The sequence below is a fragment of the Lissotriton helveticus genome, chromosome 2_1 (assembly GCF_964261635.1).
Source record: "Lissotriton helveticus chromosome 2_1, aLisHel1.1, whole genome shotgun sequence".
Taxonomy (NCBI): domain Eukaryota; kingdom Metazoa; phylum Chordata; class Amphibia; order Caudata; family Salamandridae; genus Lissotriton; species Lissotriton helveticus.
In genome coordinates, this window is record NC_136059.1 from 5,032,253 (window position 1) to 5,280,453 (window position 248,201).

A 248,201-nucleotide genomic window follows, 5' to 3' on the forward strand; every position below is an offset into this window, starting at 1 on the left:
TGCTCGTGTTCTAAATAAACAACTGTTTTCCTAACTTCATTACCCCCTTATTTATGTCCCGCTCCCCCATAACAAAAAAAATTATAACAAGCATGAGAAACAGACAGGAAGAAGTTGCCAGCAGTGCAAGTACAAAAAAACTAGAAGACATTTTTGTGTTAAAATCCTTTTTAATCAGGTTTTTCAGTTGTATATAATGTCGTCTTCGTTTGTCTAAAGGTAACAAAAATGTTTTTATTATTACTTTTCAACATAATGCACAGCAGCCACAATGCTCTACAACATAGTCAAAGGTTCTGGCTAAACACATAAGGTCCCAAAGGCGAGACCTATACTGAAAAAACAAGCATTTGCAATGTAATAAGACTCGCATTTACGCAAGACCTGTTGCATTGCAAACGGAAGTGCAGGGGGAGGGGGGGTAAAAAGGCACTGACTGCCGGAGTGCAGGCGGGAGACAGGGAAAAATATAGTGCCCTAAATATCACGTACCTTACAGTCTAACATTCGAAGTAAAGGGGCCAGTAGCCATGGAAGGATACAAATGACAACATGGCATAATAAGGTGGGACTAACAAGCCTCAATCAATCAGAAGACACATTTTACGAAAGACAATGACACGAGCCAATCAAAAACGGGGAGTGGGCAGAGCTTCCACTCCCTACTAGATAACTGCAAGCTTCGCAAAGCGAGCAGCGCATGCGCACTGCCGCTATGGGTTCGACCTAAAAATGGGTATGATGGATTAATCTATCCTCTACCTCCACTCGCTCATTCATCCCACACCCCGAACCACTACTATGATCCACAAAATAACCCTCTTTTGACTCTTCCCTCCTCTACTCCTCCTTACATCATCTCAGACCCTTTTCATATTCAGATCTCGCAAACAAGCCTTTCTAAACCCTTCCCTCTGACTCTTCCCCCTCCACCCCCCTTTACTCTCCCAAACCCCCTCCTACTGCTATAAACTCCAATCTAAAAAAATCTTTCTAGACCCTTCCCTCCTCTATCCCTCCACTGCCCTTTTCAATCTATATAACAAACTATCATGTCCACCAGCCAAAATATTTTCTTAATCCCCCAGACTAATTCACCACTAATCCTTTTTGGTTCAGGAGTAACATCTTGCTCGCCTCGAAGCACTTTGGCGCCTCATCGTGGTGGCAAGCACTATATTAATGCACATTTTTCCCCTCATCTATCCTTCTCAATCCAAATAATAGACTAACATATCCACCGGTCAAATTAGTTTCATATTTCACTATACTAATTTCACCATTAGTAATTTATGGGTTCCGGAGTAGCATGCTACTCGCCAAAAAAGAGCTTCAACGCCTCGTCAGGAGTAATAAGCGCTATATAAATGCAATTACAATACAATATAAACTGTACCAAGGATCACTGAGCGGCTGATCAGCTTTTTGTGGGGTTCTCTGGTATAAAGGAGAAGGTTATGCAGAAGAAGAGCTAAGTAGAGTCCTATGAATTAAGATGCACCGGCCAAGAAGCAGCTCTCTGAACATCTGAAATCCCATTAAACAAGGGCTAAGGCTGCTACCAATGTGCTGGTACGAGACGGGCCTGTCCTTGATATCTGTTAGGCTGCAGCGAAGGTGTGCAGACATTCACAGAGCAATCCTGCCTTGGCAGCCAGATTCAGTGGGAAGGACACTGAATCAACTTAGTTCAGCAAGACGTTTTGAAAAGAGAACACTCCAGAGAACCACCTTGGGGAGGAGCTGCTTTGTTATCTATCCAGAGGTCAGGAATCAGCCATTGGGAGCATCAATCGGAAGAATAAGTTACTTACCTGGAGCAATCCCGCTTTCATTGGATACTCTAACGTTACCTTCCTGACTGCCCCCCACCTCCACCTTCTGTGAAGAGGCCTCCTTTTAACATCTAAAAATGCCTCAAGTTAGTATTCAACACACTTACCAAATATGGTTCACACTCCACATCTGAGGGACAGAAAAGGTGAAGATAAGAAATTGATGTCAGTGCACTGGTATGTCCCTCAAATGTGGCTTTGCTCTGTCACTTCCAGGGCAGCGTGAAGCCAAAGTGGAGCGATATGATGCCACCTAGTTATGCACAAGAGCACTGCTGTGAAAACAAAATCTCCAAATCCAGTCTGGTGCCTAGTGGGAACTCTGAGGAAAGAAACCTGTGGTTAGATAGGTTATCCACCAGAAACAGCATTATTGAAGGTAAGTGATTTGTTTTTCTAATTAGAACTTTTTATATACCAGGCCCTCACAATGGTAATGCGGATGTCATACCTACACAGGTACACCCTGAAAATGAGAAACACGTTAGTGAAACACCATTGATTTTGCCAGGAGAAGCGTGGCTCAGTGGTTAGAGGCGGCAGACCCGGAAGCTGAGATCGACCGTGGACGAGGGTTCGATTCCCCGCCTCGGCGGGTCTCGGGCTCAAAATTCCACGGACTCGTCAATTCTCGCTCTGGTGCCTACTCAACTCACGGGGTCACACTCTGCGACTCTGGTCAATAGCTTGCTTAATCTCCACTACGGCCCCTCGCGGCGGGATGCCTGGCTTTCACCTTGTGGACACCCTGCCGGGGTTTCTCACAGGGGAATACCAGGACGGGTTCCCTAAGCAAGCGCCGGGACGCTTACGGGCAGCTGTGCGCTTTACAAGTCCAGCACATTTACATTTACAGGTGAAACCCAGGAAAATTCTCTAGCTTCAATCAATCTTGAAGCCTTTCTAATCACGGTATGCATAAAATTACAGTCTACTGATAAAGAAGCTTGGCTCACAGAAAAAGGAAGGCATAAGTGAGAAAGATGGGTTGTTATGTTTTTAATAACCACATTTTATTAATTTTCAAACTTAACAATACACAGTCAATGTATTCACCTAAAGGCATAAAATAGGAAACAGCATTTAATCAACAATCACATAACATCAAGGTATCGACTCAGTCCGTGGTACTCCCATGACTTGCCCCAGATCCTGTTGTGGTTCCAAGGACAACCCCTCGCCTCGTAGAACGTGCTGTTCCAAACGAGTGCACGTCACCCCCCCTTCTCTAGTCTGCCAAGGAGGGGGGATCCAGTAACCTCCACTTGTGAGCGGTGACTATCTTGATCCCCAGTGTTGTAAGACCCACAAATGTTCTTTCCCACCTCTGTCCCCGACATCTTCCAGCAATCCTAGCAATGCAACACCCTGGGAAAGAGTTCCACTATACGCCCTGGACCTTGGATAGCTCCCTCCCAATTCTGTCCCAAAAGGAGGTGATTGCAGGGCAGGCCCAAACCATGTGGGAAATAATTCAGACTAGATTAGTGAGCATCTAGTGCATTGGGCATATGACGTCCTCCCAGCGCGGTGTTGGCGTTGGGGAAGGGGTCAAGTAAGCTATGTGTAGATGGTTGAGCTGGGCCATGCTCAATGAGGCATAGATAGCCAGTGCCCTCGGGCCATCTGGACTGCACACCACTCATCATTTAAGTCTCCCACCCAGGCTTTACACCACTGGCGGAGAAGGGGACGGGGCATTGATGATGAGGAAACAGTTAATGCGAGGTACGGCACCTTTGCCCCCCCACCTGACATCTTGCAGGTAGGTGATTCCTATTTAGTGTAACTGGGCAAAGCCCTGAGTTCCCACTGCACTGCGCAGCCAGGTGCCCTGCCATCATGGAGTCACCCCGGTGAGTTTACGATCCTATGCAACAAGATGAAGTGCCGCCCTCCAACAGAGCAAGGCCACCCGGGTACAGTCAGGAAGGGAACGAGGAATCAGATTACCATATAGAAAACCCAGAAGGCCATCCAGACCCAGGAGATGTAGTTCAAGCGGTAGGTGGAATTTCCCCAACCCCCACTGAAACGCTCATTTATAATCGCAGTGGGGGTGACTAGGTAGTAGCTATAGAGGGCTGTCATACCCATCCCCGATCGTATCGAAAGTGCTGACCATTAATGAAGGAAACCCCATTGCGGCCACCGGCACATAGGAAGGCCACAATCCTTGTGGTTACTGTCTGGAACCACCTCTTAGGAATCAGAAGGGGAAAGTTGGCAAGGACATATAGAATTTTTTTTTAAACGTCACTCGCTTCAAGGGGCTCAATGCCAAGCTTTCTCAATGATAAAGGTCTGTCTTCAGCCCCGCCACAAAGGCCCAATGTTCAAGCTCTACGCTAACTCTGAAAAGCGGGAGGTATAGATTCCCAGATATTTAAAGGAGACGTGAGACCTGGAATCGTGGGACACCAGGCCTATCCCTCTGCATCTCACTCTATAGACACCACTACGGATTTACTCTTGTTGATCCGCAGCTCGACACCTCTCCATATAAGTAGAGAATTTGTAGACATCCAAGGCCCAAGAATCTCAGGTTTGCCAGAAACAACAGCAGATCGTCAGCATAGAGCGCTTTCTTTTCCTCTGGACCATCGCCCCAGTACCACCCCCTCCCTCAGGTTTTACATCTGAGTCTCGCCAGGTGTTTAATCGCCATGGTGAATAGGAGAGGGGAAAGTGGGTATCCTTGCCAGGTGTCCCACAAATAGGTAAGGGTGGAGACAGCACTCCATTCACCCACACTTGGGCAGTATAGAGAAGGCCTATCAATTTGCGGAAGTAGGGTCCAAAACCTGCTCTTCGCAGAATCCCCATCAGGGAAGGCCATGCGCCTGTATCGAAACACCTTCTCAAAATCAATTAGTAGGAGTGCTCTAGGGTGGGTAATATTGATGCACCTGGGAGAGTACCGGTAGAACTCTACCAATGCATTGGCAAATGCTCCTGATCGGCATGAACCCGCATTGATCCGAGTGTATTAGATAAGGGTGGGCTTAAATCAGTTGGGTCGCCAGACCATTTGCAAACACTATGTCAGCCTTTATCAAAGAAATAGGCCTATAAGAGGCACATAGGTCCACCGGTAGACCAGTCTTTGGCAGCACCACGATAGTGGCTGTGTCCAGCTCCATGGTGAATGCTCCGCCTCCTCTGCGCAAACCGCCAGGAGGTGGGAGAGCAAGATGGAACGATCACACTGAAGAAATTCAATAGGGTAGTCGTCCGGCCCTGGGGTCTTGACCAGATTGAGATCCGACAATGCTTCTCCGAGTTCCTCAAGTGTGGGGGGCTGATAAAGATCATGGGCCAGAGACTGTGGGATTGAGAGCAAAGGGAACTTCTCCAGTAATGATGAGTAAAGATAATGAGGCGGCACAGGCATTGCTGCATACAGTTCTTGATAGTCCACTGTGCATTTGTGGATGTCCCCTTTAGCGTTCCGCATTGTGGGCACAATTCTAGACATCGTATTCATAGTGACCTGCCAATATAGTAATTTATCTGACTTGTACCCTTGCTCATGGACTCATCAAGTGGAGGTCCTCCAACATTGTCTGGCCTCTTCAGGGATACCTATTTCAGCCGCGATCTTGCTAAGACAAACTTGTGGGATATTTAAGATGAGGGCAGGCGACTCGTTTTTCGTTCCAGTGCAAGGATCTCAGTTTATAACTCTGACACTTGTGGCAATCGTCTAGACTCTTGGCCTCGTATATACCCTTTAATATGACCTCTGAGGGCATTCTTACAGGCGGCCCAGGGTCCTTGCTGATTCCACTGAGCCACAGTTGTGTTTAAAGTATGCTGTCACTTCCTCTTCCATAAAATCGGTGCCGTCCCGATCCATTAGTTGTATTGCGATGAACCGCCACATTGGGCGCAAGGTCCCCTGTAGGAGGCCCAGTCCCACGAGCAGAGGGCCATGGTATGATACACCACAAGGGAGTACTTGCACATGCCGCAAGAAAAGAACATCTGATGCTGGGAGCCGAATTATGTTAATACGTCACTGCATTTCATGGACCACCTATGTGTGCGAGTATACCCGGAGGGTGGAATGTCATGCTCGCCAAGCATCGCAGAGGTCCATCGAGTCAACCTATGAGGAAAGGTGGGAAGTACGTGAGCAGCGGTTTGCTCAAGGGAGTTCAGCGGAGTCCAGTATTGGGTCAGGGCCTACATTAAAATCAACCCATGTAAGTTTGTTCCTCTGGGGAAGCGCCTGAAGTGTTGATTAGAAACACTGTTGGGGAACACATGCAGAGATGAGGTTGTAATGTCTGGCTTCATAATAACCTTCAACACCCACATATTGCCCCTAGGGGGCTTCATGTAAACAAATGTTCGTGGGAACCCATTGTACAACAGAATTGCCACTCCGGTAGAATACTGCGTGAAATACCGGATCATACCCAAAGCGACCATGCACAGTGTGTGGCTACTAAATGGGTTTAGTGGAGCATGACCACCTCTGGTAGGAGACACTTCACGTACCTCATAACGGCCGACCTTCTGATACTGTCAAGTAGGCCATTAACGTCCCATGAAATTACCATGAGCATTTTGGAGTGCAGGGTGGAGCCTTAGGATGACTTCCTCTCGAGAGTGGGTCATATTGTGCTGAGTGTGGGAGCTTGCCTAGAAAGCTTAAAGTGTGCGTACTCTCAAGTGCATAACAGAGGTACGTACTATAATGACTGTGTGTAAACTCAAAACCAAACAGAAAAAAACTATAACCCCCCTAACATCCGGCGACCCCTGAAGTATTTGTCGCCCCCACCCAGAACCATGAAACAGTCCAAAGGGCCAATGCCTGTCCAATTGCTCACTGGTGCCTGACAGAAGGATTCTAGTGTCCGACAGCAGACAACAATTGTGGGGGACAGCATTGTTACCGCAGTGGGAACATTTCCTCATTCCCCCATCCCACAAAAACCAACAACACGGCTTCAACAGCCATACTTATCCAACAAATCTAAATGGCACAGTAGTAGGGACCCTCTTACAGTCCATCTGTCGACAATGTAGGGTCCCTTATATCAGGGAGCAGGTTAAGGATTTTCAATCTCGGTGCCAAAGAGATGTGGTGTATCGGAAAGGATGGCCTCCGATACTAGAGTCCCCGCCACATCACCATCACACAACGGGCTTGGGAAGGACAGCCAGTTCCGAGACCCAGGTAAGTTCCTTCGTGAGCAATGCCTCTTCCCCCTGAGGGACCCCATTGGCTTGCTGGGGGGGTTCTGTCTCCGGTAGCCCCTGACCTCACCCTGTCATGCAAGGTCCGGTCATGGCGGTCTGTTGTCCACTCCCATTCCTGATCCGCAGTATCAAAAAAATGGGTTGACGACTGATGTATGACCTTCAGGCAGGCCGGAAAGGGGAGAATATCCTGGAAGTTTAAGGCTCAGAGTTTCTGTTTGACCTCCTAAAATGGCAGGCAGAACTGTTAAACTGCGCGGGTGTAATCTGAGATCATAATTTTGTGGATTTGGAATCTAAGTTCTTGGTAGGTTCTAGCTTCCCTCAGACTGGCAGTGCAGTCTGAATGGTTGAGGATCCAGGTGAAAATTGGGCAGCAAAAAGCCCCCAGGCGTGGTCTTTTAGCCAGGGATCTGTGGGCCCTCTCCACTACGAAGTAGTTTGATAACTTGCGGAATGGTATCCAGTTCTGAAGCCATTTTCTCCCACAGGTGTGCACGCCAGAGGCCTCCATTTCTTGAGGTATGCTGTTAAAATGCAAGTTGTTTCTTCTCGAGTGGTTCGCCGCGTCTTCGGCCCATTCTTCCAGAAACACTGTCATCTTCAACAGCTTCGATACTTGGGCTTTAGGAGTTGTCAGTTCATCTTTAACTGATGAGACCCTAGTTTCAGTTTACGTCACCCTGTCTGCCACATTTCGAAGGTCTTGGTGTAGTAGAGAGATGCCCACATGGACTTCCTCCATCTTGTGTTTGACGGCGTTCCTGGATTCTCTGATCCTATGACGTCCGTGTTCATCTGTGGGGCGGGAGCACCTTTAGAGGGGGTCACAGCAGTCAACCCATGGGTCCCCGTGCCGGGCTTAGTGTATTGGTCCTTCTTGGTCTGGGCCTGTATTTGTGGTGAGGCTTGTCATGCCCTATTCCCAGGTGCACGCTGCATCACACCCTGCAGTGCCTGCTGAACCGCCCTCTTGCCGATATCAGGCAGCAGGAGCAGTCACTATCTCCAGGCAGATACGGCATATTGTTTATAGATGCGATGTCAGGACCACCATCTTTGCCAGATATAGCGGACTCTCCTTAGCTTCTGAAAGCAGGAGATGAAGGCAGGCCCACATTAGCAACAGTCGGGCTAAAGATGGAGCAGCAGAGGTCCCCTATGTGCCCATACCCCACACTCAGGCACTAAAGCTCTAGGAAGCGGTAGTCCCGTAATGTATGTTACTGGGGAAAAGGGGGTGCGTAGCCTCCTTCGCATTGCCCAAGCCCTTGATCAACTGATTGAACTATGGAGTCCTCGATATGCCCGCTGTTTACCCTGTCACACAGCAAGACCGGAGTGGGCGGGGATGGCCGGATGGAAGAATCATGCTGGCTGGACTCTCCTCTCCCAGGTTTCACCCAATCTAGGCCAGATGCTCCTGCCGCATACAACTGTTGTGTCCTCCAGGACGGGCCCCACAGGTGCAGGTGATCCCATATTTTCAGGTCAGGCTCTCACGCCACTGTGAATCCAGTGCACTGGGGTATAAGCACAGGGAATCCTCCAGTGGGTGCCCCAGGCATTAAAGCAGGCCCAGGCCCCGCATAGAGATACTGCCGTATTTTACAAGGTTCCTTAGATCTGTCATACCGGAGCCACTTTAGGTCACTCTCTGGCAATTGGGCCCAGAAGGGGATCCAGAGCTCACCCGGTCCCAGTCTCAGAAAATGCCTGCAGCTTCCCCAGTCTTATTGCCGCAGCTGCTGTCCAGGTCACGCAACGCTGCACCTCCACCAGGTCTGCAAGTCCAGATCTGGCTGGACCTATCACCTGGGGTCGCGGATTCCAGTCTGAGGTTCCGTGACGATTTTACTCATGTTTGTAACATTGTCGGAAATACATAATTTTGGTATCAGTGAACCGCAAATGATCCATTTAGTATATCCTGGTGTTTTCGCTATGCTACGAGCAAGAGCACTCCAGTTACAAACACATTTCTGTTCTACCCGTGACATCCATCTTAGAACACGGAAGCCATTTTGTATTCCTTGCCCTCACATAGTCAATGGACACGCAATGATCTCTTTTTCATTAAAGGACACGTAGGCTTTAACCGGCAATTCACCTTGCTAGTGACACGTGCACCTTAGGCCAGCAACGCTGTAGCAGCATGACTCGGCAAGAACTGCCTCCCCAGCCTGAGGCCAGTCCTGCTATACTGGTTCTTGTGTTCGTTGGCCTGATCATGATTAGACGGCCGAAGCTGGTAACCGTGCCCATTTACGACCCACAAACATTTCTTATCCTGTCTTTCTATCTTCTACACCTGGCTCTGCTCCTTTCCTTCTGGGCCTTTATTAGGGGGAGGTAACGAAATTTACGATGAGGCGGTCCGGGTCTTGAATGAAGAATTGACATGGGATTATGATGGACTAGTGGGAACCCCTCATTCGTAATGTTTTGACATCAGATACTGTCGACGATTCCTGTGCAACGCCAAATATTTATTGTTTAAGACACGAATGTTTAGAACTGTGGTAACATGTAAAGAATTTGCCTGAAGCCCAATATTTAGTATATAAGGAGCAATCCTCTTTGTACAAATCGAACAGGCTCCTAGATACTGCCCATGTGTAGTTTCTGTGACTTCTGTGTCCCTGCAGTAATAAACCTTTGGTCTTTGACGCCACCATCGAGAAGCCCGTGTTTCTGTTTGTTTGTGTACCAAGACAGGTTGAACTCCGGGGTCTTCGGGTGCTGTCCCTGACACCTCTGGACGGAACAAAAAAGTCCAGAACCCCATTTGGCGCCCAACGTGGGGCCACGTCATTCGGTACCGGTCCAAAAGCCTGAAGAGTTCGAGGAGCTTCGTGTGAAGATTTCAGAGGGAGGCGCCCCACTTCATCGATCCCGGCATATCGCAAAAGTGGCCCCGACGTCCTCTTCCACGAGGGTTCCCGTTCAGACGGCTGCAGTGCTCCGTTGCCTTGACCGTCGCCCTGTCTTGGACCCGAGGTGCAGTCCTCAGTACGGCGAAACGTGACGGGTTTCTCCTTGGTGACGTCTTCAGTGCCTCAGTTAAGTATTCAGTGGTTGCTAGTTAAATATTTTGTGAGGATTGCTCCTGTTTGGATAATCCTTTTAGTTCTCAGTTCAGTTCAGTTCTGTAAGATTATCACTGGTTATTCTGGTTACGATAATCATTCTGTTCAGTTCAGGTATCGATACATTTGTCAGTTCTGGTAGGCCTAAGTTCGTGGTTCGAGTGCGCATCTTTTCTGTTTGTGTCTTGTTTGTCTTGTGGTCCGGATTATAAAATGGTAAGTCGGAAAAATTGTATGTTGTCTTGTTTTAGTTGCAACAGTGATTCCCGGTTGGAGGACTCGTGTTTGGTTCCTCCGATTGGAACTCCCCTTTATGATCTATATTGCAAATTTGGTGTGGGCCCTATCTCTTATAATGAGGTATGGATCCGCTTCACAGAGAAAGACGGTGTCCTTAGTTGGCCACTACATGGTAGTTTTGAACCTGAAGTTCTTGATAATTTAGAAAGAAGGTTGTTTAAGAAGAAAGCCCGGCCGGCAATGTTTGATTCTTTCCGTTATTGGCGAAAAGAATCTAAACAGAGAGAAATTAAAAAGTTGAAGAAAGAACAGAAAGAGCAAGAGTTGACTTTAGAACAGTCTGCTAGGCAGCTGCAACTCAACGAGTCTGAGAAAGCGATGGAGGTGGCCGATAGAGAGCGTAATTTAGCGATAGACAAGTGCTATCCTGCTTTGCCATCGAGTACGGCTAAGACAGTAGAGGACCCTGAAAAGGATCCCCTATTGTCTTACTTGTTACGATCACCCCCACCGTATGCACAGGGTGCTACGGCTCCACCTATGCCGAATGTTCAATTACCGGTTGCTGGACAACCTGGTGTCCCTGTTCCCGCTCCCCTGAATCTAGTTCCTGTACCTCCTGTGGTCAATATTAATGTTCCTTCGACAACCCCTCTTCTAGGGTTGCCGGCTTCTTTTCCTATGCCTGTGTCACTCACACCTGCCACTTCACAAGCTATTTTGCCTGCTACTCCTACTATTCCTGATCTATCTATTCCAACTACTACTCTATTCACTGCCTCTGCAAGTATTATGACTCCGCTTTCTGTTCGACGAAGAATCACTGATTCTGTCTCTAATATTCTATCTCCCTTCTATAAAACTCTGATTAAGACTCCTACCTCTGACTCTGTGCAGAGACGTAGTCAGCTTCCCAGTACTGAAGAAAGAGGAATACTAGATTCCACTGCCCTTAGATGGGTTTCGAAAGTTGGAAGATATAATGTACAAAATGTATTAGATACATTTATGCAATGGAACGAACCGACACAACGATATGTGTTCGATGAAATGTGTTTCCTTCTACGTGAGGAATTGGAAGAGGATGACCCTGAATCAAATTTAGGAGAATTAATTAATGTTCAGAAAGAGTTTGCTACAGGTATGATAGTTGGTCAAAATATAAAAGAAGCGATGGAACTAATTTTAAGTTATAGATCCGACTCATCCCTTCTTTCACCGAGAGAGTTAGAGAAACGTAGTACGAAACGAAATCGTCAATATCCAATGAGAGAGGTTCCACCAATTTGGCGCGAAGCTGTGCAAGCTAATGCACCGCTTGGTATTGCAGCCGCTCCGGCCCAATTCCAGAGAGTCTGGATACATATTCCATGGAAACGAGCTGAAGTGTTAGCAGTAAAACAGGCCTTGCCAGATCCGCGTAAAAATCCTGCAGGGTACTACAAAGAGTTGGCTCAAACAGTTGACGCTTGTGTATTGAATCTTGCTGACATAGATCTGCTATTTGGTAACGTAGTACCGCAACCAATTTGGGCTAAAATTCGTAAAGAGAATCATCCAGTTGCCCTAGGTGGTGACTGGGCAGCTATAACTGCAGCGGATGGTCAACAAATAGGTGGTTCCAAACCTGAACCTTTAATTGCTAACTTGCCTGGTAGAATAATCGATTTAATGAAAACCTTAATGCCTGCATTATGCGTTAACTGGGATAAATTGTCCGCATGCAAACAAAAGAAAGACGAAAGCGTCTCCGACTTTTTCACAAGATTCGAAGAGACTTTCGTAGATCATAGTGGTCAGGATATGAGCACAGAAGGGGGCCAGAGATTATTTGTTGATAAATTTGTGCACAATCTGTTGCCAGAACTTAGTGGTAAATTAAAGAATTCTGAAAGTGCGTGGGCTGTCTCTACGACTGCGCAAATACTTGCGACTGCTCAGTACTACGAAAATAGGGATAAAGAAGAGAAGGAAAAATCAGATAAAAAGACGAAAGATTTAAAAACTAAAGTACTTTTACAGCAAGCTTATCCGCCTCGCATGAATCAAACTAATATGCAGCAAGGGTCATATCAAAGAACGGATTATAATTTTCAAAGGCCACAATACCAATGGAATCAATGTGCTTATTGCAAAAAGGAAGGTCATTACAAAAGTGATTGTCCAGTTCGGGCGCAAAATAATGATGCGGCCGCTCAGAGAGGTCGTGGTAGTTCTATGCAAAACTCTAGAGGTCGAGGACGAGGTGCTATGCCTCCACAGACAAGTGATCGCCCCTCTAATTATTTCGACCAGCGTAATGGACAATCTGCCCAACAGAATAGGTCTCCACAGTATCATGTTGAAGACTATTATGAAGCTAGTGAGGAAGGTCAGCAAAGTGAATACTAGGACAGCCATGGACAAAGAGAGGGAGTAGTATCAGTACCAGTAGATCAGAGTGGGCCTTATGTCGCGGTAGCAACATCAGGTATAGTCGAACCGTTTCTGTTGGATACTGGTGCAGCAAAAAGTTCTATCATACATGCGAAACTCCCTGGCGCACCTTTGTCTGGCTCAACAAACGTTTCAGTAGGTTTTTCGGGCGCCCCTGTTCACAACCCTGTTTCTGGTCCTTTGTCTATTTCTGTTGGACCCCGTCAATTGAAAGCACCCCTGATTTTGACGACAGGTTGTAACGAAAATCTGCTTGGTTTAGACTTGTTAAAACGCCTGTACGCGACATTGTACTGTTCTCCAGCAGGTGTACAGCTTACGTTGGGTAAAAGAATAATCTCCCCGATGTACTTGTCGATGGATGCGCTCCCACCAGAGCTGCGTTCACTCCCTGATACTCTTTGGGCGACTGGTCCTAATGATGTAGGTCTATTGGAAATTCCACCCTATGTAGTAACTTTGAAAGCAAATGTCAAACTTCCACGAATTCCACAATACAGAATCTCTAGTGAAGATGAGCGTGCGCTCCTACTGATAGTACAAGACCTGATCAAGAAAGATGTTGTAGAAGAGACTAGAAGTAATGTCTGTAATAGTCCTGTACTGCCTATTTTGAAACGAACTGACCCTACAAAGCCTCCAGTATATAGGTTCGTAATTGATCTTAGAGAGGTTAATAAAATTGTGATCCCACAGTTTCCTGTGGTTCCAGACATTACTGCATTGTTAACGTTGATTCCTGCTACAGCAGCATGGTTTTCGGTTGTCGACTTGAAAAATGCCTTTTTCAGCATTCCGATAGCCGAGGAAAGCAGAGATATCTTCGGTTTCTCTCTAGGAGGACGAAGTTTTAGATTTAAACGCGCTCCACAAGGTTATTGTGAAAGCCCATCCATTTACAGTCAAGCATTAAAAAGCCAGTTAGATTCCTTCGTACTTCCTCGTGGTTCTGCTTTAGTACAGTATGTCGATGATCTTCTAGTGGCTGCCGATGACAAGGAAACTTGCAAAACAGCTACGATCTCTTTATTGCATCACTTGTCAGATTTGAATCACAAGGTGTCACCTTCAAAAATGCAATACTGCTGCCAAGAAGTGATCTACCTAGGTCATCTCTTGTCAAAGGAGGGAAGGAAGTTGACCCCAGAGAGAATAAAAGCAATTACACAGATGAACGTTCCTAGCACGCAGAGAGAAGTACGTGCCTTTTTGGGTATTACCTCATATTGTAGGCAATGGATCCCAAATTTTTCTCTTCTAGCAAAACCATTGGTAGCCTTGACTGGGAAAGGTGTCCCGAGTCCGGTACCATGGTCTGCTGAATGTCAACAGAGTTTTTCTGAGTTACGAAATGCACTGTGTTCAGCACCTGTATTGGGTACACCCGACTACAGTAAGCCATTCACGCTCTATGTCCACGAGAGAGAAGGTTGTGCATTGAGTGTTTTGACGCAGAAATTCGGTGATAAACAACGCCCTTGTGCGTATTTTTCATCAACATTAGATCCAGTAGCTAGAGCATTGCCTAGTTGCTTGAGAGCTACAGCCGCAGCTGCAGCTTCCATTCGACAATCTGCTGGTTTCGTAATGAACAACATGTTAGTAGTCATGGTTCCTCATGCTGTGGATACACTCATGAACCGAACCAAGACGCAACACCTTACCAGTGCTAGATTATCAGGTTATGAACTGACACTGTTAGCTAGTCATATTCAGATCAAAAGATGCAATGTATTGAATCCAGCAACATTGTTGCCGACTAGCGAAGAGTCGAGTGATTCCGAACCACACGACTGTTGTTTCAGAACTGAGGAAGAAACAAAAGGACGAATCGACTTAAAAGACACTCCGTTGTCAGAACCAGATGGCACGTTGTATGTTGACGGGTCTTGCTTCAAATTGGAGAATGGTGATGTGACTGCTGCTTATGCAGTAACGACCTTGAGTACGATTGTGGAGACTGCAAGAGTGAGTCAGAATTCTGCCCAGGCTGCAGAATTGATCGCGCTAACAAGAGCGTGCGTTTTAGCTAAGGGAAAGAGAGTGAACGTGTTCACAGATAGTCAGTACGCGTTCGGCGTGGCCCATAGTTTTGGCCGTTTGTGGAAAGAGAGAGGTTTCATTACGTCCCATGGGACTAAGATTCAACATGGTCAGCTAGTTAATGACTTGTTGGAATCTCTAACCTTACCGACTGAAGTTGCGATTGTGAAATGCAGTGCTCATAAAGCAATCACGGATGATGTTGGTCGTGGGAATGCTTTTGCTGATGAGACTGCAAAACAGACAGCCAGAAATATGATGAGTAGAATGTATGTTGCAACGTCTGCAAGATGGATTTCTGAGTCTGGAATGTGTGAAGACACAGTGGAAAGCGTGAAAGAAATTCAGAAAGAGGCGACTGAGGAGGAAAAACTTGCATGGAAAGAGAGCACGGGTAAATTGGACTCGAGTGGGTGTTGGATTGACTTGTCGGAACAACAGCGTTGGATGTTGCCTGATGCGTATGTGCTTGCAGTAGTGACGATGGCACATGGAACAGCGCACATCAGTTCAAAAGGGATTTGTAAGATGTTGGCTCCGGTCTGGAAGAATGACGGGATTAGTAGATGTGCAGAGAGAGTGGTGAGGAATTGTATGGTATGCTTGATGCATAATCCTGGCAAGGGAATCCCCACACCTGCAGGTCACTTCGCTCCTCCTTCTTGCCCCTTTGAAGTGATCCAGCTAGACTTCATTCACATGGATCGTTGTAATAACCTGAAATACGTCCTAGTGGTAGTTTGTGCTTTCTCCAGATGGATCGAAGCATACCCACTGAAGGACAATACTGCCTTATCCACTGCCAAAATTCTTCTTAAAGAATACTTCCCCAGATACGGAATGCCACGGATTGTATGGTCAGACAACGGAAGTGAGTTCATAGGGAAAGTTATGCAGAGTGTGTGTGCCGGCCTAGGGATTAGACAGAAATTTCATAGTGCGAATCATCCCCAGTCCGCGGGTTTAGTCGAGGGTTACAATGGCACCCTTAAACTGAAACTCGCTAAGATACAAGCATCCACGGGTTTGTCCTGGCCAGACGCATTGCCTTTGGCTTTGCTATCAACAAGAGCAACTGTACATTCTAGAGTAGGGCTTAGTCCCTACGAAATAGTTTTCGGTCGTCCTGCAAATGTTTGGGGGGTACCTAGACCGAAAGAATTTAAGCAGCTGGAATACCCAATGTTAATTGATTACCTTTTCGACTTGACTGCTAAATTGAGTCTTATTCACCAACAGGTTTTCGACGCATTGCCAAAGCCATCGGAGAGTCCAGGCCATCAGCTGAAACCGGGTGATCAGGTGGTCATCCGAAATTTTGCAAGAACGAAAAATCTTCAGCCCAGATTTATTGGCCCGTTCCAAGTCCTGCTAGCAACGAGAACTGCTATTCGTGTGGCCGGAAGAAGAAATTGGATCCATACGACTCATGCTAAACGTGTGCCTCTGCCACTTCCTTACGACAACTGGGTAAAGAAAGGAATCGGTGCCTCTGAAACGGAACAAATCCCCAGGTTCATACCTTTCAGTGATGCAGAACTGATCACGGATTCACCAAATTCTGACTCTCCTCCCGAAACTGCTCTTTTGAACCCTGAACATTTGTCATCTGTACCAAAAGAACATTTGTCATCTGCGAACGTGAACATTGCAACGTCAGCTGAAAATACATTGTTTCCAGATCAGACAGCTCCTGCAAAACTGAGATACAACTTACGTTCTCGCAATATGGACAAATAAAGCAGGAAACTGCCTATTTTCAGATTTGAATTTGCTATACATTGCCTCCAGCCAGGAAGTTTGCTAATACTATGTATTGTTTCTTTTTGTTTTAAAATTGCCTTGCCGTCTGGGTAGCCGTAGGGTCGTGGCTGTGTGCCTAGTTGAATCTGCGGGGGTCCGACACAAGGTCGATCTTTCTGTTAGTTCTGGGAACTCCCAGGGCTGATAGAGGCATTTTCATCTACGTACACATCATCAGTGGTCGCGAACGGTCGTAGAAGATGGAGCTTCCTGAGCTACAACGAGAAAATGTAATTTATGTTCGCAGAAATAGACTGAACAGAATACTACACAGCAAATGCTTTCTAATGCAATGTGCAGTTACATTTTTAATCGTTTTAATAACGTTGGTGGGTGGAATCGTCTTTGGTGTACATTTGATTTTTATGCCAGTAACTACAGTACCTTCCCTTGATCCTACTACTTCTACGGTTTCTTCTATGCATTCTTTCCACTCATTTCCTGAACACGAACAAGCTCGACGCTCAGAATTTATTAACAATACATTTGTACAGCTCTTGCATCAACACCAACTGATAGTTAATACTACCGACTGCTGGGTGTGTGGCTTGATACCTCACACTATGGATAAAGGCATTCCCTATTTAGTCTTGCCTTTCAGCTATAATGGATCATTTCAGGCTTTTCAGACCATTTTTTCATATGCCCTTGAGACCTATCCTCCGCGTCCACCACGGTCCACTAAATACAACTCAGCCAACAAAGCTTTAGTCCAGGGAATTATTGATATGATTAAAGACGTCAATAATACTCCATCTTATCCTAGAGATGAATTACTGGTGTATTTGAGTTGGAACTCTACAGAGTATCGCCTTGGTTTGGGAGAAAACAAGCGTAAAGGCTCCACTTCAGTTTGGGTCGTGCCTCACCGAGGTCAGGTCTGTTTGCAAGGAAATGGGAGAAATCCGAGAGCTCAGCTAGGGAGCAGTGAGTGCGTTGAGACTTACGTATTTCCGTCTGACTCCTCCCCTGCCTTTCTGACTGCTAGGCGTACCTACTTCATTTGTCAGGACAGAGCATATACATGGCTGCCTGCTGACTTTTCAGGTTCATGTTATATTGCTCGATTGTTACCTCCGACATACACTGCTTCTTCAGATTATCACAAAACCAGAGTAGCAAGAGGTGTCTTCAGCAAGGAAGATACCGCTGGTCAAGAAGCTGGAGACTTTTTCAAAGGTTTCCTTCCGTTTTGGGGGCCTATGGCTAATAGTAGAAGTATACGTCAACTAACACGAGTAGTTGAATCTACTATTACAGAAACTGCTGGTGCCCTTAGTAACTTAACAGCTGAGCTTCAAGCGGATCGTCTCATGACGTTGCAGAACCGTATGGTTCTAGACGTAATACTTGCAGATCGAGGTGGGGTATGCAGAATGATCCAATCGAGCTGCTGTGTCTTTATTCCAAATAATGCTCCAACAGTCTATGAAGCAATCTCTAAGCTACATAAGATTTCCGACTCTATACACGTAGATAAGGGAAACTGGTCCTTCATGGAGTGGTTTTGGACTCTAGGATCAGAGTGGGGATGGAAGGTTCTGATGGTCATTGGTGTCATCCTAGTATTTCTGTTCTCGTGCTGTCTTATTATCCAATGTGGTCCCGCTCTGTGTAGCCTCTGTGCTGCAACCTGTTTCAGAAAACCACCTACATTAGGAGAAAAGACACGAGACAGGATGATGATACAACAACATGTCACTGACCTAATGAGCATAGAATTAGACTCTGACTCTGATATAGACTAAGTAATTGCCTATGTAAGGGCAAAAGGAGGGTCTGAGGTTCCGTGACGATTTTACTCATGTTTGTAACATTGTCGGAAATACATAATTTTGGTATCAGTGAACCGCAAATGATCCATTTAGTATATCCTGGTGTTTTCGCTATGCTACGAGCAAGAGCACTCCAGTTACAAACACATTTCTGTTCTACCCGTGACATCCATCTTAGAACACGGAAGCCATTTTGTATTCCTTGCCCTCACATAGTCAATGGACACGCAATGATCTCTTTTTCATTAAAGGACACGTAGGCTTTAACCGGCAATTCACCTTGCTAGTGACACGTGCACCTTAGGCCAGCAACGCTGTAGCAGCATGACTCGGCAAGAACTGCCTCCCCAGCCTGAGGCCAGTCCTGCTATACTGGTTCTTGTGTTCGTTGGCCTGATCATGATTAGACGGCCGAAGCTGGTAACCGTGCCCATTTACGACCCACAAACATTTCTTATCCTGTCTTTCTATCTTCTACACCTGGCTCTGCTCCTTTCCTTCTGGGCCTTTATTAGGGGGAGGTAACGAAATTTACGATGAGGCGGTCCGGGTCTTGAATGAAGAATTGACATGGGATTATGATGGACTAGTGGGAACCCCTCATTCGTAATGTTTTGACATCAGATACTGTCGACGATTCCTGTGCAACGCCAAATATTTATTGTTTAAGACACGAATGTTTAGAACTGTGGTAACATGTAAAGAATTTGCCTGAAGCCCAATATTTAGTATATAAGGAGCAATCCTCTTTGTACAAATCGAACAGGCTCCTAGATACTGCCCATGTGTAGTTTCTGTGACTTCTGTGTCCCTGCAGTAATAAACCTTTGGTCTTTGACGCCACCATCGAGAAGCCCGTGTTTCTGTTTGTTTGTGTACCAAGACAGGTTGAACTCCGGGGTCTTCGGGTGCTGTCCCTGACACCTCTGGACGGAACAAAAAAGTCCAGAACCCCAAGTCACACCGTCCTGAGAGCCGCCAGTGGCAAACACAGCAAGCCCCAGCCACTCAGGCAATACATGCAGCGCCATCTTGCCCATAGACAGCAGGGATTCACTTCGGGTGTCGAGCCCCCAGAAAATACAGCTCTGGAGCAGCTCAGCACTCCTCGGGCACCTGCTGCCCCCATACTTCGAGCCAGCACCTCCGATTCGGCTGTCGGGCCAGGATGAGCAGCGATGTTAGTGGGGCCCGTGATAATGATCTCAAAACACGGCTGCCATCTTAGACGGTCAGGCCTCCCCCCAAGATGGGTTGTTATAACAAGAGAAACTGTTTTATTTTCTTTAGTGCAATTAGGACAATAAGTTACGAGTCAGACTGATGACTCCATAGCCAGAGGTACAAAGCACGGGAAATTTATGGACAGTAGTTTTGCAACCAGTGTGGTACCTTGCCGAATGAGCTTTGTACTAATAGGTCGGTTTGCAAAATACAGATTCTTAGTGCATCACAAATCAACCTACCTCATGAATATTATTAAGGGTGGGTACAAATTGTGACCAACTAGCAATAGCTGTCATCACAGGGACAGTGGCCTGCTGAGGTCAGCAGACCACCAGGTCTGTGACAGCTTTTAAATAACGCTTTTCTTTTTTAAAGGCAGCCTGTTTTTCTTAAAGGAAAATGGGATGCTTTAAAAAAAAAAGAAAGAAAAATATACCAACCTAGGACTACTGCCGACTCCTAAATACTTTCTTCAACATTCTCAAAAGGAGAAAGCGTCCTTTGAGGACCCTGTCACATTTGCAGATGGCTTACCACTACACGTCTGTAGTCAGTAAAGTATTCATATTTTGGGCTGGATTTGAGTTGCAAAACATTAATACATACCAATCCAATTCGGTATTTGGAACGGACACCCTAAACGTGCCTCTTCCAAATACCAAAGTTGGCATTTTGTTGCAAATCTAAAGTGTGATTTGGTCACGTTTCACTGAATCACAATCTAGTTCTGTACATCAGGAAAAGCCTTTTTTGGGTCACAAAGAGACAGATTCTTGAAACCCCTTTGTGGACCCTTTGTGACCACAAAAGGGTTTGTACATCTGGAACTAAATCTCTAAGATGGTTGGGCATCCTGGAAAAACTAAAACAGCAGCAGTTATTGTGGATATTTTGGTGGCCAACATTCTCTACAGATGTTAATCGGTATGTGCAGATGTCTTGCGCAGGCCCAAATTTAGTTATCACATAAAAATATGCTCCTATTCTATCTAGACCATGGCATTCAGTATCTCGGTTCCTCTCGCAATTCTGGTATGCGTTATATAGACAATTAAGTTTGTCGGTCTTTCAGCTATTATCCACAAATGGATAAGACAGCGCGAACAAGTGAATAAATGTGTTGAACAATATTTGAGATATCAAACATTATTGCAATCGCTCTCTCTTAAAATGAATTGCAGCACAAAGTACTTTAAAGATGAAAAAGTCTGGTCATTCACAAATTTACTTTTGAAAAAAAGCTTTCAAGTTGGATCCAAGTCTGTTAGTCCACTAACCGTTAACAAGTTGTTAATCGGATAAGGGTTTGATTAACCCCTCCCATGCTCATGACGAGCTCAGCTCGTCATGAGCCACGGTTCCCGTGTGCTAATGACGAACTCAGCTCGTCATGACCGTTAGAACGCTGACACGCAGGGCTAATTCCACTGCTGTGCTGGGCGTTCTAAGGAACGGGCGTGGTCATTACGAGCTCAGCTTCTCATGAGCACACGAGAACCGTGGCTCATGACGAGCTGAGCCCGTCATGAGCATGGGGGCGCTGTGCGTGCCCCCCGCACCCCCCAGCACAGCAGGGGAATCTGCCCCACAGTGAAGGGGTTAAAATTGTCACAGCCTCTGAAAATTCATACCTTATTTCATGTATCCTTCGTGAAGATTTAGTCTGAAAAGACTCATTTTGCTCCAAGTCCTTCTCCTATTCAGCTGAATGTTAAAAATTATTACACATTACATAAGATCTTAGATGTACAGATAGTTAGAAGGCAATTTTTAGTGGACTGGAGTGGTCAGGGAAAGCAACGGAGACCTCGGCACTTAGGAGTAGGGAGCCCATTATTACCCACGGTCCGTGCATACCTCTATTTCCGGTGTGAGCACAAAGACACGGTCATACAAATTTCCTGGGTGCTTGTGTCCTCCATTGTAGAGGCGGCCAGCGGTGTGCACAGTATGTGGGGCGGTGGGCGCTGCCTGGCGTGAGGCTTTACAGCTGCAATGTTTGCACTGTGCTGAATAGACAACTGAACACGAGGCAGACGACGGCACAGACCGCTATGGGATTTGCAGTAATGGTGGCCATCTTGGAATCGTAGGATATTAGTTCTTCGATTTTCAAAGTATTTTTAGATAGGAAAACAAGACACTTAATTTCTGCGGCCAGGAGATTGGAATGCATCACACTTTCATCCTGAGTTAGCAAAGATTTCTGGGATAACACTTGAGTCGGCATTTACACTTTGAGTTGCATGCTAGTACTGGAGTCATCGTTCCTCAGTATGACAAACTCTACGCACTTGTAGTTTCACTGGAGGAATCCTCTCCATGTACTGATGTTGTTCATTAGTTTTGAGTTTCTTATAGTTTTTTTGTATTGCCAGTGGTACAGACGTAAAAATATATTGTAAGGGTGAGAAACACAACACTATTGTGTGTTTATTATGTCACAGCTGATGAACTTGTGAGATTTAGAGACATTTAGATCACGGACTTGATTTACAAATACTGAAGGTAGTGGTCTACATAGAAACTTGTTTATTTTTTTCACTATGCATGCAATAACCAAAAATATGACGTCCTGTTGTTGATACTACTGCTGGACAACCAGACCACTTAAGAGGACAAATATAAGTTTTAAGTGCTTTCCTAAAAGATCAGCAATTAGGTGTAATTGTGTTGGTTGGGAATTTTACGTGCAGAACCCGTATTTGAACAGCAAAGGCCTTTTTTGCCTCGCGCTCTGGAGGATTCAGAAGACGAGCTGTGATTGGAGGTCCGAATGCATTTGTTGAGTGAGAGAAGTTCCCCTTACAAATTTGTGGCATTTCCAATAAATAGCCTTTTTAACAGGTAGCCCGTGTAAGAGACGTAGTTGATGAGAAACCTAAACATAAGCACTGAAGCTTTAGCGTCGGCCTGCAGTCACTTTTAAAAATGAATACCAATCACATATTATGGTACAGGTAAAAACAGGTATTACAGGTAAGGTTATTTGGTACACCTATTTTATAGATGTCATTTATATTTCAGCTCTAGGCTGTCACAGGAATTTCAGCCAACTATAAACCAGTGGGATTATAGAGACTGTCTCGGGGTATATTGTATGTTCTTTTAGGCAGGGCAAACGTTGATTTCAGATGACAAAATTCTAAAATAGGTTTTTTTGTAGCTATCAACGCTCTGCAGTGTGGGTTGAGACCAGGCAGAGTGAATATATCATTGGCATCTATTTCTCTCCTGCTTGTCTCATTCTCCTCTCCCCAGGTCTACTAACGACCGGCATAAATATCCTTTGCGTGCTTGAGAAGGTTGTTCAGGAATTATTGATATTACCATGGTTTACTTTAGTGCACACTTAACACTTGAATTCTTTTTTTTTAAATCACTATTTTCATATGCCTTAGTTCTCACATTTGTCAAAACTGGAAACCCTTGGAAGTGGAGTAAATTCTCATGAATATCTACATCAAAATAACATGATTTTACATGGCAAGAAGCATAGAGTTGATTTAAACCTTCTGAGGTCCACAGTATGGTCATCACCATCCGTACAGACTTCAGATTTGTTTCCGTCTTCCATGTTTTCTTTGTTTATGTTTGTTCATGGTCACAGAGTGAGAAAATCTCATCCCGCAGTCGGTGCACTCGTAAGGTCTCTCCCCCGTGTGTACGCGCTGGTGTCTGGTCAGGTATATGGAGGCAATAAATCCCTTTCCACATTCACTGCATACATAGGGTTTCTCGTTAGTGTGAATTCGTTGGTGTGAGGAGAGGGACCCAGAGTCCGTGAATCGCTTGCCACAAGTTTTACATTCATAAGGTTTTTCTCCTGTGTGTATTCTCTGGTGAATCTTCAAGTTCTGAGATTCTTTGAAGCTCTTTCCACATTCACAACACTTGTAAGGTTTCTCACCTGTATGCAGTTTTAGATGTGATTTCAGGGCACTTGTGGTTCTGAACATCTTGCCACATTCAATACATCTACATGGTTTTTCTCCAGTGTGAATTCGTTTGTGCACAAGCAAGCTTCCGGAGTGAGCAAAACTCTTTCCACAGCTCTTACACGTGTAGGGTTTTAAACCTGTGTGAATTCGCTGATGAATTTTTAAATGTCCCAACAGTCTGAAATTATGCTCACACTCAGTGCAGGAATAGGGCTTCTCATCTGTGTGTAGTCTCTGGTGTAATTTTAAATTCCCTAACTGGCCAAAGCACTTCCCACATTCGCTACATGTAAATGTTTTTTCTCCAAAGTGCATACTCTGGTGTTTCATCATATTCCCTGACTGACTGAAGGACCGCCCACATTCAGCACAGGTATATGGTTTTTCTCCAGTGTGTGATCTCTCATGTATTGTCAGAGCGGACTGTGTAGCAAACCGTTTTTCACATTCAATACATATGTATGGTTTTAGTCCTATATGTCTTTTGTAATGCGCTCTCACATGTGCAGGGTTTTTAAATCTTCTGTTACATTCACTACATGCATAGGGCTTATCATCCGTGTGCACGTACCCGTGGAGCTGCAGTTTTGCTTTGCTACTGAATCTCTTTGGGCATTGATTACAGATGAACGGTTTTTCTCCGGTGTGCAGTCTCACATGTTTCCAGAGTGCTGATGAGTTCCTGAAGCGATTCCCACATTTAAAACATTTGTAAGATTTCTCTCCGGTATGTATCCTTATGTGGTTCTTTAAAGTTCCTGGGAAGCTGAAGCTCTTTCCACAATCATCACATGAGTATGGTTTTTCTCCAGTGTGTGTTCGCTCGTGAATGTTCAAGCCATCCAGGCGGCTAAAGCACTTCCCACACTCACTGCATTTATAGGGCTTTTCTCCTGTATGTGTCCTCATATGAGATGTTAAGGTTGTAGAATGGCAGAAGTTCCTACCACATTCTATGCAATGAAATGGTTTTTCTCCGGTGTGAATGCGCTTGTGAATTTTTAAGCCTGATGTGTCACGAAAACCCTTTCCACATTCATCACATTTTTTAGGTTTCTCTCCCGTGTGAATTACACTGTGACTTTTCAAATGGGATGAAAGTTTAAACCTCTTGCCACATAAATTACAAGCAAAGGGCTCTTCCCCAGTATGTATTCGCCTATGTACAGTTAAGTGCGATGACTGGGTGAAATTCTTCCCACATATGTCACATGAAAAGGGCTTCTCGCCTGTATGTATCCTATGGTGTTTGATGAGTTCTGATAATGAAGTAAAACCTTTCCCACACTCGCTGCATGCATGTGGGGTCTTTCTTTTCTCTCCTGTATGGACTATTTGATGAATCTGCAGACCATCTTTCCTTTTAAAACCCTTTCCACATTCCATACACTTATACGGTCTATCTCCCTCATCCGTGCTTTGGGGAACACGATAGTTGCATAAAGAAGAGAGAGTCTTTCTACAAAGGCGTACATTAATTTTTCTGGGTTTACTCTGCCTTCTGAGGGTTTGGTCCTCACTAAAATCATATTTGCTTTTGAAGGTAAATGGATGTGTTACTGAGCGTAACTGTCTAGTTAAGGTTGAGTTACTGTGTAATATGGTTCCACATGTACTAAATGTTTGAAATCCCTTATTCAGGTTTTGAGTCTTCAAGTTGTGTTTTTCATCGGTGTATGGTTTTTGATCCGTATCAAGAGTAGAGTTCACACTGAAAGGATCCACAGATTCGGAGTACGTGCTTGTCTTCTCCTCCGGTTTCGCTGTTTGTTGATCAGTAAGGGTAACTGATTTATTGTCACCTTGTCCACATTCAGGGTTGAGATATAGATGGTCTCCGGTCGTAATCATATTTCCTGTGTGCAACTTGTTTCGTGTTTTGCGGGATTTGATTTGCGATCCTAAAAAGTTGTTTTTTCCTTTCAATGTTGATTCTAGTTCTGGACATGGTTCAGGATCATACGTCTCATGTGATTGTACAGCTCCAATATCTGTCAGGGAAAAAAAGAATAAGACATGGATTTTTAACTTACTGAGGTTTCAAACAAAAAAATCTAATTATCAAATGAAATGCTTACTAAAGCATTTTTACGGAGCATTTTTAGCTGTAAATAGACAAACAACCCTCAAAAGAAAGATGAACTTTCATCTGATAGAAAATACAAGATGTAAACTGTTCCTGCAGATAGCATACTCTTGCAAAAACCATGTCTACTTTAATAATACAGTGGTCTGAATAACAGGATACACTACTCATGTAAAAAATGAAACAATCAAGTTCAAGTTCAGAGATTTGTATAGCGCACTACTCACCCATAGGGTCTCAAGGCACTTATGGGAGGGGGAGCAATATTTATCGAATAGCCAGGTTTTAAGTTCCTTTCTGAAGGAAATGTGGTTCTGTGTGAAGCGGAGGTGAGTGGGGAGAGAGTTCCAGGTCTTGGCCGCCAGGTAGGAGAAGGATCTTCCTCCCATGGTGGATCTGTGGATGCGCGGAACTGCGGCGAGCGCTTGGTTGGAGGATCTTAGTTGGCGGGTGGGTGTGTAGATGGACAATCGTGTGTTGAGGCATTCGGGTCCTAGTTTGTAGAGGGCCTTGTGTGCGTGGGTGAGGAGACGAAACGTTATTCTCTTGTTGACGGGAAGCCAGTGGAGGTCTTTCAGGTGGCCGGTAATGTGAGCTTGGCGAGGGATGTCCAATATGAGTCTGGCCGATGCATTCTGGATCCGTTGGAGTTTTCTCTGTAATTTGGCTGTTGTTCCGGCGTAGAGGGTGTTTCCATAGTCCAGTCGGCTAGTGACCAGAGCGTGGGTGACCGTCTTTCTTGTTTCGGTGGGGATCCAACGGAAGATTTTTTTGAGCATATGGAGTACGTTGAAGCAAGAGGATGAGACGGCGTTAACTTGTCTGGTCATCGAGAGGGAGGAGTCTAGGATGAAGCCCAGGTTGCGTGCGTGGTCTGTGGGCATGGGTGCTGTGCCCAGGGCCGATGGCCACCAAGAGTCGTCCCATGCAGAGGGTGAAGATCCTAGGATGAGAACTTCCGTTTTGTCTGAGTTAAGTTTTAGGCAGCTGTTTTTCATCCATTCGGCTACTTCTTTCATGCCTTCATGAAGATTGGTTTTGTCGGTGTTAGGGTCTTTGGTGAGGGAAAGGATCAGCTGGGTGTCGTCAGCGTAGGAGATGATGTTGAGGTTGTGTTGTCGCGCGATGGATGAGAGGGGACTCATGTACACGTTGAAGAGGGTGGGACTAAGTGATGATCCTTGTGGGACTCCGCAGATGACTTTGGTGGCTTCTGATTTGAAAGGGGGGAGTCGGACTCTCTGGGTTCTCCCGGCGAGGAACGAGATGATCCAATCCAATGCTTTTCCTTTTAATCCGACGTCGCTGAGGCGTTGTATGAGGGTGCTATGACAGACTGTGTCGAAGGCGGCGGAGAGGTCGAGTAGGATGAGGGCAGCTGTTTCTCCGTTGTCCAGTAGCATTCGGATGTCATCTGTCGCTGCAATGAGGGCGGTTTCGGTGCTGTGTTTGGCTCGAAAGCCGGGCTGTGAGGGGTCGAGGGAGTTGTTGGATTCAAGGAAGGCGGCGAGCTGGCTATTGACGGCTTTCTCAATGACTTTGGCTGGGAAAGGGAGGAGGGAGATGGGGCGGTAGTTCTTAAGTTCAGAGGGGTCAGCTGTGGGCTTCTTCAGGAGGGCAGAGAGTTCTGCGTGTTTCCAGCTTTCTGGGAAGGTAGCGGAGTTGAAGGAGCAGTTGATGACATCACGGAGATGAGGTGCGATGATGGAGTCTGCATTGTTGAAGATGTGGTGGGGACAGGGGTCGGTTCGCGATCCTGAGTGGATGGAGTTCATCAGGCGGATGGTGTCTTCAGTGGTGATTGGGTTCCAGGCGTTAAGGTTGTTAGATATCGGTTTGGTTTTGGGGTGGGTGGGGTGGGCTGTTCTTTCAAAGTGTTCTTAAAGCTGTTATGTATGTCGGCGATTTTGTTGTAGAAGAAAGAGGATAATGAGTCGCAAAGGTCTTGGGAGGGAGTAATGTCGTTTGAGGCTGCGGTGGGGTTAGTAAATTCTTTGACGATGTTGAATAGTTCCTTGCTGTTTTGGGCGTTGTTGTTTAGTCGATTCTTGAGTGCTGATTTCTTGGTGGCGCGGATCAATTGGTGGTGTTTGCGGGTGGCTGCCTTGAAGGTGGTCAGGTTGTCAGTGGTTGGGTTTTTTCTCCATGTTTTTTCTAGAGTACGGCATAGTTTCTTGGAGTTCTTAAGGTCATCGTTGAACCAGGGGGCCTTTTTGCTATCTTGTGTGATCTGGTGGTTTCTCAGGGGTGCTAATTCGTCAGCGCTGTGAGTGATCCATTGTTTGAGTTTGGTGGCAGCTTCGTTTGGGTCTGATGAGAGGGTTGGAGGGTTTTGGTTGAGCGACGTGATGAGTTGGTCGGTGGTGATTTTGTTCCAGTTTCTTCGAGGAATAGGTAGTGGGGGGTTGTGAATCGTGGTAGTTTTGTAGCTGAAGTGAACATAGCTGTGGTCCGTCCAATGGAGAGCTGTGGTGTGATTGAAGAAGATGTGTTTGCTGGAGGTGAAGATAGGGTCGAGCGTGTGTCCGGCTAAGTGGGTGGGGGTGTTAACAAGTTGTTTGAGTCCGAGATTGGCCATGTTGTCTAGAAGGGTGGTGGTGTTGTGGTCGTTTTTCTTTTCCAGGTGGAAGTCGAAGTCTCCCAGTAGAATGTAGTTCTCGGAGGGGAGGGCGTGTGGGCTGATGAAGTCAGTGATGTCTTCGCAGAATTGTTTACGGGTTCCTGGTGGTCTGTAGATGAGGGTGCCTCTAAGTGTGGTTCTGGGGTCGGTGTGGATCTGGAAGTGGAGGTGTTCGGCGGTTGCGAGGTAGTCGTCGAAGCTGGTCGTGATTCTGATGGTGTTTTTATGAACGATGGCGATGCCGCCTCCTGTTTGGTTGGTACGGTCTTTTCGGATGATTTTGTACGCGTCTGGGATGGCTATGGCGATGTCGGGTGCTGATGATGCGTTCATCCAGGTTTCTGTAAGGAAGGCGATGTCCGGTGACGCAGTGTCGAGTAGGTCCCAGAGTTCTGTTTAGCAGGATGCATTTCAGGTGGTTAGAGTCAGAGCTGTGTTTGGAGGTCGTGGATTTGGTGTGGGTCTTGATGCTGGTAAATTTGCAGGAGTGGCAGGCGAAGGGACCATGGGTACGTCCTGGGGCAGCTTCGTAGCATTGTGGTGTGCGTCCGGGGTTAAGGGCTAGGAGGGTGGCGGCCTCATACGTTATGAGGGTGGAGTGTGGTTTGCGGGGGCCAGGGGTCTGGCGCTGGGCGCGGTCCAGGCGCGGACGGGCGTAGACGGGCTTACCTTTGGCGCACCTTCGGCGCGCCCGCTGCGCGTGACCGCTGCGCTCGAAGACATCTGTCATATATAGATAGTGGGGGGGAGGGGCGAGGGCGGAGCAGCTGGGAGGCGGGAGGCAGGGTGGAGATCCGGGGAGGGAAGGCAAAACAACAACAGCAAAAACAAGATGGCAATCGGCCAAATTCAGTGCAGGGTTGGGGCACAAAGTATGCAAAAACGCTAAGATACTTCAAGTGGGACCGGCACCGGACACAATTAATTAAAAAGTTAAATGTTGGCAGCACAAACAAAGCAGAGCGTTGCAGCGCGCTATGGAAGGCTAGCGCTACGCTAATATGCTAATCAGCACAAGCGCTACGTTACTATGTTAATCTGCACAAATACTTCAAACAAATCGAGCGCAGTTCAATGCAGTTAAATCGAGCGCAGTTAAATTCAGGCAGTGGTCTTGTGGTCACGATACCGGAATGAAGGTCGGGGAAGCAGCGTGAGGAGGAGTGACCGCTTCTGAAGAGTCAGGACGGTCACAGAGGTCTCGTGGAGGGTCCGAGCCTGTCGATCTGTGGGAGGGCGGAGCAGCTGGGAGGCGGGAGGTGGGGTGGAGATCCGGGGAGGGAAGGCAAAACAACAACAGCAAAAACAAGATGGCAATCGGCCAAATTCAGTGCAGGGTTGGGGCACAAAGTATGCAAAAACGCTAAGATACTTCAAGTGGGACCGGCACAGGACACAATTAATTAAAAAGTTAAATGTTGGCAGCACAAACAAAGCAGAGCGTTGCAGCGCGCTATGGAAGGCTAGCGCTACGCTAATATGCTAATCAGCACAAGCGCTACGTTACTATGTTAATCTGCACAAATACTTCAAACAAATCGAGCGCAGTTAAATGCAGTTAAATCGAGCGCAGTTATTCAGGCAGTGGTCTTGTGGTCACGATACCGGAATGAGGGTCGGGGAAGCAGCGTAAGGAGGAGCGACCGCTTCTGACGAGTCAGCAGGTTTGAAAAGGTATAACTAATTTGTAAGAACCTTTGATAACGCATTACAGGACAGATAGCCCAAGATGGTTTCATTGAAGTAATCATAGTACTTAATATTTATATGATGCAAAACACAAACTGGGTTATTTGAATAACAGATGTCCACATTACCAAACATAGTGGTGGACGTTTCATTGACCTGGAAAGGATGAAAGTCTGTGTTGGCTGCATTTGAACCTATACCCTGCAAGTATTTGGGTAGATGCTCAGCCCACTTAGGTACCTGAAAGCACATAGTCAGATCAGGGATTTACCAAAGGTTTAATGCAGTGTCACGAAAGAAGGAACGTTGTGTTAGTTGTGAACTCATTGCTCTAGTCTAAACTATCACCATATGACCCTAGCTTGACTGTCAATGAAATTACACTTTTCAAGGTCTTAAGAAAGAGAATACAATATGTGGGTAGCAGGAGATAGGTCTGTAATTGGCTTGTGTCGTTGGGTCTGGGGATGGCTTCTTAGGTAGGAGGGAGGACTGCTCTCTTTCTGGGCATCTGTGAAGGTGACTCATGATGGAGGCATTCAGGATAGGGGGAAGCACTGAGATGTTGTGGATGAGCAGATCTGATAGGGCTTTAGAGTGGATGGTTTCGTCCGAGGAGATGGGTGGCCAGACTGTCAAAGTGGTTTCTTTGGTTGCAATGGAGAAGTGTGCTGCAGGGTAGACTGGGTCTGGTTTAGGTTGGAAGTTGACGTATATGCTTGCTCTCTTACTGCAGAAAAACTAGGAGAGCTTGATGCAGAGGTCCTGCGAGGGGGAGATGCTGGGGCAAATGCTGGGAAGTTGAAAGCTTCCACAATGTCAAAGGTCTCTTGGCTGCTCTTGGTATGTTTATGTTAAGGGGATTTATAGAGTGCAATAGCTACTCATAAAGTGTCCTGGTGCTTTACTAGGCACAGATCCTTTAAGTAGTGGAGTTAAAATGCAGAACTAAAAAGCCAGATTTTACGCAATCGTCTGAAAACAAAAATATCCCTCACAGCACACACCCGCTGTGTAAGAGCATCTCATTCTTTGGGTGCCAGGCGAGAGTGGGAGCTGCCACCCCAGCGCTTCCTTCTAAACTTGGGAGTCACCACCAAAAGAGAGATAGAAGCACTAAAGGATCTGGAAGGGAGGTAGGGAACCATCCTCTTGGCAAGGTATTGGGAGTCAGACTTGTAAAAAGCCTCATGAGTCGTGACGAGTCCTTTGAACGTCACCCGTTCTTCGATGGGAAGCCAGTGTCGTATACTCCAGTGTGGTTGGATGTGTGCCCGTCTGGGAAACTTTATCAGAAGCTGCGCCGCAGCATTCAGATCAATTGCAGTTTCTCAGGTGAAACTGTGGTAACCCTAAGTAAAGGTGATTAGCGTAATCCAGTCTAGTAGTGATCGGAGCCTGGATCAGCGTTTCCTGCTGCAGACAGGGAAGAAGATGGAGGAACTTCCTAAGACTCTTTAGAAGTCCAAAACAGAGGCCAAAAACACTTGCTATCTGGAGAGCAAATGTGGCAGAAGTGTCAAACTTCACTCACTTGTATTGACATCAATTTGGCCTTTAAGCAAAAAGTGTTTGGTGGCTCAGATCAGCTTGTGGTAGCACCTGAGGGGAAATTTGAAGGTGCTCTTGTCTGTTTTTTTCATGGCTCATTGTCCATCTGTGTTCCAGTTGTTACAGCATCACTTGGCCGTTCTTAGCTCCTCTTTATACCACTTTGTGGTCTGGATCTTGAAGGTTATTGGATTTGAGGGGAGCCAGGACGTCAGAGCAGTCTGTGATCCATTTAGAGATGGAGGCTGTTAGTGCTATTGAATTTGTTGGTTTTCAAAAATGGATAGAATTTCATATCATTCATGGGTGGATATAACAAGGTGTTTATTGTTGGTCGCAAGCTGAGAAGCAGTCATATGATGAAACGTGGCTCTAGAGCAGACTAATATTGGGATGTCTGGAGTGTATACATAGAAGCATCTCGCACTCAGGCTGAGACGCAGAAAATCCAACGTTCTAAGGGAGAAAGTGATGGCCTTAGACCTCATTGAGGTTTACAGGTCAGAGTAAATGTTGCATCTGGAGGAAAAACCACAACATTGATTTTGAACAGTAAACATGAAAATACAACTAAAAAGCAGAAGCCATCACTGGCAGCTGCAGCATCAACACTGTGTAATACAGATTTTTCATTTTGGTGAAATTGGAAATGAATCAAAAGGAAGGTCCAAGATGACTGCACAGAGTTTGCGGACTTCTCAAACATGAAGAAAAATGTTGGCAATGTGCTGAACATGAAATTAAAAAATAGATCTTCATTCCAGCAAAGACACAGAAACGCCACAAATCGGTAAATTCTGAATTAGTAGGTACGTCAACAACAAGCTACTACCTTTGGTAATGTGCTTCCTGGGAGACACTCTAGCCACAGATCCATCCTCCAGGCATCAGACTGGACACGGGATCTTTTAGCAGTACCTCTGCACGCCTACGTAGACACCACTGCTGCACGCTAACATCAGGTACTTTCAGGACTGTCCGCACATACAGACACACATCACCAATAGCAAACTGGAGGAACAGTGAGGAGAGTCCTAGATTTGGGTGGGATCGAGTCCAGTCACGGAACGGGCTGGATGGGAGGGACGGTGGGAAAACTACAGCTAGATCGAGTCTCTACAACAAAGAGCGCTACTGGAGGTAAGTAACTTGTTCTTCTGCTGGAGATTCCCAACCGCAAATTCCTCACTTTTCTAAAAGAAGCATTGGCGTAGCCAATAGGTTTCGCCTATGGGAAGTTATAAGTGTTTAACCAGAGATATTGACGTTACCTATGTCTTTAAGCTGTGCTGTACAGAAGTTTGCGATACAAAAGGGGATGATGGACGGAACGTTTGAACAAATCAAACACTCACCCCCAGTCAACTGATCTGGGTTTAATCCATCACCATTCTTTAGTTCACTCAGCCACCCCAGTTCAGACATGGCTATATGCAAATCAGTCTGACCCTGTGCCTTGTGGGAACAGTCCAGCCCGAACTGCCAAGCCATGTCTTCCATGGACCGGAAACAAGCATCCTGGGACCGGTTTCGGATTCATAATCCTCATCAGCCGGTCCCAGGATGCTTGTTTCCGGTCCAGGGAAGGCATGGCTTGGCAGTTCGGGCTGGACTGTTCCCACAAGGCACAGGGTCAGACTGATTTGCATATAGCCATGCCTGAACTGGGGTGGCTGAGTGAACTAAAGAATGGTGATGGATTAAACCCAGATCAGTTGACTGGGGGTGAGTGTTTGATTTGTTCAAGCGCTCCGTCCATCATCCCCTTTTGTATCACTTTGTTCGCCCTAAGTGTGGCAGGGTATGCTCAGACGTGAGTCCCTTGTTCACTTGGCCACTGGATTCAAGATAGCCTGGCTGATGAGGATTATGAATCCGAAACCGGTCCCAGGATGCTTGTTTCGGTCCAGGGAAGACATGGCTTGGCAGTTCGGGCTGGACTGTTCCCACGAGGCACAGGGTCAGACTGATTTGCATATAGCCATGTCTGAACTGGGGTGGCTGAGTGAACTAAAGAATGGTGATGGATTAAACCCAGATCAGTTGACTGGGGGTGAGTGTTTGATTTGTTCAAGCGCTCCTTCCATCATCCCCTTTTGTATCGCTTTGTTCGCCCTAAGTGCGGCAGGGTATGCTCAGACGTGAGTCCCTTGTTCACTTGGCCACTGGATTCAAGATAGCCTGGCTGATGAGGATTATGAATCCGAAACCGGTCCCAGGATGCTTGTTTCCGGTCCAGGGAAGACATGGCTTGGCAGTTCGGGCTGGACTGTTCCCAAGAGGCACAGGGTCAGACTGATTTGCATATAGCCATGTCTGAACTGGGGTGGCGGAGTGAACTAAAGAATGGTGATGGATTAAACCCAGATCAGTTGACTGGGGGTGAGTGTTTGATTTGTTCAAGCGCTCCTTCCATCATCCCCTTTTGTATCGCTTTGTTCGCCCTAAGTGTGGCAGGGTATGCTCAGACGTGAGTCCCTTGCTCACTTAGCCACTGGATTCAAGATAGCCTGCCTGTCCCAATGGCTGCTTGTTGTGTTTTTTGTTGTTATGGGGGGTGGGGGGGCATAAATAACAGGAGGGTGAAGATAAGTCAGTCAGTCAGTAAGAGTGAGTGAGTCAGTCAGTGAGTGAAATAGAGTGAGTCAGTCTTTTAGCGAAAGTTAGTCAGTGTGAGAGAGTGTTAGTCAGTGAGAGAGAGTGTCAGTCAGTCAGTGAGAGAGAGAGTCAGTCAGTGAGAGAGAGAGTCAGTCAGTGAGAGAGTCAGTCAGTGAGAGAGAGAGTCAGTCAGTGAGAGAGAGAGTCAGTCAGTGAGAGAGAGAGTCAGTGAGAGAGACAGTCAGTGAGAGAGAGAGTCAGTCAGTGAGAGAGAGTCAGTCAGTGAGAGAGAGCGAGTCAGTCAGTGAGAGAGAGCGAGTCAGTCAGTGAGAGAGAGCGCGAGTCAGTCAGTGAGAGAGAGCGAGTCAGTCAGTGAGAGAGCGAGTCAGTCAGTGAGAGAGAGAGAGTCAGTCAGTGAGAGAGAGTCAGTCAGTGAGAGAGAGAGTCAGTCAGTGAGAGAGCGAGTCAGTCAGTGAGAGAGCGAGTCAGTCAGTGAGAGAGAGCGAGTCAGTCAGTGAGAGAGAGCGAGTCAGTCAGTGAGAGAGAGCGAGTCAGTCAGTGAGAGAGAGCGAGTCAGTCAGTGAGAGAGAGCGAGTCAGTCAGTGAGAGCGAGTCAGTCAGTCAGTGAGAGAGAGACAGTCAGTGAGAGAGAGCGAGTCACTCTGTGAGAGAGAGAGTCACTCAGTGAGAGAGTGAGTCTGTGAGAGGGAGTGAGAGTGTCTGTGAGAGAGTGTCTGTGAGAGAGTGTCTGTGAGACAGTGTCTGTGAGAGTACCTGTGAGAGAGTGCCTGTGAGAGTGTGTCTGTGAGAAAGTGTCTGTGTGGAGATTCTGTGAGACAGCGTCTGTGAGACAGCGTCTGTGAGAAAGTGTCTGTGAGAAAATGCCTGTGGCAAAATGTCTGTGGCAAAGTGTCTGTGTAGAGATTATGTGAGACAGTCAGAGTCTGTTAGAAATGGGATCCCCGGCTAGCCAGGGCTTGCGCCAAAGTCAGTCAGAGACCACCACTTCCACGTCAGGGCAAGGGAGTTACACGCCAAGATAACCCCTGCTCACCCCCTTGCTAACGTAGCACGAGCAGTAAGGCTAAACTCGGAGGCTATGTAGGTTAAGTGTTTGCGCACGCACCCCCAGCAACAACACCCAAGGCCCGCCACAAAGGAAACTCCACACAAGGTTATGTATAAAAATAGCCTTTGTATTACACCAAAACACATTAGATAAAAACACACACTTCACAATGTGCCAACAGGCACGGGCAGAATTTACAGGGGATTATGTACAGGACAGGGCCACATGGACCACTGTCAGGAATAGGCACTTCTAGAACTTAGCACTTAGAACATAATAATAATCACTGTAGCACAAAATAGAACATAAAGCACACAACCAGTAACTACTGGTACCAGGTAAGTACCATCTACGCAACCCTAACCACCTTAGGAAAAGGTCACGCAGGGAACCAGGGTCTCACTAGGAACACCTGTACTAGGAGAAAACAACCAACTAAATATCACCATACATTTAGGGGTATAGGCCTGGGAACAAAACACATGATGCATAAACATACATTCCGACAGGAGAACACATGATGCATAAACAACACATTCAGAGCTGTTAGGAACAAGGCACATGACGCATTAAAACACATTCAGAGGTGCAGCACAGAACAATTGCGCCAAACTCACATAAGTCACCACCTGTGACTGTCCCTAGGCCAACTGGCCTTGTGGGGGTTAGGACGCCCTGTGTCCCAAAGTCAGGGGTCTAAACGTAGCAGCTGCCCACTAAGTGCTGGGCAGCTGTGTAGATACTGAGGGCCAACGTTGGAGCCTCGCAGGCTCTGCGCCACTGACTGGGCCCTCAAGAGTCTCTCTGGGCTCTAAACACAATGTGGGCTGTGAGCCTCTCTGGGCTCTAAAACAACAATGGGGCCCTGGAGCCTCGGGGCTCCTAATTACAAATGCCCCCGGGGAGCCTTCACGGCTCTCAATACAGAAATGCCCCCACAAGCCTCTCGTCGGCTCTACCACCAAATGCGGGGTCGTTGGAGCCCCCCTCTGGGGCTCGAGAACAAAGTGAGGCCCTACGGGCCTCGCTGGAGGAGACGAAAGCGGGAGCGGCCCGCTGCCTCCCGGGGCCGCCCCAAGAATATGCCTGGGCCCCCATGGGGCCTTTAAGGAACAATGGAGCCCCCTTGGAGCCTCTCAGGGCCCTGGAGGACTGCCGGCCTTTCCGTTGGAGTCTCGCTCGGGGAACTCTGACACAAGGGGTCCCAAAAAGTGAGGCGAGCACTAGGAGGGGGGGGGGGGCACCGGCAATGTGCCCCGACGCCCCCCTCCTTGCCAAAGAACCCCGGCCCCACTCACCGGGACTCCTGCTGCTGCGGTCTCCACTTCGTCCCACGCTGCTGCCTGGGGTGATTCTTCTCTCTGGGGCTGCTCAGTAGGTGCCGCGGGCGGGGCTCCCCTCCTCTGGGGCCTAGCCGGCGGCCGCGACTCCGCTACTGCACCCCAGGGCTCTCCTCTCGGAGCCCCGGGGAAGGGAGGTCACTTCCGGGTGTCTTGTCGTCCCGCCCCCGGCCTGCCTGACTTCCGGCCGGGCGGTGACTTTCTTCGCACAGAACGTGGGGTGGGCACCCTCTGGAACACAGCACTCCTAAGCGCTATAGGAAGACCAAGCGCTCCCAGGCGCTTAGAGGATAGTAATGCGCTCCCTGCGCTAGATACAAATCAAGCGCTTCCAGGCGCTTGAGGGGTAAATACAGCGCTCCCAAGCGCTATGGCAGCTAATTACAGCGCTCCCAAGCGCTAGGCAGCAATAAAGCGCTCCCAGGCGCTAGTGACCAGATAAAGTGCTGGAAGGGCACAAAAAGTTCACCAAGTCCAGAATAAAGTCCTCCTAGGACTGTAGCAAGATTGAGGGGAGGGGGCAAGGCTGGGCCCAGAGCCAGCTCACTGGGCCTACAGGCAGGGAGGGAGTCCAAGTGGCGGTCCTCCTGGCGCCCAGCAACAGCAGCAGCCCCCACTCAGATAGGATCCTGGAAGAGAACAACCTTTCATGGGGACACAGCCCCTTTTCATACAGTTAAACCCTTTGTCTGAGGTGCAGGGTGGGGGAGAAACCAGTCGCAGCTGGTTTTGGAGCACCCTTGATGTGCTCAATAACCCTTTCTATTCACTAGGGAGGCTAGGGTCATTAGACGCACCACAGGGGGCGGAGCCAGCATTGTGTGGGGAAAGCCCAGCCCTATTCAGGACCCAGGTGTAGCCCCTCCCTCACATCAGCATGCTAATCTCCACACTCACCACCACCAGGCACACCCATCATGACTCATGGAGTCTGGCATCCCAGCCAGCTCCAGCCAATCACACGCCAGCACATTCACTGCACAGACAGGCACACTTCTAGAAGTGGCACTTCCACACTAGACACAAACACGCCGCATGCATCATTGCGCAGCATTCAATCACACGAGTCCGCACATACCAGACTCGAGCCTGCACACCCCACGCATCAGGAACTACCAGGTACTGTGGTAATCCAGACAAATATCTTCAATAAGTTCCTGAAATATGTTTAATGAAATAAAAGTTATATGCAGCAACCATCAGTAGTACAAGGAAAATACTGGTTCACATTAGAACATTCCCTGTGATGCAGGTCCACCAGTTGCATCATACAATTCTAAATATTACCACATATCTTCCCCCTTACGGAATCTAAAAGAGAAACAAAAAAATATATATAAGAAAACATTAGATATAATATTCAATCCATAAAATACTCGTATTACAGGAAAACATATATACAATAATTACAGAATGAAAATGCACATTTAAACATAACATTACAAATGAGATACTTTGCACAAACTACCAAAACTCCACTTCTTACCATCATCTAATTCAGCCACTGAACCTTTGACAGAAATTACTTTATGTGGCTGAGAAAACTTACTATCTCCCTTTTTTACAAAACCAAATTTTCTTACAACTCAATCACCTTCCACAAACACCAATTCCTTAGCACTTTTCCTACTATCAAAATCCATCTTATTACGCCACTGACAATCTACAACTCTCGATCTCATTCTTTCCCTATCAACCCATACTTGTTTTTTTTCCTTCAACCACATAGGAGATTCCTTAGTACCAGGCTCCCTTCCTTTCAACGCCACAAAAGGAGAAATTCCAGTCACCGAATGAGGCGTAATCCTATGACCCCACATCATTCTCCATAATTCATCCTTCCATGACAAACCATTAGCCAGAGAAAGTTGAATACAATCCATTACAATCCTATTCACCCTTTCCACAAGTCCATTGGCTTGCGGACGGAAAAAAGCCACTCTCTCATGACTAACTCCAAGACTAAAAAGAAAACTAGTCATTTCCGAAGAAACTAACTGAACCCCATTATCAGTTACAAGAGTTTTTGGCACCCCTTCTTCTAAGAAAACTTCATTTAAAAACGCTATCACATTTGCAGTGCAGACTTGCCCGATTGATTTGCAAGTAAACCATTTGCTATGGTAATCAACCAATACAAGTAAAAACCGATTATTGCTTCCCAACCTGTCAATCAGACCCAAAATATCCAAACCTAATTTCTCCCAAGGTTTCATAGGTAGTTCCACACATCTCAATGGAGGTTCTCTTATAGACTTTACCTTATCACTATTGCTGCAAGCATTACAATCTCGCACAAGATCTTCCACATTCTTGTCCATCTCCGGCCAGAAATAAGATTCTCTTAACCGCATGCGTGGGCCGCGATTTTCGCGCTGTGCGGCTTTTTTACAAAAGCCGCGTTACATGACGAGCTGAGCTCGTCATGAGCATGCGAGCGGCGCAACTCATGACGAGCTCAGCTCGTCATGCACATGGAAGGGGTTAATCTTCGCTTAGTCAAACTCCTACCTAAATGCCCCTCATGTACAATTCTCAACAACTTTGGCCTCAACAAAACCGGTGGAACTATCCTATTTCTTCTAAAAATGTTGTCACCTTGCAAACTAAGTTCATGCTTAACTGACATGTATTGTTTATGTACTGTCCCTTCACTAGATCCATTCCAAGAATTCATAATCAAATCTTTCACCTTCTTATATTCCTCATCCTTTTCCATAGCTTCTCTCCACTCATCCTGACAAACAGCAAATTCACTGTCAACATTAACAACAAAATCTTCCAAAATTTCCACACAAGAATCATCTTTCACCGGCATTCTAGAGAGACAATCCGCAATAACATTCCTATTGCCACGCACATACTCAACCACAAAATTGTAGTCTAAAACAGATAGCAACCACCTCGATATACGGGGAGTCACACTTCCATCTAAACCCCGACCACCTTTAAAAACATGGACTAAAGGTTTATGATCCGTCTTCACAACAAAAGGCAACCCCCACAGATAATACCTAAAATGCGCTATTCCCCAACAGCATGCCAATGCTTCCTTCTCTATATGTCAGGTCCCAAATGTCCTCAGAAACTAGGCTCCGGTACCCGCCAAGAGGAGGTTTCCCCCAGAGCGGAAAACCGCCACTGCGGGACACAAGGAAAGTCTCACGAAGGATTTAAACAGTAGCAAACCAGAAAAGGATACACTGCACCAAACAGGGATACGGGATCCTACCGTGACAGCACTCAGGAACCAGAATAAACGGCGAGGCGGTGCCGGATCCACTCCGTCTTGAGGCTTCCGTGAAGTGACGTCATAGCCAGACGCGTCGCTCGCCTCCAGGGATCATGGGAATTGTAGTCTTTTCCTGGTAAACATGGCTCTAAGCAGTGTTCACTGTGTCCCACCGCCGTGGGTCGTAACAGTACATCCCTCCCCAGAAGAACACTGACAGAGACATGGTTTGTGGGGGAAACGTTTGTGAAACAGCTGAACATATTTGGGAGCATGTACACCTGAAGCAGGCTCCCACGAATTCTCTTCATTTCCGTACCCCTTCCAAGCCACCAGATACCACAATCTGGTGCGATAGATCTTGGAATCCACTATACCCCTCACCTCATGCTCTTCCTCACCATTGACCTCAACAGGAGAGGGCCTGATCTTTTTACCAACATGCGTGGGTTTGACTAGTGATACATGAAATGCTGGATGTATTCTCAAGGATGAAGGTAAAGCCAGCTTCACCACCACAGGATTCACCAGTTTAAGCACTTTGTAAGGACCTATGTATTTAGGGTTGAATATACTGTACCTCCTAAATCGTATGTTCTTTGTGGATAACCATACATAGTCACCTTTTTTGTACACTGGACCAGTTTGTCTGTGCTTATCTACGTAGGCCTTGTACCTCGCCTTGGCTTGTACTAGGTGCCCCTTAACCTTCCGCCAGGTCTCCTGGAGGTTCTGCACTCTTTCCTGAACTTCGGGGACAGGGGATGCGGAAGCTGGGTGATGGAACGGAGTGAAATTAGGGTGAAAACCGTATGTGCTAAAAAAGGGGGCATGTTTTGTGGACCCATGAACAGCGCTGTTATAAGCTATTTCAGCCAACCATAACCTATCCACCCAATCCTCGTTAGTAACATCCACGTAGCATCTCAAATACTGTTTCAAGGTTTGATTTGCCCTTTCTGTCTGCCCATCTGTTTGTGGGTGGAAACTCGTGGATGTGCTGGTTGTTATACATAATGCCTTACACCATGTCTTCCAGAATCTAGCCGTAAATTGACTGCCCCTGTCGGATATGATCACCCTGGGTAACCCATGCAACCTCACTATGTTTTGGAGGATTAGATGCGCCAACATACTAGCAGAAGGTACTTTCTTGCATGCGATAAAATGCGCCATTTTGGTCAGATAATCCACTACCACTAAGATGACTGTACACCCCTGATCGACTGGCATGCCCACCACAAAGTCCATTGAAATGCATTCCCATGGAACGTCAGGCGTGGGGAGAGGCTGTAATAAACCTGACTGTTTGGTATGCCTCGTCTTCATCTGGCTACAAACCGGGCACTCCGCCACCCAATTCGTGACGTCTTTTTTGATGTTTGCCCACCAGAATTGTCTCTGTATCCGCTCGAGAGTCTTGATGTTGCCGTTATGTCCTGCACAAGGGGCATTGTGACACCACTGAAACACTTGCTTCCGTAGGGCCTGAATGGGTAATAGCAACTGTTTCTTTCGCATGGGGAGACCCTGCACCATTGTCCACTCTTTGTGTGCATTTAACCATTTCTTCCAGTCCTCTCTCTGAATGTTTCTAAGGATGCTGCGTAGAAACATCTGGGTACAGGTGACGCCTATAACCTTCTCTGGGTTGATGATGGCCTCTTCTCTTCTGACTGTAGGGTCGGTCCTGGTGTACTGTCGAGATAATGCATCTGCCTTTCGGTTATCCTTTCCCGGCCTGTAGGTTACGATGAAGTCGAATTCCGCAAAATGCATCATCCACCGCATCTGTCTAGGCGTTAAGTGGCGTGCCGCAGCCATGTACTGTAAATTGCGATGGTCCGTATAAACAGTTACAGCATGTCTAGCCCCCATGAGATGATGCCTCCATTCCAGAAAGGCTGTTCTTATCGCCAGCAGCTCCTTCTCTGCTATTACGTAGTTTCGTTCAGCCTGATTCAGTGTACGAGATAGATAAGCCACTGGATGTAACTGGCCCGTGTCAGAATGGCGTTGTGATAGCACAGCTCCCACTGCTACATCAGAAGCGTCAGCTTCCACTATAAAAGGCTTGCTGGGGTCTGCATGCACCAGAACAGGAGCCGAAACAAAGGCTTTCTTCAGCTCCTCGAAACTTCTTTGGGCTTCTTCGGTCCATACAAAGGCCACCTTCTTCTTTAATAGTCTTGTCATCGGGCAGGCCATAGCAGAGAAGTTTTCAATAAACCTGCGATAAAAATTCGCAAACCCAATGAAGCACTGGATGTCTCTTACTGTTTTGGGTGTAGGCCACTCTTTTACTGCCAAAACTTTCCTTTCGGACATTTCCTGGCCCTTTGGTGTGAGCATTACCCCTAAAAATTCCACTGAGTTAGTGTTAAACTCACACTTACTGAGCTTGCAGTATAGTCGATGCTCCAACAAAGTACGCAGCACAGCCTTCACATGACCCGTATGTTGTTTCGTGGTGGAGGAGTAGATTAAGATGTCGTCTATATATACAACGACGAAGCGATCCAAGTACTCCTTAAGAACATCATCCAAAAAAAACTGGAAGGCTGCCGGCGCGTTACACAGCCCAAAGGGCATCACTAAATATTCGTACAGCCCAAAACGGGTTTTGATGGCTGTCTTCCACTCATCCCCGGATCTCATTCGGACTAAGTGGTAAGCCCCCTTTAGGTCTAGCCGCGTGAAAATCACTGCATCCTTCACCTGCTCTAGTAATACGTTGATTAAAGGAAGGGGGTATTTATTCTTCACCGTAATGGCGTTCAATGCTCTGTAGTCAGCACAAGCGCGAAGATCGCCATTGGCCTTTGGGATGAAGAATAACGGAGAGGCAGCAGGAGATTTAGATTCCCTGATGAATCCGAGCTCTAATAGCTTATCCAAGTATGAACGGAGATGCAGAGTCTCTGGTTCCGTCAGAGCATACACTCGCCCGGCTGGTATTTTAGCCCCAGGAATTAAATCTATTTGGCAATCATACGGTCTGTGGGGTGGTAATGTTTCCGCTTTAGCCTCACTAAACACCTCTGCCAAGTCTTGGTATTCAGCCGGAAGTTCCACATCATGTTCAACTGCCGTGGCAATATGATGGATGCTAGCCAAACCCGTAGCAGGACTGAGTTTTGTCGGATAGCAATTCCTTTGGCAGAACTCCGATGAAAAGTGTAGAACCTGACTTTCCCAATCTATTGCGGGATTGTGTTTCCTCAGCCAAGGAAGTCCAAGAATCACCCCATACTGCGGTGCGTGTATAATGTTGAAAAACAACCTTTCCTGATGTTCTACACCCATTGACATACATAGTTCCTTGGTTTGTAACCGGATAGGTCCGGAATCCAACTTCCGCCCATCCACTGCAAAAACGGCTTCAGGGGTTTCCTTTTCTTGCAGTTCCAAACCTAGGCTACTGGCTTTGGCATGATCCATGAAACAGCCAGTCGCTCCCGAGTCCAACATTGCTCTAATCCATATCCTTTCCTCATGTATGTCCACACCTATGTCCACATAGAAATGTACAGCTTCTTTTGTGCCTTTTTTATCCAAAGAAGGGATAAACAACTTACTTGAAGGGCACCCTTCATTCCTCTTCAAGCCTTCTCGTTTCCCGACTTCTGCTCGGAAGACAACACAGACACCTTCCGGTTTTCATACCGGGTTTTTGTTCTCGTTGGGCATTCCCGTATGAAGTGCCCCTTCCTGCCACAATACAAGCACAATCCCCTCTTTCTTCGATATTCCCTTTCCTCTGCCGTCAGAGGGGATCTAACTGCCCCTATTTCCATGGGCTCGGGTTTTGTTGAGGACGTTACATCTGTTGTTCTGGGGTGCTCATAACTGGGCATTGCCTTGTCCTTCCGCCGAGTTTCTCCCCTTCTATCACTAAGGCGATGATCCAGCCTCAATACCAGGCTAATCATGTCTTCGCAAGTACTGGGCTGAGGGTCTATTTGGGCCAGGACGTCTTTCATCTCGCCAGTCAATCCGGTGTAAAAGATGGCTAAACGCTTGTCTTCGGGCCATTCAGTTTCAGCAATTAGCCTCCTAAAGTCATTAAGGTATGCTATCAGATCCCTGTTTCCTTGTCTTAACCCCAGCAATTCCCTATCTGCAGACAAGGTGGCTGACCTGCGGTTAAAGGTTTTCTCGAAATCTGACCGAAATGCCTCCCAATCCCTTAACAAAGGATCGTCTCTCTTTACTAGTGGTACTGCCCATTGAGCTGCATCCCCCGCCAAATAGGATATGAGAAAGGCCACCCTTGCTTGATTAGTGTTAAAGACCTTAGGTTTGCATGAGAAGTGTAGAAGGACTTGAGTGAGAAACACTTGTACTTTATCACTATCCCCATGGAATCGTTCTGGAGGGGCCAAGGGTATCGGGGCGGGAACTTCCACCACCAAGGAGGAAGCGGGCTGGGTGCCTGCATTAAAGGGGTTTCTACTCATTCTATCCACCTGTGCCTGCAATGTTGCAGTTTCAGTTCTGGAGGCCTGTAACTCAGCCTGTACCAGAGCCAAAGCTGCCATGACATCTTCGAGGGTGGACATGGTATCGTACTACGGGAGGACTAAATTCTTGGGCCGTTTATTCTGTCAGGTCCCAAATGTCCTCAGAAACTAGGCTCCGGTACCCGCCAAGAGGAGGTTTCCCCCAGAGCGGAAAACCGCCACTGCGGGACACAAGGAAAGTCTCACGAAGGATTTAAACAGTAGCAAACCAGAAAAGGATACACTGCACCAAACAGGGATACGGGATCCTACCGTGACAGCACTCAGGAACCAGAATAAACGGCGAGGCGGTGCCGGATCCACTCCGTCTTGAGGCTTCCGTGAAGTGACGTCATAGCCAGACGCGTCGCTCGCCTCCAGGGATCATGGGAATTGTAGTCTTTTCCTGGTAAACATGGCTCTAAGCAGTGTTCACTGTGTCCCACCGCCGTGGGTCGTAACACTATAGTAGAATATGATTTTTCTGCTCCCTGTAATCTACGTGAAGCAAAGCCAATGATAGTTTCATTACTATCTGACGCCTGTAACAACACTGCCCCTAAACCAACATTGCTCGCATCCGTGATCAAAATAGACTTTTTCTTAAAGTCAAAATGTCCCAATGACAGGGCATTGGAAAGACTATCTTTCACCTTAACAAAAGCATCCTCACATTCAGCACTCCATTCAAACATCATCCCTTTTTTTAAAAGAAGCCTCATAGGTTCCACTAAATCAGCAAATTTAGGCACAAATTTAGAACAATATTCAGCAAGGCCCAAGAAGGACTTCACTTGTTCCTTATTAATAGGAGAAGGAGCATCTCTCACAGCTTTCACAATACCACTTTCGGTCTTATACCAGCTGATGAAATCTGATAACTCAGCTGACAGTTCAGTCACGAGCTGAAATATATGTGCTTGTTTGTTTTCAATTATCAGCACACAGCAATGTCTATTTCTTCCTCGCGCTGTTTAATTCCAAAGACTCTTCCCTTCACGCTTGGTGGCACAAGTAATTGCCTCGCGCTGTTTACTTTTCAATTACCAAGCTTCCCTTCACGCTTGGTATCACAAGCAGGATGTTATCAAGAAGCTTCCCTTCACGCTTGATAGCACGATGTTCACTTTCCAAATAGAAAGAGCTGAAGCACATGCACTGAAACACGGACAATTGTTTATTTTCAATTAACTGCACAGTCAGACACGGCAATGTTAAACTCTTCCTCGCGCTTCATTAAACGAGGCACAAAGCAGTTTTACTTCAGAGGAAGGCTCATATATTATATATAATTATAAACAATTAGCTTAGTTCCAAAGGTAAGGCAGTTGAAAGTTAATGTTTTTCACAACAGGCAATGTTTCTCAGGCTCGAGTTCAAAACGCTTTTCTTGAATTATTTATCTTTCAATAATAGAGATCCATGACTCAAAACACAGCATTTGAGATTTAAAGGTCCAAGAAATTTGTCAATATAATGACCTAAATATTTCAATGCTAAATTGATAGTTTTAACTTAAATAGCCTTGCACTAAATTCTTCTTAAAGAACTCATAAAAGTCTTTCAGCAAAATTATGAATTAAATGAAGAATTTCCAATAAGAGATAGCACACTTACAGTAGAAGATTGAAAATTTCTTCTTCAATAATGAATTTTCTTCTTCAATAGCGCTGAATTAATTTAGCAGCGTTCCAGAGGTGATGGTTGAGCCACTTTTCTGTCCTCTGCACAGTATCCCATCCTCGTCGCCAAATATGTGGTAATCCAGACAAATATCTTCAATAAGTTCTTGAAATATGTTTAGTGATATACAGGTTATATGCAGCAACCATCAGCAGTACAAGGAAAATACTGGTTCACATTAGAACATTCCCTGTGATGCAGTTCCACTGCATCATGACTGCATCATACAATTCTAAATATTACCACAGGGACACATACATTCCCCATGCATTCCTATGGGAGGGCAGGCCCATCTCACCACATGCACTCAGAGTGCGCACGCACTTTCCACTGGGACACAGTGAAAGTGCGCAGAAACCAAAAATCACCATCAGGTCACATTCAAAAGCAAAAAGTTCAGGGGTGAACCTGCCAGAAGGGCCAAGTCCAACACAACCCCCTTCCAGCCAAAATACAGGGGAGACCAATCACCACCGTAAAGGACTTCCCTGCTTGGGGCGATAGAACACGGAGGCGGGCCCGCAACTGCTGGGACACCCTCCGGTTCTACGCCACGGTGAACCCATGGGGTTCCTTCTAAAACTACTGTAGGGACTAACTGGGCTACCCCACTGGTACTCCCCAGCTGTCCTCGGGCAGGACCAGGCCCTAGGCCACCCAGGTGCCACCGGTCCTTGCCTATTCGCAGAGTGGGGGGTAGGAACCCCTGGCACATAGTAGCCATTCTCCACTCTTCCTGTCTGCAAGACAGGATTAGACTGCCACTGGTTCTCCAGCCTAGTGTCTGCAACCTCAGGTGGACCAGGAGTCTCAGGGAAGGCTCTCCTCCCCCTACCTCTTCTCCTAGGGTTCCTCCTCCTCCGGCGAGGGGTACACCTAGAACGCCATTCCAACCCAGGGTTTAACCCCTCAGGTTGCACCGGGGTCAGAGGTGGGCTCTCCCACCCTCTGCACCCCCTTCCAGAGTCCTGCTCCCTACCAACTGGGGCGGTACCTCTGGAAGAAGAACCGGTCAGGACACTGATTACAGTCGTCCTTACCTCCAGGTCAGGCAGATCCTGAACCTGGCCTTCCAACCTCTGGTCTAGAACCTTTGGAGGAATAACTGCCTGGTACTCCAGGACTTCTGGGGATTCACACGCCATCCCCCTGAGGCTGACCCATGTGTTGTGTGACTGTCTGTCTGGCGCAGATCTCCCGTCCCCTGTCCACCTGACAGTGCGTGAAGATCCCCCAGAACAGAAGTGGCGCCACCCGGGTCCCCCCGAGAAGATCTAGCCCAACTGGCTAGTCCCTGGTCCACTGGTGCTGTAGTGTAGTTCCTATTATCCCAATAGGCTCTGCGCATTGGAATAATATCTTCAATAGTATAGACGTAGGACAGAGGTTAACTAGGTCTTCTACTGACGATATTAGACTTAAAGTTTTGTGTTTGCCAGCTAGCTCAGAGTTCACTAGAAACTTTCTCGAATAGGCAAGGAGGATTTTAACCTCCCTGGATAGACAAGAAGGGATTTAGTTTCTGACAACCATAGAACATGACAACTTTGCTCTCCCCTAATCAAGAGTGTATCTCTAGAGTCGTGTGAAAACAAAAGACAACTTATTTTACTCAGTCAGTTCAGTGCATTCTTAGTTTCACCAGATTGTAGAGAAAAGGAAGAGACGGGCGTATTCAATAAAAAGGTGTTATTTATTGATCAGTCTCTTTTCTCATACAAGAGAAATGGATCGATATTATTGCAATACTCATAGTTAAGTAAAGTGCATATAGTAAAAGCAGAATTATAAAATAATACTGTAAAAGCATTGATATGGTTTCTGAGCCATATGATACTTTAAAACGGATAAAATAGATACATACATATATACATTGACTAATCGTACTCAACTGGTGCTTCTAACCACGCCTACCCCAGTGTACCTGACCTAAGCCTAATACGTGGGCGGGAGTAGATAAGTAGCAGTTTAAGTTAAGTTTGCTTTGCCAAGGGTCTGACTCAAGAATTCTCTGCAAGGGTTATTCAGTTTAGTACCTGGGAATTAGAAGGCTGGAGGGCTGGTATCTCTATCTCAGGGTCTTGATATCCCAGCTGCCTGCGAGGGCGGCCGGAAGCGCCGGAGGTGGATTTCTCGGCAGGAGAAAAGGCAGCGTCTCTGTCTCAGCGCGTCAGGAAGGAGGGGCAGCGTCTGTGGGCTTCGCTGTTAGCTGGGCTCCTCGGCAAGTCTCGCTGCTCCAATCTTGTCACCACCGCGTGTGTTTGCTTAAGGCAATGTCGGTATTATTTATACCTGAAAGGTGCCGAGATTGACGTAAGGATGGACATAAATACGTCAATAAGGATGTCATACGAACTGGCCGTTAGCACATTCTTTACTGAAGTTCTCGGTGAAATCAAAACAATGGCTGCGGGGATTTCCCAGGTCGCTGTAGGTTTGATTTGTTTTGAGAACTCCGTATGCCTATTAGGGGGCTGGAGAAATAGTGCTTGCCTAATGAGATGGCATGCGCTATGACCTAATCAGATAACACGCTTCTGTGCCGTGGTATGGCTTAATCAGATAACGGGTTATTGCGCCGTTGAATGGCTGCTAGTTACTTATTAACTAGACAAGGGTCAGGAATAGGGGGATCGATACAGTACCCATAGGAAATACATCACAGTGCATCCACTGGGAAACTCATCCCCCAATCACTCCTCACTTCGGACTTCTGTGCCCTCCCTCCTGGAGTAGCACTGCCGGACACTGGAACCCCTGGAGCTCTAGTTACAGATGCTCCAGGTTCCCTAGACACTAGGAGATCCTCCTCAAGTGGAATAACAGGACAGCCTAGGTCCCCAACCTGGTGTTCCCTCATGAAACCACCCAGGTTCTGAGATAGGGCTTCGGGCATCTGGGGACTCTCAGCCGCCCACTGACTCCCGCTCCACTGAGCCAGGTAGTCAGCCTCTCCACCCCTCTCATTATACTGGGACCTAGCTGGGCTACTCGGAGCCTCTTCCACCTCGCTGGGCTGGAAGGTACCTGAACCACTACTGTTGGAATCACTCACTAAGGACTCTGCAGAACCTCTGGTCCTTTCCCAGCGGTCTGCTTCTTTTGCAAGCTCCCAAGGACAAGAGTATCCAAACCGCAACAGGTTCTGCCGCAACTCCGGCCAACAACAATTACTGAGCAGATGCTCTGTGAGAATCATATTGAGCAGTGTGTAAAAGCACACCTCCGTGTGAACCTTTACCCAATTAAACATTGCTCCATCACATTCAGTCACAAACTCCTCCCAAGACTGGTGAGACAGTTTCCTACTGCCCCTGAATTTCAAGCTTAACTCCTCCTCTGGAGAAACAGGTACCATACTCTGGGGAATGGGATTTCCTACACTAAAAACCTATATAGCTGCCACCACTGGACTCAAACCTCCCTGGGGAGTCCAGAAAATTAAAACTGCGCTCAGGGGACAATCTACCCTCCTGAGCTAATCTCTCTCTGGCAAAGGCCCTCTCAGCCTCCGCCATCCTCTCCTGCACACCCAGTTGCGCTATCTCCTTGGCATGCTCTAACCTGAGTTTCTCCAAAGCCAGCTGGTGCTCCCTCTCTTCCCTCCTATCTACCTACTCCTCTCGGGACAGGGACCGGGAAAGGGATGAGGCGCTGCCTCCTACACTGGACCCAGCAAGGGACTCCCTATCTATGGGGTCCTCACTATCTGCTGGTGCCCATTCACTGTCATCTTCATCCTCCTCTTCAGACTCTTCAGGGCTCCCCACAGGCCCACCACCCTCATGGTGTGAGGCCCGGGCCCTCTCTCTCTCACTGTGCTCACGTTCCCAGTCATCCTTCTGCCATAGGATTAGGTTATCCCTAAGCTTGGACTGGGTGTCTGACTCATTCACTGTGATGTCTCTCTCCTCACAAAACTGTACCAACTCATGCATACTGTACCTAAACAGACCACAGAGGTTAAAAGAAGATTCCATCTTGGCAGGATGCTCACAGACACGTGCAACACAGGGGACCCAACAGTCTGAGCTGAAGTAAGAGTACACAATTCACAAAGTATTCAGCAAGCTCCCTATCTCATGGAACTCACACTCACTTGTCCAGTGCAATTTATTTATTTATTATTTATTTATTTATTACATTTATAGGGCGCACAGCTACCCAACAAAGGGTTTCCCGGCGCAACAGATCCAATAATAGTGGGCTATAGCCTGCTAGATGTCGAATAGCCAGGTCTTTAAGGCTTTCCTAAACTTGACATAGCTCAGCTCCGATCGTAATGTCAGCGGCATTGAATTCCAAAGTGATGGTCCAAGGAATGAAAAGGACCTGCCACCCATGCGTGACAATCTGAACTTTGGAATTTCGAAAAAATTAGCCATAGAGGATCGAAGAGATCTGGTGGGACGATAGGGACGCACTAGATTTTGCAGGTATTTGGGGGCGTTATTGGTGAAAATTCGGTGCATGAAGCATAGAGATTTAAATTTAACTCGGTTCTCGACCTTTAACCAGTGGAGGTTTCTTATGTATTTTGTAGCGGGCTTCGCAAAGGGAATTTTGCATAATAATCTTGCTGCAGCGTTCTGAATTGTCTGTAATCTACGGACTGTGATCTTATTTGCCCCCAGATAGAGAACGTTTCCGTAGTCAAGCCTTGATGTTACTAGAACATTGACAACAGTCTTTTTGGTGTTTTCGGGTAGCATCCAGCAGATCTTTTTTAGCCATTTAAGTATGGTGAAACAGGTAGCCGAAGTTTTCACCGCTTGTTTGTGTAAATTGAGCGAGTCATCAATGATGATGCCCAAATTGCGAGCATGTGTAACAGGGGTGGGGGGGGTACCCATTTCAGATGGCCAATGTTGAGGGCCCCATAGCCCTTTGTTCTTTCCCAGCAAAATTAGTTCCGTTTTACCGCTGTTCAATTTAAAAAAAAAATTGTTCATCCATCCTGAGATTTTACTGAGTCCGAGCTGTAGCGAGGAGGAAGTGTTCGGGTCAGCTGATAAAAGAGAGAAAAGCAGCTGGGAGTCGTCTGCATACGAAAACATAAGCAGTCCTGTTTCCTCCACTATTTTTGCTAAGGGGCTCATGTAAACATTAAAGAGTAACGGGCTAAGAATAGAGCCCTGTAGTACTCCATGTTTGAATGACATGATGTCATAACAGGCGGTTTGCGAAACATTTTGAAATGTGCGGTCTTTCAGTAATTATTTTATCCATTCGAGAGCCGCGCCCCTGATGCCTATGGAATGGAGTGTCTGGGCGAGGACCACGTGCGACACGGTGTCGAACCCCGCGCTGAGGTCAAGCAGCACAAGTGCTACTGTTTCGCCCTGATCAACCAAACGGCGGATGTTTTCGGTGACGCCCAACAGGGTGGTCTCGGTGGAGAATCCTGAACGGAATCCCGACTGATGGGAAGGTAGTAGGTCGTGAGTGGTGATAAAATCCGTGAGGCACCGGTGGACGTGCTTTTCTAATATTTTGGCAAAGGTGGGCAGCAATGAAATAGGGCGAAAATTGGATGGCAGATTAGGGTCAGCTCCGGCTTTCTTTAAAAGAGGATGGATCATAGCGTGTTTCCATTCACTGGGTACAGTTGCTTCAGTCAGCGATGAGTTCAGAAGATCAGTGATGGTTTCAAAAACATTGCCACTGAGCAACCTTAAAACAGTGCATGGCAGCGGGTCTTTAGGTTAGCCTGATTTAATTGTCTTCAGCAACTTCTGAACCATGTCAGGGTTCAAGAGAGGCCATTCTGCAAGAATAGCGATCGATGCATTTGATGAAGTGGAGCAATCTGACATATATATGTCATTGATGGGTTCGGAAAGTGCATTATTAGTTATGGCTGAAGTGACTGGAAAATGGTTATTGGGATCTTGGTTGATGTCTTGATGAATTAAGTCAACTTTATTAATAAAGAAGGTGGCCAAAAGGTCACATTGTGTTTTATAAAGTTCCGGTGGGGGTTGTGACGTGTTGGAGCCCGCCAACTCCTTCACCAATTTAAAAAGTGTTCTAGATTGGTCCAAGGCATTCGTGATTTTAGTATTGACGAAATCTGCTCTGGCTGTGCTACACATCTTTTGATATTTTGTTAGCTGTGTTTTATATTTATCCTTGTCTTCAGGAGAGTAGGTCCTTCTCCATTGTCTCTCTAGATTCTTACATCTGGTTTTTTCTTGTTTTAAGGTTTCATTAAACCAGGGGGCAGAGCAACGATGTAAGTTTTGTTTTAACTTTGTTTTAGGTAAGATAAGGTCAATGGCTTCTAAGAGCCATTTCTGAACTGTAGAAGAAAGCTGTTGAACTGAAGACTTGGTGCAGGGACTGTGTTCTTCTAGGAGAGCAGTGCAACACACCATTCATCCACACACACACCCTCCCCTCGGAACGGTAAGGTAGTTTCTACCACCCCTGATTTCTCAACCTGACCACACGTGACACAGGTACCAAACTCTTGGCGCAGGGCGGGGAACAAATGTGCTGGACACAATTACGCTGCTACCACTGGATCCCACTCTCTGGTGAATCCAGAAAATTCAAAACTGCACTTAGGGGATAGAAAACCACCCAGAGCTAGTGACACCTAACTCACAGTGCACAAGAAACACATTTCCCAAGAAATGACATTCAGAACAATTTTGAAAATATAATCCCCAAAATGTGATTCATCTAAAATGCAGAGTTTTGGGGTGCAGCCAGCTGCCACTGCAGTACAGCGCAAACACAAATCCGGATCCCTTCCGCTGCCAGGCAATGTTAGAAATTAGATCCCTGCCTGGCCAGGACTTGCGCCAAAGTCAGTCAGAGACTTCCACGTCAGGGCAAGGGAGTTACACACCAAGATAACCCCTGCTCACCCCCTTGGTAACATAGCACGAGCAGTAAGGCTAAACTCGGAGGCAATGTGGATTGCCCGCTTACCTGATCCTGGAACCTGCATAGCCCCGTGATCGGCTACTGGACACTCGCCTTCAGGCTCCCCCATCGCGCTGCTGGACTGTGCAGCTGAAGCCCCGGGAACCTGCTGAGCTGATCCTGGAACCTGCATAGCCTGCGATCGGCTACTGGACACTCGCCTTCAGGCTCCCCCATCGCGCTGCTGGACTGTGCAGCTGAAGCCCCGGGAGCCTGCCGAGCCTGCACTTCCCCGCGGATCATCGCTGCAACCGGCTCGTGCCATAACAGAAGAGCCCCTGCGGCGTCGAAGGTCTGAGAGAGGCCCCCCTCCCCGCTTCATGGCAGAGGACGCAGGCTGCGATGCCGGGAGCCCGACCGCTCCGCTGCACCGGAGCACATACGAGCTGATATGGTGCTGAGCGGGCGAGGCTTTCCAGGAGCCTGCCTGCAGGTCGCTGGTTGTGTTGCCTGGCCGGGACGAGGCCACGACGACGGACCCCTCCCCCTCCTCCCGCCCGCTCCACAGCACCGGAGGATTGAGAGAGGCCCCCCCTCCCGCCCGCTTCAAGGCGCAGGTCGCTGAGTGCTTTGCCTGGCCGGGACAAGGCTACGACGACGGACGGACCCCCCCCCCCGCATGCTCCACAGCATCGGAGGGCTGAGAGAGGCCCCCCCTCCCGTCCGCATCAAGGCGCTGGTCGCTGGGTGTTCTGTCGGATCGGCCGGGACGAGGCCACGTCAGGCGAGGGGAGCTGTAGCGGACACTGGAGGGTCCCTCGCCTGAAAGCACCGCCGCATACGCCTGACTGACTGAGTGGTGGTAGACCCGATGGCCGACTCACGACGGGAGTGATCTCCCTGACCTGCTGGGTGAGCTGTTTGCCTGGCTGCTCGTCCTCTGCCTGCTGCCACCGTCAGGACACCAGAGGAAGCTGGCGCCTTGCTGTGGGGTGGCTGGTCGTCCCCCCCCCCCCGCTGCAAACGCTGGCAAAGATCGTCTTTGCCCCTGAGGCTGGGACTACAGAACACACACTGAAGCAAAAGCTGAAAAAGGTATTTACTCTGCCCCATGCGTTTTTGCGGGAAAAGGTACGCACTTTGCCCCACTCGTCTTTGTTTTACAAAAACCTCTGTTGCTCAAAATGGCGGGGGTCATAAACTGAGCACCTAATCCCCTCCTGTACCACCTGAGCCCACGAGGCCCCTCAGCAGCTCCACTTAAGATAACAAAAAACTGAGATAAGACTCCCCATGGCATGCAAGATCCTGAGCCAGCCGGAATAGAATCTGAAACTGCTCTTCCCTGCTCTGAAAACAGTAACAACCAAAAGAGGACTAATGATCCCCTCACTTGGCGGCCATATTTAGACCACCCTTTCTCATTGGCGGCCATCATGGACTAGTCTTTCTGACTACTCTTGACTATCGGTACCACAGACTCTACATAGCTATGTACTTAAATCTTTATGCGATTAAGTGTTTGCCTTTTATTGCAGTATTATATTACTATTGGTACTTTTACACTTTATGTAACTTGCACCCATTTCCTCTTTTCCTCACCGACAGTGCACTGATTGCTACCTCATATTCTACAGATTGCTTATTAATGTCATATTTGTTTATTGCAGTCATCTGTTTGCACCTATATTGGCTCCAGTAATTCACTAGTATTTTATTCATATTTGTATACTGTCTATGTTGTAAGCTGCACCCATCTCACTTTTATCCCTATTATTCAATGACCGCTACCTCACTCAGTTGTTTCAGTCTGGTGAGCTGCTCCCATCTCACTTTTATCACTATGATGCACTGATTATTACCTCATATATTTCGTTAGTCTTGTAAGCTGCACCCAGCCACTTTCTACACCTGGATTACACCGTTGCTACCTCTTACATTATGATGTGTCAATTTGGCTCCACCTATCTGGTTGCTACCTCTCATATATTGTACATGGTGTAAGCTGATTGCTACATCTCATATATTGTACATTGTGTAAGCTGCACCTACGCACTGTTTGTTCCTGGATTGCACCGATTGCTACCTCTTATATTTTTGGCTACTTTTGGCCACTCACTAGTGTCACTCCTGTGCCCGGTAACCAACGGCTGACAGTTTTATTGTCGTCTTTCCTCCCACACCCAACGTTACAGCCATCCTAACATGGATCTCATCGGTAAGCACACATATAGAATCAACTACCCTTCCACTCTCACCAAAAAAGCCGCTAAATGCTTTAAACATAACTTCTTGAGGTCGCACCCTGAAACACCCTTTGCCGACACCTACTTCTCACCGGGCAATGGAGCCCTGAACATTGATATCATCTTCCACACCTCTCGCAGAGCCCAATGGAGAAAAGCGTTCCTAACCCTACTCACCGTCTCCACCACCAGGAAAACAGCTCATGGCCTAACTCTCTATCACACCTTCCCAACTCTTCCCTGGCAGAACCACCATTACTATCTACAACAACGGGATTGTCCTAATTCAATCCACGGACAAGAACCTGGAACTACTAGACAACCTGTTCCCCAAGTTCATAGAGCACCTTTCCAAGCTGCGGACCCCCACCCAGAACTCCACCAGCACTATCACCCCTGACGTCGCAGCCCCCACCCACAACACTTCTAACATAGCTCAGCGTCGGGATCCACATGCACCTCACCTCTACCCCCAGCACCCTAGTCAATCGCCCACCTGCTGTTACCGCCCCACACTCCCCAAGCGCAGTCACAAATCTCTCCCCCTCATACACTAGCCGCCCCTCTAACACTACCCCTTTGACCCCCACTCATACCACTCCCATCCCTCTCTACCCTGACATAACAACTCCCACCCACAACACCTCCTACCTAGATCAGCACCAGAACGGCACGCACAATGACAAATCCCACCCTTTGTTCCCCCCCACTCTCAGTCCCCACGTGAGTACACTCCCCCCCATACATCCTCGATACACCCACATCCTCGATACCCCCACGCCCCCTTCCCCCCACGCTACACCCCCCACGAACGCTTCTGAACACACCACCGTCCGGAGTTTATCTCCCCCCCTTCCCTCCCCCCGCGGCAGATCCCTCTCCCTCTTCAGCTCCCTCCCCACTCTCACTCACGACACCCCCACCCTCCCAACCAGTCCCACAGAACATACCGCCTCCCTTACCTTAGCATCCCCCCTCTCTCCCCTCCCATTCTCAGCCCCCACTACCTTCCTGCCACCCCCATTGTCTTCAGCCTTCACTCACTCTTCAACTCACCGGCACCGCCCCCCACTGAAGTCACTACCTATGCCTTCCACCCTCCCCCTACCTCACCCACACCCCTCGCCCACAAATCCGCTCACACATCAAATGCCATCCCACTCATTATCACCGTAGAACCTTCCAACAACGCTAGCATATCCCCCCCTCGATACCCTGCTCGCTTTCCAGCTCACTACTCAACCACTCACCAATGGCTCTCACCACCAACCCCATCTCCAATCCACCTCTTGACTCGACTTTATCCACCCTCCAACAAGTCAAAGAGGATCTCCTACAAGTCAAAAAAGATCTCCACGCAATCAAAGACCTTCTCTTCTCACAGCCCAGTCTACCTCCCACCATCCCACTACCCTACAAACGACGCACCCTCCCTACATACCCTCGCCTCCAACGACCCCCGCTCTGGCCGACTATCCCCGCTCGCAATAACTCCCACCGCACCCGTCGTGTCCTCAACTCACTGTCGGACCGCGACCTATGCTCCCTCCTACGCTCTTATGGCCCAGGTCCGGTAAAACACATATCCAACACACACATCCCCATACCCACAATTCTCTCAAATCCTCTCAGGCTCCCAACCCTTAGCAACAGAGGTTCCGTCCCTAACAACCTCAGAAAAGTCCCCCTCTCTCTAGAAGGCTCGACCACCCTTCTCACTCCCAAACTCAAATGCATCCTACTCAATTGCAGATCGGCCCAGAGACACTCCTCCGACATCGCTGATCTCGTCTCAGCAATGGACCCGGACCTAGCCATTCTGACTGAAACGTGGCTTACTGAAGCCTCTACCCCGATAATGGACATACTAGTCCCCCCCCAATTATCACATCATTAGACTGGACAGGCCTGGAAAGACGGGCGGGGGAATTGCATGCATTTTTAGGAGCAACCTCTCCCTTACTAAAGCCACCTCCCCCTCCCTTACTTCCTGTGAACTCCTCTGCCTCGATATCACCAGCGAGGGCAAACAAGTTTGTGCTTTACATCTCATCTATCACCCGCCTGGTGACAACCTCATATTCACCCAACAACTCATGGACACGATCACATCCAATGCCGGTCGGCAGACCACCCAAGTCTACCTGGGTGACTTTAATCTCCACTGGAACGATCAGAAAGACACAGTGGAGAATAGTCTCAAAACTTTCCTTAATGCGCTTGACCTCACCCAAATATGCGATAGACCAACACACGACAAAGGCTCGATACTCGATCTCATCATCGCCAAAGAGGACTCTACCCAATTGGAGGCGATCCAACCCTGCTACTGGTCAGACCACCACATTATCACCTTCTTTATCAACGAAAAAGTTAAACCTAACCCGGCTCAACCCACCAAATCCAAAACCTGGAAAAGGGACATGAAGAATCTTAACCCCACTGCCCTGCCTCCCCACATCGGCAGTCTCCTCCTTCCCCCTTCAGGTGCCTCGGATGTTCAATCACTGACCGATCACTACCTTGACTCTATGAATTCAATAGTCAATGAAGTCGCCCCATTGCAACTGAAGAGAGTCTCCACCAAAATCTCTAACCCTTGGTATGACGGCAGACTCAATGAGGACAGGCGTACTATGCGAATGGCAGAGCGCACCTGGAGATCTGACCCCTCATCACTGCATCTCAAAACGCTTAAGAACAAGAGAAATGCCTACTTTAGGAAAATAAAGCGCGCAAAGTCGGACTTCTTTAGCCGTCAGTTGGACGAAGCAAAAAACAGGCCAAGAAAACTGTTCGAACTAATCAAGACTCAAACAAAGACACAACCCTTACAATCAAATAGCACAACAAGCGACACCCCACACTGTGAACCCTTCTCTGCTTTCTTTAAGCTAAAGACCGACAACATAAGAAATGACCTTATCATGGATGGAAGCCGATTCCCCAGCCACACCAGAATGTCTAACACTCAACCTAAAAACAAGGCATCATGGCTGTACTTCGACACCTACTCGGAAGAAGCAATACACAAACTGCTCTGCACCTTGAAGCCCTCTAATCACCTCATAGACCCCCTACCTGCTAATGCTGTAAAAGACTTCATCCCCCTGCTCCTCCCACTTTGGACCCAAATCATCAACAGCTCCCTTCAACAAGGTCTCATTCCAGACTCACTTAAGGTGGGGCAAGTCACGCCTATACTCAAGAAACCTACAGCTGACCCGTCTGACCTGAACAATTACCGCCCTATCACCAATATCCCCACCCTGGCCAAACTGCTGGAAAAATGTGTCCAACTCCAACTAACAAAACACATTGACCAATTTGACCTCCTCAACCCTCATCAATCAGGCTTCCGAGCGAAACATAGCACGGAAACAGCTATGACACACATAATTGATGACGCCCTCCAAATCCTTGATCGCAATGAGTACTGCCTCCTCATCCTTCTTGACCTCTCTTCAGCATTTGACACGGTCAAACATGAGAACTTACTGGAGCTGGTAAGCACTAGAATGGGTCTATCGGGAACTGTTCTCAAATGGTTTTCTTCCTTCCTTCATAACCGGTCTCAGAAGTTCAAGATCGACAATGTGCTATCTACACCTGTGCCTGCAGATCTAGGTGTTCCACAAGGATCCTCCCTCTCCCCCACACTGTTCAACCTCGTCATGGAACCGCTCGCCACCTTGCTCCAAGCATCCAATGTTCAATTCCATATGTACGCCGATGACACACAACTTTACCTAAAGCTACAATCCCCGGAAGATATCAAACTTCTGAATTCCACACTTAGTAACACTCAATCTTGGTTGGCCGATAATCACCTCAAACTAAATGCTCTGAAAACTGAGTTCCTACTCATCTCACCTCCGGCGAAAATTTCCACCACCCAAACCTGGCTCAATAACCTAACAGCACTCAATGTCCAACCTACCATCGTGGATTCTGCGAAATCCCTAGGCATCACACTCGACGCCAAGCTCAACATGCAACAGCACGTTAGCAAAGCCACAAAAGGAGCTAATTTCCAAATCAACACACTGAGGAAACTTAAACCCTTCCTCCCTGCCAAAGACTTCCAAACTGCTGTACAAGCTTTAGTCATCCCTCGCATAGACTACGGAATTGTGGCCCTCAGCGGGCTTCCGCTATCCACAACAGCACCCCTAAGAGCCTCCCTGAACGCTGCCGCGAGACTCATTACTGGCTCAAGAAAACATTCGCATATATCCCCAGACTTAAAGTCTCTACACACTCGGCCGTGCACCACAAGGCACCCAACTACCTCGCTCAAAAGTTGTCTATATCAGGAGGTTTGAGATCCAATAGAAGTACAAAAAATCTACTCCTGAAACCTCGTAGATTCCGGAAGGAAAAAACTTACAAGCGCTCCTTCTCAGGAATGGCACCCAGGATCTGGAATGCACTCCCTCCTGAAATCAGGCTTATCTCCTCCACTGCACTCTTCAAGAAAGAGGTGAAAACCATCCTTCTGGCCAAGATCTCCTGAACTTTATAGGTGCTGGATCAGAGACTCTGCATCGCTTTGTATCATTGATCACCTTGTCTTTTGGCACTATACTCTTACTTGATTGTGACACTACCATGCTACTCTCTTACTACCGACCAATATATGATACACTTTAGTTTATTGAATCACCCTCCCGATGCCCCCACCCCGTGTTCTCTCTATCCTAGGAAATTGGTATAAGCCATCCACACATCCAAGGTTTACCTGAACCCTACTGTAGTGGGATCAATGACTGTGCCGTCTTATATTACTTGTTACCTGATTGTATATTGATATGTTTTCTGTACCTTACTGTTATCCTATTATGTTAGTGACTATTATACTGCTCCCATTAACTCTGTTCACTCCTGCTGCCCCTACCCCTGTCTCTGTGAAGCGCTCTGATATCTGTAAGGATCTTGTTCGCGCTATATAAAACTTTGAATAAATAAATAAATAAATAAATGTGAGTTAAGTGTTTGCGCACGCACCCCCAGCAACAACACCCAAGGCCCGCCACAAAGGAAACTCCACACAAGGTTATGTATAAAAATAGCCTTTGTATAACACCAAAACACATTAGATAAAAACACACACTTTACAATGTGCCAACAGGCACAGGCAGAATTTACAGGGGATAGGTACAAGACAGGGCCACCTGGACCACTGTCAGGAATCAGCACTTTTAGAACAAGAAATATTGTTAGAAATAGCGCGTTGTAGATCATAGAATAATCATCACTTTAGCACACAACCAGTAACCACTGGTACCAGGTAAGTACCACCTACGCAACCCTAACCACCTTAGGAAAAGGTCAAGGGGGAACCAGGACCTCACAGGGAACACCTGTACTAGGAGAAAACAACCAACTAAATATCACCATACATTTAGGGGTATAGGCCTGGGAACAAAACACATGATGCATAAACATACATTCAGAGGTGTAAGAACAAGGCACATGATGCATCAAAACACATTCAGAGGTGCAACACAGGAGAACACATGATGCATAAACAACACATTCAGAGGTGTAAGAACAAGGCACATGACGCATTAAAACACATTCAGAGGTGCAGCACAGGTGAACACATGATGCATAAACAACACATTCAGAGCTGTTAGGAACAAGGCACATGACGCATTAAAACACATTCAGAGGTGCAGCACAGAACAATTGCGCCAAACTCACATAAGTCACCACCTGTGACTGTCCCTAGGCCAACTGGCCTTGTGGGGGTTAGGACGCCCTGTGTCCCAAAGTCAGGGGCCTAAATGTAGCAGCTGCCCACTAAGTGCTGGGCAGATGTGTAGATACTGAGGGCCAACGTTGGAGCCTCGCAGGCTCTGCGCCACTGACTGGGCCCTCAAGAGTCTCTCTGGGCTCTAAACACAATGTGGGCTGTGAGCCTCTCTGGGCTCTAAAACAACAATGGGGCCCTGGAGCCTCGGGGCTCCTAATTACAAATGCTCCCGGGGAGCCTTCACGGCTCTTAATACAGAAATGCCCCCACAAGCCTCTCGTCGGCTCTACCACCAAATGCGGGGTCGTTGGAGCTCCCCTCTGGGGCTCGAGATCAAAGTAAGGCCCCACGGGCCTCGCTGGAGGAGACGAAAGCGGGAGCGGCCCGCTGCCTCCCGGGGCCGCCCCAAGAATATGCCCGGGCCCCCACGGGGCCTTTAAGGACCAATGGAGCCCCCTTCGAGCCTCTCAGGGCTCTGGAGGACTGTGTGCCTTTCCGTTGGAGTCCCGTTGGGGACTCTGACACAAGGGGTCCCAAAAAGTGAGGCGAGCAATAGTGGGGGGGGGCGGACACCGGCAATGTGCCCCGACGCCCCCCTCCTTGCCAAAGAACCCCGGCCCCACTCACCGGGACTCCTGCTGCTGCGGTCTCCACTTCTTCCTGCGCTGCTGCCTGGGGTGATTCTTCTCTCTGGGGTTGCTCAATAGGTGCCGCGGGCGGGGCTCCCCTCCTCTGGGGCCTCGCCGGCAGCCACGACTCCGCTACTGCACCCCGGGGCTCTCCTCTCGTCTCAGAGCCCCGGGGAAGGGAGGTCACTTCCGGGTGTCTTGTCGTCCCGCCCCCGGCCTGCCTGACTTCCGGCCGGGCGGCGACTCTCTTCGCACAGAACGAGGGGTGGGCACCCTCTGGAACACAGCACTCCTAAGCGCTATTGGAAGACCAAGCGCTCTCAGGCGCTTAGAGGATAGTAAAGCGCTCCCTGCGCTAGATACAATGAAAGCGCTTCCAGACGCTTGAGGGGTAAATACAGCGCTACCAAGTGCTATGGCGGCTAATTACAGCGCTCCCAAGCGCTAGGGAGCAATAAAGCGCTCCCAGGCGCTTGTGACCAGATAAAGCACTGGAAGGGCACAAAAAGTTCAGCAAGTCCAGAATAAAGTCGTCCTAGGACTGTAGCAAGATAGGGGGGAGGGGGCAAGGCTGGGCCCAGAGCCAGCTCACTGGGCCTCCAGGCAGGGAGGGAGTCCAAGTGGCGGTCCTCCTGGTGCCCAGCAACAGCAGCGGCCCCCCTCAGATAGGATCCTGGAAGAAAACAACCTTTCATGGGGACACAGCCCCTTTTCATACAGTTAAACCCTTTGTCTGAGGTGCAGGGTGGGGGAGAAACCAGTCGCAGCTGGTTTTGGAGCACCCTTGATGTGCTCAATCACCCTTTCTATTCACTAGGGAGGCTAGGGTCATTAGACGCACCACAGGGGGCGGAGCCAGCATTGTGTGGGGAAAGCCCAGCCCTATTCAGGACCCAGGTGCACCACTCCCTCACATCACACATGCTAATCTCAATACTCGCCACCGGGCAGACCCATCATGACTCATGGAGCCTGGCACCCCAGCCAGCTCCAGCCAATCACACGCCAGCACATTCACTGCACAGACAGGCACACTTCTAGAAGTGGCACTTCCACGCTAGACACATAATTCAATCACACGAGTCCGCACATACCAGACTCGAGCCTGCACACCCCACGCATCAGGAACTACCAGGGACACATACATTCCCCATGCATCCCTATGGGAGGGCAGGCCTATCTCACCACATGCACTCAGAGTGCGCATGCGCTTTTCACTGGGACACAGTGAAAGTGCGCAGAAACCAAAAATCACCATCACCAGGTCACATTCAAAAGCAAAAAGTTCAGGGGTGAACCTGTCAGAAGGGCCAAGTCCAACAGAGTCTGTGAGAGAGTCTGAGAGAGATTCTGTGAGAGTGTAAGAAAGTGTCTGTGTAGAGATTCTGTGAGACAGAGTCTGTGAGAGAGAGTCTGTGAGACAGAGTCTGTGAGACAGAGTCTGTGAGACAGAGTCTGTGAGAGAGAGAGTCTGTGAGAGAGAGTCTGTGAGACAGAGTCTGTGAGACAGAGTCTGTGAGACAGAGTCTGTGAGACAGAGTCTGTGAGACAGAGTCTGTGAGAGAAGGTCTGTGAGAGAATGTCTGTGAGAGAGAGTTTGTGTGAGAGTGTGTGAGTGAGTCTGTGAGAGTGAGTGCCTGTGTGAGTGAGTCTGTGTGAGAGTGAGTCTGTGTGAGAGTGAGTGTATGTGAGAGTGAGTGTCTGTGAGAGAGTGAGTGTCTGTGAGAGAGTGAGTGTCTGTGAGAGAGTGAGTGTCTGTGTGAGAGTGAGTGTCTGTGTGAGAGTGAGTGTCTGTGTGAGAGTGAGTGTCTGTGTGAGAGTGAGTGTCTGTGTGAGAGTGAGTCTGTGTGAGAGTGAGTCTGTGTGAGAGTGAGTCTGTGTGAGAGTGAGTCTGTGTGAGAGTGAGTCTATGTGAGAGTGAGTCTGTGTGAGAGTGAGTCTGTGAGAGAGTGAGTCTGTGAGAGAGTGGCTGTGTGAGAGAATGTGAGAGAATGTCTGTGAGAATGTCTGTCTGAGAGTGTCTGTGAGAGTCTGAGCGTCTGAGTGTCTGAGAGTGTCTGAGAGCGTCTGTGAGATTGTCTGAGTGAGAGTGTCCGTGAGAGAGTCCGTGAGAGTGTGTCTGTGACAGGGTGTCTGTTAGAGAGTGAGTGTCTGTGAGAGTGAGTGTCTGTGAGAGTGAATGTCTGTGAGAGAGTGAGTGTCTGTGAGAGTGAATGTCTGTGAGAGTGAATGTCTGTGAGAGTGAATGTCTGTGAGAGTGAATGTCTGTGACAGAGTGTCTGTGAGAGTGTCTGTGAGAGAGTTTGTGTGAGAGTGTGTGAGTGAGTGAGTCTGTGAGAGTGAGTGCCTGTGTGAGTGAGTCTGTGTGAGAGTCAGTGTCTGTGAGAGAGAGAGTGTCTGTGAGAGAGTGTCTGTGAGAGAGAGAGTGTCTGTGAGAGAGTGAGTGTCTGTGAGAGAGTGAGTGTCTGTGAGAGAGTGAGTGTCTGTGAGAGAGTGTCTGTGAGAGAGTGAGTGTCTGTGAGAGAGTGAGTGTCTGTGAGAGAGAGTGTCTGTGAGAGAGTGAGTGTGTGTGTGCGAGTGATTGTCTGTGTGAGAGTGAGTGTCTGTGTGAGAATGAGTGTCTGTGTGAGAGTGAGTGTCTGTGTGAGAGTGAGTGTCTGTGTGAGAGTGAGTGTCTGTGTGAGAGTGAGTGTCTGTGTGAGAGTGAGTGTCTGTGTGAGAGTGAGTGTCTGTGTGAGAGTGAGTCTGTGTGAGAGTCTGTGAGAGTGAGTCTGAGAGAATGTCTGTGAGAATGTCTGTGTGAGAGTGTCTGTGGAGTCTGTGAGTGTCTGAGTGTCTGAGAGTGTCTTTGAGAGTGTGTGAGAGCGTCTGTGAGAGCGTCTGTGTGAGTGTGTCTGTGTGAGTGTGTCTGTGTGAGTGTGTCTGTGTGAGTGTGTCTGTGTGAGAGTGTCTGTGTGAGTGTGTCTGTGTGAGTGTGTCTGTGTGAGTGTGTCTGTGTGAGAGTGTCTGTGTGAGAGTGTCCGTGAGAGTGTCCGTGAGAGTGTCCGTGAGAGAGTGTCCGTGAGAGAGTGTCCGTGAGAGAGTGTCCGTGAGAGAGAGTCCGTGAGAGAGAGTCTGTGAGAAAGAGTCTGTGAGAGAGAGTCTGTGAGAGAGTGTCTGTGAGAGTGTCTGTGAGAGAGTGTCTGTGAGAGAGTGTCTGTGAGAGAGTGTCTGTGACAGAGTGTCTGTGAGTGTCTGTGTGAGTGTGTCTGTGTGAGAGTGTCTGTGAGAGTGTCCGTGAGAGTGTCCGTGAGAGTGTCCGTGAGAGTGTCCGTGAGAGAGTGTCCGTGAGAGAGTGTCCGTGAGAGAGTGTCCGTGAGAGAGTGTCTGTGAGAGAGTGTCCATGAGAGAGTGTCCGTGAGAGAGTGTCCGTGAGAGAGTGTCCGTGAGAGAGTGTCCGTGAGAGAGAGTCTGTGAGAGAGAGTCTGTGAGAGAGTGTCTGTGAGAATGTCTGTGAGAGTGTTTGTGAGAGAGTGTTTGTGAGAGAGTGTTTGTGAGAGTGTCAGTGAGAGTCTGAGAGTGAGAGGCTCTTTAGTGGCGAGTAGGGCCAGGTTTTAATTAATGGTAATAGATGGAAGGCCTGAGTGCAATATGACAATGCCCAAAAGCAGGTAGCGCTCAAGATTGCTATTGAGAACTCAATAAGCAAAACCACCAAGTAATCACTCAAAAACAATCACTGAAGCTGCATAAATAATTAAAGATTGTATGTCTTTCGGTAATATGTGCTAAGTGACATCATAAACCATGAAAGACCCATCAATTCATGACACCACAACAGAAAAACGTAAATTATAATTGAGGAGATAGGACGGTGATGTGCACCTGCGGGAGCTTCATTGGGAATCATACACGGCTAAGCTCGGTCAGCCGGGAAACGCTGGAAGGGAGGCAGATGGCGGCTGCGTGCGTGCACGCTCGCGTGAACGCAAGCGCTAGGCCACCAAAGCCTGCTGTGGCAGCACTTTGAAAACCCCGATACTAAATGTCTCGGAGCAGCACATGCGCTGGCTCAGCAAGACCTAAAGATACTAAAGCAGTACATATTCTGAGATCGGTCAGCCGGGAAGCGCTGGAAGGGAGGCAGATGGCGGCTGCGTGCGTGCACGCTCGCGTGAACACAAGTGCTAGGCCACCAAAGCCTGCTGTGGCAGCACTTTGAAAACCCCGATACTAAATGTCTCGGAGCAGCACATGCGCTGGCTCAGCAAGACCTAAAGATACTAAAGCAGTACATATTCTGAGATCGGTCTTTGAATGCCTGTCTCTGTAAACATGATTGTTCAGACAAAATGCTTCATGACTGTATGGAGGGACACCCACATATCCACCGGGGAAATGTTCATGAGAGAGATCCCGCCTGCAAACAAAGTGGTCGCAGCTTTGTCTCGCGTAGAATGAGCACGCAGTCCTTCAGGAGGCTGCGCTTTGGCCAACGCATAGCAGATCTTATTGCAAAGCACGATCTAGGGAGCGACAGCCCTCTTCTGCATAGCCTTGCCTTTTGCAATGCAGAGAACTCCACAAGGAGCTGATTGTTCACTCTGTGTCCAATGGTTCGATCAATATAAATGCTTAGCTCTTTGGGCATTCAAATGGTGGAGACAAACAGAAGTTACTTACCTGTAAACTGTGGTTCTCCAGTATTGCAGTATTGGTGTCTTTCGAAGATTCACATGCTTGAATATTCCCCGTCGTTGAGGTGGGAGTCCCATGGTAAATAACATAGCAATGTAGCTATAGCACAAGCATAAGTCCGTGTGTATTTACCATCCCCTGAGGCGTGAGCCGGGGGTTCTAGGCTGCTAATTACGTTTTTTAAAATTGTGACTGAATTATAAATCGTTGTGTTATACTTTACTTTGTGACTCAGTTTATGTAACTTTTAATCCACTTCGCTTTCATTGCACTGCAATCCTCATCCCCTATTAGGAAGATTCGGCGCAGACGCGCTCTTAGAGAAGGTACCGCCATCTTTGGTGGATCCCAGGACAGCGCACTAGTTGTTCGCTGACTCCCGCCCTTCGAGTATTTAAACCAAGCCCTTTTTCGCGCACTTAGTCCGTGTGTATTTACCATCCCCTGAGGCGTGAGCCGGGGGTTCTAGGCTGCTAATTACGTTTTTTAACATTGTGACTGAATTATAAATCGTTGTATTATACTTTAATTTGTGACTCAGTTTATGTAACTTTTAATCCACTTCGCTTTCATTGCACTGCAATCCTCGTCCCCTATTAGGAAGATTCGGCGCAGACGCGCTCTTAGAGAAGGTACCGCCATCTTTGGTGGATCCCAGGGCAGCGCACTAGTTGTTCGCTGACTCCCGCCCTTCGAGTTTTTAAACCGAGCCCTTTTTCGCGCGCGAGCCGGGGGTTCTAGGCTGCTAATTACGTTTTTTCAAATTGTGACTGAATTATAAATCGTTGTGTTATACTTTACTTTGTGACTCAGTTTATGTAACTTTTAATCCACTTTGCTTTCATTGCACTGCAATCCTCGTCCCCTATTAGGAAGATTCGGCGCAGACGCGCTCTTAGAGAAGGTACCGCCATCTTTAGTGGATCCCAGGGCAGCGCACTAGTTGTTCGCTGACTCCCACCCTTCTCCTTCGCTATAAAATGAACAGCTGGCACCGGCGGCGCAGCGGACGGGCGCAGCGGGGGCGCTCCAAAGGAAAGCCAGTATGCGCCCGTCCGCGCCAAGTCCGCAACAGGCGCAGGATATGCTGGCCAAATTCCATCTAATGCTGGTCATTCCATTCCCACTCCTATCCCATTAACTCGTACGTACAAGGGGAGAGATCTCTTAATGTTGAAGGACACTTGTAAATGCCCCAACTGTCCTTCTATGGAGTCGATATGGGGTCCCTTCTCATGTATAACCTGTAAATGGACCACCCCATGGCTCTCGGAGTCCTTGCCATGTGTAGTCCCTACGAGGTCAGGCTCTAGTAATTTTAAGGGCGGATTGATTAATGCCCGGTCCATATGTTGCCATAGTCAGGACATCAGGGATTTGATCCTTGATCTTGATCTGGACTTCCTTTTTGTGACCGAGACTTGGCTCAACAACACCAGCAAGCCAGATCTGGCAATTGCTCTTCCAGCGGGCTTCACTATTTTTAGGCAGGATAGACAGAATGGTAGACGGGGAGGGGTGGCTTTAATCATTAGAAGCAACCTCTAATGCCATACATTCAACTTAGGCCCTCTTAAAGGGGCAGAGGGAATAGGCTTCTTGATCATGCTGAATGCATCTGCTTCATTCTCAGGAGGTTTGGTCTATCGTCCTCCCGGTAACGCCACTTCATTTCTAGACTCAATAGGAGAATGCCTAGGACAACTTACGGTGCGCTACCCTCATTTCACGCTCATGGGGGATTTTAATCTCCCGTTGGAATCTAGAAATGATGCACAATCTACTAACTACCAGACTTTAGACATTTTCGGGTTGCACCAATTGGTTGAGTTATCCACCCATTCTGCAGGGCATTCACTGGGCGGTGCTTGTTCTAATTTCCCGGCACTATCTACTCTTAGTCCGGTCCCACAAATTTGGACAGACCACAGTCTTATCCCGTTTAATATCTGTCTCTCAGGTCAGATAAAAACACCTAGAGCTAATCAGCAGTCAACTACTGATACAAATTGGAAGAAGGTGGCTGAGATTATAAAAGCTAACTTCTCATGCCAGTTGCAAGCTCCCAGTTTGTTAGGAGATGCGATTCATGATTCTAGAAATTTCCACTCCTGGATGCATCAAGTCATCACAGAATGTGCCCCACCCAAAGTACGTCAATATAAGGGTATAAAGCCAAAACTGAATGCCCCCTGGTTTTCACAGGCACTGGCAGAAAGTCACCTACTATGTAGGAAAATGGAACGTAAATGGAGGAAATCCTATGACCAATCAGCCAACATTGCCTATGTTCAACAAAGAAAATCCTACCTGGCCAACATTAAACTGGCCAAAAGGGAATACTATATTAAGGCCATTAATGATGCTCAACAAAAGCAGAAAACGGTCTTTTCCATAGTCAAATCCTTTACGCATCCTAAAGCTCTCCAGCTGAAAATTCCGCCTTCTGCAGCTTTCTGCAATCAAATCGCTGACTTCTTCGAGGAGAAGATTGCGCTTATTCAGAGGGATTTTCGTAGTCTTTCCCCTGTCTCTACTTCCAGTCAACTGGAGAGGGGGGACAATGTGACTCATTTTGAGCACTTTTTGACCTGCCTCCCCTTCTTCAAACTAGAGAAGTCATTTTGGCCTGTAAGTCAGGAGCACCCTCTGACTCGTGCCCTCCTCAGATACTCCATCAGTTAATTGATACAGTTAACCCCACCATTAATGCGATTGTCAACGCGTCATTAAGCTCAGGGGTTGTACCTCGGGACTGGAAAAAAGCGATCGTTAAGCCGTTAATGAAGAAACCTAACAAATCCACCACTGACTTGTCAAATCTTCGTCCAATATCACTCCTTCCAGTCTTAGGTAAAATAACAGAGCAGATAGTGTACCAAGAATTAAAGGACTTTGTAGATACTCACAACATTTTACACCCGCAACAGTCAGGTTTTCGACCTAGACATTCGACCGAAACTGCGCTCATTGAGCTCACTGATTCTATCAAATTTTTGCAGGATGAAGGGAGAAAAGCTGTCCTGGTTTTGCTAGACCTCACGGCAGCATTTGACACGATCTCTCATGAAATCCTGATTGATAGACTGAGAGGTATAGGTATAACAGACGTTGCCCTGTCTTGGATAGTATCCTTCTTGACCGATAGATCCCAATCGGTCTCTTTGGTCCCTTTTCTCTCCAATGAAAACAAGCATTTGCAATGCAATAGGTATCGCATTAGGAAAGTTTGAGCTATTGGTATTGTAACTGACACATTTTTTAATTGTGTTGGTTTTGAAAATAGCGAAATTAATAGCTTTGTCATTTACAATGCCAATAGTTATACCTTTCGCAAATGTGACACTTATAGCATTTGTAATGCAATATGTGTTGTATTTACGTGAGTTACATATATTGATATTACAAATAACAATGGTTTTTATTTTTTTAAATTATTTATTACTTAAATTAAAGTTATTGTAATTTATAATGGCAATAGCTTAAACTTTTGGAAATAACTTTTGTGAAGATTATGTTCGGTGTATTTTATTGTGACGAAAATCTAAGAATAGAAGTGAAATATTAACATTTTTTGGTGACATTTGTAATAAAGTTTGAAACATTGAGAGAACATATTTGAACCAGTTGTTGTTGAATGGTTGCACAGATTGATGCTGTGGTGGCGCTGAGTGGTGCTGTGGTGATGAGTGGGGGCTAATGTGTGAGGGGGCAGTGTGTGAGGGTGTGGGGTGTGATTGTGCTGTGTGTGTGCCTTAAAGTAGTGTGAGTGAGCAATGTGTGAGGGGGCAGTGTGTGAGGGGTGTGATTGTGCAGTGTGTGTGCCATAAAGTAGTGTGAGTGAGTAATATGTGAGGGGTCAGTGTGTGAGGGGTCAGTTTGTGAGGGGGCAGTGTGTGAGGGGTTAGTGTGTGAGGGGTTAGTGTGTGAGGGGGCAGTGTGTGAGGGCACAGTGTAATGAGAGTGTGTGAGGGTGCGGGGTGCAGTGTCTGTGGCCAAAAGTAGTGTGAGTGCGCAGTGTGAGGGGGCAGTGTGTGTGAGGGTGCAGTATGTGTGGACTACTTCACTGTGAGTGAGCAATGTGTGAGTGCGCAGTGGTGTTAGGGGGCAGAGTGAGGGGGCAGAGTGTGAGGGGGCAGAGTGTGAGGGGGCAGAGTGTGAGGGGGCAGAGTGTGAGGGGGCAGTTTGGAGTGGGCAGTGTGTAAGGGGGCATGCCTATAATACTGAGGTCTAAAGTAACTATTATTTAGCTGTACTTCAGTTTATTTATAGTAGTAATTATTAGTTATTTATATTATCAAATACTTAACATTATGTTAGGACTGTCCAAATAATATTTCAGCCCAATACTTCTTTACAACGTTGGCACATTTAGCTATCAACAGTGCCTGACCCCTTCTCTTGTGCAGTGATCCCACCAGCATGCCAATTATTGAAAAGGAAGCCTCGTCACCACCGCAAACATCCGAGCATTTCTATACCAACTACCATCCAAGAGGCATGTGACGCATCACAGGCTAGCATTTAGCTACTCCAGAAGAGGGAACCCCTGTATCCGATTAGCATGACAGCAGGACCTCAGGACACTTAATGACAGCTGTGGAATCTTACATCCGATTACAAAAGAGGAAGTAGTTGTCGAAGCTTCGACCTAAAAATACAAGAGAATGCTTTTTTTTGTTTGAAAGTCAGACATGAGCATCCATTTTGCTTTAAAGTCATCAATTTAAAAAGTAAATAGCTGCATAAAACGAATAGATGCCAGCACCTCTCTTTGACGTGGTTCAAACACCGACAGAGGTAAGAAAGGGAACTTATAGGTGTTTCCATATCAAGTGGCCTTCCTTTGGATGCTCTGATTAACCTTTCGCTCTAATTTTTAAATGAAAAGACAATCATGTTACCCTCTTACCATTATCCAGTTCGAGCCCCCGTTTTTCAATGGAACTTTCATGCATCAAGTCGACGGCTCTGCAGTAGTTTTACTGCATGATCAGTTTTGGACTTGTGGAATCGATTTCTAACTTTAAAAAAAAACAAAAAACTGCACGTGCAAGCTGCATAGTGTACTGTTGAAGGGCCACTAAATAATCAAACCTGGGCCGAAACTCTGCAGAGATAGGTCTTCTCAGTGCACAGACCTGCATGTAGATATGTTTAAATAGGCCCTGTGTGAGATTTGTGTCGTGGAGTGCTTGGGACTTAAGGAGGAAGTGTTCTCTTGTTTCCCCCACATAGAATGTTTGTATCTTGCACATGAGCAGGAAACCCCCTTTGAATGTGGAATGCACCACGGGTATGTGTTTAGCTGTAATGTCCCTGTCATATCACAATAGATTGTGACACTTTGCCCCATTGACCTCTGACCGGGAGAATGCATGGTGAGCCGAACACAGGTTCCTGCTTCCCTTAAGTCTTCAACAACCCGTTGCAGTGGCTTGTGTACCAAATATTATTTTGCTAAGGGTGTGATCCCTCATCCATACACCCGCTTCTTATACTGAAGCGTCCAAGTCCTCACTCTTTTTTGCTTCACGTTCATTCATTGTTGCAGTGACAAAGTACTGTAACTGATTGTCGGACTCAGGTACACAATTCAATTCAATGTTTATTAAAGATCTGGAGCTCCAATGAGGTCCACATAAAAAGATACATATAAATGATTACATAAAATATTGTAAAACATGTGGAAACGCATTGACCCCTTCGGGGCTGATGACGAGCTGGGCTCGTCATGGCGTAGCCTCCTCGCACGCTCATGACGAGCCCAGCTCGTCATGAGCCCCACCCTCGGGGGAAGCGCCAGCGCTCCCCCCGAGTCTGCCCGATTTTGTTCGTTTCTGCGGGGATGGCAGGGGAAGACCTTCCCCTGCCTCCCCCCGCCCGCGTCATCAATGACGTCAGCGCGCGAGGCGCGCTGACGTCACCGGAGGCTCCTTTTGTTTACCGACGCGCAGGGAAGCCATTTGCTTCCTGCGCGTCGTGTTGGAAACAGGTTCGTTTTGTGGCTGGGGCGGGGGAGATTGCTTGTAACTTCTAACGAGGGAAAGGAAAGGCTTTTCCTTTCCCTCGATGGCACTTTAGAGGTTTCCTGCTGCACGATCGTGCGATCGTGCAGCAGGAATGTTAGGGATTTTTTTTTTTTGTTTCTTGATCAATTTCGTAGTTCGGGGAGCGGCCCCTTGGGGAAGGGTCACTCCCCTTGTTGGGGGAACATTATCTATGAAGTCTTCTCTTGGCTGCAATGTTGTTGAAAGGCCGTTTTTTCTACAAAAATGCTGATGGGGGTCATTTATAAAGTAAAATGATAGTGCTCAGTGTAATGAAGGATGCAAGTGCCTCTGTCCTTCATTACTTATACTGATGTGTGTTTCTGAAGTGGCTAAAAAACACACCTGTGCTGCCTAGGCAAAGCTCACTAGTGTTTTTGGCCTGATGAATGTTTTTTTTGTGTGCTGCTTTTCAAACACATGCTTTGTCTCCAGTGACCATGTGTGTGTTACTATGCCATGTGCGAAGGGGTCCCTTGAGTGAGCTGTCCATCATAGTGGGAAGCTCACAAATGTTTTTGGGCTGTTGATTGTTACCTGAATTTGTGCTGCAACTCTAGCGCCATCTTTGTCTCCATTGACCATGTGTGCGTTACTATGCAACTGCACAAATGTGCACAGGGGTCCCTTGAGTGAGCTGTCCATCATAGTGGGAAGCTCACAAATGTTTTTGTGTTGATGTTTGTTTTCCTGAGTTTGTGCCGCAACTCGAGCGCCATCTTTGTCTCCAGTGTCCATGTGTGCGTTAGTATGCAATTGCACAGATGTGCGCAGGGGTCCCTTGTGTGAGCTGTCCATCATAGTGCTTGGGGTATGCACAAAACATGTCGACGATAGGAGTTGATAGGTACATCTGGACACATTTAGGGCAGCCTATCTTTCCACCCCGTTTATTACCACCTAGAGGCAAGAATAAAGTTTATTGTAAACCTACTGGGCAGGTATTTTTAACACACATCACATAGTCCACTCCTCAAATACACATGCACCACACATAGTCTAATAAAGTGCTCCTACGTAACTTTCGCAAGTCGCAGCACGCCCCAGCCCGTAGAGGACTGGGATGGCCCCAATGATGAAGCATGTCACCGTGGGGCAACCCTGGTGAGTGAGGGGACACCTAAAAGAGGAGCATTTCTCCCCTTTTTTGTACACAATACCATATTTCCACAATCGACCCCAGTGTGTGTTGGTTGTTATCTGAATAAACTAGCAAGGCTCTTGGGTATCTGGAAACAGAGACCATTTGTTCATCATAGTGGGAAGTTCACAAATGTTTTTGGGCTGATGATTGCTTTCCTGAGTTTGTGCTGCAACTCGAGCCCCATCTTTGTCTCCAGTGTCCATGTGTGCGTTACTATGCAATTGCACAGATGTGCGCAGGGGTCCCTTGTGTGAGCTGTGAATCATAGTGGGAAGGTCACAAATGTTTTTGGGCTGATGAATGTTTTCCTGAATTTGTGCTGCAACTCGAGCGCTTGCTTTGTCTCCAGTGTCCGTGTGTGTTACTATGCCATCGCACCAATGTGTGCACAGGTCCCTTGAGTGAGCTGTCCATCATAGTGGGTAAATTTAGGAAAGATGGTGCACTCCGCTAGTTGGTGGGCGTTGCCAAACGGGGATCTTCTGTGTGAGTTCACATGCCTCTTATGTGTATAAATGGTCAGAGACTGTTGAGAGCAGCAGATGGGGAGAAAGAAGCTCCTGGTCATAGGAACTGTTTTAGGATTGCGCTTGTGAAAATCAAGGATGCAAGTGCCTCTGTCCAGCATCGCAGTTAACCACAGTAATTCTGTTGTCCCCCTCCCCATGAGAATCCCTGATGACGTCAGCGCGCACAGCACGCGGCAACATCTTCAGGGATTCCCAGGCGGTCGGGAAGCCATTTGCTTCCTGCGCCTGGAGGTGTTAGGTTGGTTTTGAGATATTTGGGGGGGGTTTGCAAAGAGGCATCAGGGGAGAGGTAAGTGATTTTCCTCTCTTCTGATGTCTCTTTGCAGGGCATTTCTGGCTCACGGTCGCGCACAGCATTGCGATTGTGCGGTGGAAATGCCCCCACTAGCACCAGGGATTTTATTTTAGATTGTAGGAAGTGACCCATTGGGCAAGGGTCGCTTTCAGGTGGGTCGGATTTGAAAATTTAGATTTTCTAGCCTCCCCCCCGGTGGGCAAATCAACCCGTACTTTTGTCCGTTTTGCCCTTTTTGATGGCCCATCTGTGTGGATGTCATTTTGGGGGTAAATTTGTGTATTGTTTATTCATTTGTTATGTTGTTTGTGAAATGTAGTATTACATTATTTTTTTTCTTCTTTGTTTTTGATCCAGGCTTTTGCTGTTTGTATTGGTGTAGGTTGTGGTTCGGTTAATGCTGGTTTTGCAGCTTGTGTAGTTGCAGGTGCTTGGTAAGTAAATGTTTTTTGTACTATTTTTCCTAGATAAATGTGTTGTTATGAAAAGTGAAGTTATTGCTGTTTGTGTGGCTTTGTGTTTCTTGATTGTTAACTTTTTTTTTTGTATTGCTGCTTGATGTGTACTTTGTCTAATCTATACTTTTTTTTTCTTTCCAGTGGGATTTCCTTTCTTTTTGCTGTGTTTCAGCAGAGTAGGTGCTGGTGAGTCTTCTTATATTTGGTTAGATTTGAATTGTTTTTGAGTGTATTGATTTTTGTGTGAAGACTCTACCTAGTTTACTTCTTCCTTTGCACAGTGTAGGTTGTTGTTCACTTGTGTGTGTAGTCTTCTTGATTTGTAAGGATAATGGCTGCTCGCAGGATTACTGCTAAGCAGGTTGTTAGTTTGCTTTTTGAGTCTTTCTCTGACCATGGTCCAGACACTGACTCCGATTCGGAGCATGAGGTAGGTGCAGAAGATTCAGGCAGTGAGTTTTCTCTTCGCATGGTATCATCGGATGATGATTCTTCTTCTAGTGCTGATGAAGTGCCTGTGGTAGAGAGGGACATTGATGTGCCGGTAGAGAGGCAAGAGCCATGTGAGCGGCAGCCTAGGTCCTCAAGGTTTCCCTTTTTTTCTTGTCGGGAACAGGCAAGTGTGGTAAAGGCTGCGCCCAAAAGGTTTCACATTGCTGTGGTGCGCCAAAGGTTATCTGGTGCTGCTAGTCTTCCTGTTGTAGAGCAGCATGAGGCATCTGGTGCTGCTAGTCTTTCTGTTGTTGTTGAGCAGCAAGTGGCATCTGGGGATGCGAGTTCTTCTGTTGATGTTGAGATGCAAGAGGCAGCTGGGGATGTGAGTTCTCCTGTTGGTGAAGAGATGCAAAATGTATCTGGGGATGCTAGTATTCCTGTTGGTGTAGTGAGGCAAGAGGCATCTGGGGATGCTAGTGTTCCCGTTGATGTAGTGCAGCAAGAGGCATCTGGCCTGCAGGCTAGGGTGGCTTCTTCTCCTCATGTTAGTGATGACGTCTGGGTTGCCCCTGGCATGGTGCAGCCGGAATTGCCAGACTTCACTGGTGTTCCAGGGTGTAGAGTGAATACTGACAATTTTTTGCCAATTCAATTTTTTCAGTTGTTTTTTGACGATGAGTTTTTGCAGGAGATTGTGGAGCAAACTAATTTGTATGCAGAGCAGTATTTGAGGGACCACAGTGCCAGCCTTAAGCCCCATTCCAGAGCTACCCATTGGTCTCCCACATATGTTGAAGAGATGAAGAAGTTTTTGGGATTAACTTTTTTGATGGGCTTGCTAAGGAAGCCATCAATGTCTTCTTATTGGTCCACTAGTCCCTTGATGGCAACATCTATATTTCCAGCAGTTATGACTCGTGATCGATATATGCTTCTTCTTCGCATGATGCATTTTGTTGATAATGATTTAATGATTTAGCGTTGCCACGCGATCACCCTGATTGTGACCGTCTTTTTAAGATTCGGCCTGTCCTTGATCACTTTGTTGATCGTTTTCCTGAGATGTTTGCACCTGGAAGAGAAATAGCTGTGGACGAGTCTTTGGTATTTGTTGGACAGGCCCCATGAAGGGCTCGCTCCCTCCCCGCAGGACAGGGCCCGGGTCCCGGCCTTCCAGGTACGACCCACAGAACAAACCCGCAACCCGTCCCCCATGGGACGCCTGCTCCCGGATGTCCCTGTGTCACGGGCCCGGGCCACCGTCAGCACCATTGCCCGGCCCAGCCGCCATCTTGGACACGGCACCACGCGGCCGCGCGGCCTCAGCCCGACCCCGACCCTGGGCCTGGCCAGGCCCCGACATCCCGGCACCACCATCCACCCAGGAGGTGAACGGACCACTTGGCAGGTCAATGGGAGTAAGAAGTGTCGATGGCTCTCCCCCGCCAGGTGCCGAGCACCCCCAGCCTCCTCGGGCGCTGGCTCCACCCCCCTGCTGGGTGTCTGGACTCCCTCATCCCAGACCTCCCGACCTCCAAGAGCGAGGGTCCGGACATCAAAGGGCGCCAGACCTATAACTGAGGCAGCCCCAGGACAGGAAGGCAGTTGTATCCTGGAGTCGAGAGACAACGCGACGAACTCATCCTTGACGGACTGCTGGCGCTGCCACAGCCCTGCCTTGTGAACTATTGTCCTGCCTGCTGGCGCTGCCGCGGCCCTCTGCAACCTTCATCCTCGTGGGACCTGCTGGCGCTGCCGCGGCCCTCTGCAACCTTCATCCTCGTGGGACCTGCTGGCGCTGCCGCGGCCCTCTGCAACCTTCATCCTCGTGGGACCTGCTGGCGCTGCCGCGGCCCTCTGCAACCTTCATCCTCGTGGGACCTGCTGGCGCTGCCGCGGCCCGTTGCAAACTGCATTCTCGTGGGACCTGCTGGCGCTGCCGCGGCCCGTTGTAACCTTCATCCTCGTGGGGACCTGCTGGCGCTGCCGCGGCCCGTTACCACCTACGACCTCTTCGGGACCTGCCGGCGCTGCCGCGGTCTGACCCGTCCGAACACCGAGCTCGAGGATTGTGAGCTATCCCAGTTACACCTCCGTACCCGTGGGTACTAAGACTGTCCCGCTACCCCCTTCCTTTTCCTAGAGACTAGAATTGAGAGGATCATCGTGTCCTGATCGCCTTGTATCGTACCACTCTACTACAAGAATTGCCTATAAAAGGTGTTACCCTGATCTTTGTGTGGTGTCCATCTGTGGGGGGGAAGTTACCTGTCTGTGCGATCGCTAGAGACGGTCCTCACCGGAGGCCTCTCCCTTGTGCTCGGCCGACCCTCCAGGTCCCCGTCTAACATTGGTGGCTAGCGGCGCGATCCGAACCAACGCGTACGGTACAGACAGTAACTCACCCTACGACTAAAACCACAATGACGACCAAAGAGAGCGGATCAGCGGAGAAGTTCCAGATGGAAAGGCTGGAAGAATACAACCACCGAGAGCTAAAACAATTTTGCATGGACTTAGGCATTGCTACCACCGGGCTAAGCACAAAAGAAGACTTCAAAAACGCTCTAGAGGCCTGGACAGAGACAAATACCGCAACACCCCGGGACCCCGCAGCCCCGGAAGTCAACACCACCCTGACGGAAGAACGGAGAACAGGCCCTTCCCGTGAAGAGATCCAAGAGCGGGAAAAAAATAGATTACACGAGTTAGACTTGGCACGACTCAGATTAGACGGAGAATTGAAGCTGGCGGAACAAAAAATAAACTTAGAACACTTACGGCTCAGAGAAGAGCGAGAGGAAAAACAGAGACAGAGGGATCTCGAAGAAAAAAGACTGGCCTACGAGCACGAGTGCAAACTAGCGGAGATAGAAATACGCAAACTGAACAAAAACCTAGGGGTGCCCGAGCAACCGCACTCCCCAGGTCCTACCGAGCAGAAGGTCCACATCCCCAAGGATGTGGTCCGAGAATATCACCGGAACGACGACATACAGCAGTGGTTCAAGGCCTACGAGATTGCCATGACCGCCCACCGAGTCGCTCGAAGTGACTGGGGAGCCGGTCTATGGGGGAGATTCGTCAACGAGGGTCGTGATGCCCTGCTGCAGCTTCCGGACCATCAAATGACGTCCTATGACCATATGAAGGCCGCCCTCCTCAGTCGATATGGGCTTACACCCGAAATGTACCGCCAGAGGTTCCGCAACTGCACCCGGATCCCAGGTACAACGTGGTTGGAATACGTGAACTATTTCAGCCGAGCCTTCGAGGGGTGGATCAAGGGTAACAACGTAACCACTTACGAACAACTCTTCAATCTCATTGTGTGGGAGCACCTCTCCAACAACTGCTTCGTCGAGCTCAGGCAGCACCTCCTCGACAGTAAATTGACTGAACCCCGGCAGCTCGCCACCGAGGCTGACCGGTGGGAGAGCACCCGAGTGGCCCGGAGTGGGCCGAATGAGCAGAACAGAACCAACCAAGGTCACCATCGTCCCCGAGGAGGAGGAGGAGGCCCGGGCCGGGGCAGAGACGCCGTCCCGGCCGCACCCGCTAACGCCACCCCGGCTCCAGCCGGCCGGGGAAACCCCCCGATGCGCCCGGGGTTCCGAGCCAACGTGACGTGCCATCGATGCCAGCGAGTCGGCCACTATGCCAGTGACCCGACCTGCCCGAAGAACCAGGTCCCCGGGTCCCGCCAGGTGGCGGCCGCCGCCCTGGGAGAAGAACAAGTCTCCGAAGACACTGAGACCTATGAGTCGGAGCAGTTCGAGTGGGAACCCGCCGCCATGACCCTGGCATGCCTGGGAGGAAGAGACATGGTCCCGCGGACTCCCCTGCCCGCCAACACTCGGAAGTACAGCCAATGGGTGAGCATCAATGGGCGCAAGGCCGAGGCCCTGCGTGACACCGGGGCCAGTGTGACGGCCGTCCGTTGTCACCTGGTGACCCCAGAACAAATCCTACCAAACGTACTTTGCCCCGTCCGATCGGCAGATAACTCGGAGAGCCTGTGTCGGATGGCCTGCGTCCCCTTCGAATGGGGAGGAGTGTCCGGCATGCTGAAAGTAACTGTCCGCGACGATGCCCCCGTGGACTGCCTCCTGGGGAACGATCTCGAGAGCTCCCCGTGGGCCGCTGTGGAAAGAAGAGAGCATCTGGGGATGTTGGGCCTCCCGGACTGGGCGTGCGTGACCACCCGGTCCATGGCCACCCGCACCATCCCTAGACCAGAAGAACCAGAATGGGCAGCACCTCTGCCCTCGATCGCTCCAGAAGAAGACTTCCTCCAGACCGACCACCCGGACCCCACCACAGAGGGGTCCACACAGCCCCCCGAGCTTCCCGACCTGGCTCAGTGGCGTCAAGAAGGGGGGCCCACCCAGGAACAATTCCGGCAGGAGCAAAAGACCTGCCCCTCCCTCGAGGGATTGCGACAGCAAGCGCTCGCCCAGAGCGAAGGAGACACCACCGGGGCCCACTGGGTTTATTGGGACAATGATCTCTTGTACAGCGAGCAGAAAATCGCAGAACTGGGGGCCGGGCGAGTGCTGGTGGTGCCCCTCCACTTCAGAGACTTCCTGTTGAACCTGGCCCATGATGTCCCCCTGGCCGGGCACCTGGGCCAAGACAAGACCTACCACCGCCTGGTGACTCACTTTTTTTGGCCCAAAATGAGAAATGACGTCTCCAACCATTGCCGGTCCTGCCCGACCTGCCAGGCCAGCGGGAAGAGCGGCCGCAAACTCAAGGCACCCCTACAACCATTTCCCGTGGTGACCACCCCGTTCGAAAGGGTGGGAATAGACATTGTGGGGCCCCTGGACCCCCGAACAGCACAGGGCCATCGCTTCATCCTGGTCCTGGTGGACCACGCTACACGCTATCCGGAGGCGGTCCCCCTTCGTACTATAACAGCCCCAGTAGTGGGTCGAGCCTTAATGGGGATCTTCTCTCGAGTGGGCTTCCCCCGGGAAGTCATCAGCGACAGGGGTACGAACTTTATTTCAAAGTATATGAAATCCCTCTGGCAGCAGTGCGGAGTCACTTACCGATTCACAACACCCTATCACCCCCAGGGGAACGGACTGGTCGAGCGGTTCAACCGCACCCTCAAGGGGATGATCATGGGGCTGGAAGAACCCCTACGCCGCCAGTGGGACGTGCTACTACCGTGCCTCCTCTTCGCCTACCGAGAAGTCCCCCAGAAGTCCCTCGGCTTCAGCCCCTTCGAACTCCTGTACGGACACCCCGTTCGTGGGCCTCTCAGCCTAGTGAAGGAGGAATGGGAAATGGCCCCCCTAAAGACCCCTCCGGACGTCTACAAATACCTCCTGACCCTCCGCAATCAGACCCGGAAATTCAGGGAGATCGCTAAAGCCAATCTGGAGGCCAGTCAAGAGGACATGAAGAAGTGGTACGACCAACATGCCTCCTCCATCGAGTTTGAACCGGGTCAGCAGGTCTGGGTGATGTCCCCCATCGAACCGTGTGCCTTGCAGGACAAATGGACGGGGCCCTTCAAGGTGATCGAGCGCAGGAGTCCCGTCACCTATCTCATCGACCTGGAGTCCCCCCGGAACCCCCTCCGGGTCCTCCACGCCAACAGACTCAAACCCCACTTCGTGCGCTCAGAGCTCAGCCTGCTGATGGCTACCGACAGTGGCACAGAAGGAGACTCCGAGCCCCTCCCTGACCTATTGAGGACCCGGGAAAGAGATGGTTCGGTGGACGGGGTCCGACTCTCCGAGGCCCTGACCCCAGAGCAGCGTCAAGATTGCCGGGCCCTCCTGCTGCCGTTCGCAAACCTGTTCTCCCTCGCACCCGGAGTCACCTCCTGGTGCCTGCACGACGTGGACACGGGGGACAGTCCTCCTGTTCGACACCGGGCGTACCGAGTACCGGATCGGGTACGTACATGCATCCAAGAAGAAGTCTCCAAGATGCTCGCCCTCGGAGTCATCGAACCTTCGGACAGTCCCTGGGCCAGCCCGGTCGTCCTGGTCCCCAAGGCCGGGGCCCCGGGTACCACCCCTGAACTACGGTTCTGCATTGACTATCGGGGTCTGAACGCGGTCACCCGGACCGACGCTCACCCTATCCCCCGAGCAGATGAACTAGTCGACCGCATGGGGGCAGCCCGCTACCTAAGCATCTTCGACCTGACAGCGGGCTACTGGCAGATCGGCCTCACCCCCAGAGCCCAAGAACGTTCCGCTTTCTCCACCCCGGATGGGCACTACCATTTCAGAGTGATGCCCTTCGGCATGAAGAACGCTCCAGCCACTTTTCAAAGACTGGTGAACCAGGTATTGGCGGGCCTCGAAGAATTCAGCGCCGCCTACCTGGACGACATCGCGGTATACAGCCGCCACTGGACGGACCACCTCCACCACCTCAGAGAGGTCCTGCAGGCCCTCCAACAGGCCGGCCTCACCATAAAGGCCAGCAAGTGCCAAATCGGCCAGGGGTCCGTGACCTACCTCGGACACCAAGTGGGGAGCGGTCTGCTGGCCCCCCTCCAACTCAAGGTAGCTGCCATTCAGTCCTGGCAACCCCCCGAGACACAAACCGAGGTCCGAGCCTTCCTGGGGCTCACCGGATACTACCGGCGGTTTGTAAGGGACTATGGCAGCATTGTGGGGCCCCTCACGGAACTCACGTCTAAGAACCACCCAAAAAGAGTCAACTGGACTCCCGACTGTCAAGCAGCCTTCGAGACGCTGAAGGCCGCCATGTGCACCGCTCCTGTGCTCCAGGCCCCCGACTACAGCCGCGAGTTCATCGTGCAGACCGATGCCTCCGACCATGGTATTGGGGCCGTCCTCTCCCAACTGAACCCCGAAGGAGTGGACCAACCAGTGGCCTTCATCAGCAGACGCCTACTGCCCCGAGAACAGCGCTGGAGCACCATTGAGCGAGAGGCCTTCGCAGTGGTATGGGCCCTCAAGAAGCTCCGGCCGTACCTCTTCGGAACCCATTTCCGGGTACAGACAGATCATCGGCCCCTGCAATGGCTCATGCAGATGCGGGGGGAGAACCCCAAACTATTGCGATGGTCCATCTCCCTGCAGGGGATGGACTTCACTGTGGAGCATCGCCCTGGTCAAGACCACGCCAACGCGGATGGCCTGTCCCGCTTTTTCCGCCTCGACGAGGAAAGTCCCCAAGAAGATGGGTGACTCTCCCCGCCTTCAGCTGGGGGGGACGCATGTTGGACAGGCCCCATGAAGGGCTCGCTCCCTCCCCGCAGGACAGGGCCCGGGTCCGGGCCTTCCAGGTACGACCCACAGAACAAACCCGCAACCCGTCCCCCATGGGACGCCTGCTCCCGGATGTCCCTGTGTCACGGGCCCGGGCCACCGTCAGCACCATTGCCCGGCCCAGCCGCCATCTTGGACACGGCACCACGCGGCCGCGCGGCCTCAGCCCGACCCCGACCCTGGGCCTGGCCAGGCCCCGACATCCCGGCACCACCATCCACCCAGGAGGTGAACGGACCACTTGGCAGGTCAATGGGAGTAAGAAGTGTCGATGGCTCTCCCCCGCCAGGTGCCGAGCACCCCCAGCCTCCTCGGGCGCTGGCTCCACCCCCCTGCTGGGTGTCTGGACTCCCTCATCCCAGACCTCCCGACCTCCAAGAGCGAGGGTCCGGACATCAAAGGGCGCCAGACCTATAACTGAGGCAGCCCCAGGACAGGAAGGCAGTTGTATCCTGGAGTCGAGAGACAACGCGACGAACTCATCCTTGACGGACTGCTGGCGCTGCCACAGCCCTGCCTTGTGAACTATTGTCCTGCCTGCTGGCGCTGCCGCGGCCCTCTGCAACCTTCATCCTCGTGAGACCTGCTGGCGCTGCCGCGGCCCTCTGCAACCTTCATCCTCGTGGGACCTGCTGGCGCTGCCGCGGCCCTCTGCAACCTTCATCCTCGTGGGACCTGCTGGCGCTGCCGCGGCCCTCTGCAACCTTCATCCTCGTGGGACCTGCTGGCGCTGCCGCGGCCCGTTGCAACCTGCGACCTCTTCGGGACCTGCCGGCGCTGCCGCGGTCTGACCCGTCCGAACACCGAGCTCGAGGATTGTGAGCTATCCCAGTTACACCTCCGTACCCGTGGGTACTAAGACTGTCCCGCTACCCCCTTCCTTTTCCTAGAGACTAAAATTGAGAGGATCATCGTGTCCTGATCGCCTTGTATCGTACCACTCTACTACAAGAATTGCCTATAAAAGGTGTTACCCTGATCTTTGTGTGGTGTCCATCTGTGGGGGGGAAGTTACCTGTCTGTGCGATCGCTAGAGACGGTCCTCACCGGAGGCCTCTCCCTTGTGCTCGGCCGACCCTCCAGGTCCCCGTCTAACAGTATTGTTCAAGGGCCGCTTGGTTTTTAGGCAATACATTCCTAGTAAGAGGGCACGCTATGGCATCAAACTGTATATGCTGTGTGACAGTGAGACTGGATATGTTTATAATTTCAGGGTGTACACCGGTAAGGATTCCAGCATTAACACTTCTGCTTGTCCGTCCACTTTTGGAGTGACTGAGAAAATTGTGTGGGAACTAGGTAGACGATTATTTAACAAAGGCCACCATTTATATGTAGATAACTTCTACACTAGTGTGCGTTTGTTCAAGGAGTTGGCCAAAGTGGGCACTGTTGCATGTGGCACGATGCGCAGTAACCGGAAAGGTTTCCCAATAGAACTTGTTTGCAAAAGGCTTGTGCGGGGACAGTCTACTGCATTGCGATGTGGGAAGCTTCTAGCTGTGAAGTTTTCAGACAGGAGAGATGTTTACATGCTGACTACTATCCATGATGAAAGCACTGAACCGGTGACTGTTTGGGGTGAGACTGCTGAAGTGCGTAAACCTGGGTGCATTTTAGACTATAATAGGCACATGGGTGGTGTTGACAGAGTAGATCAGAGGTTGGAACCTTATGCTGCTCTTCGAAAGGCTTACGTTTGGTACAAGAAGTTGGCTATCCATCTTTTCCACTTGGCATCCTTTAATGCTTTTGTTGTTTTCCAGAAATCTTGTCCTGAGTCAAAGATGCCTTTTGTTAAGTTTCAGGAGACTATAATAGGCAGCCTTGTACTAGTGGAACAGGCAAGTGTGCCAAGATTTGGGTGGTGGAGGAAGTGGCTAGACTGAAAGATCGCCACTTTCCAGAATACATTCCTCCCACAACTGCAAAAGACAATCCCACTAAAAGATGTAGAGTCTGTTGGCGAAGAGAAGTGCGGAGGGAGTCTCGTATGCACTGTCCTGACTGTCCTTCAAATCCTGGATTGTGTGTGCCAGCTTGTTTTAAATCGTACCACACACAAAAGATGTTTTGGGAGTTTCCTTGAGCTTGTAAGTGTACTGTCTGGTCTGTTTTCTGTAATATTTTTTAGTTTGCTTTTAGGTTTGCATTAGTGCAAAGCATTTAGGTTTTGAATTTGTGTTAGCAGATTTGTAGGTTTCTACATTTGATTTGTGGTATTTCTTTAAAAAATTCTAATTTCGATGGTGGTGTGTGCAGGATTGTGCTTGGATTGTTGGTGTGTGTGGACTGGCGCTTGGCTGGTGGTGTGCGTGGTCTGGTGCTTGGCTGGCATAGTGCATGGATTGGAGTTGTGCTGGGGGGGTGAGTGGATTTTTGCTTGGCTGGCGGAGTGCATGGTTAGGTGCTTGGCTGGTGGTGTGAGTGGATGGCGCTTGGCTGGTGGTGTGCGTGGTCTGGTGCTTGGCTGGCATAGTGCATGGATTGGAGTTGTGCTGGGGGGGTGAGTGGATTTTTGCTTGGCTGGCGGAGTGCATGGTTAGGTGCTTGGCTGGTGGTGTGAGTGGATGGCGCTTGGCTGGTGGTGTGCGTGGTCTGGTGCTTGGCTGGCATAGTGCATGGATTGGAGTTGTGCTGGGGGGGTGAGTGGATTTTTGCTTGGCTGGCGGAGTGCATGGTTAGGTGCTTGGCTGGTGGTGTGAGTGGATGGCGCTTGGCTGGTGGTGTGCGTGGTCTGGTGCTTGGCTGGCATAGTGCATGGATTGGAGTTGTGCTGGGGGGGTGCGTGGATTTTTGCTTGGCTGGCGGAGTGTATGGTTAGGTGCTTGGCTGGCGGTGTGAGTGGAGTGGTGCTTGGCTGGCGGTGTATGTGGAGTGGAGCTTGGCTGGCGGCGTGTGTGGAGTGGTGCTTGGATGGTGGTGTGGGTGGACTGGCGCTCGGCAGGCCATGTGTGAGTAGTTACTTTCTGTTGGTCAATACACACACTGCTAGTTGAGTGACACTCCACACAGTCCATCATTTTGTGTAGTTGCAGTGTCAGAAATGTGGGCGTGTGAAAGTGATGGGCCCTTGAATGGCGCTGTTTGCTGGTGTGAGTGTTGAAATGTGATGGGTCCGCGGCTGGCGGTGTGAATGTTTTGTATGTGTCACGTGTACGAAAGGTGTATGAATGGCCTGTAAAGAGGTTGGTGCCTTGACGTGGCTTTACAGCTCACGAGCTGTGAGTCAGTGGTTCAGTTTATCATACTTTCAATTATACGCAGTGTATTTCATTTTTGATGAAATTACTTGCGTATCCAATTGTATGTACTGAATCATCACTCACCCTCGTGCCAAATCCAACCAGTATGTGTGTGTGCTTGCGGATTAGATGGGTGTGCAGTAATAATTGTTTTTTTTCTCTTTCTGCAGTAGGGTGTACCTTGCCCCTTATTGTGATTGTTGTTATGTGTTGCTTTTCCATTCGGATGGTGTCAATGGTCTGGTTTGTATCAGGTATGAAAGGTGCGTGAATGGCCTGTAAAATGGTTGGTGCCTTGTCGTGGCTTTACAGCTCACGAGTTGCGAGTCACTGGTTCGGTTTTTATGCATTTATTTATTGACAGACCATTTCATTTTTTTGAAATATCTTGTTAATAAAATTTTATGTACTGAACCATCACTCGCCCTCGTGCCAAATCCAACCTGTATGTGTGTGTCTTTGAGGAACAATGGTGAAAATGTTAAGTTCACCAGCTTTTGCTAGAGGGGTTACCTGGGTTTTTGGCCCCGTGCGAGACAGCCATCTAGGGAAACCTACCAAACCCACACATTTCTGAAAAGGAGACACCCGGGGGCTTCCAAGGAGGTATGGCTTGCGTGGATCCTCCAACGTTCCTTTACCCAGAATCCCTTGCAAACCTCATTTTGTGCTTGGAAAAATCAGTTTTTTCACACGTTTTAGTGTGGGAAAGCGTGGCATCACTAGGCTCACACAAATTACCACCCACCCAGCGTTTCCCAAGGTCTCCCGATAAAAATGGTACCTCACTTGCCTGGGTAGGCATAGTGGCTGCTTTAGGAAAAGGCCCAATTCATACTGTGGCGACCAAAACATTACCTTTAGCCAAATAATCTTATTTTTTGAGGGGGTCACCTGAGCTTTTGGCCCGGGGCTTGGCGGGCATCTTTGGAAACTACCAAACCCAAACAGTTCTGAAAACTAGACACCCGGGGAAGTCCAGGGAGGTATGGCATGCGTGGGTCCCCCAATGTTTTCCTACCCAGAAACCCCTGCAAACCTGAAATTTTGGTCCAAAAACCCACTTTTCCATACTTTTTTGGGTGGGATCTCGCTGCCGGAACAAATGTCCTACCACCCAGCGTTTCCCTTGTTCTCCCGAGTAAAATGATACCTCACTTGTGTGGGTGGGCCAAAGGCATGTGACTCGGGCTGGGGTGCTTAATTTGTAAAACTTAAATATGACTAAAAACTACTTTTTTCAAAATTCATTTTTGGCGTGTTCTGCTTTGGGGCACCCACACAAGTGAGGTATCCTTTTACTCGGGAGAACAAGGGGAACGCAGGGTGACTTTTTTGCCGGCACGGCGATCCCACGGCAAAATGTTTGGAAAAGTGCTATTTTTACCTATTTTTAAGGTTTGCAAAGAGTTCTGGGTAGGAAAACATTGGGGGACCCACGCATGCCATACCTCCCTGGACTCCCCCGGGTGTCCAGTTTTCAGAACTGTTTGGGTTTGCTACTTTGCAAAGAATACCACCGAGCCCCGGGCCACAAACTCAGATGCCCCCCCCCCCAAAATCAAGGTAGTTTTGCAATGAGGTAATGTAAATTCACCACCGTACGATTTGAACCGTTTCCTGTTGCAGCCACTATGTCTATCCACGCAAGTGAGGTACCATTTTTTTCGGGATACCTGGGGGCACGCTGGGTGGGTGGAAATTTGTTGATCCACGCAGATTCCAGAACTTTCCACCACAGAAATGTGAGGAAAATGTGTTTTTTTGGTCAAATTTTTATGTTTGCAAGGGATTCTGGGTAACAAAACCTGGGGGTAGGCAGACGAGTCACCCCATCCTGAATTGCCCTGGGTGTCTAGTTTTCAAAAATGTATAGGTTTGCTAGGTTTCCCTAGGTGCTGGCAGAGCTACGGCGCAAAAACAAAAGGTAGTCTTTTTGTCCGAATCGTGCTAAATTTCACTGGGAAATTGAGGTGCGACCATGCTGCGTTTTGCGCTGTTTCATGTCGCAGCCACTATGCCTACCCACGCAAATGAGGTACCATTTTTTTCGGGAGACCTGGGGGCACGCTGGGTGGGTGGAAATTTGTTGATCCACGCAGATTCCAGAACTTTCCACCACAGAAATGTGAGGAAAATGTGTTTTTTTGGTCAAATTTTTATGTTTGCAAGGGATTCTGGGTAACAAAACCTGGGGGTAGGCAGACGAGTCACCCCATCCTGAATTGCCCTGGGTGTCTACTTTTCAAAAATGTATAGGTTTGCTAGGTTTCCCTAGGTGCTGGCAGAGCTACGGCGCAAAAACAAAAGGTAGTCTTTTTGTCCGAATCGTGCTAAATTTCACTGGGAAATTGAGGTGCGACCATGCTGCGTTTTGCGCTGTTTCATGTCACAGCCACTATGCCTACCCACGCAAGTGAGGTACCATTTTTTTTGGGAGACCTGGGGGCACGCTGGGTGGGTGGAAATTTGTTGATCCACGCAGATTCCAGAACTTTCCACCACAGAAATGTGAGGAAAATGTGTTTTTTTGGTCAAATGTTTATGTTTGCAAGGGATTCTGGGTAACAAAACCTGGGGGTAGGCAGACGAGTCACCCCATCCTGAATTGCCCTGGGTGTCTAGTTTTCAAAAATGTATAGGTTTGCTAGGTTTCCCTAGGTGCTGGCAGAGCTACGGCGCAAAAACAAAAGGTAGTCTTTTTGTCCGAATCGTGCTAAATTTCACTGGGAAATTGAGGTGCGACCATGCTGCGTTTTGCGCTGTTTCATGTCGCAGCCACTATGCCTACCCACGCAAGTGAGGTACCATTTTTTTCGGGAGACCTGGGGGCACGCTGGGTGGGTGGAAATTTGTTGATCCACGCAGATTCCAGAACTTTCCACCACAGAAATGTGAGAAAAATGTGTTTTTTTGGTCAAATTTTTATGTTTGCAAGGGATTCTGGGTAACAAAACCTGGGGGTAGGCAGACGAGTCACCCCATCCTGAATTGCCCTGGGTGTCTAGTTTTCAAAAATGTATAGGTTTGCTAGGTTTCCCTAGGTGCTGGCAGAGCTACGGCGCAAAAACAAAAGGTAGTCTTTTTGTCCGAATCGTGCTAAATTTCACTGGGAAATTGAGGTGCGACCATGCTGCGTTTTGCGCTGTTTCATGTCGCAGCCACTATGCCTACCCACGCAAGTGAGGTACCATTTTTTTCGGGAGACCTGGGGGCACGCTGGGTGGGTGGAAATTTTTTGATCCACGCAGATTCCAGAACTTTCCACCACAGAAATGTGAGGAAAATGTGTTTTTTTGGTCATATTTTTATGTTTGCAAGGGATTCTGGGTAACAAAACCTGGGGGTAGGCAGACGAGTCACCCCATCCTGAATTGCCCTGGGTGTCTAGTTTTCAAAAATGTATAGGTTTGCTAGGTTTCCCTAGGTGCTGGCAGAGCTACGGCGCAAAAACAAAAGGTAGTCTTTTTGTCCAAATCGTGCTAAATTTCACTGGGAAATTGAGGTGCGACCATGCTGCGTTTTGCGCTGTTTCATGTCGCAGCCACTATGCCTACCCACGCAAGTGAGGTACCATTTTTTTCGGGAGACCTGGGGGCACGCTGGGTGGGTGGAAATTTGTTGATCCACGCAGATTCCAGAACTTTCCACCACAGAAATGTGAGGAAAATGTGTTTTTTTGGTCAAATTTTTATGTTTGCAAGGGATTCTGGGTAACAAAACCTGGGGGTAGGCAGACGAGTCACCCCATCCTGCATTCCCCTGGGTGTCTAGTTTTCAAAAATGTATAGGTTTGCTAGGTTTCCCTAGGTGCTGGCAGAGCTACGGCTCAAAAACAAAAGGTAGTCTCTTTGTCCAAAGAACGTAAAATTTCACTGGGAAATTGAGGTGCGACCACGTTGCATTTTGTGCCGTTTCCTGTCATAGGCACAAGGCCGACCCACACAAGTGACGTACTGTTTTTATCGGGAGACCTGGGGGAACGCTAGGTGGGTGGAAATTTGTTGATCCAGGCAGATTCCAGAACTTTCCACCACAGAAATGTGAGGAAAATGTGTTTATTTTGTCAAAATCTTAGCTTTGCAAGGGATTCTGGGTAACAACACCTGGTGGTAGGCAGTCGAGTCACCCCATCCTGAATTCCCCTGGGTGTCTACTTTTCAAAAATGTATAGGTTTACTAGGTTTCCCTAGGTGCCGGCAGAGCTAGGGTGCAAAAACTACAGGTAGGCACTTTGCCAAAAAAGGGTCAATTTGTAACTGCTAAATTTAGGTGTGACCACGTTGCATTTTGCGCCGTTTCCTGTCGCAGGCACAAGGCCGACCCACACAAGTGAGGTACCGTTTTTATCGGGACACTTGGGGTAATTCAGATTTGTAAATCAACTGTTATTACCAATTGAGCTTTCATGCATTTCTCCCTTTGAATGAAAGACATTGTGTAAAAAAAAAATCTTTATGAAAAATGACCAATAATTCTCATGCTAGTATGAGTATTCCCAACTTTGAAAATGTGCAATTATATACTGTTTCTGAAGTCTATAATTTGTACCCAATTCAGAAATACATAGGTGTCTTTCATACAGATTATTCCATGTATACATTTTCCAAGACAAAGTGCACTATACCCAGTAAATGAAAAAATACCATTGCAAGTTGCTGCTCAGTTTTTGGATCTGGGTTCGTCGGGTTCTTGGTGAAACTACAAGTCCTATATATCCCCACAACCAGGAAGGTCTAACAAATGTAACGGTATATTGCTTTCCAAGAGCTGTCAAAATTAGAAAAAGTTATAGGTGAAAACGTTGAGACAAAAGGCTATTTTTTTCAACAAAATTTCAAATATTCCAATATCTAACTGTTGGTTTCTATAACGAAACCTTCAAGGATTTAGACAAATGACCCCTTTCTGAATTCAGAATTTTGTCTACTTTTCGAAAATGTAAAGCTTTCCAGGATCCATTATTGCTTTCAAACTCATTTCTACCATTAACTGGAAGGAGGTGGAAAGCTCTAAAAATAGCAAAAATAGGCTATGTCCCAGAAAAATGCCAAAACTGAGTGAAAAATTTCGGTTCTCTGACAAAAGTCTGTCATTCCCTGACAGCTGAGAAAATGGAGATTTCAGCCCCACAAACCCTTTTGTGATACCATTTTCAGGGAAAAACCCAGAGGCTTTCATTTGCAGCCCGTTTTTCCCATTTTTCTGAAGAAAAAAAAAACAAGCATTTACAATGCAACGGTTTCGCCTTTGGAAAAGTTTGAGCTATTGGCATTGTAAATGACAACATTTGTATTTATGTGTTGGTTTTGAAAACAGATAAATAAATGGCATTGTCATTTACATTGCCAATAGCTCTAACTTTTCCAAAGGCGAAACCGTTGCATTGTGGCAGCGATACCAGAAGAAACATGTGGTTGTTTATTTAAATGAACCAATATTTATTCTGATATTTATTCTGATATTTAATGTGATATTTATTGTGATACTCATTCCTGAAGTTATTCTATTTATTAATACTATTTATTACCAGAACTGTATGACCAAAAGAAATGTATATGTGCTTTCCCAGTCAACCCTATTTACAACAAAGAACTTTTATATAAAGGAATCGTATTTTTCTACAGCAGTGGTGTGGTGTCCTTCTTTTTGGTGTGGATGTACAAGGGGTTATTATTGGGTCAGAGCCGGCTTAACACTACAGCCTTCACTTGCCTTGTCACTTGAGCCAAGCTACCCCCTTTGTGCTGGGCTTGCCCATCGCAGGTCCAACAAGTAGCATTAAAAAAGGGACCAATTTTTTTACGACTTCCAGGCTGGCAAGTGTCCAAAGTGTTAAGTGGAGGATTCCGATGGCTTCCAAAGCAAGGAGAATCAACTATCATGCTACAAGAACATTGTTAAATTGACACACCCGGAACACAGTGAACTGCCGCGAGGAGCCCGAGCACACACGATACCGATCTCCTTCTTGAACACGAACGTACTATTACCCAGAAGACACTCACAGCAAACCCAACGCTGAGATCACCGTCATTATGGTTATTATCTGATGACATAGTCCACCACTCCAGGACTGCCCTTACACCAGCAGGGTTAGAATTATCACCGGCTGAGAGGGTAATATTTCCCGCAATTTGTCATTCCTACTTAGGCGTTTTTGACGACACAGTTCAACACTCCAGAATTTCTTTTTGGCCAGCCGCGTGGAATTATTACCGGCTGAGAGACCTTCAAGACTCCTTCTCAACAATACAGCCCTGAGGAAGTTGCAGAATTATTTTCCACATGCGACGAAACACGTGTTGGCTGGTTCCTGTTTTGCCGCAATGAAAATTGAATAAAAGATAAAGCAACACTCTACAAGGACATGGACCATCGTTTTTAATTTATTAAGATTGTGTGAACACATACACACTGTATAATTACCTTCATGTGTGCCTAGGTTGTGGCGTATCCCCTCACCTAGCTGCACTATATACCTCTGTGCTTTCTTACACTTGCATATACTAGCAGAACGCCATTTGCCTCAGTTACTAAAAACCCTCCATCCTAGAACTAATCATGCTAAAAGAATAGCTTCCGTTCTGTAAACAAAACTTTTAATGACATATTACTTCAGTTAGAAAGAATAGGTGGCCTCCAACAGCTGTTTTGGCCATAAGAAGCAGTCAACAGCTCGACCGGTGCAGCCTGGCATGCCGGACAGAGAACCGACCTAGAAGGGGAGGCCAGGAAAGGAAACCAAAGTGGTCTCCTGGTACCCTGGTACACCAGTTGGAGAGCAGAGCAAGTAACAGATTGGGTAACGGAGAGGACCCGTACAAAAGATTGGGGAAGCAGCAGGGGCGAGCAACTTGGACTTGCCACTGCCGCTTACACATTGTTGATCAGCAGCTGTGAGAGATGGGGTGCTAGCTTACAGAGCGGCCTGATCCCAAAGCACGAGTATGCACAAGATCACAGTATGTTAACCTAACAACTCTAGCCGACTCCCTCTGTTGTGATGAATACTGCGGCCAGAGTTCTCCACCTTATTGCTTTGAGGCTGCCACACTGTGACTTGGTGCGTTATCCCATCTGCTCATTCCTACCAGCCATCTTAATAAGAAAGGCGGCACCTGCTTGTGTTTGCTCTTCTTGTTTGTTGTTCTGTACTTTGCAGGATATATAAAATTTTTTTGTATTCTATATTATGAAAACTGCATGTACACAGTAGTAACGGTTCTATAGTGTTCTGAAATACCCTTTTGGGTCTTGTGCGCACTATATATAATCATAGAAATGAAGCCCTATGTTTTGTAGCTGTCATATATATTCATTTTGGTCGACTATAAGTAACGCAAGTGACGAGGTATTTCAAAAGAAAACCGAAGTTAATGCTATTAAAAAAATAACGTGGTTAAATAAGGCAAAACAGTACGCTGCTATTTTATTCGATATTGTTAATAAAGATGTATCAGTAAGTGGTGGAAGAACTGTATAAGTTGCAGATTGATAGTGCTTGCATAGAACATTAGGCACCACTGTTGATTGTTATCATGGATGTGTGGGTTTGGAAAATGCAATAAAAATACTTAAAAAATGTTTTTTAAAACAAATCAGTAAGTGGTGGAAGTCATCTATGCACGAGTGGTTGATGGATGTTCACAGAGTGGCCATACTTGGCAAACAATTGAAAAATGCCGGGAGTTTAGGGAAACGTATGGCCACTGAGATAAACATTCAGAATGGCTGATGATAGACTACATGCGGCAGCTGTGGCTCAGTTTGGTAGGCTCGTGTGCCTTCTGCAAATAAAATGTTGGATACTGGGCAGAAAAAAAAGATGCCACCCCTAGTTTGTTTCGAAATTTGAAACGCACAAACACCAGACAAAGACATAGAAAAACACACAAATCTATAAGCGCACATATCATCCATACCCAGACACCTACACAGAACTTCCAACCTATTTATATATAAATATATATCTTTTTATCAATTGCCATGAGTGCTTTCCATTGCAAAACACATCAAAAGTAAGGTTCAGAAGAAATAATTTTTCTTTCTAAATTTCAACAGAGATAGATTAGAATTCAGCAGTAGTGACAATTATTATTTCAGGTCTTGGGGCAAACTTAATAAGGAAGTATATCTCCTTCCGAAAATTGCCCTCTTCTGGAGTTGGTGTCCGGCCATCTTGAAGATGGAATTACTGTGGTAGAATAGGGTTCGTCTTGCACCAGAATGCGGCCTATGTACTTGTTAAGGACTCCACTGCTTACTTGGAATCTTACAGTGTTTAACTTCTAACAGGATTATTGTTTCAAATGACTGAATATACAATATTTACATGCAGCCAAGTGTAATTGATATGGTGGAACCCACAGATGGAGTTAGGCTTCATCCACATAGTGGTGCAGCACCTGACAGAAGTGAAAGCACAGAAATCGGACATGGGATCTGGGTTTGACTCGTTCTCCCAGATCCTACTCTACTGAAAAATAATATTTCACAATTCTGTCCGGAGTGTGGTGTCAATAGGCATGATATTCACAGCGAACCCATATGCGCCAATGGAATAAAATACTAGGAGGTAGGATTAGTGACATCACAGACCCTCCTTCAATGACCTGCTCTTAGCTTCTTATAATCATCCAATTAGCTGCTGAGTGGACATTCGTAGGGCCAGAAGTGTAAACTACAGAAATAAATATCACTTTAAGAGGCCTGCTTACTTTCTGTTCTTGCAACTGCCCTCTTGAGTCCGGAGACTAACGGCACGGGCAGGTACGACCTCTAACTGAAGTCCTCCTGTAAATTCCAATTGGAATCGTAGACGATCTGACCAGTTTACCCACACTAGAAAGCACACCTCCCTATTCCAGTTCTGGTTAAGGGTAGATGATCTATGTTGCCCAGTTTATGAGAGGGCAATTTACTTGAACTTTTGCAACATTTAACACAATTCAAAAACTTGTTCCTGCAACGAAATATCTGGTCTAGTCCTAGCCATCAACATGTACAATGTTATTACCTAGATAAAACAAGCATTGGAAATGCAATAGGTCTCGCAATAGAATAGTTAGACATTTTTCGTTTTGCAAATGGAAGAGTGGTGTTGCATGGATGAGTGGCGTTGCGTGGATGAGTGGCGTTGCGTGGATGAGTGGCGTGTGTGAGTGGCGTTGCGTGTGTGAGTGGCGTTGCGTGTGTGAGTGGCGTAGCGTGTGTGAGTGGCGTAGCGTGTGTGAGTGGCGTTGCGTGTGTGAGTGGCGTTGCGTGTGTGAGTGGCGTTGCGTGTGTGAGTGGCAATGCGTGTGTGAGTGGCGTTGCGTGTGTGAGTGGCGTTGCGTGTGTGAGTGGCGTTGCGTGTGTGAGTGGCGTTGCGTGTGTGAGTGGCGTTGCGTGGATGAGTGGGGTTGGAATGCAATAAGTATCGCATTAGAAAAGTTGTAGTTATTGTTCTTGTAAATGACATAATTTATTTATTTTTGCGATGTTAAAATTGCTATATTGATGGCTTTGTCATTTAGTGAGAGTGAGGGTGAGTGAGGTGTTGAGGGTGAGGGGTTGAGGGTGAGTGAGGGGGAGGCTGAGGGGATGAGGGTGAGTGAGGGTGAGTAGTTGAGGGAGGGTGAGTGAGGGTGAGGGTGAGTGAGGGGTTGAGGGTGAGTGAGGGTGAGGGTGAGTGAGGGTGGGTGAGGGTGAGGGGTTGAGGGTGAGTGAGGGTGATTGAGGGTGAGGGGTTGAGGGTGAGTGAGGGTGAGTGAGGATGAGGGTGATTGAGGGCAAGTGAGGGTGAGGGTGAGGGGTTGAGGGTGACTGAGGGTGAGTGAGAGTGAGGGTGGGTGAGGGGTTGAGGGTGAGTGAGGGGGAGGCTGAGGGGATGAGGGTGAGTGAGGGTGAGGGGATGAGGGTGAGTGAGGGTGAGGGGTTGATGGTGAGTGAGGCTGAGGGTGAGTGAGGGTGAGGGTGAGTGAGGGTGAGTGAGGGTGAGGGTGATTGAGGGTGAGGGTGAGTGAGGGTGAGTGAGGGTGAGGGTGAGTGAGGGTGAGTGAGGGTGAGGGTGATTGAGGGTGAGTGAGGGTGAGGGTGAGTGAGGGTGAGTGAGGGCGAGGGTGAGTGAGGGTGAGTGAGGGTGAGGGGTTGAGGGTAAGTGAGGGTGAGAGAGAGTGAGGGTGAGTGAGGGGTTGAGGGTGAACGGTTGAGGGTGGGTGAGGGTGAGGTGTTGAGGGTGAGTGAGTGTGAGGGGTTGAGGGTGAGTGAGGGTGAGGGTGAGTGAGGGTGAGGGGTTGAGGGTGAGTGAGTGTGCGGGTGAGTGAGGGTGAGGCTGAGGAGTTGAGGGTGAGTGAGGGTGAGTGAGAGTGAGGGTGAGTGAGGGGTTGAGGGTGAACGGTTGAGGGTGAGTGAGGATGAGGGTGAGGTGTTGAGGTTGAGTGAGGGTGAGGGGTTGAGAGTGAGTGAGGGTGAGGCGTTGAAGGTGAGTGAGGGTGAGTGTGAGTGAGGGTGAGTGAGAGTGAGGGTGAGTGAGGGTGAGTGAGGGTGAGTGAGGGTGAGTGAGGGTGAGTGAGGGTGAGTGAGGGTGAGGGGTTGAGGGTGAGTGAGGGTGAGGGTGGGGTTGAGGGTGAGTGAGGGTGAGTCAGGGTGAGGGTGAGTGAGGGTGAGTGAGGGTGAGGGTGAGTGAGGGTGGGTGAGGGTGAGTGAGGGGGAGTGAGGGGGAGTGAGGGTGAGGGGTTGAGGGTGGGTGAGGGTGAGGGGTTGATGGTGAGTGAGGCTGAGGGTGAGTGAGGGTGAGTGAGGGTGAGTGAGGGTGAGTGAGGGTGAGTGAGGGTGATTGAGGGTGAGTGAGGGTGAGGGTGAGTGAGGGTGAGGGTGAGTGAGGGTGAGTGTGATTGAGGGTGAGTGAGGGTGAGTGAGGGTGAGTGAGGGTGAGGGTGGGTGTTGTGCATACAAAGAAGAATGGTCGGGCTGGAAAGATGATTGACTTTGTACATAAGTCAACCATATTCTCAGAACTATTACAGGGAAGTCGTTGAGCATACGGGAAGGCGACTTGCAACATAAAGAGAGCAGCACGTGAATAGTTCTTCAGGTATGATTGTGGGGGTGAAAAAAAGGAGAAAGGGCAAGCTCACAGTGTGTGGTCAATAGTGCGTAAGATGGAGAGTACATGGGTGGAAAGGACAGGTACGATTGAAAATTGGGTTTCCCTCATTAAAGAAAACACAAATTGATTATTACCACGGCCCATTTGATAGAGTTGCTGTATCAATAAACCAGTGTTTATTTACCTAAAAAAGAGTTTAGAGATCCCTTTTTATGTTCTTATAACAAAACATGCACACCATGCGTTTCTTTGAATCTGTAGTAGAGCAACCCCAGTGGAAAGAAATCGAAATCAAAAAGATTTGGATGATATGCAGTCTTGCAGCAGAAGTGGAAAATATATTTATAACTTTATTTACAGGAATGGATTAGTGCTGAACGGGGACGATGGGTGAAGCTGATCACATTTTCACGGTATGTTAGCAAAAGGTATTTTGAAAGCCAAGGGAAAAAAAACTTAGTACAAAACGATGTAAATCAGAGAAGAAAGAAAAAAGGCATCTGAGGGCTTACATTGTAGCGAATCAAGACAAGCGGCACAACAGTACGACAAACAGGAGATGGTGACTAAAGTTTCAACCATGAGGTTGGAAGGCAGTGAAGTGAAATGTGAGGAGGCACTCCGATTACCTCTTCAAATTGTAAAACAGACGGAGGGCATTGCTGTGGGGAGGGGGTGTAGGAGAAATGCACACGGCGGGCAGGGGAGGGGGCGGAGCGGGGAGAGCGGCATGTGGGTGTGAAGAAGCCGGGGCCTTTGAAGTGAAGCTAAGCTTCACTTCAAAAGGTGTCGGAGGAATGCGGCTGAGGGAACAGACGGCGATTGCGGCTGAGGGAACTGATGTGCACGCGCTTTTAAGCTCAATGCACATGCGCATTGAGCTTAAAAGTCACGGGCACTGCAAGGAATCGCCACGATTCCTTGCTTGTTAGTTAAAGGTTGTTTAAGCCGCAATAGGCTCGCAAGCTCGATGCGCATGCGCATCGACAGGCGAGACCTAAAAACATCAAATGACGCTTGAGAGTCATGGTCAACAAGATCTTCATTATTATTAGAAACTCTATTTGGTAGGCCAGAACTGTACAATAAATTTCATTAAAGTAGAGGTTTGCATTACGGTAATCGTGAAAACACCATTTTTGTTTACTGCCAATAACTAAGTTAAATAGGATACTGTTGAATCGTTATATGCGTTTTAGATTCCTTTCTATTATACTTTAAAAAATCATTTCAGGCAGGCTAGTAAAAGACATAAAAAAGTAATCTCGAATTTCCTAATGCTTTATAAAATATCTGCTCACATCTTAAAGCTCTCTCAGAGATTAACTCAATCGGAAAAGCACAAACATCCACTGGCAAGCTGTACCAAGAAATAAACCAACACATAAAAAGCATACACATACCCATAATTCAAACCCAAACAAAATGACAAACAAATCATGACTTAATATCGCTAGACAGAGGAACTTATTTCAACCCAAATTTGTGCACCAGTTATTGTGATCTTTAAAAACCTGGCACATTTTTAATACTAAATACTGTAATCTAGGTCGCAATGCATTTCAACTAGGTGAAGTGTAATGAGTTCTATTTTGTCCTGTGCAATGCAGCAGTTTAACAAAATTAACTTTTTCAGTTTTGTTTCACATCAATTTGTAACAGCACACTTCCCAACACTAATGAAATTGTGCTTAATGTTTTCGCTCATGGCACACTAATTCTTGGCATTGGCACTGGCACCAAAGCGCTTGTCATGTATCCCTGATCTGATTCATCCATACAAATATGAAAAATGTACTTACTATTAATCATAAATTGGCAGCTTGTTCTGCTGTTGATTAAAATGCTGTTTATAAATCCGGCATGTCGTGCGGGGTTCGGAAAAGTACGCCTTTCACATCCAGTTTTTCGATTGATTCTGGCTTGCGGGCTGACTATAATGAGTCACACTCTCGTTATGTAAATGTCACAATACAGTGGATCATACACTCCACCTTAAATCAATATAATCCCTATTCTGTGTGCTATGCTGCATTCTGGCCTAAGCGTCAAAGGTCTTCATGTGCCTGGTGTAAAATCGCCCCTCCATGTCAGCTTAGGAGATTCTAGAGGGGCAGCAATTGTGTGTGGCTGTCGCCTGATCCTGCAATGAGGCGGCGAGACGAGGGATTAGCAAAATCAAGATGGAGCAGCAGGAGTATTGCCAGGAGTCTGCCATCTCTTTCCTACTCTGCTTGGTAAATGCGACAGAGAAAGGGAGAACATACACAAATATTCCTGACCAACCTTGCTAAAGAACACACCACTGGAAATGAGACAATGGGTAGCCGGGTGTGTAATTGAGGCATTTCACATTTTCCCTGGTCACAACCCCATGATTGTGCCCACACCTAAAGGCACTTTTATAGGACCAAGGCTCAGTTGTGCATCTCCGGGTTACCCCTGCTTCAGCAGGTCTGCCACACAGTTGCCCAACCCTTGCGTATGTTCTGCTGGGTACAAAAAGCACCTTTCTAATGCTCAACTGGTCAGAGACACCAAGAAAGAAGTTCTGATGTGATTCAAAGTTACAGAGAAAGGGGATGTGTCGTGAAGAAAGCCCCTTGAGCCATTCCAGGGCATTTTCATGCAGGCTAAATCATGACGACCTCCTATCAGTGTTAAAATATTCCTTTGTATTTTTTGCTTCTTAACTCTACTTACTAGTGAAGAGAATAAAACATTTGTTAACTAGTAATTCGTTTTACTCCCCAGTTGTTGCCTAGCCTTGTTTTTCTCCCCGTTACATTTGAAGGAAATAGGGTAAAAAAAGGCCTCCCCTGATAAGGTTAGCATCACATAGTGATTCAACATTCTTGACTAAGTTGAGGATGGGCCCCATGATGAAGCAAGCCATCAAAGAGTGTGTGAGGGCCTTCCTTCCTAAATAAGTGGAAGTTTTGGCTTCAGTGATATATATTCTACACCTTCCAAAGACATCAGGGATGCCTCTTGCTGGTTCATGGGTTAAGAGCACCTTGGCAATCAGGTATTCCTGATGTGCCCTATAGCCGTAATGCATTACTGAGTTAAGAGCATCACTCTTTGTTACATTATGAATATCAAACCCCTGCTGAGATGAGTCTTCAATACTTGCTATCTTAAAGAGTGGTTGGCTTAAAATTAAGTACTCTTAATTTTAATCTTAAAATTAAGTATCTGAAGAGGAGGTTTCAGTCTTCTAAGAATCGCCAATAGTCTATCTGATATTCGTCTTTCTTAATGGTAGATGACATAATTACGCAATAACCTGCTGCCTGAGGTGATCTCCCATTGCTTGGGCAAACACCCCAGCCTTCTGACCAAGGTTTAAGTCTTCGGAGGATGGTGGTCTTCTTATTGCTAGTTCAGGGTAGCACCACATTTCTTTGCGCCCCTCAAACAGGAACAGTTGCTGGCTCTGACGCTTCTTTGCTGAAAATATGAAGCCACCTTGTTAAGTTCGCTGACAGAGGTCAGATTGCACAGAGCTGCGGTCATTTGCTTGTCCTCTAGTTTAAGAAAAAAAGTTCTGTGTTGCTTGTGGGCTCCCAGATGCTGCTAGCTATACCTTTCTTCAATTTTTATTTTTTAAAGAACCCCTTCACCTCAAACTTTTGGGGTAAATAAATACTGCCTAATGAATATTAGAAAGTTTTTGCTTGGTGGAGAAGAAGTGGAAAAAACTTTCCACTTCACTTACCTGGGCATCCCTATTAATACTGAATTTAACTGGAGTTTTTTATTTAATGTTAGAGTTTTACAATTTCAAAGGGCATTTGATGCAGTTTTCAGATTTACAAAAAAGCTTGGACATAAACCCATAAGTGAGCTACTATGTATCTTTAAAAGTAGATTTTTTAATCGGTTGCAAAATTAGGGGCAGGTGTCTGTAAAGCCCTCCAGATTGTACAGAATAAATTCATAAGACGACGTCTGGCTACCCCACACTCCACTCCAACATCATTTTGCCACGAGGAGGTAGGGCTAAACTATTTGGAAGAGTACATCAAATTACAACCCCTCTTATTGTTACAGCGTATTTGGAAAAAGCCCAATATGTAGAACAGTGCTGTTAGATTGCCTGAATCTGGACAATTGCTTAGACATTCTTTGGCTGAAATCTGTCAAAAAGGGCCTTGAAAGCCTGGGCTTCCGAGCTTTTTTATCACAAGCCGGCTCTTTTATCCAACGATTCCTCAGGATACATAAAAATTCTTTTTTATCAACAAGTACAAAAGGCACAACATAGTGATAGCCAGGTAGAGTGCGGAATCAACTTTCACGACTACGCCCAGCATTTAATTACAGTATATTGAAGATGAAAGACAGAAGTTCTTATAATGTTTGGACTATACACTATACACGTATTGGTGGCCTATTCCACCAAAGGTCTCAGGTTTTCATCTTTACCCCTTAGTCATTGTGAGATCCCAGCCAAACAAAGCACCATGCACTTTACTATATTTCGTACATTTTACCTACATTAAAGAAAGCAGTTCCTGCACCCCACATTGCGTTCTTTAGACTCTAGATCCACCAAGCAGCGTTACCTTACTTGCAGTCCCTGGGAAATAGAACTGTTACTATTGCGTTTTTAAATTTTATCTTAAGTTCCCCGAGACTACGATCTAAATACTGAAATTTTTATGGTATTTTGCTGCTAGAACACTATTTAATGGAGAATTCCGAAGTTTTTAAAGTTTATTTTTAGAATTGTTTTTTTACCGGACTTTTTAATCATGCATGAACCCCTTTGAACTGTGCATTTTATGATATGACTTAAGGCTCGCTAGAGCCGATTAAAGAATTTTGATTGATTGAATAGTAGGCTCCTCTGTGGGGGATATATGAAGGTCTGGAGCCAGCAATGATAGCACAACATAAGACCAGTCGGTATCTGCAAGCTGGCTATGTCTGCTTCATCAAATGCTGTTCTAGTGTCAGCAATGGAGATGGCATTCCATTCTTAGACAATATATTCCACCCTTATGCAATGCAAGAAATGCTGGATTAGCTCCTTCAGCATCTTCCGACTGACACTGACAATAGCAACTAACTCTCTCCTTAAAAGGTTCTGGGAACACCACACCCGGAATGTCAGATAAGGCAGAGTGTGGTAATTAGTGGGTGCGGCATTACCACGCCATTATACAGTTTTCCCAGAGGAATTGAGAATTCTCATGGTAATCCTTGTTTGCGCTCCAATTTCTGCATGTTTCTCCACATTCTAGGTTTAAAATCTCATCTCCACCCAAATTAGGATTACAGAGGGAGTCGTACATGTGCTGTACCAACTCATAGCTGTGCTCTTCGCTACTTGCGGTCATGTAGCTTCGAAGTGCTTGTTTTTCCTGTCTGGTGAGAAAACCAATAGCTAAGGGGCTAACAGGCAGTGTCAACACATGGATGACAATAGATTCTGCAGTTTTCTTAAGGAGAAGGGATCTTGGGGAGTATACTAATACATCTGGATCTACATAAGGGTTTACAATTCAGGTCTTAAACTGGTTTCATAGGATAAAAGAGAAAACAAATAGTTTTTGTTGTCCTTGTTAGTGTCCCTGATATTTTCATAACACAATTCAGTCATTATGTGGAGAAACTGCCCAACAGGTTTTGATACTTTAATGAGATACCTTGGTGAGTCAGACAGTGTAGGCTGCTTGCACAATCGTCACATGGAATCATAATTCTGTTTAACACATCTAGGTTATTGATGCTTAATACTGTGAACTCCTGAAGCAGCAGACCTCACAGACAACGCGCACAATCTGCGGTAGAAGGGCCGCTGCACGTCATCCTATAGAATGCATCAGATAATCCTGAAGCAGCAGACCTCACAGCCAACGCGCACAATCTGCGGTAGAAGTGCCGCTGCACGTCATCCTATAGAATGCATCAGATAATCTCACTGTAGCTAAGCACAGTACAACCTCCAATCAAAACGCGGTGCCACCTCCAATTCCTTGCACATTCAAAACCAAATGCATGCACACCACCCACCGTCGCCCGTTCCCGTTGAAAGTGATCAAACACAACAGCACGTATTAATACATATTTCTTTTCCACTTCAGATTTCTTAACAATGAAAGTCACTTACAGTCCTGAATGGAATTGTCGCTGGCTCGTATAGCATTCAACCTCACCTCGCCCAAGACAGGCTCCCCTCCATAACTCCAGGTTTTGTCTTCTACAGAGGTTCAAGCACACTGACGAAAGGACACTTGTCGTGCCCGGCATCTCGCTGTTTCCCGCCAGGGCCGCCCCGCTCTCGGACATGTTCCGCTTCCTAGACTGCCTCCCAGACTCCGTCCAACCAATGGCGGCCATGGAGCGGCTGCCGCAAACGCTAACACTCTATCCACATAGGAAATAAGACAAGAACAAGCACCTACGAGGACACAGGGGGCGGGAGAGGACACGGACGGCGGGAGGGGGTCGGGAGAGGACACGAACGGCGGGAGGGGGTCGGGAGAGGACACGAACGGCGGGAGGGGGGCGGGAGAGGACACGAACGGCGGGAGGGGGGCGGGAGACGACACGGACGGCGGGAGGGGGGCGGGAGAGGACACGAACGGCGGAAGAGGACACGGACGGCGGGAGGGGACACGGACGGCGGGAAACGTGCACAGGACAGCGAGGGGGGGCGGGGAGGCACACGGAGGGGGGCGGGAATGGACAGCGCATCTGAAATCACTTTCAGTGAAAGAGGAGGGAACAGGAAAAAAAGAAACTCCGCCCAGGGAAAAAATCTCGGGAACGCCCCCGAATCTGGTCCGGCCTTGACGGACAGATCCGGCACCCAATGGCTAGCCTCCATTTATGGAGCTAGCCAATGAGAGCTGGGGGACGTTCCCGAAGTCCTTATGGTCAACATAGGATTTCACCTGCGCTGAAAAGCTGCGCAGAGCGCAGCCTTCGGCAGGCGAAACCCAAAAATCACTATATTTTGGTTAATTTCTGGGACCCCTCCAAGGGAATCCACAAACCCTGGGCGCCTTTAGAATCCACATGATGTTGGAAGAAAAGGACGCAAATTTGGCGTGGATACCTTATGTGGTCAAAAAGTTACAAGGGCCTAAGTGCGCTCTACTCCAAAACGCCAAAAAAAGCCTCAGCACAGGAGGGGAAAAGGCCTAGCAGCGAAGGGGTTAATGGCAGCAACTACATATGCAAATTTGTCAACACTCTCGTACACAACTTCTAAACACTACTCTTGTAGGCCACATGAGAGAGGCACACTGCCAGTAGTGTAACAAGGACGCCGTGGGGCCTAGTGCAAGCAAGACAAATGTCTGCTGTGACTGACCCGGGATAGTAAAGTACAGCATTGCCCCGGCGCCGCTGCACCTGCTACATCAGTGGTAGAGACACGCCCCTGCGCACTCTTTCATCTAGAGCTCTTCTCATAATCACACATGCTTCGGCGCCTGCTCAGGGGTCTGAAACGCTATATGAATGACTTCTCAACAAACCTCCTTGATTTGCCATCTATGGGAGGACACTCATTAAATGTACTGGTCCCTGGTCAGACCCCCATGGAGTCACGTGACCCCAAAGATGAGGCTGGGGGGATGCTGTGTGCTTAGACATTGTCCTCGAGGGCCCCCTCCCCTTCACAGACTGGAAGAGGGCAGCTTCTTATTGGCTCCGGTGATTCTACCCAGACTCTCCCAGTGATTCAGAATCGCAGGAGAGGCCCTGAAAGTGTTCTTTTGTTAAAGATCGGAGTCTCTCAAAATTGTTGAACAAGCACGGCCTTCTTTTGCCCTCTTGGGGATGTATATACTGTTGTTGACTTGTCTTCAGAAGAATATAGCTTGATGGAGTGGACTCCCAATGGTGATGAAGGCAGAGTGCTGGGATGTTTTTGCATCGGTAGAAGGAGCTAAGCAGATGGAGGCTGCATAAGATATACGCGGGGGGGGGGATAGCATTAGATATACACGCGGGGGTGGTTGGATGTGTGTGGGGGGGGGGTTGGGGGAGGGTGGGTGAAGTAGCCACTGTAATGAGAAGTCTCAACACACCCTGCTTTTGAAAAGTGATTTATGGCTGTGGCAGTGTGTGGGTTCGACTCTGAGCATCATCAGAAGTAGTGCTATTTGGCTCTCTGCATTTGTACTCTTTGTAGAAGACAACCACCCAAGTCTCATTGTGCCACGAGGTGCTGTTGTTGCCCTCCCAGATGTATACATCCTATAGTTTGTGAGTCCATGGACGCTATTCTCACATTGTCACCAGGGTTCATGCTGACACAAGAGTCTATAGTGACTTGTGGCGCACGTGACTGTGACAAACTACCCCTGGGAAGGGCTCTCGGGGCCTCGGACCAAATTAAGCTCCCATAGTAGCCCTTTTGTGGTTAAGAATTATATTAACAAAGTGCAGAGTCTTGCTGTTTAACGGATCCGGGGACTTGCCCTTCCTCCCCGCCCCAGTGAATCAAGATATTTCTGAGGCATCCCTGCCTCTCGCAGCATCCCGCCTTTCTCTGGGTACCACCCGCGCCCTCCCAGACGGGGAGCATCCCTAATTCGAAGAGAATGGGACATCTGGGGACATGGATGTGTGCTTAGCCACCGGAGCCCATTAACTGGCCACATGACGGCCAGTGTCTGCGGGAACATCTTCCTGCCTGCCCACGTGACGGCATCAGCTGGCAGGGCAGATGGGGGCTATTGATTGGCTCCTGCTGACTTGCATAGTAAGGGAGCAGCGAGCCTCGTCGCCAAGTCATAAGTCAAGTCATAACATTTATATAGCGCACTACATACCCAGAGGGTTTCAAGGCGCTTAGGAAGGGGAGGAGGATTATTTGTCAAATATCCACGTTTTAAGCTGCTTTCTGAACGCTAGGTGATTCTGGGTGAGGCGAAGGTAAGCGGGGAGTGAGTTCCATGTTTTGGCAGCTAGGTATGAGAAGGATCTGCCTCCCATGGTGGTCTTGTTGATGCGAGGTACAGTGGCGAAGGCTTGGCTGGAAGAGCGAAGTTGTCGGGAGGGGGTGTAAAAGGACAGTCGAGAGTTGAGGCAATCTGGTCCGATGTCGTAGAGTGATTTGTGTGCGTGGGTAAGCAGTCGGAAAGTAATCCTCTTATTGACGGGTAGCCAGTGGAGGTCTTTAAGGTGACCAGAGATGTGTTCGTTGCGTGGGATGTCTAATATGAGCCTGGCTGAGGCGTTTTGGATTCGTTGTAGTTTCTTTTGGAGTTTAGCGGTGGTACCTGCGTAGAGGGTGTTTCCGTAGTCCAGTCGGCTCGTGACTAGAGCGTGGGTGACTGTTTTCCTTGTATCGGAGGGGATCCAGCGAAATGTTTTTCTGAGCATGCGAAGAATGTTAAAGCAGGAAGAGGATACGGCGCTGACTTGTTTGTTCATTGAGAGTGAAGAATCCAGGATGACGCCAAGGTTCCGTGCGTGGTCTGTCGGGATGGGTGCATTTCCGAGGGCTTCCGGCCACCAGGAGTCGTCCCATGCAGAGGGGGATTTACCTAAGATGAGGACTTCTGTTTTGTCTGAGTTCAGTTTCAGACGGCTTTGTTTCATCCATTCGGCGACTTCTTTCATTCCTTCGTGTAGGTTAGTTTTGGCGGTGCTGGGGTCCTTGGTGAGAGATAAGATCAGTTGAGTGTCATCCGCGTAAGAGATGATGTTGAGGTTGTGTTGGCGGGCGATGGCCGCGAGGGGGCTCATGTATACGTTGAAGAGGGTGGGACTGAGTGAGGATCCTTGTGGTACGCCGCAGATGACTTCGGTGGCCTCGGACTTGAAAGGTGGGAGGCGGACTCTCTGGGTTCTTCCGGTGAGGAACGAAGTGATCCATTCCAGTGCCTTTCCTTGGATTCCGATGTTTCTGAGGCGTTGTAAAAGGGTGCTGTGGCAGACTGTGTCGAAGGCTGCAGAGAGGTCGAGGAGGATGAGGGCGACTGTGTCTCCATTGTCCAGCAGAGTTCGAATGTCGTCTGTTGCTGCGATGAGGGCGGTCTCAGTGCTGTGTTTGGCTCGGAAGCCAGATTGTGAGGGGTCGAGGGATTTGTTGGCTTCGAGGAAGGCGGCGAGTTGGTTGTTGACGGCTTTCTCGATGACTTTGGCCGGGAATGGAAGAAGCGAGATGGGGCGGTAGTTTTTGAGTTCGGTGGGGTCTGCTGTTGGTTTTTTCAGAAGGGCGGTGAGTTCAGCGTGTTTCCAGTCTTCTGGGAAGGTAGCGGAGTTGAAGGAGCAGTTGATGACGTCTCGGAGGTGCGGAGCTATGACGGAGTCTGCTTTGTTGAAGATGTGGTGAGGGCATGGGTCTGTGGGGGATCCAGAGTGGATGGAGTTCATCAGGCGGATGGTGTCCTCAGTGGAGATTGGCTTCCAGGCGTTAAGGGTGTTAACGGGGGGAAGATGGTCAGCTGATGGTAGGGTGGGTTGGCTTCCGGGTTGGTTGACAAAGCTGTTGTGGATGTCAGCAATCTTGTTGTGGAAAAAAGAGGCTAGGGAATCGCAGAGGGTTTGAGAGGGGGTGATGTCGTTGGAGTTGGCCGAGGGGTTGGAAAATTCCTTGACGATGTTGAAAAGTTCCTTGCTGTTGTGGGCGTTGTTGTCAAGTCGATCTTTGAATGCTGTTTTCTTGGTTTTTCGGATCAGTTGGTGGTGAGTACGGATGGCGCTTTTGAAGGAGTCCTTGTTGCTGGTGGATGGGTCTTTTTTCCAGGCCTTTTCAAGGGATCGGCATAGTTTCTTGGACTTCTTGAGGTCGTCGTTGAACCATGCGGCCTTCTTGATGCCAAGTTTGTGTTGACGTTTTTTCAGTGGTGCTAAGGTGTCGGCGGTGTTGGATAACCAAAGGGTGAGGTTGGAGGCGGCTTCGTTGGCGTTAGAAGAGAGGGCTGGGGAGGTTTGAAGGAGCGATGTGGAGATCTGTTCTGTGGTGATTTTGTTCCAGTTTCTTTGTAGAGTTGGTTGGAGGTGGATGATGGGTTTCGGCTTGTTGTAGGTGAAGTGAACGCAGCTGTGGTCAGTCCAGAGGAGATCCGTAGTGTGGCTGAAGGAGACATGGTTGCTGGAGGTGAAGATGGGGTCGAGAGTGTGACCTGCGATGTGGGTGGGGGAAGTGACCAGTTGTTTAAGTCCGAGGTTGTCGAGGTTGTCTAAGAGGGTGGCGGTGTTGCGGTCGTTGATCTTTTCAAGGTGAAAAGATCAACCAAAGGTCGCCAGGATAACGCATCCATAACTAGGCTGCCCTTTTAAGGTTCACGTGGGTGGAGTAATTAGATTCATGTTCTTAATTGGCGCTAATCGTGTGAGAAACACCCATTCACCGCGCCTTTGTGACAGGTGAGCTGTATTATACAAACAGTAATAGGGGGGGGGGATGCTTAAATAGCGCCTGAGTCGAGCTCTGCCACAACAGCTGTTACTTTTCTACAAATCAGTGGCAATACATAGCGACCTCCGAAGATGAAAGCTTAAGTAGGCCCAGCAGTTGTTCTCCAGACTAAATGATTCTGCGGTTGATGCTTGGCTAAGGCGCAGCACCACAAACTGAAATTGCTTTTATTGTGAGATATTTTGGGATACCCCAACCTGCGGGCTATATATGTCCCCAGCCTGGATTGGAACGGAAGCCAGGCAACTTGTTTTGGGGCGGGGCCGCAAACAGGAAGCGGACGGGAGCCTAACCCGCGCTCCTGTAGTCAGCCGGAAGATTTGCCTGTGAACTAGCGGAGCTCCCGAGGTCGTGGAGAGCCCCACCTGTTGTCAAGACTGACCCGCAGGCTGCCGAGGAAGACAGGGACACACGAAAAGACCCCGGTAAGTGTGGGGGGGAGGGGGTGCGCGCGCGTATGTGTCTGTGCGTGTGTCTGTGTGTGTGTGTGTCTGTGTGCGTGTGTCTGTCTGCGTGTGTCTGTCTGCGTGTGTCTGTCTGCGTGTGTCTGTCTGTCTGTCTATGTGTGCGCGCGCCTGTATGTGTGTGCATGCAGAGGGGTGGGGGCTGGCTGTGTCTGTGTGTGTGCGCCATTAATGCATGCATGCGAGCGAAGGGAAAGCAGGGGCTGGGAGTTCGTCTGTGCAAGCGCGGCTCAGACGCGCGCTCCCGCGGTCAAAACTGAGACTGCAAAAGCGCGCGTCTGAGTCGTGTCCACATTCCCAAATACGGATCACAATAGTTATCGAAGCACTGCAATCAATGCTTCGCATTGAATGCAGGTCGTGCTTCGACCTAAAAAGGTCTTATCTGGGGTTCCGCAGGGCTCGATCTTAAGCCCTTTACTGTTCAATATTTATATGATCCCACTTATTGCATTAATAGAGTCATACGGCATACTTGTAACATCGTATGCCGATGACATCCAACTCGTAGTCTCTCTGGACAAAAATTCCACCAAAGCAGAACAAACTTTTAAGATCTGCCTGACGGATGTATTCCGCTGGATGGACAACAACCACTTAAGATGCAACGCCAACAAAACCGAGATTCTACCTTTGGGTAAGGAGGCCCTCTTTTGTTCTAAGGACTGGTGGCCTGAAGAGTCACCCGCCCGCCCCATTCAGTCGAAACTGCAAGAAATTTACGGGTCCTATTTGACTCCTCTCTTTTGACCAGCATGTAAGGAACACGGCAGGAAGCCATTTTAGCATCATCAAATCCCTTAAGAAGTTCTTTGAGTTCTTGCCTACAGACTCTCGAAAATCGGTTGCAGTGGCTCTGATACTATCGCGATTAGATTACTGCAACGGCCTAATGGCCGGTGTCAAAAAAACTACGTTAAAAAAATTACAGAGTGTGCAACACGAGGCAGCAAGACTAGTTCTGAAATCATCTAGAAGATCTTCTGCCTCTGCCGCGCTTCAGACCCTTCACTGGCTGCCCTTACATAAAAGGATTCTGTTTAAGATCCTGCTAACCGCCTTTAGATCCCTCAATAAGACAGGCCCGAGATACCTTACGAGACGTTTTACTCGTTATCATCCTCCGAATTGCCTGAGGTCATCGGGGGATAATCTAATTAACATCCCTAGATTCAAGCTTAAAACTAAAGGAGGAAAGACTTTTACAGTACTGGCCTCTAAGGCCTGGAATGCCATGCCCTTGAACCTCAGACTCCCTGCACAGGAAAATGCCTTCAGGAAACATTTAAAAACTTGGATCTTTAGTCTGCCAGATGGTTTTGTAATGGCTGCCATTTAGAGCTTCCAACTTGGTTTTTACACGTGTTTCAGCGCCAGGGTGCTCCTTCCGGAGCAACAGTTAGCGCTATAGAAATACCCCATACAAAATACAAATACAGAGATAGCAAAAAAAAAACTGAGTTTTCCTAGATAGACAACATATCACTTCTATGATATGTCTTAGTCATTATGTTTTGGTCCAAACTCCAGCCAATCAGGCATCAGCACCCTCTTAGAATGTTCTCCTCAGAGGCTCAGGCCCTCAGATTTTCGTAGCACAGAGTAATATGGAGTCAGGAGATCAAGAGAGAGAAAGACAGCCTCTGAGGGGAGGAGGGTGGGTTGCATGTGAATCTATGAAAGACACAAATACTGAAGAACCACAGTTTACAGGTAAGTAACTTCTGTTCTTCTCCAGTATTGGGGTGTCCTTCATAGATTCACATGCTTGAATAAGAGTAGTGAGCAGTAAAATTAGAATAATACAAGGTACTGCTCTACCATCTTAATAATGATGCTATAATGATAACCATAACCATGTACAGTACAAAATATAAAAGTATAAAACATTGAAGAAGAAAGTACCTTGTATATAGGAGGAGAGAAGCAACAGAGGTTCACCTTATTCAAAAAGATTTCAAAGTACTGCTTGTCCCACAGCTGAATCAGAGCTGTCCGCAGCATCCAGACAGTAGTGCTTTGTAAAAGTGTGCCTGCTGGACCATGTTGCAGCTCTGCAAATGTGATGAAGAGGCACACCAGCAAAAAGCGCCGTTGACGTGGAAACCTTTCTAGTAGAATGCGCTCTGACAGATGTAGAATGTGGCTTTCCTGCTTGTTGAGGGCAAAAGGCAATAGCAGAAGAAATCCAGCGTGCAATTGTCTGTTTGGTGACTGGATGACCCTTCAGCATCATCCCATAGGCCACAAAAAGCTGGTCCGATTTACGTATAGTCGCTGTCTTTTGAAGATACAATTTTAGACACCTTTTAACATCCAAGGAGTGGAGTGCTCTTTCTGCTGATGTCTGAGGATTAGGAAAAAAGGACTTTAAAACAACTCGTTCCTTTAGGTGGATTTCTGAGGGCACCTTAGGGGTGAAAACTGGATTGGTGCGTAATAATACTGAGTCCTTAGTAAACTGCAGATAAGGTGGTTTAGTAGTAAACGCCTGAATGTCACTGACTCGGCGTGAGGAAGTGAGAGCCAGAAGTAGAGAAGTTTTCCAAATAATGTATTTAAGATCAGCTTTATGAATTGGCTCAAACGGGTATCTCATTAGTTGTGCCAAGACAATCTTTAGACACCAAGGAGGAGGTGGTCTACGAATTGGTGGGAACATCCGAAAAAGACCTTTAAAAAATTGCTGAATGACTCTGGAAGAGTAAAGAGAGTTAGCGCCATCCTGACGGAATCGTGAGATTGCTGCTAGCAAAACCTTTAAGGTGGCGAACGAGAGGCCTGATTTTGCCAATTGCAAAAAGAAAGGCAAAAGTTGCTCAGGAGTGGAATATATTGGGTGCACCTGGGCCCCCCTGCACCATAGACAGAATCTTTTCCATTTGAGTTTATATGTCTTCACAGTTGAAGGGGCTCTGGCCTCTGCTAGGACCTCTCTACAATCCTGAGGAATGTCCAAATTCAGAAATTCATAGTGCTCAGTTTCCAAGCCGCTAAGCATATAGAAGCTGGGTCGGGATGGCAAACTTGGCCCTGATCCGTGGTCTGGAGATTCTGAAGAGGGCGAAGGATGATCGGATCGCACAGGGACAAAAGCAGGAGTTCCATGAACCATATTGGCCTAAGCCACCTGGGAGCGATTAGAATAATGTGACAGGGTTCTTTCTTCATCTTTCGAAGAACTCTGGGGACCAGAGGGATTGGTGGAAAAGCATAGGCATATATTGTCGACCAATTCATCAAAAAGGCATTTCCGCATGACTCTGGTTGGGGAAGCCAACTTGCGCAGGACAGGCATTTGCGGTTCTGATATGTTGTAAAAAGATCTAGATTCGGACGACCCCCTACCCGAAAAATGTGGTTCAGTGTGGGTTGATGTAACTCCCATTCGTGATTCGCTGTAGAGGACCTGCTTAGAGAGTCCGCAAGAACGTTTGATGCTCCCGGAACATGCACTGCTGAAAGGATGACTTGATGCTGAATGGCCCATTCCCGAATCTGTTGAGCCTGACGGGATAGTAGGATGGATCTTGTGCCCCCCTGTCTGTTTAAATAGTGCATGCCTGTTGTGTTGTCCGTTCGAACCAACACCGATGTTCCTTGTATGATAGGACAGAACGCTTTTAGTGCCAAGTAAATGGCAAGTAATTCCAACCGATTGATGTGCCATTTCTTTTGCTGAGAGTTCCACTTTCCTTTTACTCTTAATCCTTGAAGGTGAGCACCCCAGCCTTCTAGAGATGTGTCTGTTGTGACAGTGTAGTTTGGAGTGTCTACCAGGAATGAACAGCCTGACGAGACGTTTCTTTCAAGAGTCCACCACTTGAGACCCTTCTTCATTCGAGGCGTGATGCTAACTATATCGTTGAAAGTTGCAGAGACTTGAGCCCATTGATTGTCTAACTCTTCCTGAATAGGTCTCATTTTTAGCCGGCAGAAAGGGACAAGAAGGATGCAAGAGGATAACATTTCAAGATTTCAACTGTCGGAAAGATTTCAACTGTCGGACAGAAGCGGACTATTTTAACAGGAGGAAGAACACCAACTTTTGTAGAAGCGGACGTCTTTCTTGTGACACAAGCTTTCGCTAGCCTGGTGTCCAGAATGGCTCCCAAGAATATTCTGTTTTGAGCAGGAAGAAAGTGAGATTTTTCGATGTTGAATGTGAGGCCCAGGAACTGAAAGAGGGACTTGCAGATTTGAGTGTGTTTGGAAGCCTGCCTGAATGATCGGGCTTTTAGTAGACAGTCGTCTAGGTACGGAAACATTTGCACTCATTGCAGGCGAAGGAAAGTTGCCACCGGTGCTAGAACCTTGGTGAACACACGGGGAGCAGAACGAAGCCCGAAAGGGAGAACTTTGAATTGAAAGTCTTTTCAGGCTATTCTGAATCTGAGAAATTTTCTGTGCCATTGAAGAATGGGAAGATGAAAATAAGCATCTTGGAGATCCAATGTTGTCATATATTCTCCTTGAGATAGTAACTTCCTGAAGGGACAACATGCGAAACGTCTGTTTCTTGATGTATTTGTTTAGGGCACGCAGGTCCAGAATAGGACGCCATTCTCCTGATTTTTTCTGAATGAGGAAAAACCTCGAATAAAAACCCCTGCCCCTCTGGAGTTTTGGTACCATTACGATTGTACCCTTTCTCAGCAAAATCGAGAGTGGTTTCAAAAGCTCTTTGAGAGGCGCAGGGGGAGGACCTCTTGGTGGAGAATTGGGAGGAATTGTTAGGAATTCTAAAGCATGTCCCCTGCGTACAATATCCAAGATCCACCAGTCTGTAGTAATTTGTGACCATTTGGAGTAAAATTGCAAGATCCGACCTCCAACCCGTGGACACTCGGTGGGGTTAGCAATTGCTGAAGATGAAAGGCATGTTTTCTTGGAGGAATCCTTTCCTCTGAAAGAGGATTTACCTCTGTATTGCCTGTGGGATGAAGAGTGTTGTCTGTACGATTGTTGAGACTGGTAGGAGTAACGCTGCTGACCTTGTCTATCTTGATTGATTGGAAGAGCCACGAAAAGAGGACAAGGAACCACGGCCTCTTGCGCCTCGAAAGGTTTGCTTTTTAAATTGCAGAGTTCCAAGAGCACGGGCCGTGTCGGTGTCTTTCTTTATTGTTTGAAGTGCATCATCTATATGTTGCCCAAACAAAGATTCTCTGGCATAAGGCATGTTTAAAATCTTCATTTGAACTTCCTGACGGAAAGATGTTGCTTTGAACCAGCCCTGTCTCCTGAGAACCGCCGCCCCTGCTAAAAGGCAGAAGCCAGTAGAAGAGACATCGATACAACAGTCAATCATCTCCGAAGGAATCTTTTCCCCCTCATGCAGGATCTTTAATGCTTCTGGTTTTGAAGACTCCGGTATTAACTGCATTAGAGCAGAAATTCCCGACCACATTTGTCGATCGTATCTGGCAAGTATGGCCACTGAATTGGCTTCCCGGAATGCTGTAGCCGCCATTGTTGAGAATTTCTTGCCTATGGCATCGAGACGCCTACCTTCACGGTCAGGTGGTGAGGATATTGGAGACAAAGGCTTCCGTGATCGTCGTTGTGCCGCCTGAGTAATTATGGAATCAGGCTTTGACTGAGAAATCAAACACGCAGGTGAAGTCGAAGGTGGTTTATATTTCTTGTCCAGTCTCGGTAGGACTGCTGGAATAGAGTTTGGATTTTGCATAATTTTTAATCCTTCTTGCCAAATAAAATCAATGATTGGAATAGTGTGGACTTGCTTTTGGGGCTGCTCTTTAAAATCGTATAGAAGCACTCTTCTTCGGTTACTGACAGGGGAAGTTGAAACCTTTTCGCTGCTCTTTCCATGAGTGCATGGAAACTGCCTATATCAACTGGTGGGGAATCTATAGGAGCTGGAGTAGGGGATGGCGTTTGAATTTGATAGTTGTCCCATTCTGAAAGTATGGATCTATCATCCAGCTCACCCTCTTCTCTCCCTCCATCTTCATCATTTTTGCCATCGTCGTCATCCTCAATCAAAACCTCAGGGGTCTGTTGCTGAGACCCTGTTGCTGAAACCGAAGGTGTCACCACTGGGACTTTAGTAACGTGAACAGGAGGTTGAAGTGCTGGAGAGGCCTGTACAGATCTCGGAAACCGGCGATTATAATCATCCAGCATATACTGTAGATTAGAAATTAAAGTCAGAGGAATCTGTGTCATTATAGGCTCAGGCTCAGGATGTGTCTCACAGGTAGAGTAATCATCATACTCCTCCTCTTCTTCCTCTTCTTCAAGGTCTTCCTCATCTGAGTCCTGATATTTTATTAATAGTTCAGAAGGACTTCGCGCCGCTCTGAATCGCCCACCATCATCATCTGATTCTTCATCTTCTGAAGAAAATAATACTGCTGGAGGCTGAGATGATGTGTGAATTGGTAGTAACTCCTCCAAAGAGGAATGGCACCGTTGAAGAAGAAAACTAGATGACTTCAGGGGAACTAAAGCCATAGTCGACGCAGCCACTGTCAACTGAGCCACCGTCGACGGAGCCACCGCCGACGAAGTCACCGCCGACGAGGCCACCGCCGACGAAGCTGCCGTCGATGACAAGGCCACCGTCAACAAGGTCGCCGTCGACAATGAGGTAAGCGTCGACGGAGCCTCCTTCTTCTTCTGCTTGGATGGTATCATCGTCGATGTCAAAGGTATCGTTGACGAGATAGGTCTTATCTTCACTGATACCAACGTCGATGGCGATGACGCCGACGACAGGACCAAAGCCGTCTTCATGGATGATGATGTCGACGTCGTCGACGTAGGCTCGACGACAGCCGCTCTCGTCGACTGGGGAAGAGATGATGGAGTCGTCGACGATGATAGCAGTTTCTGAGGTAAAAACTGCGCACACTGAGTCTTAGAAGCCTGAGAGTCAGATCTCGTGGGCGTAACAGGAGTAGGAAGACTCTGAGGGGGAGAACTCACCCCTTTTGAAGTGGAAGGCTGGCCCTTGTGATTTTTCTTCACCACTTTAGGTTTAGGAGATGTCTTCTGCTGTGCACTGCTTCTCTTCAGAGATGAAGCAGTTTTGATGGAAGACACACTCTCTACATCAGAGACAGGGTTCTCTTAAGTTTTCAACTTCTGTAGCCACAGAAGAAGACGGCCTTCTCTATCTTTCAAGGTCTTCTGTGAGAAGGTCCTACATATCTTGCAATCCTTAACCTGGTGTTCAGGATACAAACAATAAATACATTCCTTATGAGGGTCTTCAGAATGAAGTATCTGCTTTCCACAGCTACCATAAGGCCTCAAGAGGGATTTCTTGGTGGTAGACATTCCAAAAATAAGCTTCTGAGAGATTAAAGAAGAAAAACTGAGCAGAGCTCAGGGAGACTCCCTACACACGACGTGCGGTAGAAAATCTGAAGGCCTGAGCCTCTGAGGAGAACATTCTAAGAGGGTGCTGACGCCTGATCGTCTCGTTTGACACATTACTACTGGAGACTCTATATCGTTCCAAGCACGAAATTGAATAAATATAACTCACGACATTGGGTGAGTTTTCCACAATCTTTACACAGAATACGTGTGATATGTCTAACAAATACTCAACGGCCACACTATTTTTGTTAACTCAGGTATATTACCTTACAGATAGTTGGTCCACTTTGTATACATTTGGCATCCCGGTCCTCAGCACGTTACTACGTCTCAACAATCCTATCTGATGCAACCTAGTCGGAGGGTAAGATGTCACAAATTACATATATAGTAACAAATTGACTCTTAGGGACTGTTTATAAGTATTTGTGTATTATGCATAATCCTTCTCGGGACTACTGCTCGACCCGAAAAATGATGGAGGATGAGACGTCGCATCCTATACGTATTTATGCATAATAAATCCTAGGGACTCTTTATAAGTTAATTTGCATGACATTGAGTCTTTCCCGGGGATTACCTCCAAAACCCGAGCAAAGACTGGCATATATTTATTCCGTAGTGATGCACTGGTCACAACAGAAACGTTTTCTGCAGAAGTATGATTCCTGATGAACTTAGCGTCCACTTGTAATCCAGAACCTTGATTCTATAGTATAACTGACGGTTCACTTCTGTGACTCTCGTATTTTATGCCATACACTATTTATTTATATTGTCTCTATCATTTGTTTTGATGAAGCTTATATATGCCCTACCACTTATTTCCTCCTTCTCCTTCCATTGTACTTCCAGTGACCTTCCTCACATTTTCGCTATTGCTTACATTGGTCAAGGGCCCCACCGGGTCGGAAGTATCACCGGCAGAGCGGTGAGCATTTCGTCATCCAATCTCCATTAATTACTTTTTATGGAATTACGTTACACAATCAACTCTGTATCTTATATTTGTCATCTTTCGAATTTTTCCCTTTTTCCGTTTCCCTTGTCCTTCTTCCTATTCCCAAATTTCTATTTCTGTATCCTCAGACCTCCTCTGTACATTCAGTAGCGTCCGAGGTATGTCTCAAACTATACCACAGGTTTGAAGTGGCACATCTTGTTGGTACCATGGTTCCCCCAACCTTCCTTCCTTATCTTTTCCAGAATAATTTTCTTATCCACATACTACTCCTATGGTCTGCGCTATTTCGTATTTTTTTAATCCACGTCTTTAATTCACGTGTCACCTTCGATAGATGCCTGCTCAAATTAATTCACCATTACTGTTCAGTCTTGTTCCACGAACACGACACGGTTGGCATATATTGATATAGGAGCTAGCAAGGCGAACTGTGGTACACTTAGAAATCACGGCTACTCACCCTCTTTACTTGAAGTTTCACCAAATGAACGAACTTGTCACCATTTGAGTGAATTATGTCACTATCCGCATGAATGTTGTGCTAATAATACAGATACTCTTTATTGGTAGAGATGTTTCTGTAAGAGGAATTTTTTGTTATTCCCAGCCCTGAAGATTCGCGTGAGCGATGAAACACGTGTCGGATGGCTGCTGTTTCTTTGTGATGAAAATAAAGAACTGAAGATTTCAACATACACAAGACTTCTTCGTCTTTCTGCCACCCTACCCTGTGTTACTCTGCTCTAATCCAATGAAATGATATCTACATGCACTTTCTAATGTGTGTGCATAGGGTTGCTGTTCTAAGAGTTGGGTCTCACCAGCTTGCTGGGTAGACTACTGAATGGTTTTTTAGGTTTTCCATTCACCCAGTTGCACCACTAAATTATGGTTGTTATTTGCAAACTCATGCGCGTTTGATCCCTAAGCTGTGCGCCCATTCCACTGACACCTAAACCTTTCCTTGCTTCTACATCCTGATTGGCTGCAGTTTGGACCAAAACATAATGACTAAGACATATCATAGAAGTGATATGTTGTCTATCTAGGAAAACTCTATGTTTTTTTGCTTTCTCTATGTATTTATGTTTGTGCTATAGCTACATTGCTATGTTATTTACCGTGGGCCTCCCACTTCGACGACAGGGAATATTCAAGCATGTGATTCTATGAAAGACACCCCAATACTGGAGAAGCTCCGGGGAGGAGGAGGAGTGAAGAGAAGCATATAACGAAGGCGAGGTGATGTTTGATCGATGTAGAATGGCATCACAACTTAAGGCAAGAAAGATTCTATTGTCTGCAAAACCAGCTAGTCTGAGTGGATGGCGAATTGACACAGAAAGCTTGAAGGTCACTCACCCTCCACGTAGGCGTTGTAGTGATGAAGACACTGTCTTGAGAGTAAGAAGCTATAAGGGACAGCTGTGAAATGGCTCAAAGGGAGTGGACATCAGAAATGCAAGAACCAAGTTAAGGTCCCACTGTGGCATGACAAAAAGAGGGAGGAAACACATTTTGTAAACTTTCAAAAAGTAAATAACAACTGGAGACTTAAACAAGGAGGGCTGATCCAGTAACCACAAATAGTCTGAAAGAGCTGAAAGGTACCTTTAACTGTGCCCACAGCAAAGCTGTTCCAGGCTAGGGACAAAACAATAAAACAAAACGTCAGACAATTTTGACTATAGGAGGGTCTATCTGCTAAGTACAACACCAAGCCACAAATCAGTCCCATTAACAGGCATATACAGTTTTTGTTGAGGGTCACGCTGCTGCCAAGAGGTCATCACCCACCTCGAAGGAAGGTCATAGGCGTTCAGTTGTTGTAGTTCAATCTTAAAAGCACAACGGACTCGGGAGCAGAACCCTGCCCTACTGCTGCAACAACAGATCTTCCCGAAGGGACAGCCTGATCGGAGGATAGATGCTCAAGACCAGGAGCTCTGAACACCATAAGTTCCATGCCAAATTTGGAGCCACTAGGGTGACTTGGGCACGGTTGGTCCTGGTCTTCTTGAGAACTTGGGGCAGGGGTGGTACGAGTGGCAAGGCATACAGGAGTATTGAGTTCCACTTGAGGTAGAACACGTCTCCAAGTGAGACACACCTTGGAAACTAGAACCTGCAGAAGGGTTGACACTGAACGTCATTAGCAGCTGCCCACAGATTGAGCCATGGATCTTTCTGTTATAGTTCCCTCTGACATGCGCACTTGCACGCATGTCCTTTCTTCAGCGCGCATACACTGTCCCACAGTGCGCATGTCAACTACAGAGAACTTGCCAGAAATATACTGAAATATAACATGAGCAGCCAAAAAACAGTCACATTGTTGGCAAAGTGCGAGAAGCAGTGGCAGCATTTTAGCAAAGCTGGTCGGAAGAGCAGGTGTTTCTGCTACGGGCTGATTGCATTTGTATCATCCGAGATTGCCGCTTCTGCTTGGGTAGTTTTGAAGGCCTGCCAGGATTGTGCAGGGAGCGTTTAGCACTAAAGTTAAAGCTGCCGACTATGGAGCCACACAGCCCAGCTCGAATTACGGTCTGTTTAGGTTTTGTATTTTGTGTTCGGTCCCCATAAACATTTCTGAAAGGTTTAATAAAAGCCACAGGATTGAATGTTGCAATTAAGCAACTTCTAGTCTGTGACTGTGTCCCTTCACTTGGATAGCAGGTCCAGCGAGTCTGTATTCAAAAGGCGAGGCGCTCCGATTGCGCTGTAATTTAAGAGCAGCCAGAATAGTAAACCCAGGGGCAGTGGGGGTGTAAGAATAGGTAACCTGAACTGTGCATGTGCAACTTGCCCTCCTATCCCAGTGACACTGAGGCGGAAGGAGGCAGAGTTAACACACATTAAAAGTTGAAGACAAATGTTGGGAAACTGTGCATTTTCACCATCGTATCACTCTGGCCATATCCTGTAATCTCCAAGTGCCTGTGGTGAATGAGTGAGTCCTTGTGTAATGTAACAGGTGCTCATTTAAAATGCTCCAATGCCTTTGGGCCAGTTTGCACCTTATAAAACCGAAGAAAAATGATCCAGCGATGTTTGGGGGCAGGCCCAATGCCGGCATTCATGTACTGTCCATGGCATTTATTTATCGTAGTGGAAGTGGCCTGCGTTTCAGCCACAGTATGAGGAGCTGTCCCAGTTATGTGATTGACTGCTTGCCACTTCAGTTTGAAAATCACTTTTAATAAATATTTTCCAAATAATCTGATGCACCAAGGGGAAATGCATCTGCAGGTTAGAAAAAGACAGTTCTTGCACTTTGATGGCAAGTCTATCGTATTCCACATGATGTTTGCTGAATGATTTACATTCTACATATGATCAAAGTTCGTGCACGGGCTACTAGAGCCGGAGACACCTTGACTTGTCTCTCTCTGTTCATGTCTTGGCACGCCCACCTTTTCCCAGGTACTCCTTCTGCTTTGCAGCTATATTCATATGTACATGTATGGAAAAGGAAAGCTGGGCAGAAACACAAATAGGTGTATTGCCGCTTGAGTCCAGAAAGCCTTTGGTCCAAGGATTAATTATAAGCCGCTTGGATTGCGGGAATGCAATGTTCGCCACCATCAATGAGTCTCTGTTGTCCAAACTTCAAACCCTCCAGAATGCCGCCGCAAGACTGGTGTTAGGGTTACCTCCTAGGTCTCCCACCTTACCCAACCTTAAAAAGCTGCACTGGCTGCCTGTACGCCTGAGGAGCCATTTAAAAATTCTGAGTTTAACCCACAAACTCCTCCACGGCACCGGGCCCTCTTATTTGGCGAGGAAACTGGTCTGGTATAAACCTTCTAGAGCTTTGAGATCAAGCTCCAAATCCCTCCTAGTCCAGCCTCGGGTCCGGACTTCGAGAAATGGATGTCGGTCCTTTTCCTTCATTGCCCCTCAACTTTGGAACAAGCTGCCCCCTCATCTCTTGTCTCTATCCGACCACTTGGCTTTTCGTAAGAGCCTGAAAACATGGCTCTTCCCCAATTAATTCCCCCCCTCTTCTACCGTACTAACAAGGATGCTGCCTCTTTCTTTTGCCAAGCGCCTTGAGACCTTTTGGTGAACTGCACGCTATACAAAAGCTTTTGACTTATGACTTACGACCCTTTCCCAGACATGCCCTTTACAAATGGTGCTCTTAGACCTGGAGGAGAACGGTGGAGCAGTCACAAGTGATGGGGTCTTGAGGAGACTCTGGGGCGGGCGAGCAGTCGCGCCATACAAACATTGATTGATTCTTGTCTACTTAAACAATTAATTTTTTTAAACTCTGCTGTTAAGAAATTGGCAACAAGAACAAACAAGCCGAAACATTTATTGAGCTTAATTGGTCACGAAGGCTAAATTATAAAATATCTAATGGGTTCACGTTACTTCTGCAGAGATAGTTACGTGCCCAGCAAATCTCAGGCATAATAATCATGGTAAGACAACTTTAGGGGTTTAATGCAGTTGCTGGAGAGATCTGAGTTTTGTCTAGTTAAAGTTTTGACTCATAAGGTTGCATAGATGGTTAGAATGTCGCCTCCAGAGCATATGGTGTCACATTTCGCAGATTTTATTTTATGTCGATCAGTATTTTGGTTTTTGCTTTAGATCACAGATGCTTTTATTATTTGCAGTTCACATACTGCAATCTTTCTAATATAGCACAGCGAGCTCAGAACCAACATCAACACGCTGCTTACAAACTGCACGTCAGGGGTTTAGAGCCTTATTCTTTTCTTCCTCAATTTTTCATATAAGGATGCTAAAAACAGTTTCTTTGCGTAGTAATAAAGTCGTATAACTTCAGTCAACCCGAAGCACGGTCTTGCATTTTAAATCCTGACTTTTGGTGCCTCTCAGCCATGCAGTCTTATTACAGAATGCCTACCTTCTTACAGCACATACAAGGGGTAAACAAAGTCAAAAACCTGCCTCCAATGTTTTTCTTAAGTACTTGACTCGTGAAGTGATCAGCTGTGTGCCGTTGTTTCCCCTCCATGGAATTAGCATCTAGGTTTTAAGCTGCAGGTGGCTCCCAGCCAGGATCATTTCTGAACAAAAGGAGGGCTGATTGCCCTTTAAAGGAGGCTTCTGTTTTGATCCTAATTGGAATTGTAAATGAGAAAGCCCCTTCACAGTCTACAGGTTCCTGCTTGGAAAGAAGGGCAGACACCCTGCGGGCGCTGCACATTGTGTCCCAGTGTCGCACATTACATTGAGAAACATTTCACAGGGGTGGAATTTAATCAAACATCTATTTGTCCATGGAGCAGGTCGAGTCATACATCTACTTGTCCTGTAACAAAATCCACTTGTCCCTGTTGTGCCGGGTAATGTGGAGACAAATTACGGCCGGAATCTCGTTATATATAAGAACACTGAAGTAGCCTCTCTGATTATGCCAGGGCTCCTTCCAGAGTTGGGTTTGAATACTCGCGATTCACTTATGTTAGCACGTTTCACAACATCTGCATACTGGGGCTGAAGGTAATGGTAAGCAACAGTTCCAGGGTTGGAATGACCAATTTTTTCATACTGAGAAAGGTTGGAAATTTACTCCTGACAATGGCAGACATAACACTTGTTCCAGGGTTGGGGGAAAAAGTGGTTGGAGGGAAAGTGAACTTGAGAACACTCAGGAGCAGATCCACACATGCATATTTGCTTATGCTAAAATGCCGTTCACAAATATTTTTCTAGGAGTACTATTTCTTGGCCTACTTCTGTAAAGTCGTGTGAATTCACTAAAGCCATATATCTGCACCGAATGGAAGGACATGGGTGCACTTTTCAGACTTTATTTAATAATTGGGCCCCAATTAGGTCTGGCGTTCACTATGACCATATGTGTTTATTAAAATTCAGTCTCTCTCTCTCTCTCTATTTCCGTCTATCGGCTAGCTTCATTGTGAGTGACGGCATTCTGATATTTCGCAATGAGAATATTGAACAGTCGTTTTGTTCAGTGCCAGGAACTATTGTGGCAATTTGTGCTTTTTGAGGTTAAAACAATTTTTTCTTTTTCCCAGGTTTGGCATAATGGTGAGGGCCATTGAAAGAAAGTTCTGCCTCTTTCGTTTATTGGTTGAGAAAAGTGGCGAGCATCTTTGCTTGGGATACTGTTTTTGACCTGGTTTTAGGAAGGTTATTATCCAATGGTGGTGAACTCCTTCTATAAGGGGTGATTCTGCTTGAAAGGTGGGCTTGACGACCATTTCGGATTAAAGTTCCCTCTTAACTTATGAATGGACCTTGAGTATCATGTCGGACACTGACGGGCTTGGGCTGTGCAGAGATCCCTCGGTTCTCTAGGGTGTCTGGACGGACACCGCTGTACAGATAGTACTGCACGGATTTTGGGCAGCAAGTGTCTGGACAAACAAACAGTATTCAACATATAGCACCTCCAAGCCAACGATAAAGTGGGGCAAATGGGATAAAGTCTTCTCTCATTATGCAAAAGTGTGTGGGATATCGTTGAGTGCAGAGAAAGACTTCCCTGCTTATGCATTGCCTTTGTCCAGACGGTCAGGAGGTGTTTGAGCATCTGACGGGTTCCACGATGCAGCAGATCAGAGTGAATTTGAGGTGTCCATACAATGTAAATGAGTTGTTGATGATAACATCCAGCTGGTGTGAAGCGGAGAGGTGTGTGGCATCGAAGGATACCTGGAAAGTGAGGGATAGCTCAGGTTCTGAGAGCGGTGGCTGGGAGAACGGGGCTTGAAGGTGGATGAGGCGTTGCTTCTTATTCTTGAATAAACCCAGTCTGGTATAAGAAGAGACTTCTTTACATAAACTTCTAACAAGTAAGGAGAGGAATGAAAGGACAGAAAGTGAAGGTAATGTTGAAGAGAAGGAAGGTTGAAAGAAACATGCCTTCAGTTCAAGCCTCTGACAGTAGAAAACATTGAAACTGAAACCATTCCTTAACCCCTTCCCTGCGCATGACGGAATCACATGGTCATGAGCCACGGGCGGCGTGTGCTCATGACGGCACGGTTCCGTCATGCTGAGGCCGTTCCGCCCACGCGGCACTGTGCGGGCGAATTATAAAGTGGGCAGGGGTCGTGATGGAACCACGCCGTCATGAGCACTGCTTGCTCGTGACGGCATGGTTCCGTCATGAGCATGGCGGTGCCGCGCTCAACCCCTCCCCCTCAGCGCCGTGGTGGAATTAGCATCGCGGCCAAGGAGTTAAATCAAAATCACTCAAAAACCTGAATGAAGGAAGCTTTCAACAGCTCAAGTGTTCACCGGGCCTCTAGGGTGGAGCTAGAAATGAACCTACAATTGCTCCATTGTTCTTGTTCCCACCGCGCTCCTTCAGAGCAGACCCAGCCATAAGCAAATCAGTCTCCGTCCTGCTCCAATGGGCGCATCCAGGCCAATGGACAATGGGTTGGGATTCGACCCCAAGCCAGCGCCAGTGTATCGACTTACTGCAAGCATCCTTGTGTGTTCGATGTACACACCAAGTGTCCAAGGGTACGCCCAGATGTGGGTCCTGTGCTCACTGTTTCAGAACAGGAGTTACCCTACTCGTAGTGTGCACTGTACCTGTTGAACAACTAGTTCAACATAATCTCAGACATTTTGTTCTCCTTTCATAACATAATATAAACATCACTCTTTGCAATTTCTTTTCTTTAGCCAAAGTATCTTTTACTTTTTTCAGTTGTGTAATTCATTAATATGTTATATCATCACATTTAATGTAAGTTGCATTTGTTGTACAGAAATAAATTCCATTATCCACAAATCTTGTGTTCAATACTCCTTAAGAGTTCTTAGATACATCCATAATTGGTCTGGAGCCTCAATTAAACGCTGGCCTAATGCATTTCGGAACGGGTGTTCCTTCTTCAGGGGCAATCTTCGCAAGAATCTGCAAGAAACTGCACTTGAATCGACTTGCGTTATTACTGTTCAATCAATCAATCAAGGATATTTATAGAGCGCACTACTTACCCGGAGGGTCTCAAGGCGCTGGGGGGGGGGGGGGGGGACTGCTCGAAGAGCCAGGTCTTCAGCTTCTTCCTGAAGGAGAGGTGGTCTTGGGTCAGGCGCAGGTCGGTCGGGAGGTAGTTCCAGGTCTTGGCGGCCAGGTAGGAGAAGGATCTTCCTCCTGTTGTCGTTCTTCGGATGCGGGGGACGGCGGCGAGGGCGTGGCTGGCTGATCGGAGATGGCGTTTGGGAGCGTAGAAGTTGACGCGGTTGTTGAGGTAGCTCGGGCCTTGATCGTGTAGGGCTTTGTGTGCGTGGGTGAGGAGACGGAAGGTGATTCTTTTGTTGACGGGGAGCCAATGCAGGTCTCTCAGATGTCCGGAGATGTGGCTGTGTCGTGGGATGTCGAGGATGAGTCTGGCTGAGGCGTTCTGGATCCGCTGGAGTCTCTTCTGGAGTGGAGTAGTGTGGCTCACTGGTTAGAGGCGGCAGGTCTGAGAGCAGAAGTCAGCCCGGGACCAGGGTTCAATTCCCGACGCGGCAGGGTTGTGGACCGTGGTCAGCGGACTTGATAATTCTCGCTTCAGTGCTTACTCTAATCAGGGGTTCCACTCGGCAACTCTGGGCATTAGCTTGCCTAATCTCCACAACGGCCCCACCAATTCCGGGGATGCCTGGCTCCACCTTGGGGACTCCCAGCAGGGACCATCCCACAGGGAAAGCCAGGACGGGTTCCCCAGAGTTATACAGCGCCGGGAAGCCCCGTTGCTGGGGCAGCTGTGCGCTTTACAAGTATACTACATTTACATTTACATTTACATTTACATTTACATTTACATTCTGGAGCTTCGCGGTGGTTCCGGCGTAGAGGGCGTTGCCGTAGTCCAGTCGGCTGGTGACGAGGGCCTGGGTGACCGTCTTCCTGGTCTCGGTGGGGATCCACCGGAAGATCTTCCGTAGCATGCGCAGGATGTTGAAGCATGACGAGGAGACGGCGTTGACTTGTCTGGTCATGGTGAGGGAGGAGTCCAAGATGAAGCCCAGGTTGCGTGCGTGGTCTGTCGGTTTGGGTGCGTTGCCTAGGGCGGGGGGCCACCAGGAGTCGTCCCAGGCGGAGGGTGAGAATCCCAGGATGAGGACTTCCGACTTGTCTGAGTTCAGTTTCAGGCGGCTGGTCGTCATCCACTCGGCTACGTCTTTCATCCCTTCGTGAAGGTTGGCTCTGGCGGCGGTGGGGTCGTTGCTCAGGGAGAGGATCAACTGGGTGTCGTCAGCGTAGGAGATGATGTTGAGGTTGTGTTGGCGTGCGATGGCCGCGAGGGGGCTCATGTAGACGTTGAACAGGGTGGGGCTCAGTGATGATCCTTGAGGGACGCCGCAGATGACTTCGGTGGCCTCTGACTTGTAAGGTGGTAGGCGGACTCTCTGTGTTCTTCCGTTGAGGAAGGAGACGATCCATTCCAGAGCCTTCTCCTGGATTCCGACGTTGTTGAGGCGCTGCACTAGGGTGCGGTGGCAGACAGAGTCGAATGCCGCGGAGAGGTCTAGGAGGATGAGGGCCGCTGTTTCTCCGTTGTCCATCAGGGCTCGGATGTCGTCGGTGGCAGCGATGAGGGCGGTCTCGGTGCTGTGGTTGGCCCGGAAGCCTGACTGAGATGGGTCGAGGGATCCAGTCGTCTCGAGGAAGGCTGCCAGTTGCTTGTTGACGGTCTTCTCGATGACTTTGGCTGGGAACGGGAGGAGCGAGATGGGGCGGTAATTCTTGAGTTCGGTGGGGTCCGCTGTAGGTTTCTTTAGCAGGGCGCTTAGTTCTGCGTGCTTCCAGCTCTCTGGGAAGGTGGCGGTGTCGAAGGAGGTGTTGATGATGTCCCGCAGGTGGGGTGCGATGACAGCGTTGGCCTTGTTGAAGACGTGGTGAGGGCAGGGTTCGGTTGGAGATCCGGAGTGGATGGAGTTCATCATGCGGACGGTGTCTTCGGTGCTGATCGGAGTCCAGGCGCGGATGGTGGTGGTGGGGGGCGGTGGTTCGGTCGTGGCGAGTGTCCGTTGGGCGCTGAAGCTGTTGTGTATGTCCGCGATCTTGTTGTGGAAGTAGGAGGCGAGGGAGTTGCAGAGGTCTTGCGATGGGGTGATGTCGTTGTTTCCGGCGTTGGGGTTGGAGAGCTCTTTCACGATGTTGAAGAGTTCCTTGCAATTGTGTGCGCTGTTGTCCAGCCGGTCCTTGAATGCAGTTTTCTTGGTGGCGCGGATCAGTTGGTGGTGTTTCCGGGTGGCAAGCTTGAGGGTGGTCATGTTGTCCGGTGTTGGTTCTCTTCTCCAGGCTTTCTCGAGGGCTCGGCAGTTCTTCTTGGAGCTCTTGAGTTCGTCGGTGAACCATGGGGCCTTCTTGCTGCCGGGTCTGCTGGGCGGGGGCCCAAGTGGGGCGAGTTCGTCCGCGCAGCTGCTGATCCACTTCGTGAGGTTGTCGGCGGCCTGGCTGGGGTTCGCTGAGCTGGCGGGAGGGTGCAGGCTCAGGGAGGCGGCGAGTTGGTCGGCTGTGATCTTGTTCCAGCTCCTTCGAGCAACCGGTTGCTGGTGGTGGTGGATCGTCGTTTTTTTGAAGGTGAAGTGGACGCAGCTGTGGTCCGTCCAGTGGAGTCCAGTGGCGTGGCTGAAGGCGATGTCTTTGCTGGATGAGAAGACGGCGTCGAGTGTGTGTCCGGCGAGGTGGGTGGGGGTGGACACCAGCTGCTTGAGTCCGACGTTGGCGAGGTTGTCGAGCAGGGTGATGGTGTTTCGGTCGTTGTTGTTCTCCAGGTGGAAGTTGAGGTCCCCCAGGAGGATGTAGTCAGCGGAGGGGAGGGCATGCGGGCTGACGAAGTCGGCGATGTCCTCGCTGAATTGAGTGCGTGGTCCCGGGGGTCGGTAGATCAGGGTGCCTCGGAGGGTGGTGTTCGGGTTGGTCCGGATCTGGAAGTGCAGGTGTTCGGCGGTTGTCAGGGTGTCGTCGGTGTTGGTCGTGACGTGGATGGTGTTCCTGTGGACGATGGCGATGCCTCCTCCCGTCTGTTTGATGCGGTCTCTGCGGGTGATCTTGTATCCGTCCGGGATGGCAATGGCGATGTCGGGTGCTGAGGAGTCGTTCATCCATGTTTCCGTGAAGAAGGCAACGTCAGGAGCTGTGGTGTCGAGGAGCTTCCAGAGTTCGATGGCGTGTCTGTGGACGGAGCGGGTGTTGAGCAGGATGCACTTGAGGTGGTTGCTGCTGGTGTTCGGCTTGGCGGGTGCTGGTGCGAGGCAGGTCCGAATGCAGGTGAACTTGCAGGCGCGGCAGCTGAAGGGTCCGTGGGTGTGCTTCGGGGTGGCTCGGTAGCATCCGTGGGTCCCGCCAGAGTTGAGTGCGATGAGTGTTGCGGCGTCGTAGGACAGTCGGGTCGTCTTCCGTCGGTGGGGGCCAGGGGTCCTGGCACTGGGCGCGGTCCAGGCGCGGACAGGCGCAGACGGGCTTACCTTTGGCGCGCCTTCGGCGCACAGTCGGCGCGCCCGCTGCGCGTTCGCACGGTCGCCATATATGGCGAAGTGCGAGGGAGGGCGGAGCAGCTGGGAGGCGGGAGCGGGGAGGGTACAGAAAGAAAGGGGGCGTGGTTAGCGGCGGTGACGGGAAGCGGGGAGCGGGTGGGAGGGGAGCGAGAATCAGGCGACAGAAACAGTTAAACAATAAACAATTCTACAATTTCACAAAGCAAAGCAATACAAATGAGCCAAGGCTCTTAAGCAGAGGGGGACACAGCAAAAAACGGCGGCAGGTCAGGCGAGCACAGCGAGACCACGCCGCTCAGTGGTAGGGGGCGTGGTCACACGGCGGCGGCCGGGGCAGATGAGGCAGGCAGGTGAGAAGCGCACGCAGCAGCTGGTGGCCGTGCGGCGCGGGGGTGACCTAAACTACAAACACATGCAAATAATTTAGAGTTGTAGTGACAATGGTGCTGTATTATAGTATTTCCGTCTTCAAAAGAATTTCAGTCTTCAATCTATGCCAATTAGATGTAATCACAATAGTATGTCTTAGATAACCTTGCCCTCTTGTCTCAGATTGGGCGCTCGAGTCTCTTTTGCGTTATCTGCCGTATCTCTAAATCCTGTTAACTATCCCGCCGCTCACTATGTTTCCGACCCTGTGCTCACTGTGCCACGAGAACCAAGCTACACCCAACTGAAGAGCACCAATCCGGGAGAAACTGGTCCTGGGTTGCCTGCGTTCTGGTTGAGGGAGGACCTGGCTTGGCAGTCCCGGCTGCACTGTTTCTACTGGAGCAGGGTCAAGACTGATTTGCATATATGGACGAGGCTGCAAACCCCGATACGACGAAACTTATGGAGGTCACGGCAACATTAGGACTCACTCCTTTCATTCATGATCCCACACATAATAAGGGTCATATTTTGGATCAAGTATTTTCTACTGTTCCGATCAATGCACTTGTTCCTCAACCTGTGCTATGGTCGGACCATTCTCTAATTACTTTTAGTCTTTCAAGTGTCTCTTCTTCCAGATTGAACTCTGTTAGCTCTGCCAAACGTTTGTTTAGGCCTTTCCATCTGTTATCTAGTGATAGGTTGATCCAGGTTTTGGCTCGCTCACCTTGCACTTTGTCCGGTGATGTGGAAATTGACCTACCCCTTTATACGGAGTGGCTCACAGCCATATTGGCGGATCTCGTGCCTGAGAAAGTTGTCAAACCTGGAATGAAACGTTCTTCTGCTCCTTGGTTTTCATCTAAGCTTAGAGAAGTACGTCAAAATTGCAAGAGAGCAGAAAGAACTTGGAGGAAAGACTATAACCCTCGCGAGAGAGAAAAATTTAAAGATTTGACCAAATCCTATCATAGGATGATTTGGAGTGAAAAAAAATCCTATTTTGAACGTCGGATAGACGAATCGGATAATTCCTGTAAGGAGATTTTTAAAATTGTTAGAGACTTCACTTCTCCATCCTTAGCCACTTCTGTGCACTGTCATTCAGAATCCTGGCTGAATGAACTGGCACATTATTTTGTTGAGAAAATAAGCACCATTCAAGCCGACCTTGCCACTCATTCCAATCAGCCTCGGGCTGTTGATCCTGATGCTATTTCTTCCGTAAATCCCACTTTCTGGGAATTCCCGCAGTTAAGCCTTGCTGCTTCATTAGATCATTTGACAGGCTTGAAATCGGGCTCCCCTCTGGATCCTTGCCCGGTCTCGTGTCTTAATAAAATAGCCTCGGTGCTAAATAGTCCTATTAATTCCATTCTAAATTCCTCATTGTCTTCTGGCATTGTTCCACAGGCTTGGAAGAGTGCATGTATTATTCCTTTAATCAAAAAACCAACTTTGGATCCCATCATACATGCCAACTATAGGCCTATTTCTCTCCTCCCCGCTCTGGCAAAGGTGGCGGAAAGACATGTGCACCGATCCATCTCCGATTTCATCAAGACTAACAACTTGTTGCACAGTACTCAATCTGGGTTTCGTGCGAATTATAGCACAGAGACCGCATTACTGGAAGTCACCACCGCCATTAGAGAGGTTTTAGACTCGGGAGGAAAGGCCATGTTGGTTATGCTAGACTTGTCGGCGGCGTTCGACACCGTTCCCCATGACACTCTCCTAATTCGACTCTGGGATTGTGGTCTTAGGGGGACGGTGTGGAAATGGCTCAAATCATTTCTAGCCAACCGTCGACAAACGATCTGGGCGCCACCTCACTCCGCGGCTATGTCAGCCCTGGAAGTGGGGGTCCCTCAGGGGTCTATTCTTAGTCCCCTGCTTTTTAACATCTTTATGGCCCCCCTTGCAGAGGTTGCGGAGTTGTTTGGCGCCCAGATCGTGTCTTACGCTGATGACACCCAGCTCTTGTTCACTCAGAATAAGAACGAGGTGTTTGATGGGACCCGTATCAGAGGCTGCTTAGAAGCAGTCTTTGATTGGTTCAAGAGACACGGCCTGAAATGCAACTCCGACAAATCGGAGCTGCTTTTTTTCGGGTGTGTCTCTGAACCAAACTGGAAAAGTTGGTGGCCTCAGGATCTCTTTCCTCCTGCCAATGCTAGTACCAAGGCTAAAAATCTTGGTATTATTGTTGACAATGAGCTGACGTTTGGACCTCAAATAGCCTGTCTTGCAGGAAAGTGCTTTGGTATCCTGCGAATGCTCAGAAAATTTCTCCCTTTGATTTCTGTGAATCATCGAAGGGTTATTGTCCAGGCATTGGTAGGGTCGCGCCTGGACTATGCTAATGCCCTTTATTTAGGTCTTCCTAAATATCTTGTAAGGAGACTCCAGGTTGTGCAAAATTCAGCTGCGCGGGCTATTTATGGTCTTCCTAGACGAGCTAGCGCTTCAAATCTGCTGAAGGAATTGCATTGGCTTCCTATAGCCAAAAGGGTGCTGTTTAAAAGCTTGACGCTAACCTACAAGGCCCTCCATGATTTAGGCCCTAGGTATATCAGAAAGCGCCTTGCATTGTACCAACCGAGCAGAGCTCTTCGCTCCGCCTCCTTGTCCAAAATGCTCGTTCCATCCATCAAACGAGCTAGACAAGGGGGGCGCTCGTTTCATTACCTGGCCCCACGTGCTTGGAATGAACTTCCGATTGCTCTTAGACAGGCCCCTAGTCTGTTGTCTTTTAGAAAAACATTAAAAACATGGCTTTTTATTTAGGAATTGTGATGTCTCTTATTCTCAGTTATGTTTCTTTTCCAATAAAGGCCCTCTTCGCCAAAGCGCCGGGACACTCCATTGCGAGTAGCCGTTGCGCTATAGAAGAGCCCAATTAACATAACATAACATAGCTGGGTCTAATCTGAGGTGGCGTAGTGGCTAAAAGAACGATTGGCTAGAATGCTACACCAGTGGTTAGAAATATTGCAAGTATCCTCCCATCACCTCTTGCATGTTTGATATAGTGCTGTAACGGGCCTAAGGTACGCCCAGACGTGGGGCCCCTGTTCATTGTGCCACTGGAGACCCTTGCAGGTGATTAGACACGCTCTATAAATCCTGTTTCATTGATTGATTCATTGATTGATTCCCTGGAACCAAGTTACACCCGAATGAAAAGCCACACTCAGGGCAAAACCGGTTCGAGGATGCTTGCGCTTCTGTTCAGAGATGACCTGGCCTGGCAGCTCAGACTGGACTCTTCCTATTGGAGCAGAGTCAAGACTGATTTGCATAAGGCTGGGACTAATCTGAGGTGGCTTGGTGGCTAAAGAATGATGGGTTGGAATGCTACACCAAGCGATTGCAAGTGGTTAGACTATTTGCTAGCATCCCTCTCCTTACCATTTGTTTGTTGGTTACAAGTGCAAGTACTTGAACATATCCACGGTAAGATACCTCTGGCCAACCCCTGCCTCCGGGCCGACACCTGCCTCCGGCCGACACCTGCCTCCAGCCGACACCTGCCTCCGGCCGACACCTGCCTCCGGCCGACACCTGCCTCCGGCCGACACCTGCCTCCGGCCGACCCCTAGCTCCGGCCGACCCCTAGCTCCGGCCGACCCCTAGCTCCGGCCGACCCCTAACTCCAGCCGACCCCTAACTCCAGCCGACCCCCGCCTCCAGCCGACCCCTGCCTACAGCCGACCCCCGCCTCCAGCCGACCCCCGCCTCCAGCCGACCCCCGCCTCCAGCCGACCCCCGCCTCCAGCCGACCCCCTGCTTTCAGCCAACCCCCTGCCTCCAGCCAACCCCCTGCCTCCAGCCAACCCCCTGCCTCCAGCCAACTCCCTGCCTCCAGTCAACCCCCTGCCTCCAGCCAACCCCTGCCTCCAGCAGCCAACCCCCTGCCTCCAGCAGCCAACCCCCTGCCTCCAGCAGCCAACCCCCTGCCTCCAGCAGCCAACCCCCTGCCTCCAGCAGCCAACCCCCTGCCTCCAGCAGCCAACCCCCTGCCTCCAGCCAACCGCCTGCCTCCAGCCAACCCCCTGCCTCCAGCCAACCCCCTGCCTCCAGGCAACCCCCTGCCTCCAGCCAACCCCCGCCACCAAACAACCCCCTGCCTCCAGCCAACCCCCGCCACCAAACAACCCCCTGCCTCCAGCCAACCCCCGCCACCAAACAACCCCCTGCCTCCAGCCAACCCCCTGCCTCCAGCAGCCAACCCCCTGCCTCCAGCCAACCCCCTGCCTCCAGCAGCCAACCCCCTGCCTCCAGCAGCCAACCCCCTGCCTCCAGCCAACCCCCTGCCTCCAGCCAACCCCCTGCCTCCAGCCAACCCCCTGCCTCCAGCCAACCCCCGCCACCAAACAACCCGCTGCCTCCAGCCAACCCCCTGCCTCCAGCAAACCGCCTGCCTCCAGCCAACCCCCTGCCTCCAGCCAACCCCCGCCACCAAACAACCCCCTGCCTCCAGCCAACCCCCTGCCTCCAGCCAACCGCCTGCCTCCAGCAAACCGCCTGCCTCCAGCAAACCGCCTGCCTCCAGCCAACCCCCTGCCTCCAGCCAACCCCCGCCTCCAGCCAACCCCCGCCTCCAGCCAACCCCTTGCCTCCAGCCAACCCCGTGCCTCCAGCCAACCCCATGCCTCCAGCCAACCCCCTGCCTCCAGCCAACCCCCTGCCTCCAGCCAACCCCCGCCACCAAACAACCCCCTGCCTCCAGCCAACCCCCTGCCTCCAGCCAACCCCCTGCCTCCAGCCAACCCCCTGCCTCCAGCCAACCCCCCTGCCTCCAGCCAACCCCCCCTGCCTCCAGCCAACCCCCTGCCTCCAGCCAACCCCCTGCCTCCAGCCAACCGCCTGCCTCCAGCAAACCCCCGCCTCCAGCCAACCCCCTGCCTCCAGCCAACCCCCTGCCTCCAGCCAACCCCCTGCCTCCAGCCAACCCCCTGCCTCCAGCCAACCCCCTGCCTCCAGCCAACCCGCTGCCTCCAGCCAACCCCCTGCCTCCAGCCAACCCCCGCCACCAAACAACCCCCTGCCTCCAGCCAACCCCCTGCCTCCAGCCAACCCCCTGCCTCCAGCCAACCCCCTGCCTCCAGCCAACCCCCTGCCTCCAGCCAACCCCCTGCCTCCAGCCAACCCGCTGCCTCCAGCCAACCCCCTGCCCCCAGCCAACCCCCGCCACCAAACAACCCCCTGCCTCCAGCCAACCCCCTGCCTCCAGCCAACCCGCTGCCTCCAGCCAACCCCCTGCCTCCAGCCAACCCCCGCCACCAAACAACCCCCTGCCTCCAGCCAACCCCCTGCCTCCAGCCAACCCCCGCCACCAAACAACCCCCTGCCTCCAGCCAACCCCCGCCACCAAACAACCCCCTGCCTCCAGCCAACCCCCTGCCTCCAGCCAACCCCCTGCCTCCAGCCAACCCCCCCTGCCTCCAGCCAACCCCCTGCATCCAGCCGACCCCGTGCCTCCAGCCAACCCCCGCCTCCAGCCAACCCGCGCCTCCAGCCAACCCCCTGCCTCCAGCCAACCCCCTGCCTCCAGCCAACCCCCTGCCTCCAGCCAACCCCCTGCCTCCAGCCAACCGCCTGCCTCCAGCAAACCCCCGCCTCCAGCCAACCAGCTGCCTCCAGCCAACCCCCTGCCTCCAGCCAACACCGGCCTTCAGAGCACCCTCAATATGCAGCTGTATACTGCGCTCTCCATACTTTCATGTGGCTTCCCATGAATACACACATGGTTCTGTTGCGGAGTCCTTGCCCGGTCCATGGCCCACAACCATCCAGAATAGAATTAAAGGAAATCCAACAAACTAGTAACGCAACACAGGCAATGTTACCACATTTTAGGCAGGATTGCCCTAATACTGGATGCAGCTTGGATTGCTGTAGTACCAGAAGAATTAACTTAATTCAGGCAGGGCTGCCGTAATACGGGGAGGTTTCTAGTAATTCAGAAAGGATTGCCGTATTACAACTAGGATCGGTGTGTTATAGACAGTACTACCCTGTTACAAACACAAAAAATCCAAACTCTGGTGAACATCTCACTAGGAAAAGGCTGGACGGAGAGAGCGTAAGGTTGGACTGAGAGAGCGTAAGGTTGGACTGAGAGAGCGTAAGGTTGGACTGAGAGAGCGTAAGGCTGGGCTGAGAGAGCGCAGGGCTGGGCTGAGAGAGCGTAAGGCTGGGCTGAGAGAGCGCAGGGCTGGTCTGAGAGAGCGCAGGGCTGGTCTGAGAGAGCGTAAGGTTGGACTGAGAGAGCGCAAGGCTGGGCTGAGAGAGCACAAGGCTGGGCTGAGAGAGCGCAAAGCAAAGCTGAGGGAGCACAAGGCTGAGCTCAAGGCTGAGCTGAGAGAGTGCAAGCCTGAGAGAGCGTAGGCTGAACAGAGAGAAAAGGTCTGGGCTGAGGGAGCGCAAGGCTGGGCTGAGAGAGCGTAAGGCTGGGCTGAGAGAGCGCAAGGCTGGGCTGAGGGAGCGCAAGGTTGGACTGAGAGAGCGTAAAGTTGGACTGAGAGAGCGTAAAGTTGGACTGAGAGAGCGTAAAGTTGGACTGAGAGAGCGTAAAGTTGGACTGAGAGAGCGTAAAGTTGGACTGAGAGAGCGTAAAGTTGGACTGAGAGAGCGTAAAGTTGGACTGAGAGAGCATAAAGTTGGACTGAGAAAGCGCAATGCTCGTCTTAGACAGCTCACGGCTGGTCTGAGAGAGTGCAAGCCTGAGAGAGCGCAGGCAGGACAGAGAGCACAGGGCTGGACAGAGAGCGCAGGGCTGGGCTGAGAGAGCGCAAGCCTGAGAGAGCGCAGGCTGGACAGAGAGCGCAAGGCTGGGCTGAGAGAGCGCAAGGCTGGGCTGAGAGAGCACAAGGCTGGGCTGAGAGAGCGCAAGGCTGGGCTGAGAGAGCGCAAGGCTGGGCTGAGAGAGCGCAAGGCTGGGCTGAGAGAGCGTAAGGCTGGGCTGAGAGAGCGCAGGGCTGGGCTGAGAGAGCGTAAGGCTGGGCTGAGAGAGCGCAAGGCTGGGCTGAGAGAGCACAAGGCTGGGCTGAGAGAGCGCAGGGCTGGGCTGAGAGGGTACAAGGCTGGGCTGAGAGAGCACAAGGCTGGGCTGAGAGAGCACAAGGCTGGTCTGAGAGAGCGCAAGGCTGGGCTGAGAGAGCGTAAGGCTGGGCTAAGAGAGCGCAAGGCTGGGCTAAGAGAGCACAAGGCTGGGCTGAGAGAGCGCAAGGCTGGGCTGAGAGAGCACAAGGCTGGGCTGAGAGAGCGCAAGGCTGGGCTGAGAGAGCGCAGGGCTGGGCTGAGAGGGTACAAGGCTGGGCTGAGAGAGCACAAGGCTGGGCTGAGAGAGCACAAGGCTGGTCTGAGAGAGCGCAAGGCTGGGCTGAGAGAGCGCAAGGCTTGGCTGAGAGAGCGCAAGGCTGGGCTGAGAGAGTGCAAGCCTGAGAGAGCGCAAGGCTGGGCTGAGAGAGCGCAAGGCTGGGCTGAGAGAGCGCAAGGCTGGGCTGAGAGAGCGCAAGGCTGGACTGAGAGAGCGCAAGGCTAGGCTGAGAGAGCACAAGGCTGGGCTGAGAGAGCTCAAGGCTGGACTGAGAGAGCGCAAGGCTGGGCTGAGAGAGCGCAAGGCTGGGCTGAGACAGCGCAAGGCAGGGCTGAGAGAGCTCAAGGCTGGGCTGAGAGAGCGCAAGGCTGGGCTGAGAGAGCGCAAGGCTGGGCTGAGAGAGCGCAAGGCTGGGCTGAGAGAGCGCAGGCTGGACAGAGAGCGCAAGGGTGGGCTGAGAGAGCGCAAGGCTGGGCTGAGAGAGCGCAAGGCTGGGTTGAGAGAGCGCAAGGCTGGGCTGAGAGAGCGTAAGGCTGGGCTGAGAGAGCGCAAGGCTGGGCTGAGAGAGCGCAAGGCTGGGCTGAGAGAGCGCAAGGCTGGGCTGAGAGAGCGCAGGGCTGGGCTGAGAGAGCGCAAGGCTGGGCTGAGAGAGCGCAGGGCTGGGCTGAGAGAGCGCAAGGCTGGGCTGAGAGAGCGCAAGGCAGGGCTGAGAGAGCTCAAGGCAGGGCTGAGAGAGCGCAAGGCTGGGCTGAGAGAGCGCAAGGCTGGGCTGAGAGAGCGCAGGGCTGGGCTGAGAGAGCGCAAGGCTGGGCTGAGAGAGCGCAAGGCTGGGCTGAGAGAGCACAAGGCTGGGCAGAGAGAGCGCAAGGCTGGACAGAGAGAGCGCAAGGCTGGGCTGAGAGAGCGCAAGGCTGGGCTGAGAGAGCGCAAGGCTGGGCTGAGAGAGCGCAAGGCTGGGCTGAGAGAGCGCAAGGCTGGGCTGAGAGAGCGCAGGCTGGACAGAGAGTGCAAGGCTGGACAGAGAGCACAGGGCTGGGCTGAGAGAGCGCAAGGCTGGACAGAGAGAGCGCAAGGCTGGACGGAGAGAGAGCGTATGGTTGGGCTGAGAGAGCCCAAGGCTGGGCTGAGAGAGCGCAAGGCTGGGCTGAGAGAGCGCAAGGCTGGGCTGAGAGAGCGCAAGGCTGGGCTGAGAGAGCGCAAGGCTGGGCTGAGAGAGCGCAGGGCTGGGCTGAGAGGGTACAAGGCTGGGCTGAGAGAGCCCAAGGCTGGGCTGAGAGAGCGCAAGGCTGGGCTGAGAGAGCGCAAGGCTGGGCTGAGAGAGCGCAAGGCTGGGCTGAGAGAGCACAAGGCTGGGCTGAGAGAGCGCAAGGCTGGACAGAGAGAGCGCAAGGCTGGGCTGAGAGAGCGCAGGGCTGGGCTGAGAGAGCGCAAGGCTGGGCTGAGAGGGTACAAGTCTAAACAGAGCGAGCGTAAGCCATGAGAGAGAGCACAAGGCTCGACAGAAAGCGTAAGAATGGGCAGTGTTAGGGGAACAAACTGGCACCTTCTGCTGGAAATGGACTTTACTTACCCAGTCTGGAGCTCCCTCTCTCCTGGGAATCCTCGCTGTCTCCTGAAGGCAGCTCAGCCCCTTCAAGCTTCATCATGGTTTCAGACTTCACACTTCCTAATGCCAAAAAGATGAACAAGTTACATTTTGCACAAACGCTCCTTTTTTCCTACAACTTGTAACAGGTTCTGTCTGGTGGTTTTTCTGCCACGGGCGCACACATCTTTTTGCATGTCATGTGCCTAACCAGGGTAGTATTAAAGGATTCTTAAAAAACAAGCATATGCAATGCAATAGGTCTCACATTTGCAAGAGTTTAAGCTATTGGCATTGTAAATGACAATTGCTTTTATTTTTCTGGTTCGATAATTAGCACATAAATAAAGGCGTTGTCATTTATAATGCCAATAGTTCAAACTCATGTAAATGCAAGACCTGTTGCACTTCAAAGAAGCGGCCGCCATTGTCCCGCGCTGCTTGGAAAGGGAACGCGTGCATGGCGCGCTGAATGTTGCAGGAAATCAAGTCGTAGCTGCAGCAGGTGAAACTCGTTAAAGAAATGAGTGTTTTCAGACTAAATAAGACACACCATGTAACAATTTAGGTAAAAGGGCCAGTCCTCATGGGAGGTTACAAATGACGACAAGGCGGTACTAATGAGGGACTAACAAGCCTATGTACGAACCAGAAGCCAGCATTTACGAAGGGCAATGACACAAGCCAATGAATAATATGAGAGGGGTGTGGGCGGAGCTTCAAGTCACTACTCACTCGAATACAGTATACCTCGCGGAGCAGCGCATACGCTGCCCAGACTGGACCTAAAAAGAAATGTGGGTCAGAGGAACTCCCATACCATCTTCCCAGAGCGGACTACCTGCCCGTTCCATATCCAACCCCACCCCCGTCTTTGGAGGGGCAATCCCTAAACATATGTCCTTCTCTCATTTGTAAAATTAATTTATGTCCATTAGACTTATCCGACACCCTGTATGCAGCGGCTCCGACAGCTTACACCCATGCCTCATGGGCAACATTACATCTGATTCTTTGACAGGAAAGAGTAAAATATCAGTTGTGGGAACAATTGATTTACCTAGGGTGCAAAATAAGCTTCAGAAGCATGCTTAGGGGAAGGGCCACAGAGGTTATGTAGAACCTACCCGACCTCTACAATCCAAATTACTCCTAAAAGTCCCCCGTAAGTGTAAATATGAGGAACTTTTCAGATACAGAACAATCCAGACAGAGGAGAGGACATCTGCGAAACCTCCAAGGCCTTCTTCAGGCCATTCCTCTGGCAGGATATAGCTGGTCTGCTGCCATCTAATGGTAAAACAGGAGCCAGCTTGCATCCTTCAATTTAAATGCCATAAATAACTTAAGAACATTAATAACAAGCATTTACAATGCAACGGTTTTGCCTTTGCAGCCAGCATGCGATCCTACACGCAGAACCCCCAACAGCACATTTTACAAACTACAAGCATTGGCATTGAATTTAAAGCATATTTAATTATATATGATGACAAAAAAATTATTTTAAAAAAGCGTTGGCCAATCCTACGAGTCGAAATGCACATGAGATCTCTTATGACCAAGTAAATTCCAGCAGCAAAAGTCCCATAAACCAACACATACCATAAACACAGCACCTCAACACACAAGTAGCGTTTCAAGGCACTGCTGCCCCTGGGCAGACCCTACTTCCAGCACACCTTACGGCTCTACTACAGTGGAATGCCCCGCATACACACCCAGAACAAACAAGCAGGATAAACCTTCCAGAATGATCTAGAATGTTCTGAGGAGAGAGCACAGCCTGTCGCAGCACACACCAGAAGACCAGGAAAGTAGAGCCCTCTTCCAGAGGAGTCCAGAACCGGAAGTGGGTACACCCTCTCAGTACACACTCTCAGTGCGTCCTCTCAGTACACACACCCAGGACGCCTTCTCAGTAGGGCCTCTTACTACACCCTCAGTACACCCTCTCACTACAACCTCTCACAACCTCTCAGTAAACCCTCTCAGAACGTCCTCTCAGTACACCCTCTCCTCAGTACACCCTTTCAGTACGGCCTCTCACTATACCCTCTCAGTACAGTCTATCACACCCCGAGGAGGGCACTGTTAGACAGACACGCTCGCACTCCGCCACAATTTGAGGACGGTGCACTCCACCAGTGCACACTAAACACCCCTCCCCCAGTGCACACCAGATAACTTCCAGAGTTGCGCACCCTGGCGGCGCCCACGGCCAGACACTGCCTATGAGGAGAGTAACATATTTAGAGAACTCCAGAAGAGGAGTGTGAGAGTTGTGTACCTGGCCACAAATAGTTAAATATGGCGTATGCAAGAGGGGCACACACGGTTACAACATTCTTAAACGCGGTATGTAGCGCAAGGGCAGTCACACTCTTTAAGGTGGGCAGCGCTTTACGGGGCACGTTCTAGACCCAGGACTCCAACGCTGGCAGGCTCTGTGCCACCCGGAGCCTGGCACACTCTACTAGAAAACAGCGCAACGTGAACAAAAGAAAGTACTCTTGCTGGTGAAGGCACCAAAACAACAACAAAAATACAACTTCTGAGTGTTTACCTAGACGTGTTGTCAAACGTGGTGTGTGTGTTATTACATGAAACGCGTGATATATAGTGAAAGAGCTTACCCGGATTTCGTCAATATATAAAAAAAACATCTAAACTTCCTTCAACTTGCAATTACGGAAACGGGCTGTCCCCTGTCTACCTTCGAGCGCTTCCAAAGTTTCAAAGGGTGCCTACTAATATTGTGGATTTAAAGTATTATTAAATGTGTAACTACGTACAGTGCTTGGAAACTGTAGAAGTGCTTTGTAGCGCAGTATGTAAATCACGTTATTCACATTAATATTATTAAGACGGTAGGGGGGCGGGAACGGGGCCGGGGAGACACAGAGAGCGAGGCAGCGGTAGGGGGGCGGGAACGGGAGCCGAGGCAGCGGTAGGGGGGCGGGAACGGGGCCGGGGAGACAAAGAGAGCGAGGCAGCGGTAGGGGGGCGGGAACGGGAGCCGAGGCAGCGGTAGGGGGGCGGGAACGGGGCCGGGGAGACACGGAGAGCGAGGCAGTGGTAGGGGGCGGGAACGGGAGCCGAGGCAGCGGTAAAAAGCTACAAAAACGGGTAGAGGAGTGACGAGTGCATACAGCGGGACCTGGCCACGGGCAGCGGAAGCATTTACGGCCGGAAACACGGGGGGGGGGGGAGGGGCGGGAACGGGGCACACACGGGCAGCGGGAGGGGGGCGGGATATCAAATAAAAATGCAGAGCACTGACCTGGACTTCGTAGAGCAAAGAGAAGTCGACGGGCCCCCGGCGCCATCTTCGGCGGAATGAGAGAACACGCCCTGACAACAAAAAAAAAAAAAGAACACGCCCACCGCCGAGATGAGCGCACAGAGGGGCGGAGAGGGAAAAAATCACGGGAACGCCCCCGAATCTGGTCCGGCCTTTGACGGACAGATCCGGCTCCCAATGGCTAGCCTCCATTAATGGAGCTAGCCAATGGGAGGAGGGGGCGAGGAGGGGGCGGGATACCCGACCGAACAGAGAAACATAAGGATTTTGCTAGCGCATGCGTACTTCGTACGCATTGCCAGCAAAACCTAAAAACATGGAAAACTGGATTCACTATAGAAAATGTCAGTCAAGTAATAGCCATGTGTATTCAGCTCATCTTTTGAGTGAAGTGGCTGGGAGGAAACAGTAAAGTAGCATAGAGTGTCGTAGACTGGCTGGAGTGTTGTAGAGGGTCGAGAAGTGGTCTAGAGTGGAGTGGAGCGGAGTGTTGTAGAGTGGAGTGGCATTACGTATTGTACAGTAGAGTGTTAGAGTGGAGGGAATGCAGCGGAGTTAAGTGTCATAGAGTGTCGTAGACTGGAGTGTTGTAGAGGGTCGAGAAGTGTTGTAGAGTGGAGTGGCATTACGTATTGTACAGTAGAGTGTTAGAGTGGAGGGAAGGCAGTGGAGTTAAGTGTCATAGAGTGGAGTAAAGTAGAGTGGAGTGGCCTAGAGTGTAAGAGTGCAGTAATGTGTCGTACAGTGGAACGGAGTATAGTGGAGTGAATGAATAAATGAATTTATAAAGCACAAAACAGCTGCTCCATGAGGAGCGTCCCGGCACTAGATGACAGTAAAACGCAACTAAGATGAATAGATAGTGGAGGAACGAGTCGAGATTAGTTCTCAGGGAAACGTTGGTCTTCAGAAGGTGCTTGAATGTGTTCTCTGATGGGGCGCATGCAATATGATCATTTAGCCGATTCCAAAGGTTTGGGGCCAAAAAAGAGAAGGAACCCCCAAGCTCTGGTGGTTTTAATCTTGGGGATGGGCGGAGGCAGGTTTTGGACAAAGGCTTGGGTTGGCCGGAGGCACCAGAAATATTGTGACCAAGATAATCTACTTCTTGAGTAAGAAACTTGCATTTTGTAACATTAACAGTCATTCCATGTGTTTTCAAAGTGTTAAGAACTCTTCTGGAAGTATGTAATGTTGTTCCATTGATTTAGAATGTACCAAAATGTCATCCTGAAATGTCTGAATGCCAGGAATGTTATCAAACATTTGATCCATTAACCTCTGAAATATACTACCAGCTGACACCAAACCAAAAGGAAGTTTTTTGTACATGTAGACGACAAATGGGGTGACAAATGTGGTAAACGGTTGAAAATTTACTGACAAAGGAACTTGATGATTGGCAGGGCGTTAATCTATGGTCGAAAAGAACTTGCTATGGCCTATTTTTGCTAGCATATCGTGAATGCAGGGCAAAGGGTGGCAATCCACCACAATGTTACGATTTAGTACCCTCAAATCAGCACGGAGACGAATATCCTCTAAAGATTTGAGTGCAACCATTGCTTTTCCTGCCAAAGTCATCGAGAAGACCGTCAACAGACAGCTTGCCACCTTCCTCGAGACGAATGGATCCCTCGACCCCTCGCAGTCCGGTTTCCGAGCCAACCACAGCACCGAGACAGCCCTCATCGCAGCCACTGACGACATCAGATCCCTGCTCGACAACGGGGAAACAGCGGCCCTCATCCTCCTGGACCTCTCTGCAGCGTTCGACACGGTCTGCCACCGCACCCTAGTGCAGCGCCTCAACAACATCGGAATCCAAGAGAAGACTCTGGAGTGGATCATCTCGTTTCTTGCCAGAAGAACCCAGAGAGTCCGCCTCCCCCCATTCAGATCCGAGGCCACCGAAGTCATCTGCGGCGTACCACAAGGATCATCACTCAGCCCCACCCTCTTCAACGTCTACATGAGCCCCCTCGTAGCCATCGCACGCCAACACAACCTGAACATCATCTCCTACGCAGACGACACCCAGCTGATCCTCTCCCTCACCAACGACCCCGCCACTGCCAGAGCCAGCCTACACGAAGGGATGAAAGACGTCGCCGAGTGGATGAAGAACAGCCGCCTGAAACTGAACTCAGACAAGACGGAAGTCCTCATCCTGGGATCATCGCCCTCCGCCTGGGACGACTACTGGTGGCCCCCTGCCCTGGGCACCACCCCCAAGCCAACGGACCACACACGAAACCTGGGCTTCATCCTGGACTCCTCCCTCTCGATGACCAGACAAGTCAACGCCGTGTCATCATCGTGCTTCAACACCCTGCGCATGCTCCGCAAGATCTTCCGATGGATGCCCACCGAAACAAAGAATACAGTCACCCAGGCACTCGTCACCAGCCGACTGGACTACGGGAACACCCTCTACGCGGGAACCACTGCCAAACTACAGAAAAGACTCCAGCGCATACAGAACGCCTCCGCACGACTCATCCTGGACATCCCTCGCCACAGCCACATCTCGACCCACCTGAGAGACCTGCACTGGTTCCCCGTCAGCAAGAGGATCACGTTCAGAGTCCTCACCCACGCACACAAGGCTCTCCACAACATGGGCCCGAAGTACCTCAACAGCCGCCTCACCTTCTACACACCCACCCGCCAGCTACGATCGGCCAGCCTCGCGCTCGCCACCGTACCACGCATCCGCAGAGCCACCGCGGGAGGAAGATCCTTCTCCTACCTGGCGGCCAAGACATGGAACTCCCTCCCCACCCATCTACGGCTGACCCAGGACCACCTCTCCTTCAGGAAACTACTCAAGACCTGGCTTTTCGAGCAGTAACGAACCCCCCCCCCAGCGCCTTGAGACCCAATGGGTGAGTAGCGCGCTATACAAATATTATTGATTGATTGATTGAGGATGAGGACTTCACAGCTGCGTAAAAAAAGTGCTATTGTACTGTTTGGGTCCAGGAGGCGTAAAAACTTACTACAACATAGAAAAAAAGGTAAGGGAACAATTTTTATCAACATGCCTTAGATGATCTTGATGCCTACTTCTCACCAATTGTATGTGTAGCTGTTGACCGCTACAAATTTTCAAGAAGGAAACAGGGTAAAGACGAGAGCATAGATGATTATGGGGCCGCCTTGAACAATTTAGTCTTAACCTGCAGATTTGGACAACTACAAGAGGAGTTTGCACGTGACCAAATAGTCATGCATGCTAGCAACCCAAACATCCAAGACAAACTCTGGGTGAATGGGGAATCCCCTTTAAAGGAAGTTGTTGCTTTGGTTAAAAAGGCAGAACTTACAGGCAGACGTGCCAAGGCAGTTTTGGATGAGCCAATTATAGTAAAAGCAATCAATTCATCCAATGCAAACAGACTGAGGTCAAAAGTTAATACTCGTGAAATCTCTTATGATTATCACAGGAAAGGTGAACAATACAAATCGAAACACAACATTGAGAAGAGTCACAGCAAGAAGAACAATGACCTCTCAGAACGCAAGTGTTTTCGCTGTGGGTCTCCCACCCATTGACCTGATTTCATAAAATGCTAGACATCAAAAGTGCACGTCATGTGGATTAACGGGTCACATTGCAAAAGCATGAAATAGAAAACCTTACAAACACAGCAAACCTGTCAAACACATCCAAGAGGAAAGTGACTCAACGGCGGAAAATTCTGATTACTCAGAATCTGACAGCATCAATTACATATTCTCCATTGAATATGACATATTGGAACTCACCCCCTCCAAGATCAAAAAACCCATGTGTGAAGTAAAATTGGGTGGAGTGTCAGTGAACATAATGGCTGACTCTGGCTCCCCTTTCACGATAATTAATGAGAACGTTTGGAAACAACAGTTGACAGACAAAATTTGAACATCACTTGAAAAATCTAATGTTATTGCAAGAAGTTACACAGGCGATAACAGTGAGTTTTTAGGAATCCGTGAATTAGAATTTGAATTCAAAAACAGGAGAGCATTTTGTAAACTGTGTGTAGCTAAGAAAGGACCTTCGGTGCTGGGTTGGGGTGATCAGGCAGATCTTGGCATTATCCTCAACCCAAATAGTGCTGATCCTGTTTTGTCCGTTGATAAGTCATGTAAACACCCCATCCACAAAGATTTCCCAGAAGTGTTCTCTGGCAAAGTGGGTCTCCTAAACAGTTTTCAACATAAAATTGAATTAAAAGACTCGGCCATCCCGTGCATTCACAAGGTAAGACATCTACCAGTTTCGGTAAGAAACGATGTCCAACTAGAGCTGAACAGACTGTTCCATGATGGAATAATCAAAGAAGTTGAATCTGCTGAGTGGGTTTCTCCCCTAGTTGTCGTCAAACGTCCCAATAGGAAAATCAGACTTTGCATAGACCTTAGGGACCTAAATAAAAATATAATCGTTGATCAGTACCCCCTACCTCGCATCTGTGAAATGTTCAATGCCACTAATGCTATGCTTGTATTTTCCATTATAGACTTAAAATCCGTGTATCACCAAATACCCCTACACGCGGATAGCAAAAAGTACACTACATTTATTACACAATTCGGTTGTTACCATTTCACCAGAGTACCTTTTGGTCTAGCCTCGGCCGAAGTGCTTTTCCAAAGAGTCATGACATCAATCTTTGAGAGCGTTGACGGTATCGGGTTTTTCCGAGACAACATCCTGGTCATGGGCAGCAACCAATTGGAACATGACACACGCCTTAGGCAGGTTTTTAACAAATTGAAAACGCATGGACTAACAGTAGAGTTAGACCACTCCTAAGTCAGGGCAAGGGAGTTGCACGCCAAGATAACCCCTGCTCACCCTCTAGGTAACGTAGCACGAGCAGTAAGGCTAAACTCTGAGGCGATGTAAGTTAAGTGTTTGCGCACGCACCCCCAGCAACAACACCCAAGGCCCACCACTAAAGGAAACTCCACACAAGGTTATATATAAAAATAGCCTTTGTATTACACCAAAACACATTAGATAAAAACACACACTTTACAATGTGCCAACAGGCACGGGCAGAATTTACAGGGGATATGTACCAGACAGGGCCACCTGGACCACTGTCAGGAATCAGCACTTTTAGAACTAGCACTTAGAATATCACTTAGAACGTAGAACATAGAATGTAAAATCACTGTAGCACAAATTAGAAAATGTAGCACACAACCAGTAACTACTGGTAACAGGTAAGTACCACCTACGCAACCCTAACCACCTTAGGAGAATATTGCGCAGGGAACCAGGACCTCACTAGCAACACCTGTACTAGGAGAAAAACAACCACCTAATTATCACCATACATTTAGGGGTATAAGCATAGGAACATTACACATGATGCATAAACATTCAGAGGTGTTGGGAAGGAAAACACATGATGCATCAACATACATTCAGCGGTGTGAGAACAAGGCACATGATGCATCAAAACACATTCAGAGGTGCAGCACAGGAGAACACATGATGCATAAACAACACATTCAGAGGTGTAAGGGAACAATTGCGCAGTACTCACATAAGCCACCACCTGTGGCAGTCCCTAGGCCAACTGGCCTCGTGGGGGCTAGGACGCCCTGTGTCCCAATGTCAGGGGCCTAAACGTGGCAGCTGCCCACGAAGTGCTGGGCAGCTGTAGCAAGGATGATGGGGCCAACGTGATGTGGGAGCCTTGCAGACTCTAAATAAACAAATATGCCCCCTAGATCCTCCGTGGCTCTACAACCAAATGCGGGGTCATTGGAGCCCCCCTCTGGGGCTCGAGATCGCTGAGATGGCCCCCTGAGCCTCTCCTAGGCTCTTAATTCAAAGAAATGGCGCCACGAGCCTCTCGGGGCTCTACGTAAAGAATATCTGCCCCCGTGATGCTAGAGCCTCGTGGGCTCTCAAGAAGAGTGTGCCCCGCCGTTGGAGTCCCCCTCCTGGGGACTCAAGTTAATAAAAATGCCACCAAGAGCCTTGCAGGCTCTAAACAAAGGTGCCCTCGAGCCTCGCAGGCTCTCACGAATGGCCTCGCTGGGGTGGAGAAGTGACCCCGGGGTCGCCCGCACTCACCGGCGGCTCCTCACGGCGTCAGCTCCTCTCTGCCGGGCTTCTTCTTCAGCCTCCTGGCAGCACTCCGGGGCTCTCCCTCAGTCCCGGGAGCCCCGTGAAGGCCGGCGCCGCTCTCCTTCTGTCCCGAGGCCCCGCCTACAACCAGGCGAGCCGCGGGCACCTCCGGGTCGCGCTGCTGAGGGCAGCCAATAGCAGCGCGACCCTGGGGGCGTGGAGGCGGCACTTCCGGGTCGCACTAGGCAGCGGCCCGGCAACGGTTTCAATGCCCCTGGGCTGTGGCGGTGATTTTCGAGGGGCAATGCCGGGTGGGCACCGGCTTGTTTAAAATACACAATGAATCGAGGTGGGCACTCGATTGGGGCAGCAACCCAGCACGCAGGCAAAAGATGCCAGGTGGGCACCGGCCAAAGCACCCATAGCGCTCCCAAGCACCAAAGACGAGCACAGCGCTTCCCGTCGCTTAGGGGAGAAATAAAGCGCTACCATGCGCTTAGGGGATTCACAGCAAGGGCAAAGCACTCCCCAGCGCCAGGGGAAAGTTCAGGCCCCCAAAAGTCAGCAACCAAGTCCTTCAGGAAGGTGGGGGGGGGGGGGCAAGGCTGGGCCCAGAGCCAGCTCACTGGGCCTCCTGGCAGGGAGGCAGTCCAAGAGGCAGTCCTCCTTCCCAGCAACAGCAGCAGCCCCCTCAGACAGGATACTGGGAGAGAACAAATTGTAAGGGGACACAGACCCTTCTTATACATGAAATCCCTTTGTCTCAGGGTGCAGGGTGGGGGAGCAACCAGTCGCAGCTAGTTTTGGAGCACCCTTGATGTGCTCAACCACCCTTTCTATTCACTAGGGAGGCTAGGGTCATTAGACGCACCACAGGGGGCGGAGCCAGCATTGTGTGGGGAAAGCCCAGCCCTATTCAGGACCCAGGTGCAGCCCCTCCCTCACATCAGCATGCTAATCTCTCCATTCACCACAGGGGCAGACCCACACAGACTCTTGGAGCCAGGCTTCCCAGCCAGCTCCAGTAAATCACACGCCAGCATACTTATTGCACACGCACACCATTGTCTAGAAGTAGCACTTCCACACTAGACACATACATGCCGCATACATCATCTCGCAGCATTCAATCACACGAGTCCGCACATACCAGACTCGAGCCTGCACACCCCACGCATCAGGAACTACCAGGGACACATACATTCCCCATGCATTCCTATGGGAGGGCAGGCCAACCTTACTCCACGCACTCAGAGTGCGCATGCACTTTCCACTGGGACACAGTAAAAGTGCGCAGAACCCAAAAATCACCATCACCAGGTCACATTCAAAAGCAAAAAGTTTAGGGGTGAACCTGCCAGAAGGGCCAAGTCCAACAGCCACGAAGGTATCAAACCCAAACAAGGCTTAGTTGATGCCATTCTCAATGCTCCCCGTCCATCCAGCAAAGAAGATGTGAGAGCTTTCCTCGGTTTAACTGAGTACTACTCGAAGTTTATAAGAAATTTTTCTGAAAAAATGTACAGTTTAAGACAATTACTAAAAAATAGAACTAAATTTGATTGGTCCCCGGAATGTCAGAAAACCTTCGATACAATCAAAAAAGAAATCAGTAATGCACCCTTTCTTGAAGGGTTTGACCCCAAAGCTGAAATCTTCGTAACCGCTGATGCCAGCAACAAAGGACTGGGTGCTGTGCTGGCACAGAAAGACACCTCGAACAACGAATGGGTTGTGGCCTTTGCATCCAGATCGCTCACCCCTGCTGAGGAGAAATACTCAGTGATCGAACGTGAGATGCTGGCCTGTTCATGGGCGCTCAACTACTTCAGAGCATACATTTGGGAATATAATGTACACCTACACACAGACCACAAACCGTTAATTAACCTGTTCCATGCTCATGACAAGGTCAGCTCGTCATGAGGCACACTGGAGCTGTGCTCATGACAAGGTGAGCTCGTCATGAACAATGGGATTTCATAAATATCAGCACCCAGCGGGAATTGCCTTAGCAGTCTAGGTGTTAAGATCCTTTCTGCCTCCGGACTGCAAAATGCTTCACCACGGCTGAGTAAAATGTCTGTCAAATTGTTGGATTACAACTACACAGGTGAATACTGGCCTAGAATCAAGAACAAGGTAGCTGATTTCCTGAGCAGACTACCCCTTCCGCACAATGAGAATCTGGATACCCAATAGGAAGCTGAAAAAGTAGCACTAATATTCAATATGGACCTTGATGGAATCTCTGCGGAAGAATGGGAACGACATGTCTCGAGATTCCACACTTCAAGACATATGCAAATATGTCAACACCTCCTGGCCTGAGAAACGCCACCTTCACGATAATGCTAAAGTCTATTGGGAAATAAGAAATGAACTCAGTTTGGAAAATGGAGTGTTGTACAGGATTGGCAAAGCAATAGCCCCCATCACACTCAGACACAAAATTCTTAACCTATGCCACATTGGTCACCTTGGCATCTCAAAGACCAAGCAAAGAGTCAGAATCAGTTATTGGTGGCCTGGTATCGACAAGCAGATTGAAATCCATATAAGAAACTGTGTAGAATGCTGTGATTCAGATAAAACCCTCAAAACATCCAAGGTTTCCCTCTCACCTCTCAAACTCCCCATGGTGGCATGGGAGAAATTAGGACTAGACATCGCAGGACCCATTGAAGGACACGACGGAGAGATCAAGTATATTTTAGTAGCCATGGACCACTTCTCCAAGTGGACTGAAATAGAAATAGTCTCAGAAATAGGCAGCTCAAAAGTCATCTCATTCTTGGAAAGCTGTTCTTGAGTGAAGGGTTACCCAAGTACGTGCTCACCGACAATGGTCCCCAATTTTCCTCAGAGGCATTTAAGTCATTCCTCGAGAGCAATTGCATCACCCACCACACCACCTCACTAAACCATCCGGAAGGCAATGGCCTCACTGAACGCTGCAATCATGTCTTGAAAGGACACATATAATTGTCAAGAAATGCCAACCTCAATTGGGAGGAAGAAGTGTTCAAACACATCTGGGCATTCAGGATCTCCCCTTGTGCCAGCACCCGAACTGCACCTTTTCTCCTTATGAGAAGCAGACAGCCCCTGAGCAAAGACCTGGGTTGGATGCCAGCTTCCAAACAACTGGATTGGTCACCAGACATCATTAGAAATAACATCATCAAGGCGCAAAAATACTATAAAGAATGGTATGATTCCAAACATGGTGCTAAAGAACACTCCTTTAAGGTCGGCGATCTTGGCAAAGTTCGCTTGGAAAGAAAAGTCAGATTCACCGCTCCTCTCCACATCAACAAACTTTATAACAACGCGGCCAGACTCCGTGATGGGAAAGTGTGGCACATGAGTAGATTGGCCAGATATCATCATGAAGCCAACGTACCTAATCAACTTCAACCTAATACTTCCAGCAAAGATTTGTGGGTCGATTTTGATAGAGCCAGTATAGAGCAGAAATGAGATAACACACATCTCCCACCCATCACTGACTTCGCTGATTGTCACACATCAGAGCAGTTCGTTGATGTCAGTCCTCACGCTCCGATACTTAATCGGAGTTGCGATGGTGACTCACACTCTGACTCTGAAGTCATGTCAGACAATCATAGTTTCAGTGGTAGGTTTGGCAGAACCTGTAATGATCCTCTCTCCGACACTGAAGGTGTGCCTGACCCCCACAGGTTCATGGGTAGGTTTGGGAGAACCATCCACAAACCCAAACGTTATGATGATTTTGTTTGTGACTAAATGTGTATAGTTAAACATACATGATTGCTTAAAATGTTAAATTGTGTTATTTATTTGTTAAACATACAAGAGAGGAAGATGTGTTGTATTGTATTACTGCAATCCACACGAGCTGCTACCAGCGCGTGACAGTGATAACACATGCCCTCGAGCTCTCCTGCGCGAGAGTACCCATTGTTCTTTCTCCCTCCCAATTGGCCTCTCAACATTCTATCGTTCTATCTGCTCCTCTCCAACTCCCAACTGCCAGAATTGAGATTCCTCCCTGACCTACGCACCGCACTAGGTGTGGGGCTGTTTAGAATAAAACTTATGAATATTTACTACGAATCTGCCTCCTTTCTACAATCCCGTAATGAAATGTCGAGTGATACCAAACTCGCACTTAACAGCCAGAGCACGAAAGAAGCTAAATAATCCTCAATGGATTCATCATGTTGTTGTTTTCGTTTAAAGAACACATATCCACCATTACTGCTTTCCCAAACTTGCAAGTGCTTCAAGATACACATTCCAATTGTCATCAGAGCTTGCAGGTGCTACAGGTAAGTTATCAAACAGTTGTTGACATGCATTGCCTAGATGATTTAAAAAAATGGCGCTTTTTCTGGAAGGAGAATACTCAATAGCATCAATTGCCTCTAGATAATTTGAAAATACTCTCAACCACTTATGCCAAGGAGTAATAGGTTTTCCTGGTACTTGTAAATAAGGAGGTAGAGGCAAAATTTTATTGGAATAAGCCATGAGAAAAATAAATGTACCTTACTTGAGTAATAACAAGATGCAGCTTGAACCGTGATGATGCGAGCAAAATCTGGCAAAATTTAGACAAAATAAATAATGTGTGCTTGTCAGAAGAGTAAACCGATCACTGAACTGAAACGTCATACAGCAGGGTAAGCTGAGTTATCCCAAAGTTCAAAGATGGCCGTGATAGGCTTATGACGTGGAGCGTGTTACGTTGCTTGTCTCTGAAGGAAATAGAGCGGAATGAGTAGAACGAAGCTCTGATTAAAGGATCAGCGGCGCCAAGGAATCTCAGCTTCGGCAGCGCACGAGGCCAGCGCGCGAGGACCATGCACGAGGCCAGTGCACGAGGCCAGCGCGCGAGGACAGTGCGTGAGGAATGCATACCGGTAAGCCGGTAAGGTTTAAAAATTAACAGTGGCTGAGGGACGAGCCTACGTCGTAAATAATGCCAGAAAACTGTTGACAATTACTCACAATGTCCTCGTAAATACCAGAAAAACGGGATTTGCCACAACGAAAGCACATCCAGATTGGCACCCGATTTTACTGGAAAAACTGTAGATAACTGGACATAGGTCGGTGGGTCCAACGTCATATATCCAAAATCAGGAAAATAAAGCCACAAATCATCGCCAATTCATGTAGTGTGGCTGAAGGAATAAAAGTCGGAGACAAGAAGTATTTTCCAAGCATATAGAAATGCTTTAATCCAGGGTATGAACCCACGACTGAACAAGACAGCAACCAGGCATCTAATGACTCAAGAGACATTCACAGATTCCTAGTACAGGACTATTCCATCAAGTGCTATTGCATAAGAATAAACACACCATTCAATAATATGTACAATACACTTACAACTGACTTACAAACCATAAAGCCAGTGATGACCAATGGCACCGGTAAACGCGATGGGGGGGTGTCGGGGTGCGAGGGGTAGGGTGAAGTCGACAGATTAAATAAATACAGTACACCCATTCCCTCGTCTGTCGACTTCCCCTGCCACACTACGCGTACCTGTGCCGGCTGCCGTGGCAGAGTGCATTCCCAGGGAAGCTTTCCGAATGTCCCCAGGATGTCTTTAGCAAAGACGACATCTGCACTGTCTGGTAGGCTTTGACCTAAAAACCAAGCCGCTGTGATTTACAGTATCTGTTTCTGCGTTTTGCATTGAGCCCTATATTTCCTTCCTTGCATTTTACCTGTTATACGTGTCCTGACTGCCGTATGCACTGCACTCTGATTTTGCTTTACTGCATCCTTCTGTTTTGCTCCCTACATTCCCTCCTTGCTTTTTACCGGCATTTTACCAGTAATGTCTGACCGGGCTAATATGTGAACAGCGCTCTGATACCTGTTAGGGTCATGTTCGCACTTTATTAAACTTTGCAAATAAAATAAATCAAAATTGCTGATTTACTACGGATGCCTATACCCCCAAGTGTGTGTTAGATTTGGCGTGCTCTGTTAAAAAGAAATGCATTTTTCAGACTCATGCTTACCATTAACAGGATGATGTTGCCGAAAGTCATAAGCAGGTGTCCAGGCCCTGCCCCCTTTGGGCTTACCTGAAACCAGGACCCGACTCCTGCTCCTTTAAGGCCCGTCTCTTCTCCCACTCACGTGCCCATTCTCTCTCTGTCGTGCCTTCCACCTCTTGTTCTTTCTGCCTTTCACTCAATTCTTCAATGTTTTGCCTTTCATTCATTACCATCCTTCCTTTGTGCCTTTTTACCCTTTTCACCCTTTGGGCCTCGTTTCAACACTTCGCTCTTTTACTTCGTGACTCTCTAACTTACTGTGTTCCTTTTAGCTCTTTTTCACCCTAAGTGCCTGTGAGAAATTGGCCTGGTATATGCTGTCCGCCAATTAAAGAGGGCACCTTGCTCCAGTTCAAACAACAACCTTTATTGAAAGCTATCCTAGTGGTAGCTATGGAGAGCAGCCTTCAGGCTAAGTCTTAAAGGAATGTAAAGCAGCTTGTTTTACCAGATCATAACCTCCTGAAATGACCAAATGAAAGGAGAACCACACAAGGTATATATAAAATATATGTATTTATTACTACACACTATCTACTAATCTCTTTATGAGATTAGAGCACAAAGTACACAATATTAAACTACTAGCACAACAGTAAATAGCACAATACACAGTAGGCTCCAGGAGGAGACCAAACCATGTACTAAGAAAGTTGTATAACAACCACGACTTGACTAGGCACAAGGCCTAGAGCACGTAGAATTGCTGGGACCCCAAGGAACCACCTAAGATAGTGACACAAGGGACTCACGGAGGACGTGTGCAGTGTGAGAACACAGGCGCGGGCTCCGTACAACTCTATGGGAAAGTCATGGTTGGAACTTTAAAGATTAAGCACAATTAGGAGAGGACTTCAAGCAAACCCTTTGGAACATAGAAGGGTCTAAGGCCAGCACCCATGTGTTACCTATCCCAGGAGAGCCGGGTGCTTAGGGGTTAAGTGGTGTCGGAAACGCACATTGATTTCAATGATATGATGCAAGGAAGTACTGCTGTCGGGAAGATGAAAAGTGGCCGTGTGATCCAAACCTGGATCGGAGCTGAGAAGGACCTGAAAGCAGAGGGGACAGAGTCTGGGTCACTTCACAGTGACCAGGGGTACAATAGACGAATGCCCACCAATGTCGGGTATTTCAGGTGCGAAGAGGTGAAGATTGACTCTGTAGCCACAAGGACCAGGAGGCGTCGAGAACGACCCAAGTTGGGAGGTGAGCTGTCCCACGACGGATGTCGGGTGCTGGGAGATCAGTGTCCAGATTGAACACCAACAAGCCTTGGCAACTGCAACCCATGCGGTCAGAGGAAATATGATTCTGTGAGGATCAGTAAGGTCCTGGGGACCCTCCAAGCGATGGAGAGTCAGGTCACGTCTGGAGCATCCAGGAAAGCCCACGGAAAGTTAAAGTTGCCTTCACAGGGACCAAGGATCACGAAGAGACATGGAGAGGAATGACAAAATACCAGCCCACAAAACACTTGTGGAGTGTAGGCCGGTAATCTTCAGTGGAAACACTGCTCGGGGAGAGGACTATAAGTAGCCCAAAGCACAGCCTCATGGATCGCCGAAAAGCATATGCTGCTGCAAATGGACATGGTGTCCAGGGGTACGGGTTGCACGGTCCCCACAAGGTCTGCGGGTCTCAGGATTGCTGAGAGCACTAGTCGACCTCAGGGACACTTGGGAACCCACCTCCTGTGTTACAGAATTCTTCAGAGTCCTCAGGAGCTACGGAGATGCAAACCGGTCAGATACATTTAGGTGCCTGCTTAGCAGGGGAGTAACTCCTTTACTCCAAGGGAGATTCTTCAGTCATACAGCGTAGTGTAGATAGTCGAAGTACTTGGTTTCTGTAGCAGAGTTTCGTCCACGTAAATCTAAAGTCCTGTAGTCAGGGGTTCCTACTTAATACCCAAGGAAGGGGTGGGACAAACTCTGGGGACCCACCTATGGGAGGGTCAGGACAGAGGGGTGTTTACACCGATGTCCTTTGTCCAGTTTCGCGCCAGAGCAGGAGCCAATGGCTCCTGCAACCGGTTTGAACTGGACTATGCACAAATGTGCATCCAGTGCAGACATCAAAGCACTCTCAGAGTGCACCCACCCAACACACTAAAGCCTGTCTGGGAGGTGGTTACACTTCCCTGTGACAAGAAGCCTATTGTCAAGCCTTCCCCTGCTCAAGCACCGCTCAGCAGCAGGAGGGCAGACTCGTGTCTGTGGCTGGCAGCATCCATCTTGTGATGCCAGGGTCGAGAAAGCTGGTACCGGGTGTACCAGTCTTGTCGTTTTTCTCCCTGTAGAAGGGAGGAATCATACCAAGGTGTTAGACACCAAACACGACAGGTTTCTGTGCAGCCGTTTTAAAGTTAACATTTACCGCAAGGTTATAATGTACTTAAGAGTATATGGTTAGGCTGCATCATGGATCAACCCTGGAGAATAGATTCCAAAGGCTGCAGAGGGGCTCTGCTCGTGCATGGGCACCCTCTCACACGAAACCAAGCACCCTGCCTTCAGGACTGATAAGGCCTGCCATAGGAGTGACTGATAGTTTTATATGTGTCAATGATTAAAGGTAGATATAGATACCTATATCTAAGTAAGGGGGCCTGTACCTCCTTACACAGGCTGCAGTAGCAGACCTGTGGTGTCAGTTTGAGTGGTCTCTCAAGATGGCACAATACATGCTGCAGCCCCTGGGAGGCCTCTGGGGTACCTATGCCCTGGTTATATAGGATACCATATACCTGGGACTTATAAGGGTACCCCAGAATCCAATCTGGACTGTACCTAAAGCACATGCAATCAATTTAGGGAGAAAGCAGATGGACTGGAGTCCTGATTATCAGGATCCCAGTCAGACTAAATCAAAAGCCAGAAAAACACCAGAAAAAGTGGGGGTAGCCATGCAGTCTGATTCCACCATCCTATAGTGCCTTTTTAACTTTTTGTTATTTTTAACTCTTGTGCCTTTTTGCCTCTTTGTACCATCCATGTTTCCTTTATGCACTCCGTTTCCTCCCTCCATCCACCTGTCTTTTCCTCGACAACAGGATGTGGGAGCACACCGCTGACCTCTCAGGCAAGGTTCGCCCCTGGCATTCTGGGAAATGCAGTCTCTTGTAGCTCGCTCCGATATTTTCGAGTCTTTCCTTCCCCAATCCTTATCGGTACATTCGTGCACTCCCAAAAAGCCCTACCCATCACTCCCTGTGCTCCTCCCCCTCTCAGGACCTACTTAATGGTGCCGAAGACGAGCCAAAGGCAAGATCATCTGGGCCCGCCCTCATCTTGACTGCACCCAGCGCCACAAACCTTGGTCCTTCCATCCCGCTTACTTACTCTTTGGCATATCTCGGATCACTTTGCAACCTGCTTCTGCACCACACACCACAGAAGAAACTTTCATTGGCACCCACTGTTTTATGTGCAGCATCCCATCCTCCACATCACGCCTTTCACACAAACTACACACAGCACACCTCCAGCTCCAAACCTACAAACACGCCCCCCAAAACAAACTATTACGCATGTTCCTCAACACCTGCTCAATCAGCAAACACGCCACAGAAACTGTGAACATCCAGGAACACTACGCCCTGGACCTCCTCTTCCTAACATGGCTGACCAAATAGTTGGCACCTGACATCGCCACGGCCATCCCTCCAAGACACAAGCTCACACACAGGAGGACTGTCAACACACACCAGGAGGAGGAATCGCGGTCATATTAAAAAATCCATCAACTGCACCACAACCACTAATAACGCAACCACTGTGACAATCTCTGTGTGTAGTAGACAAGTCTCTACGGCACAATAAATGTGTCTGGATTTTCACATTCTGATCCAAAAACAAGATGTCCGTCACTAGAAAGATTCAAACATCTTGGACAGGTTATAACGATGCGAACACTACGCAGCTCCTCATTACAGAACAGTTACTGCAGGAAGGACGCTCAGAGCGCCAGCGGGCTTTGCACCATGGTTGCAAAGCCAAAAGAAATTCTTTGAAAGGACTGGAAGGAATCGTATGGGGATGATGATGCTTTACGTCTATTACTGGAACCCCCAACACAGTTGGTTTCAAGGGATAATAGAACACCACTGATATTTTACAGGACATAGGGCCAGATGTATGAAGATACCATTTTGCGAGTTCCTAATTGCGAATCACAAGGAGTCGCAGTTAGGAAATCGTAAAACGGCAGGTATGAATGAGCGACCTATGACCCTGCTCGCAGGCAGGTCGCTCCCCACCTGCTGCATGGTTCTGCCTGCATTGTTTTTGCCTAATCTTGTATTTTTCCCCTGTACCTGTACTTGCTTTCTTGCCCAGACTTGTTTTTATTCCCCTGTGCCTGTACTTGCTTTTTTGCCCAGACTTGTTTTTATTCTCTCATGCCTGTACTTGTTTTCTTGCCCAGACTTGTTTTTATTCTCTCATGCCTGTACTTGCTTTCTTGCCCAGACTTGTTTTTATTCCCCTGCCCCGCCCACCTGCAATCCCATTCGCCGCCCCGCTCCCGCCTCCCAGCTGCTCCTCCCTCCCACATCCCCTCATATGGAAGCCACTACGCGGCCGCGCTCAGCTGGCGTGCCGCTGGCGCACCTAAGGCAAGCCCATCTGTGCTTGTCCGTGCCTGGACCGCGCCCAGCGCCAGGACCCCTGGACACCACAAACGCCACGACGCCCGACACCGCTACGATGCCAGAACCCTCCACGCACTCAACACCGGACGATCACACACCTGCTTCCTGGCCGCCCCGAAGCGCACCCACGGAGCTTTCACCTGCCGGAACTGCAGCTTCACAAGCATCCGCCCCACCATCTTGCCGACCAGGAAATAACCCAACCACCTCAGATGCATCCTTCTCAACACCAGCTCCACCCGAAAACATGCCGTTGAACTCTGGGACCTACTCAACCTCCCCAGACGTCGCCTTCCTGGCGGAGACCTGGCTGAACCCCGCCTCGGCACCCGACATAGCCAAAGCTGTCCCGGATGGCTACAAGATCACCCGCAAGGACCGCACCAACAGAGCGGGAGGAGGAATCGCCATCGTCCACAGGAACACTCTCAGAGGCTCGACCAACACCGACGACACCCTCAGCACCGCCGAACACCTGCACTTCCAGATCCACACAGACCCCAACACCACCCTCAGAGAAACCCTCATCTACAGAACGCCCGGCCCCCCGACCACAGTTCAGCGACTCCATCGCCGACTTCGTCAGCACACACGCCCTCACTTCCATGGACTACATCGTCCTCGGGGGCCTGAACTTCCACCTCGAGAACAATGACGACACCAACTCCACCACCCTGATCGACAACCTAGCCAACCTCGGATTCAGACAACTCATCACAACACTCACCCACTCCGCCGGTCACACGCTTGACCCCATCATCTCCGCAAGCCCCCACGTCTCCTTCAACCATACCACCGAACTCCACTGGACCGAGCACCGCTGCATCCACTTCACCTTCAAGAAACCCACCACGCACCACCGCACCTAACAGATGCCTCACCGCTGCTGGAGCAAAGTCACCGAAGACCAGATAACCACCACCCTCGCCGAGAGCCCACCCGCTGACCATACCAACACGGCCGCCTGCAACCCCAGACAGTGGATCAACGACTGCGCCAATACCCTGGCCACGATCAAGAAACCCTCCAACAATCATACCAACAAGAAAGCCAGCTGGTTCACTGACGACCTCCGGGCCTCCAAGCAAGCCTGCTGAAAGCTGGAGAAGATCTGGCTCTGTGAATGAACACCGGACAGCCACACCGCCCCCACAAGAATGCCACCCGCAGATACCATCACCTCATCAGATCGGCCAAAAGAGCCTCCTTCAAAGACCGCCTAGACAACAGCACGCACAACAGCAAAGTACTCTTCAACATCGTGAAGAAACTCTCCAACCCCAGCTCCAACACCAACGACGTCCCACCCTCGCAAGACCTGTGCGACTCGCTGGCCACCTTCTTCCACTGCAAGATCACAGACATCCACGACAGTTTCAACGCCACGACCACCCCTACAACCACTGAGACCTCCGCCCCCCACGACCACCATCCGCACCAACCGCCTGATCTACTGGACCAACATCAACGACAATGACACCATCAAGATCATGAACACCATCCACTCCGGATCTCCGTCAGATCCATGCCCACACCACATCTTCAACAAAGCCAGCACATCCATCGCACCCCATCTCCGGAAAGTCATCAACACCTCCTTCGAGACAGCAACCTTCCCTGAGAGCTGGAAGCACGGCGAGATCAACGCCGCCACCTATGACATCACCCCCTTTTCTGTATCACCTATGACATCAAGCCCCTGCTGGACAACGGAGAAACGGCGGCCCTCATCCTCCTGGACCTGTCATCCGCCTTCGACACGGTCTGTCACCACACACTACGAACACGCCTCCACAACGCTGGGATCCAAGAGAAGGCCCTGGACTGGACCACCTCCTTCCTCTCTGGCAAAACACAGAGCGTCCGCCTTACCCCCTTCCACCCCGAAGCCACAGAGATCATCTGCGGCGTATCCCTCAGCCCAACCCTGTTTAACATCTACATGGCACCGCTCGCCCAAGTCGCCCGTCGGCACGACCTCAACATCCTCTCCTACGCCGATGAGACCCAGCTGATAATCTCCCTCACCAAGGACCCCCACACTGCCAAAACCAACCTTCACGAAGGAATGAAGGCCGTTGCTGAATGGAAGAGGAACAGCCGACTGAAGCGGAACACGGACAAGATGGAGGTCATCATCCTCGGATCCAACCCTTCAGCCTGGGACGACTCATGGTGGCCGACCGCACTGGGAACCGCTCCAACATCCACCGACCACGCACGCAACCTAGGGGTCATCCTCGACTCCACCCTCTCCATGACTAAACAGGTCAACGTCGTCTCCTCCTCCTGTTTCAACACCCTCCGCATGCTCCGTAGGATCTACAAGTGGATCCACTCTGATACAAGAAGAACAGTCACCCAGGCCCTTGTCAGCAGCAAGTTGGACTATGGAAACGCCCTCTACGCAGGAGCCTCGGCCAAACTCCTGAGACGGCTCCAACGCGTCCAGAACGCCTCTGCACGCCTGATCCTCGACATCCCTCGCCGCAGCCACATCACGCCCCACCTGAGAGACCTGCACTGGCTCCCGGTCAACAAGAGGATAACCTTCAAGCTCCTCACCCACGCACAAGGGACTCCACAACACCGGACCAATGTACCTCAACAGACGACTCAGCTTCTACACCCCCACCCGACAGCTCCGCTCCACCGACCTCGCCCTAGTCCCCGGCTTCCGAAGAGCGACCTCAGGCGGCAGATCGTTCTCCCACCTCACCGCCAAGACCTGGAACACCCTCCCCATTCACCTACGGCAGATCCAAGACATGCTGACCTTCAGAAAACTCCTCAAGACCTGGCTTTTCAAGCAGTAGCAGCATTCCCCACCCCAGCGCCTTGAGACCCTCACGGGTGAGTAGTGCGCTTTACAAATGATATGATTGATTGACTGATTATTGAACACTCTCTACGATTCCTGGGGGGTTGGGGGGCAAATGACCTACCTCATGAATATTAATAAGGTAGGAATCACTAAAATCACAGGGATGGTGGCCTGCTGGTGTCAGCAGACCCCCATGTCCGTGATTGCCTTTAAATAAAGCAATCTTTTTTTTTTTTTTTTAAAGCAGCCCGTTTTCCTTAAAGGAAAAAAAAGAACAAGCATTTACAATGCAACGGTATCACCTTAAAAGTTAGAGCTATTGGCATTGTAAATGACAACATTTTGATTCATGTGTTGATTTTGAAAACATATAAATAAATGGCATTGTCATTTACAATGCCAATAGCTTAATCTCTCGCAAATGCGAGACCTATTGCATTTGCACCCACACAAACAGAGCTCCACACGCACAGACAGAGCCAAACACACACAGAGCCGCACACACACACAGAGACACAAAGCCACACACACACACACAGCCACACACAGAGCCACACAGAGCCGCACACACACAGAGCCGCACACACACAGAGCCGCACACACACAGAGCCACACACACAGAGCCACACACACACAGAGCCACACACACACACAGAGCCACACACACACGCAGAGCCACACACACACGCAGAGCCACACACACACGCAGAGCCACACACAGAGCCACACACACACGCAGAGCCACAGAGCCACACCCACACACACAGAGCCACACCCACACACACAGAGCCACACACACACGCACAGCCACACACACACGCACAGCCACACACACACGCAGAGCCACACACACACGCAGAGCCACACACACACGCAGAGCCACACACACACGCAGAGCCACACACACACCTGGGGGAGCAGGGGGGCCGACTCTGGGGGAGCAGGGGGGCCGACTCTGGGGGAGCAGGGGGGCCGACTCTGGGGGAGCAGGGGGGGCCAGACTCTGGGGGAGCAGGGGGGGGCAGACTCTAGAGGAGCAGGGGGGCAGACTGGGGGAGCAGGGGGGGCCGACTCTGGGGGAGCAGGGGGGGGCCGACTCTGGGGGATCAGGGGGGGGCCGACTCTGGGGGAGCAGGGGGGGGCCGACTCTGGGGAGCTGGGGGGGGCAGACTCTGGGGGAGCAGGGGGGGCCGACTCTGGGGGAGCAGGGGGGGGCCGACTCTGGGGGAGCAGGGGGGGCCGACTCTGGGGGAGCAGGGGGGTTACATTATTCACACCAGACCAGCAATGCCACTAATTGCTGGGTGTGTGGTCGACTCCCCCCTTTCCAGACACCGAAGGGAGTTCTGCCACTCTTTCCTTATCCGTTTTCACATAATGGTTCGTGTGGAGCATGGTCCACGTTAACGTCATCCTCAAATGATATGTCCTTTCTGAATAGAACATGTTTCCCAGACAAGGAAGGACTTTCCCATAGAACAGGGTTAGATCTAGAAAATGAAGTATATGATCTAGGTAATTATTCCTCGAATTTCATGGTCTTGAATGTTCAGTCCGAGACTACTCCAGATTTGCCTGCTATTTCAGTTCTACCAGTGAAAGGCGAATTATGTGTCAGAAAGAATGGTTCCGCACATGTAGGACATAGTGATTGTACTACTGTGGTCGAGTATAGTGACAGTGGGAAATCTACTCTCAAAGCCTCACATCATTCTTATTTTGTATGTGGCCAGACCGCATATGTACGTCTGCCCCTAGATTGGGATGGAACATGTTATATTGCCTTTCTACTGCCACCAGTTTTTCTAGCCCCATCCGATTATCACAGAAACACACATCTAGTACACGTTAGACATAGAAGGGAGACCGAGTCCCCAATTGTCGATCAAACTGAAACTGCCCTAGAACAGTACACAGATTTCAATAAAGGTTTCTTTTTCTTCATAGGACCTGTCCAGAATAGTAAGTTAATACGTAGGCTAACCAGAACCCTTGAAGCAGTAGTGAATGAGACTACTTCCGCTCTAGGTAACTTAACTGAAGAGCAATCTGCTATGAGATTTGTCGTGCTCCAAAATCGTCTCGTCCTGGACGTCATACTAGCCGATAGGGGAGGAGCTTGTAGAGTCATCGGATCTAGTTGCTGCATTTTCATTCCTAATAACGCACCGTCTGTTTATTCAGCTATAACCAGACTTCACAAAATTGCCCATCAGTTACACCAGAATCCAGGCACCTGGACATGGTCCGGTTGGCTCTGGAGTATAATATCTGCCTGGGGATGGAAAGTATTGTCATTCCTGGGTATAGCAGTAATGATCATATTCAGTTGCTGCCTCTGTTTACAATGTGGCCCTGCGATTTGCGGCTTGTGTGCTACCTCTTGTATTCCTAGTCCTAAGTCCCGTACCCAGACAATTCGAGACGAGCAAATGATGCTCTATGAACAGATAGATGGTATCATGAATATTGATGTTTCCTGATGGAAACGTAGGGCACAAGGAGGGAATGAGGAAAATTGAATTTTGCCTTGCCATGTGTGCCTACGTGTTCCCCATCCTATGTTATATGTACATGATCGATACGCATATATCCCCCTATGATCGATTAAAGACGCAATTATAGTTGTGTCCAACGTTAATATGCTAGTTTCCAGTTCCTGTGAAAGCAACGAGTATTAGGCCTATGTTGCCCACGTTTTACATTTTGCACGTTAATTCATTGAATTGTCCCCGTTTCTAGGCCTCAAAAGGGCCCGGACACCAGATTCAAGCTCCAGTCTCCTGAACCCACTCCGAGGAGCGATGCAGCCCCCACCTGCATCCCTGACCCTTCACTTACTTCCTGCCGCGCAGCACGGTGCCCGGCCTGGCTCTGCCTGCGTGTCTGCCAAGAATATGTTATGCCTCTAGTTATCAGTTCAGCTCTCCGTCTTCACATTCCTAAGCTAACGAACCACATAAACAGCTTCAGCTATAGTCTAGTCTTTCTGTCTCTATGCAAGAGAATTACTGTATTAATATTCATGGAAGATTCATAGCATACGCAATACATGTAGAATATATGCATGCACCAGCCTTAGTGTCAAGTAGCCTTTGCCCTGATAACCTTTAGATTCTATCAACATGTACTCCAAACACCAGATACCAGATATGCTATAGGCACATGTCGTCCTGACATCGCAGACTTTCGTCTCCTCTTCTAGTGCAGAAGTCATAGCCCCCAGTTCTCCCCGGTAACACGTCATGGCCCGTTTGCGCGCACCACTAGGTTAAAGGTTCCAGCTGCTCAGGTAGCCCCCTCCATGCATCCACCCAGTTTATGACACTTCTGTGACGTTTTCATCACATGTCTACGTGCACGCCCTGTGCACGCCTTCTTTTCACGCCCATGTGTTCTTATCTTACGCTTGTCACCCGTTACGCCTACTGTAGGTAATGTAATTGTGATGTTTTACTATATATACCTTGTACTGTTGATGAAACGTTGCAGCTGCCTTCCTTGCCATTCTATTTCAGGCTGTCCCGATCCTGTCCCTTCCCTTATGCCTGAATAAAGCCCGTTCGACTCAGATTCCTCGGATCCTGCCTCTTATTTATTGAGCTATCTGTTATTATTAATATATTCAAAAATAGTACCGGTAATTAATTATTTATTTACCACATAAGTGCAGACAGTGGTCCGTGGGACCACTGCCTGGTCTTAAAAGATGCTTTTACAAACATTCACAAAGTGGAAGCGGTCTGAATCGCATTTTGGGTTTTATACATCTGAATGAATGAATGAATGAATGAATGAATGAGTGAATGAATGAATGAAAGAAAGTTCTTTTATATAGCGCAACGTTCACTCCAAGGAGTATCTTGGCGCTTTTGCAGATGAAAGAGCACCTGCTAGGAGAAGAGCTGGCACGAACTATAATGTCAGAGCTTTAGATAAGAGACCAAACAGTGTTATCTGGGATACCAAAGATCCAGGTTTTGAAGGACTTCCTAGAATTGAGTTCCGTTTGTGTGTGTCTAAGTTGTGTTGGCCAGGAGTTCCAGGCTTTGGTCCCTAGGACCAGCAATGTCTTTCCACCTCTAGTTTTAAGTTTAAAATTGAGTACTGTTAAAAAATTCTCTGAAGATGACCGTAGAGTGCGTTGGGCGGTGTATGGCTTAGTTCTGACATTTAGGTATTCTGGTCCGTTTTTTTGTTGTTTTATAAATAATGGTCAGGACCTTAAAAAGAATCCTCTTATGGATGGGCAGCCAATGGAGGGTTTTTAGTGCTGTTGCTGAGGAGGAGTTTGAGTACCAACCACGTTGCAGCATTCTGGACAACATGTAGTCTTCGCAGGACCTTTTTTCTTGGTTCCTGCATAAAGACTATTACAGTAGTCCAGGCGAGATAGAATTAAGGCTGCTACCACAGTCTTCCTGGCCGGCACTGGGAGTAGATTGAAGAATCAGGGGTTTTTTATTGATTGAAAACAAGAGCCTGCCACAGAGAGAGCTTGCTTGTGGCAGGATAATGTGTGATAAAATTTTATTCCCAGATTTCTCACAGTATCTACTGTATTTGGAGGTGGAGCCGAATTTGACGACCACCCCTGGTCCGGTCTGAGAATGTTGGTCTTGGCAAACAGCATAATCTCTGTTTTGGAACTGTTATATTTCAGATGATTCCGTTGCATCCAATCCATCACTGATGTTAGACAGTGGTGATATTTTTCTTCTGCTACTGTAGAATTTTTATCAAGGGTGAGGATCAGTTGAGTGTCATCTGCATAGGTGACGGATTTAACATCATAAGTGTCCATCAGAAAGAGCAGTGGTGCCATATAGAGGTTAAAAAGTGTTGGGCTCAAGGACGAGCCCTGAGGAACCCCTGATGCCACCCATTTTTCTTGCGATTTGTAACATCCCAATGTTACAATCTGATGCCTGTTTTCTAAAAAGTGTATAATCTAATTTGAAAAGCCTTTTTTCCGTTTGCAAGCTAAAATAAAAAGGTGCATACATCATGCCCTTCTTTTGCGCACCAGGTTCATTAGTTCACTCGATTCCTGTCTAGAACACAGCTACTTGCTTCAGAATGGAGATCGTACAAACATATCAGTTTTTAGGTCTCGTGGTGTTGACAGCGCGAAGCACTGTCTCGCCAGAGACCTATTGTCAGCGACTCAGCTTTCCAGGAGACAGGACCTGGCCGCGTGCATCTCCTCTCCAAGAAAGCAATTTGAACGGGCCACGCGCACGAGAACGCGTGCTCCATTGAGCAGGCCCCAATTCCCTTGCAATGCGCGCTTACAGACACAGTGAACTTTGAACGTCATCGTTTTTTTTTCCCCTTTCCAACTTTCAGTTTCCTTTACTTTCAGTTTTGTTCTTACTTACGTCGAGCTGGCTTTGTGACTCCCTCGCGCACATGCACATGAACACGCGCTCCATTAAGCAGGCTACAATTAGGTTTTGCTTACTTTTGTATCGCTGGGTTGTAAAAGCAGCGTCTGCTTAAAATCAAGTGGCACCTTGCTGGCGGTAGTAAATGTCAATATTCATGACTTTTCAGGGTGCTGTGATGTGGCAGTTTAACACCGTGTGAGGGTATGCTTCTGTGTACATGGCGGGACAGCTGCCTCTGTGGCTTTGTAAGGTTTGCGCAGCAGCATTGTAATAGCGTTTTTTTTTTGTACAGCGTGTCAGGCGATTATTTTATTTCGTACTGCGTGCCAGGCAGCCATGGGCATGATTGTTGTAAATGCTCCATATTGACGTGCTTTGATATTTACGTCTTAAAGTGAATGCTAAAAATGTACGGCTTTTTACAATGGTTTAATACGTCAGTTAAGTAATAGCGTTTTTTTTTTTGTGTACGGCGTGTCAGGCGATTATTTTATTTCGTACTGCGTGCCAGGCGGGCAAGGGCATGATTGTTGTAAATGCTCCACATTTACGTGCTTTAATATTTACAACGTAGCGTTTTTTTTTCGTACAGCGTGTCAGGCGATTATTTTATGTAAAAGGCTCCACATTCACATGCTTTAATATTTACGGCTTAGCGTTTTTAGGTCTCGGGGCGTTAACTTTGCTTTCCAGGAGACAAGACCTGGCTGCGCGCATCGTCAAGAGAGGGATCGGAGCAGGTGGCGCGCACAACCACGCGCTCCGATTCCGGCAGGCTAGTCACAGACACACGGAGACGCGGGCATACACACATACAGGCACACACGCAGAGACATACACGCACGCGCACACACACTAGCGCACATACACGCACGCATACACACGAGCGCACACATAAAGAGACACACACCACCACCCCGCCGCACACACACAAGAGCACACACACACACACACACACACACACGAGTGCACACAGATACCCCCCCTCGCCCCCCCACTACAACTAAGCCCCACTCACCTCATCGGCGAAACTCCAGACTTCAGCCGCCACCGCGGGGCTCTCCCTCGGGCATGGGAGCCCCGCGTCACCACTGCTCCTCTCCTGACTGCTCCTCTCCTGTCCTGGCCAGCCACTCCATGGGCGCTAGCTTCCAGCAGGAAACGGAAGTCCCGCCCCACGGTAGTTTTCGTCACGCGCACCACAGCACCAGCGGTAAAGCGGGCTTCGGGGGGCTTCAGTTTTTTTTTTGGGGTGTATTTTCTTTGCTCTTGTTTAGGTAGCCTTTTAACCACTTAAAGGGACATTTCTGAGACAGTGAAACGAAGTAAACATGCAGCTGAGGCAGCAAAGTCTTTACATTGAGAAACTTCGCTGCATTTATCCAGCCAGGTTGCCCCCAGTAAAAAGAAGGAAGCACTGTAACAGCTGTGAGCCCGTGCGTGAGGTGCATCATCAGAGCTGTGTGAATAATAACAGCTGTGAGCCCGTGCGTGAGGTGCATCATTAGAGCTGTGTAAATAATAACAGCGTCAGCCCCGTGCGTGAGGTGCATCATCAGAGCTGTGTGAATAATAACAGCTGTGAGTCCGTGCCTAAGGTGCATCATCAGAGCTGTGTGAATAATAACAGCTGTGAGCCCCGTGCCTGAGGTGCATCATCAGAGCTGTGTGAATAATAACTGCGTCAGCCCCGTGCCTGAGGTGCATCATCAGAGCTGTGTGAATAATAACTGCATCAGCCCGTGCCTAAGGTGCATCATCAGAGCTGTGTGAATAATAACTGCGTCAGCCCCGTGCCTGAGGTGCATCATCAGAGCTGTGTGAATAATAACTGCGTCAGCCCCGTGCCTGAGGTGCATCATCAGAGCTGTGTGAATAATAACTGCATCAGCCCGTGCCTAAGGTGCATCATCAGAGCTGTGTGAATAATAACTGCGTCAGCCCCGTACGTGAGGTGCATCATCAGAGCTGTGTGAATAATAACAGCTGTGAGCCCGTGCCTAAGGTGCATCATCAGAGCTGTGTGAATAATAACAGCTGTGAGCCCGTGCCTAAGGTGCATCATCAGAGCTGTGTGAATGATAACTGTGTCAGCCTCGTGCATGAGGTGCATCATCAGAGCTGTGTGAATAATAACAGCTGTGAGCCCGTGCCTAAGGTGCATCATCAGAGCTGTGTGAATAATAACAGCTGTGAGCCCATGCCTAAGGTGCATCATCAGAGCTGTGTGAATAATAACTGCGTCAGCCTCGTGCGTGAGGTGCATCATCAGAGCTGTGTGAATAATAACAGCTGTGAGCCCGTGCCTGAGGTGCATCATCAGAGCTGTGTAAATAATAACTGCGTCAGCCCCGTGCGTGAGGTGCATCATCAGAGCTGTGTGAATAATAACAGCTGGGAGCCTGTGCCTAAGGTGCATCATCAGAGCTGTGTGAATAATAACTGCGTCAGCCCCGTGCGTGAGGTGCATCATCAGAGCTGTGTAAATAATAACAGCTGTGAGCCCGTGCCTGAGGTGCATCATCAGAGCTCTGTGAATAATAACTGCGTCAGCCCCGTGCGTGAGGTGCATCATCAGATCTGTGTGAATAATAACAGCTGTGAGCCTGTGCCTAAGGTGCATCATCAGAGCTGTGTGAATAATAACTGCGTCAGCCTCGTGCGTGAGGTGCATCATCAGAGCTGTGTGAATAATAACAGCTGTGAGCCCGTGCCTGAGGTGCATCATCAGAGCTGTGTAAATAATAACTGCGTCAGCCCCGTGCGTGAGGTGCATCATCAGAGCTGTGTGAATAATAACAGCTGTGAGCCCGTGCCTGAGGTGCATCATCAGAGCTGTGTGAATAATAACTGCGTCAAGCCCGTGCGTGAGGTGCATCATCCACATTGCTCAGGTCACCCAAATTCCTGCACTCTCTACCACACTGCTTTCAAGAACAGCATACTCTTGCACACACTCACTGCTCACCAATTCAAAGGTTGCTAAAAAATGTATGCAACGCATTGTCATACACAATGCCAATAACTCAAACTTTAATGCTGCGAGACCTATTGCATTGTAAATGCTTGTTTATTCTATCGTGAATGCTTCAGGGGAGAGGATAGAGCCTAAAGGCTAGGGCGGTTGTTCTAAAATCTGGGGAACCGGGTTCGAGTCTCGGCAATGACGCTCAACACCATGTGATTCTGGGCAAATCACTCAATCTACCTGTGCCTAACAAAAATTGAATGTGTCCTTGTGAAACGCAACTGGTGCTCATGTGAAGTGCTCCGATACCTTCGGGTCAAGTTCGCGCTACATGAAACTCCACCCAAAAAAATGTCATTTACATTAGAGCTTACGGAAATAAATCTAAACCAGCCATCAGTTTCCAAATGGATGGCAGTCAGTTACACATGAGGCTGATTTCAAGTAGAGGCACCATTTAAAGTGCTGTTCTAGGGAAACAGAAACAGACCATCCTGAGCCACATTACAGAAAAGGTTTACAATACTCCTGAGCAGGCAGAGAGAAGCATGTGTCATACAACTGAAATGTTCACTGAGCCTCAACATCACTGCCCAGGTGTTAGTGGTGGGGGAGTTTCGTGCATGCAGACCCACTCATCTGAGCCTCGACTCGCATATAAAAATGATCAATTTGCATAGCTGACGTCTTGGCAGTGGCGCCAAGATGGCCGCCGAGTAGGAGCTCTCTTGCAAGAGCTCCAGGGTAGGGGATCACTGCATCGGACAATATCCCTCGTTATACCCGCCATCCACCCGTTTCCCTCGACCTACAAGCCTCGCTACAAGCAACTGGATTAGCATCAAGAAACGAAAAAAAAAAGAAAAAAAATATTTTCCACTTACCTGGACAACGCTCTACACTGATACGACCGGGACCTTCCTGCCTCATCGACCCCCTCCTGGCTGGGCACCTTGAGCACGTAGGCCACGGGCTTCTCCTTCCAGGACTTCTCCATCTCGCCGTTCGCGCTGGAGACCCGTCACTCCTCCTGGCCCGCGACCGCCCAACGATTAACCCGCCTACAGGGGTCCGGCCTGGATGGCCACGGAGACCCTAACATCGGGTCTGTGCTCTCTGCTCAGAGGCTGTGTGTGCTGGGCACCTCGTCGCATTAGGGATGCAGCTCTGTACCGATGAGCCGCACTGAAGTTATTCCCCCACTCCATCCCGCCTCCCTGCTGATAAATATACCGCTTGTTTCACGATTGACCGGTGACGACCGACCCAGTTACTGGTTTGAGAAGATCTACATCGGCCGACAGCGGCAGCATCTTCCTTTCATCGCCGCCGTGCGCCTGGGAGTGCACGGCTCATCCCCGCTTCCTCCGAGGACCATCTCGCCTTCAGGAAACAACTCAAGACCTGGCTGTTCGAGCAGTAGCATACCCCTCCCCCCAAGCGCCTTGAGACCCTCCCGGGTGAGTAGTGCGCTATACAAATGGCATGATTGATTGATTGATTGATTGTGATCTGCCAGGCGCCTTGGAACGTTCCAGCGCTCACGCTCCTTCCTTGGCTTGCACAGTCTGCCGCCCAGCTCTTCATGCCCATTTCACCGCCTCGATGCTGGATGACCCGACTGCCCGACCAACTTCTGATTGTGCGTCTACCCTCCACCGGATAAAATTGCTGCTGGTGTGGTGATCCCACACAAACAGAAGGTGAGACCTGCCTCTTGCGCCGCCTTGTCCCAGCTCAGCGCTTCAGAACCGACATTGCTCACGCTTCTCCCTAACACGCCTCATCTCACCTAACTTTGTGAGATAGGACTCGCGAGTTCAGCTGACTGGATTCCGAACAGAGATTGCAGGATAATTTGGAATTCAATATCGGCACCAAGTCAGGCCTTCCTCGCCAAGCCCTGAAATACCCTAATTCTTTAGGTAATTGCTGGTTTAACTTGAGAAAAGACACCTCCTGGGAACGCTGATTATAAATTGCTTAACTTGAGAAAAGTCACCTCCAGGGAGCGCCGATTATAAATTGTTTAACTTGAGAAAAGACACCTTCTGGGAGCGCTGATTATAAAGTGCTTAGCTTGAGAAAAGACACCTTCTGGGAGCGCTGATTATACATTTAGGGTTTCATATTTATAGTGGCAGGGCAGAGTGAAATTCAGGAGCGAAGCGGCGCTGACATCAATGGAGTAATAACAGCTGCACCAATATTGCGTGATCTAATCGAGCCTTACATAATGGTGCCAAGCCAAGATCTGACGACTTCGAGGCCCCTCAAGATGGACGCTTTGCCACTAGAACAAAAGCGCCACTTTTTCAACTGAAACACTCCTGAGCTATTTTTCCTTGGAATTTTAAACTGCTCCCTTCCTTAGCCTGGAGCTCCACCTTGTGGCCTAATCCTGAACTTCGTCCCCCTATGTTGATGTATCCTACATGTCCTGTGTATTTTTCGATCTGCCCCTCATATGCTTTTTTATGATTTTGACTTTTGATGTTTCTAACTAGTGCCAGTTATTATGTGTCTTATATGTTTTTTACCCCTATAGTTATCTTCCGCTGCTCTATGGCCCATAACCTTCTTTTATCTATCTGTGATATGATTGTTTGATTCGCTGGACTGTTTAGGGCTCGGGCCTACGTCACACGAAGTGGGGCGGGGATTCCGAGCTCTAATGTTATAAAAAAACAAAAGTTCAGAAAGGGCTGTGGGCTGCCGCATTCCAGAAAGCGCGCGGTTTTTGCGTGTGGTATTCTGCCATGTGAATGGTAATTGGTCCAGGCAAGGCTGTGTTTAAGTAAGGCAGCACGCCATAGGGCTTTGGAATTTTTTCAATGTCCACTTCCTGCATAAAGTGTTCGGACACGCGCAGAAGAATACATAAATCCTCAATTACCAGCTGTCCGAGGGGCTGGTAATTGAAGGCAGATGGTGCTGGGAGCGTGTGCACTGCTGTGTTTTTTTTCCCTTGAGCTCTGTGTGCGCGCCGGCAAACCCGCGCCTGCTCTTTGACTGAGGTAGGCTAAACAAGCATTGGCAAAGCAAATAGGACTCTCCTATACAAAATCTGTTGGTTTTGTCAGGGATATGTTTAGCCATGTTGTACAGCAGCCTGGCTGCTATGCAGCACAGCTGAAAGTAAAAAAAGCACTCGTGCCCACTCACCCGAACTCAAACTTTTAATGTCAAAATAGAAGATCACTTTAATTTACTGCCCTCATAACAGACCCCTTGCAGTAGCTCTCGTTGTCCTCTTACCAGATCCCTTGCATCTTCCCAGCAATTGCCAGATTCCTCACTCGCTCCCTGTCTCGTCACCATGACTCACTCTCTCCACCCTTTCATAAAAAAAACACTCCACCTCGCTTTCCTCTCACTGGGAGCCTCACATTTACTCTCACAGTCCGGTTACCAGATTCCTACTGCCGTTGTACCAGATCACTCATTGTACTATCATTCAGTGTCCTATCATTAGAGACTTGCTTCAGGCAGAGTAGGGAGGGCAGAGTAGGGAGGGCAGAGTAGGGAGGGCAGAGTAGGGAGGGCAGAGTAGGGAGAGGAGAAGTGAGTAGTGAGTAGAGTAGTGAGTAGAGTAGTGAGTAGAGTAGTGAGTAGTGAGTAGAGTAGTGAGTAGTGAGTAGAGTAGTGAGTAGTGAGAGTGAGTAGTGAGTAGAGTAGTGAGTAGTGAGTAGAGTAGTGAGTAGAGTAGTGAGTAGAGAGTGCAGAGTAGTGAGTAGAGAGTGCAGAGTAGTGAGTAGTGAGTAGAGTAGTGAGTAGTGAGTAGAGTGCAGAGTAGTGAGTAGTGAGTGCAGAGTAGTGAGTAGTGAGTGCAGAGTAGTGAGTAGTGAGTAGAGCAGTGAGTAGCGGAGTGAGTAGAGTAGTGAGTAGAGTAGTGTGCAGAGTAGTGAGTGCAGAGTAGTGAGTAGTGAGTGCAGAGTAGTGAGTAGTGAGTAGAGTAGTGAGTAGAGAGTGCAGAGTAGTGAGCAGTGAGTGCAGAGTAGTGAGTAGTGAGTAGAGTAGTGAGTAGAGTAGTGAGTAGAGTAGTGAGTAGAGTAGTGAGTAGAGTAGTGAGTAGTGAGTAGAGTAGTGAGTAGTGAGTAGAGTAGTGAGTAGAGTAGTGAGTAGAGTAGTGAGTAGAGAGTGCAGAGTAGTGAGTAGAGAGTGCAGAGTAGTGAGTAGTGAGTAGAGTAGTGAGTAGTGAGTAGAGTGCAGAGTAGTGAGTAGTGAGTGCAGAGTAGTGAGTAGTGAGTGCAGAGTAGTGAGTAGTGAGTAGAGCAGTGAGTAGAGGAGTGAGTAGAGTAGTGAGTAGAGTAGTGTGCAGAGTAGTGAGTGCAGAGTAGTGAGTAGTGAGTGCAGAGTAGTGAGTAGTGAGTAGAGTAGTGAGTAGAGTAGTGAGTAGAGAGTGCAGAGTAGTGAGCAGTGAGTGCAGAGTAGTGAGTAGTGAGTAGAGTAGTGAGTAGAGTAGTGAGTAGAGTAGTGAGTAGAGTAGTGAGTAGTGAGTAGAGTAGTGAGTAGAGTAGTGAGTAGTGAGTAGAGTAGTGAGTAGAGTAGTGAGTAGAGTAGTGAGTAGTGAGTGCAGAGTAGTGAGTAGTGAGTGCAGTAGTGAGTAGTGAGTAGAGTAGTGAGTAGAGTAGTGAGTAGAGTAGTGAGTAGAGTAGTGAGTAGTGAGTAGAGTAGTGAGTAGTGAGTGCAGAGTAGTGAGTAGAGTAGTGAGTGCAGAGTAGTGAGTAGAGTAGTGAGTAGAGTAGTGAGTAGTGAGTGCAGAGTAGTGAGTGCAGAGTAGTGAGTAGAGTAGTGAGTAGTTAGTGCAGAGTAGTGAGTAGAGTGGTGAGTAGAGTAGTGAGTAGAGAGTAGTGAGTAGAGAGTAGTGAGTAGAGTAGTGAGTAGTGAGTGCAGAGTAGTGAGTAGTGAGTAGAGTAGTGAGTAGAGTAGTGAGTAGTGAGTGCAGAGTAGTGAGTAGTGAGTAGAGTAGTGAGTAGAGTAGTGAGGTGAGTAGTGAGGTGAGTAGTGAGTAGAGTAGTGAGTAGAGTAGTGTGCAGAGTAGTGTGCAGAGTAGTGAGTAGTGAGTGCAGAGTAGTGAGTAGAGTAGTGAGTAGAGTAGTGAGTAGAGTAGTGAGTAGAGTAGTGAGTAGTGAGTGCAGAGTAGTGAGTAGTGAGTAGAGTAGTGAGTAGAGTAGTGAGGTGAGTAGTGAGGTGAGTAGTGAGTAGAGTAGTGAGTAGAGTAGTGTGCAGAGTAGTGTGCAGAGTAGTGAGTAGTGAGTGCAGAGTAGTGAGTAGTGAGTGCAGAGTAGTGAGTAGTGAGTAGAGTAGTGAGTAGAGTAGTGAGTAGAGTAGTGAGCAGTGAGTGCAGAGTAGTGAGCAGTGAGTGCAGAGTAGTGAGCAGTGAGTGCAGAGTAGTGAGTAGAGTAGTGAGTAGAGTAGTGAGTAGAGTAGTGAGTAGAGTAGTGATTAGAGTAGTGAGTGCAGAGTAGTGAGTAGTGAGTGCAGAGTAGTGAGTAGAGTAGTGAGTAGTGAGTAGAGTAGTGAGTAGTGAGTGCAGAGTAGTGAGTAGAGTAGTGAGTAGAGTAGTGAGTAGAGTAGTGAGTGCAGAGTAGTGAGTGCAGAGTAGTGAGTAGAATAGTGAGTAGAGTAGTGAGTAGTGAGTAGAGTAGTGAGTGCAGAGTAGTGAGTAGTGAGTAGAGTAGTGAGTTGTGAGTGCAGAGTAGTGAGTAGTGAGTAGAGTAGTGAGTAGAGTAGTGAGTAGAGTAGTGAGTACAGTAGTGAGTAGAGTAGTGAGTAGTGAGTGCAGAGTAGTGAGTAGAGTAGTGAGTAGAGTAGTGAGTAGTGAGTAGAGTAGTGAGTAGAGTAGTGAGTATGGAGTGCAGAGTAGTGAGTAGAGTAGTGAGTAGAGTAGAGTAGTGAGTGCAGAGTAGTGAGTAGAGTAGTGAGTAGAGTAGTGAGTAGAGTAGTGAGTAGAGTAGTGAGTAGAGTAGTGAGTAGTGAGGTGAGTAGTGAGTAGTGAGTAGAGTAGTGAGTAGAGTAGAGTAGAGAGTAGTGAGTGCAGAGTAGTGAGTAGAGTAGTGAGTAGAGTAGTGAGTAGAGTAGTGAGTAGAGTAGTGAGTAGAGTAGTGAGTAGAGTAGTGAGTAGTGAGGTGAGTAGTGAGTAGTGAGTAGAGTAGTGAGTAGAGTAGAGTAGTGAGTAGTGAGTGAAGAGTAGTGAGTAGAGTAGTGAGTAGAGTAGTGAGTAGAGTAGTGAGTAGAGTAGTGAGTAGAGTAGTGAGTAGAGTAGTGAGTTATGAGTAGAGTAGTGAGTAGAGTAGTGAGTAGAGTAGAGTAGAGAGTAGTGAGTGCAGAGTAGTGAGTAGAGTAGTGAGTAGAGTAGTGAGTAGTGAGTAGAGTAGTGAGTATGGAGTGCAGAGTAGTGAGTAGAGTAGTGAGTAGAGTAGAGTAGTGAGTAGTGAGTGCAGAGTAGTGAGTAGAGTAGTGAGTAGAGTAGTGAGTAGAGTAGTGAGTAGAGTAGTGAGTAGAGTAGTGAGTAGAGTAGTGAGTAGTGAGGTGAGTAGTGAGTATAGTGAGTAGAGTAGTGAGTAGAGTAGTGAGTATAGTGAGTTGAGTAGTGAGTAGAGTAGTGAGTAGAGTAGTGAGTGCAGAGTAGTGAGAGAAGTAGTGAGTAGAGTAGTGAGGTGAGTAGTGAGTGCAGAGTAGTGAGTAGAGTAGTCATTAGTGAGTAGAGTAGTGAGTAGAGTAGTGAGGTGAGTAGAGTAGTGAGTAAAGTAGTGAGTGCAGAAGTGAGTAGTGAGTAGAGTAGTGAGTAGAGTAGTGAGTAGTGAGTAGAGTAGTGAGTAGAGTAGTGAGTAGTGAGCAGAGTAGTGAGTAGTGAGCAGAGTAGTGAGTAGTGAGCAGAGTAGTGAGCAGAGTAGTGAGTAGTGAGTGCAGAGTAGTGAGTAGTGAGTAGAGTAGTGAGCAGAGTAGTGAGTAGAGTAGTGAGTGCAGAGTAGTGAGTAGTGAGTAGTGAGTAGTGAGTAGAAAGTAGTGAGTAGAGTAGTGAGTGGAGAGTAGTGAGTAGTGAGCAGAGTAGTGAGTAGTGAGCAGAGTAGTGAGTAGTGAGCAGAGTAGTGAGTAGTGAGCAGAGTAGTGGGTAGTGAGTGCAGAGTAGTGAGTAGTGAGTAGAGTAGTGAGTAGAGTAGTGAGTAGTGAGTGCAGAGTAGTGAGTAGTGAGTAGAGTAGTGAGTAGAGTAGTGAGTAGAGTAGTGAGTAGAGTAGTGAGTAGAGTAGTGAGTAGTGTAGTGAGTAGAGTAGTGAGTAGTGAGCAGAGTAGTGAGTAGTGAGTGCAGAGTAGTGAGTAGTGAGTAGAGTAGTGAGTAGTGTAGTGAGTACAGTAGTGAGTAGAGTAGTGAGGTGAGTAGTGAGCAGAGTAGTGAGTGCAGAGTAGTGAGTAGTGAGTAGAGTAGTGAGTAGTGAGTAGAAAGTAGTGAGTAGAGTAGTGAGTAGAGTAGTGAGTAGTGGGTAGAGTAGTGGGTAGAGTAGTGGGTAGAGTAGTGGGTAGAGTAGTGAGTAGAGTAGTGGGTAGAGTAGTGAGTAGAGTAGTGAGTAGAGTAGTGAGTAGAGTAGTGAGTAGAGTAGTGAGTAGAGTAGTGAGTAGAGTAGTGAGTAGTGAGTGCAGAGTAGTGAGTAGAGTAGTGAGTAGTGAGTGCAGAGTAGTGAGTAGAGTAGTGAGTAGTGAGTAGAGTAGTGAGTAGAGTAGTGAGTAGAGTAGTGAGGTGAGTAGAGTAGAGTAGTGAGTAAAGTAGTGAGTGCAGAGAAGTGAGTAGTGAGTAGAGAAGTGAGTAGTGAGTAGTGAGTGCAGAGTAGTGAGTATAGTAGTCAGTAGTGAGTAGAGTAGTGAGTAGAGTAGTGAGGTGAGTAGAGTAGTGAGTAAAGTAGTGAGTGCAGAGTAGTGAGTAGAGAAGTGAGTAGTGAGTAGAGTAGTGAGTAGAGTAGTGAGTAGTGAGTAGAGTAGTGAGTAGAGTAGTGAGTAGTGAGTAGAGAGTAAAGTAGTGAGTGCAGAGTAGTGAGTAGAGTAGTGAGTAGAGTAGTGAGTAGTGAGTAGAGTAGTGAGTAGTGAGTGCAGAGTAGTGAGTGGAGAGTAGTGAGTAGAGTAGTGAGTAGTGAGCAGAGTAGTGAGTAGTGAGTGCAGAGTAGTGAGTAGAGTAGTGAGTAGAGTAGTGAGTAGTGAGTGCAGAGTAGTGAGTAGTGAGTAGAGTAGTGAGTAGGACATCACAGGCAGCAGCTGTGCAAGCTTCTTACACTCACAAGGAGACCACAGGCAGCTGAGTTGCAAGCTTCTCCCACTCACAAGAAGGACATCACAAACAGCAGCGGTGCAAGCTTCTCACACTCACAAGAACGACATCACAGGCAGCAGCAGTGCAAGCTACTTACACTCACAAGGAGACGACAGGCAGCAGAGGTGCAAGCTTCTCACACTCGCAAGAACGACATCACAAGCAGCAGTGGTGCAAGCTTCCCTTACACACTCACAGCAGGTACTGTGCCAAGGCAGCAACAGAGCAAGAGTCCCTTACAAAGAACAGGCACAGCACAGAGATGCACAATGCAATCTTCTCATACTCACAGGCAGCAGCGGTGCAAGCTTCTCACACTCACACGAAGGACATCACAGGCAGCAGCTGTGCAAGCTTGTTACACTCACAAGGAGACCACAGGCAGCTGAGGTGCAAGCTTCTCCCACTCACAAGAAGGACATCACAAGCAGCAGCGGTGAAAGCTTCCCTCACACACTCACAGCAGGTACTGTGCCAAGGCAGCAGCAGCAACAGAGCAAGAGTCCCTTATAAAGAACAGGCACAGCACAGAGATGCACAATGCAATCTTCTCATACTCACAGGCAGCAGCTGTGCAAGGTTCTCACACTCACAAGAACGACATCACAGGCAGCAGCTGTGCAAGCTTCTCACACTCACAAGAACGACATCACAGGCAGCAGCAGTGCAAGCTTCTTACACTCACAAGAAGGACATCACAGGCAGCAGCAGTGCAAGCTTCTTACACTCACAAGGAGACCACAGGCAGCAGAGGTGCAAGCTTCTCACACTCACAAGAAGGACAACACAGGCAGTAACGGTGCAATATTCTCACACTCACAAGGAGATCACTGCCAGTACACACCACATGAACACACTCCATAACACATAGCAACAATACATTGGCATTTACAATGCCATTAGCTCAAACTCAAATAAATCCGAGCCCGATTGTATTTCTAATGCTTGTTTTAACAATGCTCCCAACTTGAGAATATGTGCAGTCTAATGACCCAGTACTCTTGGTCCTGAATCCCAGCGATCCTCACCCTGTGTAGCTTTGCGGGGATTGATTGTTTGCTGTGTTGGGGATATTTCAACATTGCTTTAATATTGCTTCCCCCATATGCAACGGTGATGTGATTTTTTTGTTTCGCTGGACTTTCTTCTGCTCACTTCCTTCGTATTTTACTTAACTCATATGCTCTTGACTCTGGCCCCTTTCTCTCATATTATTCTCACATTCCCTTTCTTTGTTCTTCCTCTTCCGAATCCTCCACTTACCCTTTCCCAATCACCGCGTCCTTCCACTCCTCCCTTTCCAAGTCTCTTCCTCCACAACCTCAACCCACTGCTCACGTGACTATCTGATTCTCCTCTCCCCTACTTTTCCCTCTGCCCAATATGCCTCCTCTCAGTATCCCCTCCCCCTCCCAGGACTTTTCTTTATCTAAACATGGTCCCAACTCCTGGTCCATTCCGTACCCCCCCAATCTTTCTAAAAACGCTAGAAAAAACTCAAACACAACCTCCTCATTCGAAATCCTGAAAACACTTATTGTTGACAACTATTATAGCCCTACCGCCCCCATTAAAACGAATTACATCTTCTACTCCAAACGCCCCTCTAAATGGAAAAGCATTTTCACACAACATCTCCCAGTCACTAAAACCTCCAAAATACCTCACGGCGACAAACTTTCCACCACTCCCTCTCCAACCTTTCGTGGGGAAATCAATATCTCCATATTTAAAACTGGTAACATCCTCATCCAAGCGGCCATACCCCATTTTAACACCTTCGAACTCCATTTCAGATCCTTGACCATCCAACTTTCCAATTCCACCAACAGCCTCCCACCTCCTCTCTCCCCTTCAACCCCGCCCCACCAGCCCACTTCTCCCGCCCCTGACCTTTCAACATCCAATGACACTATGCAAACGTTGTCACCCATCCCCTCTTTTCTCACTAACCCCCCTCTCCCATTGATCCTCTCCGCACCCCCTCACTCCCAATCCCCCTTGCACCCAATCAGCCCACCCATTCCCCTCCCTATGACCCCTCCCTCCGTGCCCTCTTTCACTGTCTCCCCTTCCAATCCTCCTCCAACACCCCCTCACTCCTCCTCTCCCAACTCATCCTCTCTCACGCCGTATCACAATACTCCTCACCCAGATTCCCCTTCCTTTCCTCCAACGCCCCCTAACCCAACTCATCCTCACACCCAGCGAATCACAACACTCCTCACTCAGATTCCCCTTCCTTTCCTCCTCCACCCCTCATTCCTCCCCTCCCAATTCAGCCTCACACCTTCTGAATGTCACTTCCCCCCACCCCTCTTCTCCCAACTCATCCTCTCCCTCGCTGAACTATATTCTTCCCATTATCCCACCCCTCACTCCCACACCAATCCACAACTGTACCTCCTTGCTATCTCAAAACTTCTCATCCACAGAGGTCCCTTCTACCCCCTACCCCGACATGCCACTCCTTCTCCCATACAACTACAGCCCTCCCTGCTCTCCTGCCTGCATCGGCTCTTCTCCTCCTCAGATCAGGCCTCCTGTCTGCATTTTCTCACTGCCTCCTCAGAGCAGACCCCCCCTCCGCAGCTAACTCAGAACCCCATTTGTCCTCCTCCCCCCCACACCCTATTTACCCCCTCACTCTTATCTCAAACTCCCTTCGCAACATCGAACTTAATCTCACCACCCTTACCAGAGATCTCTCTCGTCTCAGGAACGATGTCCTCAACCTCAAATCCAGCGACCTCCCTCCCCGAAGAAACACCGCCAGCCCTAGACTAATAAACCCCACCACCTCCAAACCGTGAAAAACAAATCCCTTGCTTTGCCGGGCTCAAAGACCACTCCGCACCACTTGCACCCTCCCTCAACAGGAGATTTCCGACCTTCTAAATTCCTACCCTCCTTACTCACCAACCATGTTCACGCCTCCCACCTTCTCAAGCATTCCCGTCATATTGGGAACCAGTCGTAGTCCCCCTTCACCTGTCTCACCTAGACCCCCTCCTCATTTCACCTCCATCCATGCCCTCCCATCTCCCAAACCCACTCTCAAACCCCGCACCTGCATGCTTGTTAACTGCCGCTCCGCTGCCCGACATGCCATAGAAATCTCTGAAACCATCCTTAGCGAATCCATCGACATCGCGTTCCTTACAGAATCCTGGCTTAATAAACACTCTACTAGCATTCTTGACCTACTCTCACCCCCGGGCTACTCCATCATTAGGAAAGATAGACCCATCCGAAAAGGCGGTGGTGTAGCTACCATCTTCAAAGACGAACTACAGCTCTCTCTTATCAATAACGCCGAATATGCCTCCTTTGAATACCTTGTAGCCGAACTCAAAATACAGGATTCCCCCCCCCATTTGCATTCACAATATACATAATCCGCCTGGAAATCACTACCCTTTCATCGACGAGCTATCTAACCTTCTTACGCAATCCTCAATTTCCAAATCTAAAAACATCTTCCTGGGAGACTTTAACCTCCATTGGAATGATACTAAAGATCCCTCAATCTCCCTCCTGTATGACCTTCTCGAAATTTATGACCTCAAACAAATCTGTCAGTCACCAACCCATTCCAAAGGAGCCACCATTGACGCTATCATTACCAGCAAAGATCTAGCCCTCCTATCTAACATCATTCCCATTGACTGGTCAAACCATCACCTTATCCTGTTCTCCATAACCAACTCTGTCTGCCTCCACTCCTCCGTCCAAAACTATTAAACCCATGAAAGTGATCAGAAATCTCAGTCATATCCCTCCCGACTTACTTGAATCCAAACTTCAGGCCCAGCTTCTCGCTAGTCGGGTCTGGTGGCTCAGTGGACTAATGCGTCTACTGCAGGGGCCTGTGTTCGACCTCATGGTCACAGGTTCAAATCCCGGCGGGTCCACTCAGCCTTTCATCCATTGGGGTCGATAAAATGAGTACCATTGAGTTGGGTAACAACAAACATCTGTTATTTCAGCGCCAAGATGCCCGTAGTGGTGAACGTGCGCTTTACAAATACTCATGTTATGTTATGTTATCCCTCCCTCCCTTAACACGAATGAACTAACCGAACAATATAACAAAGCTGTCACTGCTACCCTTGACCTTCTAGCAGCACTCAAACTAAAAAAAAACAAAGAAAACCCTTTGGCAGACCCAAACGACCTCAATAACCTTCGTCCCATCTCCAACCTTCCCCTTCTTTCTAAAGCCCTGGAAAAATGTGTTCTTCTCCAACTAGAGAGACACATTGAACACTTTGACTTACTAGACCCCTTCCAATCTGGTTTTAGGAAAGGATGCAGCACTGAAACCGTCATGCTAAACATTGTTGATGACATCCACCACTCACTCGACAATGGTGAATCTAGCCTTCTGATCCCCCTTGATCTCTCTGCAGCGTTTGATACTGTTAACCACTCTGCTCTACTCAATGTTCTTAGAGATCGATTCGGCCTAAATGGTACGACACACAAATGGTTCGTCTCATACCTACAACACCGTTCTCAACAAATCAAAATCCAAAATGTCCTATCTAACCCTACCTCCATCTCCTTAGGAGTTCCGCACGGATCCATCCTCTCTCCCTCTCTCTTTAATCGTTTCATGGAACCCCTCACACTCATTCTTAAACAAGCCAGTATCAACTACCATCTCTATGCCGATGACACCCAACTCTACTATAAGATTAAAACTCATGCTGACATCCTTCACCTCAACAACACTCTCATCAAGATTCAAGCCTGGTTCCACATTAACCACCTCAAACTCAACCTTAAAAAAACTGAAACAATTCTTTTTTTCCCTAAAAACAACCAGCTCCCCATTCAGAATTGGATCTCTGACCTTAATGCCCTCAACTGCTCCTTATCTTTGCCCTCCTCAGTCAAATCACTAGGGATCTCACTTGACGACCTCCTAACCCTCAAGACACACATCAATAATTCTGCCAAAGGAGCCCTTTTCACTCTCCGCCACCTTAAGAAAATCAAAACCTTCATCCCTATCGATGATTTCAAACTCGCTGTCCAATCCCTTGTTCTTTCTCGCATCGACTATGGCAATGCCATTCTCACTGGAATTCCCAAGATCCACCTCACACCGCTTAAATCTGTGCTGTACCTTGCAGCTAGGCTTACCTCAGACTGCAAGCGATTTGACCACATCTCCCCTACCCTTAAAACCCTTAAATGGCTCCCCATTGAAGGTAGATCCACGTACAAAACAGCCTGCATTACACACAAAATTCTCCATCGGAATACACTGACCTACCTCGCTAACAAACTCACAAAAGCCGGTTGCTCCCGTTCCTTGAGAAGCACAAACGCCCAGTCTCGATCCTTTTCCGGCAACGCTCCATGCATTTGGAATGCCCTTCCAACTGACCTTCGTTGCAACCCTTCCTACCCTAGCTTCAAAAAAGAACACAAACTACGTCACCTCATTAAATATTGGGGACCATAATCCATATCTGCTCTCTTCCACTGGCCACATCTGTCCGACCCCAGATGCTACGCCCTCCCTTCTTTTCAGCCTTACTTTTCCCTTCCTCCTCGTCACTTCCACCTCCCTGTTTACCACCTTCACTCTTCCCTGCACCCCCCCTTCCCTTGTTCACCCTCTGCCCTCATTTCTGCCCCCTCTGCTCTCGTCCTCACAAACCCAATCTGACCACCAACCTCTCTATCCTCCTCTGCAATTTTCCGGCTCTTTTCAATGTATGCCTGGTTATTTTTGATTATCACATCTCCCACTTTTCGGTGTTCTTATTTCCCATATTTATCATTTTGAAATATGTCTGGCGGAGACTTATATGTTGTTTATACTCATTTATGCTATGTATGACCCATGTCTTACGGACCTTCTTGTCTCCAATGTAAAGCGCTCTGATACCCCTGGGTCCAGCCAGCACTATATAAAACCTCTAAAATAAAATAAATAAGTCTTTGCTATAGGATTTATGTGACACACACACACTCACTTGCTCACACACTCACCCCCCACATTGACAATAAACTTAGACAATACAGTGTCAGCTGATATTACACAATTGGACCTGTAGACTGTCGAGGCTGCAGACTAAAGTACTTATGAGAAGCCTAATACGACAGAGATTAGGGAGGGCACACCAGCATTTGAGAAGGGTTGTGGGAGGGCACACTGGGAGGGCACACCAGCATTGGAGCAGGATCATGGGAGGGCACACCAGCATTTGAGAAGGGTCGTGGGAGGGCACACCAGCATTGGAGCAGGATCGTGGGAGGGCACACCGGGAGGGCACACCAGCATTGGAGCAGGATCGTGGGAGGGCACACCAGGAGGGCACACCAGCATTGGAGCAGGATCGTGGGAGGGCACACCAGCATTGGAGCAGGATCGTGGGAGGGCACACCAGCATTGGAGCAGGATCGTGGGAGGGCACACCGGGAGGGCACACCGGGAGGGCACACCAGCATTGGAGCAGGATCGTGGGAGGGCACACCAGCATTTGAGCAGGATTATGGTAGGGCACACCGACATTTGAGGAGGATCGTGGGAGGGCACACCGGCATTTGAGGAGGATCGCACAACTGCATATGATAGCAGCGATGCCCATTTTTTAAAAAAGCGGCAGATATAATTGGTGGTAAAAATATGAAAAAACAAACAGATGACACGTTCGTACAACAACCCGACTCGTCTTCATACTACTTATCCCTCCACCTAGGAGATTTGCTGGCGCTGCAATTCAACGCCTGGGGATGTCCATCATATAAGATGATCACGCTCTCTCCTAGCTGCTTACTGGAAGGAGATCCTTGGTCAGATCAAAGGGGTAGTGGGTTATCCCCTACCAGACTCTTATAATTCAGCTGTTCTCGGCATTCACCCCGTAGATTCACAAGAATGACGATTAATCAGTCACATGCTCAGGCAGTCAAACATCTTATCTTCTTACACTGGAAGAAACCCACTGTCCCACCCATCACCCAATGGGTCACATGTCACTGGCATATCATGGCCATGGAGCTTTTATCCCACAGAATAGCGCACACTGAAGTCAGGTTGACGCGAATCTGGCTGCCTTTGCTGGACTAGTACACTCATTTGGAGTACTCTTGCTTTACACCCTCCACGCTCAGAGTACACCGACTATCTGACTGAGCAACTACATAGCTGTAATAATGACCCTCACCGGGGTTGTATCCCACGACAGTCCTATACCCCTTCCCCTTCTCACTCCCTTCTGCCCCGCCTCACCCTGCCTCCCCCCGTAGGACTTCATTTCTCCCTGGCGCTCTATCAGATTTATGGGGTATTTATTTGGCCTTCTTTACATATAAATCTTTCTTTGTATCCGTTGATTGTTCTGAGCAATAATATATGTAAATTCCAACCTGGATGGACCCCCTTGTTGGGGCTTTTCTTACATTATTGTTTTGACTGTCGAACTTGCACAGTCTTTCTAATCAGTTGTACAATTACACTGTGCTAAGTTGTGTTGGATACATTTGCCTGCTGCCACACATTGTTCTCATTGCTCTTTTTATTCTGTAAAACAAATGTTTTCAATAAAAAGATTTGTAGACAAAAAAAATCAAAAAGACTTTATATGGTAATATATAATAAAATTAAAGTCCTTCAGTCCTTGTCAGAGTTGAAAGCCTTAACCTTCTAAAATGCAAGTTCTGATATTTCACAAGCAACCTTAGATATTCATATTTAGCTAATAGGCTTGAGTTTGATGTAGTTTACAATGTGTTATTTACGTCTGGATATTATTAATAAATGTCTAAATGATCAGTTACTCTAAACTAGTCTTCTCTAGAAATCCTTTCAACATTTTCTGTGGAAAGCTAAACCAGCAAAATCAAACATAAATAATATAAGATGTTTATCCCTCAGGGAGGGCCCGTGTTTCCTCATCAACAGACTTTCCTTAAGATTGTCCTCCACTCCTACTGCTCTGAGCACAATCAGTGTCATGAGGCACTGGAACTATCTGATGGGGGGCACAAATCAGACTAACATGAGTGTTAGAAATGGGATCCCTGGCTGGCCAGGGCTTGCGCCAAAGTCAGTCAGAGACCACCACTCCTAAGTCAGGGCAAGGGAGTTACACGCCAAGATAACCCCTGCTCACCCTCTACGTAACGTGGCGCGAGCAGCAAGGCTAAACTTGGAGGCGATGTGAGTTAAGTATTTGCGCACGCACCCCAGCAACAACACCCAAGACCCACCACAAAGGAAACTCCACAAAAGGTTATATAAAAATAGCCTTTGTATTACACCAAAACACATTAGATAAAACACACACTTTACAATGTGCCAGAGGCACGGGCAGAATTTACAGTGGATATGTACAAGACAGGGCCACCTGGACCACTGTCAGGAATCAGCACTTTTAGAACTTAGCACTAGGTAGAATTAGCACTCAGAACATGGAATATAAATCACTGTAGCACAAATTAGAACATAAAGTACACAACCAGTAAACACTGGTAACCAGGACCTAACTAGCACCACCTGCACTAGGAAAAAAACCACCTAAGTATCACAATACCTGTAGGGGTGTAAGCACATAACACATGATGCATAACATACATTCAGAGGTGTAAGGAACAAGGCACATGATGCATAAAAACACATTCAGAGGTGCAGGAAAGAAAAACACATGATGCCTAAAAACCTTCAGAGGTGTAGCAATAACAATTGCGCAGTAATCACATTGGCACATAAATCATAAATGCGCCAGAATCACATTAGCCACAACCTGTGACTGTCCCTAGGCCAACTGGCCTTGTTGGGGCTAGGACGCCCTGTGTCCCAGAGTCAGGGGCCTAAACGTGGCAGTTGCCCACAAAGTGCTGGGCAACTGGTGAAAATGGTGGGGACAACGTTGGAGCCAAATACAATGCCCCCTGAGCCCTCGTGGGCTCTGCACACAAAATGGCCCCAACCGTTGGGAGTCCCCCTCCTGGAGACTCAAAGTAACTTGGGGCGCCTAGAGCCTCTCAGGGCTCGTGAAACAAATATGGCACTTAAGAGCCTCTCTGGGCTCATAAAACGAACTGGCACCCTGAGCCTCTCGGGCTCGCAAAACAAATATGGGCTGTGAGGAGCCTCGGGGCTCTGAACGACAATGGGGCGGCGTTGGAGTCCTTCGTCTGGGGACTCGGCAACACAGGATGGCCCCTCGAGTCTCGCAGGCTCGTGAATACAAATGCCCCAAGTACCGTAAGAGCCCTGCTCGGGGCTTGACATAAGATATGCCCCCTGAGCCTCTTGGCTCCTACAAAGAAATGCCGCACACGTTGGAGCGGCCCTCTGCCAACTGGGGCCGCTCGAAGAACCAAGAGAACCTGCCCCCGCACTCACCGGGACTTCACTGGTGCGGTGTGGGGGCGGGAAACCCTGCCGGCCTCTGTAGGTGAAGTCCCGCTCGAGGGGACTCATTCCACAATGCCCCCTGCACTCACCGGGTCTCGCGGCGGCTCTGCTTCTTCTCCCGGGGCTCTCCCTTCGCTTGGGAGCCTCGGCAGGGCACGGCAGGCTGCTTCCTGCTCCTTCGTTCCTCCTTCGGCAGCTTTCCGGTGGAACCAATCACCGCGCATGTCCCCCGGTGAGCCTCCAGCAGCCTAAGCCAATGGCAGCGCGGCTCCCGGGTGACGTCAGCGGTGGTTCCCTCGGCTTTTCCTCGGCGTCTCCTCGGCCCCCGGCTGCGGCGGTGATCACGGGGCAATGCCGGGTGGGCACCGGCTTTCAATAGCTAAATAAGAACGGGGCCAAAAAGCGGCAAGGTCCGCGACAGCGCGAAAGGCACCCTGCCTCAGTAACCCAAGCGCTCTCCCAGCGCTACAAGTGAAATCAAGCGCCGTCCAGCGCTAAAAGGCCATCCACAGCGCTCCCAAGCACTCGGGGGAGAGAAAAAGCTCTTCCAGGCGCTTTCAGCAAGAATACAGCGCTCTTAAGCGCGGGGCCCCAAAATAAAGCGCCCCCAGGCGCTTCAGGGAAAATGAAGCGCTCCCAAGCGCTAGGCAGGGACAGGGAAGCGCTCCCAGCGCTAGGGGCAAGGACAAAGCTCCAGCCAGGTCTGGAGGCAGGTAGGGGGGCAAGGCTGGGCCCAGAGCCAGCTCACTGGGTCTCCAGGCAGGGAGACACTCCAAGTGGCGGTCTTCCTGGCCCCAGCAACAGCTGCAGCCCCCTCAGGATCCTGGAACAGAACAGAACCAACTGCAAGGGGACACAGCCCCATTTTTATAGACAACATTCTTTTGTCTGTGGGTGGGGGAGAAACCAGTCGCAGCTGGTTTTGGAGCACCCTTGATTGCTCAACCACCCCTTTCATTCACTAGGGAGGCTAGGGTCGTTAGACGCACCACAGGGGGCGGAGCCAGCATTGTGTGGGGGAAAGCCCAGCCCTATTCAAGACACAGGGGCACTCCTCCCCAGCCATCAGCATGCTGATCTCAGCACTCACCACTGGGCAGACCCATCCAGACATCCTGGAGCCTGGCATCCCAGCCAGCTCCAGACAATCACACTCCAGCACCCTCACAGCACACGTACAGCCATGTCTAGAAGCGGCACTTCCACACTAGACGCATTCATGCCGCATACATCATTTCGCAGCATTCAACCACACGAGTCCACACATACCAGACTCGAGCCTGTACACCCCACGCATCAGGAACTACCAGGGACACATACATTCCCCATGCATTCCTATGGGAGGGCAGGCCTATCTCACCACATGCACTCAAAGTGCGCACGCACTTTCCACTGGGACAGTGAAAGTGCGCAGAACCCAAAAATCACCATCACCAGGTCACCATTAAAAGCAACAAGCATTTGCAATGCAATAGGTCTCGCATTTATGCGAGTTTGAGCTATTGACATTGCAAATACCAGTGCCTTTTTTTTTTGTTTGAGTTATTAAAACATAAATAAAAGGCATTGTCATTTACAATGACAATCTCTTAAACTCGCATAAATGCGAGACCTATTTCATTGCAAATGCTTGTTTAATGAGCTCCAGCAGCGGAGTGCGGGTGGGGGGCAAAAATCCACGTACAATGGAGTGCGTGCGGGGGAAGGGGGTGCGAATGGTGTTAATATGCACTGCCGTAGCGATACCTCCTGGATGAAAGATGCCTGCACAAAAATGCTGCTAACAGCACATCACCCATCGTCGATAACCATTCTGCAAGAGAGATACTCCGTACCAATGGAAATGCAAAGTTGCTGCTAGTGCCACCTGTTGTGTAAGATGGCAAATGTTTCAAGACGCATGGAGAAATCAGTTGCTGGACAATCAACTACAGTGCCTTCCTCGCTGATTTCTCATATGTGCTTCGTGACAAATGAACGGCACTCCCTATCATAGCACTGCTCTAAGGCTTTCAATGGAGGTACTGCTACAGGAAGCGTGTCAGTGTGAGAGGCGTTAGAGGGTTTCCTTCTGCATTGGGACTACAGCACCGCCACCCACAAAGCATTTAAACAACGCACTTGTTTTGCAGACCAGCACTGCTTCCACCGTTCATCTGAACGTGCAAAGCACTAGCAAAACCCACCCTGGAGACGTTGAACGTTGGCCCATGTAACTGGTGGCGGAGGCACCCGCCCCTGCCCCGTATTTCCAGTTTTGGCTCCACACCACAAGATGATGTACAGAGTACACGACTAGTCATGGAATGTTTTCTAACTGGGAAGATATGGATTTTCCACATTTCATCTAGCTTTCATTTGCAACTGTGTCGAGTAATAGACCGATGTGGAAGTGTGGGCAAATTGCTGTATAATATATACGAAGATGTTCAGTACATTTGGTTTATTTTCTGCTGAGGTTTTAACATATTTTTATACCCCTCTACGCTCTATTTGTCTCATCTCTTGTGCTCTTATTCTGAACTTATGTATACCTGAGCCAGTTATGAGAACTGACGACTCTTGGCTGCTACATTGCTCGCGCTGCAGCTTGTATGGTGCCGCACTGTGTTGCAGCGCTGTGCATCTGCTCGTGCTCACGCTGGCTTTGCAGCGCTATACAGGATCAAATGCTCCATAGCATTCCTTCTATGACAGACAGATTCTCCGCTTGTCCACTCGGGTCGCCCCTGCATGTGCATTGACCCGCCGATCTACCTGGCAGCACACGTCTATGGTGGGGCAATAGTCCACTTACCCGGTGAAGGGCCGGACATTTGCCCCCTCATTCCCTCGGCACGGCCGCACCCAAGGACCCCGTCAGACCGTCCGGCCTCGACTGCCGCAAATCGACTGTACATCAGTATCCACTTGGGGGGGGGGGTTAAGGCCTGAGGGAGGGGCATCGACACACCCAGGTAAGCAGCGGGCACCTCTTCCTGCCCCCCGTTTCTGCCCGTGCCCCCCTCAACTACATCCGAAAACAAGCATGCAGTGCTGATGTTTTTGCTGTACTCCGGCAGTATTTGAAAGATAACTTCGTTCGTTTAAGGTCTGTGCTGTGACCGGTTTCTGCTTGTGAAAGAAGGTCGCTATTGTTGCAGATTCTTCTGTATTGTGAGAAATGGATGCACTGCTGATACTGCCAAGTGTGCGCTGTACAGTCATCCGTGACACCTGCTCAGGAGTTTACATGGAGTCCACGTTTCCATGCACATTCAAACACAGGCCGCTCTGCTGAGTCTGCAAGGCAACCCTTGTGAAAATATCTGGTACTGCAGGTTAAAGCTGCCCTGCTGAGAAATACAAAACTACCAATAAAAGGAGCGTCAATGTTTACAAATAAAAAAATAAATATAAAAAAACAAGAAATTAAACCACTGCACAAACAGCACCTGGCTCCTTTCCCCTCCTCCCAGCAAAACCAGCTCCGACAGCGAAACCGAAACCTTCCATGGGGCGGGACTTCCGTCTTTGGAAGCCCGCGCACGCGCCCACGGAGAGAAGCAGTGCTGGTGACGCGGGGCTCCCATGCCCGAGGGAGAACCCCGCGGAGGCTGCAAGACTTTAGAATGACGGTAAGTGGGGCTTGGGCCCTTGTATGTATGCGGCGGCTTGGGGGGGGGAGAGGGGGGCCTTGTATGTTTGCGGCGGCTCGGCTTTTCTATGTAGGCGGCGGCGGCGGGCGCTTCCATGTATGCGGCGGCGGCTTCCATGTATGCGGCGGCAGCGGCTCTTCTATGTATGCAGCGGCGGGGGAGGGGGGAGGTATGAGCGCTTCGCTGTATGCGGCGGCTGCGGGGGGGGGCTCTGTATGTGTGTGTGTAGGTGCGCTCCTGTGTGTGTGCGGCGGGGGGTGCCGGTGAGTGCGGGGAAGTAGGGGGGGTGCGTGCGTGTGTGTGCCTTCCTGCCTGCGTGTGCATGTGTGTGTTCAGGGATTCTGTGCCAGGGGACGTGCACGGCGCCGTGCTGGGCGTGCGCGCCCACGAGGTCAAATCTCGGCCAGAAAAAGCTTGTGACAGTCTGCTGTCCTCATTCCCCCAAAAGTAACTACATAAGTTGTCTCGCATAGACAGCAAAAGCTTTGCTTTTGCTTTCGCCTAGCGAGACCTAAAAAGTCTAGGGGTGAACCTGCCAGAAGGGCCAAGTCCAACAATGAGGATCTGGAGAGAAGCCATACACGCTCAAGCACAATGAAAGTCTAATGAAAGGCTCTGCTGAAGAATCAGTTTAAAGTTCAGAAACATCAACAGACCAGATTTCAAAGACGTGTCCTTGAAAGTGTTCATCTGTTATTTTGTGACTCTCAATACAAATCACGTTGTTAAATACATTGCATGAAATAAGATGAATAATTGTGTCTTTCTGCATTAAACGAGTAACAACTCCCGCCTTAAAAAGTTCTCACGTAACCTAGTTCACTTCGTCACCTCCTTTGAACAAAAAGTCCACCCTGGTGTTTGTTTGTAAGTTCGCTCTAGTAAAGATGTTTTCTGCTCAGGGTCGCTGGCAGGTGGTTACCCCCACTGTGTACACAGCCCTAAGCTTGAACAATACTTTACTGGTCTGTGTTTTGGGGATTCACCTTTGATTGGATGAGATGTTACTAGGCTGTGTACGAGCCTAAGGTGCCTGGCCATTCAGAGCACAGAAACAACAAGCATTTGCTATGCAATAGGTCTAGCATTTATGCGAGTTTAAGCTATTGGCATTAAAAATAACTGCCTTTTAATTAGGTTTTAAAAACTGAAACAAAAATAAAAAGGCATTGTCATTTGCAATGTCAACAGCTCAAACCCACATAAATGCGAGACCTATTGCATTGCAAAGGCTTGTTTTAGTATATTATTCGGTCTCCCCCTGGAGCCCACTGTGTATTGTGTTACTTACGAATGTTCTATTGATCAAGTATTGTGCGCTTAACGTTTTAATCGCGTGTAGAGATTAATAGAGTGTTATATTAATAAATACATATTATATATAACTACTGTGTGGTTCTCCTTTCATTTAGTCATTCAGGAGGTGATATTCTGGTAAAACAAGCAGCGTTACATTCCTTGTGCTCTCCACAGCTACCTCTAGGATAGCTTTCTAAAGGTTGTCTTTGACCTCATCCATCATAAGGGTCGTGTGGACTGGTACAAGGGGCCCACTTTAAGTGGTGAACAGCATATACCAGGCCACCTTCTCACAAACTTTGTGTCATGAATGGAAATACAAGTCTAGATATGATCATAGGAATGCTGTGAAGTCCTTCAATTGGTCTGTGGGTGACACAGTGATGGGGTGAGGCCAGATATGTTAGGAAGGGACGGTCGAAGTTAATGAGTCCCTTCCTGATTAGTGAAGTTAAGAAGAATGCAGCAGTGCTCGATTCAGGTGACGGTGGAATATGTCCTGATTGGCGAGATATGATGACAACAGAGTCCCTGTGAGTTCTCATAAGACACTGTTCACGGAAAAATGTGTGTCATCAAATGTGGAGGATGAAATGAGAAATGAAGATCGTGACTTTGGCAGACCTGTAAGGGAGTTCAGAAGCCCTCTTTGCCCTCTTGGCAAAGTGATTACCTTATGTAGGTCTAAGTGCATGTGGCTAATGAACCCTCTCACCATTGACAGAACTACTGTAGGTTGCAGTTAAAAAGACTAAAGTGCGGGTCACTATAAATGTCGGAACAACCTTAGCTTACATTGGACAGTGACTAAAGTGCGAGTCATTTTAAATGTCACTAAAACATTTGTATAGTTGTATTCATGGGTTATTGTTTATCTATACCAGTTTCATGTTATTGTTATGGTTGTTTTATGCCAGTTTTATGCTTCTATTGCCATGATTTGTTTTAAGGGGGGGAAATGTGTAATATGTGCATCACAAGAATCTTGGGGTGGAATCTATAGGGTGTACTGGTTCTTTGAGGATTGGAACATTCGTGAGTGAGCTATTGAAACGATCGTCAAAATGGAGGCTGGAGCAACAGGTGGTCCAATATTCATGATTCAATAACTTTATCGAAGTCTGTTGATTTATGAAATGAAATGAATTCGTACTTGTATAGCGCACTTATACCCTGAGGTGTATTGGCGCTGTACGCATACCGCTGTGGAACCTTTCCTGGCTTTTCCCTGTGAAATGCCAACTTCTGGGCACCCCCAAGGTGGAGGCCAGGCATTCTAGCGCTGTTGGGGCCGTTGTGGAGATTCAGCAAGCTATTGCCCAGAGTTGCAGCGTGGGGCCCATGATTAGATTAGGCACCGAGGCGAGAATTATCAGGTCCGAGGAAATTAAGCCCGAGACCCGCAGAGGCGGGAAATGAACCCTGGTCCCGGGCTAGACCTCTGCATCAGGGTCTGCCGCTCTAACCATTGAGCCACACTTCTCCAACCTTAGCAACCTCTTTCACTGCCTTTCACCCATCTGCATTCAGTAAAACGAGACCTAACAGCACCTATGAAACCTTTCACAGCCTTTCGAGGCTGCACATCTTTCGTGGAATCTTTCAAAAACAAAACATGTCTGTGAGGTGTCAGCAGCACGCGCCAGGTGACTCGCGCAGCCCCTGACACTACAGAGCTGAGAGCTCCTGGGTCTACAGAAGGTGGGAGGATCCACAACCAGACGCGTCCCCGTCAGTGTCCAATCACCGCAGACACCAGAGGGTAGGCTGGTTTAAAGAGAAGGAATGGGGTTTTTCAGGTTTATAGGGAAACAGGAGAGTGGTACCAACACAGACATACGGCAGGGATTGTTCTTGGGGTGTAATATGGCATTTTAAAATACTTGTGAGCTCTGTGAAGCGTGGGGTGCAACTGAAAAGAAAGTAATGTAATAGAAGGGCTTTCATCGGAATAAGAGGAAGATTTCTGAAAATCCGACTCCGGTGTTGACACTCGTGTTTGTAGATGACTGGAGTGGAAGAGCGGCTTATCTGGGAATCAAATTCTGGATGTCAAAGTGCCGGGTGGCTCCGGCAGTGACAACACTGATTGTAACTACTGCGGAATGTACCCGTGTGGCTAGTAGAAGTTGTGTTGAAGATAACAATGACTCCTCCCCTGTTGGAAATTTTTACTTTCTCCAGAGGTCGCTGGATCAAAATTATCCACATTTTTCTTTTGGGTGTGCCACATACTCTTGAACTGTAGACCGTCATGCGGTGAGGAGCATTGCTGGAAGTGTGTGTTGGGGGTTGTACAAGACACACGGTGAGCTCAGTCGCTTCTAAGCGCTAGATGTTACTCAAAAGGTCAATGTTATGCATGACACCACTAGCCATTCTTACATTTTTAGTTAAGAATACTTTACATTGTGGGATTTTTTGCACTTTCCTTTGTAAGTAACGATTTAGAACTCTCAGGATACAAAGTGCTGTTGAATGAAATGCTAGGACTTGCGAAAGGGGGCATGCTTAGACGTTGGGGTAAGGGACACTTCAGGCTCCAGAATGCAATTTGGTATTAGCTACAACAAAGACCTGGAGGGAGGAGTTAGCTGTCACTGTAGGCAGTCCAAATCAATGGGAAAGTCTGTGGAAATATTTTCTAGATAACAATGAGTAAAAATTGGCTAAAACTATCATGAACAATATTAATAATTGTTAGACTGATGATAAAAATAACGAGAAATGTGCCCTTTTACCTCCAATCTGCTTACACAAAGGCAGTGCCACTCAAGCAGACTCCCACGGCAGATCCACCTATTAATGGTGATATGAAAGTAATGATGATGAATGTGTCCGTGCATATTAAATGTATGCGCACGGCCCATGAAGCGGACACCATCGCGATAACAAGCCCGGGAGTTGTTTGCGCACGCGCGCTAAAAGGAAATTTGAAAAAACATGCTAGTGGAGCGCGCGCCCGCGTCAAAAGTGAAAGCAGCTGCAGTGTAAGCACTTAATGAGCCATGAAGAGGAAAGCCAGATGGCGGCTGTGCGCGTGTCTGCGCGCGTAACCGCAAGCTTTAGGCCACAAGCAAAAGCGTGTGGTTGGATTTCTAAAGCCCACTCACTAAATGTCTCGCCAGAGCCGTGCATGTGCTGGCTCAGGCGAGACCTAAAAAAAGGACGAGCGCGGGAGCAAGCGCTCTTTCATCAACTTTAAGAAAACAAAGAGGACATCTTTAAATGTTGTAGATGTAATTAAAGCAGCCTAGAAAAGTTGCAGCTTGTCAGCAATAAAATTACTCTGCACCTCAAAACCACGTTTGGCTAAAAAATAGAGTTGGGACGAGTACGTTGTGGCTTAATTAACAAATAAAAAGAATAAAACACTATTCAGGCAAAAACAAGTATATATATATATATTGCAAAATACTGATTAGTATAATATGTTGAAAAATATACGAGTGATAATGGAAATCCTTGCTTTTATTCAGACATTATATGCACAGTGTTAGACTAACACAATTCCAAGGTACGGGAAACGGAGTGCGAGATGAAAGGCCCGTTTTAAACAAGTGACGGGCTGCTGGTGGCGAGCGTGAAATCTGCGAGTGGTGCGCGCGCTGGGGAGAGCAGTCTGCTCTTTTTCGAAGCACATACTCATGCTTGTGGCGTGCCCCTGCTCGCTCCCGCAAGGTAGATGCCCACAAGCTCGAGGATGTGCTTCTAAAAAGAGCAGAGCGATGGCTAAAGGTTTCCTATGCAGTGCGCTGCATAGGCGAGACCTAATGAAACGTAAACCAACTCACAATTCGACACGTGACAGTCAAACTTAGAAGGCGTGATCATCGTGCGCAAACTGCCTGAAGCCACTTCTTGACTATCTACAGAATCAGAAGTAGAAGATGATCTCTTGGAACCCGTAAGCCTAACCTGCGAGCAAAGCTGGAAACCGCCCCGTGGGTTTAAGCTCAGATCTTTTGTTTTGATGAATGGTTTCCAAGAGTTTTTATCATCAAATAAAACGCTCAGGTAACAGAATGCCATGACTTTGCCCAGAGTGGAAATAGCCACCTTAAAGGTCTCACTGCTTGCGGATTTTGGGCCCACTACCATCATATAAGACTTTAAGAAGTTGACTGACAAGTCTAAGTTCCCCATAGATGACACACACCTAGCCAAACATAGATCCTACCCACGAGTCGTGTGGGTCTCAAGAACTGCGTCATCCGTGTATAATAACACAGGATGGGATCTATCTTCGACACTAGGGAAAGCCACCGAGACTAGTAGTAAAGCAGACTCTAGTCCATTCATACATATGGTAAATAAAACAAGCATTTGCAATACAATAGGTCTCACAATTGCAAGATTTTGACCTATTGGCATTGTAAATGATAATGCCATTTGTTTGTGTATAAAAGACACCTGCAATAATAAAAGGCATTGCCGTTTACGATACCATTGGTGAACGTTTCTAAAATTCGAGACCGATTGCATTGAAAATGCTTGTTAAAGATTAGTGTGATTTAATTACACAGTGCAGTGGCTTGTTTATGCCAGTGACAGAACTTTAAGCAAAAGAATCAAATGGGAAAGTACACACACATACACAGACACACACACACACATACCAGCACACACAACACAGACACACGCATGCACAAACACACACACACACATGCATGTACAAACAACACACACAGCTTCACACACACACACACCGACTGACACACCTTCACACACACGCAGGCACACACACCTTATAGTAAAGTCTCAGTCATCTTTCCACATAAATAGTCTTAAACGTGGGAAGCATCTAATGATATTAAAACACAAACGTTTAGTGCAACCCCTGCCAGTCTTCCTCTTGGGCCTTTACTGGGAGTGTTACCTTCTGTTTTCCATCCAAACATTGGGCGCTCTCGTGTGTGAGGGTGAGTTGTTCGTCTCTCGGGTTGGCACTCTGAGGGGAGGGTGAGTTGTTCGTCTCTCGGGCTGGCACTCTGAGGGGAGGGTGAGTTGTTCGTCTCTCGGGCTGGCACTCTGAGGGGAGGGTGAGTTGTTCGTCTCTCGGGCTGGCACTCTGAGGGGAGGGTGAGTTGTTCGTCTCTCGGGTTGGCACTCTGAGGGGAGGGTGAGTTGTTCGTCTCTCGGGCTGGCACTCTGAGGGGAGGGTGAGTTGTTTGTCTCTCGGGTTGGCACTCTGAGGGAGGGTGAATTGTTCGTCTCTCGGGTTGGCAATCTGAGGGGAGGGTGAGTTGTTCGTCTCTCGGGTTGGCACTCTGAGGGGAGGGTGAGTTGTTTGTCTCTCGGGCTGGCACTCTGAGGGGAGGGTGAGTTGTTCGTCTCTCGGGCTGGCACTCTGAGGGGAGGGTGAGTTGTTTGTCTCTTGGGCTGGCACTCTGAGGGGAGGGTGAGTTGTTTGTCTCCCGGGCTGGCACTCTGAGGGGAGGGTGAGTTGTTCGTCTCTCGGGTTGGCACTCTGAGGGGAGGGTGAGTTGTTTGTCTCTCGGGCTGGCACTCTGAGGGGAGGGTGAGTTGTTCGTCTCTCGGGCTGGCACTCTGAGGGGAGGGTGAGTTGTTCGTCTCTCGGGTTGGCACTCTGAGGGGAGGGTGAGTTGTTCGTCTCTCGGGCTGGCACTCTGAGGGGAGGGTGAGTCCCTACAGTGCATTTACATCCTCCAGAGAGAGATGAATTCTGTGAGTCTCAAGTGTTTGGAATCTGTGCTGTACCTTTAGGAAAGGACGTGCGCATTTAGTGATTTCTGACACACCATGGTGATAAAGGTTGTGCTTCCAGGGGTGGACAGATGTAAGCATGGTCTCGAGACAGGTGACATTAGTGCCTCTTGTGTAAGTAATTCATGTCATATATTCTCTCCTAAGATGGGTAGGAACAGTGCGAGGGTTCCAGCACTCCCCCCAAAAAACGACATGTTTCACTCTGGCATGAGCCCTATACTGCGACAAAACAGGCGATGCCACCGACAGAAGGAGCCCTGAGCTGCTGCCTTACGGTTTCAAAAACAGGACATTCTTCTTAATAATGGAGGTGTAATAAGAGCCCCCTGAGATGGACGGGCAGGCCCCTGTCCGGTGATGCGGCAGGGGAAGTCCTTTCCGGGGCCACTAAAGGTTGGCAGATTAAACAGCCATTGAAAGCCTAGTGCTGAGCACACGGGGGGGGGTGCAGATTCCTAGCTCTGCCCCAATGTGTGCGCAGAACCGCAGGTGGAACACGTGCTGGACATCTTACGAGGGGTGTGTCATGTGTCATGTGTTGTGTGTTCAGAATGCGCTGGTCTTTTGTGGCCTCAGCCAGGCTGCTGACTCCACTGAAGGGTGTGATCCTCTGCAATCCGTGAACAAGGTAGCGCCAAGTTTAGGAGCTATGATCAAGCTGGAGTTCCAAGGGCTGTGATTGGGAGTCAAACTATGCAGGGCTGGGAAAAATACATCGGTTTAGGAGGCACTATAAATAGGACCTTAACAGGAGACAGCACTGTATTTACTCGTCCGATATTAGACGAACAATTTGATCAGTGTATGTATTTTATAAAGTTTTATAATTTAACGGGCTGCAATAGGTTTGCCTTTGTCTATTCCACTAATAAATTAAACATAAGAATGAAGATATCCCATTTCGAGATTGTGGTCACCACTTTTGTAATATCAAGCAGGGAGATCCTTATGCCTGGCGCCCCCGTTTCCTTGCAGGCACCCCGGGGGGCAGCTGCACACCTCAGTATATACTTAATTATGAAAAGTAATAATAAAGCTATAGGTGTGATACCAATCAAAGCAGAGGCCTTTGGGCTCGCGGTTGGAAGGCATCAAACGTGCAGTCACAGCCCAGAACTTTCAAGTGCAAAGCGCTTCAATGCCTTGTCAGGAGTAGTAGGTGCTATATAAATGCAAAAAAAAAAAAAATTGCTATTTGCGAAGGAATCTGACCTGCGGGAGGGTCGTAGGTCAATTATAAAAATATATAATTAACGCGGCCCGTAGTCTAGATAGAAGGGTGGTGGTAAAATATAATATATTCTAAGTAGCATAGAAGGCATTTTTGTTTTTAAATGCTTCCTTCTGTATATCAATGCTGCACTGCGGAGAATGCAATGAAAAAATATACACATTTTGGATTATTGCAAGACATAAAATATGTGTAATTTAGATAGGAATGGCAAAGTGAAGCCAAACGAGTCAGCGACTGTGCTCAAGATTATTTTTTTAAATGAACAAAGAGCTCATTGAACGTCATTCTGTGTCATGGGAGAGCTCCACAGCTGGAAATCTACACCTGGAAATTAAAATACGATGGATTGGTAATTCCTGTGATGTGAAATTACCGCAGCATTTAACGTTTTTTCCTGTGGAATTAAGAATTACTCCTGAAATCGGTGTTTTCACACTAATGTCCACAGGCGATTAACAAATTCTGGGCAGTTTACTGCTGCCATTTTTGCAAAATGTGTCCTCAGAACTACAGGGTGAAGGGTGACCGCCCTGACTCGTGCAGAAGTGGTCGCTCCCCACGCTCCCTGGCCACCACCTGGTATCGTAGCGCTTTACCGCTTCACCACTCTTTGCTGCAAATTCCTAATTGTGCTCTGCTTTCAACAATTGTAATTGTAGTAGTGCCAGATTAATAGCGTAACGCTATTTTGCATAGCCCACATTGCGTGTATTTACAATTGTGCCTATCTGACCTCGTAGCGCTATATTGCAAAGTCCGCATTGCTTGCTATTTTAATTTGTGCCTGATTGTGCCGGTGCCTCTGCCCACATAATAGCGACAGTCCTGCTTGTGCCCCAATCTCGTCCTGTTTCACTTTTGTTTTGCTGCCATCTTGTTGTTGTGCCTCCCAGCCCGTCTCTCCACCCCGCTCCCGCCTCCCAGCTGCCCCTCCCTCGCTCCGCCCCCCCCACTATCCACTTAGGTCAGAACAGCTTACGCGCAGCGTTCACACGCAGCGGACGCTCCCCATGCGCGCCAAAGGTGCGCCAAAGGTAAGCCCGTCTATGCCCGTCCGCGCCTGGACGGCGCCCAGCGCCAGACCCCCTGGCCCCTGCAAAATCCCCTCCACCCGCATAACGTACGATACCGCTACCCTCTCAGCACTCAATTCCGGCCGTCTCCCAGACTGCTACCAAGCCACCCCAGGACACACCCATGGGCCCTTCACCTGCCACTCCTGCAAGTTCAACTGCATCAGGAAAAACACCAAATCCACAAACTCCAAACAGAGCTCCGACATTAACTACCTTAAGTGTATCCTGCTCAATACCCGCTCGGTCCACAAACACGCAACTGAACTATGGAACCTACTAGACACCACAACGCCGGACGTCGCCTTTCTCACAGAAACCTGGATGAACGCCTCTTCAGCGCCCGACATCGCCATAGCCATCCCGGACGGCTACAAAATCATCCGAAAGGACCGCATCAACCAAACAGGAGGAGGCATCGCCATCGTCCACAAGAACTCCATCCGCATCACGACCAGTTCCGACGACAACCTCGCAACCGCCGAACACCTTCCCTTCCAGATCCACACCGACCCTAAGACCACACTCAGAGGTACCCTCATTTACAGACCCCCAGGACCCTGCACACAATTCAGCGAAGACATCACTGACTTCATCAGCCCACACGCCCTCCCCTCCGAGGACTACATTCTACTGGGAGACCTCAACTTCCACCTGGAAAAGAACAACGACAGCAACACCACCACCCTTCTGGACAACCTCGCCAATCTCGGACTCAAACAACTTGTTGACACCCCCACCCACTACGCCGGACACACGCTCGACCCAATCTTCTCCTCCAGCAAACACATCCCCTTCATTCACGCCACAGGACTCCATTGGACGGACCACAGCTGCATTCACTTCAACTACAAAAAGACCACGACCCACATCCACCCACCACCAATCACCCGCAGAAACTGGAACAAAATTACCACCGACCAGCTCTTCACATCGCTTCACCAAAACCCTCCTGCCAAATCATTGGACCCTAATCAAGCTGCCACCAACCTCACACAATGGATCACCCATAGCGCTGACGAATTAGCACCCTTGAAAAACCATCAATTCAAACAAAGTAGCAAAAAAGCCCCCTGGTTCAATGACGACCTTAAGAAATCCAAGAAGATCTGCCGCACCCTCGAGAAAGCCTGGCGAAAGAACCCAACCACTGACAACCTGGCCACTTTCAAGAACGCCACCCGCAAACACCACCAGCTGATCCGATCCACCAAGAAATCAGCATTCAAGGATCGACTCGACAACAACGCCCACAACAGCAAGGAACTATTCAACATCGTCAAAGAGTTTACCAACCCCACCGCCGGCACCAACGACATCACTCCCTCTCAAGACCTCTGCGACTCTCTAGCCTCGTTCTTCCACGACAAAATCGTTGACATACATAACAGCTTTGGCGACCAATCCACCCCACCCACCTCCGAACAAAAACCCCCCTCCAACAACCTTTGCGCCTGGAACCCAATCACCACTGAAGACACCATCCGCTTGATGAACTCCATCCACTCCGGATCGCCAACAGACCCATGTCCCCACCACATTGTTAACAAAGCAGACTCCATCATCGCACCCCATCTCCGAGATGTCATCAACTGCTCCCTCAACTCCGCAACCTTCCAGGAAAGCTGGAAACATGCCGAACTCAGCGCCCTCCTGAAGAAACCCACAGCAGACCCCACTGAACTTAAGCACTACCGCCCCATTTTGCTCCTCCCATTCCCTGCCAAAGTCATTGAGAAAACCGTCAACAGTCAGCTCGCCGCCTTCCTCGAATCTAACGGCTCCCTCGACCCCTCACAGTTCGGCTTCCGAGCCAAACACAGCACCGAGACCGCCCTCATCGCAGCAGCAGACGACATTCGAACTCTACTGGACAACGGAGAAACAGCTGCCCTCATCCTACTGGACCTCTCCGCAGCCTTCGACACAGTCTGTCATAGCACCCTTATACAACGCCTCAGCAACGTCGGAATACAAGGAAAAGCATTGAACTGGATCATCTCCTTCCTCGCCGGAAGAAACCAGAGAGTCCGCCTCCCCCCTTTCAAATCGGAAGCCACCGAAGTCATCTGCGGCGTACCACAAGGATCATCACTCAGTCCCACCCTTTTCAACGTATACATGAGTCCCCTCGCATCCATGGCGCGCCAACACAACCTCAACATCATCTCCTACGCAGACGACACACAGCTGATCCTCTCCCTCACCAGCGACCCAAACACCGCCAAAACCAACCTACACGAAGGAATGAAAGAAGTAGCCGAGTGGATGAAGAACAGCCGTTTAAAACTGAACTCGGACAAAACGGAAGTCCTCATCTTAGGATCATCCCACTCCGTTTGGGACGACTCATAGTGGCCACCGGCCCTGGGCAACGCACCCAAACCAACGGACCACGCACGTAACCTGGGCTTCATCCTGGATTCCTCACTCTCGATGACCAGACAAGTCAACGCCATTTTATCATCATGCTTCAACATCATACGTATGCTCAAAAAAATCTTCCGTTGGATCCCCACCGAAACAAGAAAGATGGTCACCCATGCACTGGTCACAAGCCGACTGGACTACGGAAACACCCTTTACGCCAGAACCACAGCCAAATTACAGAAAAACTCCAACGTATCCAGAACGCCTCAGCCAGACTCATCCTGGACATCCCCCGCCATGCTCACATCTCCGGTCACCTAAGAGACCTCCACTGGCTCCCCGTCAACAAGAGAATAACGTTCCGTCTCCTCACCCACACACACAAAGCCCACTACGACCTAGGACCCAAATACCTCACCATGCGCCTGACCTTTTACACCCCCACCCGCCAACTGCGATCGTCCAATCAAGCCCTCGCCGTAATTCCTCGCATCCAAAGATCCACCATGGGGGGAAGATCCTTCTCCTACTTAGCGGCCAAAACCTGGAATTCCCTCCCCACCCACCTCCGCCTTACACAGAACCACCTCTCCTTCAGAAAACAACTAAAAACTTGGATATTCGATAAGTAACGCACCCCCCCTCCCTCAAGCGCCTTGAGACCCTCTGGGTGAGTAGTGCGCTATACAAATTTTAACTTGACTTGACTTGAAGTAACTCCGCATTCCTCAGAATACCGCTTTGGGTAGAACCTGAAGGATTCATATTGAAACGGGCCCCTTAGACATTCATCCTTTTCAAGTGCTCTTGTTTGATATAATAACAGCTACTGCTTACAGCTCCAAGACACAATTTCCTTCTTGTTCTATTAGAACAGAAACCAGGTCGCGTAAAGTTTAAGAAACAAAACATGAAAAAGTGCGCCTGCTAAGCAGCGTGGCGCCCAAGCACATTAATTTTTAAAAACATGACGAAAGCTGGCGCCGTTGTAGAATATATAAAGCACAGCGCCCGGGCAATTTCACATGTGTATGGTGGCCCGTGAAACAGGCGCCATGGTTTTAAAAACAAATAATAATAACTTTTTTCAACGTTTACCGGGAGATTCAAGGGTGCGGGAGCGTCCGAGTTGCGCACGGCAAACAGCAATTAAAAAAATATTTGCAATGCACTAAGCAAAACACGTCACTCAGCAAGCAAGAGAAACTCAATAAAGAAAATAGTGCTCACAGTCTAAATACCACGTACCCTGTAACAACCGAAGTAAAGGGCCCAGTCGCCATGGATGGGAGATTACAAATGAAGAGGAGGCGGTACTAAGGAGAGACTAACAAGCCTATTTACAAATCAGAAGCCAGCCTTTAGGACGGACAATGACACAAGCCAATGGCAAATATGGGCGGAGAGTGGGCGGGCAGTGGCGTAACGAAACTGGAGGGGGCCCCCCTGCAAAACACATGGAGGGGGCCCCCTCCCCGGCGGCCCAGCCCACCTCCTACGACTTTGCCCTACCGCCCAAACTTCGGTCATATTTTGATTTGAAACCTCCAACATTTTAATGAAATGCCTCTATATTCTCTTTCTCAAAGTTTCTAATGAGAACAAGGGAAACCCTTTTCACGTATAAGCTACGCCATCTGTAACAATAATGTCGAAAGCAGATTATTTAACTGAGGCAGCAATCAGAACAATGCCGAGGAGCGATCCTATTGTCTCAGGAACTGCAGCAATAAGAACAAAGCCAAGAAGCGATCCTATTGTCTCAGGAATGGCAGCAATCAAAACAATGCCAAAGAGCAGTCCTATTGTCACATGAACTGCCTATGGCTGAAGAATAACTACGAAGGGTCTGAATTAGAATTGATATTAATGGACAATATCATGAAACTTTGAAAGACAAACCCAAACCTGCAATTCCATCAAAACTCAACTGACAATTAGTGGTGGGTGGTGACATTTGAAAGAGGTGTAGCATAAACGAAAAAGTAAAGGGGGGTTTGGGGGATTCTCCCCCTGAGGAAAATTTTGAAAAAAAGAGTGGGTAAATGGTGCATTTTCAAGCAAATGTGAGAATCAAGAAGGTTAATAAAGCAATTGTGAAAGTGGAGTTATTACATTAATAAAGGGATATCATATAACAACACCATGGTAGCTGCTTATTCAGTATAATGACAGAGCTTCATAACAGACTTCAAGATACAATGCTGAGAACCTCACAGATTTTATTTTTATTTAAACTGTAAACAACTAAACACACAACTAAACAGGTCCCAAACTAGCAGCATTCAAGAAGAAATGTTATGATTAATGTATTGTTCACTTTCTGTAGACAAAATCTAGAGAAATAGTCACTCTGCACTATAAAAAGTGTTAATGTTTATATAGCAGGAACACAATCCAAGAGTATTTGTGGCTGGCTTTACATGAGCGTGCCAGTCAGTACACACAGAGGACACAATCGGTATCAGTCAGTGTCCTCTCTCCAGTTCTCATACACAGAGTCAAGCACTGACTGGAGCGCTCATGTAAAGCCAGCCGCGCTAATACTTTCGGGTCGCGTTCCCGCTATATAAACATTAACACTTTTTGAAGCACTTCAAAGAGTGTGTTAACAAAAAAGTATGTTGTTCGTTACATCATGGACTTTGCGAACTCACTAACAGTGAGTTTGCAACGTCCATGATGGAACGAACTACAGTAGGACTCACTGAAAAGAAGTAGATACTTTTTTTGTTAGGCACAGGGAGATTAATGATTTTCCCCAATCCCCAGTATCACAGAATGTTGAGCCAACGACGCCACGCCGACCTGCTCAAACCACACATCACCAATATTGAAAAAAAGCAAATGAAAGTTGTATTAAAACAATCTGTTCAAGAATCATTTAATGCCATCAGGATAAGACTCTACAGAAAAGAGCTGGTTTCATCAGGGGGCCCGCTGAAAGTCTGGGGCCCTGAGCTGGAGCCCACTTTGCCCATGCCTCAAAAAGTCTCTAGATGGCACCCCCCCCCCCCTTTCCTCCTTTTCCATGAACTCCCTCACTACCACTCACCAACAATGCACCTCATCTCTCTATAGCACCATTCTGACAAACATTTAATTTTTTTATAGCGCTACTCATAGTTTACTCACACTCAGTTCTGTGATGTGCATGGTACATGTTCTTTGTAGTAGGCACATTAACCTTCTGCACTTTGTGGGTGGTAGGAGTACCCATATGAGTGCACGGTGAGTGATGAGACAGTGTGAGAGTAGGGTAAGAGGAGTGACTTCAGGGTGAGTGAGGCGACCATATGAATTTGGGTGCAGATGTAAGTGTAGAGTGGGACGGAAGATTGCATGGTTAGTGTTGGACTTGTTTAAGTGAGATTGCAGATTGAGCAGTGAGGGGGACAGAAGAGCATAGTGTGACATAAGTGCAGGGTGAGTAGTGTGCTTGTGTGACTGCAGGGTGAGGTAGAGGGTGAACAGCGAAAATGTATTGTGATCACTGTGAGTGCAGGGTGAGCAGGTGAATGGTGGGAGTACATGGTGATCAGTGTGAGTGCATTGTGACCGCTGTGAGTGCAGGGTGAGCGCAAAAGTGAAGGGCGAGAATGAGGAGTGAGTTGTCTTAATCCAGAGTGCCATCCCAAACACTTGAAGTAACTCAGCATGTTGTTGACAGCGGCGTAGGATTTTCAGATATGAATTAAACTACTGCTATTATGGCGCTAATCAGGGATCGATGGTTGAGGAAATAAATAATGTGCTGATTCTGCAACAAACTTCCAGTCTTATGATTAGGGTTGCCAGCTCATTATTTTGATGTCCCAGAAAGGACATAAATAAGCATCACCTAAAGCCGTATTTTCAGCACTGACCTTTGCATACTTCCAATAACAAATACAAATAGAAAGCACTTTTAATTGTGTTCTAGCGCTGACTGAATGATCCATGACTGATAATTAAAGTCAACAAAGATAGAAAAGTCACATTGCAAATCAATACATACTTTATTTATAACCCTATTTGGTGTCAACACTTTAAACAACATATTGCTGCCATTTTTATTTTGGCAACCATACTTTATATTCCTGTTCATGAAATGCATTCTCACACTACAGCAGTAAATGTACATTTCAAGTGTAAGGAATAGGCTGCCCAGGGGGTACTGGCACCAGAAAAGAACTAAGCCTTGGTAACCAGTTTACAAAGGTATGTAAATATGCAAATGGCCTCCGGCCTGAAGGCAGTTGCCTTCAAACCCCTTGCTGCTGGGCCTGGAAGCTCAGGTCACTTGCACCCACCGCACTCATTTTTTTTATTTTTTTTATTTGAATTTCAGCATCTAAGAACATTTAGCTACATTGCTGAATAATGGCTCTGTTTCTAAAGATAGACTTATCCCAAATATCTGATAGATAAGTTAATAAATAACAGCCCTTCCAAGTTGCACTCAACAGGGAGTAAACTAAAACAAATGCATTACTATCAGCACCTTCCCACATTAAAATAAATTGTTATGCAGTTCAGAGCATCAGCAGTTGATCAATGCACTCTTACCATAAACTTTTTTTGCCAGTGTTACAGTGAACATGGAGAATGGTGAGGTGAGGTGCTGTCAGCTGGTGCCACGAACGATGGCGATGCTTGTAGGCTGTAGCGTTTTAATGATCAAATAAATACCTGACAAATCTGTAGTGCCACTGCTTGCAGGCTCCGCTGAGGGGGCCCCTGAAGCACGGGGCCTGTGTTACGCCCCTGCTTTCCATCCTCCCTCCCTTTCTTCCTTCATTCCATCTAGTCCAGCCCTAACTGCATCCTACTGAATGTATAACACACATAGATGTCGGGACTTGCCTGTGAGATAGCGCAGCGAGCGAATGGTCATTTCTGGCATCACCATTAATGTCATGAGTTTGAACTCAGCCACAGCAAACCCAGCATTGAGTTCAGTAAAAAGAAATAATTGCAACAACTATTAGTTACAGTGCTTAGAAAAGGCAGAAGTGCGCTATTGAGCGCTATATAAAACACGCTAGCATTATCAGTGGAAGTAATGGTTAATTTGTTGGTTCCTTCAGCCTTACTCCTTTCCTTTTCATGTGTCAAGTACCAGGATAAACCACACAGGTTTCATTTCCTCCACCTCCAAAAAAGAGGCAGCGCCACTGCAGAATCAGCTCTGCACTAACTTCCAGCCTGTGCTCACGAGATTTAGAGTGGAATCTGACCTACTCTACCTCACCTGAAAGCGAAAGCAGCTGATTTCAGAAATGAGTTTCCCGTTCGCCAGAAGTAAGGGGAACAACTATGGAATGTTCCAGGACCTCTCCGCCGGCCATATTTTTATTTCCACTCTTACTGGCCTCTAGCAAAGCTGAAGGGGTCGAGTGTGGCCCGGCCAGTCGTGCGCACCACCATTGAATTAGAAGAGCCTCTGGGGCCCGACCAGTGCGCACCAAATATTAAATAATGAAAAAAGGCTCTGGCACAGCGCACACAGCACCATAATTAATTTTTAAAATAGAGGTCGCCGAGCCCGAGGCACGTCACACCGTCCAGTGGTGTGTGCTCACTGGTTGTAGGCTTGCTTGCCTCTGACCTCAGCCGAGACTAGTGAGGGGCCCCTGAAGCGTGGTGGGGCCCCCTACGGGGGCCTGTGTTAATACCGCTCAACGTGAAAATAGCGACAGAGAAGCCGTCACGTCACCGTCCTGGTCTGCGCGCGCACAGTTGAAAGGCCCCTAGCTCTGCCGAGCGTGAGGGGTGGGGGCTGGAGCGTGGGGGCCTGAGGGGGCCCCCTGCGGGGGCCTGTGTTGTTACGCCCCTGTAATTTAAACGTTTTTAAATAGAGGCTGTCACCGTAATTTACATACCGTGCGTGTGCACACTGTTTAATGTAGATTTGCCGCCTTGCTTACAGCAGTCTTCCTCTGCTGGGAGCAGGGGGGCCGGGGCCCCTGGAGGGCGTGGGCCGCACCGCGGGGGCTGCGGGGGCCTGTGTTACGCCCCTGTGGGCAGGGCTTCTATTCCCTACTCCACTACAGCAGATCGCCAGAGCAGCGCATGTGCGCTGGCTCAGGCTCGACCTAAAAAGGCAAGCTCCCATGATGGACACCATAGCTAGCAGGAAATGAGCGTGTACAAGCAGCATCCTGGGAATAAAAACACAGAGGCAGAAGTCTTAACATGGAGATTGGCTAACAAGGGCCACAATACTTAAGTCAACGCACAGCTCACTAAAAAGGGACCCAAAGTTTCACCCGGTTTACCTTATTGAATATGAACGCTAAGTCTATAAATGCTAAGTGTTGAGATTCAGACCTGGGAACTGTGTACTTATTTATAATTAAATGAAGATTCAGATCAAATCAAGCGCACGGCTGTCCTCCGCTCGGCCCATCGCCACGGGCCGGACATTCTCTTCTTCCAAGAGACGCACCTCCTGGGTACACAATGTAATTTCCTAGTTCGCTATGGCTTTGATAGGATCTGGCACTCTGGGTTTGCACGGGGCTCCCGGGGGGTGGCCATTTTGCTGAGGCGGGGGCTCCCCTTTACTCTGGTTAAAGCTGAATCCGTTGCACAGGGTCGATATATGGCGGTCTCGGGAATCATTGAGGGGCACCCCCTGAGCCTTCTATGCCTTTACATTCCCCCCACCGCTTCTACCCCAACACTCCGTCATCTTACGCAAGTGATTTCCTCCCTCCCACAGGGGCTTATGGTGGTAGGGGGAGACTTCAACGCTGTTCTGCAGCCCCTGCGGGACACGACAGGGATGCTGTCCGCACCCCGCGTTGCCTCTGTGAAGATCCTCTCTGGCTGGTCCTCGGCCCTAGGTCTCTGTGATGTACGGCGGGTATGGCACCCACATGCGGAACAGTACACCTACACGTCAGCAGCCCATCACACTCACTCCCAAATAGACCTTTTCTTGATGTTGGCCAAGGACTGTCAGCTAGTTAGTGTCTGGAGCCGCGATATTGCCCAGGGGGATCTCAGATCACTCCCCCATCTTCCTCCGTCTCGGGACCCCTCTGAAGGATCCACCAGTGATTTGGTGGCTTAATGCCTGGTTCTTGCAGGACTAAGTGATTGTGGAGTCTCTTGGCCAGGAATTACGTCATTTTTTCTCTGCCAATATGGGCTCTGTCCCCTCGCCGGGGACGCTGTGGGAGGCGAGCAAAGCTGTCCTCCGGGGGGTGGCCAGAGGACTGGTCCACGCGAAACGGTCAGAACAGACGCCCCAACTTGCTCAGTTAGAATCCCAGGCGGCGCGGCTCGAAGCGGCCCAGCTCACGGGTAACACAGGGGACTCCTCCCGTCAACTAACCGTGGTGCGTGAGGAGATCCGTCGGGTTTCGATGGAATGACTTTGGCGTTCATCAGTCGCCCGCATTTATGGGCGGGGGGATAAGAATGGTAAGCTCCTCCATAACATTATGTCTTATCCCAGAATCACCCGTATCATTCCTGAAGTCCGCTCAAGCACTGGGGCCCTCCAGGTGCAGTCTTCAGCTATTGCACAAACCTTAGCTGCTTATTACGCGACCCTTTACACCGCCCATCCCCCGGGCGCTTCCCTGTCTGACTTGCTGGACGAGACAAATACCCGACTCCCGCGTCTCTCTCTGGAAACTGCGGTAGCGCTGGACCGTCCTTTCACCCTAGAGGAAATCCAGGATGCTATCCCACTCTTACATCCCGGGAAAACGCCTGGTCCCGATGAGTACTACGTGACCTTTTGGGATGTTTTGGCCCCTCATTTGGTGGATCTCTTCCGCCATGTGGCGGAGACAGGGACATTCCCGCCCGAGTCAGATGTTGCCACGGTACTGGTCATTTCAAAGACGCAGCTGCCCTCCCTGAACTGTGCGGACTACCGCCCGATCTCACTGATCAAAACAGAGATCAAGATCTTTGCCTCTGTCCTTGCCCGGAGACTCCGACCCCTCCTGCAGGACCATTTCCACCCCGACCAATGCGGGTTCATGCCGGCCAGGGGCACACGCCACTGTATTCGCGGGATCCACTCGGCTCTGGCTCACTGTGGTCGTCTCACCCCGTACTGGCACTGCTTTTCTTAGACTTTGACAAGGCCTTTGACACGGTGAACTGGGAGTATCTGCAGGATGTGCTGGACAGGATGGGTTTCGGCCCCGCGTTCCGCCATCTGACCAGAATTTTATACACCAATCTTAGAGCCCGAGTACTCATCAATGGAGTGCTCTCCGGGGACTTCCAGATCCAAAGGGGTACGTGCCAGGGATGTCCACTCTCGCCCCTCTTATATGCGCTGGCGATTGTGCGTCCCTCATCCGGCAGGACCCACTTATTCGAGGCTGGGCCCGGGACTCGAGCCAAGTGGACAAGATAGCCCTATATGCGGACGATGTTCTGCTTTATTTGGAAGACCCTGATAGTTCTGGCCCCAGGTGCCTGGCGGCTCTTGCTGCATTTCAGCGGGTCTCCGGACTCAGTCTCAATCCGGCATAGTCGACCTTGGTCCCCCTGCATCCCTCCAGAGACTGCTACGACTGGCAGTCGGATATCCCCCTTAGGAGACATTCGGTCAAATATCTTGGCGTGTGGATAGCTCTTCTACCAGAACTCGAATGGGCTATGAATGTTACGCCTCTGGTCGTCCGGATGAAGGCGGATCTCAAGAGGTGGCAGGTTATCCCCCTTAACCCCTTGGGCAGGAGGGCGCTTTTCAAAATGATGGTCCTCCCCCGTTTTTCTTTACATAATGCAAAACATCACTATCCACCTCCCGGGTAGATGGTTCCGCGTGCTCGACAGTGTCCTCACCCGGTTTTTCAGGGGAGGTGTGGGGGGGGGGGGGGAGACCTTGCTTATCTCTAGCGCACTGTCGTATTCCCCCCTTCGATGGAGGTATGGGGGTTACCAATATCCACCTCTACTACCTAGCCACGAAGCTCATTGTTGTCCATGACTGGTATGCGGGTGGCTGGTCCGACCCTGCATACCGCGTGGAACTCAGTATGTCGGACTTTACGCAGATCCAGGCCTTCCTGTACGGTAGCCCAATCCCACAGGCCCTGCCCACGGTCACCAGGATGGTGTTTCTGGCCTGGAAACTCACTCGGCAGAAGCCCCTCTGGCATGGGTCCTGGATGCGGGAGGTCTCGTCCGTGTAGGGGTTCCGGGGATGGGATCTCATCGGAGTTTCAGTGCTTGGTGATGTTTGGGTGGGAGATCACATATGCTCCTTTGCGGACTTTCAGCAGCGTCACGCCCTTCCACATTCCCAACATTATAAATACCTGCAACTCAGACACGTCCTTCATACACATGTCTTGCCCCCTGTTACCCTCCCAGAGTTCAGCCCGTTAGAAGCTCAAGTGATGATGGGAAATCTAGGGACGGGAAGAGTGTCCCGCATCTACCAGTCCTTAGTGAACAATGGTCCCGCTTCTCTGGACAGGATCAGGGCTCGATGGGAGGGTTGGCTGGGCCCCCTAGTAGAGGCGGACTGGAGGGATGCCCTTATGGCACACAAAACTCTGGCCACATCCTCCAAGCTGCATCTGGTCCAACTTTATTACCTACACGCGGCATATCTCGCCCCGACACGGTTATTCCAGACCCGGTTGAAACCCTCTCCGGCGTGCACACGATGTATGGCCACCTCAGCCGATTTCTATCACATGGTATGGGGCTGTCCGACTCTAGTGCCGTTTTGGAGGGGGGTGGAGCGGGACCTCACGCTTGCCCTGGGCTGGGAAGTCCCCCACGACCCGATACGTTTGTTGCTGGGGGTATTTGACAGCCTGGATGGTTCAAGTGCGGACAAGCGCCTGCTGGGGACAGCTATGGCGGTGGCCAAAAGAGACATAGCGGCGCATTGGTCCCAGGCCAGGGCACCTACGATAACGGGTTGGAGGAGGGGAGTGGACTGGTGCGGGATTCAAGAGGAAGCCATGTTCGAAGCCCAGAGTGCCTCAACTTATTTACTAAGGTGTGGGGTACATGGTTTAATGCTTCCCCCGACACCTTCGCCGCCGCCGAGTTTCTCCACTTCCAGATACACACCGACCCAAAGACGACCCTCAGAGGCACCCTCGTCTACAGACCCCCAGGACCAGGTACACAATTCAGCAAAGACATCACGGACTTCATCAGCCCGCACGCCCTCCGCTCCGCTGACTACATCCTCCTAGGGGACCTCAACTTCCACCTGGAGAACTACAAGGACCGCAACACCGCCGCCCTGCTGGACAACCTCGCCAACCTCGGACTCAAGCAACTGGTCAACACCCCCACCCACTACGCTGGCCACGCGCTTGATCCCGTCTTCTCATCCAGCAAGCACATCACCTTCAGCCAATCCACCGGACTTCACTGGACCGACCACAGCTGCGTCCACTTCAGCTTCAGAAGAACCATGACCCACCACCACCCGCAACAGGTTCCTCACAGGAGCTGGAGCAAGATCACCGCCGACCAGCTCACCACCTCCCTCAGCCAGAACCCACCCGCCAGCACAACGGACCCCAACGAAGCAGCACGCAACTTCACGCAGTGGCTGACCGCCTGCACCGACGACCTCGCACCACTGAAGAACCCTCCCAGCAGACCCAGAAGCAAGAAAGCCTCCTGGTTCACCGACGAACTCAAGGACTCCAAGAAGAACTGCCGCACCCTCGAGAAAGCCTGGCTCCTCGACCAGACCACAGACAACATGACCGCCCACCCGCAAGCACCACCAAGAAGAAATCACTGAAGGAACAACTGGACAACAACGCCCACGACAGCAAGGAACTCTTCAGCATCGTCAAGGAGTTCTCCAATCCCAGCACCGGCAACAACGACATCACTCCTTCACAAGATCTCTGCGACTCTCTCGCCTCGTACTTCCACCGCAAGATCGCCGACATCCACAACAGCTTCTGCGCACCTTCCACGCACCCGACCGTCGCACCAACGCCCCCCACCTCCACCCTCCGCACCTGGATCACGGTGACCACCGAAGACACAGCCCGCACGATGAACTCCATCCACTCCGGATCGCTGACCGACCCCTACCCCCACCACGTCTTCAACAAGGCCGACTCCATCATCGCACCCCAACTCCGGGACGTCATCAACTCCTCCTTCAACACCGCCACCTTCCAGGAGAGCTGGAAGCATGCCGAACTCAACGCCCTACTGAAGAAACCAACAGCGGACCCCACCGACCTCAAGAACTTCCGCCCCATCTCGCTCCTCCCTTTTCCTGCCAAAGTCATCGAGAAGACCGTCAACAGACAGCGTGCAGCCTTCCTCGAGAAGAACGGATCCCTCGACCCCTCGCAGTCCGGTTACCGAGCCAACCACAGCACCGAGACCGCCCTCATCGCAGCCACCGACGACATCCGAGCCCTGTTCGACAACGGGGAAACAGCGGCCCTCATCCTCCTGGAACTCTCTGCAGCGTTCGACACTGTCTGCCACCGCACCCTAGTTCAACGCCTCAGCAACATCGGTATCCAAGAAAAGGCACTGGAGTGGATCATCTCGTTCCTCGCCGGAAGAACACAAAGAGTCCGCCTCCCCCCGTTCCGATCCGAGGCCACCGAAGTCATCTGCGGCGTACCGCAAGGATCATCGCTCAGCTCAACCCTCTTCAACGTCTACATGAGCCCTCTCGCAGCCATCGCACGCCAACACAACCTCAACATCATCTCCTACGCCGATGACACCCAGCTGATCCTCTCCCTCACCAATGACCCCGCCACCGCCAGAACGAGCCTACACGAAGGGATGAAAGACGTCGCCGAGTGGATGAAGAACAGCCGCCTGAGACTGAACTCAGATAAGACGGAAGTCCTCATCCTGGGACCATCGCCCTCCGCCTGGGACGACTCCTGGTGGCCTCCCGCCCTGGCCACCGCTCCCAAGCCAACAGACAACGCACGCAACCTGGGCTTCATCCTGGACTCTTCCCTCTCGATGACCAGACAAGTCAACGCCGTCTCCTCGTCGTGCTTCAACACCCTGCGCATGCTCCGAAAGATCTTCCGCTGGATCCTGACCGAAACCAGGAAGACGGTCACCCAGGCACTCGTCACCAGCCGACTGGACTACGGGAACACGCTCTACGCGGGAACCACAGCCAAACTACAGAAAACACTCCAGCGCATACAAAACGCCTCCGCCCGACTCATCTTGGACATCCCCCAACGCAGCCACATCTCCGGCCACCTGAGGGACCTGCACTGGCTCCCCGTCAGCAAAAGGATCACGTTCAGGCTCCTTACCCACGCACACAAGTCTCTCCACGACCTGGGCCCCAAGTACCTCAACGACCGCCTGACCTTCTACACGCCCACCCGCCAGCTACGTTCTACAAGCCTCGCCCTCGCCGCCGTATCACGCATCCGAAGAGCCACCGCCGGAGGAAGATTCTTCTCCTACCTGGCAGCCAAGACATGGAACTCCCTCCCCATCCACCTCCGGCTGACACAGGACCATCTCGCCTTCAGGAAACAACTCAAGACCTGGCTGTTCGAGCAGTAGCGGACCCCCCTCCCCCAAGCGCCTTGAGACCCTTCCGGGTGAGTAGCGCGCTATACAAATGCTATGATTGATTGATTGATTGATTGCTGCCTATATCCCTCCCCTCCCTTTTTTTTCTGTACTTTAGTTTTACTTCATATGTCTCCATGTACATTTATCCCCAATGTATGGCTGTCATGTGCTATCCTGAGGAACTGCCTTTCTCCATGTCAACTGTGTGTGCGGTCATGGTTTTTCCTGATGTATATTGATCTGCAACCAATGAATTTCTTTGTTGTTATAAACTCAATAAAATTGATTATCCCCCCCCAAAAAAATGAAGATTCAGGCACTGATCAGAAGTAGACCTCCTCGCCCTGAAACCATGATGAACATCACTAAAAATGTTGTTCTCCTCTGTCCACTCCCACAACCTATTCAAAACCACCCTCCCCAGGACCTTTACCACCACATCCCATAAAGATATTTGGCATTAGCATTGTGGATTGTCATTGTCACCCATCTTGAAAATAGGGGCTATCACGGCTGTGGACAAGAAGGGCAACATCCCCTTTCGAGCAGCCACATTCAAAACTTAAGTCAAAAGTGGAGCTCAAACCTCCACATTAGTCTTAAACAAATTTGGCGGGATACTGTCAGGCCCAGGGCGCCTTTTTGCCCGACAAGGCCAGAATGCCTTGCATGACTTCTTTTAAAGTGAAGACCACTGGGTCGCAAGCTGTGTCCTCTACAGCCGAAATGATGCCACCCCTGCAAACCCGCTGGTTGTCAACACATTCAAAATGGACGACCCACTGCCGTTCCGAGATGTGATGGCATGTAACTGGGCCAGAGCCATTTGCGAAGCAGAGTCTCTTAACCACTTTCCAAAAATAGATAAATATCTCCTGTTTGGCAGAGCATCACCCAGGTTTAACTCTCGCAGGTTATGTTTGCAGGCACATTGGGTCTGTTTATAAGCCCGCCTATGATCAAACGTCCATCCCTTGATGTTTTGCAGAAGATTCAGGAAAACCAGAGGAAAAAAATGGAACAAAAAGCTAGAGCTATAGACAATGAATGGTAAAAAAAAAATCTATTGGCTGCACTGTGGTGCATCTTCCCTTGAATTTAGCAGGATTTTATACTAAAGAAATAGGAAGTGACATTATAGGAAGTACAGGCGCATCCTGGATTTGTACACAGCCAAAGAAATCCACTGTGCCCACCATCTTGGATTGGCAAGGATGAGACAGTTCAGCGCCACCATTTCTTGAAATACAAAGGGGCAGAGAACGCAATCCAAGGGATTTCACAAGGCGGGTAAATGGATTCCTGAAGTGATAAAAACTTTACAAATGACTTTCCCTCCTAAAGACGTTCCTTACAGAGGTTTAGGTTTTTAGGGGATAGCGTTGCGAAGCTCGGTGGACCCAGGACACTGTTAAGGCCGCCCATTTATCTTCTTGACCTCTGGAACTACTGATGCCCAAACCATTCCCTAGTGGCGTACTTTTACTCCTCTCCAAGAGGTCCAATACTTGAGCATCTCTGGCACCATACAATGATGTACCTCTATTATTCTTGACGCTAACATCACTCCGCGCAGGTTATATTCATCCCATCATCTAATCTGTCATTAACAGCCAACCATCACACCGACCATCTTGATCCACCACTTTCTGTTCATTTATCAAGGCTTTCTTTAGCTAGAAACTACTCACCTCACATTTCATCTCCGACCATTCTCAAGCTCTACCTTTTCGATCCAACACCATCCTTCGTTTTACTGGCCAAATATAACAGAACTCCATCCACACCGATACGGATCAAGTCTCCAGCCACAATGAACCTACAGCGTCTCTCACTCTCTCCCTTGTTGTCCATTATGTGTCTCAACGATAATTCTTCAAACCAGCACAGTACAAAGTTTGGACCTGTTTCTCCCCCTCTCTCACAAACTAAAAGAGACAGAGTAATGTTGTCATTCAGGGAGGTACTAAAAGTTCAGACCAAGTCTCAGACCTAAACCACTGCTGACAGCCATTTCCATCCTTCCTTTCACCACCCTAGTGGCCGTTCCCACCTGACCGTTAAACTGAGGATTGTAAAGTAAAGCTCTGATGAGTTTTATTCAGTTTTGACTCAAAAACTCCATCTGATTTGAAACTAATTGTTGTACCATTATCCGTCACTAAATATTGTGGCACCCCTTATCTCAAACACCTCCTTTAGGACTCTTATGGTTCTAGTTGTTGTAACTCTCCTCACAAAAAACACTTCCAAACACTTGGAATGTACATCCACCATCACGATAGCAAACCGATGAAAATCCATGGAGCACTGGGATCATCCCCATGCTGCACTCCGGAACCACAACAAACCTCCGTCTTTTAACACCTTCCTTAAACACTGCACAACCAACTCGTCTCCTTGCACCATTTGCTTCCATTCCCAGCCAGCAAAGCATATCTTCCAAACTCTTCTTTGGTCAAATTATGCCACAAATGCCCCTGATGCGCAAATGTAATCGATTTGTTCTGAACTGCATGGGGCGGAAGAAACCTATCACCACACACCAAACACTCCTCCACCACGCTGCAAGACGTCCCGATACACACGGTACTCAACATTCTCTTCCCACTTGTTTATGAATCGTCTCCATTACTTCATTGTAATAAGTCCAATGGGCTACAGGTGTACTTTAAAGATGAATGCTTTATTGATACTATCTTAGATGGATTTAAGTATCAAGCATAAGTATAACAGGAAAGTAAGCCCAAAGGGAGAGCCCCACCAGGCACAGCTTCCTTGCCGCTCAGCCCATCCTCTCAACTGCCACTCCACACACAGGCATACCAGCATTCCAAGCTCACTCACACTGGCTGAGCAGCAAGGGAGATAACTAGGAAAGGTACAATACACCAAATACTATACTAGCATACTACATTCATTCAATACTACATCTTCTCCCATTGCAGCCACCCATTGATCCTTTGTAACTGCTACATATAATCCTTTATTTGCATTTAAAAATCAAGCCACACCTTCATCAGTTTTAAAGTCCTCAACAAACTCCCTCTCAACTAGTAAAAGAGAAAGGCAATGTGCTACACAGGTCCTTGAACCCGAGATACACTGCGTTGTATATTTATATTCCTACAATCTTGTCGCTCACCTTGCTAGCCTGGGGGACCATTTCTGTGTGCCTTAAAAATGACACTCGATCCCCACACGTAGGTTCTGAAATATTCCATACCCCATGCTACCGTCAATGACGTTCTAAGACTGGTTTTTTTTCAGTTGTATTTAAAGCATGAGAGTCGAAAGCGACAACCATATGTCCTTTATCAATTTACTGGGTAAGAACGGCGCAGATGCCGGAGGCACGTGCACCCACCGTTACAGTTGATTTTATGTTAACAAAGAATCGTGCAAGGATTCCTGCTTGTGCCATCTCATTTTAATAGCTTGAAACACTTGCTGTTGCCTATCTTGCCAAACAAGCAAAAACCTTTTCTCCTCAATAACCAGAGATCTTCAGTCTTCTCAGCCAAACTGATCAAAAACTTAGAGTAATACACTATTAGACCTATGAAGCCTAATCGATCCTTGCCACAGGGAGTGGTGACTTTGACCCCCAAGATTGATATTGAATATCCCAAGTAGTCTACTTCCTACAGCAAGAATCCGTATTTTTCTTAACACAAAGACACACCTGCTGCAGCCAACCCGATGAACACCCTTCCGAAAATCACTTTGTGCTCATTTACAGTATCACCAAAGACCAAACCTTTGTCCTGAGAAACCACAACATGTTGGACATCCTTCGAAATGCAAGGCCTTAGGCGACGAAAGACCATTGCAGCAGACGCCAAAACAAATGGGAGGCAGATCAATTGAATTAGAACATTGGAATATGGAGCCCTCCAATGCAGACATGGAATGCTCAGGCTTAAATCCACCATAAGATCGACTTTTTTACCTCTAACTACAGTTGTGGCTTTGAGACTGTTCATTCTTGCATACTAGGCTCTAGAGTCTACCAATAAATACATTGTTTATGTTCTCTTTGGATGTACCAGGGGCATTGTCCTGTTCTCCTAGGCTGATAAACCTGGTGTTACCATCATCCTGCCCAGGCTACAACACCGCTGCTCTGCCTCTCCCTTCTCAATGGACAGGAGCAGAATGGGCCCTCCTGACACATGGTCTACACTCCTTGTCTACTTCGAAGAAGTTCTTGGATTCAGAGCCATGACACATACGCCCACATCTGTAGAGGTCCCTCTGAGTTAATGCTCCCTCCACAAGTTTGTGTTGTCTTATTGTCAAGAGTTGTAGTCTAGTACCGCTGAGTGGTGTTCTTTGTCCCTCGGACATGGACTCGTGTCGCTGAGTGGTGTTCTTTGTCCCTCGGACATGGACTCGTGTCGCTGAGTGGTGTTCTTTGTCCCTCGGACATGGACTCCTGTCGCTGAGTGGTGTTCTTTGTCCCTCGGACATGGACTCCTGTCGCTGAGTGGTGTTCTTTGTCCCTCGGACATGGACTCCTACCGCTGAGTGGTGTTCTTTGTCCCTCGGACATGGACTCCTGTACTGCGACTTCCTTGATGTTCATCAGTATCAGATGCTTCATTTCTCTGATGCAAGTTTGAAACCACACCACTACTCTTGCAGTGGGTTTCCTTCAGAGTGAGATTGCTAGCTACGCAGTGATGCTCCTGCACTTTTCTTGCTGGAACACTGGCCAATTAAATCGATCCTTTATAAGTTCCTTTGTCACTGTCCCAAACTGGCATTTGGTAGCCACCTAAGTGTTGTCACAAACGCATCAGTTTCACCAGGCCTTTGCGAGGACGTATACTTTTTTTTGTCTAGTCATGGCAATGTTGGCTAGTTTGGCAAATCTTAAGACGGTGTTTTGCTTCTTTGTATCCTTCTTCTTTTATGGTACCTTGAGCATCTAAAGCGTGGGGCACAAATTTCAAGATGTATTTTCCTTCTTTGCCTATAGAACTTAAATTAGTGTTATTTTCCTGGTAAAAGGGGAATTCAAGCATTCAATGGCTTCTAGATATTGCCCAAAATGATCTTCCCAATTGATATTCTAGGGCAAGAATGAAAGAGAAATGCAGGTGGAACAACTCGGTATTGCGAGTAACCCGTTAATTGGTAGATGGGTCCATTTAGACACGAATAACTGTAAAAATAATTTCATTTTCTAATACAGTGGCACCCCAACTTTTTAGAACCACACCTAACTTTTTAGAATGGCAAACCTTAGCAACCTTCGTGCCTTTAACCTGGTTCCCAATCTGTGCGCCGCGGCGCCCCAGTGCGCCGTGAAGTCTAGCCAGGGGCGCCGCGCAACAAGCAGTTTCAAAATCACACTTTTCTAGTCCGCTAAATGCCTCTGTGTTTTATAATTACACTTCCAGTCGAGTCTACACATGTCATTAAATTCTTCGCGTGTGCTGCCATCTAGTGCCTGCTTTTCACATAGCAGTATAGCAGAGAATCGTTCATAAACGTAGCAGAAGGCAAGAAACGAGCACCAGTTTTGACTTCTAAAGGAGAGAAAGCAGAACAGATGAACCGAGCTGCAGGTAAGTTTTCTAGTTCAGAAGGGCTTCTAGCCCTGCTTTCCAAGGCGCACTTACTCATGAGAGAATCTCCTCGTATTATTCTGGGCTAGGTTGTTCAGAGAGGGCTTAAAACACAGCTGCCTCCACTGCACCCCGGTTCCATGCACCAACTTATCCAGAGTTGGATGTTTAGTAATGCAGTATCCCTATTCTTTCTCCAGCTCAAAATCTGTTCATCATTCTCCAATATTTCATTTGCAAAATAATGTCACAGGTGCTAACATCCAGAGCAGATATCCTTTTCCCCCCACCCCCTTCTGCAAAATAAAACCACATGTTTCGTGTTTCACTTTTGGACCAGATGAGTGGCGCCCTGGTAACCAATGCACTCCCTTTATGTGCACTGTATATTTGCACACATACAATCAGGTTTATTTTAGTCCATCAAAGCACACTGTGAGTGAGTGATTGATATCCTTACAATCGTTAGTAAAGTAAAAAGGTTTTAGTTGGCAGGGAGTTCACAAGATCCTATTTCTCACACAAGTCACATGCAGCGTCTCCGTAGGGCACATACAGATGCTCATGAATACATACACTGGAGCTCCGTGACACACAAACACACACAACTGAAGTTGGGCAGGAGATCGGCATGGCATTTTAAATAATAGTAGTATCACCAGCATTATTTTTCCACTGAAAAGGCGGGCTCCACAGAGCTAGTTAAAGAAATCATAAGCCTTATTATCACAATTTCTTTATTTTAACTAGCTCCGTGGAGCCTGCCTTTTTAGTGTAAAAATAACGCTGGTGATAATACGACAGACCAAACTCAATGATCCATTTTCTCAGTAACAAAAGCTACTGAAAGCAGCAGCTGGCATCAATAAGGGTTTGGAACCAGGCACACAGTTTGCATCTCTGGAGCACGTGTGTGCTCTCTGTTGAATCTGCTGCCTTTTCATTGACTTACATGTGCTCCACTGCACTTTTGCAGTGTTGTGTGTGCTCCACAGCATGTGCTGAATTGGTGTGGGAGTTGTTAAATTTCCTGCTATGGTGTATGTGTGTGCAGGGCTGTATTTTCAGCATTTGAAACTATTGTTGTGTGGTTAAAAAAGGTGCATGAAAACATATTTGGTTATTAATCTTGTATCTTATCTCACTTAACGAGTTTTTATTAAACTATTATCTTTTTATTTTGTTACAAATATTATAATACCTTCATTGCATCCCAATTAATTTAAGGAAGTACTCCCGAGATCGGGCTTTCACCCCCCCCCCCCGCCCACCCCCTCTCCCTCCCGCCACGGTACAAAAATGGTGGGGAGCCACGGGCAACTGCCAATAAGGTCAAGGGAGCCACGGGTCAAAAAAGTTTGGGAACCACTGCTTTAACCCCTTCCATGCTCATGACGGAACGGTTCCGTCATGAGCTACGGTTGAGCTGTGCTCATGACGGAACCGTTCCGTCATGACCACGCCCGTTTCTATTACGGCCCAGCACCGGAGGGGGAAACGCGGTCGCACGGAAAAGGTTAATGGACACGAGGAGTGATTTTCTTTCATGTAAATAAAGCGTTCTGTGGCAGCACATGGTCTTTTACAGACAACACATTTCACTTGAAATGACCACTAACTTTGCACAGGCATACAGTTTTGCTGATAAAACTACATAGCGTACAGCACTGAAATATTAATATCTGGGAATGGGGTCACTATGAATATTTATCATTTGTGCACAATCAATTAAAGTGGCTTTATTTATTTTTATCCTATTAAAATCTCTGTTTCCAACACACTTCAGAATTTTAACAAAAGAAAAAAGATCCATACACTTAATTTTTGCTTTCCTAACTGCTCATTGCAATCCATTCATTTAGAGGTATTAACATTTTCTTGTGGGTTTAAAAAAAACTACAACCTAAGGTTGTCACATTATTCACTTTAAAACTCCTTTCCCTTTGCAGTCAGAGACAGAAAAGTAAACATCAATCCCATGGTGACAGAAGCAGCAGCAATTTGTCAGAAGGCAGAGCCGGACAAACGTGGTCAAGTTTGTTAATCCGTTACCATTACAGGGTACACAGTGGGCATGGATGTGCGCCATTGGCTTTACAAAGACTGATTGAAGGACTGAACTTGCAGACTAAGCAGAACTCTATAGCATCATACTGAACTACCTGTATATGATCTGCCAACGGCCCACTGCCGTCTATTCAGGTGCAAATGATATGTTTATATGTATCGTCAAGAAGTATAAAATTCAATAAAATTGTGTTACAAAAAACAAACAAAGGCAGAGCCCAACAGTTGACCTCTGTCTTTGAAGCACCGCAAATGTGACCAGATAAATACAGAATTGATTGCTCTGGCTTTTCGGACCCAGCAGTGAGTCGCGAGACCCTGTTTGAAAAACACTGGTCTCGTGGATTTGAGATGTTGCAATTCACAGTAAATGGTCGACCACTGAAATGGTATTTAAATTCTGAACTTCATCAGCAGGCAGTAGTGTTCAGGTGTTGAGGCTGTTATGTGACCACCCCGAAGAAGCTGTTCAATCGCAGCGTCTGAAGAGCGAGTGAGTGGCAATCCGCTCCTTTGGACTGCTGAAGGTTTGTGCTTTCTCTGTAAGTCTCTCAGTGTAGCACAGGAACATTTGTACATGGTGCCTTTGCTGACGCTTAGCGCTGAAGCTCATGGAGGACCTCATGCGTGGAACACATCTCTGCTCATGACGGGGTTTCTTTAGCGTACATTGATGCAAATGGGTACAACTGATAGCCTTAAAGACAAAACAATATACCTGCTAGGCAAGATCAACCATTAAAAGTGACTGCCAATTTGTAATGCAAACTCTACACAAAGTTTCGAAAAACATTTGTCCTTACTTTAATTTCTGACAGATTGGGTGAGAAGAAGTCATCCAGTGCACGATTGTGGGCTTCCTTCAGCATCAGGTCCTGTGTATTTATAGGCTTCCATTGACCATCCATTGACCATCCATTGATCGTCATCATCATGAAACGTTGCAATAATGAAGATTAATTGTTCGTTTCCAACACAACCTGTGTGGCACTTCCTGAACTGCATATAGCCATGTCTGAACTGGGGTGGCAGAGTGGGCTAAAGAACGGTGATGGATTCAACCCAGATCTTTTGCCTGGGGGTGAGTGTTTGATTGGTTCAGATGCTCCGTCCATCACCACCCGATTTTGTACCACTTCCTGGAGGCCAGCACAATCAATTGTTCTCCTAGGAACTTTACCTGAGACACGAAGCCAAACATCCTATGTGCACTTCTTCAACATCTAAAAGTGATACCAATGCAGTGGAGGTAGGAGCATCAATAGCTTTAAACGCCTAAACCCAAGCTTGAAAAAGTACGGGCTCCATGTGGACTGCCGACAGTCCTCCAAACTATCAACTGCAGCTACTGTTTACACAAAACGAGAGTGCACCACCTGTGAGCATTACAGGTCAAACGCCACAAGATCACCCCAGGCAAACGGAGAAGTGGAGCAAGTGATGCGGACACTGAATAAAGTTCTTCCTATCGCACTGAATCAGGGTGGAACTAATGAAGGATGATACATGACGTTTTATAGAAATATTTATTCCTCACTGCCCAACGCAGTGTTCTCCAGGAACAGTCATACTCAGAAGTGCCCTTTAAGTCCCTGCAACAATGATGCAAATACTTTGCATCCCATCCTCGTCGTCACTTGTAACAAACACTTTGTATCCCATCCTCATCGCCACTTGAAACAAACACTTTGTATCCCATCCCCGTCGCCACTTGAAACACTTTGTATCCCATCCTCATCGCCACTTGAAACAAACACTTTGTATCCGATCCTCGTCTCCATTTGTAACAAACACTTTGTATCCCATCCTCATCGTCACTTGTAACAAACACTTTGTATCCCAGGCTCATCGCCACTTGAAACAAACACTTTGTATCCCATCCTCTTTGCCACTTGTAACAAACACTTTGTATCTCATCCTCAGTGTTAGATTTGGGGGCCTCTAGTTGGGACCCTCTCCTCTAGTCAGGACAAGGGGATTACACTCCTAAAATAACCCCTGCTCACCCTCTAGGCTGCGAGGCAAGAGCAGTCAAGGCTTATTTCAGAGGCGTTGTAAGTTAAGCAGTTGTGACCACATACAGTAACCCAGTGACAACATTACAAATGGACACCACAAGGTTTTATATAAAAAATAAGGACTTTATATAGAGTTACCACAAGACCATAAAGGACAAAAATACACACTATGATTACTTTAAGATGGTAGATTTAAGCTTTGTTCAGTTCAGTTCTTAAATGCGACACTCTGCGTCAATGTACATTAGGTTGCGTTGCGCTTACACGACAAACAATGACACAGCGATGGGAAATGCAGCAAAGTCAGGTGCAAAGAAATAAAGACGTGAAGATCTTCCAGATGCGGCACGCTTCTCGGGGATGCGAGAAACTCTCAGTTCGATGCGTGGACTGCAGCGGCGACACCCTTACGATGCGATGGCAACAGCTCCAGCGGCGACGCTCTTCTGCACGATGAGTGAAGCTTCCGCTTGATGCGACAACTACAGCGGCTACATCCAAGATGCGACTGCAGCAGCTCGGACGGCTGCGCGCTTCTCGGGGATGCGACGTGCTCTTGGTCGATGCAGTGCAATGTGACAGTTCCAGCGGTGACACCCTCCTTCGGAGTTGCGACGGCAGGCACAGCGACACGCTCCGACCTAGTTACGAGATTCTTCTCATGATGTGGTGCAGTGTGACAACCACAGCGGCGACACCCTCCTTCTTCGGAGTTGTGACGGCAGCAGCAGCGACACGCTTCCTCTTTGTTGCGGCACGCTTCTCTCCGATGCGGTGCAGTGTGACAGTTCCAGCAGCGACAACCTCCTTTGGAGTTGGGACGGCAGGCACAGCGACGGCAATACGCTTCTTCTCGTTGAGTCGCGCTTCCAGCTCCTTGCGACACGCCGTTCCTCAGAAGGCCCAAAACAGCAGCAGGCACTTCCACAAGAACTCTGGGGAGCTGGGGGGGTAAAGTCTGTTGTCCCTGAGACTTCAGCAGGAGGCAAGCTCTTTTCCAAGCCCTTGGAGAGCCTTCACAAGTTGAAAGCAAAGCACACAAAGTTCCTTTCTCCTTCCTTTGGCAGTAAGGCAACCCCTGCAGGCCAATACCCCAAGCAGCACTTCAGCTCGGGAATAGTCTCTCCTCAGTTTCTTCAGGTTCCTCTCCTCACTAAAGGTTTCTTCTTGTAGTCCAAAAGTGATCTAATTTCATGGGATCAGGGTCCCAATATTTATACCCCAAAATTCTTTGTTCTCTGAGGGGAGAGGAGCCTTTGCCCAGTCCAAACTAGTTCTGAAGCACTTTGTTTACCAGACTTATCCTTTCGTTTCACAGTGCAGGGCATGCACATCAGACGCCCCACAGGAGGTGGAGCCAGCATTGTGGAAGGCAAGTATAGTTCTGGAGCACTTTGTTTACAGGACTCCTTCTCTTCTTTCAGTGTGCAGGGCAGAGACATCAGCCGCACCCCAGGGGGTGGAGCCAGCAGTGTGGAAGGCAGGAACAGCCCTATCCAAGATTCAGGTGTAACTTCCTCCCTCCCATCTAGATGCTGATCTCTCTATTCACCACTCGGTGACTCAGCCTGTCTCCTGGAATTCCTCAGCCCTGTCACTCTCAAAACCAGACATAGGAATACACAAACTAGCAGAGGCAAGTTTGAATGGTTAGACAAGCAAATACCTACTTTCTAAAAGTGGTATTTGCAAACACAGAATATTAAAATAAACTTACTAAACTCGAATTTCTACCATGTTCTCTGAGACAGTTAGGATTATAAGATGTAATAATTTTAACAGCCCATTCTGGCCTATGGAGAACAGATAGCCTTGCAATAGTGAAAAACGAAAATGGCTGTAATTTACTATTAGGACATGCCACACACATCAGGGCTTGTCCTGCCTTATACTTACAATGCATCCTGCCCTTGCGTCTACCATAGGGGTGACTGATATGAAGTTAAGGGAAGGTTTAGGGACTGACAAGTGGGTGCACTTGCCCAGTCAGCATGACAGTACCAGACTGCACGCAGGCTCAGAAATGGCAGACCTTAGACATTTTACAAGGTTGCTTCTGGGGGTGGCACAACCAGTACTGCAGGCCTACTAGCCACATTTGGATTACACGCCCTGGCACAGACTAGGGTCTGACAAGTAAACCAAATAGCCAAACATGGAATCACTGATTCATACATCAATTTACAATTGGGAGCACTTGCACTGTGGCATTGGATAGCAGTGGCACAGTGACCAAAGAATCTAACACCAGCAAAAACACATGAGGCAACAGCAAAAATGGAAGGGAGAACCACGCCAATGGTGCCAGGTCTAATAAAAAATAAGGACTTTATATAGAGTTACCACAAGACCATAAAGGACAAAAATACACACTATGATTACTTTAAGATGGTAGATTTAAGCTTTGTTCAGTTCAGTTCTTAAATGCGACACTCTGCGTCAATGTACATTAGGTTGCGTTGCGCTTACACGACAAACAATGACACAGCGATGGGAAATGCAGCAAAGTCAGGTGCAAAGAAATAAAGACGTGAAGATCTTCCAGATGCGGCACGCTTCTCGGGGATGCGAGAAACTCTCAGTTCGATGCGTGGACTGCAGCGGCGACACCCTTACGATGCGATGGCAACAGCTCCAGCGGCGACGCTCTTCTGCACGATGAGTGAAGCTTCCGCTTGTGAAGTAGTGTGGCTCACTGGTTAGAGGCGGCAGACCCGAGAGCAGAGGACGGCCCGGGACCAGGGTTCGATTCCCGGCGCGGCAGGTTTCTGGACCAGGGTCAGCGGACTCAATAATTCTCTCGCCTCGGTGCCCACTCTGATCAGCGTTCACACTCGGCAACTCTGGGCATTAGCTTGCCTCATCTTCACTAACGGCCCCACCAGACCGCCGGGGATGCCCGGTCTCACTCTGGAGATACCCATTAAGGGACCATCTCTCAGGGAAGCCAGGAAGGGTTTCGCAGCGGTCGAAGCGCCTTGGGACCCTACGGGTAAGTAGTGCGCTATATAAATGCCTATACATACTCATCGCCACTGGTAACAAACACTTTGTATCCCATCCTCGTCGCCACTTGTAACAAACACTTTATATCCCATCCTCATTGCCACTTGAAACAAACACTTTGTATCCCAGCCTCATCGTCACTTGAAACAAACACTTTGTATCTCATCCTCGTTGCCACTTGTAGCAAAGATGAAAACATTGTATATCCCATCCTTGTTTTTGTAAAAAAAACTAGAGTAACGCCTTTACACCAAAGGAATAGGGCATTTTACAATCGTATCACAAAATAAATATCCTTTGGATTAACTAAGCAGACTCTAAATATTATTGACTCTATGTGCTCAAGTACATCTGAATCACAATCATTCAAGGTCACATCATATATCTGGGGAAGATATAACCATATACCCAAGGTTAACAGCCTAGATAATGTTTTTATTAAAAAAGTATAAATCTATTTAGTGCTTAAAAAAGGGCATACAACACACAGGTCAGAACGTGTGTGGATAGTCAATTATATTGTTTTTTCTACTGACATCTGGAAATATTTCAGAGTAGTATATATGTTATAAACACATCTAAACGCTTTCTAAACTAGCACATCAATAATGCATTACAAATTAAAAAGAGAGTACATGCAATAGACAAAAAAATATGTCATAAAATGGCACACATCCATGTTTTCTTAATTTTATGGGCTGGAACCCAGTACTGTCATGTCGATAAGTACTCAGCAGTGCCAGTCTCTTCACGGATTGTGTTTTTCATAAGGGGTGTCGACGCGTTTCGACAGAAGCCTTATAGTACCATCTTTATCAAGACTTTTAATTGTAACTCTCTCAGACAAACAAATTTAAACTTGAACCATTAAAAACCTCTTGCTGATTGGCGGTGGCCACACAGATATAGACGTGCGTAAAACTGCAGTGGGCGACAGGGGCGGATACCTTCGTCCTCCTCACTAGTGTCCAGATCAAGACTGAAGGGGGAATCTCATTGACACCCTTCGTAGGCCCCGATAAGGAACGGCACTGAGGGTGGCACTGAGGGCCGGCACGGAGGGTGGCACTGAGGGCAGACACTGATGGCACTGAGGGGCGGGACTGAGGGCGGGCCCCGAGGGGGGCACTGAGGGCAGGCACTGAGGGCGTCACTGAGGCCAGGAACTGAGGGGGGCACTGAGGGCAGACACTGGGGTGGCACTGAGGGGGGACTGAGGGAGGCACTGAGTGTGATACTGAGGTGGGCACCGAGGGGGAGCTAAGGGGGGCACTGAGGGCAGACACTGAGGGGGGCATTAAGGGGGCACTGAGGGCAGATACTGAGGGTGGCACTGACAGGGCACTGAGGGCAGACACTGAGGGTGGCACTGAGTGGGGACTGAGGGGGCAACTGAGGGGGGAACTAAGGGGGGCACTGAGGGTGCCCAGGGCAGGCACAGAGGGGGCACTGAGGGGGGCACGGAGGGCAGACACTGAGGTTGGCACTGAGGGGGGACTGAGGGAGGCACTGAGGTTGGCACTGAGGGGGCACCGAGGGGGAGCTGAGGGGGGCACTGAGGGGGGCATTAAGGGGGACACTGAGGGCAGATACTGAGGGTGGCACTGAGGGCAGACACTGAGTGTGGCACTGAGTGGGGACTGAGGGAGGCACGGAGTGTGATACTGAGGTTGGCACTGAGGGCAGACACTGAGGGGGGCACTGAGGGCAGATACTGAGGGTGGCACTGACAGGGGCACTGAGGGCAGACACTGAGGGTGGCACTGAGTGGGGACTGAGGGGGAGGTTGAGGGGGGGACCTGAGAGGGGGCACTGAGGGGGGCACTAAGGGCTGCACTGGGGTGGCACTAAGGGCAGACACTGAGGGTGGCACTGAGGGGGGAACTGAGGGGGGAACTGATGGGGCACTGAGGGTGCTCAGGGCAGGCACCGAGGGGGGAATGAGGGAGGCACTGAGTGTGATACTGAGGTTGGCACTGAGGGGGCACCGAGGGGGAGCTAAGGGGGGCACTGAGGGCAGACACTGAGGGGGGCATTAAGGGGGCACTGAGGGCAGATACTGAGGGTGGCACTGACAGGGCACTGAGGGCAGACACTGAGGGTGGCACTGAGTGGGGACTGAGGGGGGAACTGAGGGGGGAACTAAGGGGGGCACTGAGGGTGCCCAGGGCAGGCACTGAGGGGGGCACGGAGGGCAGACACTGAGGTTGGCACTGAGGGGGGACTGAGGGAGGCACTGAGGTTGGCACTGAGGGGGCACCGAGGGGGAGCTGAGGGGGGCACTGAGGGGGACACTGAGGGCAGATACTGAGGGTGGCACTGAGGGCAGACACTGAGTGTGGCACTGAGTGGGGACTGAGGGAGGCACGGAGTGTGATACTGAGGTTGGCACTGATGGCAGACACTGAGGGGGGCATTAAGGGGGGGCACTGAGGGCAGATACTGAGGGTGGCACTGACAGGGGCACTGAGGGCAGACACTGAGGGTGGCACTGAGTGGGGACTGAGGGGGAGGTTGAGGGGGGGACCTGAGAGGGGGCACTAAGGGCTGCACTGGGGTGGCACTAAGGGCAGACACTGAGGGTGGCACTGAGGGGGGAACTGAGGGGGGAACTGATGGGGCACTGAGGGTGCTCAGGGCAGGCACCGAGGGGGGAATGAGGGAGGCACTGAGTGTGATACTGAGGTAGGCACTGAGTTGGCACCGAGGGGGAGCTGAGGGGGGCATTAGGGGGGGCTCTGAGGGGGGAACTGAGGGGGGCAGTGAGGGGGCACTGGGGGGGCACTGAGGGTGGCTCTGAGGGGGGCACTGAGGGGGGCTCTGAGGGGGGCTCTGAGGGGGGCTCTGAGGGGGGGCTCTGAGTGGGCTCTGAGGGGGGACACTGAGGGGGGCTCTGAGGGGGGCACTGAGGGGGGCTCTGAGTGGGCTCTGAGGGGGGCTCTGAGGGGGGGCTCTGAAGGGGGGCTCTGAGGGGGGCTCTGAGTGGGCTCTGAGGGGGGCTCTGAGGGGGGCTCTGAAGGGGGGCTCTGAGGGGGGCTCTGAGGGGGGGCTCTGAAGGGGGGCTCTGAGGGGGGGCTCTGAAGGGGGGCTCTGAGGGGGGCTCTGAGTGGGCTCTGAGGGGGGGCTCTGAGGGGGGGCTCTGAGTGGGCTCTGAGGGGGGCTCTGAGGGGGGGCTCTGAAGGGGGGCTCTGAGGGGGGCTCTGAGTGGGCTCTGAAGGGGGGCTCTGAGTGGGCTCTGAGGGGGGGCTCTGAGGGGGGCTCTGAGTGGGGGCTCTGAGTGGGGGCTCTGAGGGGGGCTCTGAGGGGGGCTCTGAGGGGGGCTCTGAGTGGGCTCTGAGGGGGGCTCTGAGGGGGGCTCTGAGGGGGGGCTCTGAGTGGGGGCTCTGAGGGGGGGCTCTGAGGGGGGCTCTGAGTGGGCTCTGAGGGGGGCTCTGAGGGGGGGCTCTGAGTGGGGGCTTTGAGGGGGGCTCTGAGGGGGGCTCTGAGTGGGCTCTGAGGGGGGGCTCTGAGGGGGGGCTCTGAGTGGGGGCTCTGAGGGGGGCTCTGAGGGGGGCACTGAGGGGGTCATGGCCCCTCACCCTGGGTCTGGGGGGGTTGCTATCCTCCCCCCGCTCCAGGTGCCCCGCCCCCCCTCGGGGCCCTCGCTCTCCGGGGGTGAATCATGAATCCTTCGTGTTGTGTTTCACGTTCAGTTCTTTCAGTTTCATTCATTGACGCGCCTCAGACCCCAGGGGCCTCTGACCTGTCTCCGCGCCCTCCATGTCCCGCGGCCGCCGGTCCCTCGCCCGAGGGCGCAGACAGGCACCGGCTCTGGACCGGTGTAAACAGACAGCCGAGCTCTGCGCAGGCGCGCGCGGGGCAGCCTCGAACGAAGGACCCCTGGTCTCGGCCGTTGGAAGAGCAGCGGCCATCTTTGAACGGGAACAGAAGCTATCGGCGCTTGGAAGGATGCGTAGCGGCCATCTTTGAGAGGGGATTACAGCGCCGCATAACCTGAAGTTAGATCGGGAGCCTGGGGGCCTTGGCTCGGACTGCCCTTGGTTATGCCCGCACGGAACGGACCCTTGGGGTCCTTCTACTCAGGGCTGCCCGTGCTGCGCCTGTGTAGTATTGGATTTCTTTTTCAATGTATTTTATTTATTTATTTATTTATTTATTTATTTATTTATTTGTGCATTTTTATATAGCGCGGACTTTACCCGAAGGTGTCAGAGCGCTTCACAAAAGGAACAGAAATGGAACATAATGAGAAACATTACAAAAGCAGACCATAAGTTACATAAGGTAATAGTGACATTCGTGATCAAACAGAATACATGAGGTAGTAAAAATTGTGAGCAGCCAAAAATACATGAGGTAGTAAAAAGTGCACAGGAGGAAAAAGTGACAAGTGTGCAGTTACAAGAGAAAACAAAGTATCATTTGAGGTGTAATACTGCAAAAGGTGCTAGACACTCAGGCTCAGGAACAAGCGTTATGTAGGCAATGGTGGCACTTGTGCAAGTATCAAAGATAAAAACATGTGAGAGGTAGCAACCGTGTGTTACAAGGGCAGAGTGGTGTGTGCATGTTACACAAGAGCACCGAACACAGGTACATGGAAAATACTCCAAAGAGGCAGACACTCCAACCCCAGGAATACCCTGGGAAGGCACTTCCATGGTCGTGGAAAATATCAGTAGTGGGAAGTCTTCCTCCAAATAACAAGAGGACGTGAATTACTTTTGGAGGTGTCTCTGGAGGAGGATAACTTTGAGGTCCCTTTTGAAGGCCTGGGAGGAGGCGGTGGTCCGGAGCTGAGGCGGAAGGGAGTTCCAGATTCTCACTGCGTTGCCTGAAAATGATTGGGCCATTGTTCTCTCCTTCTTGAAAGTGGGAGGTTCGAGTAGAAGATTCTCCGCATTGCGTGAGGGTCTAGAGCCTCCAGAGAGTTTCAGTTTATTCGCCAGGTAGCGAGGAGAGGAGGAGTGCAAGGCTTTGTGGGTGATGCAGGCAGTCTTGTAGATAGCTCTAGCCTCGAAGGGAAGCCAGCGAAGGGTGGATAACATCGGTGTGATGTGATCGCTTCTTTTGGCCCCATAGATGAAGCGAGCTGCTGAATGGAAAACAGACTTAAGTGGGGACAGGTGGGATTTGGGGAGGCCAGTAAGAAGAGAATTGCAGTAGTCTAGTCTGGAGAGGACCAGCGATTGTACCAGGGTTATAAGGTCCTGTTCCGGGAAGAAGCGTCTGATTCCCCAAAGAAGGCGCAATTGGAAACGAGCAGATTTTGCAATAGAATTGATGTGGGGGGTTAGACTGAGTTTTTTGTCTAGAATAACTCCAAGGGATTTTGCGCTGTCGACAATGATGGGTTTATTGTTTAGTAGATTCATCTGATCCATCCATGATTGAACCGGGGGGGGGGGGGGGGGGGAGAGAGTAAGGAGGAGAAGAGGAGGAATTCAGTTTTGGAGGGATTCAGAATCAGTTGATGAAATGACATCCAGTTTTGGATGGAGTCCAGAGTAGAGCTTAGGAAGGAGAGATCATGAGTGGAGGCAACCTTGAGGTAGAGTTGAGTGTCGTCTGCATAGAGATCGTAGTGAATCCCGGATTTGCTTAGGAGGTTTCCCAGTGGTTCTAAGTAGAGATTGAACAATGTGGGTGCAAGTATAGAGCCTTGAGGAACACCCTGACCTACCGCCACAGGAGAAGAAAGACTGTTCGCAAATTTGATCATTTGGGATCTGTCAGAGAGGAAGGAAGCAAACCATTTGAGCACAGTGCCCTCCATGCCCATTCTCTGTTGAAGGATATTGAGGAGGGTGTTGTGATTGACAGTGTCAAAGGCTGCAGAAAGGTCCAGGAGAATTAGAAGACAGGACCCCCCCGAATCGAGTATCCTCAGCGCGTCATCAACCACTTGCAGTAGGGCTGTTTCAGTGCTGCAGTTTTGCATGAAGCCAGACTGACAATTGTCAAGAAGATCATTGTCCTTGATATGACGAGAGAGTTGTTTTGCTACACATCTTTCTGCGATCTTCGCAAGGAAGGGAATGTTAGTGATGGGGCGGAAGTTGTTGAGGTCCTTCGCATCAGCAGTGGGCTTTTTAAGCAGAGGGGTGACCTGCCCAGTTTTGAAGGGGACAGGAAGGGAGCCTTGCCAGAGGGAGAGGTTGATCAGAGTGGCCCAATAGGAAAGGGACTGGGTATAGAAGTCCAAGGCAATGGCACTGGGGATAGGGTCAAGAGAGTGGTTGGAGGGCTTTGTTTCGCGTATGCACTTGAGAAGGGCATCTTCAGATATGGGGTCAAAGCTCTGCCAGATGGCTAAGGATTTGCGCTCCTCTGGAGGTGTAGGATGAGCGACCTGATCCACAAGTAATTTCACTTTTTCATCGAAGAAAATAGCGAAATCCGCTGCTCTCTTAGTAGGATCCTCCACTTCGGAAGAAGGGGGAGAGCAGCTCGGAGACTTGACGAGATCGAATAGTTTTTTGGGTCTATTTTTGGCGGAGTCAAGGAGGGTTTTGAAGTGCGCCGCTTTCTCAAGGAAGATATGCTTGTGGTACCTGGATCTTGCTGTGCGAAGCATGGCTAAATTGTCTGTGGAGGGCACTTGCCTCCATTGCTTCTCCAGGAATCTTAGCTGCTTCCTTTCCTCATAAAGGGATTTGTTGAACCAAGGTGCTGAGGGAGTGGGCCTTATCCTTTTGCTTTTGAGTGGAGCGACGTTATTAATTTCAGCTGCAAGAACTGTGAGGCATTGGGAGGTGAGATCGTCAACAGCTATGTTTGGGTCTAGCCTTGGAAGTGATAGCAAAGCTGATTCACAGAGGGGACCGACATCAATATTTTTGGCATCACGGAACCAGGAGATGGCCCTCTTGGGTTGGCCAAGAGTTATAGAGTGTTAAAGTTGAAGAGAGAATGGGATGAGGTGGTGGTCAGACCAATCTACATGGAATGGGGAAGAGGTAGAAAGCATGCCTGCTTTAGAAATAACAAGGTCCAGGATTGCGCCCTTAGAGTGGGTTGGTTCAATGCAGTGTTGGATAAGATCGTTTGTAGAGAGGAAGGTGGCCAGGGAGTTTGCGGAAGAGTCTTGCGGTGAGCCCCAGTGTAGATTGAAATCACCTACGAAAGTCTGATTGTCACTTTGCGAGTATTGGTCACTGATGAAGTCAGTGAGTTCCTCCATAAACGAAGGGCCGCTGCGAGGCGGACGGTAAATGACATGGAACCTAAGGGGTGAACGGTGATGCACTTGTAACTCCAATGAAAGGCATTCAAAGGTAAGGAAGGAGCTGATAGGAGAGGCCTTAAGTTGAAGGGAGTTTCTAAAGATGACTGCAACACCTCCCCCCGTGTTTTCTGTTCTGTCATTCTTAAGTATAGAATAGCCTGTAGGAAATAGGAGATCAAACACAGCATGCGAGGTATCTTTGAACCAGGTCTCTGTGAGGAAGAGCATGTCAATATTGTGGTGGGTGATGATATCTGAGATTTCAAGTTTGTGTTTTACTGCAGATCTGCAGTTGTGGAGCAGACAGCGCAGCTCTGTCAGGACTGTTTTGGTGACGGGGGCACTTGGGCTCTGAAGGGTGATCGGGATGTTGTGTTTATGTGGGGGTGCTCGGGAGGGTTTAGGTGGTTGCTTGGTTCTAACAGAGGAGATGGTTGGAATAGTGTAGATAGTAGGGTTGCTAGGGTATGCAGGTTGAGGAAGGGCGGCGTTCAAAGGCTTGTGCGAATTAACAGAGTTTGCTGACGACTGATTGAGCTTGGCTAAGTTGAGGTGAGGGGGCGAGGTGCAACTCGTAGGAGGTTGGGACGGAGGGGGGGGTGCACAGAAAGGTGGAAATCTTAGAGCTTAGCAGTGAAATTGCATCAGTAAGTTGTGAGATGTAAGTGATAAGGGAACCTAGTTTGTTTTCCATCGAGAGTAATGCAGAGCACGGAAGGTTGGGTGGATCGATGGACACAGGTGGGGGTGGAATTGGTGGTGGAAGGCAGGGAGAGGTGGGGGGATAGGAGGTGAGTAGGGGTGAAAGGTTCAAACGCGGAGAAGGGTGGAGGTTGAGAGCGGGAGTTAACAAATCGGAGGTTAAGGGAGAGTTGCCTTTGTTGGTGTTGCAAGAAGGAGAGGAATTAGGGATAATTTTAGGGGGAGAAGGGTGCGGAACACAGCGGGAGGGAAGAAGGAGAGGGGAGGGCTCTGTGGAGTCAAGGGAATGAAGGGGGTTTGGGAGAAAAAGAGGTGAGGTATTTGTGGAGGGCATGTCAGGTAGGCGAGGAGGCAGTGAGGGAACGGGTAGCTGGCAGAGTGGGGGGGGTTGAGAGAGATGGAAGTTGGGGAAAGGAAGTGGTACTGTTGGACCCGAGGGAGTGAAATGGACAGGGTTACCAGGGGGGGAAAGGGAGTAGCAAAGCATTGCTGGAGGAGTGGGAGGGAGGAGAGAGAAGCAGTGGGATTGAGGCGAAATCCGGGTGAATAACGAGGGGAGGGGGAGGTGGACAGGAAGTATGGAAGAAGGGATAAGGGGAGCATAGGGAAAGTTCACTGGGGGAGAAGGTTGGAGGAGAGGTTTTTCTCTCGCGTGGACTTTACCCGAAGGTGTCACAGGCTTCACAAGAGGAACAGAACTGAAGCAAGAGAACAAATGACAAAAGCAAACGTTAAGTTACATTTATTTATTTATTCATTTATGCATTTATATATACTTTACCCGAAGGCATCAGAGGCTTCACAATAGGAACAGAAATTAAACATAATGAGAAACATTATACAAGAACAGATTACAAAAGCATACGTTACGTTACATAAGGTAATAGTGACATTTGTGATCAAACAAAATACATGAGGTAGTAAAAAGTGCACAAGAGGAAAAGTGACAAGTGTGCAGTTACAAGAGAAAACAAAGTACAATTTTGTGGTGACGGTCTAGCGTCACGATAACAGGAAACGGAAGGGCGGGACCGGAAGCGGAAGGCGGCCATCTTAGGTCATTGGCACCGACCGCGGGATTAGGGTGAAAGGCTGTTCCCGGCGCTCCGGTGAATAAACATAGTTAACCTTCACTACTGGCTACCGTGGTTATTGGGGGCTTCCACTAATGGCGACGAGGACTGGGATTTAGTACCCCGCCCCCAGACAGTGAAAGAACCACAAAACCAACGTCGAAAACAACACGAAAAAAAAATAAAACAACGAACTGTGAAGCAACTCACACCGGAGCGTGGCAGTGGACACCAGACGCCCAGCCAGATCTTCCCCGAAGCCCAGCCAGCACCAACGGGCTAGCAGACACACGGAAGCAGAGAGGTACGCCCATAAGAGCAGGCTCAGGGAGGAAAGACATTTCAAGGGGCAGCTGCACGCAGCAGAAACTCTGGGCAGGGTCATTCCGTGGCCTCACCACAGTGCTGCAGCACTCACCTCTAGTCAGAGGCACAGCTACGCACGCTGGCGGTGCGGCAATCTCAGGGGGAAGGATCTGGAGTGAATGAAACAGGCTATAAGGGCAGTCAGCAGACGCCCAGCGAAGTGAAAGCAAGAGGTAGCGCCACGGACGGCGAGCTCAGCGACGAAGAAGCTGGCGCACAGCGCCCACCAGGGAGCCCACCTGGCAAGCGTCTTCCAGAGCAGGCAGGAACTAGGGGCGACAACAAGATGGCAGCACAATCCACCTCCCTCACCCACATGGTACCATTCCTGGCGAAGAGCGGTGAACCAGATGTGCAATGGGAGGACTGGAAAAGGTACTTCCTCAACTACCTAGAGGCCCTAGAGGAAGAAGGCGAGGCGCAATTCTCGAGTCAGAGGAGGAAGAAAATATTGTTGCACAACTTGGGTCCCGAGGGAATCAGAGTGTATGATAACATTGTCAAGGTCAAAAGAGATGCAACGGACACGGACGTGTTTAGCCACGCCATTGCAGACATGGACGCGCACTACAGGCCAGTGGTCTGCGTAGCCATAGACCGACACAACTTCTTTCAGAGAAAGCAAAAGGGAGGAGAATCTGTGGATGAATACGTGGTAGCATTACATAAATTGGCTTTGACATGCAAGTTTGGCACGCTGCATGATGACTTCATCAGGGACCAGATTATTATGCACACATCCAGCACTCACATTCAGGAGAAACTGTGGGTCAATGGTGACGCTCCCCTGAAGGAGGTATGGGCCATGGTGAAAAAGGCGGAGATGTCAAAGAGGTGCGCGCAAGCGGCTCGGAAAGAATCAGGAGGCTCGCAGACGGTGTGCAAGATAGCAACACCAGGAAGGAACGAGAGAGTGGGGGCAAGGGACCAACAAAGAAGGCAAGACGAAAAACGGAAACCCCAATCCAGCTATGCTGACCAGAGGACAAACAAGAGTAGACGGCCGAGTTGTTATAGATGTGGCAGCACGTCACATCTGGGGAATGACAAAGTATGCCCCGCGTTCAGAGCTAAATGCTCATTCTGTGGTGTGTTCGGGCACTACGAGAAGGTGTGCCGTCGGAAACCCAGAAGAGCCACGATAAAATACCTGGACCAGGAACAACAGGGAGAGGTTGTGGACCAGGAAGAAGAGGAGGACCTGGAAGAATTTCTCTACATCGATGTGCAAGTACTAGAAATGGATGGTGAAGAGACGGACAAACCAAAACTAACAATGAGCATAGGAGGAGTATCGATGGAAATGATCGCAGACAGCGGAGCACCCATCTCCATAATCCAGAGGAAGGTCTGGGAAGAGAAGTTTGGGGCCCAAAGAGAAGAAGAATTGCAACCAATGGATGTGAGGCCAGTAACATACACTGGACAGAAGATCCCAATGTTAGGGTATTGCCCTTTAGTATTTGAGTTCAGAGGACGCCAGGCGAACTGCAAATTATACATTGCAGAAAAAGGGCCTTCGGTGCTCAGCTGGAAGGACCAAGGTGCACTAGGCATAATGTTGAATCCCGGTGGAACTGAAAAGATCTTGCTAATGGACATGGAAGGGGAGGACAAAGGGGAGGTCTGGCATAAGGCTTACCCCAAGGTCTTTAACGGAAAAATAGGAGAACTGATCAAGTACAGACACCTCATAAAGCTGAAGGAAGGTGCAGTCCCTGTCATCCACAAGGTGAGGAACATCCCGTTCCGGTGCAGAGAAGCGGTTCAGGCAGAACTTGACAGACTGGAAAGGGAAGGAGTCATAAGGGCCATCGAGAGTGCGGAATGGCTTTCGCCTCTAGTAGTGGCACAGAAACCGAACGGCAAGGTGAGGCTATGTGTCGACCTCAGAGAACTCAATAAAAACATCATGGTCGACAAGTTTCCATTACCTCGCATCAGTGAGATGCTGGCTAAAACCAAAGGCAAACTGTGGTTTTCCACAATAGACTTGTCATCTGCCTACCACCAGGTCAAGTTGCAACCTGCATGTACCCACCTCACGTCATTCATAACCCCCTTCGGCTGTTACGAGTTCGTGAGGATGCCGTTCGGCCTGGCCTCCGCGGCCGCGGTATTCCAAAAACTTATGCACAAGCTGTTCAGGAGAGAAAAAGAGGTCCAGTTCTTCCAGGACGACATTCTGGTCATGGGAGAAACTAAAATGGAACACGATGAGAAGCTGCACATGGTTCTACACACCCTGCAAGAAAATGGATTGACGGCGGAATGGTCTAAATGCAAGTTCGGGGTGCAATCAGTCACATACCTGGGACATGAAGTGAGTGGGAAAGGGATTGAACCCAAAAGAACCAACATGCAAGCCATCATAGACGCACCAACCCCGAGCAAGAAGGAGGACGTCAGGTCATTCCTGGGAATGGCAGAATTTTACAGCAAATTCATTCCACGCTTTGCCACAAAAACCCATCACTTACGGCAACTTTTGAAAGAAAGGAATGGATTTCAGTGGAACCAGGAGGAACAAGAGGAGTTCGAGACTTTGAAAGGAGAGATGAGCAAAGCCATTCCTCTCTAGGGGTTTGATCCCGATGCAAATTCCATTTTGACGACAGACGCCAGCGGCCGAGGTCTAGGAGCAGTGCTAATGCAGCAGTCGGAGAGTGGGGAGACATCCACAATATGTTTTGCCTCAAGATCGTTGGCGCCCAACGAAGAAAAGTTTAGCGTCATAGAGAAGGAGATGCTGGCGGTCGTATGGGCAATGGAGAGATTTAGACAGTACCTATAGTGTGCAAAATTCTTGGTGAGGACGGTCCATAAACCGTTGATCAAGGTGCTGACATCCAGCGGTCATGCACATGCCACACCGAGAATTGCCAAAATGACACTGAGTCTGTTGGATTTCGTATATGACGTTGAACATATACCAGGGCCACAGAACAAAGTAGCCGATTTCTTGAGTAGAGCGGCGGCCATGGAGGAAACGAACGAACAAGGGCATCCACAATGGGAAGGATACATCGTGGCCACAGTCCAAGACATGGAAAGAGTAATTAGTGCAAAAGAATGGGAGGAAGCCTACAAAGCAGATGAAGACATGGAAGTGATCAAGGGATATGTCACCCAGGGATGGCCAGAAAAGAGACACCTGAAGGAGGCACTATGACGATACTGGGAAGTGAGAGGTGAACTATCTCTGGCAGAGAACCCGGTATTTCTTCTAAGAGGCGACAAGGTAGTTCCACCGCAAGGAATAATCGAACACCTGATGGCACTCCTGCATGAAGGGCACCAGGGAATCACCAAAACCAAGGCCCTAGCAAGACAGGCGTACTGGTGGCCGGCCATTGACGCCCAGGTCAAGAGATATGTAAGAGCATGTGAGTCGTGTGCAAAGGCCGATAAGTCCCAGAGCATCATGAGACCTGCGTTAGGAAAATTCCCGATGCCGGAAGGACCATGGGAGATGGTGTCAGTGGACATCATGGGACCAGTGCTCAACAAGGATGGAGTGCAGAAGTACGCAATCGTCATGGTGGACAGGTACTCCAAATGGCCTGAAGTGGCCACTGACTCTCCATCACTATCTTTTTCATATCTTTGCAGTTCTCTTTTTTCTTGAGCAAGCTGTCTCTATCATAAAAGTGAGCTCTTTTTAGGGAATGGTCAATCAATTTTTTGGGGTAACCCCGCTCCTTGAATTTATTTTTAATTTCTCCTTCATGTTTATAGAAATCTTCTATTGTCGTACAATTCCTTCTTAAGTGAAGGAATTCCCCAAAGGGTATGCTGTCCTTTTGGCTTTTTGGGTGGTAGCTTCTGTAGTGCAACACTGTGTTGTGATCTGACTCTTTTTTAAAGAGTTCCACCTTCAATAGTCCCTCCTCGCTTTTTATGCAGATGTCCAAGAAGTTAACTTTGGATTTTCTATAGGATGCCGTAAATTTCAAATTTACATCTCCTAAATTAAGCCAGGATAAGAAGTCTTCTAAGCTGTCTGTAGTACCTGACCATATGAAGAAAACATCATCTATAAATCTCACCCAACTACGGATGTTCTCGTAGTATGGGCTGATCTCGTTATAGATGTGTTTTTCCTCAAACCTGCTTACATATATGCAGGCCAGACTTGGAGTGCAGGTGGCTCCCATACTGGTGCCTTTGCGTTGGATGTACAGGTCTTTCTTAAAAAGAAAGATATTGTTAAGGAGCACCATGGAGACACATTGCACTATAAATTCTTTGCTACCCCCTACGATCTCTGTTTCTTCCAGGAGTGCCCTAATAACCTCAATTGTGTCTTGCTGTGGAATGTTGGTGTAGAGGGACTCTACATCAAGAGTCACCAAGATCTCATTCTCACCATCAACCTCCATCCCCTCCGTTTTAGCTATCATGTCAGAGGTGTCCCTGATGTAGGATTTTTGTTTTTCCACTAGTGGTTTAAGGAATCTGTCAGCATATTTGCTGAGAGGTTCCAACAGGGTTAGGCGGCCATCTTAGAGTGCAGCTCTTTAGTTAGTCGGCCATCTTAGAGTGCAGCACTTTGGTTAGTCGGCCATCTTAGAGTGCAGCACTTTGGTTAGGCAGCCATCTTAGAGTGCAGCACTTTGGTTAGTCGGCCATCTTAGAGTGCGGCACTTTGGTTAAGCGGCAATCTTAGAGTGTGGCACTTTGGCTAGGCAGCCATCTTAAAGTGTGGCACTTTGGTTAGTCAGTCATCTTAGAGTGCAGCACTTTGGTTAGGCGGCCATCTTAGAGTGCAGCACTTTGGTTAGTCGGCCATCTTAAAGTGCGGCACTTTGGTTAGGCGGCAATCTTAGAGTGTGGCACTTTGGCTAGGCAGCCATCTTAGAGTGTGGCACTTTGGTTAGTCAGCCGTCTTAGAGTGTGACACTTTGGCTAGGCGGCCATCTTAGAGTGCAGCACTTTGGGTAGGCAACCATCTTAGAGTGCAGTACCTTGGTTAGGTGGCCATCTTAGAGGCACTTTGGTTAGGAGGCCATCTTAGAGTGCGGCACTTTGGTTAGGAGGCCATCTTAGAGTGCGGCACTTTGGTTAGGCGACCATCTTAGAGTGTGGCACTTTGGTTAGTTGGCCATCTTAGAGTACGGCACTTTGGTTAGGTGGCCATCTTAGAGTGCGGCACTTTGGTTCCACGTATACCTTATTTCCTAATGATGCATAATCATTCCATTTGGTGTGAGCGGTACACTTCACTGCCACCTGGGATGGCAACAGCAGAGCTGACATGAGGCGCTTTATATATTCACCATTCCTTTATCCGGTTTCCAGCTGATGTTAACACCCTCTTCCGACCCACAATTGACTGAAATTGTGAGTCACTCCACAGCCTGTGCAGAGGTGACACGAGGCAATAGTGCAGTTTGTGCAGAGGTGACACGAGGCAATAGTGCAGCTTGTGCAGAGGTGACATGAGGCAATAGTGCAGCCTGTGCAGAGGTGACACGAGGCAATAGTGCAGCCTGTGCAGAGGTGACACGAGGCAATAGTGCAGCTTGTGCAGAGGTGACACGAGGCAATAGTGCAGTTTGTGCAGAGGTGACACGAGGCAATAGTGCAGCTTGTGCAGAGGTGACACGAGGCAATAGTGCAGCTTGTGCAGAGGTGACACGAGGCAATAGTGCAGCTTGTGCAGAGGTGACGAGGCAATAGTGCAGCTTGTGCAGAGGTGACATGAGGCAATAGTGCAGTTTGTGCAGAGGTGACACGAGGCAATAGTGCAGCTTGTGCAGAGGTGACGAGGCAATAGTGCAGCTTGTGCAGAGGTGACATGAGGCAATAGTGCAGTTTGTGCAGAGGTGACACGAGGCAATAGTGCAGCTTGTGCAGAGGTGACGAGGCAATAGTGCAGCTTGTGCAGAGGTGACATGAGGCAATAGTGCAGTTTGTGCAGAGGTGACACGAGGCAATAGTGCAGCGTGTGCAGAGGTGACGAGGCAATAGTGCAGTTTGTGCAGAGGTGACAGGAGGCAATAGTGCAGCTTGTGCAGAGGTGACACGAGGCAATAGTGCAGCTTGTGCAGAGGTGACGAGGCAATAGTGCAGCCTGTGCAGAGGTGACACGAGGCAATAGTGCAGCCTGTGCAGAGGTGACACGAGGCAATAGTGCAGCTTGTGCAGAGGTGACGAGGCAATAGTGCAGCTTGTGCAGAGGTGACATGAGGCAATAGTGCAGTTTGTGCAGAGGTGACACGAGGCAATAGTGCAGCGTGTGCAGAGGTGACGAGGCAATAGTGCAGCCTGTGCAGAGGTGACACGAGGCAATAGTGCAGCCTGTGCAGAGGTGACACGAGGCAATAGTGCAGCTTGTGCAGAGGTGACACGAGGCAATAGTGCAGCTTGTGCAGAGGTGACACGAGGCAATAGTGGAGCTTGTGCAGAGGTGACACGAGGCAATAGTGGAGCTTGTGCAGAGGTGACACGAGGCAATAGTGCAGCTTGTGCAGAGGTGACATGAGGCAATAGTGCAGTTTGTGCAGAGGTGACACGAGGCAATAGTGCAGCGTGTGCAGAGGTGACAAGGCAATAGTGCAGCCTGTGCAGAGGTGACACGAGGCAATAGTGCAGCTTGTGCAGAGGTGACATGAGGCAATAGTGCAGCTTGTGCAGAGGTGACATGAGGCAATAGTGCAGTTTGTGCAGAGGTGACACGAGGCAATAGTGCAGCTTGTGCAGAGGTGACACGAGGCAATAGTGCAGTTTGTGCAGAGGTGACACGAGGCAATAGTGCAGTTTGTGCAGAGGTGACACGAGGCAATAGTGCAGCGTGTGCAGAGGTGACATGAGGCAATAGTGCAGCCTGTGCAGAGGTGACACGAGGCAATAGTGCAGCTTGTGCAGAGGTGACACGAGGCAATAGTGCAGCTTGTGCAGAGGTGACACGAGGCAATAGTGCAGCTTCCACAATTCTGTTTACTGTACAAATGGTGTGGTCCCAGGATGCTTGTTTCCAGTCCAGGGAGGACCTAGCTTGTCAGTTCGGGCTGGACTGTTCCCATGGGGCACAGGGTCAAGACTGATTTGCATATGGCTGGGTCTAAACTGGAATGTCACGGTGAGCATAAAACGATGGATTTAGGCCCAGCTCTCTGTACTGGGGTGAGTGTGTGACATTGTTCTGCTCTGTCCATCGGTGACAGTGAGTGTGTGACATTGTTCTGCTCTGTCCATCGGTCACAGTGAGTGTGTGACATTGTTCTGCTCTCTCCATCGGTCACAGTGAGTGTGTGACATTGTTCTGCTCTGTCCATCGGTCACAGTGAGTGTGTGTCATTGTTCTGCTCTCTCCATCGGTCACAGTGAGTGTGTGACATTGTTCTGCTCTGTCCATCGGTCACAGTGAGTGTGTGTCATTGTTCTGCTCTCTCCATCGGTCACAGTGAGTGTGTGACATTGTTCTGCTCTGTCCATCGGTGACAGTGAGTGTGTGTCATTGTTCTGCTCTCTCCATCGGTCACAGTGAGTGTGTGACATTGTTCTGCTCTCTCCATCGGTCACAGTGAGTGTGTGACATTGTTCTGCTCTCTCCATCGGTCACAGTGAGTGTGTGACATTGTTCTGCTCTGTCCATCGGTCACAGTGAGTGTGTGACATTGTTCTGCTCTCTCCATCGGTCACAGTGAGTGTGTGACATTGTTCTGCTCTGTCCATCGGTCACAGTGAGTGTGTGTCATTGTTCTGCTCTGTCCATCGGTGACAGTGAGTGTGTGACATTGTTCTGCTCTCTCCATAGGTCACAGTGAGTGTGTGACATTGTTCTGCTCTGTCCATCGGTCACAGTGAGTGTGTGACATTGTTCTGCTCTGTCCATCGGTGACAGTGAGTGTGTGACATTGTTCTGCTCTCTCAATCGGTCACAGTGAGTGTGTGACATTGTTCTGCTCTGTCCATCGGTCACAGTGAGTGTGTGACATTGTTCTGCTCTGTCCATCGGTGACAGTGAGTGTGTGACATTGTTCTGCTCTCTCCATCGGTCACAGTGAGTGTGTGACATTGTTCTGCTCTCTCCATCGGTCACAGTGAGTGTGTGACATTGTTCTGCTCTGTCCATCGGTCACAGTGAGTGTGTGACATTGTTCTGCTCTGTCCATCGGTCACAGTGAGTGTGTGACATTGTTCTGCTCTGTCCATCGGTCACAGTGAGTGTGTTACATTGTTCTGCTCTGTCCATCGGTCACAGTGAGTGTGTGACATTGTTCTGCTCTGTCCATCGGTCACAGTGAGTGTGTGACATTGTTCTGCTCTGTCCATCGGTCACAGTGAGTGTGTGACATTGTTCTGCTGCGTCCATCGGTCACAGTGAGTGTGTGACATTGTTCTGCTCTGTCCATCGGTCACAGTGAGTGTGTGACATTGTTCTGCTCTGTCCATCGGTGACAGTGAGTGTGTGACATTGTTCTGCTCTGTCCATCGGTCACAGTAAGTGTGTGACATTGTTCTGCTCTGTCCATCGGTCACAGTGAGTGTGTGACATTGTTCTGCTCTGTCCATCGGTCACAGTGAGTGTGTGACATTGTTCTGCTCTGTCCATCGGTCACAGTGAGTGTGTGACATTGTTCTGCTCTGTCCATCGGTCACAGTGAGTGTGTGACATTGTTCTGCTCTGTCCATCGGTGACAGTGAGTGTGTGTCATTGTTCTACTCTGTCCATCGGTCACTGTGAGTGTGTGACATTGTTCTGCTCTGTCCATCGGTCACAGTGAGTGTGTGACATTGTTCTGCTCTGTCCATCGGTCACAGTGAGTGTGTGACATTGTTCTGCTCTGTCCATCGGTGACAGTGAGTGTGTGACATTGTTCTGCTCTGTCCATCGGTGACAGTGAGTGTGTGACATTGTTCTGCTGTGTCCATCGGTCACAGTGAGTGTGTGACATTGTTCTGCTCTGTCCATCGGTCACAGTGAGTGTGTGACATTGTTCTGCTCTGTCCATCGGTCACAGTGAGTGTGTGACATTGTTCTGCTCTGTCCATCGGTCACAGTGAGTGTGTGACATTGTGCTGCTCTGTCCATCGGTGACAGTGAGTGTGTGACATTGTTCTGCTCTGTCCATCGGTCAGAGTGAGTGTGTGACATTGTTCTGCTCTGTCCATCGGTGACAGTGAGTGTGTGACATTGTTCTGCTCTGTCCATCGGTCACAGTGAGTGTGTGACATTGTTCTGCTCTGTCCATCGGTCATAGTGTGTGTGTGACATTGTTCTGCTCTGTCCATCGGTCACAGTGAGTGTGTGACATTGTGCTGCTCTGTCCATCGGTGACAGTGAGTGTGTGACATTGTTCTGCTCTGTCCATCGGTCACAGTGAGTGTGTGACATTGTTCTGCTGCGTCCATCGGTCACAGTGAGTGTGTGACATTGTTCTGCTGCGTCCATCGGTCACAGTGAGTGTGTGACATTGTTCTGCTCTGTCCATCGGTCACAGTGAGTGTGTGACATTGTTCTGCTCTGTCCATCGGTGACAGTGAGTGTGTGACATTGTTCTGCTCTGTCCATCGGTGACAGTGAGTGTGTGACATTGTTCTGCTCTCTCCATCGGTCACAGTGAGTGTGTGACATTGTTCTGCTCTGTCCATCGGTCTGTCCATCGGTCACAGTGAGTGTGTGACATTGTTCTGCTCTCTCCATCGGTCACAGTGAGTGTGTGACATTGTTCTGCTCTGTCCATCGGTCTGTCCATTGGTCACAGTGAGTGTGTGTCATTGTTCTACTCTGTCCATCGGTCACTGTGAGTGTGTGACATTGTTCTGCTCTGTCCATCGGTCACAGTGAGTGTGTGACATTGTTCTGCTCTGTCCATCGGTCACAGTGAATGTGTGACATTGTTCTGCTCTGTCCATCGGTCACAGTGAGTGTGTGACATTGTTCTGCTCTGTCCATCGGTCACAGTGAGTGTGTGACATTGTGCTGCTCTGTCCATCGGTGACAGTGAGTGTGTGACATTGTTCTGCTCTGTCCATCGGTCACAGTGAGTGTGTGACATTGTTCTGCTGCGTCCATCGGTCACAGTGAGTGTGTGACATTGTTCTGCTGCGTCCATCGGTCACAGTGAGTGTGTGACATTGTTCTGCTCTGTCCATCGGTCACAGTGAGTGTGTGACATTGTTCTGCTCTGTCCATCGGTCACAGTGAGTGTGTGACATTGTTCTGCTCTGTCCATCGGTGACAGTGAGTGTGTGACATTGTTCTGCTCTCTCCATCGGTCACAGTGAGTGTGTGACATTGTTCTGCTCTGTCCATCGGTCTGTCCATCGGTCACAGTGAGTGTGTGACATTGTTCTGCTCTCTCCATCGGTCACAGTGAGTGTGTGACATTGTTCTGCTCTGTCCATCGGTCTGTCCATCGGTCACAGTGAGTGTGTGTCATTGTTCTACTCTGTCCATCGGTCACTGTGAGTGTGTGACATTGTTCTGCTCTGTCCATCGGTCACAGTGAGTGTGTGACATTGTTCTGGTCTGTCCATCGGTCACAGTGAATGTGTGACATTGTTGTGCTCTGTCCATCGGTCACAGTGAGTGTGTGACATTGTTCTGCTGCGTCCATCGGCCACAGTGAGTGTGTGACATTGTTCTGCTCTGTCCATCGGTCACAGTGAGTGTGTGACATTGTTCTGCTCTGTCCATCGGTCACAGTGAGTGTGTGACATTGTTCTGCTCTGTCCATCGGTCACAGTGAGTGTGTGACATTGTTCTGCTCTGTCCATCGGTCACAGTGAGTGTGTGACATTGTTCTGCTCTGTCCATCGGTCACAGTGAGTGTCTGTCATTGTTCTGCTCTGTCCATCGGTCACAGTGAGTGTCTGTCATTGTTCTGCTCTGTCCATCGGTCACAGTGAGTGTGTGACATTGTTCTGCTCTGTCCATCGGTCACAGTGAGTGTGTGACATTGTTCTGCTCTGTCCATCGGTCACAGTGAGTGTCTGTCATTGTTCTGCTCTGTCCATCGGTCACAGTGAGTGTGTGACATTGTTCTGCTCTGTCCATCGGTGACAGTGAGTGTGTGTCATTGTTCTACTCTGTCCATCGGTCACAGTGAGTGTGTGACATTGTTCTGCTCTCTCCATCGGTCACAGTGAGTGTGTGACATTGTTCTGCTCTGTCCATCGGTCACAGTGAGTGTGTGACATTGTTCTGCTCTGTCCATCGGTCACAGTGAGTGTGTGACATTGTTCTGCTCTGTCCATCGGTGACAGTGAGTGTGTGACATTGTGCTGCTCTGTCCATCGGTGACAGTGAGTGTGTGACATTGTTCTGCTCTGTCCATCGGTCAGAGTGAGTGTGTGACATTGTTCTGCTCTGTCCATCGGTCACAGTGAGTGTGTGTCATTGTTCTGCTCTGTCCATCGGTCACAGTGAGTGTGTGACATTGTTCTGCTCTGTCCATCGGTCACAGTGAGTGTGTGACATTGTTCTGCTCTGTCCATCGGTGACAGTGAGTGTGTGACATTGTGCTGCTCTGTCCATCGGTCACAGTGAGTGTGTGACATTGTTCTGCTCTGTCCATCGGTGACAGTGAGTGTGTGACATTGTGCTGCTCTGTCCATCGGTGACAGTGAGTGTGTGACATTGTTCTGCTCTGTCCATCGGTGACAGTGAGTGTGTGACATTGTTCTGCTCTGTCCATCGGTCAGAGTGAGTGTGTGACATTGTTCTGCTCTGTCCATCGGTGACAGTGAGTGTGTGACATTGTGCTGCTCTGTCCATCGGTGA

At 48.9% G+C, this 248,201-nt stretch overlaps 1 protein-coding gene and 1 long non-coding RNA gene across 3 annotated transcripts; both read right to left on the reverse strand.

Annotated features, from left to right (window-relative positions):
* Nucleotides 1-22,066: 22,066 nt before the first annotated feature.
* On the reverse strand, nucleotides 22,067-230,960 carry LOC144817657 (uncharacterized). Of its 2 annotated transcripts, none has more exons than XM_078674385.1 (3): nucleotides 230,841-230,960; nucleotides 137,582-137,677; nucleotides 22,067-25,594 (listed from the first exon to the last, which is right to left on the reverse strand). In XM_078674385.1, the coding sequence occupies exons 1-3, from the start codon at nucleotides 230,857-230,859 to the stop codon at nucleotides 23,217-23,219; spliced, it is 2,493 nt and encodes an 830-aa protein (XP_078530511.1). In that variant the 5' UTR covers nucleotides 230,860-230,960; the 3' UTR covers nucleotides 22,067-23,216. The 2 variants fall into 2 exon arrangements, with proteins under 2 accessions (XP_078530511.1, XP_078530512.1); XM_078674386.1 differs by lacking the exon at nucleotides 230,841-230,960 and adding an exon at nucleotides 151,512-151,637.
* Nucleotides 37,707-46,300, reverse strand: LOC144817658 (uncharacterized). Its single transcript, XR_013606938.1, has 2 exons — nucleotides 45,908-46,300; nucleotides 37,707-37,867 (listed from the first exon to the last, which is right to left on the reverse strand). It is a non-coding gene; the product is annotated as an uncharacterized LOC144817658 (long non-coding RNA).
* Nucleotides 230,961-248,201: the final 17,241 nt, after the last annotated feature.

Coding starts and splice junctions, on each gene's coding strand:
- LOC144817657 (XM_078674385.1), bottom strand. Junction 25,595..137,581: donor GAGAGGGAGCTCCAGACTGG/GTAAGTAAAGTC, acceptor TTTCCCTGACAG/ATATTGGAGCTGTACAATCA.